We start from the raw sequence: 203,750 nt of genomic DNA, 5'->3' as shown, positions 1-203,750 counted from the left end.
ATATCCCCAATACTTAGAAAAGTGCCTGGCACATAGTGGGTGCTTAAAAATATTTATTGACAGACTATGAGGTGTCATTCTCTAATGCTATCAACATGGGCCCCCATTCCAATGTATTTTGCTCACTTTCAACTGCCAGTAATGGATGCTTCAATTATACTTAACCAACAAACACATTCATTTGCTTTTACAAATGGATATTACCCTGAACATATAGCAAGATCAGAATTATGGACATTTATCCTCAACACCAGGGAGCACACTTTTTCCTATATCATCTTAGTCTCTGAAGAGATGGAGTTCAAACTTAAAGTATTTCTTGCATGTCATTCATTCTACCAAGCTCACTTCTAAATTCTGCATAGCCATTGGAACGATTTGATAGATAGATAGATAGATAGATAGATAGATAGATAGATAGATAGATAAATGGATGGATAGCATGAGCAATTATTAAGTGCCTACTTTGCGCCAGGCCCTGTGCTAAGCACTAGGAACACAATAAAAAACAAGAAAGCAAAGATGGTCTCTACTCTCAAGGAGCTTACCTGCTAATGGGATAAGAAAACATATAAAGTAGAAAGGGTAGGGATGGTGGTAGTACATGCATAGGATCAAAGCAGCTGGTGTGGAGGAAACCAGCAGATCAGAAAATGAGGTAGAAGGGAAGTAAGCAGCGTGACTGGGGACTATTGATGATATGGTGGTTCCAGGAACCACTGAGTGGTTTGCCATTCACTGAGTGGACCTTAAAGGGGAGTTTTACTCGGGGGGAGAAAGATAGACATTGTAGAGGTGGAGTACACCCCAGAATGGTGAGATTGCTGTAACTCTCTCGTGGCTGCCTTCAGTCCATGCTAGATCAGGTAGCTCAACAGGGACTTTTCTGTGCACCATTTGGGCTGACCACAAAACATGGCATTAATTCCAATTTCTAGACCTCTAGTGGCTTGACATTCTGACCTTTCAAAGTCCACAATTTCATAGATGTCTACAATACATGTTTACCTAAAAGCAGGAAATAATAAAGACAAAGAAGCAAAGTAACAGAGGTCTGTATTCACAGGCCATCTGTTGACCTCAGGTGGAGAATGACCACAAAGAGTCTTACAGTATTTTATCTCTCACTCAAAGAGCAGCCAAACAGGAAAGAAGAAGAGGAAGAAAAGAAACAGACATTATTAAGCACCTACTATGTGCCAGGTACTATGCTAAATACTTCATAAATATAATCTCACTTGATCTTCACAACAACCCTGGCTGATAGGTGCTCTTATTATCTCCATTTATAGTTGAGAAAACTAAGGCAGATTGAAGTTAAGTGGCTCACCCAGGGTCATATAGCTAGTAAGTGTCTGAGGCCAGATTTGAATTCAAATCTTCCCATATCTAGGCCCAGCACTCTATCTGTTGTATGTTGTACTATCTCTCTCTCTCTCTCTCTCTCTCTCTCTCTCTCTCTCTCTCTCTCTGTAGTTAGTACCTTTTAAATGTACTCTGGTTTGTCTGCATAGGGACAAGAGGGGGAAAGGAAGGGTATATAAGATGGAGGACAGTATAGTAAGGGGGTAGTCAGAAGTGAAACAAACTCAAATGTTGGAGATACAAATATGAAGGGAGGAATTAAAGGGAAAGGGAGAACAAATAAAAATTGGGATAGAGGGTAGGGCAAGTAGAAGAGAAGGCCTATGATAGAGGAAACAGGCTATGCTACTTATATATCAGACATGTAAAACAAATTCCCTCTCTTTTACCACCTTATTGTTAAAGTTGGGGGTTTTGACTGCACAGAGTAGAAAAATACAAGAGGACAGGATGGAAAATAATCTTTATTTGACAATTCTCATTGTGAATATGAGTGGGATGAACTCATTCATAAAATGGAAGAAGATAGTAGAGTGGATGCAAAGACAAAATTTGACCATCTGTTGTTTTCAAGAAATACACTTAAAACACAAATATTAACATAGAATTAAAATTAAGAGCTAGAGCAAAATCTAGTATATTTTGGATGAACCCCCAAATCAGAGGCAGCAATCACAATTTCACATAAAGCTATAATAGATTAGATATGATAAAAAGAGATAAGCAGGGAGATTTCATTGTGATTAAAGGCACCATCAATAATTAAATCAATACTTAATATTTTGAGGTTGTTCATGACAACATGGCCTCAAAAACATTTGAGGTTTTCTTGGCAAAGAAAGTGATTTGCCATTTCCTTCTCCAACTCATTTTATAGATAAAGAAACTGAGGCAAATAGGATTAAGCAATTTGCCCAGGGTCACATAGCTAATAGGTGTCTGAAGCCAGATTTGAACTCAGTTCTTCCCGACTCCAGACCCAGCACTCTATCCATTGTATTCTATACACTGTGCCACCTAACTGACTCCTCCCTACTCTAAATTCAAGGGCTGACTTTCGGTAGTTTCAAGTGAGAGAGCTCTGCTGCACGTGAAACCCCAATCTAGAAGCAGATCTTCTATGAATGATATAGCACCAAGTGCCCCACAAACATATGCAACAAAACCAAAGAGGGAGACCTAGAAAGAAATCTCATTAAAAAAAAGAAAGTTGTAGAAGCTGTAAAGTATTTGAGAGTGTATCTACCATGATGCACCCAGGAGTTATGTAAATCCATTTATAAAATGCTGCTTTCAGAAATAAAACTAGATACCATTAATTGGAGTAACATTAGTTGCTCATGGCTAGGTCAGACTAATATAAAAAAATGACAATACTACTTAAATTAATTTACTTATGCAGTGCTCTACCAATCAAACCACCAAAAGAAAAATAACGAAATTCACATGGAAGAACAAGAGGTCAAGAATTTCAAGGTTAGTAATGAAAAAGCCAGGGGAATCAGTGCCAGATCTCAAACTGTATTACAAAGGAATAATCATTAAAATGATTTGGTAATATCAGGGAGACAGACAGACAGACATCAAGGGAACAGATTATGTATACAACATACACAAGCAAATAAATGTAGCAGCATAGTGTCTGATAAACTTAAAGACCCCAGTTAGTGGGAGAAGATCTCATTATGTGACAAACTTGCTAAGAGGATACTAGTCTGGCAGAAATTAGGGTTAGATCAATACCTCACATGTCATATACCAAGATAAACTCCAAGTTGATATGTGATATAAAAGATGACAAAATAATAAACAAATTAGAGGAGCAAGAAAGCAATTTTCTTTCAGATCTATGGATGGAGAAGAGTTCATGACTAAACAAGTGGTAGAAAGAAATACACAAAATAAAAGAGACAATTTTCATATGATAAAATAAAAGGTTTTATACAATGAAATATAATATAGTTAAAATTAGAAAGGGAATAGGCACTTAGGAAATAGGAAATAGGGAAGATGAACCTTCCTGACTCTAGGGCTGACACTCATTCTACTGCACCACCTGACTGCTCTTTCTTTTATTGAGAAATAGCTAACCAAATGATGGCACATGGATTGTTGTTCTATTAAAACTTTTAAAAATTGGATAGTTTCAGAGGAAACTGGTAAGACTTCTGTGAACTGATGCAAAGCAAAGTGAGCAAAAGTAGGAGACCAATTTTTTATGATGACAGCGTTATAGACAAAAACCACTTTGAAAAACCTTAGAACCCTTATCAATGCAATGATAAACCGCAAATCCAGCAGCCTAAGGATGAAACACGCCACTCACCGCCTGCAGAAGGAGATAGACATTTTTGGTAAGATAATTATGGGAATTTGTTTTGCTGGATATAAATGTTTATGATGAGGGTTTTAATTATTTTTCTTTTTGGGGGTTCAATTTGGGAGCAGTGGTAGGAATATTATAAGTGATTGTAAAATAAATCCACGTAAAAAAAACAAAGATGAAAGGAAGTTTGTAGATTATGGAGCAAATATTCCAAAGGAACAAGAAAAGGACCTAGGATATCTAGAGTCAGGCAAAAAGGGTGGAGTGCAAGGGTAGCGGTGGCTAATGAGAAGATGTTGAGTCTAGGCTGAGAAATGGCATTTCTACATTAGCCACTGAAGTTCCAGGATCCCTGGGAAGGCATGACTATAGATGGAGGGGAGTAACACTCACTATTGAGTAATGATTCCTGGTAGAGTATCAGTGGTTAGAGAGAAGTCCATTCAGGGGAGGAGGCGAGGGACAGTGCATGAGGTTAGAAAATTTTAGGTTCTCTCTAGAACCAAGACAATTTGTTATTCAGCTCTTCAGTCATGTCCAACTCTTTGTGAGCCTGTAGACCATAGCACATCAATCCTTGTCCATGGAGTTTTCTTGGCAAAGATACTGGAATGGTTTGCTATTTCCTTCTCCAGTGGAATAAGGCAAATGGAGGTGAAATGACTTGCCCAGGGTCACACAGCTAGTAAAGTGTCTGAGGCTGGATTTGAACTCAGGTCTTCCTGACTCCAAGCCCAGTGCTCTATCCACTGAACTATGTGACTGCCTCAAAACAAGACACTACCATTTTTTTTTTTAAAACTGACCAAAGACTCAAAATAAAACAGAAACAAAGAATGAGCACCAGGGCGTGAAAAGGTCTAAGGATTTAAAGATTAAAGGAGAACTTAAGTACTTAGGAGAAGGCCAGCAGGGAGAATTGAATTACCATTATAAGTATTAATATTCCAAAGACAGCAAAGTGACACAGAGTATAGAGTGCTGGGCCTGGGATTGGGAAGACTGGAGTTCAAATCCAGCTTCAGACACTTACTAGCTGTGTCACTTTGGGCAAGTCAATTAACCTTGGTTTGCCTCAGTTTCTTCAACTGTAAAATAAGGATAGAATAACACCTACTTCACATGATTGTTGTGAAGATCAAATGAGATGATATTTGTAAAGCACACTACTATGTGCTTGCCACATAGTAGGCAACATAAATATGTTTATTTCCTCTCTCCTCCCAGTGCTAAATCCCATATTCCCCTGTAAGTAAATCAATGTATTTTTGGAGGTGGGGAAATAACAGAGGGAAGTCCTTTGAATGAATAGAAGATAGATAAGATGCACTCTTCACCAAGTTTGGGCATAAGGAAAGAATGATTAATAATTTCTTTAGTTTCTTGGTAAGTAATAATTTACTCTTAATGAGTAATAATAATATTAACATTTACATAGTACCTACTATGTGTCAGGCACTATGCTGAGCACTTTATAATTATTATCTCATTTCATCCTTGCAACGATCCTTTGAGGTGGTGGGAAAATAGGATAAAAGCAATTCAAAGGAGGGACTCTTTGGGGCTTAAAAAATAGAAGGTTTGTTGGCCTTGCCATAGAAAGGAACGATGGGGTGGCATGGGGGGACCCATATGTGTGTGGGAGCTACAGGGGCTGTATGTAGGATTTTGTTTGTGGAGTAAATGGGAACCTTGAGGTATCAATTACTTTGAGCAAGGGTTGAGCTGATCAGGACTTTCACACCAGGGCAGGATAGAGGGTCTCTATGGGTCTCTAGGTGAGCTAGCACCTAGGATGGAAACAGACATAGTTCAAGGGATGACATATAATAACATTAAGAGGGCTAAGTTCCAATAATAAAGACAAGCTGTAAAATGTGTCGGGGTATAGACAAAACATAAACAACTAGAAAAAGGCAGATATCAAACACATACTTTACAAACTCTAAAACATATTTCTAGGATCACACTAAAATGATCTTAGTCTTTTAATTTAACTCTTAGAACCTTCCTTCCTATTTGCCTGTCCTAAACCCAAGTTCTCTGAATTTGCTTAAGTTGTTAATAATTAAGAAACAGACCTAAATGGGGACCAGGTAACATCACCCTGAATAATGGATAGGTTCAAGAATAAATTACAGGGACAAATGACAATTGCGTGAGAGAGACTGATAACAGGGAGAAAACAACCCAAAATTTGGGAGACATCGCTAAAGCAGTCTTCAAAAGAAAAAAAATTATCCCTGAAAACATTAACAAAAGAAAAAGAGGGGATTAATGATCTGTGTATGGCATTCAAATAATCAGGACCTCAACAAATTAACAATACAAAATAAAAAAACTTGAAAATTAAAGGAGAAGCAGAGTATTATAGGGTATTTACTCCCAGACAAGTATTTTTCCATTGTAATCACTGTTTTGTTTTTTTTTTTAACAAAGCCATCTCATGCTGAAATTTTATGTCACGGTTGAAGATTAAAAAAAAACACCTTTTCAACTTTTGTAACTGGACTTCTTTACATATTAGATGTCATTAAAAACAAAACAAAAAAGAAAAAAAATACAAATACAGATAAACAAATAAACACCACACAGAAACTTCTGTATTTTCTCTTACTGGTAACATGGCTAGCCATTAAGTAGAGCTGAAAGTGAGGCTAAAAAGTCAATGTTTTTGATGATCCAAGACAATTCCAAAGGACTCCCGATGAAAAAATACTATTCACCTCTAGAGGTGAAGTCTGAGTACAAACCGAAGTATTTTTTAAAAATTTTTTTTTGCAACATGGCTAATAGGGAAATATGTTTTGCATTATTTCACATGCATAATTGATATATTGCTTACCTTCTCAATGTGTGAAGGAGGGGCTGGAGGGAGAGAGAGAATTTGGAACTTGAAATTTAAAAAAAGAACGTTAAAATAAATAAATAATATTTTTAAAAAAAATCACTGTTCGTTTAGAGGATAACACAAAAGTAGCAGGTTTGGCATGGGGAGAGAACAAGATCTAGGTCATTCACTGAACCCTGTAGGAAAATCTTCCCTACTTTTTGTTTTTGTTCTTGTTTTTATTCTTTTGTGAGGGAGAAAATGAGAAAGGGAATGGGGAGGGAAGACAGAGAATGTGAGGTTATCAAAGACACTAAAAAGAAGATATTTGACACCCAAAGTTCTGGTGTTTGGTCTGCAATGCAGTGGAGTCACTCAAACTACAGAAAAACAAGGCTGGCCCAGTCAGTGTTACCAATTTTCTGAAGGGTTGGTTTTTTTAAAATTGTTCAGTCGTTTCAGTTGTGTCTGACTCTTTATGATTCTCATAGGGGTTTTCTTGGCAAAGATACTGGAGTGGGTTGCCATTTCCTTCTCCAGTTTATTTTACAGATGAGGAAACTGAGGCAAACAAGGTTAAGTGTCTTGCCCAGGGTCACACAGCTACTAAGTGTCTGAGACCGGATTTGAACTCAGGAAGATGAGTCTTCTTGACTCTTAGTCCGGCACTCTATTGACTAAACCAGCTGCCCTATTTTGTTTTTATTAAGGAAACTAAAAAATGCTGTTATAAAACCCTGATCCATACTCAAATAAGAATTTAAAATACAGTTTAAGGACATAGAAGTAATTTCAAAGTGCTGAGTTATGTCAATAAGTAATCCATTTGATGAATGGTGGTGCATTAAAGTAGTCTGTGGAAAGTAAGAATTGCCATTTATTAAAATAAGTATTAATTAACTTAGTTTTTTTTTAGTTGCATTTCAGTCAATGCCAGGGGTTGGTTTAATGATTTATTTTCTCATTTGGTATGTGGGTCATCTTAAAAGGGGGAAGATTCATTTCTATGCATAAAGCTCAGAATCATTTTAGAGTGTGCTGAATAAATGGAAAGCAACATTCTCCCCTCCAGGAAGGCTCTGTACTTAGGTCGTAGTGGTCTGAGATGAATAAATGAATTTTAAATAGAACTGAAGCTGTAATCATCCTTCTGGCCACAGATCACGTTTGAATGACTCTCACTTGGGCATCTGGGTATCTTCTAAGTTATCTTTATGCAATTAAACTTAACTAAATAGTAGATATTCATTGCTTTCCATTTGCTTACTCATTCATTTTTCTTTAGTTAGAAACCATTTATTAAGCATTTTGCTGTGGGGAGTGAGAGAAAGTGGGGGGGGAAGGAAGAGGAAGAGAGAGGGAGAAGAAAGAAAGAGTAAGAGAGAGAGAATACATAGATGCCATCTCTGGAAAACAAGCATATACCTCCAGATTCGAGGACAAAATTGGGTAACCTACAACTTCCCTACTGAAAATCTGAGAAAGAAAAATATTGCCATTTTGCAACATGTGGAGGGTGTTGTTAAACATTGAACAGGTAAAGGAAACTGAGCATCAAAGCACCAGATCATGACTGGGAAAGAAATAAATGTTTTTCCATGAAGTGCTCCTTTGGCCCTTTGATTAGATACTCTGTTCAAGGACCATGAAAAGGAAAAAAAGTAAATACTGCCGATCACAGAAAAGCAATATCTTTTTGCAAAGACACAAAAAACTTTTAAGGAGGGGGAAAGTAGCAACACCAGGTCTTAATGCTCAGAGAACTGGTAAAGTATAACAATATTATAAATAAATATTTATTTATATAAATAAAGAGTATTTATATAATGTTTTCAGGTTTGCCTCAATAGGCTTTCTTATAGATAGCCTAAACATGCTATTTGTCAAATCTGACAGAAATGTGTTCCCATATACAAACCTATTTTGTGTTGGTGCTATTAGGGTGAGTCAAACTCTTTGCTCCAGACACACAGAATCCTAGAATTGGAAGGGACTTTGGAAACCAATTAGTCTAATTGTTATTGTTCAGTTGTGTCCGACTGTTCATGACCCCATTTGGGGTTTTCTTGGCAAAGATATTGGAGTGGTTTGCCATTGCCTTCTCCAGCTCATTTTATAGATGAGGAAACTGAGGCAAACAGGGTTAAGTGATTTGCCAGAGTCACATAGCTAGTAAATGTCTGAGGTTGGATTTGAACCCAGGAAGATGAATCTTCCTAACTCCAATCCCTGTGTTCTATTCACTGCACCCCAGATATGTACACACATAGACACGTTTATGTATGATAGAGGCGGGAGGTAGGGAGGAAGAAAGAGGGAAAGAAAAGAATTATATAATATATGATGTAACAACATGTACATACATACATCTATGTATAAGTATATAATATTCAATTCATTTGGTTTCAGTAAACATTTATTACCATTATATGCTAAGCACTGTGTCAAATACTAGGAATATAATTAAGAAAAAGAAAGATAGTTTCTACCCTCAAGGAGCTTTCAATCTAATAAGGAGGAGGAAACACACAAAAGGAGGTAGCTCCAATTTCTCTGAATTTGCTTAAGTTGTTAATAATTAAGAAAAAGACCTAACTGGGGAACAAGGGGACCACTGAGGGGTACTCAGTGTAGGGGAATCTTGTTCTATGGAGATGAATCCAGGCAGAGCAGCACAGTAGAATGAGCTGAAAGTCCAGTCCATAGAATGCCTTCTATAAAGGAAGACATTTGGAGGAGTTTGGTACTCTACCCTCTAGCCCTCCTGATCAGAGGGGAGAGGAGGCTGAGTGAAATAATATCATTCTAAGCTTGAGTTGACTGCCTGGTGATGAGATTAGAGGTGATGAACTTGTCCTGGGAGGGGCATCTTAAACCTTTGTGTTATATACACACACACACAAACAGACACACACACACAGACACACACACATACACACACACACACACACACCCCATAAGATAGATAGATAATAGATAGATAGATAGGTAGATAGATAGATAGATAGATAGATAGATAGATAGATGGATGGATGGATGGATAGATAGAGTAGGTTGCATCAGAAAGAAGCAACTGACTAATTGACTTTGGGGATAAAATATAGTAAAAAACCAACTAGTTAGCAATTCAAGTTATTCTTGTATTGTATTGTGTGGTGTTGTATTGGCTTTCTTTGAGAGTAGGAGTTGTGTTACTTTCAGTCCTTGCATCCTCAGTCCCAACTACAATGCCATATACATTGCAAATGACTAAATGTTTATGGAATTCGAATTTATTGAATGTTGAAAGTCTTTGAATGCCAAGTACTGTTCCTTGAATTCAACATACTATTTCCGACTGGGGGGCCATTGCCAGTTATCCTAATCTACGTCTTGCCACTGGATTCTGATGACTCTGGAAGAGAGGCTGAGGCTGATGACTTTGCACAGCTCTGCCTCACTTAAATCCAATTCACTTGCAAGTCAACATCACCCTTCTAATGCCATTGGTCCTCTTTGAGAACGAAGGACAAACAACACTATTTCCCATCTACATAACTTTGTATAGGCTGTCCCCTATCCCTGGAATACACTCCCTTCTTACTTCCTTCTTTTAGAATTCCAGCTTCCTTCAAGGCCCAACTTAGCTACTTCCCATGTACTCCTTTCCCGATCCCTGCACATGTCCTACCCTCTGTTAGTGCTGTCTGCTTCTTGAAATTACTTTGCATTTACTTAACTATTATGTACATACTGTAACAGTAAGCCTCTTGAGGACTAGAACTGTTTCATTTTTGTATTTGTATCAATAGTATCTAACAGAGTGTCTTGCTCATAGAAAATGGTTAATAAATGTTTGTTTAATTGAATTAAATTGTCAAGTAAGATCAGATTATGAATCCCCTAGAAAATGCCTTTAGGGTAAGAAGAGGAAACTCCAAAACATGTCCAAAAAGGGAGTAGTAGTTTGAAACAAATGAAACAATGAAGGAGGATGTGAAGAGAGAGAAAGAACTGAAACTGAGAGCAGCAAAAAGAATGGCCAGGGTCCCAGCAGCACAGCAAGAACTTAGGCTCTTCCTCAAAGAGAGCGTCTGAATTGCCCTGTGTTGTGACTTAAGATGGTTCTGGGCATCTCTGGCCACTTTGGCCATTTCCTTTATTCCAGAAGGAGCAGGTGGTTTGGTGCCACTCACACTTTCTGTTCTCAAAAAGCAAAGTGCTCACTGCAACCAGTAAGAGAGGTGGCAAGGTCACTAGCCTACAGTAAAGCCAGGATGGAGACAAAGAATCCATGGCTGAGCTGGATAAAGAGAAGAATGAAGATGCTTCCCTTAATTCTTCAAGGCTCAAAACCAGACAACCAAGCAACCAACATTTTGTTTAATCAGCAAGTTTATTGTTATTTTTTGTGGTGGCCAGAAATATAAAACATGAGTATAAGGATAATAAAGCACATCACAGAGACGTACTTACTGGGCATGTGAATTTAGCCAAGGGGGAAATCACATTACATGTTACAAAAATAAAGTGTATGGCTTAACAAGTTGGGTCAAGCAGATTAGTAGCCTGTACTACATACAATTTCAGAAATACAAATGTTATATCTTGTTAGGTAATACTATTGCCTTTGTATTACACATGGTGAGACAAGCAAATGGGCAGGGAAAATAAGAGAAGCAGATACAACATGTCTCGTGTGCATTTGAGGAAGGAAATATAATGTTGCTCAAAAGTCTATGCTTAATTTCCCTTTTGCACCTAAAACAAAACAAAACAACAACAATCATTCCCCCGAAGGACTAGAGACTGAATCCAAACTTCACAGAAGAAATCCTCTTAATAAAAGGATTTGTTCTCCAAAACTTGGACTCGGTCAAAAGGCCACACCCAAGGACCTAGAAGGCCACATGTGGCCTCGAGGCCTCAGGTTCCCCCACCCCTGGAGCAATGGAATCAAACTCAAATGGAGCATGGGGGGGCATTTAAACCACATCACAGTGGTTGTGATCAGGCTGCATATTGATTTAGAAAACCACATGTTAACATAATCTACATTTGATTGCATTTTTATTTATTTTGCTAAATATTCCCTAATTACATTTTAATTTGATTCAGGAGTGTTGGGGGCCACTAATGGATGTTTGACACCTGTGGTCCAGAGCAATTACCCTTTTTAGCACTGTAAGACACTGGTTTTTATATGTCTTGAGAGTCTTTTGATAGATATTAATAGATATTACACAGATACTGTATGCATTTTGTAGTTAGTGTGAATATTTCCCTTTCCATTATTTCCTTCTGGATTTTCTTATTGTTATATTGAAATTCTATTAATTTTTGTGGATTTCTTTTGTATCCTTTATTTTACTGAAACACATCTCAGTTTCTTTGCAGATTCTCTAGGGCAGTGGTGTCAAATTTAAATAGAAATATCCAGGCAGCAAATTATTGACTTAGAAAAAATACAAAATTAACATTCATGTGTGTTGTATTATATTTTTATTTATTTTGCTAAACATTTCCCAATTGCATTTTCTTTTGGTTGGCAGCACTGCAGGAGTTTTGCCTGCCTGAGTATGACACCTCTGCTCTGTGGTTTCTAAGTAAATCATCATGTTATCAGCAAATAGGGACAATCTTTTCTCCAAGTTATGTGCCCTCATTTTAATATAGTAGGGTCCACCAACCCTTCACCTACTCAGCAGCAGACTCTTTCACCAAACTCAGACACAGGGAAGAGTGTCCCAGTGATCCAAGTGAGTCAAGGACATTCCCACTACTGTTGTCCAGGGAGCTCTGAGACTTATTAGACAGCATCGTAGGCAGCAGGACTTAATAGAGGGTCGGGTCCAGGGTTGGAAAAAGACTACTTAAAATGAACAAATTCTTTAGCCCTTATACTTTTGTGAGTAGTGTAAAAGCATTTCACAGGACAAATTTCTAGATTCTCTGGGAATGTTCTTTATCCTTGGAACCATCTCTTAGAGGGGCATGATATGAGAAGGTTTTTAGTTATCGCAAAGGGCAAAGAGTCAGGGTTGGAAGAAAAGTCAGTCAGTCAATAAACAATTATTAAGCACCTACTATGTGCCAGGCCCTCTGTAAAGCACTGGAGACTTTGGAGAAAGTATTAGGTTATTCATATGTATTGAGCAGTCATACCACCTTTCGCATTTTCCTTATCTATAAAGCGAAGGGGTTGGACAGGTTGATCTTTAAAATTTCTTCTAACTCTGCATCCTGTAATCCTACTAAGAGACATTAATGTTTCTTAAAAACTATCTATTGTTTCAATGCAGCTCTGCAATCCAGGGAATCTGCATGCATGTGTGACTGGAGAAGAGGGATAGGGCAAGAGCTGTGATTAAGAAAGAATTGTGGAGTGCTCTAATTTTTCCTTTTTCTCAGTCTTCTAGCTTTTGCAGCAATACCTCTACTTTGCTTAATGAAGGATAAATTTGTTTGTTGTTTCCAAATGGTGTTGATTTAAAAGCAAATGTCACTGATCATCAGTATCAATGGATTGTACCAAAAAAGCTTATCTTTAAAAAAGCACAATGACCTTAGGGAAGAATGGAGTCAGAGGGCCTGGGCAGGAGTCTCAGCACTGATAGGTGATGTGGCAAGTCATTGAACCTCTCTGGGTCTGTTTCCTTATCTGTGAAATTATCTTAGAGATATAGATCCTATAAGTCTGTGACTGAAATGGAAAGGACATGGTCACTATGCCTGTTGGTACTTCTCCTTCTCCTCCTCCTCCTCCTCCTTTTCTTTCTCCTCTTCCTCAAGAAAGGGTTCATTGGAGAGTGAGATATATTGGAAAATAACTGAAGCATCAATAAATTTTTTTTTGGAATAAAAATAGACAACTCCTGAAAAACTTTTTAAAAACTGAATGAAAGTAGAATATTCAGTTTCAACCAAATATTTGTTTCTTTTCCCCTCTTAAGAAGCATTTATTTAGTAGCAAACTATCTGCTGTTTCCCTTTTAATTTTCATTATTATTTTATAGTTATTTAAATTATTATAATAACTGCTATCAAGCCCTGCTGTATCTGAATAGCAAGGAAAAAGAAGTACAGATGAATCTCTTGTATTTAAATAACGAATGGAAGAAAAATGTTTTTATCCCACTCAATTCTTTCCCCTTATTAGTAATACAGATTATTTAAAATATATTCTTCTTCCCCCTTTGAGTGCAGAAGCAAGTGCCCTAAGAAACAGTTTAATAAATTCTAAAGAGTTTAAAAGGTTAAAGAGTCTAAAGGTCCAGTATATTACTTTGGTGAACATAAATTTCCCTGTTCAGTACGTCATCGAATCAAATGACACGTGGGCTATTCTTTAACACCGTTTACAAAAGCTTGCCCTTGCCTCCTCATATCTTCAGTATAGATAACTTAGATGCATGTATTGATACTCTTCTGATCATGTTGTCATTGACTACTTCAATCTCAGAAGAATTAAAGTTGTGGGGTCCCCTAAAGGCAATATGAAGGTATATGGTGGATGTAGTAGGCTGTAGCATATTACCAGTAAAGGATTGCATATGAGGAGCAGCATAAAGAAAATCACCACTAGGAGAATGGGTTTGTCAGATTGCAAGAATGAAGGGTAATCATTGATTACTTTATATGCCCTCCCTGGTATTCGTGAAATGTCAAAAGACCTAGCAGTTTTAACACTTTGAGTTGACACTCCCTTGTCAAGGATTTACAGGAGGATATGGACAAAGGATGAGAAAGTGAGTGAGTGATGATAGGCATCGTTGGGGGTGAAGACATATCAGTATGTTCACAGATACCATCCACCAAAATACTGAAGTATGCTGTACTTCAAACAACAGCATTAGGGTATATTTCTAAGCAATGGATACCCCCAGAATGATAAAAATATCTCTTTGCAGTATTCTGACTAGATCGTCAACCTACTAGCATCACTTGTTCTAAATGGTTAAATTTTCAGCTTTCCAGATTATTTCTAGCGATATTAATAGAAACCAAACAGTGTTTACTTATAGATTTTGTAGCAAGATCTCTGGGATTTCTAGCTATGCTTAGTTTTCTAATTGTGTTTGGCGTCATCTAGTTTCTTAGTTTTACAGGTTTCTATCTACTTTGTACCTTTTAACCTGATCTGGACCTTCTTACTCATACTTGAAGCTTTCTAATCATGTTTTTAGTTTTCTGAATAGATTTCTAGTGTTTTAACCATGTTTCTAATTTTGTATAGGTAGATTTACAGCTTTCTATAATTTTCTGTAGCTTTCTGGTCAGATTAATGTATTTCTGATCGCGTTTATAGATTTCTAGCTACAATTCTGATTTTCTAACTGTCTTTGTGACTTTAGAATTTCCTAAATATCTTTGTATTCTTAGGGTCAAGTCATCTCACTTTGTAAAATGCACAAGATCACACATCTGTTGCTGATGATAAAGAGGTAGAAAAATTCTGTGTTATAATTATATGGTGATTACATTGAGATATATATTAAAATAAAACAAACACTTTATTGTTTTATCATCATCACATGGATGAAATTAGGGACTAATCATAAAGTTCTCTTTGGGTTTTAAACTCTGGAGAAATTCTGTGTTATTGTTGGTTTTGCATGTCATAAGTTATGTTAAACTCCTCCACTTGAACAAAGTTTTGATATTTTTACTGGTACTTAAATGATTATATTTGGTCTTAAAAGTATGTTAACTTTAAAAAAAAAAGAAAAGAAAAGAAAAAGGGGCAGCCAGGTGGTGCAGTGGATAAGAGCACTGGCCCTGGAATCAGGAGGACCTGAGTTCAAATCTGGCCTTAAACACTTACTAGCTGTGTGACCCTGGACAAGTCGCTTAACCCCAATTGCTTCAAAAGGGGAAAAAAAAGTATGTTAACTTTTGCTAAATAGATGTTTTGAAGTGAAATCCAATTTTCCTCAATTTTTGGAAAAAAAAGCATTCTAGTTATTTCTGTCATTTCTTATCTTTTGTGAAAAATCCTATGCAATTCATATTGATATTCTTTGTCATGTGATATTTTCCCTCTTCTTCTTTCTTTGTAAAAAAAAATCATCTCTGTTGTTGGAGCTTCAGAGTTAGATAAAATTTCTGGGTAAGTTGTCTAAGGCTCTGCCCTGATAATATCCTCTGAATTATGACAATCTGTATTCTATCCCTTAATTATAGTCACTCTGGAGAATTTCTCATGTACTATTTTCTAAAATATAGTGGTCAGATTCTCTCTTTACATTTTTATTGTGGAGGCAGAGCCAAGATGGAGGAGTAAAAGCAGTGACTTGCTTGAGCTCTCCCCCAACCTCCCCCCCACAAATACCTGTAAAAATGGCTCTAAACAAATTCTAGAGGAGCCCCCACAAAAAGACAGAGTGAAACAAATTTCCAGCTTAAGACAACATGGATGATTGATTGGAAAGGTCTATTGCACCGGGCTGGGAGAAGAGCACAGTTCAGCATGGGCGCATAGGCAAAACAGGCCTCAGCAAACCTGGAGCAGGCCTCAGGGGACTGAATCAAGGGTAGCTGTGGCGGTTTCCTGATTTCTCAACCCAAAAATGCCAAAGACAACTTAGAAGTTCAGTAGGAAAGGTCTGTTGGACCATAGTAAGAGAGGAGCTTGGTCTGGCCCTAGTCCCAGCACAGCCCAGGGTGGCAGCTGCTTCCAGAGCTCTTGCCCACAGATTGTGGGGGGAAATCAAGCAGCTGATCAGAGGAGGATTGCAGGGATCTCTTTGCTGGTACTGAGGCAGGATTCTCTTGCTTTGCCTGCGCTTGGATCTGGGTCACAGTTCTGAGGGCAGTCCTGGGGCAAAGGAGGAGTGCTGGTGTGGTGAAGTTTGTGGCTGCGGTGGAGAGGGAATTCTCCTCACAGTTCCAAGACAGAAAAGAGTGATTGTGGTCACTCATAGACCAGAGCCCAGGCCAGGAAAGGAGTAAAGACCTCGCCCCTTATCATACCACCTTGGAAGAATGGAAACTTTACAGGAAGAATGAAAATAGCTGTACAAAACCCCCCAGGCTTGGGACAGTACATTCTCCACACTGGAAGCAGACCCCTACCTTAACAAAGAGTTTAAAACTCAAGTAATTGACTGGGAACATGAGCAAACAGCACAAAATAAGTCAGATCATAGAATCTTACTTTAGTGACAAAGAAGATCAAAACATACAACCAGAAGAAGACAACAAAGTCAAAGCTCCTATATCCAAAGCCTCCAAGAAAAATATGAATCAGTCCTGGGCCATGGAAGAGCTCAAAAAGAATTTTTTTTTTTTTTTTAGGCAATTGGGGTTAAGTGACTTGCCCAGAGTCACACAGCTACTAAGTGTCAAGTATTTGGTCTGAGGCTAGATCTGAACTCAGGTCCTCCTGATTCCAGGGCCAGTGCTCTATTCACTGCACCACCTAACTGCCCCTCAAAAAGGATTTTGAGAAGCAAGTAAGAGAAGTAGAGGAAAAACTAGGAAGATAAATGAGAGTGATACAAGAAAATCATGAAAAACAAGTCAACAGCTTGCCAGAAAAATACTGAAGAAAATAACACCTTAAAAAATATCCTAATCCAAATGGCAAAAGAGGTCCAAAAAGCCAATGAGGAGAAAAATGCTTTCAAAAGCAGAATTGGTCAAATGGAAAAGGAAGTCCAAAAGCTCACTGAAGAAAATACTTCCTTAAAAATTAGAATGGAGCAAATGGAAACTAATGACTTTATGAGAAATCAAGAAATTGTAAAACAAAACCAAAAGAATGAAAAAATAGAAGACAATGTGAAATATCTCATTGGCAAAACAACTGACCTGGAAAATAGATCCAGGACAGATAATTTAAAAATTATTGAACTACCTGAAAACCATGATCAAAAAAAGAGCCTAGACATCATCTTTCAAGAGATTATCAAGGAAGACTGCCCTGATATTCTAGAACTAGAAGGTAAAATAGAAATGGAAAGAATCCACCAATCACCTCCTGAAAGAGATCCCCTAGGAATCCCTAGGAATATTATAGCCAAATTCAAGATGGGGAGAAAATTTGGAACTCAAAATCTTGTGTAAGTGAATGTTGAAAACTAAAAATAAATAAATTAATAAATGTTTAATATAAAAATACATTTTTATTGTGAGCCCATTAACTCTGATGGTTTTTCTTTAAACTTATCATCAAGATTTATTACCTTGCTTATGAAGCTTGCAAGCATTTTTCTATTTGGATAATTTTTGAGTTTTTTTGTTTCTTTTTGTTGTTTCCTTCATTGTTTCTATCGGTCTATCCTTCAGCAAAAACAATTCTATTTCTCAGTTAATCCATTGTTTAATTTATATTCTCTATTGATATAGCCAGGTTATTGAATTTTATTTGCAATTTTATTTTTCTTTCTTTACTTCAGTGTGCATATACTTATATTAATGTACCTTTAAATAATTTTAGTTTTTATAGGCCATTGTTGATATTAATAAATTCTATTTTCCATCTGGAATCTTTGCTTTTGTTTATTTTGTTGCAAAGTATTTATCCATCTAATTGGAATTTCTTTTGTTTATTTCTTTGTTACTTTCCCTGTTTTGAGAGACTTTTACAAGTTTTTTTTTAATTTCCTTTTTCTCTTTCTATGTATGTATGTATGTTGGTAACATTTCCACAGTTATTCCAGAGATAGATATTGAGATGTTGGGTTTTCTTGAAATCTCTCACTGTTCTATGTTGCTAGAAGCCAGTCATTGTAACTTTTCAACTTTTTCTATTCGTGGCTAGATGGATCACTTTCTAGCTGTGTCTGCAGCTTTAAGATGGAAATCATTCATCTAAACAATGTTCCTCCTCAGAACATATAACAGCTTTCGTGTTCTTAGGGAAATAAATGTCCATCAAGTAAAGACAGAGGACTGAGGTGGACAGAGGGATCATGATTTTGTTGAGGTCACACAGTCAGTATAAAATTTAGAAGAGAACATTTTCAATAACCACGTTCTTCTCAGATACTTTTGTCACATTTGCCCTTTCATCAAGTGAAACACTTTCAGCAATGTGAATCATTATTAGGTCAAGCACAATAACAAATTTCAGTGATGACTAAGGTTAAAATTTGTTGTTTAACAAGTGGTCGATTATGATTACTTCTTCATCGTCACAAAGCTTTTTAACCAAAGTCAGGGTTCTTTCATGTACTGCCACCTTTCCATCACACAGCACACACATTTAGCTCATACCTAGCTGTACAAGTGGTCTGCACTTTTCAATGATTCATGTTCATAACTCTGTTTACTTGGTATTGCCTGATAAAATGGATGTACATCCGTTTTCTTGCTACTTTCAAAAGCAGCTGCATGATCAAGGTCCTGCATTAGGACAGCATGTTTTAAAATGCAGGCTCCAGGACCATATTTCACTTAAAGCCGAAGACCATTTGTATTTCTTCTATGGTCTTTCCCTTTACCACTAAATCCAAGCAGGTCTTGACATAGATATTTTGGCTAAAAATTGACTTTACTGTGAATGAGTCAGACTTGGGATTTATTCATTCAGTCAAATAGCAATTAAGGGTTGGTGGGTCACATATTTCATGTGTTCTTTTTTTAGTGGAAAAAGAGGTTGAAGGAATCAGATTTGATTTTCAAAATATGTCTTTGTTTTTAATGTTTATGGTGACATGAAATTCAAAGGGACAATCTGGATAATAGAAATAGCATACGTTGTGAAGTGGTGCCTTCCTTTTAAAACAATGCTTCCAAGTTTAATAAGGTGATTCTAAGTTATCAGAAAGGACATTTGGAAAAAATATGCTTTTAAATCTGACAACATCCCCTTTAACCTGATTGCTCTTCAGTAGGTCTGTCTGATTCATAAATACTTGCTCACTGATTGATTGATTCAGTATGAAAAGGGAGCAAAAAAAAAAAAAAGGAAGGAGTACACAATTTCAAAACAAGCCTCAGGGCATCTCTGCCATAATTCTACTTCTAGGAGTCTGATGCACTGTATTAAGAAGCTTATTTAGATTTTACTCATGAAAATGCCAGATGTCATGATCTGATCTTACAGTAACTTACAGAGGGGGCAGCCTGGTAGCACGGTGGAATTAGTCCTGCCTGGGGAATGAAAGGACCTGGGTTCAAATGACCCTTCTAATGCTAAGTCCCTATATCACCACGGACAAGTCACTTCAGTTTCCTCATCTGTGAAACTAGGGATTTGAACTAGATGGTTTCTGGGGTACCTTTCAACTGTAGATCCTATGGTCTAGTTATATGCCTTCCTAAGAACAGATAAAAGGTTTAGGTTCAAAATCTAATTTGGGTGGGGTGATCTGGACTTGTGATTTTTCTTTTGGCTAGGCAATGGGGTTAAGTGACTTGCCCAGGGTCACACAGCTAGTAAGTGTTATGTGTCTGAGGTCAGATTTGAACTCAGGTCCTCCTGACTGCAGGGTTGGTGCTCTATGCAAATCAGCTGCCCCATGAACTTGTGATTTCGATAGTTTAGGAACTTCTGTTAAGGAAACTTCTTCCTCCAATGCAGATCAGCCACTGGTTTATAGCTCGTGGTCTTAAAGAATTGTCTGTGTTATTGAGAAGTTACATGTTGTTTTTTTGTCCTTCATTCTTGAAGAAGACCATGACATCAGGAAGATGATGCCATGACTTGCAAATGAATTGGATTTAAGTGAGGGAGGGCTATGCAAGGTCACCAGCCTTACTTTCTCCTCTGGAGCCATCTGGGTCCAGTGGCAAGATATAGATCAGGACGCTAGAGACGGCCCCCAAATAGAAGTGCCATTTGGAGAGGTTACATGATTTGCCCAGGGCCATAGAGCCAGTAACTGTCAGAAGGGGACCTTGATCCCAGTTCTTCTTCCCAACTCCCAGGCTGGCTTTCTTCCCACTACACCATATTGCCTTTCATATCTAATCTAATATTCCATTAAAATAGGTCATTTCTATTCTTTACATTTGTCAACTGTCTTCAGCACTGTTTGTCTTTAAAAATATTTGGGAACCATGAATACTACCATAGATCTTGAAGATCAATCTGTCAATTACGTCCAAAAAATAGAGCCTGATGGGAGGCACCGGGAGTCACTGGAGTAGCAGAGTATCTGTGTTGGAATCTTGCAATGTTAAGACAAATTGCTTAATCTCCCAGGACTCCACTATCTTCATCTGTAAAATGAGGGGACTGAATTAGATGACTAAAACCCTTCCCAGCTCTGATACATTTTGATCCTGTCCTCCTTTGTCTCCCCTTCTCTAAGATAAGTCCCTAAAGACTTTCATTTTTATTTGTATTTGTAGTGCCTAGTACAATGCCTAGTAGTAGGCATTAGTACTTTATTAACTTTAAAATGCCCAATTTTCATCTCACAGAGAAACCTAGTGAGTGAGATTTTATAAATGTCACAATACAGAAACGTCTCCACTTGTGGCTATGGCTGATTACTCACAAAGCTTTCTTGTGGGCTTAGTTAAAATTTTGAAGTTCCCTGCCCACTTGCTACAGAGGTATGAGAAGCTGAGAAAGTAATATTAACACATGCATTTCACAGTGAACCCTTTTCCTTTTCCTATGTTGCTGTTCAGTCATGTCTGACTCCTCATCATCCTGGTCCGTGGGGTTTTCTTGGCAAACATGCTGGAGTGGTTTGCCATTTCCTTCTCCAGGGGATTAAGGCAAACAGAGATAAAGTGACTTGCCCAGGGTCACACAGCTAGTAAATGTGTGAGGCCAGATTTGAACTCAAGTCTTCCTGACTCCAGGCCTATCTCTCTATCCACTGAGCCACCTAGCTGCCTCCTTCTATTCCTATAAAATGAGATAATTCATTTACATAATTTGAAGTAGTCTACCAACCAGCAGATTCCATCCCATTCTAAAAATTCCAGTATAAACTACGTAACTTTGATCAGATCTGAAGGCCACTCATCTTTATCACTCTTCCTTATATGGAAATTAATGAATAGATTTCCTTTGCAATGTTTTGTTTTAATGAAAAGGTAGGGATGTGAGCTAACTAGAGGTTGGGCAGGCTGGCTTCTGTCTTCCAGAAGCAAGAGATACGTCCTTAGATAATGTTGTTCAGGACCTTATTGTCATAAATATTACTTTCTTAAATATATTCTCAAGGTTGAATCAGGAACATGAAGATTAAATAACTTTTTGGAGTGGGTCTGACAATCATTCTAGTCTTTACCAAATGCCATACCTCCTAATGATGCTGCCTTACACGCAGAGTGGCTTTTTGAAGCACCTTCATAGCCATCAGAGTCCAACAAAGGAAAAGCAGGTATTATTCTTTCCATTATAAAGGTAAGCAAACTGAGGGAAAAGAATGGTGTGACTTGACTGTCTTGCCAGCTAGGCAGAGGTGGGACTAGAACCTTGGTATCTTGACACTTAAGCTAGTTCTTTTTCTGTTGGACAAGCACTGCTTTTGCTGAAGTTGTATCAGGGAAAGGAAATCTTTTCTCATGATGTCACACACACACACACACACACACACACACACACACACACACACACCTTTCATATGTATTAAGACAATCCGTGAGTGCTTTTCTTTGGTCCAGACTTGTAAGTTGTCCAGGGTAGAGAACTCCTGGTATGAACACTCTTTCCACCTATGCAGATTGGTAAACTTCTTTATAATTTATAGTTTTGGAAAATGGCCTGGGGCACTGCTTCAGTGTCTTGCTTTGGTCACACTCTAACAGCCATTGGATGTCACAATCAGGACATGAACTCAGGTCTTCACGACTCCAAGGTCAAGCCATCTACGCACTTTCACACACTCCTCCTCATTCTCTATGCTGAGGAAAAATACTTAGCACAAAAGTATCCCTCAGAGAACTTAGATTCCTAGTACTAACCACAGAATAAACAAGGACTCTGATTAGCTGGTCTTCATGCACATTTTTCATTTTCATCCTCTTTGTTAATACATTTCTCACTCTACAAAATAGATCCCTGTATTTTGCAACTATCATGCCTTCCTAAAATTCTCTATCTGTATTTTTGAATATCCCTATTGCCACAAGGCATAAGAACTCTACATTACTTCATGTAAGGCACCACCTAGGTGGCATAGGGGACAGAGTGCTGGGCCTGGAATAGGGAAGATCAAAGTCCAAATTGAGCCTCAGACATTTTCTGTGTTCTCCTGGGCAAGTCACTTAACCTCTGTTTGCCTCAGTTTTCTCAACTGTAAAATGGGAGTAGTAACAGCACCTATCTCCTAGGACTGTTGTGAGGATTAAATGAAATAATATTTGTAAAGTGCTTAGCACAGCCTGGCACAATGTAGACACTTAGTAAATGTTTATTCCCTTCCCCTACCAGCCCTCTCCACCAAACTGGACAGATTAATCAAACAATCAACATGTATTTATTTACCATCTACTATGTGTCAGGCCCAATGTGTAGATGTTGGGAAATGAGGACAAAATGAAATAGTCTCTGCACTTAAAGAAGCTTGCATGGTGTTGAATGCAAAGGTGAAAAGAGGAGGCATGTGAAGACTTCTGAAGATACTGATATTCATGTCTGTTCAGGACTCACCCACCTACCTTCTTGGTGTCCTACTTCTGTACCTCCTGGGAATCATTCTGTGATGCCAGTTGGGATAGTGGGGAAAGCTCTGGACTGTCCTTTGTCCCAGGGTTCTGGTTCCTCCTCTGCCTCTGCCTCATTGTGTTTCCTCTTTCTGAACTACTCATCTGTAAAACGGACCAGATGGCCAGAGAGGTCCCTTCCTGCTCTACAGCTCCATAATTCAACCATGTTTGATGCCTGATCAATCCACGATGGCCTCATAGGATCTGTCTTGGGGGTAATGTCCAAAGGTTCTAAGTTACAGAAGGAGGGGGAAGAGACCATGGTAAACATCTGTGCTTGTTCTGTCCCATAGTGGGGCAGAAGAGGTACTGAAGATTCTCTTCATTTAATATGGAAGTCACTGCCAGAAAGTGAATGTAAACAAAAGGGCAGAGGCATATAGAGGGAATCATTTTAGGCTCCTTTGAGGTTAGTATAGATGGCAAACATATTTGTGCCAGGTTCATCACAACCTACCAGTCAGACTTTGAGCTTCAGCCTTTTAAGGGCTGCCAGCTCTGCTTTCACTTCATGGGGACACTCAGTGGAGAGCGGAAGGTGGTCAACAGCTTCTTCCCTAAGTAATCATGCCTGTTAAATTCAGTAGCCTTTGCCTTTCCACCCTCAGGTAATCCTAAGACTTTGGGAAAATCAAGATTAGATTCTCATCAGGAAGGGGTTGGGGACCTGATAGCTATACCCTAGTTTCATATGACCTTACGCCATTTCCCTTGAATCTCCCAGTGTGTGAAATCCAAGGATGAATTACTCTTCAACAATACAGGATGAAAAGAGGGCGCTTGATGTTCAGACAAAAGGATCATGAAAAGGATGCTGGCTTGGGGACATGTAGATATATAGGTTATGTAAGTCACACAACAAAAACACCCAAACATTCAGGACGTGGAAGTCTTTCCCCATCTGTCCCAATATCCGTAAGTGCAAAATGCCAGTGGAATGGAATTGCTGGAATCAGATGCGCTATTTTCAGGAGACTATGAGACCAGAGATGCCAGGCTGGCAGCTGGAGACTCATCTTTGGGCAGAACCAATCTCCTCTTAGGGTCTACGTTTTCCCATGCTAGATCTCAGCATCAATATCCCTTCGACAGACTCCCCAGGGCTGTTTGCCATCTTCTGCCAGAGATGCTGTTCTTTGCCCTGAGAATCCATCCAATCCACCTCCTTTCCATGACTCATACCTGAAAAATGGAAGAGGGTCAACTTCCACAGAGTGCCAGTGGGTAACTTCTCAGTCAGTCTAAAGGTCTAATTGCCAGAATACAATGGTCTTCTTTTAATACCACTTTTAATACCTCAGCTATTTTACCGAACTAGTATAATTTTCAGAGGAAAAAAAAGTCTTTCCTTGGCAAGATTTACAATTTGTGCTCTAGATCATCTTTCCAAAAGGACAATGGATTGTAGAACTGGAAGCAGGTAAAGCTTCTATTCAACACCTGCATATTCTTAGTTCTGACTTTTTTGGGTATGACCTGTATTCAGATATGGCAATAATACAGTGATAAGCCACACAGATAGCTCATGAAGATTCCTCCATTTGTGTTCAAGGCCATTTCTCTCAAAGCATCATGGCTGGACAATTAGAGAGGACTTATTGAGTCCAACATCCTCATTTTATAAATGAGAAGACTGGGCTACTGAGAGGTAAAGTGACTTATCCAGGGTCACGGAGGTAGTGTCAGATGTGGGATTCAAAACCAAGACTTCTGATTAAAATGGGAGAATGTGACCCAACCAGTCATATGTAATCAGTAAGTTGCAGAGGTGGCATTCAAACCTAAGTCTAAATCTTAAATCACTCAATTTAGCCCTCTTACTCTTGGTACCACACAGTCCAAAAAAAAAATACATATAGAGACAAGGAAGAAATATCTAGCAATGCTTTCCTAATTCCTTGTGCTCCCCTTCCCCCCCCCCACCTCTACTCCTCATCACCATCTCTTCACCTGACCTCTTGCTCCTACTCTTTCTTCTTCACATTTTCTCTCTGGTTGACACCATATATAGCTCAGCTAGAAGCAATACTAGGCTTTCTTCCCATACATACCATGGTTGCTTCAGCTCGGATGAGCCATTTCCCTTAGCATGAACATGGGTGGAATCATCCTGGACCAGTTTTTAGTACATGGTCCCAGCTAAGCTCCCCAGTCATCCCTCCTATCCTTACATTTTCTCTCTAACTGTGCTGCCCTAAGGGAACTTTCAACATTAGCAGGCAAAGACAAGATTTTCATTTAGAGAATCTGGAGGGAGCTTTCTTAAAATCCTGGCAGATTACAGAATTACAGAACTGGCAACCATTCCACTATCCTATACCAACTCATGGAACAGAATAAGGAAACTGGCCATTCCTAACCAGTCACTTACCACTGCCAGAGTTTAATCGAACGCCTCCAAGAAATATGTTACTGGAGAGAGCCTCTTTGTCCCAGACTGTCAATTCTAGGCAAACATTCTTGATATCCTGGGGATCCAGGCCACTGAATACGAAAGTATGATTCCACTGGGGATTAACGTTCTTTTTGATTACAGGAGTTTTGTGTTTGGTGGCTTTGGTGGTATCGGGAAGCAGGTACCTGGAAGAGAAAAAGCAAATCACAAAATTAACCAGATGAGAGAGGATTCTGTATGTCTTTAGTCATTTGGAATTCCCATACTAATTGTCTTTTTCATGCTTGTCCTTCCCTGCTCTGACTTTGACCTAGCCTTTGGTCTCCAAATGCCTAGTTTAGTTTGGATTTTAATTGGCAGAATGGCTTATTTCTTGGAGATGGAGAGGTAGGTAGTAAATGTCTTCTTTTCCCCTTTTCAACCTTGTTCCTATCTATTCCTTCCATAAAAAATGGAAACATTGGTGATTAAACTTGTGGAGAAAGTTAGATTGTACCAGATTTTATTTTGTGTGTCTCTAAGACGTCTCACAAAAAAAGTTATGCTCTCTCTCTTTTCTTCTTTTTATCTAAAACCATGATTTTTTAAAAAAAATTAGCTTAACTTCTAAGACTAACTAGTTACGGAAAACTTACTAGCTCTTCAAAGCAAGAATAATTTCCTTTATTATTTATGTAACACAAATTTTAAAAATAATAATAAAATTTATATGCTGCAGGAGATGTTTAGGTCCTCTCTATAATGTCCCAATGGGAAACATTCCCTCTCCCTTCCTCTACCAGAGTACAAAACTCAGGTTTGATGGGATGGGTGGGATGATTTTTGAATTAATTTTCCTAACCTATGAGACTGTACCCTTTATATTTATAAACAATTGATCAGAGGAGTTCCCTAATCAACTTAATCAAGCCAAAGGGAGGCCACCTCCCTAGGGAGGATACAGGCATGCCCACTGAATGAATAAATAAAACGTATATTAAGCACTTACTCTGTATAATTGTTATTCAGCCCTGCCCAACTCTTTGTGATCCTATTTGGGGTTTCCTTGGCAAAGATACTGGAGTGGTTTGCCATTTCCTTCTCCAGTTCATTTTACAGATGAGGAAACTGAGGCAAACAGGATTAAATGACTTGCCCAGGGTTATACCTTTAGTAAATGTCTGAGGCTAGATTTGAATTTAGGAAGATAAATCTTTCTGACTCCAAGCCCAGCACTCTATCCTTTGAGCTACCTAGCTGCCCATACTTTGTACAAAGTACTATACTAAGTACTGGGGTTACAAAAAGAAAAGTAATATTGAAATTGGGAAGACAATACATATGGAAGGTTTCAGCTGCAAGTCAGATAGAAAAATTCCTTGATTGTTAGGGTACAGCAGCAAAGTGTCTCTTCTTTAACATCTCTTCTTTAACGTCAACTCTACTGAAATTAAGGATATCTCCCAATACTGGAAGACTTGTTGACTGCATTCTCACTCACCAGTGAGGATCAGGGACTGGGAATAACTTGGTTGGTTCTGCTACCTCTATGTGTTGTGATTCAGGTTCTAATATTTATGGTGGTTATTTTATTTTATTTTGGGGGGCCATAGAAAGATGAGAACAGAATGCTGAGAGTGGAATTTAGTCCCTGAGGTGGATTGGCCGCCAGTCCCCTCTTGGACAAAAGTCTGCTAAGCCCTCCAGGTACAGGATATGTTCTTTTTCCTCCCAACTAAATGCCAATTAAGAATATCCATATCTTTCATAGGAAGATGCATATCATTTCATCCCCACCTTGTTGGTCAGTAAACTCTCTTACATATAAGCGAAGAACTTTCTGTTCTGTGTCTTGGGTTAAGTTCCTATATTTTAGCATCCTATATTTTAATGCTGGCTTTCTCATCTGGGGTAAGGCAACTGTAAGAAGATTCTGGCTCCCACAAAATAAAGAGGAAAAATGCTTCACTTCCACAAGGGGGTGGTTATGGGACTAAAGTCCCCATTTCAACCAGAGGAAAAAAGTTCAAGGCTTCTTTTCTCCCCTGTCCCCTGCACTCCCATCCCGGGAAAGAGTAGAATTCAGGTCTTGTCTAGGTCTGATCTCCAAAAAGGAAGCCCTTGGGACCTCAGACGATGAAACTTCTTAATGGTTGAGATTAATTTAGACGGATGGCATATTTGAATTGTAATCTCAGTTAACAGTATAATGCAAATATATATATATATGTAATGCAAGTTGTATAATGCAAATATGTATATATATAGGCATATACATGTATACACATATGTGCACACACACACACAATATCCCAAAAATCTCAGTGCATTTTTCAGCTTTAACTGAAGCTATTAAAACAATTAACAGTTAAATTAAATTAAAAGCTAATTAGCAGACTCTAGGTGGTACAGTAGATAGAATGTCAGACCTGGAATCAGGAAGAGTTCAAATCTGGTTTCAGACACTTACTAGCTGTGTGACCCTGGGCAAGTCACTTCACCCTGTTTGCCTCAGTTCCTCATTTGTAAAATGAGCTGGAGAAGGAAATGGCAAACCACTCCAGTATCTGGAGAAGGAAATGGCAAACCGCTCCAGTATCTGGAGAAGGAAATGGCAAACCACTCCAGTATCTCTGCCAAGAAAATCTCACATGGGGCCACAAAGAGTCAGTCATGACTGAACAACAGTAACAAAAACCTTTGAGATACCCTGTGCACGGTTGTGAACTGTGGAGATTAGATATTTTCTCTTTCCTACAATGGCTTAAAACTAGACTGGATTCAGGAGACTAGGGTTTAGAATAACAAATCCTGGCTGAATGATCTAGGAGTTTCCAATCAGAATCTAAGCTCCCTGAGGGCAGCGAATGCGTTATTTTTATTTCTGTGCCTTGCTCACTTGGTTGACTTTCTAGTAAGAGGATTGTTGAATTGAGTAGAATTCCTCTTCTGCAAATTGGTGATAAAAATGCTTACAATATATGACTCAGAGGATTGTGAAGGAAGTATTTTGTAAGCCTTCAAGTGTGATGTACATGTGCGATGCACATACAGAGTGTCCTAAAAATCTAGGTGCAGTTTTAAGTTGTTAAAACATAAAGCTTCACTCTGTATAAATAGTAAGGGTGTGGTTATTTTATTATTATTGCTGTGATACTCCCTGAGACTTGTACTTCACTGGTCATATGGCTAGTACTGGAGCCTCATTTAGGAAATGAAAGCATTGAGTATCTTTGGGATCACCTGACTTTTCCTTTAGGCCCACAGCTTTTAACTAACCTCAGAGGATTTGAAAAAGTCTAGCCATAATTAACTCCATCACTGAGATCAAATGAAAGTACCTGAGGGGGCTAGATCTGGAGAAGAGGACTGCAGAAGCATCCTTTATCTCAGGAGCCTCCTGGAGTAGTGACTGTCAGTCATCTCTTCCCCTGGAAAAATACCCAGAAGCTCTTTCATTCCAACAATGATTATAAGAGGTTCGGTCTATAAACTACTCTCTACTGGCTATTACTCAGTCACATGGCTGGCACATTCCTACCTGATGACCTTTTCTAGCCATGTCAAGCTCAGATTGAAATGAATCCCTGACCTCCACAGATTGGTTTAAAAAACTACAAAATTGGAGCAGCTAGGTGGCACAGTAGATACAGGCTTGGAGTCAGGAGAACCTGAGTTTAAATCTGGCCTCAGATATTTGACACTTATTAGCAGTGTGATCCTGGGCAAATCACTTAACCCCGATTGCCTCTCCAAAAAAGCAAACAACAACAACAACAACAAAAAAACACAAATTAACATCATCTCTGTTATATTGTGTTTTTATTTATTTTGTTAAAACTCTTTCAATTATATTTTAATCTGGATCTGGCTGCACTCAGTAATTTTTCAGTCCTCTTGTATGAGTTTGACCCCCTTGCTTTAGTCCCTCTGATTCAAAGCCTCCATTTCTAAAAAAAATCCCTTTTTCCCACTACCTGGCCCTATGCTCTCATCTCTGTCCTGTTCAGCCCTCCCCTCCAATGCTCTCTCTCTTTTCCTACCAGATTCTCCAAAACCATTGCTCTGCTGTTAACAAATTCCAACCTTAGCTAAAACCTGGTTTTCTCCTACAGACAGCTTAGCCCTTGTTCCCCTCTCCAAAACTGAGCATCCCTCTCGTATCTCCTGACGCTTTGGGCTGGGTAGAACAGTTGGCATATTTGGCACTCCCCACTGCTACTTCTAGATCCTCTCCACCTTAACCAGTATTGTTTAGGAAGTCTCCTCCTTTGGAATTTACTCTATCTCACCCATAAAATCCTCCTTTCTCTTGAGAGATGTCATACTCATTTTTCTTCAGAGGTCAGCTCCTGACTTAGACTTCTCTTCACTCCAACCCTACCCTCATTCCTGGCAACTTTAATATACACGAGGAAGTCCCTTCAGATACTCTTGCCTCCTAGGTCATCAATGTCAACAGCCAGGAGTGCCATCTGTGCTTCCATCTCAGTCACAAACTGAAATTGTTATACTTTAGACTATGTCTGAAAAAAAGTCTTTTGACCTGTAGTGACATTGCACAAGAATTGTTCAGATAGGCTGAGGAAATTTGGCCACACCCAGTGGTTAACTATAAATTACCAAGCTAGTTAGAACTATACTCATTTGAGAAGACAGAGCAAGTATTGCATTCCAGCCTACCCCTGAAGAGCAAAGATAGGACTACATTGTGGCAGAGGAGGGAGATATCTAGGAGAGCCACCATTATAGGCTCCTCAGAGCAGATTTGGGCTGAGAGGAATCTCCCTGCAAAAAGGCCAGTTCTTTTCCCAGCTGTCTTCCTGGTGCTTGTCCAGGACATTATACTACAAGTTACTGTTTCTTTCCCTAAATGTTTCCAGTAAACTAGATTTAACTTTGATCACAAAAAGGTCAAGGGTTAACTCAAGATAGCTATAAGTGTAAAGTTAAGCAGAGGGTCCAACATCTGTCTAGATGTTAGGAATTTTCCTAACTGATGGCTTGGAGTCATTGTGACTAAATTCAACTTTTGATTTAAGAAAAACTTCCTAAAGCCTTCATGGACCATTGAGGCAATTGTATCTTGATCCCTTGGCTTAAATTGAGTGAATTACTGTAAGAGGCTGTCATGGAATTTTGCTCAGACTGCTTTCTGGGAAGTCTTTATAATTCTTTCTAAGTCTCTGTTGTTCCTGGGAGGAATTCTAAGGAAACGATGAGCCAGACTGTCTGGGGATAGCTTTTGCATAATGTCTTCCCATAATATTTCCCTGAACAAAACAATGGAGAAGGCCCTAGTCTAAGTCACACATGCTGAGCATACATACTGCATGTTGCCAGAATCTAAAGATAATTGAATGAAATAAAAATACACTACACTTAGAAATTCACTCTTCCTCTTCTTCCCAGTAATGAAATGAAATCCCACAGGAATAATCTGCCAGTCCTGAGCTCTCTGGAGATGATCATTATTGAAATATGTTGCAAACAGATTAAACAATTTTTGCAAAAAAAAAAAAAGATCCAAAATACAGTAGCTTGTACTAAAGGCTAGTCCTTTATGAGGTAGAAGTTCTAAACATGCACATCTAATATTCTAATTTATACTATATTAAGGTGGTGCTTGGCATCCCTACTTACTGTCTTTCTTTTCTCAGTCTTATGATTGCATAGGGATAAGAAGCTCCTAGTGAAGAAACTGCCTTACCAAAACAACTTCTCTGTAACTTATGGTCAGCTTATGGCCCAAGGCACCCCCGTGCTTGTCTTGCCAGCTCACCACCTTGTCTTTACCATCAACTCTTCACTCTCCCTCATTCATCCCACACATGCAATCATTGTCAAATCTCACTGTTTCTACCTCCACAACATTTGTTGCATCCGATCCCTTCTTTCCATTCATATAGCAGATTAACCAATAATCAACAAGCATTTCCTTGCTATATATGTCGAGCTAGATGACAGAAATGCAAGGCAGAAGCTAAAACTACTTCTGCCCTCACAGAACTTACATCTGAAAGGGGGAGACAAAATAGCAGTTCCTATAAGGTAGATACAGAGGAGATAGAGGGTACCTTTACAGAGGTTAGCACCGGCATTTGGGGTAACCAAAGAAGACCTCATGGAGAGAGTAGTGATTGTAATGTTTTAAAGGAAGACAGGGATTCTAAGAAACAGGTTTGGAGGGAAAGCATTCCAGGCATGGCGACTAGACACTGATCTTCTCTCAACTAGATCACTGAAATGGCCCCTTAATTGTCTTCCCCCATGCCAGTCTATCCTTCGTACAATTGCTAAAGTGATTTTCCTCAAGTGAAGATCTGACCGTGTCACTTTCTTACTTAATAGACTCCAGTGGATCCCTATTGCCTCCAGAATAAAATATCAACTACTCTGTTTGGTTTTTAAAGTCCATCACAAACTGGTCCCAATCTATCTTTCCAACCTTGCTGTATTTCTTCCCCTTCTCATGCTCTGTGATCCAGCCAAACTGGCTTCTCTCCATTTCTCACGAATGGCACCCCATCTCATCTCTTTGTGCTGGCCGTCCCCCATGTCCAGAATGCACTTCTTCCACCTCTGTCTCACAGAATCTCTTTCTTCCTTCACATCACTTTTCAAGTACCACCTTCTACGTGAAGCCTTTCCCAATCACTCCAACTGCTACTTCCCTCCCTCCCTAACCAATCTATATTTATTCTCTGTGTATTTATTCTATAAATACTTATATATGTAGTTGTTGTCTACCGCATTAGAATGTAAGCTCCCTAAGAAGAGGGATTGTTTCAGGTTTTTTACATTTAAATCCATAGCAACTAGCATAATTCCTGGTACATAGGAGTAGATGCTTAATAAATGTTTGTTTGTGATGGGTGGGAGAGTTGCCTAGAGATACCCAGAGGAAGTGACTTTCCCAGAGTCATGTGGCTAGTATGAATCAGAAGAGGGATTTGAATGTATGTTTTCCTGACTATCTCTCTATCTCGTAGGCCAAAGTGCCCCTTGATTCCATGAAGGGATGTGACTAGACTTGTGATTTCATTAGTATAGGGAGTATACGTATATATGTGTGTATATATATATATACACACACACACACACACACACACACATATACATATATACACACATAATACACATATACATTTGTATATATTCACATGCATATATATGCACATACATACGTGGTGTATATGTGTATATATTTATGTGTGTATGTGATACACACACACACACACACACACACACACTCTCTCTCTCTCTCTCTCTCTCTCTCTCTGTCTCCTAATGCAGGTCAGCATCCTCTCCAGAATTAATAACCTTGGAGAGCACTGAGAGGTTAGGTGACTTGAAACCAAGCTTTCTTGGTTTTCAGGTCAACTCTCTATTCACATCATCATCCTGTGAAACAGTGAGATTAGATTATTATAGCTTATATTTATATATAGTATTTAAGCTTCTCAAAATACTTTGCTTACAGAAACTCATTGAAGTATGTGGTATAAACATTATTATCCTCATTTTACAGATGAGGAAACTAAGATTCATAGAGATTAAATGATTTTCCTATCTAATTGCCAGAGTTGAGAAATAATACAAGGACCAATGGCATTTCATTATACACTTAATTAGAAATACTTCAAAGAGGCAGTTAGTGCAATGGATAATGTGTTGGGCATGGAATCAGAAAGACCTAAGTTTAAATTTGGTGTCAGACAGTTACTAACTAGGTGACTCTGGGCAAGTCACTTAACCTCTGACTGCCTCAGTCTCCTCATCTGCAAAATGGGGATAATAGTAGCACCTACTTCCCTGAGTTGTTGTAAAGACCAAATGGGATAATATCTATAAAGCACTTAGCACAGTTTCTGGCATGTAGTAGGTATTTAATAAATTTTTTCTTCCTTCCTACCTTCCTTCCTTCCTTCCTTCCTTCCTTCCTTCCTTCCTTCCTCCCTTCCTTCCTTCCTCCCTTCTTTCCTTCCTTATCTGTCAATGTCCTTCAGTTGCACATTCTTTTTTGGAGGGGGGAGGAGGGCAAGGAAACCATATATTGGAATAGGGAATTATCAGTGAGAAAAATCCCCCATTAATGGAAATCAATGTCTGTTTTGCAATTTATACTCTTAAGAAAGGTGCCTGGTGGCACTGAGAGGTCAAGTGACTTACCCCAGGTCATACAAACAGTATATAGTCAGAGGTAGGATTTGAATCCAGGTCTTCCTGACTCTGAGGCCAACATTCTATTCACTACTCACATAGTAAATGCAGAATAACTGTTTACTTAATGATCACCTGAAATGTGTGTGTGTGTGTGTGTGTGTGTGTGTGTTAGACTTACCCTTTCACAAAAGTGTCTGAAGTACCTCCTGACTTCACTGCTGTCAAATTTTTGGCTTCTTTGATCAGCACTTCTAATTGTCCCCCAGGGAGCAAAGAAGGCTCTTTCTTCTTTCCCTTTTTAAAGGTCTTCTTTCCTATATCAACCATTACAAAAAAGCATTTTTCAAAATTGCAAAAGAAAACCTTCAAAGAGGTAAACATAGAACACACACACTTCCATACATTTATAGATAGATCCTGATTACTGAGAGTAACGAAACCTTCAAAGGGGCTGCATGAATTTGAATTCACACTTTCCAAAGTTACAATTATTTAAAACACGGTCTTTGGTTCCAGTCCATTGGATATATGCAGAGAAAATGCAAAGGAGGCAAAGGACTCACCACTAGAACTAATTAGGACTTAGCTGTACACGTAGAGATAGATATAAAGAGACCATCTTTATGTTTAGGAACGATTGCTGTGTCCGAGCCTTCTAAAAACTGTGAATTTTTGTTTGAAGAAAATGGAAACAAAAACATTTCTGTCACTTCATGTAATATCTAGGATCCAATGATCTAGAATTGGAAGTGACCTCAGAAATCATGTAGTTCAAGCCCCTAGTTTTTTATATGAGGAAACTGGAGCACAGAGAGGTTAAGGGATTTAGCCAAGATCACACAGGTAGTAAGAAATAGAGCCAGAACTCCAACTCTGCCCTTCTGACTCCATGGCCAGAGGTTTTTCCATTAAACCATACTAACCCTCATATTTGAAAGGGTAAGGATAATCCTAAAATGAGGGCCCAAGAGGAGGCAGGTAGAAATGGAATTAAAAATACAGGAGAACAGTTACCATGAAGGATGAGCAGATACATCCCTTCCTCAGACTGCAGAATAGTATGAAAGTATAGAAAATGGGAAAGTTTAGAAAACTTAGAGGGAAATAACAGCCATCCTCAAATACTCAATAGGCTGTGTCACAAACAGAGCTATTTCACCTTGTTCCAAAGGGCAGAACCGGATTAATTGCTATGTTCTTTTTTTTAAAATAATATTTTAATTTTTCTCCAATTACATGTTAAAACAGTGCTTAACTTTTTTTAAGTTTTGAAAAAATGCTCAAAATCACTATTGATTAGAGAAATGCAAATTACAACAACTCTGAGGTAATGCCGCACACCTATCAATTGGCTAATATAACAAAAAAGGAAAATAATCAATGTTGGCATACTGATGCATTGTTGGTAGAGTTATGAACTGATCCAACCAGTCTGGAGAGCATTTTGGAACTATGCCCAAAGGGCTATAAAACTGCACATATCTTTTGATCTAGCTGTGTTCTTAAAGCTCAGGTCTGACTCTGTCATCACCCTGCTCAATAAATTCCAAATAAATTCTTGCCTCTTGGATCAAATAAAAGCTTCTCTGACATTTAAAGCCCCTCACACCTTGGCTCCAACTTGACTTTTCAGAATTATATATTATAATAAGGACCAACCAAACTGGCCTCCTTGCTCATCCATGAGGAATCTCTCTCCTATTCCTGTGCCCTTTGCGCAAACTCCCTCCTTGTTATTACTGCCTCACTGTCCCACCCTGAAATAACTCTGTATTTACTTCACATGTGTACATATAAATTTTGTACATACTCATATGTACATATTGTTTCTACCTGTAAATTATAAGGTCCTTGAGGGCAGAGACTGTTTTGTTTTTGTCTTTAAACCTCTAGCACTTAGAATAATGACTGGTACAAAGGATGTACTTAATAATTGCTTGCTGATGGATTGATTAGAAAACTTAATAAGGATCTAGCAATAAGCATTTAGAAATACAGTAGGTGGCAAGCAGCCTTTCCCATTTACTGGAGAGTGGGCACCAATATGGTCCAATGCAGGAACTACAATGAAGGTAATAAGATGAAATGCCAGAGTTTCTTATTTCCAATAAATACGGTCTAGTGCCTCCAAGGTCACTAAGGATCTCTCATGGCTATGCACTGGGGTAATAGCAAGGCAGTAAACTTAATGACATCAAGATTGCTAATCACGACAAAAAGGACTCAACTGTAGCCCTTCACTGATTCACTGGAGAAAGTCTAAAACAAAGAAATAGGCCTCATCTTCAGGATCACCTCTTCATCTTTGATGCTCACTGACAAAGAATTAAATGGCTATCCACTGACTCTTAAGGTTACCTCTCTTGAAAAGATCTGTTACACCTAGATAAATCTATCACAGTAGAGTGAAAACTGAACCAGGAGACAGGAGACCTAGGTTCTAGCCTTGACTTCTTCCACTAATCATTTGTAGAATTTTTAGCAAGTCATTTGTTCTGAGTTCCCTCCTTTGTAAAATGAAGGAATTGGAGCAGATTGTTTTTAAGGATTCATCTATCTTAAAAGTTCTTTGGATCCTCTTTTTTTCTGATTAAAAAAATACAAAAATATTAAAAAAATCCTTTTTTTGGGTTTAGATTTATTTTTTACTATTAACATTCTTTTTTTTAAATTGAGTTTATAAAGCACCTACTATGTGCCAAGAACTATGCTAAGTGCTTATTGACTGACTGGTAACCAAGAACCACCTCTAAGGTTGTAACCTGAGGCAAATTACTCTTTAATGAGGACAGTGGTGGAAGTAGAATATCTGTAAGTATGGAAACAGGGAGGGGAGTTGCCTGTGCAAACTGAACCCAGAATCAGGAGGCCTGGGTTCTAGTCTTGAATTCACTAATCTTGTATGTGATATTATGTTGATGCTGCTCCTTAGCACCCACTGAGCATCCCTGAGTCACTGGCATGATCTAAATTAGATGGTTCTTGTAGCAGCTGAGGTTTCCTAAGTTGAAGTCCATGGTTATTTGCTATAACCCAAGAACTGATGTGTCAAAAGTTCACTATCACAGTTTTGAAAATGTCAAACGAGATAAAAGGTCTGTCTTTTTCTCATAATAGTTATCTCCCCCAACTCTCCTCTGCAAATGAATATAGTTATTTCATTATCCAGACAGCTTATGTGAATGATGCAGAAAGCATTTAGAATAATCCTTGAAGTTTATCTGTAAGCTTTCAGAAAACAGCATAGCTGGTGAATATAACCAAATTTGATCTCACCTTGAAGCTGTTCGAGTGGGAGCATTAGGTTATTCTCAGGGGGAATGTAGCGTAAGACCACAGTCAGCTCTCCTTTGTATTGAAGACCAATATCTGGTGCAAACTCCACCTGACACAGAAAGAAAAGGAATTTAGTGTTTCTCAGTTCCAGTTTTCAACTTGTTATCTTATGTAGGCTAATTATGATGTGCTTGGTTTGACTATGATATCGTCAATCCCCCTGTAGTGTTAGTGACATCTATTTTACATTAGTTAGGCTGATTTCTATTTAAAGTGGCAAGGCAGTCATCTTTGGGACTCGAATGGTCTGGAGGATTAGGGATTGAGCCAATAGAATGGCATCCTGGCTACCTGAGGTATAAAAACCCAACCTATGAGGAGTTGCGGCTTCTTAGACATGTGGAATTCCCACTACTCTGAGAGCCAATATACCTCTCCGATTAGGTATTTTTTTTATTTTTTTGCTGTGACAAGTACAGAAAACAAAGGGAAGCCTTATCCAACTATAACAATGTGGCATCTTTATTGATCCTTTCTTATGGTTAAGTAAACTTCTCTCTGTTAAATATTTTATGGCCAAATGTCTTCTTGCATTTTATTCCTGAGCCTGAACCACTGGACTGAACGAGATAGGCCTGGCCCAGAACACTTTCTTATTCAGTTATTTTGCCTCTAATGAGTTCAGTAGATGACCTGAAGCAACAACAAAAAGACTCGAAGATTTAATGAAGCAAACTATCCCCAAAGCAATGGGAGTTTTGTGGAAAGATACACTACACACAGAGACTGCACCATTCTATAAAGCCTGGACTTAACATTACCTGCCTGTTATTCAGCCATGTGAACAGCAGGGGAGAAAGATGCCCTAAAGGTTAATCTAGACTGGGCTGCCTGCCTCTTCTAGGGTGTTATTAAAAGCAACGTTGGCAGTTCAGCTCTTCCCACTCAATGGGAATACCTGACTGACCTGAACTGACCTGTCTTTCTCTTGCATTTCCTGGAGTAAATATTTGGATTTCCTACAAACGGGGATAGAAGGGTAGATAGCCTTTTCTTTACATTAACAGATTCATAGATTTTGATAACTTCCCCAGGCCCATTTCCCCCATCCCTTTCTAAGACAGGATAAGCTCGAAGAGTTTCTGAGCTAGAGCAAAAAAAAACTTGACTAAGGTCATCAGCAGCACTTTCTGAAAAGTGAATAATGAGAAATTATCCACAGCCTGACACCAAGGGGCAAGACTTTTCCAAAGAGAGGCTTCCTGGTTTCATTCCTGTGGGTAGCAATGTAGTCATTAATAAGGGGGAAATAATTTAAAATGTTTTACTTATTCTTCACACCAAAGGCAAAAATGGAAATGTATATGATTCTTAAAATTACAGAATCTTAAAATAACAAGAGCTGAAAGAGACCTGAGAGCATTTAGTTCAAACCTATGCCAGAACAAAAATCCCCGGACAACTGTACTTTGGAAACACCACTAACAGAGCATGGTGTGGTGCAGTGTGGATGGGTCTCTGGTCCTGGAGTCAGGAAGACCAGTGTACAAATCCTGCCTCAGACATTTCCTAGATGTATGACTTAGGGCAAGTCACCTGACTTCTCAGTCTCAATTTCCTAATCTGTAAAATTGGGGTAATAACAGTACCTGCTTCCCAGGGTTGTCAGGAAGATCAGATGAAATGACATATGTAAAGCTCTTTGCAAACCTTAAAATACTATATAAGTGACAGCAGGTGCAACTGAGATTTCTCCACGAATTTCAAAGGTTTTAAATGCTCTGCTAGAGGGGATGGTACTTTGTCAGGTCCTCTAGGCTAAACAGGCTTCAAGTGTAGTCCCAGAATAGACAACATTTGCTTTCCACCGGCCAGGATAATTAAGTACTCATCACTATTAGACTGACCATTAGGCGATTCATTTTGTTGTTGTTGTTGTTTTTGTTTTGCTAATGGCAACCCATGAAACAAAGAAAAATAGAAAAGGTATCTTAGTCCTGTGCAGCTCTTTCCACTAGTGCAGTGACAGTGGCAGAGTGGGGGGAAAGGGAGTGAGAAGGTGCAAAGAATTACATATTATTATCATAAGTGACCCCCTACCAAGTAGCATAAATAGTTTTTTTTTGTCCAAGAAGTGAACATAGTGAATAGAGAGCAACCAAAAATATAAGTCCTTTAATAGATAAGAAATAACTGGGTTGCTGATCTGAGCTGTTACTCAATTGCCTGCTTATAAGTAGAACATGCATTTGTTAGAGCAAATATCAATATCAATGTGAAATTGTAAAAAGAATAAAGATGAGAAAAAAGTACGGCATCAGCGATGTGCTGATAAATGTCTGACTGCTGGGTCTCTGAAGAAAAGAAATGGACACACAATATACTTTTAAGTTTAATCTGCATGACTAGTATTTTCTCTATCACTTTCTTAAGTCCAAACAATCAATAAAACAATAAATCAAGCCCTGATCTGTAGCATGTGCTGATTGGCAGGTATAAATTCCATAATGTAAATTTAACAATTGGATCTCACCAGCTTGTTTGAGCTGTGTGGTGTGATCTTAAAATAATCTGATATATTCAAGCAAACTACTGATTCTGAAAAAATGGGAAATGGATAAAGGAACATTGACACAGACCATCACCTTGTATCATTTTCTATGAAAGTTTAAGAATTGTAGGATAATCACAACAACAGAAAACATGCCAGTGAGTTTGGTCTGTTTCCAAAGAGAAAGACATAACAATTCTTATTCCCAGTTCATACCAATCATGCACAGAGGAAGCCTGTGCTGGAGGTAACACAACTTTGGGGGTACTGAAAGAATAATTTTCAAGACATGATAGAGAGGAAGATATCAAATGCCTGGAAAAATTACTACTGAAAGAATCAATGAAGAAATCAATAACTATTGCCTATATGCCTATACAACAACTATTGCCCATGTGCCTACTTTAGCATCTCTCCAGATCTTTATGAGAATGATCTATACACATATCAAAAGCATCCTTGATAAAAATAGGAGAGTGGAACAGCTATTCTTTCCTATGTGACATTGTACAGATAACATCTTTGTAGTCACACAAATGATTGCATGTTTTACAGAATACAATGTCTTACTAGGTTTATTGATTAATCAGTCAATCAGTGAACATTTATTAAGGGGTTACTATGTGCATTTGTTATAGTAGAACAAAATGAAGTCCTAAAGGCTCTTTTCCAATAAGATATTTGCAATGCATATGTTAAGTCTATGCAATATCAAACAATCATGTGTTAAGTTCCTTTTATGTGCCAGGCTCTGTACTAGATACCAGAGATTCAAAGACAATCCTCCAAGTAACTTACATTCTAAATGAGACAATATGTACGTGTCCCTATTTGTATAAACAAAATAAGTTCATAAATAAATGGTAAGTTTTTTGGGGAAAGGTACTAGCAGATTGAGAGGGGCTGGATAGACCTCATGTAAAATGTGAATTCTTGAGTTGAACTGTGGTATATAAAATCTTTCTTCCCTTTTGAAGGAAACAGGTTTTTAAGAGGTGGAGGTATGAAGGAAATGCATTTGCCAAGCATGGGGTCTTTTGACAGCCATGTGCAGTGTGTATTGGAGAAGGGAGAGACCTAAGGTAGGGAGACCAATTAGGAAGTTATTGAAGTAGTCCAGGTGAGAGATAATGATGGACAACATCAGGTGGTAGCCATGGGAGTAGAAAGAAAGGGACCAATGGGAGAAATACTATAGAGGTGGAAACAACAAGATCTTTTAATAAACGTAACAACAATTGAGATTTCATTGTTTGATGATCCTCTGATTATTAATATTTAATAAAGCATAACAAAGAGAGTCAGTCACTCATGCTCACCAAACATTTTTGACACCATTATGGAAGGTATCTAGCACAGACTAGACAGAAGAGGAATTACTTACTGATGATGAGGTCCTTTGGATACTCTTATTTGTACAAGGCATTGTATTGATTGTAACGAGCTTCTGAATACTCCAAAGCCTCTTAAATGAGGTCCATACATAGCCAATGAAGGAACTTGTATTACTCAAATATGCATATTTATTATGAGGATTTTGTTTTTCTTTCTTTTTCAGTGGGGGGGTGGGGTAGGTGAAGAGAGGTGCATTTTCATTAATTGAAAAAAATTTAAAAATAAAAAATGAAATTCATAATTACTCAGAAGGGCTTAGCCTAGTCATCTACACTGGAAAATCTAAGTAGATGAAGAACATTTATTATTTGGGCCATGTTGTGCAGTTGGGTTGACATCTAGCACATATATCTTGGATGTACATTTCAGGTGGATAATAAACTGAACTAAGAATTGGACAGGAGGAAGAGAATGGGCTGGACTGCATTTGGGAAAGTGAGCAGTGTTTTCAGTGGCCTCATGTTTCTCCCTGAAACTAAAACTCATCTCTTAAAAATTTATTTTCATCCAATGATGCTCTCTGGCTGAGTCTTAGAATTCTATCCACCCCCAAAATTAAGGTCACTCAATGGAAAATGGAAGGATGTAGACTGGGAATACATAAGCTGTAGTGAAATGCCAATGATCACTGACACACCAAAATCAAGTCAAAAATATCTGAGAAATGAATGACCAGAAAAAGAGGTAGCTGGTCACATAGTAAGATCAAGGGATAACAAATAGATGGACATGGTGCTCAAATCAGACCAAAAGATGTAGAGGAAGACTTCTGACAGTATGAGTGGACCCTTTGGGGAGGGTTTATAGGATCACAGAGAAGATAGTAACAAAATTAGGGTGGGTTACAATCAGCGCCCGGGCAGGAAGTCTTACATAGATGAAACTTCAGATGCACTTAAGTATTGAATTACACAATTGTGAATTACTAGTATGTAATCATACAGGCTTTTCTTGTTTTAATGCCTGCAGAATTATTGGCTACTTCATCAAAATTAAAGTGTTTCAATGAGTTTTGTCCATTTCTTTGCTAGGGTAAGATTTAAAGCTTGAAAGGCTCATTTGGTCTGACAACATTCTCACATAAGGAAATTAAGGTTAGATGCCCAGTTTCATAAGTAGCATTCCTGATATTCAACCCTAAGTCTTCCAACTTTGAACCCAGTGTTCTTTCCCTTGATTTGACTTGCCTACAAAGTTTTCATTATACTCCTCTTGAATTTGACATGTTTTTTTTCTTCCATACACAGACTATAGCACAACAAAACATAATTTACAGAAACATGCATTGAGTGAACATTGGATAAAGCAAAGAAATTCTCATTAAGGCCCATTTTCCTTCACTCTATGTGCCCATCATGGTGTGTGATGGATCATTAGAGGTGTGAAGCCTTACGACTCTCACATGTATAAGGGATCTAGCGCAACATGTACCTGAATACAAATGTCCTCTTCTCCATTCCGGACAAAAGCTTATCTAGTCTCTGTTTGAAGACTGCCTCCTGAGGTGGTGCATTCTATTTTGGGACAACTTCAATTTTTAGGGAGAGTTTCCTTATATTGATTCAAAACCTGTCTTTCTGAGCATGTACTATTCATTAATTATTAAACTTGTTTACTTTGAATTGAGTACTCAGTATCACAAAACTTCTCTAACACTTTTTCAAGGGGCTCTAAGTGTTTTGTTTTGCTTTTTTATGTTGCACAGGGGGAAAAACATAAAGGCAACAATTAATTATTTGTTTGATGATTTGATGTTAAGTGGGATAGTTAGGCAGAAAACCTGCTTTGTGGAAAGCAATATGAACAGATTTTAAAATACAAATTATTTAAAAAATACTATAATATATAACATATACATCATGGAAACTATATAATACATTTTATATGTGTTTCATATGTATATGTATGTATGTGTAAACATGTGTGTATATGTATGTGTGTATACATATATATACACATACATACACATACATACACATATAACCCTCCATAAAAGTTCTCCAATGTGTCACAATAGAAATGAACCTGGATTCTGAAAGGGTATGCCAGGAGAGGGTATAATCTGTACCACCAACCTGGGAAAGTTTCAAATTCAGGTCTAGAAATGGTTCTTCTTTGTTTCTATTTCCTAGGAAAAGGTCTAGCTAAGAGCTGAGCGGTTAATCACCCAAAGAAAGGGTACCAGGTGATTGACATTGTTATTCCTCCTCATCCCTAGCACCTTGGATGGTATAATTTTACCCTTTTTGACTTCAAAAGCAACTGTCATTCAGGGAGGGACATCAGAAGCCATGCTCCACAGCACAATATCTCAAAATATTTTCTTTTCACGGATGATGGTGCAGAGAGATATACCTGTTTTCTGAAAGTCATGAGGCCAAACAATGCTATGCAGATATCTATGATGCAGTAAGCCAAGCTAAATTGAGATCTAGTGTAGTTACGGGATTAATGCTACCAATAGTTAGCATTTATGTACCACTTTAAGATTTGCAAAGTGTTTTTATAAATATTATCTTCATTTTATCCTGATAACCACCCTGGGAGGTAGTCAATACTATTATCCCCATTTTACAACTAAAGAAACTGAGGCAGACTGAGATTAAGTAGACAAACTAGGAAAAATGAGCATTGCAGTGCTTTTCATGGTAGCAGAAACTACTTCTTTTTTTCATCTCAGAGCCAAATTAATTGTATTCTGTGCCTGAAGATGTAATAAAAGAAGACTTTAAAATGAAGCTTGCTATTGGTTGTCAACTAGTTTGTCTTTGGTTTTTCAAGAGTACCTTTTGGGAATTTGTGAAAGGTCATCAATACCCCGAAGGTCATTCGGGGTGTCTGTCCTGGAGATAATGAGCTGAAGCTGGAGTACATCATTGCCGTATGCATGCTCTACAGTGAAATGTAGGTTGTTCCACAGTGCTTGCCACAACATTTGGCATCTCTCCTCCCGCTCTGCCTCCTACACAGGAGATGCTACACAATCTATCAATAACAAAGGCTCAATATTGAGTGTCTCTCATTTAGGCTGGTTAAGTCAATGAGGCACTATGGCTTTCAGGCATTCCAACTGTGAAGAGCTGTTTCCCAAAGCCTGACTCTTATTAATTCTGATCCCTCGTTAGCAGAGAAAATGGGCCCTCCAGGTCATGTTTCATCTCCCAACTCGGATAATGTGTGCAATATCTCAGGGACTCCTTATGACTCAGACTGCCAAGAATGAGAGAGCTGTTGTTTTGGAATGATTAAAACAGATGACTGAGAATGAAATTTTGCTTTGGTGATCACACTATATGATAATAATACAGAGCCCAATTCAACTGCAGACATACTAAATGTTTTGCCCCACCATTCTGTTATGAGTCTGGGACTAGAATGGTTCCCATAGAGAATGGACATCCAACTGTATTCCTGCCATCTTGGAAAACCTTGACATCTACTTGTGTACTTGTATACTCAGCACAGTGGCCAAGCACAGCAAATGAACAGCTCTCTGCAGTTGTCATCATTTCCTTTGATCCCCTTTGGCATTTTAGCAGAAGGGTGGGGGAGGATAGGAATTAAAGAAACTGAATAAAATACTGAGTTTTCCTGCCATTCAAAGGAGACCCTTGAATGCACCCTCTTGTAGAAACACACACACACACACACACACAACCAAGTTTTGATTTCAAATAATAATCTATGACCTCAATAAAAGCCTGTAGTTTATTTGAGTATTGATATCTGGCAACTTGTGCATCATTTTGTACTTGGAAGAAAATGACATTTTATCTGCTTCTAGTACAAGATAGAAAAACTGGTGGGAATGGTTCCAGGTACAGATCATTGCTACCATTTTCATGTGATTATTTATCTTCCTTGTTGCTTTTAAAGCCCAATTCTATGCACTGACGTTGCATTTTGGTAAGCAATCTATTTAAAATATTAAACTGCATGCTATTTCCATTTATTTTGTTACATACAAGATGCCAAGGCACTGTTATAGCTTAGTTTAGCCAAAGCCTTCATTTGGTGCCCACAATGCTTATGAGATATCCACAAAAGCAAACTAAGCCAGTGAAAAGAACACTAACTCTGGAGTCAAGAGAGGATCTGGGTTCATATCTTACCTCTGCCTCTTAATAACTATGTGACCTTGAACAAGTCACTTAACTTCCTTTGGTTTCAGTTTCCTCATTTATAAAATGGGAGGATTGGATTACATGGCCTCTAGAGTTCCTTCTAGCTCTCAATTTTACACCATGATCCTATGAATTTAGGTAGGCTAAATCTCAAAGGTCATTGATGGGTCCACCTGTATCATTATACTCAATTTTGCTGGGTAAGTTATTCTTGGCTATAAGTCCATATCCTTTGCTTCTGGAATATCATATTACAAGTTCTCTCGTACTTTATACTGGTGGTTGCTAAATTGTGCGTGAGCCTGACTGTGGCTCCTTGGTACTTGAATTCTTTCTTTCTGGCTGTTTGTAGTAATTTTTCTTTGATCTGAAAGCTTGGGTTTTTGGCTATGCTCCAGGGAGTTTTCATTCTGGGGTTTCTTTTAGGAGATGACCAGTGGATTCTTTCTATTTCTAATTTGTGCTCTAGTTCTAAGAGATCTGGGCAATTTCCTTTTAAGGTTTCTTATAATATGATATTTAGGTTCTTTTTTTTCAGTTATGGATTTTAGATATTCCAATCGATTCTGAATTGTTTTCTCCTCAATTTGTTTTCCAAGTCAGTTGTTATTTTTTCTTTTTCTATGAGATACCTTACATGTCCTCTATTTCTCAGCTTTTTGACTGTTTGATTATTTTTTGTCTCATGGAGTAATTAGCTTTTTTTTTGGTCCATTCAAATTTTTAGAGAGTTATTGCTTGGGCAAAGTTTTACACCTCTTGTGCCAAACTGTTAATTCCTTTTCCAATTCTTTTTTCCATTGCTCTCATTTATTTTCCATTTTTTTCCTCAAGTGCTCTCATTCATTTAAAAAAACACTTCAAAATTTTTTTAAACTTTTGTTTCACTTCTTCCAGGAATTCTATTTGAGTTTATGCTCAAACTGTGTTTTTCTCTGAATCAACTGTAGACATTTTAGAGCCATCCTTTTCTGCATTCATGTTGAGCTTCCTTGTTACCATACTAGCTTATTATGATGAGATTCTTTTTTTGTTTGCCCATTGTTCCAGTCAGCTTTCTAACTCCAGATATGATGTTAGGGCTAAGCTCTGTGGCACCTCTGGAGGGAAAGTATGAGCATGTCCTGTTGCTGCTTTCTCGGGATCTTGAGTTTTGTGTTATTACAGGAACTCGGGGACAGGTTGGGTAACTATAAGCTTTCAGTGCTCCCATAATGGTGATCCAGGGCAAAGTATGATTGTTGCTCCCTGGTCTGAGCTCTGCAAATTCCTAACCTGGATTTAGGTCTGAGCAAGAGTAGACTCCTGCTGGACTCCACTCCTATTAGCCAACTGGAAAGCTCTGTTGGCTCAGAGTGGAAGAATTGTAGGTTCCCCTTTGGTCTGGGATTCCCACCTACTTATTGCTCTGTAGGCTGGGCTAGACATTGGAGGTAAGGTCTGAGCCACACCATGGTGGCTGCTGTGGCTGCCGCTGGTTTCTTAATTTCCTCCTTTCTCTGTACACAGCTCAGGATCTCCCAAGCTGGGAACACCATTGCCATTTGTAGGTCCCCCTGTCACTCCACCATGGATTGGCTAGCTGCCAGTTGCCACCTGTCCCCATTGCAGTGCCTCAGTGGGGGTCTAAGAAACCCCTCTTACCTAGTGCTCAGTTGCTACTTGCAGATTGGCGGGCTCCATGCACAGCATGCTCCTGACCCAACTATGTCTCCACTGTCTACAGACCTCCTTGTCTGTTTCCCTATTCCAAGCTGAGCATGGTGAAGGACTCACTGTCATTTTTTTTCCTGGATTTCTCCATCAGCATTTGGGTCTGGTGTGTTTTCTATAAATGTAAGGAGGAGATTATGGAGAGGAGCTCATGAAATTACTTCCTGTCACTCCAATATCTTGGTTCTGCCTTTCTCTCTGTACCTCTTCTTATAATGCCATCCAACCTTCCTCAATTACTTCAGTGTCTGGCTCACAGAATTCTCTTCTTTACTCTGACTTCTGCCATCATCTTTGGTGACTTTAACATTCATGCTGATGGCCATTCTAAGATCCTTAATCCTTGACACACAGTTTTCAGCATCTAGTGACTCCCAACTTCATGGTTTTTTAAGCTGCCCATATGCACAATCAATTCATTTTAATAAACATTCACTAGGTATCTACTATGTGTGAAACCTTGTGCTAAGCACTGGAGGTACAAAGGCAAAAAAAAATTAACAAGTCACAGCCTTGTTAAGCCTTGTTAGGAGCTTACTTTCCATGGGGTGAATTGGATTTCATCATCACTTAAAATGGCTATACTCAAATTCTCTTTCTGACTGCAACCTCTTTATCTTCTACTTTCCTAAGGAAGATAACATATTACAGTAAAAAGAGTGCTAGATTTGGATTCAGGGGACCTAGGTTTAAATCTGTACTCAGGCACCAGTGTGACTTTGGATGAGTCAGGGGCCTCAGTTTCCTCAAATGTGAAATAAGGGGGTTGGACTAATGACCTCAAAGTTTCCTCCCATCTCTAAAGCTCTGATACTATGATACTTCCTTTCTACCATACTTATTCTTTCTCCTCACTGGGATCTCTACTCCCTTAAATCATCCTTAATCTCTCATTCTACTACCATGGTTCTTTGTTTATTTGATTCTCTACCCAGCCTGAAACCATTAACCATTTCAAAGATGCACTGGCTATTGTCCTAGGATCCTCGAATCTCTGTGAATTCTTACCCATCTTATATTCCTATCCTCTTGCTTTTTCAAAAGAAGCATTCCTTTCTTTTGTCAAAGCTAACTAATAATAAGAGTTAGCATTTATATAGTGCTTTATTCAAAGTTATTTACAAATATTATCTCACAAGAATATAATCTCCACAACAACCCAGGGAGCTAGGTGCTATTATCATCCCTATTTTATAGATGAGGAAACTAAGTGAATTGCTTGGTCACATAGCTAGTAAATGTCTGCGACTGGATTAGAACTCAGGTCTTTCTGACTTCAGGTCCAGAACTCTATGCACTACACCACTTACCTGCCTAGGTGTTGCCCAACTGTGCTTATTTATGTTCTTGATTTCATCCCTTTTCAATTCCTAGAGACCTTGTTTCAACAATTTTTCCTCCTCTTTTTTTTTGCATGTTCAGTCTCTCTTTTTCCACTGTCTCCTTTCCTTCTGCCTTCAAATATCATCATTTTGTGTCTGCTAAGCTCTTCTCTCTATCCATCTTTTTACAGATGACTTTCTTGAGAGAATAGTCTTACTGCTTCTTTCTCAAAACCTACTCATTCTTTAACTCTTTTGGAATCTCTCTTATTCACTATCATTACTTAATTACTCCACTAAAGATGTCTCCTTTCAGGTCTTAGGTAGCTTCCATCCCTTATCAATGGAAAGACCCCATGACTTTTTCTTTCCACCTTCCACCTTCCACATCTTTTTTTTTTCAGCCAAAGATAAGGTATTAGAACATCCATCATATTGGGAAGACTCTTAAGGAGTCTGAATATTAGTAAGCTGTTGACTTATTGGCTAGATTATAAGAATCTAAGCAGTGGCTAGATTATAAAAATCAGAGCTTCTTGGTTCTTATCTTACTGAACCTCAGCACAGCACATAACACTACCGACCAACCCTCCTCTCTGAAGCTAGTGTGGAATCATAATTAACATTAAACCTTATTTCTACTGTATTGATTTTACAGCGTAATTGGTGTTATGCTGGATTGATTTGTATAATTGTTAGTATCTGTCTGAACTCACCTGGCTCAAAAATGTTGTCTTTCCTAGTCTAAATGTGTTTAAAGGTATAGTTGAAAGGAAATGTTGTCACCACTCCTACACTAGCCCCTGGGACATTTGCTTGCTGTCTGTAAGCATCAACCAGCTTAACCTGGTGCCATCCCCTCAAAAGAGAAATCCTTGCCTGTCCTAGTGCAAATAAGAGTGGTTTGATCTCCCTCAAGGGGACTAACTGGGTGGTTCTGATTGTCTAGCCAAGATCTCAGGAGTAAGACGAGTTCCACAAAACACTTAATCTTCCTTAATTGTCAGAGAAGGGCGTGATCAGCCACATCCAGATGTCAACCCACTTTCCCCAGTGTAGTAAATTATAAGGTTCCCCAATTACCTAGACCCACTTATTTCCTGCAATAAAAAAGTCCCACCCCCTTGGGTTCACCAGCTTTACTGAGGTGGCCAGTCTGACCCACTTTGTTAATAGCTATATGCATCACTGTTAATAAATTGATTACGCTCAGAGAATGTACCTCAGTTTATCTTTATTGCATTGCTTGACACACTATCTGATTCTCCCTCGGATTCCATGACATTGCCTTTTCTTGGTTCTCCTAACTCTCAGATCATTTCACTTCTATAATGAGATCCTCTTCCTGATCTTTAAATGCAGTTCTTCTACAAGGTACAATCCTGAACTTGCCTTTTCTTTTTTCTCTTCTTGGGTTATTTCATCTATTTCCATAGCTCCCACTCTCACCTCTATGTGGATGTCTTTCCTTATTTGTGAAAAATACAAGCAGGTTGGACTAGATGGTTTCTAAGGTCCCTTAGAACTTCGAGATCTATGATTTCAAAATCTCTATCTCCAGCCTTAACCATTTCTCTCTCTTTTTTTGATTAAAAGGAGATTTTGGCCAAATGTTATTTCCTAGCAATTAGAAGTAACACAAAGTGAAATGAGATGCGTCAGAAGGTTGACATTCCCAAAAGACTTCAAGTGGAGGCCATGTGATCATTTGTTGGGATGTTGATAGAGGGCATATTTTCTGAGGTATGGGTGAGATGACAACTGAGGTTCCTTCCACCTCTGATCATCTATAATTTTATAACCTTCAATAAACAAGAAACTCACTATATTACAAGAAGTTCGACTCTAATTGTTAAGAAAATTCTTTTTTTTTATATGGATCCATACTCTACTTCTCTATAAAGTCTCCCCATTAGGTTCTAGTCATGGAGCAGTAACAAAGTATAATACCTTGTCCCCATGATAGTAACCTTTCAATTATTTTAAGATAGCTCTCATGCCCTGACTTCTGTTTTCTTTTCTCCAGGCTTCACATCCCTAGTTCTTTTAATTGTGCCCACCTCTGATATGATATGAAACTTCATATTCTTTCTGCTCTTTTCCAGATGGACCCAGTTAATCAGTGATCTTCTTAAAATGACCCACACTGGTCCCGTGGCATCAGTATAATTCATAATTCATCATTCAGTGCCTCATTGTATGACCAGCCCAGTTAGTCCTGCTTACCTTGGGCTGGAGCACAAACCATTCATCACTTGGATTTTCAAAGTTCCATGAATCAAAAGGAATTTCCACCTCTCCAAGGAAGCTGTTTCGCCCAAATCGGTCATAATGCCAGACAGAAAGTTGAAGGGTTCTTGTTTCTAGTTGAGTGTGGCTAATGGTATACTAGAATATAACAGAAACAAATATGTTCATTAATGAAGGTCTTTCTCAATTGTTAAGAACAGATTGGGATTCAGTTCACCTACTCCTTTGTTGAACCACTTCCATCAGCAACAGAAATACTGAACAGGAAAGAACTCATTATCTTTGTTATCCTCCAACCACTGAAGGAAAAAAATAAATCCATATTTTTTTTTGGTACGGCTCCTAGCACAGAGAAAAAAAATATATATATACAGGTATGTATATCCATATACATATGTGTATATATATATACATATATATACACATACACACACACACACACATATGTATAGAATTCTTTTTGAAGATAATTAATTCCAATTAGGGTTTATAGGAGGCAGAAAGTTTTTTTAACTTTTTGTCATTTCATCATTTTTGTCTATTCTTCATTAGCCCGTGTTTAATTATTTTTTCGAAAGATTCTTTTCAAAGATTAACTTTAAACAAGAATTATCTATTTTGCAACTCTTGTTTTATATCTAAAAGAATAGGATTTTTTCAAATGGAAGGGATTTTGCTCCTCTATTCCAACTTGTTCATTTTTAACAGAGGGAAAAACCAAAACCCAGAGGAGTTAAGTGAAATACTCCATCTAGGTCCGTACAGTGAATTTGTGGCAGAGCCCAAATTTAAACACAGGTTCTCCATTGTTTAGTCTTATTAATATTGCAGCATGGGTAGTGACAGAGTACTTGACTTGAATTCAGAGAGACCTGAGTTCAAATTCTACCTTGGGATCCTTACTAGTTGCAAAACCCTGGGCAAGTCACTTAAACAAGGGGCTTGGACTCACTGTCCTCTACGATCCCTTCTAGTTTTAAATCTGTGATCCTATGAAATCCAGAAAACAACCTACAAAGATATAATCAGCCATCAGGACTTCAGTCTTCCAAGACAAACTTCCTGAGATGTCTACCTTTTTTTTTTCTTAAAGGACTCATCCACTCGCTATGTCTTTGATTTAGTCTTGTTATGGCTGGATAGGCCCATTGTTGGATAGGAATCATATTCTTCTTATGCACTTTTCATATTATAATTTCTACTATGTTTATTCACGTATTTGACCTGGTCCTTACTATATCATAAGCTGTTTGAGGGCATAAACTGAGTCTTACATATCTTAGTGTTTATCTCAGGCAGATAGCAATTTTCTCCTCTTTTTAGAAGAGAGTGTGTGTGTGTGTGTGTGTGTGTGTGTGTGTGTGAGAGAGAGAGAGAGAGAGACAGAGACAGAGAGACAGAGAGAGTTGAGCTTCTTTCCCCAGGTTACTTCCCCTAGAACTTTCACATCCATCCATAAATCTTCATGTATTGCATTGTTCCCTATCCATCTTCCTAAATTTAGCTCCATTTAAATCCTGTGAATAGTAAATAATTACACCGTCCAAGTACCATAATCACCTTATACAGGATGAGACGTGAAGTCCATAGCAAAACTATGACTAGATCCAGAAAACTACCGTACCAATTCTTTGACAAAGTTATTTTGAAAAGACCCAGGAACCTATTATGTCCCCAAGAATAAGAATTCTCACTGCAACAGAAATCTGTTTGGGTTGCCATTACTTAAAATCTAACTGCAAAGTCAACAGTAGCAAAATCATATGAAGAGTAAAAGTGACTTTAATTTGGGATTTAGTTTAATTTGGGATACCTTTGGAATGCCCTTGGTGACAAGAAAACAAAGGTCTTTACAAACAAATTCAAATACATCAAAATCTACTATTTTGTCAGATAAAAATTTCTAACTAATAAAAACTTTCAGCCATTTATAAACAGTAGGCGGTTGTAAACTAATTCAGGAACTTGTCATGGATTATTAATTTGAAAGAGCTCTCACCTTTAGAATTTCATTAAATTCTGGATTGGTGCCTGTTCTGATTTTGGTCTTGCGTTTATTGTTTCTTGATTTGTCAGGAAGAAGGTATGATTTCACATAGCTGTAGATGATAAAAATGAAGCTGGTGATTGGAAACATCAAATAATTCTCTCTCCACTCCAATCCATCCTCCATTTAGCCACTAAAGTGATTTTCCTCAAGTGGAGGTCTATGTTACCCCCTCATTCAATTAACTCCAGTGGCTCCCTATTGCCTCCAGGATTGAATACAAAATCCTCTCCTTGGCATTCAAAGCCTTTATAACTTAGCTTCCCCCACCTTTCCAGTATTCTTATGCTTTACTTCCCGCCATGTACTATTTCATCCAGTGAGACTGGCATCCTTGCTGCTGTATGAATTAGACATTCTATGTCTAGGCTCCAAGCATTTTTTCTGGCTGACCTCTATGTCTGGAATGTTCTCCTTCCTCATTTCCACCATCTAGCCTTCCCTAGCTTTCCTTTAAGTCCCTAATAAATCCCACCTTTTACAGGAAGCCTTTTCCAACCCCTCTTAATTCTAGGATCTTCCCTCTCTTAATTATTTCCTGTTCATCCTGTTTATAACTTGTTTGTACAGAATTATTTGTTGTATTTCCCATTAGACTGTAAACTCCTTGAAGTCAGGGACTGACTTTTGCCTCTTTTTGTATCCCCAACACTTAGCATAGTGCCTAGCATATAATAGGTACTTAATAAATGTTTATTGATTGGTTGAAAATATACCTTCCTAAAAATGTCATGGATTTATATGAGCAAATGAAAGATGAGGGGAGAGAATGGGTTAAGGAGAGAAAAAGTTAGGCTAAGATATATAGAATACGGTTTATATTAGACTTCAAAATGTTGTTCAGAGGTCATTTGTGGTGCTACAAAGATTCCTGGTGATTGTCATTATATTCCTACACTCTTATTCCGCTTCGGATAGCCTCCTTCTTACCTGCCATAAAATTTTAGCGTTGGGGAATTGAGTCAGTGATAATGAGTAGGGTAAGAAGAGACAGAAAACAAGAAATGACAGTCTCTGGGAATAACAGCACTTACTTTGAATATGGGTCAATAATAATCTTGGGATATATTTAACAAACCCCAGAGTGAGGGAACAGATCAACAGAATGGGGGGAGGAGGACTAGGGAGGAAGGTACAAAATGCCATATAAATCATGGGTGGATATGTTGGACCCTCAATAACAATGTCTAGGCTAGTCTCAAATATTTATGTTGGTCCTACAGACTCCTGGGATCTGATCAAGCTGTATTATTCTCTCCTCTAAATAACTTCCATACTCTTCACCTACCTATCTTTTCTTGAACTGCTCCTTATGCTTGTCACTGTCTGATCACCTTCTTCCCTACCCCTCCCCATCTCTCCCTAGTGACATCCTAGCCAGCTTATACACTTGCTATTCCAGGAAGTTTTTCCTGATGCTCCTAGCCACCTGTGTCCTCTCACTTAATATAATGAATTTTTGCTCCCATTATACATATATCATATTATAATGTCTACTGAATTTATTTGTGGAAATGTTTTTTTAATCTCCTTGGGGGCAGGGACTTTGTTTTCTTTATTTTTTTTATTTTTTTTTTTTAGGCAATTGGGGTTAAGTGACTTGCCCAGGGTCACACAGCTAGTAAGTGTCAAGTGTTTGGTCTGAGGCTGGATTTGAACTCAGGTCCTCCTGACTTCAGGGCCAGTGCTCTATCCACTGCACCACCTAGCTGACCCCTGTTTTCTTTATTTTTATGCCTTCCCAGTGCCTAATATAATATTCTGCATATAGCAGGTATTTAATGTTGGTTGAATGAATGAAACCAATTTGTTCTCAGAACACACTAATTACAATAAGCATTTATTAGGCATCTATTATATACAAGACCTGATACTAGATGCTACAGATATAGATGGGAAGAAGTAGTCCCTGATCTTAACGTTCTACTATGGGAATATAACATGTATATAGTTAAGTCATCTAAAATATATACACAGTAAATACAGTGTTAGGTGGAGGAATAGAAGGGTAGGATCATGGATTGTAATCTGCTCGTGGGCAGGGACTGTATTATTTTTATCTCTGTATCACCTTGACTAGCATACCACCTGGCACAAAGAAGGAGAATAATGGATGTTTATTGTTCAATAGTCGATAAACATTTATTAAGTGCATACTACATGCCAGGTACTGTGCTAAGCACTACAGATACAAAGAAAGGCAAAAGACAGTCCTAATTGTTGAGGAGCTCACCCTCTAAAGGAGGAGATAACATGCAAACAGCAATGTGGGAACAGGTTGTATGCAGGATAAATTGGAGATAAGCAATAGAAGGAAGGCATCAATTTATAAAGGAGATAACAGTTGAGTTAAATCTCAAAGGGAAACAGATTCCTATATGTGAAGGTGAGAAGGGAGAGTATCTGAATCATGGGCAACAATCTGGGCCAAAGAATGGAAATAGGGACTGGAATGCTGAGTACATGGATAAGGAGTAGGCCAGTTTGTCTAGAATACTGAGTATATGGGTGGAGAGCAGCATAGGAAAGATGGGTTGGAATTGGATTGAGAAGGCCTTTTAATGTGAAACAGAAGAGTCTGCATTTTCCCCTAGCGGCAATAAGGAAGTGTCCTTGAGCCCTAGAGTGATGTGGTAATAATATCTTCATGATTAGATAGATGACTAGTGGAGACCTTGACAAAAATAGGGCACTTCAGAGGAGGGGTGGGTTTAGGAGGAAAGAGAATAAGCTCTGTTTTGGACATGCTGAGTTTAATAGAACTTTTTGATAGGCAGCTAGGTTGTGCAGTAGATAGCATACTGAACCTAGAGTCAGGAACACAAGTTCAAAACCTACGTCAGACATTTACTTACTGCATGACCTTGGGCAAATCATTTATCCTCTGTCTGCCTTGATTACATAATAGCACCTATTTCCCAAGGCTGCTGTGAAGGTAAAATAATATTTGTATAAAGTGCTTTGCAAAGTACTCTAGCATTCTCACAGTGCTATACAAATGCTATTATTATTTTGTGATTTTTATGATTATTATTACTATTACATAAATTGTAGACATTATTAAATGTTAGTTAGTCATTGGAATCCAGATGGAGATGTTCAGTAGGTATTGATTAAGTGGGACTTCTGTGGAGAAGAGGTGTAAGGGCTGGATATGTAGATTTGGGAATCATTTGCATAGATAAGTGAATCTACCAGAAACATCCATTAAAAGAATGTGGATTGGAGAGAGTACCTAGAACAAAGCCCTGGGCTATATCCATGCCTTGGGGTGGGGATAGGTCTAGTAAATGAGAACTCTGAAAGAACAATGTCATGAAAACCCAGAAAGTATCCAGGAGGAGGGAGTCAAAGGCAGCATCAGAAGCTGCAGAGAAGTTAAGAAGGTTGAGGACTGAGAAATGGTTATTGGACTTAGCAATAAGGAGAGCATTGGTAACCTTGGAAAAGGCAGCTTCAGTTGAGTGATGAGGTTGGAATCTAGATTACATGGGGCTGAATAATGAGTAGTAGGTGATGAGCAGATACACCAAGTATATGATGACTTTTTTCTAGGAGTTTGGCTAGGAAGGAAAGAAGAGAAATGGGATGATGGGGGGATTGAGGGAATGGCAGGTTCAACTGAAAATTTTTTTTAAGAATTGGGGAGATCTGAGCATGTTTGTAGGCATTGAAGATGGAGAAACTTTAGAGACAGAGGACAAAATGGTTGAAGGTTTAAATTCCTAGAGAAGATTGAAGAGGATAGAATTAAGGACACAAATAGAGGGGTTGGTCTTTGTAAGGATAAGGATCACTTCTCTAATCCTAAAACTTCATCTGATTCTGGAACAAAGGAGGAGAGAATTAGAGATGAAATTGAGGGAATCTCAGATGAAGAATTGAGGTGTTCAGGTAGATCAGGACAGTTGGCCTCCATTTTCTTGGTAAAGTATGAGGTGAGGTGCTCTGCCAATAAAAAGGAGGCATGCAGGTAGTGTTGTAGCTTAAGGGGAGAAGAGAAGTTTTGAACATTTTCTTTAGGGACTGTGATAGTCAATCAGGGAGGAAGAAAATGATTGTTATATAGTAGTAGTAAGGTACTATTTCAGATTAGATCCTTCCCTTTACCATGAAAATCCTTGACTTCCTGGTCTGGATTGTTTACTGAACCTGGGATCTGATTATACTTACTCTTTCCTCTGACATGTCTTGGTCCAAAATTATATTCCATGACTCATCCTTGGGGTCTTGACAATTTCATAACTGACCTAGGCTTTGGGTCTTGAGCTGATCAAGCAGCCTGGTAATTTTCCTTTTGACATTTTCCAGAGGAGAAATGAAGATTCATTTTTTTTAATCCCTTGGAGTATGCATGAGTGTAGGGTTCCTGTTTCATAGAACTGACCCTATTGATAGGTACTGATAACCTACAAGACTGAATCTCCAAAACATTTTGTGTGATGACATCAGTGTAACCAAGGAAGCATGAGCAGCAGGTATTTAGAAATGTAACAGAAGAATAGGGTGATATATAACTATTGAATCTAATTTGAAAAGACAGGCATACTCAAATTTCTCCTCTTCACAAAATAAGTTATTTGGACTAGACAAAGGAACATGCTGTCTGCTTACGCGTCTGTTCTCTGTCTCTTTTCATCTGCTATGGCTAGATTTCTGCAATTCTTTACAAAAATGTGGAGCCCGCCGGTTTTGTAGCAGTAGCTGATGTGCAGAAGGATTTCGCCGCTGACCTTCACGTTGCCATAGTCCCCTGTTTCACTATAAACACTCATCATGCTGTTAAGGCTGGTCTGGAATAAACAAGATAAAAAGAGAAGTCCAGTGGTGCTCTAATGATCTCTTTGCAAAAACAAGTTTTTTTCTCCTTAATTCAATTACAATCCCTCTTCACTTCAGTGTGCAGACCAGCCCACAGTAATAGGCAAAAAAGTAGAATCAACTGCTTGTTTTGCATGTGTTACTTCGTGTCAAAGTAGGAAAAAGGATCTAGTCTCATTGGTTTGAGGCAATAAACTTAATTACTATGGGGAGAATAATTCACTTTTGGGTTAGTGGTTGGGTATGGGATACCATTCAACTTTTCTACCAACATTCATGTTCTCTTGACAACCAGAAAGAGTAAGGCACATCCCCAACTGAGCATCCTACTTTATTCTCATGATTGGTCTTCGCATCAAGCAATTGAATACTGCTCCTTGACTGGATATGGGAGGCAAGATCAACAAAAAGGTGGTCTGAGCATCCTCATGTATGCTCTGTTGTCTCTACCCATCCATAGAGACCAACCACTGATCTACAGCAAGCTTTAGAGGGGTGGATCCATAAAACAGCCAGTCACTATACAACTGCAAATGATTTTGAAAATTTTTTGCTCAGCAGCCATGTGACCAATGATTTCTCTAATGCCATGGTTTCAAACTTTTTCAGTCCACAGATCATTTCAGAAAGATCGAAGAAAGTATGGACCATATACCCTGATTCACTGTGAAAAAATAAAAATAATAATGAACCCTCCTCCAAATAATCCTTCTTTGTACCCTTTCTCCCCAGTGCCCCAGTTCTACCAAAATTAACAGAACGGATGACATAGTTTTTGCTGAGACGTTAATGAAGCAAAGACTGAACTTTATTAAATATAATTAAATGTTTAGTTTATGCCATAAACTGACAAAAGTGCTATTACATTATCAATATGATAGTATGCGATAGTATAAGTATAGGAATCATTTGAATGTAGATGGTGAGTGTAGAGTACTGGACTTGGGATTGAGAAAGACGTATGTTTGAATCTCGCTTTAGAGACTTACTAGATGTCTGATCCTGGGCAAGTCACTCATCTGACCCCTTCTAGCCTTAGTTTCCTCATCTGACAAATAATGATAATGATAGCACTAACCAAGGTTGTTACGAGGATCAAATGATATATTTAAAGCATTTTGAAAGTGCTGAAGGTGCTATAAAAATGTTTGATATTTAACATCAGAAAGCTCTGAGAGACTGCTAAAACATACTTTGAGGGCTGCTGATCCAAAGGGTAAAGTTTAACGCAATTAAGGATTAGTTTAAACTTTTTTCTGTCACAAGTACCTATAAAGGAGGACTTTGCCAGTTAGGCAGCAATAGATTGATCAAGGAATACTCAGATATAGAGAAGGGAGCCTGTCTCCTCTTTGCAATAGCTTTTTAATGCTTAGGATGGCAGGGTTTACTCAAAGGATTTTATAATTTCATAATCATTTAGGAACTACATCTCAATCTAGGTAAAAGAAATCATAATCCATGATTATGGGCTCAGTGAATAAGAGCTAGAAAGGACCACAGAGGTCATCTTGTCCAACTTTAACAGATGAAGAAATGGGCCAAGTGAAGGACCAGGAGCTTGCACAGGGTTCTGTAACTGCTTAGTATGAGTGTGAATAGTAGAACCCAGATCTCCTAATTTCTAGAGTTCTTTCCACTATTGTATTCTGCCTGTTGGGGTATACAATATAGGACCACAGAACCTCTGAGTGGGAAAGAATTTCAGAGATCATCTTCTAAAGAATATTCTAAAAATCTCCCTGCATAGCATGCAGTTTCAAATTGAAACAGTATAGAGATGGTACCTTCCTACATGCTTTCTGAGGCAGTCCATTCCACCCTCTCATTGTTAGAAAGTTGTGCCAATCATATCCGTTTGTAAACAAAGAGCCCTACCAATTCTGAAGGGCTCCAAGGAAATAATTCAGTTTAGGAGACCATACCAGCCTCAGCTATATGAGGACATGCCAACTTTCTCCTCTTAACTAGGCCAAACAGACAATACTCAAATCTCTTATGATACTGGTTAGTTTAAAAGTAACTCTATGAATCTTTTGTTTGTTGCCTGGTACGTAAGTTTTCAATAATCTGATGAAGATTGTCCTTGGACATAGGATGATCACTTTAAGATTGGCCTTTAATTAAAAAACAAAACAAAACAAACCCTCTAGTTAGCTCAGTCAACAAAAAGAAAAATATTCAAAGGACAGTTTACAAATTCTGCAACGCCCACCCCCGCCCCTCCCCATGCATTCTCTAAGTGTGTTGGAAATGTAGCTGAGAAGGAAGAAAGAAATAAAAGAAAAGCCAGAAGACTCACAGTATCAGAATCCACATCAGGAACATTTAAGTAGGTCCATTTCTTATCAGAGCCTGCTTGAGAGTTCTTTCAAAGGTTTGTGCAAAAGTCAATAAAAAGAGGCATTAGAACAAGAATAAAGACAGGAGAGCAAAGGAAAAACCTTGAGGAAGCACGAACTGGAAGCCCTTACTGAGCAATTACTGAACTCTGGCCCTCTTCATGGGATGAATTAATTAGCAAATGTTTCCAGTTAATTTCTCTACTATGAGGAAGGAGAGAATTCTCAGCACTTTCTGGGAGCTCATGTGTTTCTGCTCAGTAAAGGTCTCCTAGAGGAAGGATAAGTATATTTTGTTTAAACACAGCAGGTATTAGACAGTAGATAAAACGTAGGAAATCACCAGACAGATAAATTGAAAGAGCTCATTACATTAAAAAAAGAAACAATATAAGCCATCCTTAAATAGTAAGCCCCCAATTTCCATTTAAAATATGACATAAATGAGCAATTTTCAAGTGACTTATTAGGAAAAAAATTAAGGCACATCTCCATTTCCAAATGCAGGTCAACATTCCTTAAGATGCAATTCTCCACTTTTGAAAAGCCTAATAACAATACAAACACAGCTAAAGTTGCACTATTAATGACTTACAAATAGTCAAATAGTTAAAGCAAATTAAATGTTTTATTAATAACACTTGATAAGTTTCTTCTTCTTCAAGGATAACTAATGGAAGCAATCGTGTGGCTTTTACAGATAATGCACCCATCACTAAAACATAATGAGGTGGGGTTATAGGTACAAAGATTACAAGTGAAAAATATTTGTTAAATGAATAATGAATGGTGTTTGCAAGTCAGTCACAGAGCTAAGAAAACACAGATATTCTTGTATTATTAATGACATATAGGAAGAAATGATTACCTTATTTCTATAATCATTCATATAGTTTAATAAAATAGTCTCATTCAAAATTGATTAAGGCAAAGTGTACTCAAGGCATAGTCTAATGTTAATTTAACCTGTGCTGGCTCTATCAAAACGTAGAAATGACTGGAACCTATAGAGTAGCTTCACTTTTCAAAGCACTTATCTATTTTCTTATTTTTATTCATGTATAAGCCTGATAAGACAGGATGGGCTCTGTTCAACTCAGTTTTATACAAGACCTGATGCTAGATGTTCCGGATATAGATGGGAAGAAGTAGTCCCTGTCTTCAAGGATCTTAGGGAATATAACATGTATATAGTTAAGTGATCTAAAATGTATACATAGTAAATACAGTGTTAGGTGGAGGAATAGAAGATCAATGACAACTTGGAGGGTAGGATCATGGATTGTAATCTCCTCGTGGGCAGGGACTGTATTATTTTTATCTATGTATCACCTTGACTAGCATACCACCTGGCACAAAGAAGGAAAATAATGAATGTTTATTGTTCAATAGTCGATAAACATTTATTAAGTGCATACTATATGCCAGGCACTGTGCTAAGCACTATAGATACAAAGAAAGGTAAAAGACAGTCCTAGATGTTGAGGAACTCACCGTGTAATGGAGAAGACAACATGCAAACAGCAATGTGTGAACAAGTTGTGTACTATATGCAAGGCACTGTGCATAAAGAAATGAAAAATGAAAAAGGCCCTACCCTAAAGGGGATTACATTCTACTTGCAAGAAATGTCTTGTACCAAGACAGAGAAATATAAAACATACTCAAAGTAAATACAAAGTAATATTGTTGAATAAACACTGACAGCTGAGGAAATCAGAAGATGCTTCAGGCTGGAGATGCCGCTTGAGTTGAGTCTGGAAGGGAGCTGGGGATTCTAGGAGGTAGTGGTGAGGAGATGACAGATGAATTGTCATGTGAGAGGAACAGCAAAAAGGTCAATGGGCCGGAATGCAGAGTTCATGATGTGGATTAATGTAAACTAAGTATGGAAAGATAGGTCAGAGTCAAGCAGGTAAGGGCTTTAAATTCTAAACAGAGGAATTTGTATTTTATTCTAGAGAAAATAGGAAGTTACTGAAACTTCTTGAACAGAGGAGTGATGTGGTCATACCCGGGCTTATCAGTTTTCAAGCTGCACGAAGGATGGATTGGAGAGGAGAGAGACCAGAGGCAGGGAGACTTTCTCTTCAACTTCATGACTATGAAGAGGTGATCTTTTATAGAAAAGCATTTGCAAAGCTCCCCACCCCAGTTTCTCCTTGTTTCCTTGTTATATTTTCATCCAGAAATTTCTCTATATATAGGCAATTATCATTCGATTTTATAGAAATGAGAAAGTAGGCATATTGCAACAGTTCAGGTAAGAGATGATGAGTGCTTGAATTAGGGTGGTGACCACATGAGTTAAGAGAAGGGGATGGAAGAACATCATAAATAAATAAATTCAACAAAAACTTAAGGTGAAGTTGACTCTATTCTAACACGGAAAAAAAGATTGGTATTGAAATGGGAAGTGGGTCAGAAACACTTGTCTGTGTACCTTCAGACCATGGAGCACATAGATTAAAGGTTAAAATCAAGATAAAATTAGGAAAAAAGGATAAAGATGAGAACACAACATTAAGGGTAATTTTAAGAAGTCTAATCCAACCTATTTAAAAAGCTTTAAGCTGGAAATACATGAAATTGATTAAGGTAGAGTTATAAAATTATAAAAAATAAATTTTTTAAAGAAATTTATTGACTATAAAGCAGTCATCATAGCAAAGAGGACTAAATATCCTCCAAACACTTCAAGTCAACAAACACTTGCTCTCCTTGCTATGTGAAGAGAGAGGGCATCTAGTCATGGGCAATACTGGTTTAAAGAAGGAATTCTTAACTTAGGGCCTGTGAGCTTTAAAATATACTATTTTGTTTCAACATAATTGGTTTTCTTCCCTATTCTCGGTATAGGCAAAAGACAGTCCTTGCCCTCCAGGAGCTGACAACCTAAAAGGGCAGACAACATGCAAACAAATATATTCAAAGCAAGCTATATATAGGATTAATTGGAAATAATTAATAGAGAGAAGGCACTAGAATTAAGAAGGGTTAGAAAAGACTTCCTGGAAGACAGGATTTTAGTCAGGACTTGAAGAAAGCCAGAGAAGCCAGTAGGCAGAGTTGAGGAGGTAGAGCATTCCAGGCATGGGGGACAGCCAGAGAAAATGCCTGGAACCAAGAGATTGAGTACCTTGTTTGGAGAACAGCCAGGAGGCCAGCGCCACTGGATCAAAGATTATGCCATTGAAGTAAGGTATAAGAAAGATAAGAGGGGGCTGAAAGTTATGAAAGGCTTGAATGTCAAATAGAGAATTTTTTATATCTTACTAGAGGCAGTTGGAAGCCACTGGGGTTTATTGAGAAGGGCAACATGGTTGGACCTGTACTTTAGGAAAATCACTTTGGTGGCTAAATGGAGAATGGACAGGCAGACCCACCAGCAGGCCATTGTCATGGTCTAAGCATGAGGTGATGAGGGCCAGCATCAGAGTGATTGCGATGTCAGAGGGGAGAAGGAGGTATATTTGAGAGATGTTGCAAAGGTGAAATCAACAGGCCTTGGCAACAGCTTGGATGTGGTGGGGAGGGAGCATGAGAGATAGTGAAGAGGAGAGGGTGACTTTTAGGTTGCCAATGTGAGGGAATGGGAGGATAGTGTTGCCCTGGATAGTAATAGGGAAGTTAGGAGCGGGGAGTATTTGGGAGGAAAGATAATGAGTTTTGCTTTGGACATGTTGAGTTTAAGAAATCCTGTTGGAGCTATCTAAAAGACAGCAGGTGTGAGATTGGAGGTCAATTGAGAGGTTAGGGCAGGATAGCAAGTTTTGAGAGTCATCTGCATAGAGATAGTAATTAAATCCATAGGAGCTGATGAGATCACCAGGTGAAATAATACAGTGGGGGAGAGAAGAGTTTCTAAGATAGAGTCCTAGGGAGCACCTATAGTTTGAAGTCATGACCCAGGTGAAGATCCGGCAAAGGAGACTAAAAAGGAATAGTCTGAGAGGCAGAAAAACCAGGGTACAGGGCTGTCCCTAAAACCTAGAGAGGAGAGAATATAAAGGAGAAGAGGATGATTCACAATGTCAAAGCCTACAGAGGGGGCAAGAAGAAGGACTGAAAAAAGGCCTTTGGAGTTGGCAATTAGGAGATCATTGGTAACTTTAGAGAGAGCAGTTTCAGTAAAATGATGAGCTGGGAACTTGGATTGTAAGGGGTTACAATGAGCAAGAAGAGAGAAAGTGGAGGCACCTACTGTAGATAATCTTTTCAAGGAGTTTGGCCAAAAAGGGCAGAAGAGATATATGATGAGAGTTAGCAGGTATGGAAGGATCAAGTGAGGGTTTTTTGATGATAAGGGAGACAGGGGCATATTTTAAGGCAGTAGGGAGGGGCACAAAAGACAGGGAAAGATTTAAAATAACGATAGAGTGGGCATGACTGAAGGGACAGTCTGTTGGAGGAGATGAGATGGAATGGCATTGCTTATTCAGATAGTGGTGTTAGCCTTGGTAAGGAGTAAGGCCACTTCATTATATGAGATGGGGTGAAGGAGAAGATAGAGGCAAAAAGTACGTAAGTGATAGGAGATGAGGAAGCTATAGTGACTGGCCTCAATTTTTTCTGTAAAATATGAGGGGAGTTTCTCCACGGAGTGGGTAGAGGGAAAAGGAGTGATGGCAAGCTTAAAGAGTGACGAAAAGGTTTGTAAGAGCCCCTGAGAAGAGTAGGATGGGGAGTCAATAAGGAAGGTATAGAAGGATTTACTGGTGGCAGAGAGGACAGTGAGGTTGTGTAACATAAATCTGCAGTGGCCCCCTACCAGAAGACTTACATAGGTTTTCTCCATCTACTTTCAGCAACACATATGCAGGTGGGAAGGAGATGAATGGTGGGAGTGATCCAAGGGTGAGGCTTGGTCAGACAGAGGAGAATAGAAAGATGCAAAGTCAGTACAAACGGACTGCATCATGCTCCTCTCCCTTTAATCTCTGTTCATTTTTAGAGCATTCATTGGGCAATTCAGTTTTATCATATGTTACAGTTACTACCTAAAAAGCTACACTCCAGATGTAGAAGGGAGTAGAGATGGAAATCATTTCATTTGTTTACCCGTTGTAGCAATACTGAAATAGGAACTAGAACCAGAAATTTTTGTCTCTTAGACTGATTTCCTAACTTCCAGAACAAGCACTTGGGTAAAAAAGAAAAAAAAAGAGTAGATTAAATTAGGGAAATTTAAAAATTAGATGAAGTCATCCATAGATATAATTTCCAGTTCTGAGGAAACTATATGATGGTTAATAATCGTCAATTTTTTCCTTTGTAAGGGCAGATGAAATGGATAGTATTGAGAAGATAGTGTATAAGGTAAAAAGGAGTAAGGTATTCCTGGTTTGGTTTAGAAACATCTCTTGGGGAAAAACACATGTAAAATAAAACAAAAAAGTAAAGTATCTCATGAAAAGGAAAAAGGAAAAATTCCATAGTAAATAAATCAAAATTAATACCATTACACATTCATAACATAAATTTTAGAAAAGAAGAGAATATTGTAAAAATCTGATCTTTTTTTTTTGGCTAGCTCACAAAGTCTTCTAATACTTCAAGACCTGCTATTTCCCAAAAATTGGAGATAGAAAATAAATTAGTCACTGTAGAGGACATATAGAGACTTTTGATTAGTCTTTGTTATTACTGTTGTTGGTTTATACTAGATTCCTACACATTAATGGTATCATTTTATATCTAAGGATATATTATATATAACACATGGTCAGCTCTTATGTCCTGATCAATTTCATGCTGCTCAGTTGGAGGCTCCGCCATGAAGGTTTTGAGGGGACAGCCTGGAAGAGGTTTTCTGCAGAAACTGAAATGAAGAGCTCTCCTGAAACAACACATTATGTAACTACTTTGTTCTTAGACATCTTCACTATCTCATATTTTCCCTCAACTGTTTTGGAAATGAACAAAAATGGAGAAAGAAAACACAGACACTATCAATGGGTGCTTAGTAGATAGCATGGGGCAGCTAAGTGGCACAGTGGATAAAGCACCAGCCCTGAAGTCAAGAAGACCTGAATTTAAATCTGGACTTAGATATAAGCTGTGTAACTCTGTCACTTAACCCTTTTTGCCTCAGTTTCCTTATATGTAAAATGGGCTGGAGAAGGAAATGGCAAATCACTCCAGTACCTTTGCCAAGAAAGCCCCAAAACTGTCACGAGGAGTCAGACAGAACTGCAATGATTGAACAACAATAATAATAACAGATGGCTTACGGTTGATAATCCACTTGCTAAACTGTTGACATTTGGAGATAATCGGGAAGACAGTAAATCATCAGTATCTTCCTCGGTTTCATCTAAGAAGTCCTAGTAAGAAGAGAAAAGAGTCAGTACCTAGAAATTTTGTCTATTTTTCTTCATATTTTATCTATCCAGTGACCCATCCACCACATATCCATCTACTTCAAAAATGCCCCTTTCTCTAAGAGAGAAAAATATCCAAAGTTACCCTATTCCTAACAATTCCTCCAATTCTCTATTTCACTTAGAATATTCTCAACAATGAAATAGTAAAAGTCAAGGGGAGAAGATTTGGGTTAATCCCTAATTTCTAGGCAGAGAACTAATCTTACTTTTTTCATTCATCCTCACGATTTATAAATATTTGATGAACTGATATATGGAATAATTTATTCAGAATACCCTGAATTCCAAAAGTACGCCCACTAATTCTAGGTACCAAACAGTTTAAAACTCTCAAAGCACCACGAAGCACAAATTATACAGGAAAATAACTTGAGTTGTCCTCCACTCCAAATAACTATCCTATGATCACATTTGGGAAGAGGTAGCTCCCAGGCAAGGGAAGAAGAGTGAGAATCTCACATAGGAGCAATTATTTAACTGTGGGTACTATTATTATTACTAAAGATGACCATTGAGTCCAGAGATTCTTAAACTTTTCCCACTAATGATCCCTTTTCAAGGTTCAGCTGCATTCTTTGGCCTTGGGTGGCCTAGGGGCATGCACAATGCAACAGTTCAGAACCAAGGCTGCAGTGAAGTTGCCTGATGCAACACGGGCAAGCGCTGCCAGAAACACCTCGGATTCATTACGTGTTTAATTTTTAATTTGGTTGTTGCACATTCAGAAACCTTTTATTATTGGCAAAGTTTTCATGACCCCATAGGGGGTAGCGACCCACAGTTTAAGAAGGGCTGAGTCCAACCCCATTGTTATATAGATGAGGAAATGGAAAGTGAGGCCCTAAGGGGGATAAACTAACCTGAGCTAATCAACCTAATTTCTTCCTGTCCTCCAACTCCTTTATCTTCACTTGATGCTCTCTCAGATACTGACTCTATAATCCCACAAAGTGCAGTTAGTATAAACAAAGATGTTGCTACACTTTAAAAAAATATATATATATAATATTTTATTTCCCCAAATTACATGTTAAAACAATTTTTAACATTTTTTTAAAGTTTTGAGTTCCAAATTCTATCCCTCCCTCCTCTTTATTCTCAACAATATACAATAATATTAAAAATATAATAATAATATTAAAAATATTAGACTTTTTTTGAAAGTAGCATAAACACATCTTTTTTTCCTGATGTGATTTACTCCACTTCTAACTTACCAAGTCCTTGTCTAAAGCTCCTGGCACAGATTTGCTTCTTATGCTGATGGTATCCTCTATTTCTTCTGAAAATGACGCACTCAAGTCTAACTCAGACCGACTCCTGTCTGTAGAAAAGAGCAGAAGGGAAAGTGAATCTTTTGAAAGTGAGACACATTGTCTCAAAAGATTTGAAGAGGAGTCTATTCTCCTTCAGTATCACGAAAACAAAAGTCAAGATAAATCATTTATTGCTATTTGTGTTTCAGTAGTTCTGCTGCCTGATTCCTGGAAATCACCTTGGGCTGGCTCTATTAGAAATACCCTGAAGAGTTTGACCCTCTTCAGGTCTCATTGATTTAAAATAACCATGAAGACACAAATATCAGTTTTGTATCAGTTCAGTAGGGATAGCTATCACTCTACAGCCTCTTTCTTTAAAACTTCTCATGGGTCCCCAAATTTGGGAAAAGAATGACTATATTCAACAAGTATTTATTAAATGCCTCATTAGGTACAAAGCACGGTACTAGCCATGGGTGCAGAGACAAAGATAATTTAGATGCTGTCCCTGCTCAATGTTTCTGTATTTTGAAGGAAAAGACAAAGGATAAATTTCTACATTGATACATCACCCAAAAGGCAACCTTGCAGGTAAACAGAGAGTTTCTCCTTCTCTCCCTCCAGGTTCAATTTCCTTTCAGTACAAAAATCTAAGATAAAGAATGAAATTTGTCTAATTATCTTTATTAATTCCCTAAAAGAATTCTGGCATATTCAATTGAAGGAGTTCACAAATGTGAAGGGCTGAAAAGAGCTTACCTTTATAAAGCTAATTGGCCAAGTCTACTTGCCCGAACGCAAGTGTTTTGTTTGGAAATGGTATAACCACTCTGATGGCCTCTGTACTATTGTTTTCCATTTCCTGTTTTGTTTATTGCTATTCCCAGGCTTCAGCATGTGGCTACATGGAATAGGAATTATATTGTGATGGAAATCATAATCCAGAGAGACCATGCTAAGTTCCTCTGACCTGTAGGGAAAGGTTTAGGATACGAGGATAAAAGGGCTAAATTCAGAGGAGGTTTGGGTTTGGAAGGCAGCCATGATGCAATGGTATTTGGGGAAAGTGAGAAGTTCATACAGGCATCTTGTAATGCCAGTTTAGAAACTAGAGTCTGGGTGTTGTAGGCTTGGATCCAGCAAACTATGATGAGTGTGGATGGAACAAACTGAAGCTACTGGCTGTCACCCCTGGATATTAGCAAAAGGATAGTAAAGGTTTAACTCCCCTCCCACTTTCCCCAAGAGCCTGAGGCTAGAAAGTATTTTCTACATGATTTCTTTTTCATTCAACTGTTTCTAATTCCTGATTGTCTCATATAAACTACAACTGGCCACATGTAATATGTGACTCATGCCAATTAATTATGTATAGGGAGATTAAAATGGAGGAAGATAATGAGTGACTGGAAACACACAGAACTAAATAGTACATAAAGGTTTGAATTTTAATAAAAAATAGCTAGGTTTTCTTCCTGACTGTGGGGGGCTCGGTGCTATAATTGTGAAAGACCCTTATGTCTTTAATCTCTTTTATTAATAAATCTTATAAGCTCTTAAATGGCAGAGACAACTGGAATATGTGACTTGAGACCATTTATTCCAAGATTATGGAGTCCTGAGTAAGCAAAAAACAGGTGGCAGAAATTTTGAAAGGTGTAGTCCAGAGGAAAGAGCAAGTATTTCTGCCTTTCAGTTAGCAATGCTACCACTACTGAACATAATGTAGCTGAAGAATCCCTAAAAGATGTAGTAGGTAGCTCGTGGCTCAGTGGATAGAACAATGGGTCTGGAGTCAGGAAGACTTGTTCAAATTCAGTCATAGACACTTTCTAACTGTGTGACTTATTAGTTGTGTGGGCAAGTCATTTAACTTCTGATTGCCTATCAAAATGGATCCACTGGGGAAGAAAATGGCAAACCATTCCAGTATCTTTGCCAAGCAAACCTCCAAATGGGGTCACGAAGAGTCAGATATGACTAAACTGAACAACAAAAAACTAGTGTCCACCTTAGTTTAGGGCAAACAATTTGAAGTTGATTAATTAAAGTGGTAAAGAACTTGGGGTTAATGAAATGGAAATTGTAGGTTTGATTCCTTTATGGATGAATCATCTTCAGGATGCCCCCTGTCCATAGATGGCAATGACAACCATAGCCCTCCATGTGGATAATGAAAATTGGTCATGAGAGAGGTAAACTTAAAAAGTGCTTTGCGTCACTGTTTGTGACAGAGCAGAACTACATTAGTGTAAAATTTACCACTAGATTCAGGGAAATAACTCAATCTATATGTGATCTCTGCCTCCTCTGATCTCCACCACAGTACTTTGTGCTTCTTTCATTATACTTTTATTTTATGCCTGCTACTATAATTATGTGTCCATCTCTTATATCCCCTACTAGATTGTTCGAGGGAGGACCTGAACCCAGAACTTCCTTAGTTCCAGACTAGTTCTAATTATTATGTCACAATGCCTCTTTTTTAAATTATAGCCACTAATATTTATCTAGAGATTTACAGTTTATAAAGCTTACAAGTATTATTATATTCATTTTATAGACAAAGAAACTTATTTGCCCAACGTCACACAACTAGTCAGAAAATGAACTGGGACTCATATCCAGGTTTTTCTGATTTTAAGTCTGCTAACCAATCCTGTCTTGCTGAGGGCCTTATTTTTAATCATATTCCCCATAGGGTCTTGAACATAGTAGACATCTGATAAACTGTTAATAAACCTTCCCTTTCCCCAGCCACTCCTGGGGACGAAGAAGAACAGGAGCAACAGCGGACTTCAAGTGAATTTTTAGAAGTAGGAGAGGAAATCACAGTCTCAGAAAAACAACTATAGATAATACAGCCTAAACAGTCCTTACAGGGAAGGAAAGAGTAGATTAATAAATTGGATGTGCACCTAAGATAACATAGAAAACCAACAAATAAAAAACCTTAGCAAAGCACAGAAATAGACGTACTGAAAATCAAAGAAGAGATAAATAAAATAGAAAACAAAAAATATTAAACCGACAAATAAAATGTGTAGATTTTTTGAAAAATATGAATAAAATAGGCAAGCTATTAGATATCAGATAAAAAAGAGCAACACCAAATTGTAAATCTAAAAATTGAAAAAAGAACTCACAATAAATTAAGAAGAAATAAAAATATTATTAGAAGCTATTTTGCCCAACCATATGCTAGCAAAAATCACTTAAATGAAATAGATGAATATTTATAAAAATATTAAATGCCTATATTACCAGAAGAAATAAATAATTTAATTAACCCAATCTGAGAAAATGAAAATATTGAGCCACAAATGAACACACAAAAGGGAAGAAAATCTTAAGGCTAAATAGATTTGCAAGTGAATTCAATCAAACATGCAAAGAATAATTAACTCCAATTCTATATAAACAGTTTGCAAAAACAGGGAAAGAAGCAATCTTATCAAATTCCCTTTATGAGACAAATATGGTCCTGTTGCTCCAAGCAGAGAGAGAAACAAAGTAAAGAAAAATATACTAATATCTTTTATGAATATTAATACAAGCATATTGAATAAAACATTAGGAGAAAGGCTATGACAACAAATAAAAAAGATTATACACTATGACTATCTTGGATTTATACCACAATTATAGGGTTGGTTTAATATTAGAAAAATACAAATATAACAGACTATATTAGTAACAAAACAATTAAATCATATATAGCAACAGACACAGAAAAAAGCTTTTTATAAAATATAATATCTTTTTATGTTAAAAATGCTAGAAAGAATAGGAATAAATGAACCTTTGCTTAATATTGTAAATAGTATTTATCTAAAACCTAGAGTTGGATTATTTGTAACGAAGAAACACTGGTGGCCCCTCCAAGATCAGGGTAAAGTAAGGATGTCCACTGTCAATACTACTATTTGATACCATTCAAGAAATAGTAGTTATGGCAATAAGACAAGAAAAATAAATTGAGGGCATAAAGATTAGGCAAAGAAAATAATTTTTTTCTTTTGTGGATGATATGACTGTTTACTTAGAGAACCCTAGAGATTCAATTAAAATTAATAGAAACAATTAACTTTAGTAAAGTAGCAATATATAAACCCACAAAATGATTAGCCTTTCTGTATATTATCAATAAAACCCAATGAAAAAAATCACCCAAATGTACCACAGAATGTGTAATATATCTGGGAGTCCACTTAATCAAGAGACACACACACACACACACAGTAATTATATTAATATAACCACAAAACATTCATTAAAAATGAAGGAAGAAAAATAATTGGAGAGGAATTAATTTCTTGTGGTTCCAGTGCTAATATAGTAAAAATGACAATACCAGATGAACTAATGTACAGATTTGGTGCCACACCAATTAAACTACCCAAGAATGACTTTATAGGACAAGAGAAAATTATCACAAAATTTATCAAGAAGAACAAAATTTATATTCTTATATAAATGGAAATAATGAAAAAAAAGGTAAAAAAGCAGCTATACTGCTAATCCACAAGCCTCAGAAACTATTTGGCATTGATTAAATAGAAAAGTTGATCAATAGAATATTAGATACATAAGATCCAGAAGTATCTGAAGACAGTAGCATGTTGTTTCCTAAACCCATAGACACTTTCTACTGGGGTAAGGAATCATTCTCGAAAACATTGAAGACAATGATGAAAACAATGACAATGATGCCGAAGATGAAGATGAAGAAGACGAAGAAGAAGATGAAGAACAAGAAAAAGAAATTATTGTGCTTAGCTCAACAACTCACACAATATTCCATAATTACTTCTAAACAGAAACATGATCTAGATATAAAAGGTCGTTACATAACTAAATTTGAGGAGAATGGCAGGAGACACCTTTTACAACTATGGATAGTGGAAGAATTCTTGACCTAACAAGGGAGAGTGACACTCATAGGAGATAAAATAGACAACTTTGATTATATAAAATTGAAAAGGTCTTCAGCAGCAACAACATCAACAACAACAACAAATGCAGTTAGAATGAGAAGGGAAACAATTAAGTAAGAAAAAAATCTTTACAGGTTTCTTTGATTAAGTTCTCATATGCAAGATATAAAAGAATCTGTTTCAAATGTATAAAAATGAGACATGTTCTTTAATAAATAAATGGATAAAGGATATAAACACATAATTTTCAAGAGAAGAAACCTCAGCTATCCACAGCCATATGAAAAAAAAACACCCCTTCAAATCACCAGTAATGAATAAAATGCAAATTAAAACAATCCCGTGGTCCTACCTTATGCCCATCCAATTGGCAAAGATGATGAAAGAAGAAAATAGCTATTGCTGGAGAGGTTTTGGAAAGACGGGAACATTGATGCTCTCATAGAGGATCAATGAATTGGGGTAACATTTTGAAAATCAATTTGGAAGTATAACTACAAAGTCATTAACTAAGTAAATTTATGTGATGCCACTTCTAGGCATATAACTCAAAGAAATCAAAGAAAAACAGAAAGGACTCTGTCAAGTCAAGTGAAGAAGCACTTAATTATTAAGCATTTACTACGTGCCATGCACTGTGCTAAATGCTGGATAAAGAAATACAGAAAGAAAGACAGTCCCTGCCCTTAGGGAGTTTACATTCTAATAAGGGGAGACAACACATAAAAGGAAGCAGAAAAGTTAGGTGGGGTTGGGAGAGAGAGAAGTTCTTGACACTGACAAAGAGCAAATGGGGATTGAAGCCTGGAGAGGAATGGAGACAAGGCTTCTCTCGGTGCTGTAGTAAAGAATCAGAAATGAAGTAGATACTCATCAATTGGGGAATGGCTGAATGAATTATGGTATAGGAATTTATGGGGACATTGTTACAATATAAGAAATGATGAAAGGGACAGATTCAGAGAAACCTGGAAAGACCTTTATGAATTGCTTAAGAAAGAACTCAGTGAAATGAGTCAAGCCGAGAGTTTTGCACAATGACCAAAACATTGTAAAAAGAAAAATTGAAAGACTTAAGAACTGAAATCAATGCAAAGATCAATTATGTCTCCAGCAGAATGATGACAGAGCATGCCTCCCACCTACTAGTAGAGAGGTAATGCACTGAGGCACACAATGAAATGTTTTCAGATATGTCCAATAAAACAAACATTTGTTTTGCTTGACTATAGTTATTGGTTATGAGGCAAAACTTTTATTTGCATGGAGAAGGGGAAGTTAGTGTTGCTTCTAGCCCCCCTCCCCAAAAAGAACATCAATGAAACACTTTAGAATACACGCTTAATAATTTAATATTTAATTTAATTCAATTTTTAATAATTAAAGTTCATATTCAAGAAGAATAAACATTTAAAAATACAAAAAAAGGACTAGAGTAGAAGGAAGTTCAGAAAGAGTCAGGCAAGTAGGGTAATATTGGTACTACCATGTTAAAACCAAGCTTCATTTAATGGATTCATGTTTTCACATACCAAAGTCTTTTTTTCTCCTCTCTGAATATGGTAATGTTTATGTTTATTGATGATTTATGAGTTCACAATAATTTCTAATAATCAATTGTACAGTCTTTATTACTATTGTTGCTATTTGGTCCTTTCAGTCTTCTCTGATTCTTTGTGACCCCATTTGGGGTTTTTTTTGACAAAGATACTGCAATAGTTGGCTGAACTTCTCCAGCTCATTTTACAGATGAGGAAACTGAAGCCAACAGGGTCACACATCTAGTAAGTGTCTGAGGCTGGATTTGACCTTGCGGCCTCCTGACTGCAGGACCGACACTCTATCCGCTGTGCCATCTAACTGCGCTAGAGTGTCAATTCCCCTTATCAAGTACATGATACATGGAGATATGAGCATTTGGCAAATACTCACCTGAAGACAGAGAGACCCCAGAGATAGCTATAGAAGGAGTTCCTGAAGCTCTCCTCTGATGCCTCTTTGTTAAACTTTCAGGGATGCTTTCACTGGCAGCCACAACCATGGCATTTTCTAAACCATGATCCTATCCAGAACATTTTAAAAAAGGGATTAAAAATAAGTTAGAAGTGACATTTTGCCTCAAGTCACAATGACATTCTTTAGAGACAATTAAGTTGACCAGGTAGGTACTTTGTGTAAGATTTAGCTCTCATACTTAAGCAATGTTAGATCTCTCCCCTACTCAGTAAACTCCAACATCTCTTTTCACCTCCAAGGTCAAATACAAAATCTTGTTTGGCATTCAAAGAAAGTCCTTTAAAACCCAGTCTTATCCTCTCAACTTTCTAGTTTTCTTATAACTTCCCTTCCTCCCCCTTCATGTATTTTTTGATCCAGTGACACTAGCCTCCTTGCTGTTCCTCAAACAAGACATTCCATCTCCAGACTGAGCATTTTCTCTGGCTGTACCTCATGTCTGCAATGCTCTCCCTCCTCATCTCTGCCTACTGGCTTCCCTGGCTACCTTTAAGTCCCACCTTCTACAAGAAGACTTTCCCCCATCCCTCAATGCTAGTGCCTTCCCCTCTGATGATTATCTTTGATTGATTCCTATATATAGCTTGTTAGTATTATGTACCAATCCCTTACCATGTAGTTTGCATGTTATCTCACTCCACCACTTCCCACTAATGACTGTGAAGTCTTTGAAGGCAGGGAGAAATCCTCTGTCTTTCTTTGTATTCCCAGCTCTTAGCACAGTGCCTCACACGTTACTACCGACATGGGAAAAAGTAAAACCTCTCCAAATTCCTCTTTCAAAAATAATCTAAACCAGGCTTTAGTTCCCAAGTATTTTCAACTCTAGATTATCTGCATTAACAGGAGTACAAGAGCAGCTGAAACATAATTTTGTTTGGTTTTGAAATGCAGAGAGATATCCTTCCCATCCCCAGCCTGATCCCAAAGCCTCTGCTGCCTTCAGCCTTTCCGTGAAACAGCAGAGGACCCAGGTGGAGGTGAAGAGGTAGTGCTGAGGAATAAGTCATTGGGAATACACAAAAAACAACCTCACCTTCATGGAGATTAAGCAAAAACAAAACAAAACAACAACAACAACAACAACAAACAAACAAACCCAAATCTGATTAGAGGAACAGTTATGCCCAGGATAGCCAGAGTGCAACAGCATAGCCTGCGATATGATTAGTCATGATGGCCTGCACTCACTCTGCTGCTAGCCGAACTCATGCTGCGGGTACTTGGGGCTGGTGACCTCTGTGTCCGAGGCAGGGTGCCATTGCCCTGGTTCCCTTTCAGGCTCACAGGATTAGCCTCCTGTTTGCTGATGTCTGGTGAGACATTTCCCCTGAATAAAATAAATAAATAAATAAATAAAAGTAGCAAAGTCCACCATTAATATGGAGGAGGAATAGAAATGGAAAACCTGGCAAGGAAGTGACTTAACAAAATGACGGTCACAGTAGCACACACCAACTACCGTGAAAGACAGTTGATCCCACACTAAGGACCCATCAACCACTATTGTGTCAACACAATCTCTGCTCAAAATTCTTCAATAGCTCTCTATTTCCTACTCCACTAAGTTTAAATTCTGTCTTAAATGGGCTCAAGCTCCTCCAGACCAATCTCCCATTATACGGAGGGGCAGCTGAAGGCACAGCGGATAGATAGCCCAAGTAAAGAAACAGAAGCCATAAAATAAGGAGGCATATTGAGAGGACCTCTAGTAAGATCCGCTTCAGTAAGATTTGTCCGGAGCCCAGCTTACATGACACTGAGTTCTATTTAAAAAAAAAAAAAAGTCTTGAGAAATGTGCTGGAATTTAATTGTTGGAGGGCCTTATATGGTAAGAAGTCCAGATTTTATTTAGTGAATGATTGATTTCTCTAGCAATATCTTATGGAGTTACAGGTTTACAAATATAGATCATTGGTGCCTTCTGTGCTATTTTGCATGGGATGCAATTTTAAAACACTGAGCAGCTGACAGAACCAACGAGGTTAGCTACCTGAAAATTCCAAATGAAACAGAAGTTGTTAGTGTTGTCCTCTATCTTACAAATTAATTTATCTTTACTGTATAAATTTGGACAAACTTGTCTGTGTACATGTTTTCCAACCAGTGAGAGTATAAGCAATTCAAGGGCAGGGACTATTCCTTTTTTCTCTTTGTATTCCAGGCACCTAGTGCGATGCCTCGCATAGACTAGATGCTTAATAAATGTTTGTTGAATTAAACCAAAGGTCATACAAGATTCCTTGAAAAGCATGATGACATAGGTAATTCTGTTCAATGATCCTCAAATTATTAATATCAAGAGAATTACGTATTTGAAATGAACTAGTGTTTCCCTATAGACAACAAGATTATCTCAATGCCCTTATTTACCCACAATGCTACAGGAATCAATATGATCTGTGATCCCTCCAAAGAGATCAACTTAATAATTTCTCAGGGAGAAACACATACACACGTACACACAGAGGATGAATCCTTACTGTCTAGCCTATGACACATAACTGGATGAATTGTCTATTGAATCAGCCCATGAATTCATATTTTAGACCTGCGATCCATGGATCCCTAAGAGGTCCATGGATAGATTTCAGGGGATCCATGAACTTGAGTGGGAAAAAATTTACAACTTTATTCCAACATAATTGGATTCCTTTTTAATAATACATTTGATTTTAAACATGTAAGAACATAATTCTAAAAAAAGCATCCATGGTCCTTACCAGACACAGAAGGGGTCCATGACACACAAAGAAGGGTAAGAACCTTTGTCTCAGATAGGTACTCCAAACAGACAGTGAGTTGGGCCCATAATTGAGTACAAGGAAGAGATAGGGTAAAACATCCTCAATGCCTCCAAGCTTTTCTCTAACACAGAAACTCAACATCTTAGCTCTAGAATCACAGAATTTGAGAACTGGAAGGTACCTCAGTGATGATTTAAGATTATTATTATTAATATTAACAACAATAATAAAACATATAAATAAATTATATCAAAGTATTTTTGTTGTCATTTGACTTTCACTTTCATTTAAACTGGTCAAAAGAGGGCAGAACACACAAAGTGAAGAGTTTACTGTAGGGTTACATTCAACTCAACAGGGATATAGGACTAGTAGAGGGAAAAATCAATTCAGGAAAAGATTAGTCATAAACAAAGCAAACCATAAACTTGAAGAAGTGATAGTGAAGATTAAAAGGAAAAGAAAATGCAACAACTTGAAATAAACAGAAAACAAGGAGTATAGAAAAGAAAATATATAAGAGAACAGGATGGGGGAAAATAATGATCTATGACAACTATTATTAACTATTATGACAACTATTACATATATATTTCACCATCAGTTCTCTGCAACCATAGATAGTCGTACATACATAATAATTTTAATTTTAAATCTATATTCATATTATTTGTAATACTTAAGATTAGTTAATTAAAATGGGTTTTATATCTTTATCATCATCATAATAATTTTAATTTTAAATAACCACTGAGGATACATACATATAAAAATTTAAAATTTTAAAATTATGATTATTACTAACAATAATGAAAACATAACTAAATTATGTCACAGTGTTATGTATATATATATATATGGGTATATGTACATATATATATATATGTATATATATATATATATACACACATACACACACACATATAAAACTATTCATGGATCCAGAGAACCATTATTAGCTTCGCACGACCTGTGTTTGAGGAAGCCACTGTAGTGATTCTATATGGATGCAAATCGTGGAACACAAGAATCCAAAAAGAAGGTGGGACTATCTATCCTAAACAAGTACCTAAGGACTATAGTTTTTAAGGGGCCAGGTACCTGAAGCACAGGGGAAGGGCCTACAATATGATACAGCATGAACGCATGGATGAGTTGTGATCTGTACCACTGGACTGAGATTCACATCAATTGTCAACAAGATGGCAGTCACATTGAAATATTATGTATGTCTCCTCTCCTTTTTCAAAAGAGAGTCAGTGTGTTGCTACTGGCAGTAGTAGTCGTGTAAAAATATTCATACACTCTTTTTAAAAATGTTATGTTTAAATTTGGTGATTTTAAGATGTCCAAAATTAGGGGTCAGGCCCCTTTAAGAAAACACATCAGGAGGATCCATTGACCAAGGAGGAAAGGTTTTAGTTTAGGGGCAAGCAATGAGGTCAGTTTAGAACCATGGAGGAGACTATTATTACATTTAGAGGCTCAGGAGCCCAGAGGTGGGAGGATTTAAGTAGAAGATAAGAGTAGTTAGTGCCCTCAAAGTAAAAGAGGGTAGCTAAGAATGTAATTAATACCCCTTGGCTCTTGGCCAAAAACAGTAATATCCAGACCTAAGGCCTTTCTTTGGAGAGAGTTGGCACAATAACGAGGATCTGAAAGACAAGAATTTCCAAGAGTAACCAGGGAGACAGAGAGAGAGAGAGAAAGATACAAAGAGAGAGAGACAGATACAGAGAGAGAGAGAGAGAGAGAGAAAGAGACAGAGAGAGAGAGAGAGAGAGAGAGAGAGAAAGAAGACTTAGTGTAGGCCCCAGGAGTTCTTAACTCAGGGTCAGTGAAATTGTTTATATATATATATATATATAAACATACATATACAGACACATATAATGTATATATAATGTATATACATACACATATACATACACAGATATACCATAAGTCAGTATAATTGGTGTATTTTTTAATCTTAAGTTCTAAGAGTCCATAGATTTCAGCACTAGACTCTCAGAAGGATAGATTTCCCTGTGTTCCTTTAAATCTCACCTAAAACCTCATCTTTTACAGGAAACCTGTCCCAACCGCTCTTAATTCTAGCCCCTACCTTGTATTAATTATTTCCCACTTATCCTGTATATGGTTCACTTTGTATATATTTGTTTGCATGTCAAACCCTTCCCCATTAGATTGTAAACTCCTTGAGGCATGAGACTGTCTTTTGCCTTTTTAGTTTTTTATAGTTAGCATGGTGCCTAACACATAGTAGGATGTGTTTAATAAATGTTTATTGATTTTATTGATTGGTTGCAGGGATTCATGACACCAAAAAAGGTTAAGAACCTGTGTTTCAGACATGAAGGAAAATAAATGTTTATATAACTAAATTTATGGATTGTAAATTAAGTAGTGATCAGGATAGTTAATTTGTACTTGGGAGTTAGTATTCCTTTTTAACCTTGACTCTACTATGGAATTGTACATTATTGGTAAAAAAAAAAAAGTTACTTAGCATGTGTGCTGTTTTCCTTTCTCTTTCTTTTCCCTTTCTCTTGTCTTCTGTTCCTTTGTTTCCCTTCCCTTCCCCTTTCTCTTTCCTTCCTTTCCCTTCTACTTTCCCTTCTCCTTCTTTCCCTTCTCCCTTCCTTCCTTATCTCTTCCTTTCTCCTTTCCTTTCTTTCTCCTTTTCCTTTTCTTCCTTTTCCTTCCTTTCCCTTCCTTTCCCTTCCCTTCTTTCTCTTCTCTCCTTTCCTTTCCTGGTTTTCCCACCTCACCCATGCTGAAAGAGCAGAGACTATAGATGCCAATTCCTGTTCTGATCTTCATAGGAGCTTTGACCAATTTTATTTTCAACCTGGGCCAGGTTCTCCCCAATTAGGCTAATCAATGCTCCCATCCCCTCTGGGAGGCTCACCATGTTGGTGTTGGTCAGTGGGGAGGATGGGGACACCAGACTGGGTTAGCCCAATGCAGTTCAGGACTCCCAAATTATAGAGATCCATCAGCCTCAGCCTCCCCAGGAGTAGGGATGTGTGGCCAGTGTGCCCTGCTGTTTTCTTTTATTTTCTTTCTTTCTTTTTTTTTTGTTTTTGCTTTTTGGCGAGACAGTCGGGGTTAAGTGACTTGCCCATGGTCACACAGCTAGTAAGTGTCAAGTGTTTGAGGCTGAATTTGAACTCAGGTTCTCCTGATTCCAAGGCCAGAGCTCTATCCATTGTGCCACCTAGCTGCCCCTCCAGCTGTTTTCTTTATTAAGAATTTATTTATTTTTGTAAAATATAAAGAAGTATAGGTGAGCAGATCATATGTTATGTCCTCAACTATCTCAGTTATCCCTGTCTATCCTAAACAAGTACCTAAGGACTATAGTTTTTAAGGGGCCAGGTACCTGAAGTACAGGGGAAGGGCCTACAAGGAATTAATTGATTCATTACTCACCCTTTTAAATGACAAATAATGTCATAAACTACATTAGGGAATAAGATTGATAGAATAATGTGCTAGCCTTAGAATTAGACATTTCAGTTTGATGAGGAAAATAAATTTGTTGTACAAACTAGCCAATAGTTACAGCCTTTACCCAAAATTTCATAAAGTGCAGTAATGCTGTCTGGCTCTGTGCCACTGATTCTAGGGTCTGTGAGATGCCTTCCTGTGCTAGGCCATATTCAGTTGCTAATGATAGTGGCTAGTGTTACATTTTCTCCTTAGTTTATAAGTTTCCCTCCATGGATGGCAGTAATCACACATTCATGTAAAAATCATTTCAATTTTTCGAAACAAAGAAAGGATGTAACAATTGATAATGCAGATGGGTGCAATGGATTCAACTTTGCAGAAAGAACTGATTTAAAAAAAATGCTCTACTCAAACCTACAAACAGTCATCAGGGTTGACGACAGGGGCTGGGACAACAGAGAAGGTTTCCTAAGGGTTAGAGGGGAGCAGTGTTTAGATTCAGAACAAGATGCAGCCTTAGAGCTGTTCTGACTAGTGAGGTCCATGGCATCCTATTCAGAGCAAATAAGAACAATTCAGGATGTTTCAGAGAGACTGTGAACATCAGTCTTGGGTTTCCTGTTGGGCAATGAACAAGTGCTGGGTATGATTCAGAGGAGGGAAGAGAGAAGGGGAAAAAAAACTTCACAGGTAAATTTGGACCGTTCACTAGTAACAAATTCATAATCAAGCCACATGATAGAGAATGTAATGGGAAAAACAGAAAATGAAACAATCTAGTCTGTCAATAAGTAAAGTGATTTTTTAAAATGCAAAGTATCATTTTTCATTTCCTATATATATATATACACACATATATGTGTATATACACACAAATTATATATGTGTGTATATGTATGTATGTTTGTGTATATACATAAACATATACATATATATATATACACACACATACATGTTCTCCTTTGCTTCTTTGTAGCAATCAGTCACTACCCATTTGAAATGCATTTCTGAGTGTTTTCCTAACAAAATCCAGAGATGGTAGTGGAAAGAGCAGGAGATTTTGGAATGAGAGGTTCACAGTTTGAATTTTTTCTCTGCTGCATCCTATCCATAAAAATGTAGAGCCTTGGAAAGAGCACTAGGTTTAGAGCCAGAGCACCAGGTTCAAATGCCAGGTCTTAGGATAATAGGTTTAGATTTGCAAGGGACTTCAGAGGCCATTTAGTTTAATACCTTCTTTGTACAGATGAGGAAACTGAATGAGAACCAGAAATACAAAATGACTTCAATTTCTCCCTGTCTACTGGCTGCTTCCCTCTTACCTATATACATGTCCGTGTCTCCCCCATTTTCAAAAAACCCTCACTTGATCCAATCATCCTATATTTCTTCTCCTTTTTGTGGCTAAACTCTTTAAGAAGGCTCTCTACAGTAGATGCCTCCAATTCCTTTCCTCTCACTCTCTTCTCTACAGTCTGACTTCTGATCTCATCATTCAGCTAAAACTGCTCTCTCCAAAGTTACCATTGATCTCTAAAAATGTTGGCATGTTATCAGTTTTCATCCTTCTTGACCTCTATATAGCATCTCCTTGATACCCTCTTCTCCCTAGGCTTTCAGGGCATCACTCCCATCTGATTCTCCTCCTACCTATTTGACTGTTCGTTTTCAGTCTCCTTTGCTGGGTCTTCATTCAGCTCAATCCTGCTAACTATGGGTATCCTTGGGCATTCTTCTCTTCTCCCTCTATACTGCTTCACTTGGTGATCTCAACAGTTCACATGACTCAACTATCATCTCTATGCTGATGATTCTCAGATCTACTTACACAGCACTAACCTCTCTACTGATCCCCAGTCTCTCATCTATAATTGCCTGTTGGACTAGATGTCTTGTAGATGAGATGTCTACTCAACATACCCAAAACTGAACTCATTATTTCCCCCTCCCCCAGCCCTTCCCCTTTCCAAACTTCTCTATTACTGTCTAAAGTGCTACTATACTCCTAGCCTCCCAGGCTCACAGTTTAGACAGTATCCTTTACTCCTTATTCTCTCTCACCCCCAATACCCAATCTGTTGCCAAGACCTGTTGATTTTATCTTTGTAATATCTCCCAGATGTGCCCCACTTCTCTCCTCTGACAATGCTCTCATTCTAGTGCAGACCTTCATCACCTCAGACCTAGACTACTTTAATAGTCCTGGTTGGTCTCCCCACCAAAAGTATTTCTCCATTCCAGTCTATCTTCTTGGCTGTCAAAGGAATCTTCCTAAAGTGTAGATCTGGTCATGTCTCTGTCTCCCACACCCCAATAAATAAACTCCAAATGGCTCCCAGACCTCATAGATCAAATGCATATCCTTTATTTGGCATTCAAAGCCCTTTATTACCTGCCTCCCATACCTTCCCAGGCTTCTTACATCTTACCATACCCCTCTCCCATATACTCTTCAATCTAGTAAAACTGGCCTCCTTGCCATTCTTCAAACAAATTACAATCATCCTTTGACATTTTCGGGTTTCACATTTGCAGTTTTGGTTATTTGTGAGTGGAGGGTTAATAATTAAATGGGAATTTTTGGAGATGTACACCGTACTGTGAAAAATCACAGACCACACACATATGTAAACAAAACTAAAAAAAGTAGTAAGCCACAAATACATAAATACTGTATGTTATTAATCTATTTTATCATTTACTACCATAAATATACATACATAAATTTATCATAAACAACCAAATTTCATTTAAAGTTTCAACGTGTTAAAGAACTACCAGCTTCCACTTTGTCTCTCTGCCATCCAGACACAGTCACATGATTTTCTCCCTTAGTGATTGCTGGATCTTGTGTTTCTCGTAGAAAGAAATCCATGAAGCAACAACTGAGAAGACTCTGTAGAGTGTGCGAGATGCTAAACTTTTTTTGTGTAGAACCGCAGCCTTTTCATGGGTGTACCATGTTGTTTTACTTGTTTTGTGTGTTGAATAAATATGATCAAAATTATTAAAAATAAAGGTTTGGGGTCGATCCTAGAGCTATTCATGGTTTTTCACATTTGCAGGGGTCCTGCACCCCTAACCCCTGGGAATATTGAGGGATGACTATACATCTCTCCAGATTCCTGGCATTTTCACTGGTTGTCCCCTGTTACTGGAATGCTCCTCTTCTTTGCCTCCTGGCTTCTCTGGATTCCTTCAAATTCCAGCTAAAATCCCATCTTCTACAAGAAACCTCTTCCAATTCCACTTCATTCTAGAGCCTTCCCTCTGTTGATTATCTCCAATTTATTCTTTATGTGGCTTGTTTGTACACAGTCGTTTGCAGATTGTCTACTCCATTAGATAGTAAGCTTCTTGAAGTCAGGGGCCGTCTTTTGCCTCTCTTTGAATCTCTTGAGTTTAGCACAGTGCCTAGCACAAAGTAGGTGCTTAATAAATGTTTACTGACCAACTTGCCGAAGATCACACAAGTATTGAGTGTCAGATGCATGATTTGAACCCAAGTCTTCTGAGTATACCATCAATGCTCTTTTGACTACACCATGCCACCTCTACCTACGTAACCTTGTGGAATCCACCTACATCTATAAAATGAGGGATGGGTAGATTGGATGACTTCTAAGGTCCTTCTGAATCTGTGCTTTATAGTCTTAAGTTGCATCATAGTATGGTATGATATGGTATGATGGTATGAAACATACTCAGTTTCTTAAAATAAGGTCATACTAGAAAATATCCAAAATACTTTCTAACTCAAAAGACTTTAGTATCAGAATTGATAAAAAAACAACTTTTTCAGTAATGAAATGTAATGAATGTTGAAAGTTAGATTCCTACCCCTTCCTAAATAAGTAAAGGGATGAAATTTTAATCTCAGAGTCAGTATCTTGGGATATCATTGGGGGTTTTGGTCAAGAGGTAGAAATATAATACTAAAGTATATATTGGAAAACAGATCAAAAAAGTTATGGCTTACTAAAGATTGAAATACTGTCAGAATTACCAAAATGTAACACAGAGACACAATGTGAGCACATGCTGTTGGAAAAATGGCACCAATAGACTTGCCCAGTAAAGGGTTACCACAAGCCTTCAATTAAGGGAAAAAATCCCACAATATCTGCAAAACACAATAAAGTGAAGCACAATAAAATGAGGTATTACGTGTATATATACATGTCTATATATTCACACATATATGTATGTCTGTATGTATTTAGTATTGTGAGTGATATAAACACTTCCAAAAAGTCTTTCCAGTCCTAGAATTTCTGACATTCTTTATCTTCTCTTCCCTGACAAAAATATTCTCATTTTATTTGTCATAGAAACCTCTTATTAAATTCAGATAATCTTTAGACTGTTTTTTCCTCCTAAACTAATGACAGCCTCTCAGTATTCTGTGAAAAAAAACACTAGTATTTGGAAATACCAGTACTTTGTGCTTTGTATCCTCCAACTGATGGTTTCTTATGCTCTGCAGTTGATAAAATATGAGAAGCAAATCCAGCCAGGTGGATAATGGACACAGCAGTTTGAAGAATATAGTTCTCAGGTTGGGGAATATGGCCTGCACTCCTGCTAAGAAAGTGCTGAGCGCTCTGATTTTCAAACAGCACCTAATCCACTTTTCACCATTTTTTCCTTAACATATTTTTCTTAACAATGCAGTCTATCATTCATTCTTTTTACACTTTCTCCTTTTTACAGTTTAATCATTGAAATGTATATCAAAGTGTTTTATTCACAGGATCATTAACAGGATCCTGTCCAGTTTTTTTTTTTTTAACAGGGTGAGTCTTTTTTTTATGAGCACATCTACTGTTTAAAGCAGTTTAGTACCTTATCATGGGTGTATGTATAGACCTAGAAGGCTGTGTTTCTCAGGCCACGGCAACCAGATCATACAAAGGTTTAAAATCTTTGCTGTCTCTTTTGCTGGATTCTCATCTTCTTTTTAATACTGTAATCTAGATAATTATTCCAGGCAGAATTACTGGATCCTGAGAAATTTCCCAGAGGAAATAGCAAAAGGAATAAAAGGTATTCTAGGTATCCTGTTACTCTTTCCCTTCCATTCAACTCAATGCTAGCCATCCCATGACTGACCCTCCTTCCACTCCATTCTCTTATTTCTTCTGTCCCTTTCAAATACTAACTTCTCATACTTTTTCCCCCCTTTCATTTTCTTCCATCCTCCTCTCAAGTTTACAGTGATAGAAATTTAAAATGCCATAGAATTCTCAAGTAGTGAAACTCTTCCCTGAATTCTGGGGAAAATTATCCCATTTTCCTGCTACCTTTCCACTCTACAGCCTCAGTTATTTCTTATAACTTGCTTGTGGGGACTGTGTCTGGGGAAGGCACTCCTACAGCGAGAAATGGCATGTATGACTTTGATTCTCAATGCATAGTGTGGCATACCATCTAATTCTAAGAAAAGAAAAAGAAGAGATAGGCCTTAGAAGAACAAAGGCAATTATGGTATGTCACTGCTGAAAAATAAGTAGAAAATGGTGCTCAAGGCAGGGAATCTTGCTACCTGATGTTAGGTAATAGATGCCAGAGAAGAACCATTGCATTTGCAGAAGTTACAAGAAAAACTAGACTTTCTCAATTGTACACTACCATTATCCTACCTCTCAGACAGCCATTTCAGGGGGACAAATGACCATTTATCTCTTTTAGCCAAAAGGATTCTTCCCGTGGACCCTGATGAATAACAACTGCAGATTTCTTTGCTTTTCATCACACAGTAGCTATGAGACTAGGCATTGGACTATGTCCCTAGGGATTTATAAGAATGAAGCATTTGACTTAAAATAAAGGCAATGCATTCTGTCCCTCTTGCCCACTGACTATGGTTGTCTCTTTTGATTTCTGCATTCATGAGGGAATGTTAAAGAGTCTCCATTTCAAGAATATGCTCACCTTAGTGATGTGGAATAGGAGGAGGTGGAGAAAAGTCAGAGGGAGGAAGGAAGTAGGGCTGCGGATCAATTCACTTTTTGAAAATAGTAATAATAATAATAATAATAAAAAAACTACTGCTTTATTTCTAAATACTTTTTTGTAAGACTGGTGAAATATAATGGTGCTAGGTAGGCTTCTTTTTTGAGAACTTTATACACAAAAGAATCAAGAAGTCAATGAAGAACACATTTCCTTTCTTTATAGGTTCCCCCATTTAGGCTACACCATGGGATTCTAAGCCATAAAAAAAGCTTTTCTCCCAGGGTGTGGCCTAGCACGTTGTTATAATCACAACTGAATAGGAAACAAATACAAAATGCTCTGTTTGACATTCAAGGCCCTTCATAACCTAGTCCCTTCCAACCTTTCCAGTATTCTCATACCTTATTCCCTAACATGTACTTTTTGATCCAGTGACACTGACTTCCTGGCTATTCCATGAACAAGACACTCTATCTCCCCACTCTGGACATTTTGTATGGCTGTCTCCAATGCCTGAAATGCCCTTCCTGCACATCTTTGACTACTGACCTCCCTGCTTTCCTTTCGGTCTCAACTAAAATCTTATTTTTTACTGTAATCCTTCCCAAATTCCTCTTAATTTCAGTGCCTTTCCTCTGTCAATTATTTTCTATTTATCCTTGTTTTGTGTGTGTGTGTATGTGTATATATATATATATATATATATATATTACATAGCTTGTTTTTTATATATTTGTTTGTATATTATCTCCCCTATTAAATTGTAAGCTTCTTGACGGCAGAGGCTGCCTTTTAACTCTTTTTGTATCCTCAGCACTTAGCATAGTGCATGACACACAGTAGGTGCTTAAAAATGTTTACTGATTGATCAAGAATAAAATACAGAACTATAATGAGAGTAGGGCAAACTGGGGCTTCTATGTAGAGTGCTGAAATATTGAAGATGCTGACAGCACTTTTTCAGCAACCTAGACAACTGAGTTTAATATCTGGGTGGCAACTGCTAATAAGTTAAAATAGGAAGTTACGAGATGCCCTTTACTTCCCCCAGTCCAGATGAATGTGTCCTTGAGAGAATTTTTCAGGTCACATATTACTAATTATAGTTTTGATAAAAAATCTTTCAGCTTCAACTACTACAAATCCTATCAGTACCCTAGGAATTAGTTAAGGTTCTAGGACAATAAAAAGTCTTAGATGTCAACAATTGAGTTATTGGAAGTCCTCCTTGTTCTGAAAAGTGTTAATTTTATGCCTAATTTCTAGCACTATTAAATGTGCATGTTCTTTACCTGTCAGAACCAGATGATGACCTTGGGTTATGAAAATGAGAAGAGTTCAGGTCCAAGCTGTAGCTCCTTCCACTCTCAGTTTTCAGAGTTATGATTTCCCCTCGGGTTGCTGATTTGAACTTGCTAAGTAGAAATCTGTAATTGATTTCAAAAAAGTAGATAAAATAAGGAAAAATTTTAAAACAAAATCCCAAAATTGTTCTAAAGGAGAAGAACACTTTTCAATCCTCTTTGCAACAATATTAGAGTAATAATTCTGAGGGGGGGAAAGCCCCCTTTTAACAAAGTCTGACTTCTATCAAAGGACAAAGAGAGGGCTAGAGGGAGTTCTGGTCTCTTCATTGTGGCCAGCAACTGAGGAGGAAGGAAAAAGGAGCATTGGTCTCTCTCTTTCATCTTAGAGGTGGACCAGAGCCCAGTCTTGGTTGTTGGAAGGATGCACATTGTATCAGAGATGTTTGAATAAAGTAGGAACTAACAGTTTGGGTGTAGGGAATAAGCAGCACAAAATGGCCCTCAAATCAACTTTGTAATTCATGTCATGAAAATACAAGAAGTAACTGAGACAAATTCCCTTGAGTAAGAAGAAAAATTAGATTTAATGGTTTTTTATTTTAATTAATTGTGCTTGATGGGTGCTTAAGAATCTAGATGCCAGAGGAATGTTTTTCTTAAAATTTTGCACCCTTTAAATCTTGGTACCCTGAGGAAAATCCCCAGTTATTTCCTTCCACCAACCCCACGTCATACTCTAGTTACAGTTCTAGTTTTGAGGTCTACAAGCAGCTATATAATAATAACACTAACTCCTATTTATAATATCACTGGCAACACCATAATTATCAATAATGCACTCATCTTCTACATGAAGTAAGATCAGAAGCGTGTAGCATTAATAAACCAGTCTTCTCTGTAAGCTCTTTGAGATTAGGGTAAATGCTTTATCTATTTAGATAGTTCCAGTTCCCCAATGCCTTGCATTGTTTAATAAGTGTTTATAGAACAGAATTAAATAAACAATCTGAGAAGGAGGAGGGAGCAAGTGTTCAGGCAATGTAATTGAACCAGAATGATGGTTTCCTTTGTTTCTTTGGTAGCTTCTTTCTGAATGAAATATGGCCCATGGTTGCTAACCCTTGACTAAAAATGGCTTTGGAGTATGAGCCCTCTGACCGTGAGGAGATATTAGGGAAATAGCCCATAACAGCTGACTTACAGCTAAAATAGCTTCCACAGCTTCTTTCTGCCCCAGTTGGCAGAAAGTGACTTTGGGTAACTATATAATGCATTAGTGTGACATTTGACATTCAGAGCATTATGCAGGATGAACTGTGTCAAATATTTAAACTGCAAAAGGAAAAAAATTGATATTAGATAGCAGCTAGATGGTACAGTTAATAGAGCCCTGGGCATTGAGTCAGGGAGACCAGTTCAAACCCAGCTTCAGATATGTAGCTCTGTGACCCTGGGCAAGTCACTTAACCTTTGTTTGCCTCAGTTTCTTCATCTGTAAAATGAGGATAATAATAGCACCTACCTCCCAGAGTGGTTGTGAGGTTCAATGAGACAATGATTGTAAAATGCTTAGCACAATACCTGGCATACAGCAAACAGTATATAAATGCTAGCTATTATTATCATATTATCATTATCATGAATAACTCCATCTGAGAATATCTTCATTTACGTTTTGCCTTCTTTTACTCCAGTTCTTTTTCAAGGACAAGCAGACTCCCCCAGACCAATCACAGATTAACAGATTAGAAAATCTCTATTCCCTCCCATAAAAGACATCAAACTTGCCCCACCCCCAAAACACAGCTACAGGTTCCAGTTGTACGTTGTGTTTTCTGTTTACTCTAAGTATTCATAGGAAATGGCACGTATTTGCAGAAGCTCCCTTACCCCACAGAGACACTCTTCTCTATGTGCCAGCTGATGTTTCTCCCTGCCTTATCTTGTAACAATGTATAAAATGAAGCCTTTTGCTAAGTGCTGTTTTTAAATTGTAAACAATGAGTTTTCCTTCTGAAATATTTCCAGTGGCCCAAGCAGATTGAATCTCCAGGCTCTCTTTTCTTCCTTTCTTGATGTGGCACTGGTGAGCCCAAATGTGACATAATTCTTCTGTGTATGTGTGAGTGTCTGTGGTCTGGTATTACTTATCTAGTAACAAAACTAAGTGCAGCTTCATTTCCTAGCAGACTGAAAGCAGAATAGTGCTCAGTGCCCAGTATCTTTAGTCTGCCATGAAACATTTAGTTGAAGCCACTCTTAAAGAGACTGCAATGGCAACACTTTATGGTCAGCTGGGCTAAAATGTGAACAATTGCTTAGAAAAGGTCATGCCTTGTTTCTTACCCCTTCTTCTTGGGTCCATCTGGTGTGGGCTTCTGCCCTGAGCAAGCCGAAGCATCCGGCTTCTGAGCATCCTGGAGGGCTTGCTCTTGGTTTTGTCGTCCTTCAACTTTCCATTTATTTTGAGGCAAAAATAGAAAATAGAGGATGGTAAAGAATGAGGATGGGTCCCTAGTCTACTTATAGGTCAGTTTATGCTAAAGAAGTATATTTTAATTGCTACTGGTTTTTCACCTTCTGGGAGATCCTCTTTTTTTTTGTCAGGCAGACAGTGATTACTTTTATTTATTAATATTTTTCCCAATTGCATGTAAAAGTAATTTTTGACATTTGATTTTTTAAATTCTCTCCCTCCCTCTCTATCCATTCCTTGAGATGGCAAGTAATTTGACATAGGTTATATATGTGCCATCATGCAAAACATATTTCCATATTAGTCATGTTGTGAAAGAAAACACAGATTAAAAAAACCCACATTGGGTTTTGCTGTGGGACTGGGTGAGTCCAAATGTGATATGATATAATTAAGAAAGTGAAAAATGGTATGCTTCAATCAGCATTCAAACTCCATCAGTTCTTTCTCTGGAGGTGGATTGCATTTTTCATCTTGAATCCTTTAGAATTGTCTTGGATCATTGTATTGCTGAGAATAGCTAAGTCATTCACAACTGATTATCATACAGTATTGCTGCTATCATGTACAATCTCTCCTGGTTCTGCTCACTTCACTTTGCATCAGTTCATGTAACAGTGATTACTAATCACAGCAAAGAATCAGTTGGATGCTTCTCATTGTACTTGACAGCTTAAAGCAGGACCAGCCCATAGGTGAAGGAATAGTGGGACTGCAGAGATCCAAACATGGATATTACAGCATTGGTAGAAAAACTCTGTTCTTTCCACACAGACCTTAGAATAAACAGAGGAGGTCTGGGATGCTTGTTGATCCTACTTACCTGGAAAACTAACTAGATAAAATGAAATGTTATTGCACCATGAGAAATGACAAAAAGGATGGTTTCAGAAAAATCTGGGAAGATAAAATTCTGCAGAGTGAAGTGAGTAGACTGGGAACAACAATTTATACAACAGCAGCACCATTGTAAAGAAAAACAGCTTTGAAGACTAAAAAACTCTGATCAATTCAATGACCAAGCAGGATTCCAGAGGACTGAGTATAAGCCGAGCTACACAATATACTGAGAAAAGCAGAAGGATAGACACATTTTGGGACATGCTTAGTGTGGTATTTTGTTTTGCATGTCTATGCTTATTTGGTGCAGGAGTTTTGTTTTTCTTTCTTTTTTCAATTGGGAGTGGGGACGGGATGAGAGAAAAAGGAAGACTAGAGTTAAGACTGACAAAAAAGAAAGAAAAGAGGGTCATTGAGGCATACTTTGAATTGCACAGAAGAGAAAAAAAGGAAGTACAGAAGGAAGTTTAGAGAAGTAAGACAGTTTTGAAAGTTATATACTGTATTTATTATATGCATTAAAAAACACGCTGTATATAAGAGATTAACAATTTCACGAGCAATCTTTTTCCGTTCTACTATGTATATGGAAATGTTAATTTTACTGGTATTTGTTAAAGTAAACTTTTTTTAAAAAAGAAAAAAATTTAAAAAGAAAAGAAAATGAAGCAGGAGATATGCCACTTGCCACTACTCTGTAGAGTACTGGTCATCCTCTTGCCTATAAGTTCATTTCCATTGGGTAGGGCAGTTATTAAAGGACAGAAGAAGTATATCAGTTTGATCTTTTCCTGCCCTGCATCTCTCCCTCAGGAATTTTAGGATCCTTTGGATGCAGCTTTTGGATCCATAAACCAGCCTTTCCAAAAGGGATCCTTGGCATTTGCCTGATGGCTTGTGGGCCCACTTTGGTAAGCAGGAAAGCTTTGTTAAGAGAAGTTATAATGACTGGCTGCTGAACTTAATCCTTACCCATCTCTGGTCTTTTTTTGGCACCATGCTAAATTCCTGCCATTTTATTAGAAGACCTACCCCAGGAAAGCTCACTGGAATTTGTTCAGACCACTGAGCACATTATTCCTACAAGGATGATCAGCTCTTACATAAGAAAAAGAATGATTATCATGTGGATAAATTTAAGGGATATGATCCATCTGCTACTACAAGTATTCCTCTTTTTATATAGGAAATATACTTTTGGGAAGAAAGTTTAAATGCGTTTTTTTTGGCCAACCAGATTACATTTTAGATATTATTTAAAAGTAAAGGAAGGATTCTTTCTAAAGGAACTTGGTGGTAAATATTTCCATAATCAAAGGATCCTTTTGGGGCAGCTAGGTGGCAAAGTGGATAGAGCACCAGCCCTGAAATCAGGAGGACCTGAGTTCAAATCTGGCCTCAGATTAAACACTTGACACTAGCTGTGCGACCCTGGGCAAGTCACTTAACCCCAATTGCCTAAAAATAAGAAAAAAAAAGAATCCTTTCCTGGTAATCATCACCAACTATTCCGGATTTTCTAAATTCCAGATGTTGTATTTTGACATTTCTCAAAGAGAGGAGCCCTTAAAGTCAAATATTAGAGAATATATTGAGGACAAAAAGGGTTTCAGAAATCAAACCATGAAGATGACAAATGCCCTATTTTGAAATCTTAGTGTGTCACACATCGAAACACAGCAGATTTATTATATTGGTACTTTCTTCTCTGCTATGAAGTGAAGATTTAAGAGGGGAAACATTTGGCACACTTCATACTTTCAGGCTTTAAGATCACCTAAGTGATAAAAGAAATTCAATTCTGTGTTCATTAATTGTAGAACAGAAAATGTAACAAACCAAGCCCGCTAACTTTATGATTATTTTCTTGAAATTAATATTCGAAATGTTTAATTACCTGGACTCCTTCTTAGAATGGACTGTCTGACAACATCTGTTCCCAGAATGTTGGCTTGTTTGAAGCGCTTTGCCCGTTCTTCAAAAAACCATTCACCTGTTACAATCCTAAGTTGCCTGTAGAAGGAAGGGTGGGGGGAAGTGTGTGGGGAAACAGTAGAATGGGATGAGTTCATCTGGCTAGATCTTTTTTTTCTTTAATTATTTTTATGTATTTTATTAAATATTTCATAATTACATGTAAAAAACTTTTAACAATCATTTATTAAAATTTTGAGTTTCAAATTCTCTCCTTTCCTTTCTTCCCCCTTCCCTTCCTTGAGAAGGTAAGCAATTTGATTTCAATTATACATGTGAGGTCATGCAAAACATATTTCCATATTACTAGCTAGACTCTTAACTCTCAAATACGTAGCCAACTAACAAAAACCATTTAAGATGGCCAAAGCCTAATACGAGATAAACATGGATGCCAAAAAATTACTCTCTGGAACCAGAATTTGGATTTTAGCAATTTCAAATAGAATATAAGCTTCTTGTGAGTAGGAATTGTTTCTTTTCTTTTTTCTTTTTCTCTTTTCTTTCTTTTTTTGGGTCTCCTCTAACACATGGTAGATAATAGATGTTTATTGATGAATTGACATAAACCAAATATAAATAATTATTCTGAGCAAGAAGGAAAGCAGGGGCTCGATTCAATCCAGCAAACATAAGATGAACTCTAAGGCTTCTGTGCTTTGTACCTAGAATACATGCTGCAAGCCTCATCTTTCTCATGAGCTCTCTTCTTGTACCACCAACTACTTTCTATACATTATCACCTGGATGACCCATAGGCATCTCAAACTTGACATATCCAAAATGGAACTCATTGTGTTTTTTCCTAAACCCACACCTCTTCCTAATTTCCCCATTTCAGCCAAAGGTACTACCATCCTTCTAGTTACCAAGGTATACAACCTTGGAGCCATCCTAGTTTTTTTTTTATCTTTATTTTCACTCAGTCCCTTCCCCGCCCATCACTTGCTAAGACTTTCTGCCTCTGTAACATCTTCCCCATCCTTCCCATTCTTTTTACTCCCGTGATCACTGCCTTAGATCACATCCTAATCACCTCTCCTCTGGATGATCACAATAGCTTCCTAATTGGTCTTTTTGCTTCCAATCTCTCCCTTCTCTAATCAATTCTCTATGTAGCTGCCAAATCAATGTTCCCCAAATACTAGGTCATTTTGCTTTCAAGAAGCTTCAGTGGCTCCCTGTTGCCCCTAAGATAAAATACAAACTCCTGTGTTTAACAATAAAAGTGGATCATTTGCTCCAATCATGCTCCAATCTATTTTTCCATACTAATTTTATAGTATTTTCTCCTTATTCTACACCTCCCACCTCTGTGCCTTTTCAGAGATGGTCTCCCATGCCTGTAATGTTCTCCTTACTAATCTATGCTCTTTGGAATCCCTAGATACATTCTCACATCTCATTTACAGGAGGGCTGTTCTGATCCCCCCACCAGTTATTTGTATTCTGCCTAAAATTATTTTGTATTTTTTTTTGGTATTTTTTATATCATTATCTGTATACACCCCACAACCACCATTATCAAGATGCTTAAAGGTAGGGACTATTTTCATTTTTGCCTTTGAATTGCATAAGTGCATAATTAGAATTGCACAATGCATGGCACACAGTAGGTACTTAAAAATGTTTGTTGAATTGAATTGAATTAGAATGCAAAAATGGTATATTGTAAATCTGAAAAGATAAGAAAAGCTTCAATTGTTATAACTTTCCTAGTAAATGCTTTACTTTTATATATCACTTTGTAGTTTATAAAGTACTTTCCTTGTCACAATCATGTGAGTTAGTACAAATGTTATTTCTTCCATTTAAAAATTATGGAAACTAAGGGCCAGAGAGTTTGCCTGGTTGACATGGCTAAGTTTTAAAACCACAGACCAATGCTGCTCCACACAAGAGGTGTCAAACTTGCAAAACTCCCAGTAGTCAGAAACAGATTAAAATGTAAATGTAATTTAACAAAATAAGTAAAAATACAATATAACCTAGATAATGTGAATTTGTGGTTTTCTAAGTCAATATGTGGCCTGATAGAATCCATTTTTTTCTTCTTTTTAGTATTTTGTTTTTATTTTTCCCCAGTTACATGTAAAAACAACTTTTAACATTTGTTTTTAAAACTTTGAGTCCCTTTCACACAAATAAAGTCAGATCTAAATAATTGGAAAAACATCAGTTGCTCATGGGTAGGCCGAGCTAATATAATAAAAATGACAATTCTACCTAAGCTAATTTACTTATTCAGTGCCATTCCAATCAAACTACCAAAAAATTATTTTATAGAGCTAGAAAAATAATAACAAGATTCATTTGGAATAACAAAAGGTCCAGAATGTCAAGGGAACTAATGAAAAGAAATGCAAGGGAAGGTGGCCTAGACATACCAGATCTTAAATTGTATTATAAAGCAGCAATCATCAAAACTACTTGGTACTGGCTAAGAAATAGAGTGGTAGATCAGTGGAATAGGTTAAGTATGTAAGACACAGCAGTCAATGACTATAGTAATCTACTATTTGATAAACCCAAAGACCCCAGCTTCTGGGATGAGAACTCATTATTTGACAAAAGCTGCTGAGAAAACTGAAAAAGAGTATGGCAGAAACTAGGCATAGACCAAAATCTCACACCATATACTAAAATAAAGTGAAAATGGTTTCATGTTTTAGATATAAAGGCTGATACTATAAGCAAACTGGGAGAGCAAGGAATAGTTTATCTGTCATATTTATGGAGAACAGAAGAATTCATGACCAAACAAGAGACAGAGAATGTTACAAAATGCAAGACGGATAATTTTGATTCCATTAAATTGAAAAGTTTTTGCACAAACAAAGCCAATGCAACCAATATTAGGAGGGAAGTAGAAAACTGGGAAAAAATTTTTACAACAGTGTCTCTGATAAGGGCCTTATTTCTAAAATATATAGAGAATTAAGTGAAATTTATAAGAATACAAGTCATTCCCCAATTGATAAATGGTCAAAGAATATGAACAGGCAGTTCTCAGATGAAAAAGTTAAAGCCATCTATAATCATATGAAAAAATGCTCAAATCACTATTGACTAGAGAAACGCAAATCAAAACAAGTCTGAGGTACCACATTATACCTGTCAGATTGGCTAACATGACAAAACAGGAAAATGATAAATTTGGAGAAGATGTGGGAAAATTGGAACACTAATGCATTGTTGGTGGAGTTGTGAAATGATCCAACCATTTTGGAGAGCAATTTGAAACTATGCCCAAAGGGTTATAAAACTGTGCATACCCTTTGACCCAGAAATACTACTTCTAGGGCTGTATCCCAAAGAGATCATGCAAATGAGCAAAGGACCCACATGTACAAAAATATTTATAGCAGTTCTTTTTGCAGTGGCAAAGAATTGGAAATTGAAGGGATGCCCATCAATTGGGGAATGGCTGAACAAGTTGTGGTATATGAATGTAATGGAATACTATTACTATAAGAAATTGATGAGCAGGCAGACTTCAGAGAAACCTGGGAAGACATGTATGGACTGATGCTGAGTGAAGTGAGCAGAACCAGGAGAACGTTGTTCTCCATGGCAACAGCCATGTTGTGTGATGACTAACATTGATAGACTTAGCCCTTCTCAGCAAAGCAAGGATCTAAGACATCTCCAAAGGTCTCGTGATGGAAAATGCTATCCACATCCAGAGAAGGAACTATGGAGTTTGAATGCAGATCGAAGCATACTATTTACTAATTTTTTCTTCTGTTTTGATTTGTTTCCTCTTTCTAGTGGTTCCTCCTATTGGTTCTAATTCTTCCTTACAACATCACTAATATGAAAATGTGTTTAATAGGAATGCATATGCATAGTCTATATCAGACTGTGTGCTGTCTTTGGGAGGGGAAGAAAAATTTAAAACTCAAAAGCTTATGAAAGTGATTGTTGATAAATCAAAATAAATTAATAAAAAATTTTTAAAAAAACATTGAGTCCCAAATTGTCTCTCTTCCTCCCTCCCCATACACCCTCAGTGAGAAGGCAAGCAGTTCACCATAGACTATACATATGCAGTCATGCAAAAGATATCCATAATAGTCATGTTGTGAAAGAAAACAGACAAAAAACACAAACTCAAGAAAAATAAAGTAAAAAAAAAAGTGTGCTTCAATCTGTATTCAGATACTATCTGTTCTTTCTTTGGGGTTGGATAGTATCCTTCATCATGTCCTTCACAGCTATCTTGGATTGTTCTATTGCTGAGAAAAGGCAAGCCATTTACAGCTGATCATCTCACAATATTGCAGTTACTTTGTACACAGTACATTTTACTTTGCCTCAGACCATGCAAGTCTTTCTAGATTCTTCTGAGAACATCCTGCTCATCATTTCATTCCATCAAAATCATATACCACAACTTGTTCAGCCATTCCCCAATTGATGGGTATCACCCCTCAATTTCTAATTATTTGTCCCCAGAAATGAGCTGCTATAAATATTTTTGTACATTGGGATCCATTTTTATTAGAGTTTGATACCACATCCTATTTGGGTTGGAGAAGAATCTATTCCAATACCAGAAGCATTTTCGTGCAGTGAGTAACCACAGAATCTCTCAGATACAAGAATTCCAGGTCTGAGCATAGTACTGTGACAAATTAATAAATACACACAGAGAGTCACATCCCAGAATATGCTGCTTCCTTCAGGGATTCCCAATTGCCCTTGTGGATATATCTGCAAAACCCAAACAGAATTCCTGTTTGGAAGAACTAGAAGAAAGCAAAGGCCACTTGAGGACTTAGACTCACCTCTGTATCTAGGGACATGGTATCAACTACTGGGGGAAAAGGGAGCAGGGGCCTGTGTTCCTGCCATCAAAACTACAGGGCCAGCCAATGGAAGATAAGGAAATTCTCCAGACTCTGCAGGACTTTCTGTTTCCAAGTGCTGTCTTGGATGTAAGGTCTGATATTGGTACCATCCAATTTCCTATTATCCTGCTGCCTGTTTCTCTGAGATTCCATGATGCAGTCGCTAGGGAGCTGGGAGAGAGCACATGAACTGAATATATCTGGGCTCTTTGCTTCCCCATCCTAAGGCTAGAGAACATAGGGAAGCTGTCCAATGAAGATCATTCCAAGGTGGGTGGTAGTCAACCCCCATAGACTGCTGTCCCAGCCTAACACCAGTGCACCACTCATATCCATCTCATGGTCCCCTAGTACCAGTTAGCATCAAAATATCCTGCCACCTCACTGATCATTCAGGAAATCCAGCATTATGTACCTCACCCACCCCACCTGGCCTGGGCTCCAGGGAGTCCAAGAGAAGTAAGCACTTTGAGACTTGGCCTCTACTTAGTCAGTTACAATTCATTCTTGAAATGATGATCCCTTGAGCAAAAAACCCCATGTTTGGGGGATGTTCAGGGCAACCCGGCCAGCTAAATAGGGGACTGGAGGTGTTGGTGTTGGTCAGGATTTTTTCGAGTGATGGAATGAAGAAACAACAAGCTTGACTATATGGTCATGAATGCCAGAATCTTCTGGGCTTAACTCTTCTGTACCCAGGAATAAAGAAGCCCTGTCCCTCCCCTACTCAACTGGAACCTAAAATCTCACCACCATTTTTCTTTCAAAGAGGCTATTTATATTTTTAGATGATTCTTAAAGTTTTATTTTCTTTTCCTCTTGCCCCATAATTCCATGCTACAAGATGTGGCAGGATGGGCAAAATGCACTTTTTGGAAATGTGCAAAATTAGGATCTGTTCTGTGTCTTTTGTTACTAAAAAAAAAGGGATAAAAACAAATCATAAGAAATTCTAGCTTGTCTTGTTCAGTAGGGTGTGATAAGAGAATTTCTGGCTCAACTTTCTTGCTACAATCTAATTAAGATGAACAAGTCATATAACCGGGTAAAGTCTACAAAATCAAACTGAGATATCAACTATAGCTCCAGTGTTTACTGATTAGTTTCCTGTTTTACCTGATACAATATTTCCCTGTCTGCCATCTGTTTTTGTTCTGTAAATCATTATCCCCCCTTATTTGCTCATTCAAATTCCATTGTACTCATTCTGCTTATGTAACTAAAACCTATATAAGGTTGCTGAAACTGCTGTTAAGGCTCACTGGTTTTTTTTTTTTTTTTGGTATACAATGAGTTATGCTCTGAGTTTAATAAACTGTTTTTATCATATCTCTGCATCATTAATTGTATAATTAGCAGTACTGTCTATCAATAGATCCTCAGATAATTTTTGTCATAAGAGTCCTAAGTTCTGCAATTATGAGTTAGTTAGAAGAATGAGTTAGGGCTGAAAACAAGGTTCTCCTAGTTGAAATAAAGTGAAGATTCTTTTCTACCTCATTCAAAGTCATTCATTCCATAAAAAGAACGTAGTATATATGTGTTTAATCCAAAGTGGTTAGGTCCTTATTTTTCTCAGAAGCACTGAAGGGTTGATGAGCCTCAAAAATCGTTCAAATATTCTCCCCTGATAGCAATATTTATACCAAACTGTAATCTATGCAAACCAACAGCTTAAATAAGTATGAATATCACTTTATTTCTGAAAGTATGTATTCAGGGTGTGGAGCCAAGATGGTGGAGTAAAAGCAGTGACTTGCTTGAGCCCTCCCCCAAACCTCTCCAAATACCTGTAAAAAATGGCTCTAAATAAATTCTAGAGCAGTAGAACCCACCAAAAGATCAAGTGAAATAAATCTCCAGCCCAAGACAACCTGGATGATTGCTAGGAAAGGTCTGTTGCGCCTGCCTGGGAGAGGAGCACAGTTTAGCCTGTGCTTGGATCTGGGTTGCAGTCCTGGGTGGTGGTCCTAGGGTGAGGAGGAGCACCGGTGTGGCGGAGCTTCTGGTGGCAGTGAAGAGCACAGTCTTCAGAGACCCCCCAAAATGGCATACATGGAGAGGGAATCTTCCTCAGTTCCAAGGCAGAAAAGAGTTTTGTGGTCACTCACAGACCAGAGCACAGGCCAGGAAAAGTATAAACACTTCTCCTTTGATCATACAACTTTGGAAGAACTGAAAAATTACAGATCCCTAGAAACATCTCTGAAAACAATTGGACAAAACCCCTGGAGCTTGGGACAGTATGCCCTTCACTCTGGACACAGAGGCCTACCTTAACAAAGGGTTAAAAAGTCAAGTAATTGGCTGGGAACCTGAACAAACATTGGAAAAACTCAGACTATAGAATCTTACTCTGGTGACAAAGAAGATCAAAATATACACTCAGAAGAAGACAGCAAAGTCAAAGCTCCCACTTCCAAACCTTCCAAGAAAAATATGAATTGGTTTTAGGCCATGGAAGAGCTCACAAAGGATTTTGCAAATCGAGTAAAAGAAGTAGAGGAAAAATTGGGAAGAGAAATGGGAGTGATGCAAGAAAATCATGAAAAATGAGTCAACAGCTTGCTAAAGGAGACCCAAAAAATACTGAAGAAAATAACACCTTAAAAAATAGACTAATTCAAATGGCAAAAGAGGTCCAAAAAGCCAATGAGGAGAAGAATGTCTTAAAAAGCAGAATTAGTCAAATGGAAAAGGAGGCCCAAAAGCTCACTGAAGAAAATCATTCCTTAAAAATTAGAATGGAGGGCAGCTAGGTGGCGCAGTGGATAGAGCACCAGCCCTGGATTCAGGAGGACCTGAGTTCAAATTCTGCCTCAGACATTTGACACTTACTAGCTGTGTGACCCTGGGCAAGTCACTTAACCCCATTGCCTAGCAAATTTAAAAAAAGAAAAAAGAAAAAAATTTAGAATGGAGCAAATAGAAGCTAGCGACTTTATGAGAAATCAAGAAACTATAAAACAAAACCTAAAGAATGAAAAAATAGAAGACAATGTGAAATATCTCTTTGGAAAAACAACTGACCTGGAAAATAGATCCAGGAGAGATCATTTAAAAATTATTGGACTACCTGAAAGCCATGATCAAAAAAAAAAAAGCCTAGATATCATCTTTCAAGAAATTATCAAGGAAAATGGCCCAGCTATTCTAGAACCAGAGGGTAAAATAGAAATTGAAAGAATCCACCAATCACCTCCTGAAAGAGATCCCAAAAGGAAAACTCCTAGTAATATTATAGCCAAATTCCAGAGTTCCCAGGTCAAGGAGAAAATATTACAAGCAGCCAGAAAAAAACAATTCAAGTATTGTGGAAACACAATCAGGATAACACAAGATTTAGTAGTGATCAGAGGGCTTGAATATGATATTCTGGAGGTCAAAGGAGCTAGGATTAAAACCAAGAATCACCTACCCAGCAAAACTGAGTATAATCCTTCAGGGGGAAATTGGATATTCAATGAAATAGAGGACTTTCAAGCATTCTTGACGAAAAGACCAGAGCTGAATAGATAATTTGACTTTCAAATACAAGTCTCAAGAGAAGCATGAAAAGGTAAACAGGAAAGAGAAATCATAAGGGGCTTATTAAAGTTGAACTGTTTATATTCCTACATGGAAAGATGATATTTGTAACTCATGAGACCTTTGTCAGTATGAGGATAGCTGGAGGGAATTACACACACACACACACACACACACACACACACATATAGACAGAGGGCACAGGGTGAGTTGAATATGAAGGGATGATACCTAAAAAATAAAATTAAGGAGTGAGAGAGTATTGTATTGGGAGGAGAAAGGGAGAGGTAGAATGGGCAAATTATCTCACATAAAAGAGGCAACAGAAATCCTTTACAGTGGAGAGGAAGAGGGGGGAGGTGAGAGGGAATGAGTGAATCTTACTCTCATTTCGGTATGGAAATCTATCTTACCCTACAGGAAAATAGGGGGGAAGGAGATAAGAGACATGGGGATGATAGAAGGGAGGGCAGATTGGGGGAGGGGGTATTCAGAATGAATGCCATCTTTGGGTGGGGAGAAGGGAGAGATGGGGAGAAAATTTGGAACTCAAAATCTTGTGGAAGTGAATGTTGAAAACTAAAAATTAATTAATTCATTAATTAAAAAAAATATTTCAGATATCAACTGTATCTATTGCTTCATGTAGAATAAGTTACGTTGGGAACTCAGCTGCTAATAAAAATAGAAATGTTTTCAGCTTGATGACAAATATGGGAATTAAGAACACTAATAAGTCAACTAGTTTATCAACTGGACAACAGCATAATATAGAACAGAGGGTGCAACCTTCAAAAAGTGATGTCCCAAGATACCAATGCCCTTCATTTTGGAATTGTAGAGGACATTCCAGAGGTGAGAGAATCAACTCACTCTTTACTTTCTTGATGTTGTAGGTTATGATGGAAAGAGCTAGAAGGTGAATTTGGTCACCATTAGTTGGAGAACAAAGGAGAGATGGAAGGAGATAGAAGGTGAATTTGGTCACCATTATTTGAGGAATAAAGAAAAGAGGGAAGGAATAAGCATTTATATTGTGTATAAATATTATCTTATTTGAGTCATTTTTTGTAGAAGCCTTCAAAACCAGTGGTCAGGAAGATGTAGATGGAGCAACAGTCTGCCTTGCCACTTAAAATTCGTCCCCAGTGCTCTCTTTGACATGTGTCTTGAGCTTTCAGGGACAGATAAACTACAGCAAATTGTAATATATTCCAAAAATGGTTTGCTAATGGCTCAAGTTCAGTAACTACAAATTTGCTTCTCCTAGGTGTGTACTGGTGACACTTTTACCTCAGAATTCTGACAGTAGGCTGCAATGTCTACCTGAAAAATCAGTGACATTTCCTTGGGTGAGGCCAAGCCTAAGGCTCTGTTTTCGTCCCCCACTGTAGATAGAGAGGGAGAGAGAAGCAGCCTACCCGAACCACTGTAGTGCCTGGGGCACACTGAGGACTAGGCAGAGGACAACCAAAGGACAAGATACCTCTTGGAAGGTTGGGTAGAGGGAAGAGAAGTTGTGGCACTATAAATGCCAAGGAGGAAGGTGTGTATGAGCAGAAAAGGAAACAGAAAACAGCCAGAATAAAGAAAAGCTTCTTTGCATGTTCCTAATCCCGTGATACAAATGTATGGTTTAGAACCTATTACGTTTTGTGTGAAGTGCCCTGAATTGTGAATTTGATTAAAAGTATAGTTAAATTAAAATAATTTAATTTATTAAATTTATTAATGTAATTAATTGATCTAGATTTACCTAAAATTAAATTAATTGAATTAAAATTATGATTAGATTGCACTAATTATTATTGCTGTTTACCATTTACCAAGTACCAGGAATGGGGCAAGTACAGATTCTCTTTCCCATTACATATCTGGGGCCTCCTGAACTCAGTAGGTAAGGATGTGCAAAATGTGCAAATTGCTGTAAATCATTATGCCTAGATTTGCTAGAGGAAAAAAAAAAGAATTCTGGTCTTTACCTGAAGAGGCAAGGGTAATGACTAAAAGTTCATTTTCTATATTTCATTCTCATGTCTTTAGAGACATTTATAATAGAATCCTTTCAAACCAAAAGCAACCTGTTAGATTTATATGTAAAGTTATTCTACTACACTAAGTGCTAGGTGGGTCTCAGTCAGAGGAAAGTGGCTAATTAAGTTTGGATTAACAAAGAATTCTTTTTTATTTTTTTTTTTTTGGCTAGGCAATTGGGGTTAAGTGATTTGCCCAGGGACACACAGCTAGTATCAAGTGTCTGGTCTGAGACTAGATTTGAACTCAGGTCCTCCTGACTCCAGGGCCAGTGCTATATCCACCGCGCCACCTAGCTGCCCCTAAGAATTCTTTTTTTTAATTTATTTTTTTTATTAATTTATTTTTAGTTTTCAACAATCACTTCCATATGCTTTCGAGTTTTACATTTTTCTCCCCCTCCCTCCCCTCTCCCTCCCCAAGACAGTGTGCAATCTGATATAGGTTCTACAGATACATTCCTATTAAACACATTTTCACATTAGTCATCAAACAAAGAATTCTTAAAAGAAGAAGAAAAATTTTCTCTTTCCACATTATAGACTAGCAACAGCTCTGAGTCATATAACCAATGTATGAGCCCCCCCTCTCTTTTAAGGTCTCTGAAATATACAAAAATTTCAAAAGATGAATAGATTAATAGATGAATGAATAATAAATGAAAAAGTATTTATTAACCATTTTTTTCCTAAGCATTGTACTAAGCACTGGGGTTACAAATATAAAAGAAAGAATCCCTACCCTCAAGAAGCTTATATTCTAATGAAGGAGACGAAAAATAATTGGGAGTGTCAGTCATGCAAGGGAATGTCTGCATAGGTACAGGGATGAGGTGTTGATCCATAGTACAGTCCAATAGTGCATAGCTTCCAGAAAGAACTGATAAAATTGATTTGATTATTGAGGCCAGAACAAGCAGTGAAAGGATAGGGAAGGGTATGTAACAGGTCAGATGGCAAGATGGATGGGTGTAAACTCCATGTGATGTGAATAATCTGTTAGTCTCGTGGCTTGGCTAGCAGAGTGGGCTGGTTGAGTTAGGGCTAACCTGGGTCCAGGGCAGGAGTTTCAGAGTTGAGTGTGCTACCTAATCCAGGGATTGGGGACATTTTTATAAGAGGTTCAGTCTGAAGGTCCTTGTACAGGGGGAGAGAGGCAGGCCTTAATGCCTTATCTTTCTCTTGTATTTGGATTATGAAGAATTACTAGAGTCTGATATTGAAATTTCTAAGTGATAGCAAAGGCCAGTCATTCGCAATCTTCTTCTCTCTACATCTGCACTTTACATATGCAACATCTTTCCTTTCTCAAATTCACTCTCTATTTAGAGTCCTCTTCAAAGCTCATCTCTACGAAGTCTTCCAATCAATCAATTAAACATCGATAAGTGTTACTATGTGCCAGGAACTATGCTAAGCACTAGGGATATAAAAGGAGGCATAAAACAATCCCTGTCCTCAAGGAACTCACAATCTAATGAGGGGGGGCAACATACAAACAAATATATAAATACAAACTATGTGCAGGATAAACAGGAAATAGGAAGAGAGGGTGATGATCAACACTATCTAAATTTGCAATGGTCAAACAGAATGAGGATTGAGAAAAGGCCATTGCACTTGGCAACTAAGAGATCATTGGTATCTTTGGAGGGAGCAGCTTCAGATTGATAAGATCAGAAGCCAGGCTTTAAGGTGTTAAGAAAAGAGTGTGAGAAATGTGGGAGCACCTATTGTAGGTGGCCTTTTCAAGGAGTTTTTCTACTAATGGCAGAAGAAACATAGGATGAGAGTTGGTGGGGATAGGATGATCAAAGTAGAGTTTTTTCAGGGTGGAGGAGACATGGGAATGTTTGTAGGCAGTAGGGAATGGGCCAGGAGAGAGGGAGAGATTGAAAGTGACAGAGTGGGGATGACAGAGGGGTTGATATCTTGGAGGAGACTGGGTGGAATGGGATCCCTTGAGCAGGTAGAAGAGTGAGGCTACCTCATCATATGAGATGGGTGATGGAATAGATTGTAGCAGAAGGTGTCTGAGCGATAAGTGATGAAGAAGTGAGAAGAGGAAGCTCATGGTGAAAGGCCTCACATTTTTTTCTATAAAATATGAGGCAAGGTTCTCAGTTGTGGGAGGGAAAGGAGGAAGGGAAAACCATGAGAGACTTGAGGAGGGACAATTAACCAAAATTGAGAGCCTCTTATGTAGATTCTCCAACATTTTCCTCACTAAAAAGACATAAATTCCACCTGACAAGATACATATTAACTTCCTAATAATATATTTGCCTATGATTCTCTATTTTTATGTATCTTTTGTATTTTTCCGGGTTGAATCATAGGACAGGATCATTGGAGCCGGGCAATGAAAAATGTCACAGGTCCCTCTCCATTAGAGGATACTTTTGGTGGGGAGAGTTCATGTGAGGAGATAATTACTAACATCGAAGGTATAACTACCTATTAATTGACAGGGCCTCTCAGGCAACAGCAATGTGAATTTCTTATTTATTATAGTTTTACTTGTTTGTATCTCATACCCCAAGTAGGATGTAAACTTTATAAGGGCAGAGACTGTCATATCTAAATTTTATACCTCTCCCAGAATGTAACATTTACCTTTGCACATTGAAGGTACTTAAGAACTGTTGGTTAAATAAAAGAGTAAATAGCAGTTTCAATAATTGTCCACAGATCCAATACGGAGCTGAGCATTCTGGCTATTTTAGTGACTGACAGCAATAGCCTCAGCTGAAATCACTATGGCAATCTGCATCTATTATTAAAATACCAATGGGAATGAACCAATGGGATTTTCCAAAGTCTTTTCATTCTATGCCTCTTGATAGTCTTGATGTGACTTCTGTATCATTGCTCTGCAATGTGACTCATAGGGTGCAGAGCACTGTGGGCACTCTTGGGTCTTACCAAAAAGGAAATGGAAAAGGAAGTATATTCCTGATGTATTCCATTTGGGGGCATTCTTTGCAAACTGGGCTCCCCCACTCTTTTCCTGGATGCCTTGTTCTTGCCTTCCTGTTGTCAAGTCCTTGTTTATGGAGCTGAATGAGGAACAAGGGAGAAATCAGGAGATACTAAGGTGATGGTACCTAAGATCCATCTTCAAAAGCATCTGGGCTGTGAAAATGTCATCAGCAGGCTTCATCTCCTGTTGTAATAGAAACACTGCACAAAATTGCATTGTAACTACATAGAGGATGAGTCATTTTCTGACTCATCTCAAGTCCTCATCATTCAGGGCTCGACTTACAATTTTATATTCTATTCAATGTGACTACAGCTCAATAGCCCTTTGGTGTTCTCTTAAAACAAGCAAGAAGAGTTGTTGGTTGGATAGCATCATCCATTTAGAGAATTTTAGAATTGGAAGGTAAAGATGAGGAAACTAAGGCCCCTCACTTATTTTTCAGGGTTAGACAATTAGTGGTAAAGCCAAAACTAAACTCCTTTCAATACCCAGAAGATTCACCCTCTCAAACTGCCGTTTTGCTGTCTCAAACAAGGATGTTTCTTTCAGAACATCATGTTTATTAATAACTAAGAAAATCTACTAGAACCTTATTTTAAGGTAAAGTACTATGTGCCAGTTTTCATCCTTATACCCCCAGTGTCTAGTATAGGGTTCTGTATATAAATGTTTATTGAATTAAATGGAACCAACCATTTCCAAACCACTAGAGACGACTTAAGGCACTGCAATTAGGAGGCGCTTAAAAAGAAAATGCATTGGAAGAGGGTACTTCACTTTTCGGGTAAATAAAGGATTTGATTTTTCAAATCAGGCCAGTACTGTGAGTACCCAAGAAAATTAAAGCAACTCCATTTTGTCTGCAGTTCCTTTGTCTTGCCCCTAAGGCTGTTGGTACTGAAACTCCCACCCTGTCTGCAAAAATTCCTTTCTGCTGAAACAGTGAGGACGGTCCTATCTATTAGGGCAGGATTATAAGAGTTAGCTACCCTGAAGAAGAGCCTTTCCTGTTGTTGAAGGTAGTCTTAGCCCCCAGCAACAGCCTTGTCCAAACCTAAGGTACCCCATACCCAATTCACCTCCTTCTTAAATTGTAACCTATACGAGCTTTGTCCTTTGGTTCCCTTGGGGAATCTCTGCTGGGGTAGGTGGGGCTCCCTTGCTGGCAAACTCAATAAATACTAGTTAGTTCCTAAATTTATGCTATCAGGTTTGGGTTATGGTTTTGACTTGGGGTTTTGGTTCTGGTTTGTGGCAGCGCCAACAATTTTACCCACAGCACGTAAAGTCATCCAAACCCTTTCCCATAGCTAGTATTCAAGGAGACACTTCTTAAACCTAACACAAATTTCACAAGTACATGATAGGGGAGGCTAGACCGTTCATCTGAAAAAAGATGGGGGTGGGAGTTGATTGCAAGCTCAATATGAGTCAATAGTATGATATGGCAGCCCATAGAGCTAGTGTGATCTGAGGCACAATGTTTCAGAATAAGGAGGTAGTAATTGTATTGTTCTCTCATCTTATGAGACCACATATGAAGTTTTAGATAGAAGGAACTATAGATAACAATAATTTAGGAAGGACATTGATCAACTGGAGGGGTTCCAGAATGAGGTCAGCCAGGATGGTGCCACAAGAAGACCAGGTGAAGGAGCACCAGGCATTTTTAGTCTGGAGCACAGAAGATTTAAGGTAGACAAGACTACCTTCAAGTATTTGAAGGACTGTTATTAGAACTAGGAATTAGACTAATTGGGGAAGAGTAGTGGATAGGAGTTTAAAAAAAGACAAATTTAAACTTGATGTCATCCTAACCATTAGAATTATTCAGGAAAAAAAAGTGGGAGCCCCAGGCATCAGCTGATTCCTCTCAAGGGGACATTTTCCTGGAAAAACTGAATGACCACCTGCTGGCTGTGTGATAGCATTGATTCTTCTTTAGTGGCTTGTTGGACTACATGGCTTCAGAGGCCTCCTTCTGACTGTTATGTCTGTAATTCTGGGAATGTTATTTGATTTTTTTTTTTGTTTTGGGGTTTTTTGGAGACTAGTTTTCCCTATGTCACATAGGCTGGAAGTGCACTGACCACTCAACCAGCCCAATCCCTCAGGTGATTGGCATAGCAGCTTTGGCTTGCTCTCTTTCCCACCTTAGTCAGTTTACCCCTCCTTACACAGCCTGGTGCACTCCCCTCCCTATCCCAGGGGCTCAGCATATTGGTGAAGGACTTAGCTGACTGATTTAGGCCACTGCAACTCAGGACCATGAGCTCAAGTAATCCGTCAGCCTCACCCTCAACCTCCCCTGTAGCACCATCCCCTGTAGCACCATGCCCAGCTAGGGGGAATTATCTGAACAGAATCATACACCTGACGGTCAGATAAGTGCAGTGTATTATTTCTCCACAAACAACAGTCAAAGTAAAGGTTACAGCAGCATGTCACTCCTTACTTCCTAAATTCAGAAGTTTCTTCTGGCTGCATTTGGCTGTGCCTGGGAAACAGTCACAGGTTATGATTAGTGACAGTTTATTCTTTTAGCCTTCTGACAGCCAGCTGCCTCATCCACGATACTTGGAAAACCGTTCTGTTCAGAGAACAAATGTACCTGACAGAGTTCAACCTATGATAGATTCTCTTACAAGAATTGCCTTGGTTGGAGAAAGCTGCCTGTGTGGCAGGTTAGGCATTCATCTGACTGGCTGATTATGAGCACTACTATGTCCACTATGTCCCTCTACTTTGGGGGGTGGAAGGAACAGGTTATGCTACTGTCCTGGCCCTTTTTGCTTTTCTCTATTAAGCTCTATTCTGTTCTATATTTATTTGTGTCTGCCATTTATCTGCCTTTTAGACTACAAATGGCTTGGGAGTCAGAATTCTGTTATGTAATTATATATCATTTCTGGCAATCTCCTCAGTCAGCCTGCACACAGGGCATCTTCTTCATCTCCTTTTCCCTCCCCATCCCACCCCCCAACCTTGGGATCTGCCCTAAAGCGAGCTTTGAACTTGTCCAGACCAGGCCCCCTTACCACTTCCTTTCCAGATAATATTTGTAAAGGATTTTGCAAACCTTAAAGCTCTATATAAATGCTAGGTATTAATATTGTTAATATCTTTAGATATATTGGCTGGCAGCTACCACTTCCCCTTCCCCCTTTTCCAATTTTCCTTTCTGTGTTGTCTTCTCCTTGAGATCAAGGAGAAAACTCCTTGAGATCAAGGACTATCTAGCTGCCATTATCTATCTATCTATCTATCTATCTATCTATCTATCTATCTATCTATCTATCTATCTATCTATCTATCTGTCTGTCTATCTATCTGGGGAGGCAATTGGGTTAAGTGACTTGCCCAGGGTTACACAGCGAGTAAGTGTCTGAGGCTGGATTTAAACTCAGGTCCTCCTGACTCCATGCCTGGTGCTCTATCCACTGGGCCATCTAGCTGCCCCACTGCCATTGTTGTTATTATTATTATCATAATTGTCATTATTTTCACATCACACTGTCAGGTATATACCACTATTATCACCCCTTCCAATTTCTCTTTATATATTTTCTTCCCCCATTAGAGGGTAAGCTCCTTGAGGTCAGGGTAAATCTTAAAGTACTCTATTAATAAGTCTGCACTTAACCACTTTGTAACTTCATCAACTTGATTGCTTCTATCTGTGTTCTGTACAAAGTAAATGCTTAATAAATACTTTATCTCTCTCTGCACTCAGTACTGTGTTTCATATACAGAGCAGGCACTGGAAAATGTTTGCAAATTCTTGTTAAATATTTTAACTTTTGTAAACACTAGAGGACTGTAAGCTGAAGGAGCATTTCTCAAGAGCCAGAGAGAAATATTACAGGAACACATCCCTAAATTTTTAATACAAAACAATGGGCAGATCCATAAAGCTAAAAGCTGCTCTGACCGTTCAGGTTGCTGAGGGGTGGACATTGTCAAGGTGAACAATGAGTGAGATGACAGGAGTAGCCATGAAGGGCAGGGCTAGGATCACATGACCACGAAACCAGTGACAGTGGCAAACTGAGATAACTTTTTGTTCTGGGCTAAGACTGGATGTGAAGAAAAGTGTGTGAGAGAGAAGGGGAAAAATAGTAAATGGAATGGAGGTTGGAAAGGAGATTGAGTTCCCCATTTCTGGAAATGTTCATGCAAAGACTCAAAGACAATTTGTCAAGGATGTGGCTTAGGTAACCTCTAAGCTACTTTCAAGTCTGGAATTTTATGGTTCTGTGAAAAGGGGAAAGGTAATAGAGGGATAAAAACAAACAAACAAACAAACCAAAAACCATAAACCTTGCAGTTTAAAAGGAGGGACTAGTAAGCAAAAATCTTCTTTTTCTTATCAGGAAGATTTTAATTAAGTTGTTAACCTACATTTCTTCATCTGTAGACACTGAAGAGGACAAACCTTTCAGAACACTCTAATAGAAAAAGCACTGATCTGAGAAACAGACCTGGCTTCTTGTTCTCATTCTGCCACGGACCACCTGTGTATCCAGGGGAAAGTGATTTATCTTCTCTCTGTTTCAGTTTCTGTTACCTACGAAATAGTTTAAAGACTGATTGCCCTTCTAGATATAATAGGGAAGTCATGAGAATAAAATGGGATCTGCTTTGTAGGTGTCTTGTATACAGACATATGTGTACATATTATATGTATGTCTATATATACAATTTTGTATATATGCATACACTTATATCTGTATGTGTATACACACAATGCATGCATACAAAAATGCACAACTTGTCTCTCTCATCAGAATGTGAGGTCCTAGAGGACAGGTATTGTTTTTATTTTTTCTTTGTATCCCCAAACATTTGCTTATGCTGGATAAGAAGAATAAAAAGAAATCAATATTGGAAATAAGGTTATGGAACACAGCAGATTGTGGAAACCAAAGCAACACATCCAAACATAGGAATAACAGCTTTAAAGAAAGACATTAGCATCTCTGAAGAAGTCCTCAAGAGTTGCTCATTTCTTCTGGTCTTAAAGTACCATATTAATAAATAAGTCTACCCGTGACCATTTTGTAACTTCATCAATTTCCATTAAGTTCAGTGTAGATGTGTAGATGATTCTCAGATTGTTAAGTCTGGTGCCAGTCTCTTTCCTGAGCTCCAATCCCAAATCACCAACTGGACATTGGCCATTTAAAATGTGATTTCCTGTAGGCATCTCAAATTCAATATGTCCAATATAGAACTCATTATGCTTTGCCTAATATACACCCCTCTTATGAACTTTCCTATTACTGTTGGGAATACCACACATCCTTCTAGTAGCCCAAGTTTGCAATCTTGATGTCATCCTTAATGCCTCACATCCCCACGTAGCTAATGAGTTGTCAGATCTTGTCATTTCTATCTCTACAGTTCTTGCATATGTTCCCTTCTAGAGGCATCTAGGAGGTGGAATGGACAGAGCACTCGGCCTAGAGTTAGGAAGACCTGAGTTCAAATCCAATCTTAAATACCAGTTGTGTGATCCTAGTCAAATCATTTAACCTCTGCCTCAGTTTTTCTTAACTGTAAAATGGGGATCATAATAGCACCTATCTTAAAGGTTTGTGGTGAGGATGGAATGAGATAATATATGTAAAGTATATAAATATGTATATTTAGATACATAAATATGTGTAAAAATAATATATATAAAAATGTTAGCAGGAACAGACATGCTGTCATGCTATCACTGATACCTGATAGCCTTGTTGTTTTCATGACAGTGACTCCAAAGCTCTTTTTTGCGTGTTTGAGTACATACACACATATATATCATAGATACACCGAGTATTCCTAAATCTGAGGAGCAGAACTATTATTTCTTCTTCCATTCTTAATCCTCATATTTAAATTATTCCTTCAATTCTCTTCACCACTTCCATGACTTAAAGAGTTAAAACCTCTGACTTCCAAGTAAAGGTATGAACTTACGCAATCTTGGCACAGACGGTGCATTTCCAATTGCCATCGATGCCCACAATCCGACACTCACTGCAAACTCGGAGGGTACATGCTTGGCACACATTCCCCCGGTCAAAAATCAAGCCCAAATTTTTCTGACATCGAACACAAGTCCTGCCGCCATCTTGCTGCCTCTTCCCACCTTTCCGTTTTGCTTCTAAAAGCTCATTTTTCAGCTTCCTAGAAAGAGAAAGAAGAATTTTTCATCAAAGTTAGCTTGAATTAATAAAAATCTTCATTCATTACTTTTAAGAAAACAAATAAGGAAAAGGACCAAATCCAATACACTCAGCACTAATAAGAAAATCCACTTGCCCAAATTGATTCAAGAAGCTCCCAATACCAATTGTTAACTGAGAAAGTAAAATCTGCATTCTTCAAGCTTCCATGTAGTTCAGTCACTTAACAAAGGAGAAAACTGAGGGTCAGAGAAGTTAAGGGATTTGTCTGAAGTCACAAAGGAGGTGGCATAGCTAGGATTTAAACTCAGAGTCTATAACTCTCAATCTAGTGTTCTCTCCACTGCACCACAGTTCCTCTGGGGAAAACAAACAACCAAAAACTAAGGATCAGAGTGATTTACCCTGGGTCATAGAGTTAGAAGGACAATTGGCAAGATTTGGACCAAGGTCTTCCTGACAAATTCTAGTACCATTTACTACACCAGTAGTGTCAGACTCAAGTAAAAACTGATCCCTTCCAGCCCCATATCGACTCAGAAAACTACAAATTAGCATTATTCATGTTGTATTGTATTTTTGTCTTTTTTGTTAAACATTTCCCAATTATATTTTAATCTAGTTTGGGCAGACTGCTGAATTTAGCTGGTTTGTCACCTCTCTGCTACAACACATCTCAAATGAAGTAACTAATGTGCTTTATAGCTTTAAAGTACTATACAAATAAAAGCTAATATCACTGTCATTATATGATAAATATAACTCCTGTCCCCAGCCCATTGGTATGGGACTCTTTACTTATCGGTGAAGATGCATGCCCTGCCTTGCATAAGGGATATGGAGGAGTAGTCCAGAGGTGAGAGCTTCATTTCTCAGCCAGTCCTGTTCTGGACCCTTGGGGACTAGTCCAACTCTAAGTCTTCTTCAAGCATAGCTTTGAATCAGCTTCCAGCTTCCAGAGAGAAGACGGATGAGGCCAACCCTACCATATGCTGCTAAAAGAAAAGATTCTGGGAAGACATGAGAGGAACTGGTAGTCTCCATCATATCTTTATTCCCAGCTTGTTTCATTAGAGACTTCAGGGAGTTTTCTCCTTAGGGTGATAGCTAAGACACTCTCTCTTGGTTGAGATGAGTTATCTCATTCCCAGTAGGACAGCTCCTTCACTCTGTATTGTCTAATATACATTCTCCTATGTATACATTCACCGCTTTCTGTTTTGCTATGATTTTGGATAAATGGTCTTCTTAGCAATTTGTTACGTGTGTTCATTATGGAACTACCATTAGGTGGGAAAGGTGTTGAGCCTTGGATATAAAGCTTTTCCCCCTTTTCTCCCCAAAATGACAAAGAGATCAAAAGTTAGATGGAACCTGATCATATCCCCTAGATGAAAAATATTTAAAAGAGCAGATATCTTTTAGCCCAGTAACCCCTCTCAATGAGGAGAGCAGAGTGGCCTCTGGCCCTAATTTCCTGCTTCCTCTCTTGGCAGAAATGAAAATCTCCCTTGGAGAAAGGTGGAGGGAAAAGAGGCTAGAGATGTCCATTCTGCCTCCCTTTGAACTCACATAAAGGGAAGCCCTCACCAGAGGGTCCCACACATGTGGGACATTCTCTATTGCTACATAAATAATATAAATCATTTATAATATAATTTATGATATATAATGGGACAGCCAGGTGGCACGGTAGATAAAGCACCGGGCCTGAAGTCAGGAAGACTCATCTTCCTGAGTTCAAATCTGGCCTTAGACACTTATTAACTGTGATCCTGGGCAAGTCACTTAACCCTGTTTGTTTTAGTTTCCTCATCTATAAAATAGGCTGGAGAAAGAAATGGCAAACCACTCCAGTATCTTTGCCAAGAAAACCCCAAATGGGATCATGAAGAGTCAGACATGACTGAAATGACTCAACAACAATATGATACAAAAAATTAGTATCGCTGATTTATATCTGTTTAATTTCTCTAGAATATCACATTTTAGGGTACTACCTTCTAACTCAGCTGCATTCCCCAGTCTTGGGGCAAGTACAAAAAGCCTGTTTCATGAGTTCTGCTGGGTCTTCTTTACCTAGGTGACGGCAACAAACGTGAACCCAAACTGTACCAGTGGTCCTTTACTGTAGAGGTCCAACACCAGCTATGACTACAGAAATAAGAGGTTTTAAAATGACCTAAAGACATCCGAAGAGATCTAAATTCCTTTGGCTAATATGCAGGGCTGTTCATCAGCTGTTCTGTTCAACCTTTCCAAGTTCATTACAGTCAGGGAGGCAAGCTAATCAGTTTATCAATTCCTTGCACCAGAATGACTCATTCCCATCATGCATCTACATTATCTACCATTCCTCCCTGTCTCCCTGCCAATTCATCTCCACCACTTATTTCAGTACCCTAATCAAGACTTATTGACTGCAGAAAACCTTCCCTCATTCCCTTTCAAATCCACAATTCACTTTTGTACTCCATTTATAGCTATATTGCTTAGTATCATTCTGTGTATATTTGCTCTTTTTCACATTCTCTCTCTCTCTATCTCTCTCTCTGTCTCTGTCTCTCTCTCTCTTTTTCTCTCTGTCTCTCTCTCTCCCTATCTCTCACCCTTCCCTCCCTTCCCCTTTCTCTGTTTTTCTCCACTCTTCTCTCTCTCTCTATTTTTGTCTGTCTCTCTGTCTCTCTTTTTCTCTCTCCTCTCTTTTCCTGTCTCTCATCCCTCCCTCCCTCCCCTCTCTGTCTCTCTGTCTCTGTCTCTCTCCTGTCTTTCCTCTTCTTCCTCCTCTCCTCTCCTCTCCAAAATTAATATAACACCATGCTCACTGTCAAACTAACATTACATATACATATACATGACCTCATTTTATCTTTCCAATAAGCCTGTGAGGTAAGCAGGGTATGAGGTATTATTCCGATTTTAAAGGTGAAAAAACTCGAGCCCAATAACTTGGCCAATGTCACACAGCGACACGATGACAGGATTGAGACCAGTATCTCTGTGTGCTGACTACAAGCACATGGAATGTCCTCTGTGTGGAGAAAAAGGCAGAAGATTCTCCAAAAAATGTAAAAGTTTAATCATGACAAACTTTTGTCCAGAAACTACTATTTGTGGAATACAATTTTAGTTATCAGGAGAGATACAACATAAATGAAACACCATGCTTTGTTGTGGGGACTTGCCCAGGGTCACACAACTAATAAGTGTGTGAGGCTGGATTTGAACTCAGGAAGTTCAGTTTTCCTGACTCCAGACTCAGAACTCTTATCTCCTGCACCACCTAGCTACCTGACACCATGCCTATTTACTCTAATATGGATATGGTAGTATGGAACATACACAAATGTAATGTAAGCATACACTCTATGATGTTGCCCTGAGCAACCTCATTTCATAGTGATACAGTAGGGAATATTAGAGTCAAATCTCACTATAATGTCTTGAAAGTATAGCTGTGATGCCTTTGCACAGATCTGTGATCATGGAAGCTCTGATTCTTCCCATACCACAAGTTCTGTAAGACAATAGGTGTAGCCAACTAGATTGTGAGCTCCTTGAAGGCAGGTATTGTCTTTTGCTTTTTTAAATTTTTTGTATCCCTAGCATTTAGCACAGTACCAAGCACACAACAGGCACTGAATAAATGCTCATTGACTACTGATTGTTCAAGCATTTATTAAGTGCTTACTGTGTGCCTGGCACTGTGCTAACTCCCTGCTGTAGCTGTCTCTATCTCCTCACATTCAACTTTATAAGCTAACCATTGCCCAGACTTGTTGGCCCTGGCCTTGATTCCATTTAATTTGATACTGTACTTCTCATCCCCAATCCCCTTCCCTTTCTCTGGCTCCAACCAGCTTGGCTTTGTTCTTGCCAACTCAACACTCACTGATCCAGTCAATTTTATTCCTGTGGAACTGTCCCCTGTAACAGTATTTTAAGTAAAATGCCTTTGTGGAGCAAATTCATGATGTGAAGCAAGGTTTACCAGTAATGCAAAATGGAATATGATATGTATATGAGAGAAAATACAAAATACTATGCCTGTCTCATTTCTGACTGGAGGCAAGGTTTCATGCTACAGATTATATCTGATCTGGCTCCTGAAGAATGTGGTGGATTTGGACAGTGGAAATTTGGGGTGCTAGTATTTCAGTCCTGAGTAATGGTGTGAGCAAAGGCATTGAGACAAAATGACATAGGACATATTCAAGTTTGGCTGAGAGAAGGCTAGAAAGGTGAAGGGGGCCAATTTGTTGAGAGTCTTGAATATGAGGCTAAGGATTTTGTACTTTATTCAGTAGTTTATTAGCAGCCATTGAAAGGCTTTGAGCATGAAAGTTTGACATGATCAGATTTGTATAAAGGCAAGATTAATTTGGAATTGTTTTGAAGGATGACTTAAAGAGGAGAGAAACTGGAAACCCCAGGGGAAAAAAATAATAAAGCAAGTGTTCCTAGCCCTGAAATGCAATTATATAGACTAAAAGAGACCAATATTTCATCTGTGTTTTTCTGTTCAAAAGACCTATATGACTCTCATGGTATCATCCAAGAAAAACCTTGTGAAATCCCCTCTGGACATTTATAAAATGCTACAGATTTTAAAATAATGAAATGAGTTCATGTGCTAAGAACACTATTATACTGCTTTAGAGATCTCAGCCCATGTTTAAGCGTCTCAAGACACAAGTATAAAAAAATAGCATTTGTTCAAATATCTATAACAACCTGTAACAGAGGAATAAAAAAATAGAAGTGAGGATCATAAAGTATCCTAAAAGATGATAAACAGGCAGGATATGAAATGGGTAAGAAGGGAATTCCAGACGCAAACTCTTCATGAAAAAAATCCTGCTTTTGGGTTCTAGAAATACATATGAAGGAAAGCAGATATTCAATTTTTCAGTACTATCTTCTGTTTTCTCAGGTAGAGGTGCTGGATCTGTTCTGACAAATTAAAAGCAATTTTGCCAGGCTTTCATATTAAACTATTTTCATGGTTTCTAGATGGAGATCTAATGCTGCCATAAAAATTACTCTAGGTCTGCAGTCCCAGAGGATAATAGGAATTGGGGCCTAGAATAAATCAGGTTGCAGGCATGAAGGGATTTTAATTAAAATGGAAAATAATATAGATACACTAGTGCTAAAGTGCTTGGAGCTACTACCCTTCAGAATCATTAGTTATGCTATTGCATGTGGGGAGAGCTATGGAAAATTGTGCTGGACAGCAAAACATTTCCAAAGAGTATAATCTGAAAAAGTGGCTCATTTAATGAACAAAATGGTGAAATAATTGTTTTTATATACTTTTTCAACCTAAAATAATCTCAACAAACCTAGAATAATTGAAGTGTGATTATCAAGGAAAAAGAAAGAAAGAAGGCACAAGGAAATATATTTATGTAATCACTTTGGAGAAATAAAATACTTAAAGCATCTATTCACCATCCCCACCCCAACCCACAAGCTGCACACAGGCAGAACAAGCAGAAACTTTCCAGACTTTTGTTTCTGGGTCCAGCTATAGTTTTCTTATAGTCCAGCCTGGTTTTCTTCATGGCAGTGATTCAGTCTGAACACTCCTATACCCCATAAGAAGCTGAAAATATTGATTCTGCTGAGCTATTCAAAAGAAAGGGACTTCAACTTGAGTGGTGGACTAAGGATGAAAGGTGGTGGCAAATGTTGTTGCAGAACTGGTGGGAGAAAAGGACTGGAAGCTATCTGGGGTCAGTCTTCTCTATATGATGAGTTGTCTAGTCGTGTCTGACCCTTTGGGACCTCTTTTGGGATTTCTTGGCAAAGATACCAGAGTGGTTTGCCATTTCTTTCTCCAGTTCATTTATAGATGAGAATATTGAGGAAAACAGGGTTAGGTGATTTGCCCACGGTCACACAGCTAGTAAGTATCCAAGACTGGGATTCAATCTCATGAAAAGGAGTCTTCCTGACTCCAAGCCTAGTACTCTATCCACTGCACCACCTCACTGCCACCAGATTTCTCCACACAGAGTTTATTTCTAAACAAGGAACCAGCTGGATCTACAGTTTGAGGAGGCTGAAGACATTTTTGTGCAGTCCTGGAAAGCGGAGGAGTTAAAGAACAAGAAGAGAAACCAGATAAGCTACTGAGAATATAAGAAAAAGATAGAAAGACAAAAAAGTCCAAGAGAGAAAGACTAGGTATAAGCTTAGCTTTAAAACAGATGAGACTACAATGAGTTTCCTTTTCTCATAAAGACAGAAGGAAAAACATTTAAAAAATTAAAATATTGGGGGCAGCTAGGTGGTGCAGTGGATAGAGCACCAGCCCTGGAGTCAGGAGGACCTGAGTTCAAATCCAGCCTCTGACACTTGATGTTTACTAGCTGTGTGACCTTGGGCACATTGCTTACAAAAAAAAAAATTAAAATGTTACAACACATTGAAGAAGTTTTATAATATGAAAGAAAGTGATCTAATGAAAAAGAGAATTCTATGGATCCTCTGAAAATCATGGAAAAACATTGGGAAATTCCAGAATAGTTCATAAGAGAAACCCAATTTTTCAAGAATTAAATGCTAATACATTGTTGGTGGAGCTGTGAAACAGTACAACCATTTTGGAAAGCAATTTGGAATTATGCAAACAAAGTGACTAAAATGTCTATACCCCTTTCAACTAGAGACTCTATTACTAGGCTTAAATCCCAAGGAAGCCACTGACAAGAAAAAAGGCTTCATATACTCCAAAATATTCATAGTAGCACTTTTTGTAAGAGCTAAGAATCAGAAACAAAGTAGATACCCATCCATTGGGGAATGGCTAAACAAACTATGGCACATGAATGTAATAGAATACTACTGTTCTATAAGAAATATTGTGTGTGATGAATACAAAGAAGCATAGAAAGATCATGGATACAGCACCAGGCTTGGAGTCAGGAAGACCTGAGTTTAAATCCAGCTTTAGACACTCACTAGCTGTGTTACCCTGGGCAAGTCACTCAACCCCTGTTTGCCTCAGTTTCCTCAACACCAAAATGGGGATATTAATAGCACCTACCTTGCAGGGTTGTTGTAAGGATCAAATGAGATGATAATTGTGAAGTGCTTAGCATATAGTAAACACTACATGAATGCTAGCTAGTATTATTATTAGGGTAGCTGGGGGTGGTGCAGTGGACAGAGTGTCAAGCCTGGAGTCAGGCAGGCTCATCTTCCTGAATTCAGATTTGGCCTCAGACATTTACTAGCTGTGTGACCCTGGGCAAGTCACTTAACCTTGTTTGCCTTAGTTTCCTCATCTGTAAAATGAACTGGAGAAGGAAATGGCAAACCACTCCAGTATCTTTACAAGAAAATCCTGAATAAGGCCACAAAGAGTCAGACACGGCTGAAAACAACTCAACAACAAATTATTATTATGATTATTATATGAACTGATGTAGAGAGAAGTAAACAGAACCAAGAAAACAATATAGACAGTAACTACAACATACATAGGAAGAATGATGACAAAACAAAAAATCAAAAGTAAATGTAATAGGGGAGGGATTCTGAGAACATGGCAGAGTATGTCAGAAAATTCCTAGCTCCTCAGATTTTCTCCACAAACAAGACAGAACAGTGCCTCAGGATGAGTGTAGAGCAGCAAAAATAAACAAGAATTAGGGTAGAGCACTGGTTGTCCTGCGACAACTAGAGAAGACTTCAGGAAAAACCTTAGGAACAGAGGTTTGGCCCAAGTGAAGTGTAAACACACCTAGGTCTTCTCAGCTGAAACAATAAACTACAAGCCCTGGGGGCAGTTGGGTTAGGAGAAAGCCTCAGATATAGGAACTTTCACCTCACAGTCAGTGTGAGGGTCAGGCATCCCTCTGCTGTCAAGGGACACCAGGTCCAGCTGGGCTGATCAGATGCAGGCCCAGGCTGGGACTTGCTATGAAAAGGAGCTAGCACACACCTGATGGGGGCAGGTAGCAGAGGGGCCGGGACACTGCCGGCTGTGGGCTCTTACAGGAGAGCTGAGTCCCTGGCTTAGGTTCCAGGCCAGAGGGGAGAGCTGAACATTGCAGCTGCGATAGGGTCTGCAAGGAGCAAGAACATTTGTGGCACAGCATGACTGGGAAACCTAGCTGTGGCTTAGGGGTGGAGAGGAGTGTGGAGGCTGAGCACCAGACAAAGCTCAGAAAATAAAAACTGTAAGAAGGACTTGAGGCCTGGGGCACCATTTCCCATGATCTGAGACTAAAGCTAATTATAATATTAAGCTGCTAAAAATAAAATAAAACAAAATAAAAATAAGAGTGAGTAAGTAAAGGAGAAAGAACCCAACAATAGATAGCTACTATGGAGATAGAGAAGATCTGGGTTCATATTCAGAGGAAGATAGTGAAATGAAAAAAAAAAAAAAAGCTATTCCTACCCTAAAGAGCAACATCAAATGGTCATGAGCCCAAAAAGAGTTCTTGGAAGAACTTTAAAAGGACTTCAAAAGTCAAAGAAATTGAGGAAAAATTAGGGGAAAAAATAAGAGCAATCCAAGAAAATTAAGAAAATTATGAAAATAAAGTCAACCAACTGTAAAAAGAGATCCAAACTCTTGAGGAAGAAAACAACTCCTTGAAAACTGGAATCAGGCAAGGGAAAGTGAATGACATTATAAGACACCAAAAACAGAATAAAACAAAATCAAAAGAATATAAAAATAGAAGAAAATGTGAAACAGCTTGTTAAAAAAACAACTGATCTGGAGAAGAGATCAAGGAGACATAATATAAAAATTATTGAACACAACCCCAATTGCCTAAAAAAAAAATTAAAATTATTGGACTACCTGAAAGTTACAATCAAAAAAAGAATCTTGATACAATATTAAAAGAAATAGTTGAAGAAAATTGCCCTGAAGTTCTAGAACAAGAGAATAAAAATCTTCCAGCTTAAGGAGAAATAAACAAGAAAAAACACAATCCAAATACTATAGAATCACAATCAGAATTAAAGAACTAGTAGCCCCTACATTAAAAGGTCCTGAAGAGCAAAAGAGCTGGGGTTGCAGTCAAAATAACTTACCCAGCAAAGTTTAGTATAATTCTGAAGAAAAAAAGGAAATTTAATGAACTGAAGGTATTTGTGACGAAAGACCAGAACTTAATAGAAAATTTGACATATAAGATCCAGAAGAAATATAAGATAAATGTTAAAGACCAATTACAAACAGGGAAACTACATTATGATAAAAGGTACCATAGACAATGAAGCAATATCAATATTAAACCTATATGCACCAAATGCCTCTAAATTTTTAAAAGAAAAGTTAAATGAATTATAGGTGGAAATAAATAGTACTATAATAGTGAGGGACTTTTATCTTCTCTCAAAACTAGACAAATCTAACCAAAAAATAAATAAGAAAGAAGTGAATAGAATTTTAGATGAGCTAGATATGCTAGATATCTGGAGAGAACTGAATGGGAATAGAAAGGAACACACCTTTTCCTCAGTGGCACCTTTACAAAGATTGACCAATATATAGGGGCATAAAAATTTTATAGCTATAAGCAGAAATATTATATTTACATTATAAACATTATATGTTTCCTTTTTAGACCACAATGCATAAGGGACCATGGAAACAGAAAAAAATTAATTGGAGACTAAACAACCTAATCTTAAAGAATGAATGGGGATTAAAGAACAAATTATAGACATAATCAATGATTTCATTAAAGAGAATGACAATTATGAGAGAACATATCAAAACCTATAGGACACAGCAGAAGCAATAATCAGAGGAAAATGTATGTCTCTAAGTATTTATATCAATAAAATAGAGAAAGAGCAGACCAATGAATTGGGTATGCAATTTAAAAAAAAACTAGAAAAGGAACAAATTAAAAATCCCCAATTAAACACTAAATTAGAAATCCTAAAAATTAAAGATAAAATTAATAAAATTGAGTGTAATATAACCATTTAATTAATAAATAAAACCAGGAGTTGGTATTATGAAAAAAAAACAATAAAATAGATAAACCATTGGTTAATATCATTTTAAAAAGAAAAATAAAAATCAAATCACTAGTATTAAAGATGAAAAAAGTGACTGTAATGAAGATAAAGATGAAATGAAAGCAATTATAAGGAGTTATTTAGCCTGATTACTTGCCAATAAATTTAACAATTGAAGTGAAATGGAAGAATATTTACAAAAATATAAACTACCTAGATTAGCAGAAGCAGAAATAGAATATCTAAATAAACCTATTTTAGAAAAAGAAATTGAACAGACCACAAATAAGCTTCCTAAGAAAAAGCAACTAGAATCAGATATATTTACAAGTGATTTCTATCAAACATTTTAAGACCAACTAATTCCAATACTAAATAAATTATGCAGAATAATAGGCAAAGAAAGGGTCCCACCAAACTCCTTTTTGTGAAACAAATATTATACTGATACCTAAATCAGGAAGAGTAAAAACAGAAAAAGAAAATTATAAACCAATTTCATTAATTCATGTGGATGCCAAAATCCTAAATAAAATACTAGTTAAAATATTACAACAATATATTGCAAAGATTATATATTATGACCAAATAGAATTCATGACAGGAATGCAGGGATAGTTTAACATAAGGAAAACTATTAACATAACTTATAATAACAAAAATCATATGATTATATCAATAGATGCAAAAAAAGCATGTGATAAAGTACAACACTCATTTCTATTAAAAACACTTGAAAGTTTAGGTATAAATGGGATTTTCCTTAAATTGATAAGAACTATTTACCTAAAACCACCAGCAAGCATTATTTGTAATGGGGATAAGTTAGAAGACTTCCCAGTAAGATTAAGTGTAAAACAAGATGCCCACTGTCACCAAATCATTCAATATTGTATTGGAAATCTTAGCAATAGCAATAAGAGATGAAGAAAAAAATAGAAGGAATCAGAATGGGCAATGAGGTAATAAAGCTATCTCTTTTTACAGATGACATGATGACATTTGTTGAAAATCCTAAACTCAACTAAAAACTTATTTGAAATAATTAATAATTTCAGCAAAGTAGCAGGATATAAAGTAAACCTACATAAATCATCAGCATTCTGATATATGTCCAACAGAACCCTGCAAGAAGAGATAGCTAGAGATAACCCATTTAAAGTAACTCTAGACCTGGAAATACACCTACGAAAACAAACCCAGGAACTACATGAACAAAATCATAAAAAACTTTTTGTACAAATAAAATCAGATTTAAATAAGTGGCAAAAAATTAATTGTTCATAGGTACGCAGGGCCAATATAATTAAAATGAAAATTTAACTTACATTAATCTATATATTTAATGCCATCCTAATTAAATTACCAAAAATTATTTTACTGAGCTAAAAAAAAATAACAAAATTTATTTTGAAGAAAAAAAGGTGAAGAATATCAAAGGAACTAATAAAAAATGAAAAGAAGGAGGTTTAGCAGCATCATATTTTAAATTATATTACAAAGTAGTAATTATCAAACCTATCTGGTACTGGCTAAGAAATAGAAAGGTAGATCAGTGGAGCACAGTAGACATACAATTTATAGCAGCAAATGAATATAGTAATTTAGCACTTGACAAGTATAAAGACTTAAGTTTTCCAGCCAAGAATTCATTATCTGGTAAAAATTGTTGGGAAAGTTGGAAAGCAGTCTGGCAGAAATTGGGCATAGACCAATATCTTACACGACTTAACAAGAAAAGGTCAAAATGGATGCATGACCTAGATATAAAGGGAGCTAGTACAAGAAAATTTGAAGAACATGGAACATATTACCTGTCAGATTTATGGATAGGTGAACAATTTATGAACAAACAAGAGATAGAGAGCACTGCAAAGTATAAAATGGATAATATGATTACATTAAATTAAACAGGTTTTATACCAAAAAAAAAAAAATCCCAATGTAGCCAAGAACAGAAGGAAAGCAGAAAACTTGGGGGAAATACTTTATAAACGATGGCCTCAGATAACAGTCTCATATCTCAAATATATAAAGAACTTTTGTCAAATCTATAAGAATATGAGCCATTCCCCAATTGATAAATGGTCAAAGATATGAACAGGCAATTTTCCAATGAAGAAATCAAAACCATTTATAATCACATGAAAAATGCTTTAAATCATTATTGATTAGAGAAATGTAAATTAAAACAACTTTGAGATGTCATTTTACATCTACCAGATAGGCTAAAATGATACAAAGGGAAAGCGACAAATATTGGAGGAGAATGTTGAAAAATTGGAACCTAAATTCATTGTTGGTGGATCTGCGAACTGATCCAACCATTTTGGAGAGCAATCTGGAATTATGTCCAAAGAATTATTAAACTACCTAAACCCTTTGACTCAGTAATATCACGATTAGGTCTGTTTGCCAAGATGATTAGGGAAAAGGAAAATAATCTATATATTCTAAAATATTTGTAGCAGCTCTCTTTGTGGTGGCAAAGAACTGGAAATTGTGGGGATGCCTGTCAACTGGGAAATGGCTAAACAAGTTATGGTGTATGTTTGTGATAGAATACTGCTCTGCTATAAGAAATGATGAATTTGATGATTTTAGAAAAACATGGAAAGACTTGCACAAAATAATGAAGAGTGAAATAAGCCAGAACCAAGAGAATGTTGTATACAGTTAACAGTAATATTGTTTTAAAAAGAACTTTGAGCAACCAAGTCATTCTGGCTATTGTAAATACCTAAATTAACTACAAAGGTCCTATGAAGGAAGATATCATTGCATCCAGAGAAAGAACTATAGTGTGAGAGTGTGTGTGTGTGTGTGTGTGTGTGTGTGTGTGTGTGTGTTTGTGTGTGTGTGTGTGTCTACTGGTAGCCACAGGGGAGGGGGACAGAGAAGGAAAGGAGGCGGGGATAAGAAAGTTACATGATACCTTTGTTGAATATTTAAAAAGAATAGCACGTTGTGCATAATAGATTTGCAGTTTCAGGTGCAATCTTCTTTTTTCCCCTTCTATTTTGTTATGGAAATGCCTACTTTATTTCTTAAGCTCAGAATAAAAAAATAAATGTGATAAAGTTATAAAGATCAAATGCAACTCAAATGAAGAGATATAAGAAAACTCCCCCAGTCTGCCCTTTTGCGAGGTGGGAAGTCGACAGGTGTTACACATCACATGTGTTCAGCTTCTTAAATGTATTGATCAGTTGTGCTGACTTTTTTTTTGCTCACTAAAAAAAAATTACTATTTGTCATATGGGCTGACACTCTGGGAAGGAGAGGCAGAGGGATACATGGGATAACCATGGAAATATAAGAAACAGAAAAGATCAATAAAACCTATTTTAAAAGAAACATTTGCCTTTTAAATGTAATCAAAAGGACTTTGTATTGCAAGGAAGTAGGGGTTGGGGCAGAGGAGAAATCTGACATGTCTAGCCCTTCAAAGTAGAAGGTAAAACAGAGAAGGAGTAGAAATAATGAGGGGTAATAATTCATGAGAAACAATACTCGAGAAGAAAGCCATTAATAAAAGTCATTGCCTTAGATGTGTTTGCTTTCTATTCATATAAGATCACTTTAGGTTAGACCCTCATTATCTCTGGACTACTGAAATACCATTGTGATTGTTCTCCCTCACTGAAACCTCTCCTCTCTTCAATTGTTGCTGTTGTTCATCCTTCGTTCTTAAAGAGGACCATGACATCAGGGAGGTGATGCCGTCACATGTAAGTGGGTTGGCATCTCCAGTCTTCCTGATCTATATCCTGCCTCTCTTCAATTGGTCCTCCACACAACTACCAAACAGGTTTTCCTAAAGGGCAGGTCAATGGCTCCCTATGCTTCTAGGATCAACTGTAAGTTCTCCTGCTTGGCATTTAAAGCAGTTCATTACTTGATCCCCTCCTTACTTTTTTATACTTCTCTATATATGATAATAATAATTAGAGAATAATAACAATAATTAGAATTTATCTAGCACATTCAGGTTTGCTAAGTGTTTAGCAAAAGTCATCTCATTTTATCTTCACAACAACCCTGGGATATAGGTAGGGGAAGGGGAAGGGAATAAGAATTTACATAGCTCCTACTATGAGCCAGACAATGTCCTAAGTGCTTAAAACCACACACATGAAACAAACAACAAAAACCCTCACACAAATATTATCTCATTTATCCTCACAACAACCCTGAGAAGCAGGTACTATTATTATCCTCATTTTATAGTTGAGGATACTAAGGCAAACAGAGGTTAAGTGAGAACTAATATATGTCTGAGACTGGATTTGAACTCAGGTCTTCCTGATTCCAGGTCCAGTGTTCTATCCACTGTACCACCTAGTCTGCTTAGATAGATAGATAGGCAGGCAGACAAATAGTCTATATGTGAGTTTTTTAAATATATTGTTTCTTGCCAAATACCTTTAAAATGAAACCTTCCCTGTTCTCTCCAGTTGCCAGAGCCCTCCCCCTGCATCACCAATAAATTTACCTTATATTTATCTTATATATACATCTCTATGTACATACTATCTTCCCATGGAATGTAAGCTCCACAAGGGAAGGAACTGCTTCATTTCTGTGTTACACTATGATAAACATTTATTAAGCACCTATTATATGACTGATATTGTGCTAAACCTCAGAGATACAAATAAGAAAAAGATAGTGCCTGCCCTCAAGGAGTTTATAATCTGATGGAGGAAGACAATAGACAAAAGTTGAAAAATGTGGTGGGGGAATGTGCCAGAGGATAACTGGTGCAGGAACATGATGATGATGTTGGAACCAAACCAAGCTGCAGCTGGGGGCAAATGAAGAGTTTTGCTTTTGTGTTCCTATGGTCTAGGAGAGTGCTTGGTACATTGGAGGCGCTTGATACAAATTTGACTAACTTACTGATTGATGGATTGAACTGTATAACCTCAGAAATAGAAGCAAAGTTGACCTCATAGTTGAGACTTTGTGGGCTGGGTCTCATGACTAGAATCTGTGATTGTAAGGATAATATTAGCAAACTGTTCCTGGCAAGAACAGAGCCAAATTATTTTCTCTGTTGTCTTCTGGCATTTTTTGGCCAGTCTGGGGGGTAGAGACAAGGGAACAAGAAAATATGAGGAAGGGGACACAGGAGCTAAATGTTGTCAAAAAACAGAAAAAGACAAAAACATTTTTGCATTCTTTGTGCTATAGGTTTTCCTAATTGCTGTAACAATGTAGTCACCAAAAAGTATAAGATATATAGAACTAAAATCTTAAAGATGACAGAAGTCAGTTTATTATCCCAAGTGGAGGATGTTAAAGAAAAGGAGAATCTATTCCCAGGTTCAATTTAATTCAGCTCAATGTTGTTCAGTCTTCTCAGTTGTGTCCAACTATTCATGACCCCATTTGGGATTTTCTTGGCAAAGTGGTTTGCTATTTCCTTTTCCAGCTCATTTTACAGATGAGGAAACTGAGGCAAACAAGATTAAATGATTTGCCCAAGGTCACACAGCTAGTAAGTGTTGGAGGCCAGATTTGAACTCAGGAAGATAGATCTTCTTGACTTCAGGCCTTGCACTCTAGCCACTGTGCCACCAAACTACCTTTAATTCAACTCAATAAAACAAGTATTTATTAAATGCCTTGTGCCAGGCACTATGCTAAGTGCCAGAGATATAAAGACAAAGAATAAAAGCAGTCCCTATCCTCAGGGTGCTTACATTCTTTATTCTGGGCACATGCTACACCCAAATATGTCTCTAAATTTCTTTTAGAAATTTTCAGCTCTCTTCAGATGGCTTTTCTTTCCACACAGCTGTTTTCACTCCAGGAACTGCTTTCATCAACAGCCTGCATCAGATTGCTTAAGCATTACCATCCCTTTGAGATTCTTTTCTGATTTAATCACAATGAACCAACCCCCCTTTACACTAAGAAATTGAGAATAGGGGAAATAAAAAATGTTTAGGGAAAGAAAGTCAAGATAAATAGTCTCAGAGGTATCACTGGTGCCTTTAAACAATCACAGTATAATCTTGGATTGTAATGGAAGAACCAAGGAAGATAATGAGTAAAGAGGTAAGTAATATTGGCTCATTCTGTTTCTACTCATGCTGAGATGAAATTAAGGTTTCATTAATGCCTGCACTGCCATTGGTGCTGTGGAGATCACATAAGCCTTTTCACATTAGCCCTGTATTCTCAATAAGTGAATCCCAAATAAAACCAAAAGTCTCTATATAATACAGCAGAATCAGAGAGATCATGGTAAACAATGAATGTATTCTAGAACCCAAAGTAAGAAGATCCCACCCAAAACAAGCTATAAAGATGATTTGTGTGAGCTAAAGGATGTCAGAAACCTAAGATAAATAGCTGGGGCTATGTATCCTAACGTCATGTCCTGGTAAGCACATGGATCTGTCATTCATATCCAGAGATGATGCTATTAATGTTGCCAATTTTCCTGTTCGCACATGATGGCGAGAGAAAAATTGGTGGTTGGCAAAGAGTTTTTGTTTGGTTTTGTTTCAATACCATCCCTGGATTTACTATTATAACCACTATTTGAAGAACCTATTACTGTTTGTAACTTGGCCTCTTAAGTTCAAAAGTGTCTCCAATAGTTGTAGTTAAAGAAAAGAAACCTCATCAATGATTGGCACCAGTATTTCCTAGCCATGCATGCTGCTTGATCTTAGTTGAATTTTTAAAAAATGGAACATGCTTATACTCCTGGCCCTAACCCTTTGAGTATGACATTTATTTGTCCAAACTCTTACTATATATCTTCCACAGAAGTCATTACCACAGCAAGCATCACATGCCAGTGTCCATACACTTCAAGAAAGCTCATCAAAGATTTCTTTAAAATAAACCAAAGGCTTTCCTTTTCAAACTAAATGAAAGGATATTGAAAAATTATGCTTACTACAGGAAAGGAAGGAAAGTTTTGTCAGGAACTGACTTAGAGGTGGTCAACAAAGGACAGGGATAAATGAGTACTTTTCTGTATATGTTAAGAAATGTTAAGAATGTGGTCCTCTACTTAATTTTTTTTGAAAGTGGTCTAGAAGAAGGAATTTACAGTGAAATCTAGAAGTCTACAGAAACATCAATCTTTTCTAGATAACAAAATGATTTAACCAGTGGTGTCCAAACATTTTTGATCACGCATTCCTATCAGTAAAAAATTTACTAGTCTTACTACACTCCCTTAATATGTGCACATTTGCTTATCCATAAAATATATAGATTACTATTATACTAATAATTAGGAAAATTATAAAACTTAAAATAAATATACATTTGGAAAGAACGAGATAAAGGTAAAATGATATTTGATTCTAGAGGCAACTGGAAGCCATTGGAGTTTATTAAGTGGGGTAGGGAGGTGAGGGAATATGTGTGACCTGCATTTTGGGAAGATCATTTCTGGTAGCTGCTGAATACTTTGAAGCAAGTAGGCCAATTAGAAGGCTATTATAGTAGTTCAGGTGAGAGATGATGAGAGCCTCAATTAGGATAGTGTCAGTGTAAGAAGAGAAAGGGATAGAAGGGAAAGAAATGGAAGTAGAACCAATAAGATGCAGCACCTGATTGGATACATGTTTGTGGGATAAGGGAGAGTGAGGAGCTGACCATAACACCAAGGAAGGGAGAACCTGGTGATTGGAAGGATAGTGGTGCCCTCATAAGTAATATAGAAATTTGGATAATGAGTGAGTGTTGGAAGAAAGATATTGTAATGATATCCTGATCCAAATCACAATCCATCCATGATGCCTCATCCTATGTGACTGATTAACCCAAAATGAAAAGGAGAAAGGTGGGAGGAAGAACTCATCGGTCATTTCTCCTGAGAACAAAGTACAAAATCTATCATCCAAGGTGTGCCTGTCATAACTACAAGGTAATCTGGAGATCTAGAGTATGAAGGGGATTTTCCAAATGGTAAATAAACTGGAGTTTATTAGGTAGAGGTCCTGGGCTTATGCTTTAAGAAGATCACTTGGATAACTGAATGGAGGATGGACGGGGTAGGGAGATACTTGAGGCAGGGAGAACAACCAGAAGGTTATTGTAATAGTCTAGGATGAGGTGATGTGGACCAGCTGCGCCAGGGTGGTAACAGTGTTAGAGGAGAGTAGAGAGAATACAGGAGAGATGTTATGAAGATGAAAATGACAGGACTTAACCATTGATTGGGTCCAGGGTAGGGTGGGGGTAAGAAAGAATGAAGAGTTGAGAATGACACCTAGAATGAAAGCCTAGGTAACCACGAATATGACGGTACCCTTGTCATGGACATGTTGAGTTTTTCTACAAAAAAACACCAAGTTGAAGATAATAGTAAAAATAACAGTGTCATACCTTCTCTGAAGCTACTACCCCAATTCATACTCTCATTTGTGAATCGGGTTCCCCTGAGAGTGGCTGCTACCTTTTAAGTTCTAATGGAATTCCTATTAATAATCAGCCAATAGACTTATTTAGCTTTTAGCAAAAGCATTTACTAAGACGGTAGAGTAAAAACACTTGGTAAAAACACTCCCCCTCAAGAAACTTGAGGCACTTTCTCCCACAAATCTAAAGAGCACATATGGGAATAGGGGTTCAATCTCAAAGTACAGTGGGTAGTACGTTATGGTGTAAAAATCCCTTTCTGAATCTAAAGCCTGAATCATTCCCTGATGTAGGGCAGCTAGGTGACACAGCGGTTACAGTCCCAGGCTTGGAATCGGGAAGACTCATCTTCATGAGTTCAAATCCAGCCTCAGACTCTTATTAGCTGTGTCACCCTGGGCTAAGTCACTTAGCCCTGCTTGCCTCAGTTTCTTCATCTGTAAAATGAGTTGAAGAAGGAAATGGCAAACCACTCCATTATCTTTTCCAAGAAAACCCCAAATGGGGTCACAGAGAGTCAGACATGACTGAAACAACAATGACAACAAATGCTCACGCTCCTTGAAACTGCTTGCTACTTCAGGTGACTTTCTGTATTTGTGTCCGTCCCCAATGTGCATCTACACTACCGAATAAGTGGATGCATTCTATCCTACTTGTCCAATCTTTCAAATGTAGATGCTTCCCTTCCACTCTATTGATGATGCCTTAACCCAAACCAGTAGCACTGATGGACACTTAGCCACCACACTCAAAGGACTTCTAGCACCTTTAGGCATGTCAAAAATCATAAAGTTAGCACCATTCCTAAACATATTAACAATGAGATATTTGTTAACCTAAGATCAGGAAAGAATAAACACAAAAAAGACAGGGGTAGCCATGTGTTCATGGCCACCTGGAGGCTGAGTGGAGGTACATGGTACAGTTATCTCTTTCCCCAGCTGATTCACAGAAACGACCTTAATAGCCTTTACACTTTGAGGCTTAAAGGATGAGAAAGAGAGATAGAAGCGTGTCTGTCCTTTTTGTATGCCCAGAGTTCTAATTCAGCAGCCAGTTAGTGAACTCTTAATTCTTTTCCATTTTATACCTTTGAATCAATAGTGCTTCAGATTCAGCAGTCAGTAAGGGGACCTTATCATCATACAGTGTAAGCCCTTGTGCGTGACTGGAAGTAGACTCCTCTAAGCATCCATGTGGGCAATTGGAAGGTGTCAGACAATAATAGCTTAGGTCCTATATAACCCAACAAAGGAAGGAAAAATTCTAGGATGTTCCATGCCCCAGAGCTAACTGCTGCATCAGCTAGTGTGAACTCATTGTCAGCTCAATTATGAGGCAAAAATCAATGATCTAATCAAAACAGACAAAAAATCCACCCTAAAATTCAAAATTATCAAAGATTATTTGAAATTTGAATTTATATCCACTATCTATAATAATAAAAAATCTTAAATAAGAATATTGAGATATCATTAAATGATAGTATGAAGTCATCATAATTAGGAAGACATTTCCAGTTTGGGTTTTTGTTGTGGAAAGAGATGTGTGTCACATATGAAAAAGTCTCATATGTGAGTATGTTAAAAAAAAAAAAGCAAAATTTACAAACAGAATTTTTCTAACCTGTTCAAGAGTCTTTTCCAAAAATGAATTGTAGGAAGTGCTGAATCTGTTTAAAAAACATAAAAATGCAATTCCTTCTTGACTGTACTGTAAGAACAATTGATTAATATCAGAGAAGATAGAAATTTGCTCGCTGAAATTCAATAAAATCTTTGTATAAAGAGAGAATGAGATTGAAAAATGAGTATCATTTTCTTGTAAGTGCGGCCAATGCTGTCCTTCCTTTTGGTCTATGTATCTTTATGCAGAATCTTTTTCAAACATGACAGCCATTAAATCCATCCAAGTAAGCAAATAAAGTGAACTTAGAAACAGACATTCAAATTGCTGCATCACAGATTGCTAAACCAAGATTGAAGCATGTTCAATCATATTGCTCTTTCTTTATGATTACTATTAATATTTTGGTGAGAAAAACATTTGTGAATTTATTACACAAAATAATTATTTTAAAATATTTATTCCATCTCTGTCTCATACTTATTAATTTCTATTTTGGGTATGTTTTATAATGTACACAATATATTAGTACACTAATACATTAATATAATTTATAAATTTTGTTTTTGTTGTTGTTCAGGTATTTTTCAGTCATGTCTGACTCTTTTTGACCCCATTTGGGGTTTTCTTGGCAAAGATACTGAATTGGTTTGCCATTTCCTTCTCCAGCTCATTTTTACAGATGAGGGAAGTGAGGCAAACTGGGTTAAGTGACTTGCCCAGGGTGACACAGCTAGTAAGTGTCTGAGGCCAGAGTTGAACTCAGCTCCTTCTAATTCCAGGCCCAGCATTCTGTCCACTGTGCCACCCGGCTGCCTTGAGTTTATAAATAAAGATACATGTATTAGGACAGCCAGGTGGTACAGTGGATAGAGTACTAGGCTTGGAGTCAGAAAGACTCACCTTTCTGAGTTCAAATCTAGCCTCAGACACGTACTAGCCATGTTACTCTGAGAACTCCAGTACCTTTGCCAAGAAAATCCCAAATGGGGTCATGAAAGTCAGATATGATTGAAAAACACCTGAACAACAACAAAAACATATATTGGGGGTCCTTATTCAAAAATATTTTACTGAAATGGATACACAATCAAAAAAAAACCTAAAGATTACTGATATAGACAATGATTGCTTTCTTGAAGATTGAATAGGCTCTAGAGAGGCGGTGAGGATGTTACAGGGGGCAAGTGAGAGGAGGTATTTGCCAGATGTAAAGGTATGAATAGAACCACGTATTTCAATAAGAGCAAGCTATAGTTAAGGAGGCATTGAGTAAGCCAATTTTGTTGCAGCGGAAGACAGATGAAGTTGAAAAAATAGTTAGGGGTCAGATAGTGGAAGACCTTGAATAAAAGTCTAAAGGTTGGGTCCCTTATTTCAATAGATGATGTAAAATCCATCAAAATGAACAAAAACTATCAAAATCCTTTAATTAAAACATAAACCATTTCTATACATCAGCTTTAGAGGAAAGAGAATGATCTCTGTGACACTGAAATACTTCTTAAAAGGCAGAGGGACAGTGCTATTGAGTGACCTCCTAGTTGTTAACTCTAACAATTTAAGCCATCAAAGTAATGGGTCTATTTTGTCCCCTGCAAATTGATCCATCTAAGATTTTCAACTTGGTACTACAGCTGTCTTGCACTTCTACAACACTGGGGAGAAAAAGGATGTGGTCTTAGTAATCTAAAGCTTTCTTTCAAATTATGCTTTTTTTTTTTAAGTATCAAGAACAGTGAGAATCGTCCTGTGGGCCTTATGATTAATGTCTCTGAAAGAGCTAAAATAAAGATAGCCTCGATGAGCCAGGGAAAAAAGCTGGACCAGACAAAGGCAACTTTTCAGAGACTGTGAGTACTTCAAGCAAAAGAATTAACTGGGAGTTGGAATAGGGCAATTCTACCTTAGGTTTCTCTTTCCCCACCTCCAACAAATACTAGGAAAGAAAGGGATGTTTTAAGGATCACTTAGTCTTCAAAAAAAATATGACCAGACTTCTCTAACCCTACATTAAGTCATTGAATACATCACAGATTAAGGTTTGTTTGCATTTTCAAATCTAATGTTTTAGGCCTGCATGGCAGCCAGACAAACTTGAAAGGGAAGGCATACTTCAGAAGACTATTTACAAAGCAGATACATCCCTAAGATGCTGCCTATAATATGACCTTTTGTGGATGAAATTATTTTAAATATATTAAGGGACTCTGCAATGAATAAAGCAAAGAATCCTTGTATTTACAGTCTATTCTCCCTCCAAGATTTATTATTAATCAAGATGTTTATACTTTCTATTTACTTAGAATGGAAGGGTACCTGTTTTTATGCTTGATTATAATATCTCCCTTTACAATATACTTTTGTTCACAATACTCTTGTTAGGTAGACACTATAAATATTATTGGGTAGCTAGGTGGCATAGTGGATAGAGTGTCAGGCCTGGAATCAGGGAGATCTGAGTTCAAAATCTAGCCTCAGACACTAGCTGTGTGACCGTGGGCAAATCATGTAATCCTTTTTGTTTCAGTTTCCTCATCAGTAAAATGAGAGTGAGAAGGAAATGGCAAACCAGTCCAACATCTTTGCAAGAGAAAACCCAAATGAAGAGTCAGACACGACTGAAAATGACTTAACACAAATAAATATCATTATATACATTTTACGGATGTGGAAACTGATATTCAGAGTATTAAGGACTATCATAATGTCATATATTACTACTAATATTTACTATGCTGTGGTTAGAACTCAAGCACAAGTTTTCTGAACTTAAGTCTGGTAGGCTTTCTATTATATTATGCATCATCTCCAGGATAGAGAGATAGATAGATAGATAGATAATGACAGCTAGCATTTATATAGCACATTAAGGTTTGCAAAGCACTTTACAAAAATCTAATTTTATCCTCACAACAACCCTGGGGAGTAGATGCTATTATCCACATTTTATAGATGAGTAAAGTGGGGCAGAAATTAAATGACTTGCTCAGGGTCACACAGCTAGTAACTGTCTGGGGCCACTTTTGAACTTCGGTCTTCCTGACTCTAGGTCCAGCATTGTACATATGGGGGTGTTAAGGAAGAAGAGGAGGATGGGGAGGAGGAGGAGGAGAGAGAGAGAGAGAGACAGACAGACAGACAGACAGACAGAGAGAGAGAGAGAATGTGTACGCACATACCCATGTATGTACATATACAGCAGATATAAGGCAGTCTTAGAGTGGAAGGCATAAGGAGTTAAGAGGGAATGGGAAAAGTTGCTGCATAAGGTGGCATTTGAACATAGGTTCTAAGAGTCAAAGGTGAGGAGAGAGAACACTGTGGGCACGGGGGAGCAGTTAGTACAAAGGTACAGAGACAGGATGTGGAATATCCAGTGTAAGGAACAGCAAGTAGGCAAAGATGATTGGTCTGAGGAGGGTTGGACTGAAAGGGAATAATGTGTAAAAGTAGTTGAATGATAGGAACGGGTCGAGTTGTAAAGAGCTTTAAATGCCTTCCCCCTCAAAAAGAAAGGAGTTCATATTTGCTACTACAGGTAATAAGGAGCCATTAATAACTAATTAGTAACTACTAATTAGTAATCACTGATCATCAAATAATCACTTTGGCCGCAGGGTAGAGGATGGACTGGAGTGAGAAGATACTTGAGGGAGATCAATTAGGAAACTAATCCAAAAGTCCAGACAAGAGACACTAAGGACTGGAACTAGAGTGATGGCTTTATAACTAGAAAGAAAGAGACACATAGGAGAGATGTTGTAAATGAACAATAAGATTTGGCCACAGATTGGACAAGCATGGTGAGCGAAAGTGAGGGGTTGAGAATGCTCTGAGGTAATGAACCTGGGTGAATGGAAGGATAGTGAGGTCCTTGCCAGTACTAGGGAAATTCTGGATCTGGGAAGAGAGACATAATGAGTTCTGTTTTGGATGTTTTGCGTTTAAAATGCCTATAGGACATTGAGATGGAAATGTAGAGTAGGCAGAAATATTTCAGACTCAACAGGGAAACAACTGGGGGTGGGGAGAAGGGTCACGAGGGAAGATGAGAAAAAGCTAGGTTAAATAAAAATGAAAAAAAGAAATCTCATAGGCAATGGGTGGTGAGTGAATGGGAGCTCTGAAGAGAGACTGGATATAAAGATTCATGAGTCATCTGTACAGAGAGTATAACTGAACTCATGGGAACTTATGAGTTCACTGAGAAAGAATATAGAGGGAGAAGAAAAGAGGGCCTGGGGCAGAACCTTGGGGAACAACCATAGTTAGGGGGTGTGATTACATGATGAGCCAGCAAAGGAGACTAAGCCTGAAAAATAGGGGTCTGGCAGGTAAGAAGGGAACCAGGAGGGCAATAACACAAAAACTCTGAGAGGAGAGGGTGTGCAGTAGGAGGAAGCAGTCAGCAGTGTTAAATGCTGAAGAGAGGTGAAGAAGAATGAAAACTGAGGGAAAACGTGAGATATGGGAGTGAAAAGACTTTGGAGAAAGAAGTTTCAGTTGGATGACAAGATTGGAAGCCAGATTGCCTAGGGTTTGGAAGATGGTGAGAGGCAAGGAAGTGGAGGCACTGACTGTGAGCAGCTTTTTTCAAATTCATTTTATTAAGGTTTTAAAGTGCACTAAGCCTTTGGGGGCATGCTGTGTGTGTGTGTGTATACACATACATATATATACATACATGCATACATTTACACATGCACATATAAATATATACACATACCTACATATACACACATATATACACATACATCCATATACATACATACATACATACATACATACATACATACATACATACTCCTTGAAAGAACTGCCTAAATTCAGAGTAGGTGATAGCCTGGGAAAAATTGGAAGTCATATTGAGGACAAAGAATAGGTTTAGGAGGAATAAAGCATAGGGTGAGATGGAATGACATGGATTGTTGTTTGTCCTGTTTTCCAAGAGAATCAATGACGCCACAGTTGATGTCTTCACTTGTGACTGAATTGGATTTAAGTGAGGCAGAGTTGCACAAAGCTGTCAGTCTCATTCTCTCTTCCAGAGTCGTTGAAGTCCAGTGGCAAGACCTAAGTCAGGACGACTGGCAATGGCCTGGGATGCAGCAGATGACCTCGGTGTCTTCGATGTCTGACTAAGCTCTAAGCCCTCCACAGCATCTGCTTCAGCCGCCTTTGTGACCATTGGAACAAATCATTCTCATCCACCCATTCTGCCAGGGGAAGCCTTCGCATGCTTTGGATAGACATTTCCCTAACTCACCAATGGGTTTGAGGCCTGTCAGTTATCCTCAACCTGGTTTAGCTCACCTGCCAGGCCAGTTTACCAGGTGGTAGCCACCACAGTTTCTTGGAGCCACAGATGAGAGTTGGGTAATTGGGTGGACACCAAAAGTGAATGAGCAGCTCTGAAGAGGGCTCAGCAAGCCCTTCCACAAGAGGTGCTAGTCCTCCTGAAAAACCCTATATACCCCAATAACAGTTAAAACAATTTCAGAGTGCTTGTACACAGAAATGGGGAATGCTTGTAAGGTGATGGCTAGATCAAGAGTATAATCATTCTTATTTAGAACTGAGGTAGGGTAGAGGAATGGATATGTGGGTTGAAGAGACTGAGGAACTGGGAAGTTAGGCTATTCTAGGCAATATCAACACGTATGTTGAAGACGCCTTGGATGAGGGCAGGAGTTGAGATGGAGAGGAGGACTGTGAGCCAGGCAACTGAACTCTGAGAAAGAAAAGAGAATGTACTGAGGGCAAGAGACAACAGCCACCAGGAGCAGGTAAATTTGGATACAATGAACCACAAAGGAAGAGAGATGGCTAAATACGGTGGTATGGGAAGAGTCTAGAGGTAGCAACGTGGAGCTGGGAATATTCTGATTCTTCCACCGGGAACAGTGAGCCAAGAGATATGAGGGAAGGTGTGTGGGTGTGGAGGTGGGGCGGGGATATACATTTATGTGTAGCTATATAAATATATTCATGTATCCATTTATACATGTAAGGCACAAAAGATAACATGTAGGAAGACCTGAGTCCAAATCCTGCTTCAGACACTTGCTAGCTCTTTGTCCACGGGCAACACACTTAACCTCTGTCTGCTTCAGTTTCCTCATCTATAAAATGGGAATAATAATAGAACCCACTTCCCAGGGTCATTAATGAGGATAAAATGAGATATTTGTAAAACTCTTTGACAATCTTAAAATATTACATAAATACTATTATGGTTCTTGTTATTACCATTATTATCATCATCATCATGTATTTATATAAGATCCCAAAAATCCTGGATGCTTAAATAATACCTAAAATTATGTATACCATTTTAAACCCCACTTTTGAGTTAGCATAAATCACAGGACAGGAAACCCATTTTCATCAGACTATTTACGAGCTTATTAAAGACTCTTTAGCAAGTAATACTTCTCTAGGAGGTGGTTGTTTGTAAACACAGCACGTTCGTGAATCCTTAGGAGTGTTCGATAATGTGCCAGAAACAGTGTTTGTCAAAGAAGCAGAACCTGTGGTGATATAGGTGACTATGCAAATATAGTAACTGCTGGATTGTTTTTGTGCAACTTCTTGGCATTTCAGGGACTCCCTGGACAGAAGTTGTAGCTATTCTGATCCTCCCAAAGGCTTATCCCAAGTTTTCTGGTACCTGCTAGGGAAATGGGACAAAGTAAGCAGCTGTTATTTTAGTGGTATTTTAATGGAAGAAAGTACAAACCAAATAGTTTCATTGTTTCTCCTAAATCATTTAAAACATTTCAAATCCTTTAAGCTCCACTTAATCTTACCAAAAATTGCCACAGAAAGGAAAATTACTTCCTAGAATCAAGGCAGTGAATCAAATACCTAAACACTAAAAGCTCTTCAATTTTGTCACGTATAATGTACGCTATTATCCAAAGAATATATCATGTCTGGAGCCAGTTCAAATCAGCTTGAGGGAGCTGATCGCTAAATATTCAGTGTGAACATTTACATATTGGAAATTAATAAATGTTACAAATCAGATCTTGGTTTATTGTTTTAGTGGTTGTCTAGATTTAAGAAAGTAGATGACTTCCAGGAGCCAAGATGGCGGAATAAGCAGTAAGTCGCTCTCATTCTCCCTTATTGACCTCTAAAAACCCAGAAAATATTGCCCCAGGAAAAATCCTGGAACAGTGGAGCCAGCAGAAATATGGGGTGCAGCAGTCTTTTAGCCCAGGAGACTTGAGGGATTAATGGGAAAGGTCCCTCTGAGTCTGGTGGAAGAGTAGCAGTACAGGACAGGAGGCATCCCAGCAAGCCAGCAGCAAGCCCCACCTTGGCAAACCAGGGAAAGATTGTGAGGCCCATGGTGCTGGAGCAGCAAGCAACAACACCAGGATGCCCCCCACATGCCTTGGCACAGCCAGAGGAACTGGTAGACTCCAGCTCAGAGAATCACCATGTGCCCCAGTAGTCTGACATCCTCCAGCAGCTGAACCTCCCTGTGCTTCAGTGCAGCCCAGAGGAGCAGGTGTCCTCCAGGGGCCAGACTCCTCACCTCCCACCCTGAGAGCTGCAGTGTAGCCCTGGGGAAACACAGAATAATCCTACCTGTCCTCAGCATACACCAGCCACCACCACTAAAACCCCAACTCAGCACCAGGTAAGTGGCCAGACCCCTACAGCCTCCAGCTGCCAGCACCTGAGGCCCCAGCACACAAAGCCAGTGCCCAGGTCCTAGGATCCCAGCACAAGAAGCTTAGGTCAGTGCCCCCTGTGTTCCAGCAGGAGAGCTCAACTTTAAAAGTCAAGAAATAGGGAAACATCATGAGCAAAAAGCAGAAATGAACAATGATCATAGATTCTTTCTATGGGGAGAGAGAAGATCAAAATACAAATTTAGAAGACGACAACATTGTCAATATACCCACATCTGAAACCTCAAAGGGGACTATGAAGTGGTCTCAAGATCAAAAAGCCTTCTTGGAAGAGCTCAAGAAGGAGTTTAAAAGTCAGATAAGAAAGGTAGAAGAAAAATTGGGAAAATAAGTGAGAGCTATGCAAGAGTCAACAGCTTGGAAAAGGAAGGACAAAAATTGATCATAGAAAATAATTCCTTAAAAAAAAATTCCAAATGGAAAAAAGTACACTGAAGAAAACAACTCCTTAAAAACTAGAATTGGGGGGGCAGCTAGTGGTGCAGTGGATAGGCACTGGCCCTGGAGTCAGGAGGACCTGAGTTCAAATCCAGCCTCAGATGCATAACACTTACTAGTTGTGTGACCTTGGGCAAGTCACTTAATCCCATTGCCTAGCCAAAAAAAAAAAAAAAAAAAAGGAGAAAAACTAGAATTGGCCAAATGGAAAAGGAGGCACAAAAACTCATTGAAGAAAAGAACTCCTTACAAAGTAGAATTGGCTAAATAGAAAAGGAGGTACAAAAGCTAACTGAAGAAAGCAATTTTTAAAATTAGTTCAAATTAGAATCGGGCAAATGGAAGCCAATGACTCTATGAGACATCAAGAACCAGTCAAACAAAATTAAAAGAATGAAAAAAATAGAAGAAAACATAGAATACCTCATTGGACAAACAACTGACCTAGAAAACAGATCCACAAGAGCTAATTTAAGAATTGTGGGTCTACCTGAAAGCCATGATTAGAAAAAGAGCCTGGACAGCATCTTTCAAGAAATTATCATGGAAAATTGCCCTGAGGTCCTAAAAACAGAGGGTAAAAAAATTCATTGAAAAAATCAACAGAATACCTCCTGAAAGAGATCCCAAAATGAAAACACAGGAATATTGCGGTCAAATTCCAGAATTATGAAGTCAAGGAGAAAATACTGCAAGCAACCAGAAAGAAACAATTATAGACCAATTACCCTAATAAATATAGATGTAAAAAATTTAAATAAAATATTAGCAAAGAGTTTACAACAACTTATCTCAAGGATAATACATTATGACCAGGTGGGATTTATACCAGGAATACAGGGCTGGTTCAATATTGGGAAAACTATCAGCATAATTGACCATATCGACAACAAAACTAACAGAAATCATATGATGGTCTCAATAGACGCAGAAAAAGCTTTTGACAAAATACAACACCCATTCCTATTTAAAAAACACTAGACAGTATAGGAATAAATGGAATCTTCCTTAAAATGATAAGTAGCATCTATCAAAAACTATCAGAAAGCATTATATGTAATGGGGATATGCTAGAAGCATTTCCAATAAGATTGAGAATGAAACAGTGATATCCATTATCACCAATGTTATTCAACATTGTACTAGAAATGTTAGCTTTAGCAATAAGAGAAGAAAAAGAAATGAAGCAACAAAGCTATCACTCTTTGCAGTATGATGGTATACTTACAGAATCCTAGAGAATCAAGTGAAAAACTACTTGAAATAATAAACGACGTTAGCAAAGTTGCAGGATATATAATAAACCCAAATAAATCACTGGCATTCTATATATTATTTACAAAGCCCAATAGCAAGAGATAGAAAGAAAAATTCCATTTAAACTTACTGTAGACATTATGAAATATTTAGGAGTCTACCTCCCAAAAAAATCCCCAGGAACTATATGAACACAATTACAAAACACTTTTCACACAAATAAAGTCATCTAAATGATTGGAAAAAATCAGTTGCTCATAGGTAGGCCAAGCTAATATAATAAAAATGACAATTCTACCTAAATTAACTTACTTATTCAGTGCCATACCAATCAAACTACCAAAAAAATTGTTTACAGAGCCTGAAAAAATAATAATAAAATTCATCTGGAAGAACAAAAGGTCCAGAATATCAAGGGAATTAATAAAAAGAAATGCAAGGGAAGGTAGCCTAACTGTCCCAGATCTTAAATTGTACTATAAAGCAGCAATCATCAAACTACTTGGTACTGGCTAAGAAATAGAGTGGTGGATTAGTGGAATAGGATAGGTACACAAGACACAGTAGTCAATGACTACAGTAATCTACTGTTTGATAATCAATACCGTTTGATAAACTCAAAGACCCCAGCTTCTGGGATAAGAACTCACTATTTGGCAAAAACTGCTGGGAAAACTGGAAAATGGTATGGCAGAAACTAGGCATAGACCAACATCTTACACCATACCAATATGAAGTCAAAATAGGTATACAACGTTGATATAAAGCCTAATACTATAAGCAAACTAGGAGAGCAAGGAATAGTTTATCTGTCAGATTTATGGAGAATAGAAGAATTTATGACCAAATGAGATAGAGAACATTATGAAATGTAAAATGGGTAATTTTGATTATATTAAATTGAAAAGTTTTTGCACAAAGCCAATGCAACCAAGATTAGAAGGAAAGCAGAAAACTGGGAAACAATTTTTATAACCAGTATCTCTGATAAAGGCCTCATTTCTAAAATATATAGAGAACTGAGTCAAATTTATAAGAACAGAAGTCATTCCTCAACTGATGAATAGTCAAAGCATACGAACAGGCAGTTTTCAGATGAAGAAATTAAAGCTATCTATAGTCATATGAAAAAATGCTCTAAATCACTATTGATTAGAGAAATGCAAATCAAAACAACTTTGAGGTACCACATCACACCTATCAGATTGGCTAACATGACAAAATAGGAAAATGGTAAATATTGGAGAATATGTAGGAAAATTGGAATACGAATGCATTGTTGGTAGAGTTGTGAACTGATCTAACCATTCTGGAGAGCAATTTGGAATTATGCCCAAAAGGCTATAAAACTGCATATCCTTTGATCCAGCAGTACCACTTCTAGGGCTGTATCCCAAGGAGATAATAAAAATGGAAAAGGACCCACATGCACAAAAATGTTTACAGCAGCTCTTTGTGTGATGGCAAAGAATTGGAAATTGAGGGGATGCTCATCAATTGTGGAATGGCTGAACCAGTTGTGGTATATGAATGTAATGGAATACTATTGTTCCATAAGAAATGATGAGCAGGTGGACTTCAGAAAAACCTGGAAAGACTTAACATGAACTGATGCTGAGTGAAGTGAGTAGAACAAGGAGAATATTGTACACAATAACAGCAACATTGCTCGATGACTAACTGTGATAGGCTTAGCTCTTCTAAGCAATTCAAGGATATAAGACAACTCCAAAAGACTTACGATGTAAAATGCTATCCACATCCAGAAAAAGAACTGTGGAGTCTAAATGCAGATTGAAGCATAGTTTGCTCTCTCTCTTTTTTTTGTTTCTCCTTTCTCATGGTTCCTTCCATTGGTTCTAATTCTTCCTTACATGACTGATGTGAAAATATGTTTAATATAGGGGCAGCTAGGTGGTGCAATGGATGGAGTACCAGCCCTGGAGTCAGGAGCATCTGAGTTCAAATCTGGCCTCAGACACTTGACACTTACTGCGTGACCCTGGGCAAGTCACTTAACCCCATTGGCTAGCCAATAAAAAAAGAAAAGAAAACATGTTTAATATGAATGTATATATAGAGTCTATATCAGACTGCATGCCATCTTGAAGAAGGGGGAAGGGGAGAAAGGAGGAGAAAATTTAGAATTCAAAATCTTATGCAAGTAAATGTTGAAAATTATAAGTAAATTATTTTTTAAAAAGCAATACAATGCCAACAATGCAGATTAAACTGAAAAGTGTGTCATGCCTACAATTGAGTTTTTTTCCACCCAGAGAGCCAATTGTTAACATTTACCATCACATCTGTCCCATTCTTGCTCTTAGTCTAAATTTGTTTTTCAAGATGGCATCTTTGAACTATAAAAATAAAATAAAATAAAAAGTATCAAAGTTCTTTTGGTCTTCCAACTACTCATATCATAAGAGGTTTAAAAGTGATTTAGTTCAATCCTCTCGTATTACGAGTGAGGAAACTTAGACCAAGAGAGGTTAAGCGATTTAGCCAAGGATAGAGTCAAGATTTGAACTCAGGTCCCTGAAACTCCACATTCAGGAGTCGTATTTAAGTGCTCCAAGGTCAATGATCTTTCAGTATCTCCATTTTGCCTCTGTTGAGCTGCCCAGAAGAAAACATTCTAAGCCTAAGCTGTGGACCATGAAGATGCTGTAGTGTAAATAGTGGACCAGGAGGCCACAGAACCAATCTGCCTGAGAGGCACAGAAAAGTTTGGATGAGATAAAGGAATAGAAAGATAGTTCATGGCATATAAAATACTTACAAAGCTCACTAAGTGCCCCCCAAACAACAACCTTCTTATAACAAAGAACAAATGTTTGATCTGTCAGATAGTTTGTTTTCCTAAATCACATCACACTGTCTCTGACAGCAAAATCAATTTGACCTTCTCAAAAGCTTGTTGAACTATTTCCTGTTAGTCATCAAGAAAATATGGAGTTTGTATATCTTATTCTAGCAAAAAAAAATAGTCTTAATAGAATGACCGCTTTATGGTAGGTGAATAGGTTTCTAAGCGTGAATATTTACTAGAACAAGAAGATTTCACATCATAGCGTATTTATCCCTGAAAAAGCTCATATTTTTAAAGATCCATGAGTTCTGGGGAAAAAAAACAACAAACCATAAAATTCTGCCTTAAACAAAAGATAATTGTTTTTGATGTTCAGGGACCTATTAAAAAGTCTATTGTTTCATAATGTATTGAAATACCCACAATTTTAGGGAAACAAGTCAATCAGCTATGTCAGCATCACAAGATCTTAGTGTTGGAAGAGACCTTAGAAGCCATCTATTCTAGCACAAACCTGAAAAAGTATTCCTTCTGCTACATACCTGGGGGCAGCAAGGTGGCCCACTGGATAGAGTGCCAGGCCTGAAGTCAGGAAGACCCATCTTTCTGAGTTCAAATCTGGTCTCCAACACTTACTAAGTGTGTGACCCTTGGCATATCACTTAACTCAGTTTGCCTCAGTTTCCTCAACTGTAAAATAAGATGGAGAAGGAAATGAGAAAACCACTCCAGTATCTGGCAAGAAAACCCCAAATGGGGTCATGAAGAGTCAGGAATGACTGAACAGCAACTACATACCCAACAGGTGCTCATTCAGTCTTTGCTTTAAGAGCTCAAATCACAGAGAAACTACCTGAGGCAACTATTTTTGGATAGTTCTAATTCTCTGACAGATTTTCCCAACAACAACCCAAATTTACCTATTTAAAAATTTTATCTTTTGCTACTAGTTTTGCCTTCTGGGGCCAAAAATGAATTTCCCTACCATATAACAACCTTGCATGTGCTTGAAATCAGGAGTCACTACCTCCCTAAGTCTTCCTCAAATTAAACATCCTCAGTTCCCCCAACTCATCCTTATTTATAGTGTAAACTAGAGACCCTTTACCATCCTCATCGCTTTCTTCTGGATGCTCTCAAGCTTATCAATTAGTCAACAAGCATTTATTAAGCATATACTATCTGCCAGACACTGTACTAACTGTAGGAGAAGCAAAGACAGAAGGGAAACAGTACTTGCCCTCAAAGGGCTTATATTCTGATGAGATTCACACACATACACACACACACACACACACATATATTCACACACCTGTGTATGTGTATAATATGGTATCATGAGGATAGGCTTCCATGTGTAGACAGATTCTAGAGTTGGGGTTGACCATATTTGTCGGTATTTCACCCCTCAGCCTGCCATTTGTCTGATTCTCTTATTTAATCTTATCGTCCTGGACTTTGGTCATAGCTCTGCTCCTTGCTGTTCACCTTGGGCAAAGCACTTGACTTTTTTTGGATCTCAGTTTTCTCTTGTATAAAGTGGGCATAATAAAACTTGTATTTCACAACATTTTTGGAAGGTGAAGTTCTTTGTAAATCATTAAGCCTTATATAAATATGCAATCACTAAGTGTTGCTATAAAGCAAAGCTGGCCATGTACTCTTTATTTACTCCTTCCCCCAATGGGAAAAAAAGGAAGAGCTAATTCTTCCCAGACCATACATTTCTTCTCCCATGGGTGGTCCAAGAGTTTAACCCACATTTTGGTGTTTGGTCTACCCTGCTCTTTTCCTATCAGAGGCTAGAGTCTTGCCTGGGCCTCTTATAGTCAGTCTGATGAGATACACCTAATTAGAACAATGAATTCATTTTCCAGACTAGGGGTAAAATGATTCTACTTCCATATAGAGCACTTTCTCTACTATTTTTTAAATTGTATTTTTATTTTTAATTCCAAATTCTTTCCCTCCCTGCACCATTATACATATAAAATCATGCAAAACATATTTCTGCATTAGCCATCTTCTTTACTCTATGGAGGAGTTTAAAAAACATAGGTTAGTCATAAAACATGATATATAATTCTTGAGACCATAATCAAAGACTAATCTAGGATAGAGCTGAGTCTCCTGACCTATTTTTTTAGTTGCGTATATTTCTACCTAGTCACTTACGTTCTCCATTTACTCCCTTTGGTTAGCACTGGCTAAGTATATAGACATGCAGTATACATTATTCATTCATTTGCAAATGAATGAATGAAAAAGCATTTTAAAAGCACTTTGCTAAGTGCTAGGGATACCCAGGCAAAAGAAAGTATCATCTTTTCCCTTGAGGAACTTACATTCAAGTGGGGGAATATAATATACAAAGGAAAGGGGTGGCCAAGGAATGGTACTTTTGCTCAGAGAATCACAGGAATGTTGGATGAGGTCATAGGACAGTAGACTGGCATTCTGTCTGGTAACATTAGAAAAGCTGATTTGATGATGGTTTATGGTTGAAGAAAAGGCTAGAGGGCAGAGTAAGGAACGGGTATGAGCATTATGCAGGAAGTTATCAAGGTCTTGGCAAGGATGAGTAGAGAACAAAAGTAAAAAAGTAAAGAAAAAGCATGGTGTCTAGGGCTTTCCAAAAATAGTGGTCAGGCGAGAGGGAATCTTCAAGTGGAATGGTGAGGCTCCAGAGAGTGGAAGTTTCTTAGGAGTATTGAGATGGTTGTAGATGCTATGGAGCTAGCTGGAGAGTAGTGACTGAATATCATGGATTTTATATAAAGAAAAGTGCTTTCAAGACACACACAAATTATAAATTATGACACTTAAATGGACATAGAAATAGGGAAAAAAACGTTCTGCCTTTGTAGGCAGAGATAAAACAAAGGGAAAGGAAGATTTGTAGCACATTCACCAGTTCCAACATTCTTTGAGAGAGAAGTAGTTCAGCCAAAGTCCTCTGCAGGATTCCTTTTAATGAGTGGAGCAGCAGGAAAGGGAGACTCCAGCTGCTTCAACAGTCACTCAGTCCGGATTCAAAGGGTCTGCTATTGTGCTGCTGCCTGAATGACCACCATTCTCCACACCCATCACAGACTCTCCCCAACTGACCCGTTTCAAAAATCCAATGTGGATTCCTCTTTGAAGCAGACAGACTTCTGTTGGAGTTATTCAAAAGCTCCCTCTGCCATGTAAATACCATCTCACTGCTTAAAAATCACAACGGCCAAGGCAGCTAGGTGGCCCAATGGATAGAGCTGGACCTGGAATCAGAAGGACCTGAGTTCAAATCTAGACTCAGACACTTACTGGCTCTGTATGACCCTGACCAAGTTATTTAATCTCTCCTAGCCTCAGTTTCCCCATCTGTAAAACAGGGAAAACAACATCACCTACTTCACAAGATTGTTGTGAGGATGAGATAAATATTTGTAAAGCACTTCGCAAACCTTAAAGTGCGGTATAAATGCTGGTTGTTTTTAGTGTAGTTGCAATGCCTTGCAGGGCTAGAAATGGATACTGTCCCTTGTGAAAAATGACTTTACTAACCACCTTGATTTGCTTGAGCTTCCTTACTATCCAGAGGAGGTTGGACTGACCTGGGAACCAGTATCAGCCAATCAGGAGGTAGACTGAGCATCCCTTGAGTTTGACATACCAGAGATCCTTTGCAATGTTCACTTGCTAAACCTGGGAATCCCTCTGCTGTGCTGGTGACCACAGAACTGACTTAAGCTAGTTTATACCAGCTCAAAGGGACAGAATTAGCATAAGCATCCTAGTTCCTTGACCTTGGGGATTTTCAGCTTGACCCTCTTCCTTGTTCCTTGCAGGCCTCTCATGGTTTCTGTGAAATGGCCCCTTCATGGGAAATGGAAACTGAACCCAGGGGACTGTGGCAGTACCCATCTGCGCAGGGAAATTCAAATCCACAATGACAGTACCTGATTGGGCTGCGAGGGACATGGCCATTCCCACCCAGCTTTGAGGTTTCTCTTTGTCTTTATAATCTGTGCAGCCTCACCCCAAAGCAAGCTCAGTTCCAACTGCAACTCTATAGGCATGGCTGCCACTTTAAGTGAAAATAAACATTCATACAACCTAATTCTCTTTGTCTTTCTTAGACCAAACTCTGGAGGTTGACACTCTCCAGATGACAAGTGGATGATTCCCAGCAAGAGTTTCATCACTTTTACCCAACCTGTGGTAGGGCAGTCAGAATGAACACTTTATTAGAAATAATTATTATTTCTTCTTTTCTCCTTCTCTTCGTCCTCCTCTTGCCCCTGTTCTTCCTCCTCTTTTTCCTCCTCTTTTTCCTCCTCCTGCTCTTCCTCTTCCTCCTCCTCCTCCTCCTCCTCATTATTATTTTAGGCAGTGGGCAACTGGGATGGCTGGAGCCAAGAACACAAATCTTTCCCTTCTTAATAAACACCAAAGAACAGGAAAGAGAGAGAAGGAGGAACAGAAAAGAGCAGGGACCCCACATAGTTATGACAGTATAAAGTCACAGGAGAAGCTGTGACTGAGTGTATGAAGCCCCACCAGCCCTGAGTTAGTGGCACCAGGCCCAGCATCACCACAGCCAGTACAGCCAAGAGCTCCTTTTCCTATGGCATGTAGTTGCACCAATAAAGGCACTAGGATATCACTGAATCTGCAGGCAGAAGATCTAGCCTTGAATCCAGAATCTAATGTTTCCTAGCTACAACACTTTGCACAAGTCACTTCTTTCTGAAATTAAATTTCTTTAACTAGAAAGTAGAGTCAGACTTGATGATCTCCAAACTCCCTTCCTTAACTCTCTAAATCCTAAGAACTTCTATGGGGTGAGTTTACAGGAAATAATTAACTAATTTATTAAATAATTAACAAGGTTCCCCCACTGCATCCTGGACCATCTCCAGTTGTCTGGCCACTGGACCCAGATGGTCCCAGAGGAGAAAGTGAAGCTGGTAACTTTACACATCCCTCCCTCACTTAAATCCAATTCATTTGCATGTCATGGCATCCCCTCCCTGATGTCATGGTCCTCTTTGAGAACAAAGGACAAACAGCAGCAACAACCTATGGACTTCTAGGGGGTGAGTTTGCAGGAAATAATTACCTTACAGTTTGAAGCCAGCAGGTTCGGAAAGGGGCTAGTAGGATAACACCTATGGATACTGGAAAATTTTACCTTTATTATAGAACAAAAGGTCACTGCAGATTGAGGTATACCAATAATAATACCTCAGATTTCATATGCTCTAAGATTTAAAAAGCATTTTTCTTCTTAACAATACTGCCAGACAGGTGATTTAAGTATCATTATGCCAATTTTGCAGAGGAGAAGCAAATTCAAGGAATTTAAGGAAAGGGGCGTTAAAGCCTAAATCTCTTAATTCTAAATTCAGACCATCCTCTATACTATGCTGCACCTTGCTAAAATAGGAGCTGAAGTGAAACATTGTTTTTAGAGCTTCAAAGACCCAATGAGCCTCAGGCAACAAGGACAAGCCTTGCCTTGGGGCAAAGTGGGGGGGAGTGAATAGAAGGAATAAATAATTTAGCATAAGCAACTCATTTTGTTTTAAGCATCTATTTTGTGATTAAGTAGTTATTATGTAATAATTAGATAAGCACTTGAGTGGTATCATTTGGCAGTAAAGTATATCCCCCCAATCTGGTAAACAAGTATTAACAATGCCTACTTTACTTTATGATGGGTCCCCCAAATTTAGTAAACAACTGACAAACACTTGCTAATGACATCAGGAAAAGAAAGTTATGCTCTGTAGTTTCCTTTCATCATAAATTGGTAATCAATCACCAATCAGAACTTGGAGGTAACTTGTAAATGCCTTTGTCAGAACCATAAAAAACACATCAGAGACCCCAGACTGCTTCTGGCTGGCTGCTCCTATATTCCCCCAACTCAGGGATTTGAGCATCCCATGTTCTCTTGAGAGCAGTGCATCTGCTCTCATTAATCCGCATTTAATGGAGACTCATCAGAATAGCACTTTGGAGGGAGGCACTTAATCTTTGATTAGGTCTTGTTGACCCACATGTATAAAAATATTTTAGCATCTCTTTTTGTGGTGGCAAAGAATTGGAAATTGAGGGGATGACCTTCAACTGGGGAATGGCTGAACAAATTGTGGTATATGAATGTGATGGAATACCATTGTTCTATAAGAAAAGATGAGCAGTCAGATTTCAGAAAAACCTGGAAAGACTTACAGGAACTGATGCTGAATGAAGTGAACAGAACCAGGAGAACACTGTTCACAGTAACAGCAACATAGTACAATGATCAACTATGAATGACTTAGCTCTTCTCAGCAATACAATCATCTAAGACAATTTCGAAACACTCATGATGCTATCCACACCCAGAGAAATAACTATGGAGTCTGAATGAAGATCGAAGCATACTATTCTCTTTTTTTTCTTTCTCATGGTTTTTCCCTTTTGTTCTTATTCTTCTTTCACAACATAACTAATGTGGAAATATGTTTAATATGATTGTACATGTATAGCCTGTATCAGATTGCTTGCCAACTTGGGGAGGGGGGAGGAAGAAAAAAATTTGGAACCCAAAATCTTATAAAAGTGAATGTTGAAAACTAAAACTAATTAAATAAATATTTTTTTAAACAGAAAAGAAAAAGAACCTTGTTGTGAGCACTGGTTCAAGACCTACTGGGACTTTTAGGAATCAAGTGGATAGTCTGTTCCTAGAGAGGCAGATGATTGTATTATTTAAAAAATAACTGCACACAAATAAAAAAATAATTGCACACTGTTAATTAATAATGAGTGATTGTATGCATTGCTGAGTATAGGTTTGATTTAGCATTTCCACTGCACTAGTCAGCAAACTTCAGAGCTAAGGGAATCAAAGAGTAGAGGCCTCTGAACATTGCCCTAGTTGACAATGAAAGAGCATAGTAGGTCTCCAACTGATTAATGATGTGAATGAAGACCTAAATATTATTTTTATTAAATTTTCAGATGACACAAAGCAGGATACTAGGAATTGCTAACACATTTAATGACAGTCAGAATCTAAAAAGACCTTAAACAGAACAAGAGACCAAATATAAATATATGAAAAATTGAAAAGGACAAATGTAAAGACATACAGTTGGGTTCACAAATTTAACTTCTCAAATATGACAGTCTGTATGAAAAGATCTAAGGGATTCAGTGGATTGTAAGCTCCGTAAGAGTCTCCAGTGTAATCTAAGAGCCAATGTGATGTGTAAGCCAAAAATGCTAATGCAATCATGGCCTTAATTAAAGAAGCATGGGATCCAGGAAGGCAGAGGTGATAGGCTTTCTGTAAACTACACTAGTCAGACCACAGTTGAAGAATTATGTTTGGTTCTGAGCACCAGAGTTTAGAAAGAGCCTTGATAAACTAGAAAGCATTTAGAGGAGCAAAACCATAGTGGTGGAGCACCTTGAATTCATGTCCTATGAAAACTGGTTGAAGGAAATGGTGATGGGTTTAACTGAAAGAAGATATTCAGGAAGGGCATGATATCTATCTTCTAGTATTTGAAAGACTGTCAGGCATTAGAGAGGTTAGATTTTTCTATTTGGCCCCATAGGGCAGAATTTAAGACAATGGATAAAAATTACAAGAAGGCAAATTAGGCTATATGTAAAGAAAAACTTCTAAAAAATTCATTCTCCAAAAGTAGCAAGGGCTGCCTCTGGAAGTCATGTGCCTTGCCCTCTACCAACTACCCGTGTTCAAACAAAGGTTAGATGACCACATACCAAGTATGTAAAAAAGAACTCTTGCTTAGGTATAGGTTAGACTATGTGGCAACAAGGTCCCTTCCAACTCTGAAATTCTGGGATTCTGTGGCAGAGCATTGGGGATGCCCATATTTAGTAGATGGGAGAAGGGATAAGAATGCAGGATGAAGATTAAGGAACGTATTTTCATTGAGGTAGGAAGAAAATCAGAAGAAACAAAAAGTTCTCATTGATGACAAAGGAGAAAAGAATGTCAAGAACAGATCATTAACGGTGTCAAAAACCCCCTAAAAGATGAAGAATTAGAACTGAGAAGATTCCAGAATCACACAATCACTGAATTTGAGATCGGGAAGGAACTTCAGCATCCAGCCAGTCCAGCCGATAAACGAAAGAAATCCCTACTAATATACTTAACTAGCGGTCATTCAGCTATGCTTGAAGACCTGCAGGGAAGGACAATCCACTGCCTTTCAAGGCAGCCCATCCTACCATTGGACAGCTCAAATTATTAGGAAGCTTTTCCTGACTTCATATTACAATTTGCTTTTTTGGATCTTCTCCTATTTGTTCCTGGTTCTGCCCTCTGGGGCTAAATAGAATGATTCTGAGTTGTCCTCCATGTGACAATCCTTTGAATAGCCAGACACCTATCACATGCCCCCAAGGCTTCTCTTCTCCAGCCTAATCTGGTCCAGTTACTTCAACCAATACTCATGTGATATGGATTCAAGGCCCTTTACCACTCTGGTTACCCACCTCTGGCCACTATTCATCAATGTCCTTCTTAAACCATGAACACAATGTTCCAGATAAGGTCCAATGATGGTAAAATACTTCCCTATTCCTAGAAGCTATGTCCCTCTTAATGCAACTCAAGATTGTACTACCTTCATCATTGTTTTCCTTTTTTTTTTTTTTGCAACATGACAAATCAGAAAATGTTTTGCATAACTTCATATGTATGATGAGGGGCAGCTAGGCAGGGCAGTGGATAGAGCACTGGGCTTGGAATCAGGAAGATTTATCTTCCTGAGTTCAAATACAGCTTCAGACATTTACTAGCCGTGTGACCTTGAGCAAGTCACTTAACCCTGTTTGCCCCAGATTCTCATTAGTAAAATGAGTTAGAGAAGGAAATGGCAAACTACTCCAGTATCATTACCAAAAAAAAAACCCAAAATGGGGTCACAAAGAGTCAGACATGATGGAAACAACTCAACAACAATATATATAATGAGTATCATATTTCTTACCTTCTCAATGGGGGGGAGGGGGGAGGGAGAAAATTTGGGACTGAAAATAAAAATTTTTAAAAAATTAAAAAATATATTATCTTCTTTGGTTGTTACAGCACAATGCTGACTCATATCCAGCTTAAAATCTTTTAAAACCCAGGGTCTTTTTCAGAAAAACTGTCTTTTATCCATGTCTCTCCCATCTTCTACTGGAGAAGTTGATTTTTTTATACCTAAGGGCAAGACTTTATCTTTATACCTGTAGGATTTCATCTTATTAAATCTAGCCTATTGGTAGGCTCCAGTCTATCAAGAGTCTTTTGGATTCTGGCTCTGTTGTCCAGTATGTTAGTTATCCCTCTCAGCTTTGCGGTATGGATGAGTATCTATGCTCTTTTCTAAGTCAATGGTAAAAATACATAACTAAGAAATACACTGGTAAAAAAACAGCACTGTGCCTAACACAGATCCCCAAGTTACTCCACTAGGGACTTTCTGCCACATTGACATCAAACCATTAACTCTTTGAGTCTGGACATCTAATTGGTGCTGACACTATCTGGTTGTATTATGACCTAATTCATCTCCCTCCATCTTCTCCACAAGAACAGTATTGAATATGGCAATCAGGAGGTAACATGATTCAGTAGTAATTTCAGAGAAAATGGTTTCAATAGAATTATGTGATTTAAAACCAGATTGAGGGCTGCTGAGAAATGAATGTGCAGTAGGGAATATGGAATAGGGAGTGTAGACTACTCTACTTTGGAGTTTAACCATGAAGAAGAGGGAAATAAATGGTTTGAGATGTGGGAGAGGGGAGATGAAGGAGCTAATGTTGATACCTTTGCTTTTCTCAGTGATGTAGAAGGTGAGGTCATTAGCTGAAGGGGATGAGATGATTGTGGAGTTGGATGCTTACAGAGAAAGGATATATAACTTCCCATCACCTGCTATCACAAAGAAATTGGGAATAAATGGGAAATCAATCATTTTACTCCTAAGAATTGTATGTAATCTTCATCATATAGGTTGCATTCCTCCTATAGAGAATGCTAGTGAAATAGAAGAACTATAAGTAAGGAAAAATGATAAGGAACCATAATAGATTAAGCTTTTAAAGACTGAGAGAAAAATCTATCCTATACAATATTGCATTTATTATTCTTTCTCTACAAATTGCTCTTTCTTAAAAGAAATGGTTTTACATTTATCTCAGGAGTTTATTAATAGGTTAACATCTTTCTTCCAAAAAACATTAAACATATTTTGCAGGATATCAGGAAATTCAGCTACTTTTTTGTGATTAGATTTAAAAACTGAAAAGATTGTTTCTGTTCTCTCCAAACACATTGACTACATTCACCATCATCTGTATTCTAGTCAAAGAGAAACTCAGCCACAACCTCTATCAGAGCTTTTGTTATTTCAGTGCTGATTGAATGTCTTGGAAAAATCCAGATCTTTTAGCTGTGGAATTAGCATTAGTAAAGAAAATTCAAGTGTATGTTCATAGGTTAGGAGCCAAGTTTTTCACAGCACATGAAAATAACCTTATGATAAGTTTGTAGCATTTTTTCTCCAAAGATGATTAATAGCAGCTTTTGATTGTGATTTTGTCTTGAACAGAATCAGTATTCTTTCAGGTGGGTACGAAGAGGCAATCAAGTATACAGAATCCATTTTAGTCCACAATGCTTTGTGAGGGCATTGTCAGTTTCTGCCTGTTTCCTGGATTCAGATCTTAAACCTGTAATTCCTTTTTCCTTGACATGAAATTAGCCAAATGGATTCACCAATGATTTCTTGAACAAGGTGGATATTTTCACATTCCAGCTCCTAATTCCCTCCCTGTTGAAACTAAGAAATATTCCTTCTAAGGATGAAGTCAGTATCCTGTTAAAACTAAAATATTCATTTAGTTGCTACTATTCACCTTGGTGTGAATTACTTTTTAAGGTTGTTTTCTAAGGAGGACTGGGTAGATATGTGGCACAACACAGGTAAAGAGTAATAACAGAGAAGGGTTAGGGATTTAGGGGATAGCACATATTGCTGAGGGGGACAGCCCATGAGTGGGTACTAAAAGGTGGGAGGGGGCCATTGTTTCTTGGAAGAAGAAAATAGCTGGGCACATAAAAGAAATTTCATCTTCTACAAAATTTTGTTAAGGGCTTACTGTATAAGCCCTTACTATGGAGGGCAGAGGGGAATTAGCATTTATATAGTGCTTACTGTGTGTAAGGCACTGTACTAAACACTTGATAAATATCCCATTTGATCTTTACAACAACACTGCAAGGTAGGGGTTATTATTGTTCCCATTTTACAGTTGAGAAAACCGAGGAAAAAAGAGGTTAAGTGACTTGCCCAGGGTCACACTGCTAATAAATGTGAGGCCAAGTTTGAACTCAAGTCTTCCTGACTCCAGACTAATCACTCTATCCACTATATCACCAGATACCATTTGTCTATGGTAAAGCTTCAAATCATCAGAATTCAGTTACCTGAGATCTCAGTTAATTGTTATTGTTCAGTCATATCTGATTCTTCATGACTCTATTTGGGGTTCTCTTGGCAAAGAGGCTGGAGTGGTTTGCTGTTTCCATCTCCAGCTCATTTTACAGGTGACGAAACTGAAGCAAATAGACTTAAGTGACTTGCCCAGGGTGCCACACCTATCTGAAGCCAGACTTAAACTCAAGAAGATGAATCTTCCTGACTCCAGGCCCAATGCATGATGGCACCACCTAGCTGCCCTTCTCAGTAATTAAGAAGTCTGAAATGATGACTCCCAAGCATTCTAGTCATCCTAACTAACTAAGGTTCCAGGTAATTGAATTCTAATGAATAATTAAAGATTTTGAGTAAATCAATCAAATAAATAAAAAGATTAAATTAGGGGTTTTTTCAGTTGTTGCTTTTTTTTGTTTTGTTTTTACTTTTGCTTTTACATTTTTTTTGTGCCACAGACCCTTTATGGCAGTCTGGTGAAGCCTACGGTTCCCTTCTAAGAACAATGCTTTTAAATACACAAAATAAAATACACAAGATTATAAAGGAAACCAAGTATATTGAAATACAGTTGCCAAAGATTTTTTTAAAACAAGTTCATGGCCCCCAGGTTAACAACCCTTGGATTAAATAATTCTTCAGATGCTCTTCTTCCTGAGGCAAGGGCAGCTAAACACACATTATACAAACACACATTTGCCCAAGGTCACACAGGTGGTAAGTCCCAGAGCTAGGACTATCTCAAGTCCAGTTTTCCATCCACTGTACCATGCTAACTGCCTCTCATAAAGTTACTTCTCCCAGAAGGTTAAATAAGGAAATGTCAAAATTGCTTTCAAATCTTTCCTGATTAACACTGCACACCCATTAATGCCAATAACTCCATAGACTTATAGGCTCTTGGAGTTAGAAGGTACATTAGAGATCACCCTGGACAATAACCTACAATCTACTCGAATTATCTTCTAGAAACTCGATCTAGAAAACTACAGGAATGTGAAGAGAAATGTTAATCCAGAAAAATCAACCAAAGAAGATTACCTTATTCTCTTATCTTCAACCTTCTTCAAGTATTCATCTCTCTTTAAGACTCCCAGGATCATTTCCTTCTCATGCTCCAATAAAAATGATAGATTGATAATCTCTGTGTTCTTAGACATGGTATTTCTGCAGTAACCCCTGAAGCAAGTGGCTGGATAGGCTCAAGATGAAATGACTTCTGTAACTCTGAAGGACTTTTTTAAAAAATCACATTGATGAAGAGAATCTACTGAGTCAACTAGCATCGCATGGTATTCTTCATGAAGTCTGTGCAGACATTCCCAAGGGTGATTACATGTTTTCTCAGGAGACGAAGGGGAGAAAAAGGACCTCCATGAAGATTACTTGCTGAGAAACTCATTTTTTTCTTAATTGGAGATCCACAAAGTCTTTGCCACACTTCTTAGCTAAATTCCAACATTGAGGTCCAACTTAAATCTCTGAGCACAGATACACAGAATTTGAGTGGTTGTGTCCAAATCCTAGAAGAACTGAAAAGGGAGTGGGGAAGAGAAAGAAAATGGCGGAAATGACTTAAACATTTATTTAGGGCACCATATAAAAACATCCAGTTTTTGTTTAAAATGTTTGCATCACTATTAAGGAAACTGGTCTATAGTTTTCTTTCTGCTTTTGATCTCTATGGTTTAGTTATCAAAACCGTATTAGTGTCATAAAACACCTAATTTTTGAAACAGTGGTGTGTCTGGATCAGGAACAAGATCTTTGAATCTGTCGGTCAAAAGGGTTTAGAGCTCTAGAAAAAGGTTGAGAATAGAGATATAGCTTTGGAAATCACGTAATGGAAAGACAACACTCACACAGGTAGGGACAACACACAGGATTGTGTTTGTTAGATCTCAACTCTGAAGAAATATTACATTCACAAATAATCTGATTTTTCATGGAGTATTCTTATAGCAAAGGGATAAAATAAAAATTTATATAGTTAATCTGTGCAAATATCTCTGTTTGAACAAGGATATTTTGTTTAGCATAAGAAAGGATTATGATTTTAAGAGGATAAAATAAGGAGGACCACAGACTATAAATTGAATATACTCCCAGAAGGTGAAGACAAGATCAAGAAAACATCAGCCTCTTAAATTGATGCTAACAATCAATATAGAATAGGTAATGAGGGAGATGTTAAGAGAGACATAAAAGAGAGAGGGGCTACACAGACAGACAGGATCCAGATCTAGCCACAAGAAAATGCCAGCAGCAGAGTGATGAAGGATTGCCCCAGGATGGGGGTTCCCTGTAGTCAAAGCAGACAACTCAAGAGTCTGATAGTTCCAAGTTTTATTTTACTGAGTGGAGTTTTACTCTACTTTACTAAGCAGAGGGTCAAGTAAGCCCAGTTTCCTTCTATCTGCTCCCTGTGTTCAGTGATCCCTAGGCAAAAAACAGTCCTCATGGAAGTTCTGGGGCGGGGGGCAACTTGTTGGGAAGTAGTGATGATCTGAGAAGTCTCAAGTTCATTAGGTTGTTCCTTTAATTCTCCTTATATCTTCCTTTCCCTGAAGTATCCACATCTGGGTTTTAAGGTCAATCTATTTGGGGGTGGGGGATTGGGGGCAGCTAGGTGGCACAGTGGATAGAGTGCCAGGCCTGGAATCAGGAAGACTCCTATTCCTGAGTTCAAATCTGGCCTTGACACTTACTAGCTGAGTAACCCTGGGCAAGTCACTTAATCCTGTTGGCCTCAGTTTTCCCGCCTGTAAAATGAGCTGGAGGAGGAAATGGCAAACCACTCCAGTATCTTTGTTAAGAAAACCCCAAACAGGGTCACGAAGAATCAGACACAACTGAAATGACTGAACAACAACAACTTTGGGGGGTGTTAATTCAAGCTCTGTTTGGTCTGTATCACTGCATCTACAACGACCCTCCCTGTCACCCCTGGATGGTCAAGATAGTGACCACTGGTGTCATCTTCGTAGCATAACAGTTCTCATTCCCTCGTCCTTTCATCAAAATAGAAGGATCCTTCTTATAAAGAACAGAAACGATATCCAAAGGTATTCTATGGGCCTGTACTGCAGCCTACTTTGGGGGGCCTGAGCTGTTGTTGTTGTGTACTCTGCCCATAACTACTCTAGTAGGGCCTGTGACACTATCTACTTTGCTGGAGGCTATTGCCCCTAGTACTACTATTACTGTTACTGGTGCTGCTGCCCTTGTTACAGTACAACAACTGGCAGTCTAGCAAACAAAAACACAGGTAATTAAAATTATATGATCTACAAAACAAAACAAAACAAAACAAAACTATAATGATGATAGTGTCAGCTCACTTCATTTAACCACAGTCTGACAAAGATTTATTAGGCATCTGCTAAATGTAATGCACTATGTTAGACTCTGGGGATAGGAAAAAAAAAAAGATAAAAAAATACAATCACTGCTCTTAAAGTATTTACCGTCTAATATGGGACAGACTGGTGCACAAATCATTGAAATACAAATTAAAATATTCTAAGTGAATGTCTACTCTGTAAAATACTAAGCATCACAGGAGAAGTGTAAAATATGGTCACTGGCCTGAAGAATCTTATCATTTAGTTGAGAAGACAAGTATCACTGAGAATTATGAAGCCAAATTTACTCCATGTGTTACAATCTCTAATTAATTTTGTCCATCACTCATATTGAGTTATTTTGAGTACATATATCTGAAGGATTTTTTTTAATACCTCTCTTCTTGGGACCAGTTTTGACATCTGCTGGTCCTAGAAAAAAAGTTATTAGTTGGCTCTATGACTTCTATCAATGAAAACCAACTAATTAATTCATCTTTAAAAGGAATCAGTCAAAAAATGGCAATTTCCTTTCCAGTGTTTTATGTATGCTACAAAAGACTTTGAATTAATAAAATTAAAAATTCCAAATTTTTTAGCAATAACATTCTTTTCTTTAAAAAAATTACTTATGCCTTTTGCTATTCATTACATTTATTTCCAATTTTTTCACTTCACCTCCTCAACCCAGAAAGTCCTTCATAGTAGCAAAGATTTAAAAACAAAAAAGAAGTCCAGGAAAAAAAAATCTGACATTATATACTATATTCCACACCCTTCATTCCCCACCTCAGCAATGAAAGGAAAAAGATACATTTTCTCATCTCTTCTATGAGGCCAAGCATGGTAATTATAATTATAGTATTCAGTATTCTTTTTTTGTTCTTGACCTTTACATTGTTGTAATCTTCATATATAATTGTTTTCCTGGTTCCTCTTTCTTCACTCTGCATCATTTTTCATATTCATCATTTCTTACAGCACACTACTTAATATTCTATTACATTTATGTGTCTCAATTTGTTTAGTCATTTCCTAATTGATGGGTACCTAATTTCCAGTTTTTGCTAACTCAGCAAGTTCTGCTATTAACATTTTGGTATATAATGAGAACTTTCTTTCTGTCTTTTACCTCACTGGAGTGTATGTTTAGCAGTAAGAGCTCTAGGTCAAGAAATACAGACATATTAATCACTTTCTTAGCAAAACTCAAAATTTCTTCCCAGAAAGGTTGAAGCAGTTCACAGCTGCAGAAACAGTAATATTAATTAGTATGCTTGCCTACTTTCCTATCCATTTCTATATATTGCTAGGATTTTGTTTAAAAATTTGCATCAATATTCAGGAGTGATATTGGTATATGCGCTTTCATTACTTTATCTCTCCCTGGTTTAATTATTAAGTTCTTATTTATTTAACAAATATAATTTGGTGGAGTGTTTTCCTTGTTATTTTATTTTTAATTTGTTTAGGAGGAATGGTAATTCTGTACTTCTAGATCTGTAAACCATTATAATTCTTGAAAAACAAATTTATTGCTTTTAGAATTTTTCTTTCATTTATTCAGTATTCAATATATCTTTATTAAATCTCCATTTAGAGCTATATTTTCCATTGTGTCACTTGTCTTAATTACTACTTTTGTCAAGCTATAATTTGTAAATCTCTATGCCAATTCTCTAAGACTAAGTTACAAAAGAGGTTCCAATTTGCACTGGTAAAGGGAGTTTATTGGGAGGTCCAGTGAAATCACAGGTCCAGCCTCTACCACCACTCCACCCTCACCTTGAACTATTAAAAACGTGTTTAATATTTTTGCTATTTTAAATGTATTTACAATTTCTCTGTGCTATAGCACATAGCCTATTTTCATACATATTCCATGTAGAGCTAAAATATGCATATTTTAAATGTTCCCATTCAGAAGATGGTATAAGTCTTTTGGATCTCACTGCCCTACTCTTTGTTCAGCTTTATATTTCCCTTTTCATCTTTCTCTTAGATTTGTTCAAATCTGATAAAGGAATATTAATATCTCTTATAATTATTGCATTATCATTAACATTATTTCAATTCAGTTCATTTTTACTTTATGGAGTCAACTGATATGAATATTAATATCTCCTATAATTATTGCATTATCATTAACATTATTTCAATTCAGTTCATTTTTACTTTATGGAGTCAACTGATATGTTATTTTGTGCACACACATTTAAAATAGATATTTTTTCATTGTCTGTGGCATCTTTAAGCATAATGGAGTTTACTTGTCTTGATACTGTTAATATTTATTTTTCCTTTGTCTGATGGCATGACTGGAACTCTACTTTTGATGAATCACCTGATGCATATTAAATTTTGTTCCCTCTCTCATTTCATTCCATATGTGTCTTTATATTTTAGTTGTGTTTCTTCTATGTGGAAAATTATTGGATTATAATTATTAATTTTGCTGTTAATCATTATTATTATTTTATTTTCATAATAGTCTGCTGCTTTCTTTTATTTTATTATGTTTTAAATTTTCATTTATATTTCCATCTGATTTGTTAAGTGTGTGTTTTTCTACATTTGCTTATTTTTATTTAGCTTTCAAAAGTAACTTTTATTATTTTATTTTATTATTTAGCTTTATTCCCTTTACTCTTAGGTAAGCATTATACTGCTTTGATGTTAGTTTATTCCCTAAGGCTCTTTACCTATTTCCATTTACCTGACAATTCTTTGACTTTATTTTAACAGTTGATTCTCTTTCTCGTCATGTACTTGATGCTTCTTTTAATACTTCTCTTTTCTCTCCCAGATGAGCATGAAATTCACATTCTTCCCTTACTCCCTTTCTTCCCAAGTTTTAGTTTAAGAAACATTTCTGTTCATTTTCCAAGAAATGTTCTATTGTTTTGTCCTCCAATTTCTCTTCCTTCCTAATCTATTCTGAATTCTATTCTCTAGTTCATGTGTTATACACTTACTTGTTCCTTCTTTAATTTCCCTGAGGGCACAGCTTCTGGAGAACCAAAATTAAATTCCCTTCTTTATCCCTTTTCTATGTTATTAAGTTTATGGATTTTACCTGATACTCCTTTCCCCCCCTTTTTCTATTTCTCACTCTTAGAAATACCAATTCATGAAGGAAAGAATGTCAAATGGAAGCAGTGTCATGTGATAAAAGTTGCTTTTTATCATGAGGCTCAGTCTTTATTAAACTCCTTTGAAAAGAACTATCCTCACATATTGGTAATCATGGAATGTTCAGCAATACCTTTCAAATACCACCATTTCCACCAACATGCCCTTAACACGGTCAGTCAATAAATCAATAAATATTTATTGAGCACCTGCTATGTGCTAGAGTACTATGCTAAGCTCTGAGAAAACAGATGCAATAAATGAAATAATCCCTACTTTTAAGGTCCTTATACAAGAGTATAAGAAAGAAATATGAGTGTGTACATATGTATGTGTGTATATATGTACACATATATCTATCAGAGAAACAAGAAGTATCCATATCAAAATATACAGTATATATATATATACTCACACACACACACACACACATATCCATCTACATATCAGTATACAATGTATACATATATCAGTATATGCATATATATATCAAGTATACATATCAAAATACACAGAATATAAAGAGAATAAACACAATTGAATCCAAAGTAGTTAACTAAAAGACAGTACAAATAGGAGCATCAGAAAAGGCTTTGAGGGGCAGCTAGGTGGCACAGTAGATAGAGCACCAGCCCTGGATTCAGGAGGACCTGAGTTCAAATTTGGCCTCAGACACATAACACTCACTAGCTGTGTGACTCTGGGCAAGTCACTTAACCCCAATTGCCCAACCCCGCCCCCCCCCCCAAAAGAAAAGGCTTTGAGTTGACAATGTTGGGATCTCATGAGGTGGAGGTAAGGAGAGAGAACATTCCAGGTATGGGAACCAGTGAGTGCAAAGACATGCAGACAGGTTAAAGAACAGAAAGAAAGCCAGTCTGGCTGGATTACAGGGTGGGAGGGGAAGTAGTGAGCTTGTTAAAATAAATTGGAATAAGGTGTGAATGGTACATTTGATCCTAAAGGGAATAAGAAGTCTCTGGAGTTTATTGGAAGGGGCAGGATATGGTCAGATCTGTACTTAAGGAAAATCACTTTGGCAGCAGCATAGAGAAAGGATTGGAGTGGGAAGAGAACTCAAGCAGAACCAAGGGAGACCAATTACAAAGTTGTAGCAATAATTTTGGCAAGATATGAAAAAACTGGAAATAAGGCTGTAGCTATGTAAGCAGAGAGAAGAAATTGGATGTTGTGGAGATGAAAACAGCAAAATTTGGCTAAAGAATGGATATGTGGGGTGAACGAACCTAAGTAGTCAAGGATAATGCTAAGGTTGCAAACCTGGGACACTGGAAGAATGGTGGTACTTTTGACAGAAATAGGAAAAGTTTAGAAGAGGGGTGGGTTTAGGAGGACAAAATAATGAGTTCTGTTTGGGACATGTTGAGTTTGAGATATAGGACATCAAGTTGGAAATGTTCATAGGCAATAAATGATATAGGATCAAAGCTGGGGGGATAGATAATAGTGTTTTGGGAAGTCGTCCGAATAAATATGCTAAATAAATCCATAGGAGCCAATGAGGTCACCAAGAGGGAGAGTGTAGAAAGAGAACAGTAGGACACACGGGACATAGTCCTGAAGAATATTCACTTTAGTGGGTCTGTGATCTGGACAACGAATAAACGAGACTGAGAATAAATGGATAGATTGGCAGGAGAACATTTCTCCTGAGAGCAGTGTCACAAAATCCTAGAGAGGAAAGAGTAAGCAGGAAAAAGGCAAAAATCTTAAAAAACAAAAAAAAAAACCCTTCACTAGATCCTACCATTCCCTCAAGCTGCTGACTTATATTTCTATTCTTGTCCTCATTCAAACTCTTAGAAAGAGCTGTCTATACTTTCTGCCTCCACCTCCTCTCCTCTCACATCTCAACACTTCAAAATCTGGCTTGCTGTTTCAACACTATTGAAACCACTTTCTAAAAAGTTACAAACAATCTAATTGCCAAATTTGCTGGTCTTTTTTTTTCAGTTTTTTTTGACCTATCTGCTGCATCTGCATTCCCCCTTTCCTTCTTCTGATTCTTTATATTCTAATTTATTTTTTAGGTCCTTTGGTTATTTTTTTGCCCCCTGGCGCTCCTTTTTTGTAGTATTTCTCTTTTTAAAAACAATAGTCCATAAAAATGAAAACCAATGTTTTTATTAGTCTTTTTTCCCCCAAAATGGTACTTATCTACTTTTCTTATGTTTCTCTTATTTGAAGTGTTTGTAAGTTTTCAGAATCAAAAGAGATTTGAGAGAGAATATGGAAGGTTTGAGTTGGATGAAAACAACAGGAGACTACAAGAGGAATTGATAGAGTTCATAGCTCCATGATGCTGGTGCCTTGGGTGTGAGGAGAGGTATGAAGTGAACTGCTCATTGCTAACTATCCCTTTTCAGAAAACTGATACTGTGATTTTGTCCAAGCTTCCTTCTGGCTTAGAGGGCTTATGTTAAATACACAATTCTGCATCTCCACTCCCTGGCTTTCTTCAAAATTCAACCTGATCCTCCTTAATCCAAGTGTCTTCCACCAATTGATAATTTCCAATCTATCATATATTTATATTTATATGTGTGTGTATCTTGTTTGTATGTAGTTGTTTGTGTGTAATATCCCCCATTAGGCTGTGAACTTCGTGAGTGTAGGGATTGTCTTTTGCCTTTCTTTGTATCCCCCAAACTGAGCCCAGTGCCTGGCACATCATAGGTGCTTAATAATTGTTTCCCAACTAAAGGCTTAACAGAGGTTTGGTTAGTTTACATTTTTGTTTAATTGGATGTAAATTTAGAGGAAGTTTGAAGGATCAGGTGGTTCATTATTGTGCCTGGGAAGCTAGAAGGAAACAAAAGAGAAAGAGAAGTGGAGAGAGACAACGAGAGGGAGGGAGAGAGAAGAAGCAAGAGGGAGACAGAGAGAGAGAGAGACAGAGACAGAGACAGGAAGAGAGACAGACTGACAGAAACAGAGAGACAGAGAGAAAAAGAGACAGAAACAGAGAGGGAAGAAAGAGGCAAAGGAGGCTAAGACAGGGGGAGACAAAGAACAGAATTTTGTCTGAATTTCCAATTCAATCCAATAAATATTAATTAAACACCAACAATGTGCCACACACTCTGCTAAGTCCAGGGGGTGCAAAAAAGACACCTTTATTTGGTGTAGTATTGTACAAAAAGATAGAAGCCTGTGGACAGTGGGAAAGGAGTATCTCTAGGAAGGCTACCACAAGCACAGACAAAGAAGCCTGCCAGCTTGGACCAGAGATGCTCCAGGGGAACCTGAAATGACAATGCTCTTTCCCCAGGAGCAGGAAAACCAGAGTGCTTGGATGAAGAAGCTTGAGGGTGCTTGGAAACATATTGTGCTCTGAATTCTCTGACTACAGACATGGGGTTAGGAATCAGCAGCTCACCAATTGGGAAGACCAAAGAGGAAGAAAAGCTCACAATACACTGGCCTGAGATGCTCCAGAAAGCCCTAGAAATCACACCTCTCTAAACCCAGATGACCAAGAGAACCCTGGAACCTACCAGCACTCAGAATAAACACACATGGGAAGTGAAATCCAGCAGCAGAAACCTAGGAAATTGAGGTCAGAACCAGACTTTGACTATCCTATATAAAGAGTACAATATGGGGCAGCACCTGGAACTTGCACAAAGTCCCAAATCAGCAAATGAAACAGGAGTGTGACTAGAATAAGACATTAAATATTGTGAAGAAATATAATGGATTCCTAGATTTCCAAGAGACAAAACCAGAAGAAGAGAGTAACCATACACCTACCTACAAACAGCCTCAGAGAAAAAAAAAGATAGCTTGGTCACAAGGATAATAAAAATACTTGGAAGAAATTAAGCAAGCAATAAAATTAAATTACAAATGAAATTATAGCTCAGGAGGAAAGAATTCATAGGAGAATAAACAGTTTCGAGCAGAAAATGGAAAACTTACTTAAGTATTGGACTCTATAAAAATCAGAACAAAACAATGATAAATCAATGACTTGATGAGACAACAAGAAATATTAGAACAAAATCCAAAACAGAAAATGTAAAGTATCTACTGTGAAAAACAACTGACCTGAAGAACAGATATAAGAGAAATAATTTAAGAATTATCAAACTCTATGGAAACTATGTAAAAAAACCCACAACGAACTAGATACTATATTTCAAGAAATGAGGAATGAAAATTTATCAGATCTATCTGATAAACCAGAGGGCAAAATCAAAATAGAAAGAATCCACTAAAAAATACACAAAAGAAAACTCCAGAAATGCCATAACCAAAATTCAGAGCTTCCAGGTCAAAGAAAAAAATGTACAGTCAGAAAGAAAGAATTCAAGTACCAAAGAGCTACAGTCAGAATCACGTAAGACTTAGCAACAATTATAAAGTAGAAGAAAACTTAGAATATGATATTCTAAAAGGTGAAAGATCAACCAAGAATAACTTACCTTGCAAAACTGCATATTTTCCCACAGGGAAAAACACACTTTAATGTTATAGAAGACTTTCAAATATTTTTGATGAAATGACAAGAGCTAAGAACAAACTTTGAAATGCAAATACAAGAGTACAGAGAAACCTAAGAAAGTAAACATATTTGAGCAACTGGAAAGGAGAGAAAAAATGATTAAATGCTAATATTTCAATTTGAGGGAGAAGAGACAAGTGCCCTTTGAGAATTCTACTCTCTTTAAGGATAATAGACAGTTAAGAAAGACATACACAGGGCCTTGAGCAGACTGGATCTGAGACTAGCAAAAGGAAAGAAAAGATTTAACACACACACACACAGATACATACATACATGCATAAACACACACATACCCCCTTTGCCTGCAGTAGCATGCATTTCCTACATAATTTGTCTATTTTTAAAGCTGTTCTTGATTCCTGATTTTTCAAATATGTAAAACTATAACCAGTCATAACTGTTATAGGAGCTTTTAAAAATCCTAATTGTGAACAGGGGACTGCAATGGGGGAAAGGGGCAATGAATAGTTGGAATTTGGTACAGAGAGGAGTTAAACAGCTCCAAATTGTCTAAAATATCTAATTTTGTTTTGTTTTGTTTTTAATCCTAGCTCTGGGGCTTTCAGCTATACTGTAATAAATACATTTTAACCTTTTAATTATGAATAACTTCTGATTAATTTCTCAAAAGCAAAATTAAAACTGAAGCTGTGTTTCCCTTCTTGCTTTCTGCCTAAAATCATAAACCAGGTAGCTCAGGTGGTCTGATGAGGAGAAGGGTATATATGAGTCATATTTTCTTCCCTCATTGTTTTCTCTTCAAAGATGCCCAGTGAGAGAGGGCAGCCACTGAGAAGTAGGTCCAATGAGAAGAGAAAGATGAGGTCTGGGAAAAAGAATTATGCCCAGTGAAATCAAAAGGCAGATTAAGGCCAGTGAAGGAGTAAATACTTTTCCCTTTCATTTTCCTTCTCTACATTAAGTTTCCAAACCTTTCAGATAGCAGCAGTGGCTGATTATATACAATTAAAAAATTATGTACCAGAGGTTTACAGTTTCATATAAAATTATCTTTCTGTAATACTTTCCATATTATCCTTGTTTTTTATATTCATAATTTTAAAGATACCATAAAAGAGTGAAGCATAATTGATAAGCACCTTCTCTGTTTCATTAGTAACCACAAAATGTCACTAGATCTAGAGGAAGGTCAACAGAACAGTGAGTAGACCATCTGTTGAGAATTTACATGGACAGGAGTTGCACAATGCTGAATGAAAAGGCATAGATGCGCTGAGATGTCTATTTTTGTAAAAACTCCCCACAATGATAAGATCACAGATCTATTGAAGTCTGAAAGTAAGCATATCCATGAACCCTTTCCCCTCAAGTTGTTGAACTGTTTTCAGTTAGCAAAAAAAACATTTTTAATGTGTATTTCAATATCTCTTCCCTAATATACTGAATAAAGGCCCAAACTTTAACTTTTCCCACATATACAGAAACTATGTGTGACACAGCTGAAAAATTACACTCTTTTGTTTTGGTAAATGGAGGTGTTTTAGTTCAAATGTGGAACTACTATTACTTGTACAATGTTGCCAGCTTCTGTGGTAAAACATTATAGGTATTGAGGGAATGTGCATGGACAAAGATGGGAAAAATATAACTTTTTGCAGATCATATAATGTTCTACCTAAAGAACCCTGGAGATTCAACTAAAATTAGTTGAAACTATTAATTACTTTATTAGTGTAGCAGAACATAAGGGGGAAGGCTAAAGGGGGGCGGCTAGGTGGCACAGTAGCTAGAGCGCCAGCCCTGGAGTCAAGAGGACCTGAGTTCAAATTCAGCCTCAGACACTTGACACTTACTAGCTATGTGACCCTGGGCCAGTCACTTAACCCCATTGCCTAGCAAAACAAAACAAAACAAAAAGAAAAGAAAAGAAAAATGGCCATATGAAAAAAAAAAGAATATGAATTAAAAATTAAAGGTCAACTGAAAAAAGCCAATCAAATAAAACAATGACAACTATTCAGATTCATGCACCCGGAAAAACCACTCCCAGTTATAGGGAGATATCAGCACTACCTGAAGCCTCATCTCAACGTGGCTGAATATTTACATTGAAACATGCTAGGGAGAAGGGCATCCAGAAAAGGATGTTTGAGCTCACCAGTGCTGAAACATATCATCTTGATGCTAAAAGAAAAGCTTCCTCTTGTATAATAAGATTGGATGTTGTAGTTCACACTAGAGAGCACCCTCTGACTGAATTTGGGGATAGCTACAGATAACAGAGCTCCAACAGGGGAGCCAGACTCAGGATGCAAGGAATTCTCTAGGGCAGAAAACAAGGCAGTGGTAGACACAGTGTTAATATCATCATGCTGGGAATTCTTGAAATGTGTGCCTTGAGGATTCCGCCTTAGATCCTTTCTCCCTGTTGACTATTGTAGAACGTCGATGCCATAAGGCCCTCCTACCCTCTTTTTCAACTTATCTAGACTTTAATTGCGATGTTATTCCTCCATCCATGTAACTTCCTCCTTATCCAAACCTGTTTTTGATCATGGTTATCTACTACTTTCTGCCTGCCCCAGTCTGTATTATCTTAAATGGGTAGGTTCCTAGATGGAAACCACAGAGCCCCCATATTCATACATAACAGAATGGAAACTTAAGGGGTGGGGAACTTGCAGTCTCAAGGCCACGTATGGACCTCTAGGTCTTTGGGTGCAGCCTTTTGACTGAGTCCAAGTTTTACACAACAAATTCTTTTATTCTGTGAAGTTTGGATTAAGTCAAAAGGCCACACTTGAGGACCTAGAGGGCCACATGTAGCCTCAAGGCCACAGGTTCCCCATCTCAGTAAGAAGAGTAGATAGAGACTAGGGTGTTTTTCTTAAACTAGCCCCTTTAGAAAAATTCAAGCTGTGTTCAGTGCTCTACCCCGACTCTCTTTTCCCAATACTCTGTATCAAGACAGACAAGTAGCTGAAGCATACTATGGTGGTATTAATTCTATGTTTATTCCAATGAGTCACTGCCCTGGTGTAAATTTATAACTGGTTATTCAATAAAATAAACAGCTTTTAACAAACAAACAATAAAAAGAACTATTAAAGATTTGTGGGAAGATATTGGAAAATTACATTAATATCTAACTGGTATATGGAATAGGAAACTTGAATACCATATTGCCAGATTTCCTAATTGAATATCATATTTGCCAAAAATGAAATGTGGGATGGAATCTGGAACACAAAAGTGTATCAGAAATTCTTGTTACTTTTAATCAACAATTGAAAATGAAAGTCAAAAAGTTAAAATACTATAAGAAGTCAAAGCAATGCAAAGAACAAAATAAACAATTTAACATTAATCAAGAACTATGATATAAAGGATTGAGAAGTAAATAAATTAGAGGAGAAATGGAGAAGATGGGAAGGAGGAAGGCAGGGCAGGGAATAGAGAGAAAGACAGAGAGAAAGAAGGAGGGAGGAAAGGAGAAAAGAGAGGAAGAGAAAGAAGGAAGATGCAGGAAATTAAACATACCTACTCATTTTGCTGTTAAAAGAAGTCTAACATGATTAAAGCATAAGTTGGATCAAAAACAAAACAGAAACCTTACATACGTTAATGTAAATGAATAACAGAATGATAATGTCAAGGGAAGTGGCTAAAACTCTACTTTCTGTGAAAAACTAGAAACAGTAAGTCCTGATGAGAACCATAATCAATTACTTTAGGTTTGGCAGCAGTGCAAAACATTTTATCAGGTGCCTCTATGAAGCAAGTCTAATAAAATCTTTCTTAAAAGAAGGCAGAACATATTATAAAAGATGAGAATAGCAGTGACTCCTACAAATATAGGCTCATTGTATGTTTATATACTTTATACAAAGCATTTTGATGAAAAAAATCCATTAACAGAACAAAACAATACATTGGCTGAGGGGTGAAAAAAGCATACCCAAGTTCCATGAATATAAAAAATGAACTCATTATTGATTCAATGATTTTTTTTAATATCTGAAAGGGCCACCGCATTTACACTACCTTTATTGATTTTTGCAGTCTTTTTTACTCAATTCCATACTCACAGCTTGAGACAGGTACTTTGTTGCTTTTCAGTTGTTTTCAGTCATGCCCTACCTTTATGACCTCCTTTGGGGTTTTCTTGGCAAAGATACTGGAGTGGTTTCCTATTTCCTTTTCTAGTTCATTTTACAGATGAAAAAATTAAAGCAAACAGGATTAAGTGACTTGCCCAGGGTCATACAGTTACTAAGTATCTAAGGCTGGATTTGAACTCAGGAAGATGAGTATTTCTGACTCCCGGCCCAGCACTCTATCCTCTGTGCCACCTAACTGCCCTGAGACAGGTACTACAAATGTACAAAATATTTCCAGACACAGTAAGAAGTATTTGATGTCCATGTGGAAAACGTTTCTTTATTTAAAAGATGCCACTAATACAACAATATCAAAATTGATTGAATACATGGCATCTGCTAAGGAGAAAGTTTAAACTCACTATGGTTCCTCCTAGCATTAAATCCCTTATCATCACTTTTGACCAGAACTAAATATGACTTTCTTTCTTTTTTTTCTGTTTAAAATTTATTTTGTATTTTATTTTTCCCTCATTATATATAAAAAACCATTTTTAATATTCATTTTTAAAACTTTGTGTTCCAAATTCTCTCCTGAGTATGGCTCTCAAGATAAAGAAGTCATACAAAAACTTCTTATTAATTACCTAACATGAATAATGGCATCAAGTTATATGGTTCCACTGGAAAAAACATTAAACAGCTACTTCATTTTGTGGAAACTTTCCAAAGATATAAAATGTCATTTGAACAATAAATATAAAATTGTTCATGTACACCAAAGAAGAATGGAGACTGAAGATTTGAGCTTCGATCCAGAGGTCAAGTGGTCATTTTATACACTTGCACAGTAGTTCACAGGACATTAAATATATAAGAACAATAGTAGAATAATAATTTCTCAGACTGATTCCATCTGAACCTCATGAGAAAGATAATCATAATAACAGTTATTATCATTCTTGCAGGCATTTATGTAGTGCTCTAAGTCTTAGAAAATGCCTCACATATTTAAAAAAAAATCTCCCAACAATTCTGGGAGATAGATGCTATTATTGTTCCCATTTTACAAACGAGGAAACTCAAGCTAGGAGAATATGTGACCTGCCAACATCACAAAGGTAGCAGTATTCAACACCATGACTTGCCTTGACTTCAAGACCAGCACACTGTCCTCAATGTTACACTTCCTCCTAGATATATGCTATGGATTATTTGTTAATTATGAATATATACCAGAAAAACATAGAAAGATGCAATTATGGAGTAGGAAAACAGAACTCATGTTGAAAAAAAAATTGTCAACTGTTCATTTCACATCTGGTCCCTGAAACTTGCTAATGTTACATTTTTCTTTTTCTTCCAAATTCATGGAAACAGTTATAAAACTGATTTCAACAAATATCCTAAATATGTGTCCAGATCATGAAAAGGCAGAAAATGTTGTGACTAATTTTAGTCTTTAAGGAATCAGGAAGCTTCATCAAAACTGAATAAATGAATGGTTGAACAGCCCATAAAACAAGACTAGCAGAGAATGTTAGGTAAATATGAAGAGTACTATGTACAGAATTATGGAGGGCAGAGGTCCCAAAAGAAAATTATTTACCCAACATTACTTCTCCTCAGGCCCTTCTCATCTTCATTTTGATTCTGATAGGACATGGCCAGGACTAAATGAAGACATGAAAATTTGGTGACTGTTTTTCAGAATTTCAGGGAGATGATCTCTGTGATTCTGTCAAAAGTCTATTCACAAGGAGACCAGTATTTATAGATTGTGTGTGAATGTGAGTATGAATGTGAATGTATGTATGTGCAAGTGCTTACACATTGTCAAAGAATCATAGAATCTTAAAGTTGGACAGCACATCAGAGGTCATATGATTCAGCACACACCTGAATAAGGATCTTCTCTATAATATTCTCATGAAATGGTCACTGAGAAAGTCTGAAGACCTCAAGTATGGCAGACTCAAAGGTGTGCTGGTAAATGTTCAGCAAATGGCTCTCCAGGAAAAAAAAAATGCATATACGCCCACAATACATTTAAAAATTTTTAAATGGATTATTAACATTCTATCACTTTCTTAAGAGACGGTTTAATTTTCAGTATGAGCATTTTCACTTTGGAAATTGGCAAACACATGATTTGCAACATTTGCCAATTTCCAAGGTGAAAATGCTCACACTGAAAATTAAACCACCTCTTTGAGCCAGTTAGAACTAACTCCAGCACAGTGCTCCCTGAACTTGGCCAGTCCATTTAAAGGAAGCTCTAATTGTCAGGAAACTTTCCTTTGCTTTATCTAAATTTGCCTCTGAAAAATTGTTCCCTCTAGGAAGATGTATGGAAGTTCTTGGGTTATAATTGCACAGAATCAGAAGGTGTGAGTGGGTTTTGAGTTGTATCACTATATCAAGTGTCATACCTTGTACTTTCTAAAGTACTGAGGGTCTCATTACCAAATAATTTCCAAATACTGTTGTTGTTACTTGGTTGATCAGTCGTGGTTGACCCTTTATGATCCCATTTGGGGTTTTCTTGACAAAGATACTAGAGTGGTTTGCCATTTCCTTATCCAGCTCATTTTATAGATGAGGAGATTGAGACAAACAGGGTTAAGTGACTTGCCCAGGGTCACATAGCTAGTAAGTATCTGAGGCCAGATTTGAACTCTAAGGCTGGTCTCCTATTCACTGTACCACCTAACTGCCCAATTCCCAAATTACTAATTTCAAGTAGATTCTTTATGCATACATGTATTAATCAAACCTTTTAAAAAATATTGCCTTTCACTTAAGCAAGGAATTGTGTAGATACTATAATAGTTTGAAATGACAGAGGCTACTTCTTTTTGTAAATTCAATTTGTATCTCAGTTTCTAAATACAAAAAGCCCAAAACAAAGTCAATAGAACATAAATTCAGAGGGGTCTTACTAAGGTGGACCTAATAATATACTGAATGTCATATGAGAACCAGTCTGCCTTAAGTCTAGAGAGGCTAATTACTTACCAAGAGGATGGCAACCATGTTATGATTTTTTGGAGGGGAGGGGGGCATAATAGCTCACAAGATCATGCATTAGTGGTAGGACATAAATGAAAACCAATGAAATCACTGAATCTTCAAGTACTGAAAAAAGAATTATTACCTACTGCTTAAGATCATTTGACTTTGTGTACAATTTTAATAGAATAAATAAGAAGTACTGAATATAATATCCCTATGGCATATTCTCAAGCTTCTTTACCTTATCTCCAATAGAACATAAGTTCTTTGAAGGCAGGAATTTTGTTTTTTCTTTGTATCCACAGTCTAGCATCATACCTTTCAAAAAAGTAAGCATTCACATGCCTTCTTAGAAATGTAAACATAAAAATAATGACTTTTACATATCACTATAATTTACAAAATGTTTTTATATGCCTTCTCATTTGGTAATATAATAACATTGTAAGATGAATGCCACAGGTAATATTACTCTGATTTAAAAACAAGAAAAGTGAAGCATAGAGAGGTTAAGCGATTTACTATACAGTGTGTTATTTTTGTTCTTCTAATACATAAGGTGATTTTGAGGGACTTCACTTTTCTGAACATTCAGTTATAATAGTATTTGAAATATGCCTTGGTGGGCAAAATGAATTTCCATATAGAAATGTATTAGTTTCCATTCAGTCATTTAAATATTTTGAGGAAAAGATACTCAATCCTTTTCCTTTCAAACTGTGAGTTTGGAACTATGTACTAGGAAATTGGTGGGATTTTTTTTCCTTTCAAAGGAGTAAATATGATATTAAGAATTAACAGAATGTAGCTCGCTGTAAGAGAAATTGATGCTTCTTTAGAGTGTATAATCACATGTAATCTTTGAGTCTGGACTCCCTGTTGTGTTGAAATTTTCATATTCATCTTAGAATTATTCTAGGGCTCTGAATTTTAACAATCTTCCCAATGAATGACTCTACAAGTATGAAAGAGACTTAATGGGGTATAAAAGACCCCATGATTGTGAATCAAATAGTTGAATTGTGTGATTAAATCAAAGAGGTACTGAGTAAGAGGAAAATTTGTCAGTGACAGAAGGAGAAGTCCTTCATGTTTGAACTTCCTCGTCCCATGTGCCTAGGATGTACATTTAGGAGTCAGTGTCCACTCAGTGAATCCACTCACCTCATTACCTATATGACCATTTGACACCCACCAGACAAAATCTACATGATAGCAAATCAGGTAATTTGATGCTCTAAATAAACTCAATGTCACCGTCTCTTAGCCATCACTTAGCACTATTTCAATAGTTAGACTATTTCTTTTAAGGAATTCAGAAAGAAAAGAAAAGAAGCAAGGAAGGTAGAGAAAGAAAAAGAAAGGAAGAGAGAAAGAAAACAAGAAGAAAGAGAGAAAGAGAAAGGAAGAAAGAAAGAGAAAGGAAGAAAGAGAGAAAGAGAAAGACAGCGAAAGAAAGAGAAGGAAAGAGAGAGAAAGAAGAAAAGAAAACAAAGAAAGAAAAGAATGGAAAGGAAGGAAGAAAGGAAGAAAAAGAAAGAAGGGAAAAAAGCAAAGAGAAAGAAAGGCTTCATGTACAAAATGAAGATATAACAAAAATATGACAAATAACTAACGAAATAATAAAGGAAGCCACCATTCTCTCTCTCCTGTATCACACAGTCCTTACCTTGTTCAGAAAGCTAGAATTGGGAGATTTATCTCCTCTCCTGTTCTTGTAGACCAAGGATATCAAATGCTGGACTGCATTGAACCTAACAGGGCAAGAGAAACAGGAACTTGAAAAACCAGCCCCTCTCCTTCCCACAATCTATTTACACACCACACACACACCCAGTGCCACAAAGCCATGTTTGTTTGTGGTGGACAGTGATCCTGGAAGCAAGCAGTTTCTCCAGAACTTTGTTTTCAAAAGGTGACTCAAAGGGAATGTCTCTGTCGTTTAGCAGATCAAAGGTAAATTTAGCTTTCTCTCTTCCAAAGCACATTTGGGGAAATGTTTTAAATGAAATGATTACACAGAAAAGGGCTTCAGAGGAGGTTTTTTGTCTTTTATTGCTCCAATGCACCTCCCCAAAACTCCCATTGTTGAGCTACTAGGGAAAGAAGTTCATGAATGTCTCTCTTGGCTTTTGGGAGGTAAAATACTCAGCCTAATATGTGAACTCTGAGTTGAATTGTAAATGACAAGTAAGACTTTTCTCACTCTCTTAAACATATCTTTGTGCCAGACTGTCATGCATTTCTGGAATTCACATGACTAGGTATATGCCATATGGTAACCTGAGAAAAGTTCATATCAGAGAATGACTTATAAACTGAGGGAGAATGGAAGCATGCCAAAAGCCCTAAGTGAATACCAAGTTTTTAGATATTATATTGATTGGTCCAAGTGACCAGGCCCTTTTAGGGTTCAGGAAAGGAACTTATACATACATGGTCAAACGCTACATACGCATAAGCATTTCTCAAAGGAAACAATATAAACTATCAAAAGTCACATAAAAAAAGTTCCAAATCACTAATAGAGAAATGCAAATTAAAACAAAACTTGGAGGTTGCACCTCACACCCATCAGATTGGCAAAAATGTCTAAAAAAAGGAAAATGACAGTTGTTAGAACAGGGCAAAACAATAGGCACATATTAATGCACTATCAGTGGAGCTATGAATTCATCCAGCCATTCTAGAAAGCTATTTGGTATTATGCCTCCAAGGTATGTACATACCCTCTGATACAGCAACACTGCTGTTAGACCCAACTTTCCCTCTCCTTCCTCTGAATTATTAAAAGAAAGAAGAAATACAGAAATATTTATGGTAGCTCATTTTTTTTTTTTACAGCAAAGAACTGGGAACTTAGGGGAATGCCAACCAATCAGGGAATGGTTGAAGAAATTATGGTATATGAATATAACATAATATTACTATGCTATAAGAAATGACCAAAGGGACAGTATTGGAAAAGTCTAGAAAGACTTGTATGATCTGAAGTAATTAGACCTGGAAAATGATTTATATGGTAACAATTCCCTGTGCCCCTAGGATTCTCAGCCTCAGAATGTGCAGTAGGCTCGTCCAGACATAAGAACCATTTTCCATTCTAGGCAAAGGTTTATATAGAGTGGCCCAATTTTTCTTTGTTTCTTATCCTCCATTACCATTCCACCAGAATAGAAATTTTTACTCTGTGGTCGACAGATACACAAGGCATCCATTAATAGATTTCAGGGAGTCTGTGAACTTGAACAGGAAAAAAAAAAGTATAACTTTATTTCAATATAATAGGTTTCCTTTGAATCATGTGTATATTTTATTTCATGTATTTAAAAATATTAATAGGAAGAGAGGGCCATAACATAAGAAGCACAGTAGCTAGTGCATATATAGTGCTTTATATATATTATCTTATTTGATCCTCACAATAACCCTATGAAATCGGTGCTATTATTATCTCCATTTTATTGAGGAGGAAACTGAGGCCAACAGAGGTTAACTGACTTATCCAGGGTCACACAGCTAGAAAGTGTCTGGTGGTGGATTGAACTTGGGTCTTTTTGACTCCAAGTCTAACACTCTACGCACTGTGCCTCTTGCTGCTCAAAAAAAAAAAAAGGTTAAGACCTAGAACGAGAAAATGTCTTTGAAGCCAGTATCAGTTCTTCAAGACCACTTAATGGATCTGTCTTCATAGGGTCCCCATCTTGAGCCAAAGGTTCCTCTTGTTGACATTCTAGTGGGCCTGTGTCTGGTGTGTACAACAAGTCTTTGGTCTACGACAGATGAGTTCCTTCCGTCTTTTGTTCTGGGTAGCCAGCAGGATAAATACATAAATCAGTAAGCTTTACTAATAGGACACAAGCATGGAGAACATAACAAAATAATAAGTACCATGAAGTAAGCACCATTCTAATTATCCTCCACTGGATGCCTTCCAGATTGTCAAATCCTTCCTAAAACACTGCACCTAGAAATGAACCCTCAAGATGTCTGAGCAGGCCAGAATACAATGAGACAGTTATCTCTCATGTACTGGAGACTATGCCTTTCTTGATGAAACCTAGGATCATAATTAGCTTTGAGGGTACCACTGGTCATATTATTAGAACATTTTGAACTTGCAGTCTACTAAAACATAGAGATCTGTTTCAAACAAATGACTGTCTTCAGAAGCTACCATTATCTTTTCCTTGTGAAGTTGACATTTTGAACCCAAATATAAGACTTTGTTGTTATTTATATTTTTATTAGGTTTGGCCCATCATTTTAGCCTATTGAGATCTTTTTGGGTCCCAAATCTATTAATCAATCAATTAACCAATATTTATTAATTGCTTTCTATATACGAGGCATTGAGGATTTGAATATCACAATTAAATAGTACCACTGTGGGTGATTGTAGTGTGAGCAGAGAGAAAAGGACAAATTCAAGAAATGCTAAGGAGGTGAAAGCAATAAGACTTAGCAAATGACTGCATATGGAATAAGGTGGTGAGTGGGTGGCAGAAGGGTATGTGGGGGCTAGTATGGAAATATGTTTGCATGATTTCATACGTATAATTGGTATCACTGCTTGCCTTCTCAATGGACAAGGAAGGGTGGAGGGTGGGAGAGAATTTGGAACTCAGAATTTTAAAAGGAATGTTAAAAACTATAAAAGGAAATAAAGGGAATTTTTTTTTTAAAAGAAGGGTAAGTGGGCAGTTGCAGGGCAGATGGAGAGAGACCTGTGCCTTGGTACTTTGGTGGGATGGCTGGATGGGGATGAAGCTTGATCTGAAGTTTGACCTTGCCTGCAATCAACAGCAGGGAAGCTCTGCCTCAGCACAAGCTGAGTGGATTAGCCCACTCTGAGTTGGGGGATCTCAGGAAATCCAAAGACTGACTTCTCCAATGTATCATTCAACATATTAGCTCTCTCTCCCAGCTTTGTGCCATCGATTAATTCAGTAAGTATCTATACCTTCATTCAGGTCATTGACAAAAATCTTGAATAGAACAGGTCTAAGAAAAGATCCCTGAGGTACTCCACTAGTGACTTCTCTACAAGTTGATTGCAACTCATTGCTGACTACTCTTTTTCTTTCAACTAGTTCAAAATCCACTTAACTTTATCATCAAAACCACATTTCTCCATCTTGTCCACAGTGATAAATATGATGAACTTTCTTGATTGTCTTACTGAAATTTTGGCAAACTAATATATAACATCCCTTTGATTTGAGAATCTAGAAATCTTTTCAAAAAAGGTTATTAATCTGGTAGGAACTGTTCTAGGTGGTTCAAGCCTGGAGTCAGAAAGACTCATCTTCCTGAGCCCACATGCAGCCTCCGATGCTGTGTGACTCTGGGCAAGTCACTTAACACTGTTTGCCTCAGTTCCTCATCTGTAAAATGAGTTGGAAAAGAAAACGGGAAACCATTGCAGTACCTTTGCCAAGAAAACACCAAATGGGGTCACAAAGAGTTGGACAATTGAAAAATGACTGAATAACAAAAATCAGCTGTTCTTGAAGGAGCCCTTAGTGATCAAAGCTTCCCTTTTTGGATATTTATAAATCATCCCCTTAACATGTAGCAGAATTTTTCTAGGAATAATCTGGAAATATGTACTTTTCATCCACTTGGTTTTTCCTTTGTAAATGACTAGGCCAAATGATTGTGAGTGATTGTAGAACTCATTTAGGTGGCTTTGTAATGTTCTAGTACAATGTCCTCCACAAACAAAAGCATGATGGCTTGGTCATATGTCCAGAGTAGGTCAAGCTCATCAGCTTACTGTTTGTACATTCCACTCTCTTCCTTTATCTGAATGTCCTGGCATTTGCCTTTCTCTCATCTTAATGTTCCTTTCCAATTCTTCGTGATCTTTCAAAGATGATTAATCATTTTTGCAATTATATCACCTAGTTTTATCAGCGCCCTTGGATAGTGAAGCCAGCTCAGAGCTCTCTTCTAACCTCCTTACTTACCTCGGGTTTCAACTTCTTAAAAGTATCTTTGGCAGAGATACTGGAGTGTTTTGCCTTTCCTTCTCCAGCTCATTTTACAGATAAGGGAACTGAGGCAAATAGGGTTAAGTGACTATATATAGCTCCCTAACCTTTTTAGTTCAAAGATTATTCTCCTTAACAGAGAAGGAAAAAAGCAAAATATGTGTTTTCTCTCCACGATTTGTTAACAAGACCCCATCCTGCATCCATTTTTTTCCCTAACAATAGCTCAAAACAAAAACAAAAACAAAAAAAATGCCCTTAGTATTCATTAACAGCTTCAGTTCATTCTGAAATGTAGGGTCCCTGACACTATTGCTATACAACCCTTCTACTCTTTTATATGTGCCCTTGTAAAAAAGTTTGATAAATTCCTTCATTTTTAGGAAGATTTTCTCAAAAATAATCTAGCTTTGCACCTTCAGGATCTCATTCTTGAGAGCTTCTTTTCCCTCTTCAGCTGACTTTCCCATTGAATTTTAATCCACTGGGATGCTAACAATTCTCTGAGCCTGCTGAAATCTAATCTTCCCTGGTTAAGTTAACATACAGGTGAAACTCTGCCAGGTTTTCCTTTGCTCTCTCCCAAATCCTAAGATGGAGTGGTTGCTTCCCAACAAAGGGGCTATCTTTTCTGCCTGAGCTGCTGGTTCACCTTTGTTGGTTAGAATCAGATCCAGGGTAGCAGTTCCCTTCCTTGCTTTTTCCATCTTCTGAAAGTTAAATTATCATTAAGTGAGCTGAGAATTTATTAGCTTTAGCAGAAAGCGTGTTCTAGCCAATATCTTAATAACTGAAGTTTCCCGTGGTAACAATGACAACAACAACTTACTACTACTCTTGTTTTTCTTCAGTCATTTCAATAATCCCTGACTCTTCTTCACCCCATAATTCTGCTCATTTCAAAAAGACATAGAGAAGATTAGAGCAATGAGGGACTTTTTATAGTTGTTCAGTCATTTTTCAGTTGTGCCTGACTCTTCATGACCCCATTTGCGGTTTTCACGGCAAAGACACTGGGGTGGTTTGCCATTTCCTTTTTCAGCTCATTTTACAGATGAGGAAACTGAGGCAAAGAGGGCTAAGTGACTTGCCCAGGGTCATACAGCTAGTAAATGTCTAAGGCCAGATTTGAACTCAAGAAGATGAGCTTCCCTGATTCCCAGGCCAGCACTCTATCAACTGAGCCACCCAGCAGCTGTCTCCTCCTCCTCCTCCTCCTCCTCCTCCTCCTCCTCCTCCTCCTCCTGACTGACTTGCCTAAAATCCTACAGCTAGTAAGTTTATGAGGCAGGATCTGAACTCAGATCTTCCTCGATCCGAGTCTATTACTCTATCCATGCTATCACCTACCTGACTACAAGACCGTGCCAGCTTTGTGATTTTTTCCCCAAACATAATATTTTTTTCTTTTTTTTTCTTATCTAAATGTTACATAGTATATGCCAAGATTCTTCTTCCATTGATCTTCACCCACATACTTCCAGGTATATAATAAGCACTTCATACATGTTTTATCTTTAGCCACCTAAGCTTTGTCTTCCTGAGTTCTTGTATTCATTAGCTTATGTGTGTCGTAATATACAATACTACTAGAATCTACTCCTTATTCCTATTTTTAATAAGGTATACCTTTGCAGAGCAGTATTCCAGTATGAATGCCAGCCCACTAGCATCAGTTATACCTGTGAGATTGAATGTGACTCTGCCTTAGGATCCCTAGCTTGTTTTGCTTGTGACCCACATTTTATGCATTTTTGTAAAGACATGTGAAGTTGCAGGCTTTATTATTGGCTACTTCCTCGGATTTTGTCTGGTATTTATTACTGAGTAACTCTACTGAGATTTGTCTTCCTATCTTGTAGCGGCTATTCTCTATTGCACCTAGTTTGGTAGGTAAGAGAAGTACAGGTAGGTATGGTTTGGTAAGGAAGAAAAGAGGGATAGAGATTTTTAGAGAAGCTACAGCTAGCACAAAGTTTGATTTTTTTTATATTTTTGATATATACTTTTAGAGAAACTGTAGCTAGCACAAAGTATCGATACTTTTATTCATTAGTTATGAGCAATACAATGGCCCTCTACCTGATGATCCTCTTTGGTCCCTTGGCATTCTCCCTCCCCACCCCTAACCCACAGCAACACACGTTCCCTCCCTTGCTCACACAAACCACACCCACTTCAACCTCCTTCACTAAAATATTGCTGGTTTAATTCTGGAGTCAAAAATCTTGAAAAATCTTGGTGCATAGTCTATAAAAACAAAAGAAATGTCACTGCCACTAAGAAGAAAATTGATCCCAAAATCAAATTAAAAAACCACATGACCTAAACGTTGACATAATTAGGTAATGGAAAACCAAACGTTTTTCTACTATAGAATTTTTTAAAGTTATAACAATTGATGCCCCATGGCTGTTTAGTTTGATATTTAGCTTTTCCAATTCAATTTTCTTTTTTTTTCTAAATTGATATTTAAAATGCAAATAAATAAATTAGGAGGTGTCAATGTAGGTTCTAGAATGCTAAAAGTCTTGCTTGAGTTCTCTGGGAGACCTTTGGCTGAATGATTACAGGTTTTATGAATAACTTCCAGACAGCCAATATTAATGCAGATACATACCCCCGAGAAAAATCATTAATCTTGGGGAAAAGTACTAAAGAAATATGAAGAAACAAGTATTAGTAAAGTATAATAATCATCCCTCAAATTCACACATGTAAGTGGATCTCTGAGCTCATGGATGTGAATATTCTCTTCTACACTACAGATGACAAATAGTACCTGAATGGTAGGTACACCTACCAAATTGACTAAAATGATTGAAGGGGAAAGAGACAAATGTTGAGGGGATGTGGAAAAATTGGGACACTAATTTATTGTTGGTGGAATTGTGAACTGACCCAACCATTTTCGAGAGCAATCTGGAATTATGCCCAAAGAGTTATTAAACTGACTATACCCTTTGATCCAGCAATATCACTATGAGGTCTGTTTCCAAAGATGATTAGGGAAAAAGGAAAAGAACCTATCTCTTCTAAAATGTTTATAATAGCTTTCTTTTTGGTGGCAAAGAACTGGAAATTGCAGGGATGCCCATCAATTGAGGAATGACTGAACAAGGTATGGTATATGATTGTGATGGAATACTACTATGCTATAAGAAATAAGGAGCTCAATGATCTTAGAAAAACATGGAAAGACTTGAATGAAATAATGAAGAGTGATATGAGCAGAACCAAGAGAACATTGTATACAGTAACAGCAATATTGTTTTAAGAACAACTTTGAGCAACCAAGTCATCTTGAGTATTATAAATACCCAAATTAATCATAAAGGATATATAAAGCAAGACAGTATCTCCATCCAAAGAAAGAGCTGATAAATAGAAGTGTGTATAGAATAATTGTATGTATATATATATATGCATGTATATATACATATATATATATATTCCTATTTGTATTTTATCTAATGGTAGCCCTCTCTAAGGCAGAGTGAGAGGAAGGAGGGGAAAAAAGAAAAAAGAAATTTACCTTATAACTTTATTTTTTACATATGAAAAAAATTGAGGTAGACAGAGGTTAAATGACTTGTCAAGGGTCACCCAACTAGGAAATATCTGAGGCTGGATTTGAAAAGTCTTCTTGACTCCAGTTCCAGCTTTCTGTCTGTGCCACTCAGCTGCCATCTAGCAATAGTAAGTTAGTCACAGAATTAAACAAGAAAAGGAGAGTGAACTAGATGGTTTTATAAAAATGTAAAGGCCTTTTAGAGACTCTCAACTTCCCCGTGGAACAAAGAGCCATGTGTTTAACATTAATATTCTGCCAGTGTTGTTGTCTAGTTGTGAGTCATGGAATGCTAACAGTCTCTGAAGAATAAAAAGTGATTCTCATCCAAAGGGCAATGAAAAGGTGTCTGGTGGGTGTGCATAGGCTATAATACATAGCAAATTGAAATAATCATCATTTCTTTCTCAAAGCAGTTGTACTTTCTAAAATGTACATTGAAGTGGGCAACCAAAAGCATCCAGGTGTGGACAAATGGGTACTTTGACATGGGGATAATATATTGTTCTGTGACAGGAAACTTGACCCAAACAGCTTTGGAATGTGGGCTGTGTTGTGGGCTTGGTCTGATTCAGGCCCCGTACCATCATAGTTTAGAATCAATCCTGGAACAAAAGGGGACATGTGTAGGTCACTTAGCAGTTAGTCTTAGTCTAAGATCAACTTAGTCTTCCTCATTTCTCACCTGATGGCACCACTTTGGGACTTCTCTGATTCATCCACCATGCCCCTACACCAGGTTCCTTCTCCCCACCCTCACTCCTGCTTTTCAGCTGTCTTTTGATATTGGCTCCCTCATTCAATTGTAAGCTCTTTGATGGAGGGGTTTTTTTGTTTGTTTTTGCTATTTCTATCTATCCCTAGTGCTTAGAACAGTGCCTGGCATATAGTAGGCATTTAATAAATGCTTATTAACTGATTGACTCATAGCAGGAGAAGGCTATCCAACAAGGATGGTCACTGAGGACACTGTGAGGTGATTCATCTGAGGGATGCTCTCTTGCCTGAGTTGCCCATTGTGGTCCACTGAGCATCAGAGCATCCATCAGCATCTTGAGCTTCTAGTGGCTACTCTATATCCAGGTGACAAGAAAGTTATGTCAATAGTCTGAGCCTTTACTCACCTGAGTCAATCAAGTCTTGAGGATGGTATCAATACCTTTTAAGGAAAAATTAGCCTAAACTACTTGATGGGGTGAGGAGGGGGAAAGGGGCTAGGAGATTGCTCCCACCTTTTTTTTTTTTTTTTTTTTGCAAAACATCAACATTCTGATTTTTTGACACATTCCCTACTCTGCTCTTGAGCCTTCTGGCTCCTTCCAAGGAGAGCTGCCACTACCAGCAAGATGGTGATGACCACCAGGGAGAAGGCCATATTAGTTCATATTCTCCTAGGGCCTCAAGTACTCTATTACTGTAAGTCAAGTACCTTTGGACCTTGGTAAATCAGGAGTCAAGTTGGTTACCATCCCCTTCTTCCTTCTGCCTCCCCCACAAAAAAAAAAAAACCCAGCAGCTTCCAAGCTATCCAATAACCTGGTCTTTCCCATGTTAGTGGGCAAAAGAAAGTATGAGAGATTTCTTCTGTTTTTAAGGGTAAGATCTCATCTAAGCTATAGAATTGTGTCACAAAAGGTACTTTAGTATTGACACTATTACAAATTAATATTTTCCCTAGCACTTACTAAAAGTTACCTAAGTGAGGACCATCAATCCCTATTAAGACCAATTCCTTAATAAAGGAGCATTACTTCAAGATAAAGGAGAAACTGTCACAAGGTATGACGAATGGGCTATTGGTAAGCCATCATGGACTGTTGTAGTTGTTTGTTCTTTGTTCTTGAAGAGGACCATGGCATCAGGAAGGTGATGCCATGACTTCCAAGTAAATTGGATTTAAGTGAGGGAGGGCTGTGCAAAGTCACCAGCCTCACTTTCTCCTCTGAAGCCATTTGGGTCCAGTGGCAAGATATAGATCAGGATGACTGGAGATGGTCCGGGATGCTGTGGGAGACTTAGGCCTTTTTAAGCTAAGGTCTTTCCCAGGTCTCATTTTGACTGAGGCAACACCCATTCAGTGATTAAGGCTAGGTAGGAAATGAGGCAAGGAATAGCCTCTTTTATCTAGTCCAAAAAAAACCCCAAAATCAATCTGGGAGGGAAATATCTTTAGGGTTTTTGGCTAAAATAGAAACAATTGCTATTTACGTCGACTCTGAGCCATCAGGGCCCAAACAATGATCAAGTTGGGCTTGGGCTGGGACCTATTGTTGGCCAATTGATGAAAGCCAAAGTGATTTGGGTTTTAAGGCATGATCCTTAAGAAAGATATCTAGCCTGTAAACCCTAAGACAGCTTTTGAGATTTCAGCAATCAAAATTTACATTACTTTGGGCAGAGCATCCACAGGTAAGGGTATGTTACCCTATGTGGACAGAGGGAAAGGTAGGAGGAGAGGAGAGGAGAGGAGAGGAGAGGAGAGGAGAGGAGAGGAGAGGAGAAGAGAGGAGAGGAGAGGAGAGGAGAGGAGGGGAAAGGAGAGGAGGAAGAAAGGAAGAAAGACAGGAGGAAGAAGGAAGGAAGGAAGGAAGGAAGGAAGGAAGGAAGGAAGGAAGGAAGGAAGGAAGGAAGGAAGAAAGGAAGGAAAGAAGGAGCTGCATTGTCTAACTGGAACTGGCCAGTTGGGTCCCCAATGGGGTAGCTTGTACTACTCACAGGTTGTTGTTTGTGCTTCATTCTTGAAGAGGACCATGACATCAGGAAGGTGATGCCATGACTTGCAAGTGAATAGGATTTAAATGAGGGAAGGCTGTGCAAAGTCACCAGCCTCACTTTCTCCTCTGCAGCCATTTGTGTCTAGGGGCAAGATACAGATCAGGATGACTGGAGATGACCCCCACCATTATGGACTATAAGCATCTTGAATGGGGGGGGGAACAATGCTTTTACTCTCTGTCCAGTGTATATTCAGTAAATATTGTCTAAATAAGACTACTAACAAAAACAAAAAAGAAACTAGAGACCTAGAACTTCCTGTTTATCTTTGTAGGAGGGGGGAAAATGAGTCACTTTCCTTACTCAGAGCTCAAATACTTCATAATAACTGAGATGGAGCCTCCTGTGTCACAGTAAACTCCCCTTTTGTAAATTTAAGAGTCTTGGAAGATGCTTGGATCCTGTTTGGCTTAGTATTTAAGCAGTATTTGAGTTTAGATGACTTAAGATGATTCATGTGTCTCATTTTCTCTGCCCTGTTAAACATTTGCAGAAGTAACTTGGATAAAATATGGAAGGCTCGCTCTCCACACTTGTAAGGAACATGAATCTGATTGTGACTGGTTAAAAATTTCAGCGCTAGAAGAGAGAAGTTCCATAAATATCTAGCTCAAATTTTTTTTTTCATTTTACAGATGGGGAAAGAGATTTAGAGAAGTTAAGTGACTTCTATTACAAGTTAATGTTACATAATCTCAACTGGGCCCTCACTGTGGCAGGGCAATCCTTTTATACCTTCATGATTCATTTATCATCCCACTCATCACAGTGGCTCTCCCAAATCTTTTGATCCCTTCTTGAGTCCTCTCTCCTCTAGCCCCTTGCTAAGAACCTTGCCTCATATTCCACGAAACTCCCTCTTTTCCCCATTGTCCCTCATTTCACATTACTCAGATAGTCAGATATATATACTCAAATAGTCTTCTGCTATCATCTCTTCCTTCACCCCTATTTCACGTGAAGAGGTGGCCCTTCTCACCAAGGCAAAACCCTCTACTTGCACAAGGGATCCCATATATCCAATCCTCTGCAGCAGATTGCCTCCTCTATTATCCCTTCTCTCTCACTGATTTTCAATCACTCCCTATCTACTGGCTGCTTTGCTACTGCCTACAAACATACTCATGTCTCCCCCATCCTCAAAAAACTCTCACTTGATCCATCCATCCCTCCCCCTGCCCCCAGTCAACATCTTATGTGTCTCTTTTGTGGCTAAACTCCTTGAGAAGGCTCTTACAGGTGCCTACACTTCCTTTCCTCTTACTCTCTTCATTCTTTGCAATCTGGGTTCCAATCTCATCATTCAACTGAAACTTCTCTCTTCAGAGTCACTAATTATCTCTTAATTGACAATTCTAATGATCTCTTCTCAACCCACATCCTTCTTGATTCCTCTGAAAATTCTGACCCTGTTTATCACCTTTTCTTCTTTGATTCTTCTTCTCTCCAGGTTTTCCGGACACCACTTTCTCCTGGTTCCCCGTCTACCTGTCTGACTGCTCCTCTGTCTCCTATCTGGATCTCCATCCAGGTCATAACTGATAATTGTGGGGGTCCCCCAAAGCTCTGTCCTGGGCCTTCTTCTCTTCTTCTTCCCTACTATTTTACTTGGGGATCTCATCACTCCCATAGTTCCAATTATCATTCTTGTGTAGACAATTCTAAGATCTACTTCTCCAGCGCTAACCTCTCATCATCTAATCTCACATGTCCAACTGCCTAGTAGGCACCACAAACTAGATATCCCGTGGACATCTTAAACTCAACTTGCCTATTACTGTTGAGTGTACACCATCATCTTCTCAGTCACCCAAGCTTAGCACAAAATTACCTCATATTTTCCTCGTGTCTATTTTTTTTTATCTACTTACATATCTTCATGTTATTTCCTTTGATAGAATGTAAGCACCTTTAGGGCAGGAACTACTTTTGTTTTTGTATACCCAGCATTTATTATGGCACTTGGCACATAGCATACACTTAATAAATGCTTACTGATTTATTGTCTTTTAACTCATCTTTTCAAATACCTTTTTAAATTTTAAAATATAAATAATGGTATATTTTTTTTGTTTAGTTGTTTTAGTTGTGTCTGACTCTTTGTGACCCCATTTGGGTTTTTCTTGTCAAAGATAATGGAGTTGTTTGCCATGCCATTCTCTAGTTCATTTTACAAAAGAGGAAACTGAGGCAAACAGGAGTAAGTGACTTGCCCAGAGTCACATAGCTATTAAGTTGCTGAGACCAGATTTGAACTCAGGTTTTCCTGACTCTAGGCCCAGTGCTCTATCCACTGTGCTATAGGGATATAACGTATAAATAAATATACACATATTGAGAGTACATGCTCAAAAAGATTTTTTTTCTAAATAGGTCATACTATCAAAAATAGTTTGGAGACCACTGGGTCTCCATCGACTGGGCTAGACTATGACATTCAGTTTGGCTGGTCAACCCAGAGAACTCCTCTATCCACACTGACCGGACTGACCCTGTCAACAAAGTGCTGGGTACACAGTTGAACAGTCAGATATCTGGTGACCCCAGGCTTCTTTCAGAAACAAGGCCAATCTTTTTAACAATATTCTTTCTGGGATGCTATGTGACTATGAATCTTGGAATGTTCAGTTATAGATGAACCAAACGGCAACAGAAAGGCAGAGCCAGCATGAGCATAGGCAACAACAGCATATTGCTAGTGGAGAATTGTACAAGAGAAATAGTGCAGAATAGAAATGTTTTGAGGTTTGTTTTTTTGGGGGGGGCGTGAAGGGTTTATAGGCAGTCAGCATAAAGTGACTTGCCCAGGGTCACACAGCTAGTAAGTGTATGTGACTGAATTTGAATTTAGATCCTCCTGACTCCAGGGCCAGTGTTCTATCCACTGCCCCATCTAACTGCTCCCCAAAAGAAGTTTTTAATATAGGGACCATGAATTGATGAGTGAAATATATATATATATATAGTTATTACTATAGTTCAATGTAATTGGTTTCTTTTACAATCCTATGCATTTTGTTTTATGCATTTAAAAAAAAAACATTATTCCAAGAAGCAGTTCCTAGGCATTGTCAGACTGCCAAAAAGACCCATGACACCCAAAAATTAAGAACCTCTGATGTAAAGTATGTTATCAGACACACATAGGATAGGAAAAGAAGCGTCAGTCAAGTAAAGAGGAGACATTAAAAGTCTATATGTTTCATGTATATCCAAGAAACATATGTAATAGTCTTCCAGAACATTGTTAGACTGATACTTAATGCTGGTTCCTTAGCTTCATTTCAGTCTGGTAGTGAATAATCCATACCCAGAAGATATCCTCCATGTGGAGCATGCACTGGACTCCTGGTTGGGGCCAGTATCTGTGGTCATAGTACTAAACAAAGGCAACTAGCTGGTGCAGTGAATACAGTGCTGGGCCTGGAATCAGGATGCCCTGAGTTCAAATACAACCTCAGACACTTACCACCTGTGTGACCATGGGCAAGTCCCTTAATCCAGTTTACCTTGGTTTCATCATCTATAAAATGAGCTGGAGAAGAAAATGGTAAACCACTCCAGTATCTTTGCCAAGAAAAAAAAAAACCCAAATAGGGTCATGAAGGGTCAGACATGACTGAAAAACGACTAAAACAACAAAAACAAGTACTAAACAAGCTCTTGGTGGTTATGAGGCCTGGTATTTAGGCACTCTGTGATTTTAGAAGGCTGGGGCACTATTGTTGTTTTTTCAAACAACTCATTGAAGCAAGGGGGAGTAAGGAGTACCCTTACACAAAGCAAAAATTTCCATATTCAGACCCTGAAAGAGGCCAGGGTTAGAAACAAACTTTCCCAGTTATAAAGGGCTGAGGCACTGTTTTCATGGTCATTAGTGGAAAGCACAGGGCAAAGGAGAGTATCCTCCATGTGGGACATCCCACTGCCCCCTATCTGACCTCCACCTACCAGACAATTTGGTAGAAATGGAAGGCTGAGGATTTATTTTCTCAAGCAGTTCACTGACATGGAATAGGGTAGTAGGCATTCCTTGCAAACCTGGTAAGTTCCAGGGAAAGTGCCTCCAAATCCATTGCCTGAGAGAGGAGAGGCCTGGAGTCCCACACTGCGAGGTAGAGGGATTGAGAAAAGATGAGGTGCTGGGTCAGAAACCTTGGCTGAAGCATTATTAATCTTCCTAATAAAATTCAGGATTGCCAACTTTATGGTATTTCACTCTGGTCATATATATTTCAGAACCCTGACATAAGAAATATGTGGGTTGACTTGTTTTTTCCCCTTTTGGGTGCCTGATTTTTGAGCTAACGACTTTCCCAATTTTGCAGCTTTGAGTCCAACCGCAGCAAGAGCAACAAAAAACAGCCTTATTTCTGAAAAGATAATGATTTATCCTAAAAAGCAAATGAAGAAGAGAAATGTATTGAAAGAGACTGAGGCATCACTTGTAATTACTTTCACCAAACAATGGAACATCTGCGAAGCATTAGTCACCAGGTAAAGAAAGAATCTGGACTATGAGTCATATATGAGCACTCACGGTTGCATTTGGACAGAGGCAGTTCACCCGGTTATGTTTGTTTACCTTGTAGCCCATGGCATGCCCCATTTGCTCACTGGGAGCAGTGCCTGGAGTTTCAGTTTGAGACAGAAAAGGCAAAGTGTCTGCATTTTGTGAGGCTGTTTTGCAGGGCTCCTTAGACTATGACTGCCCCAATTAATTTTATGTTGTATAATTTGTGATTTCTACAATATTTCTTTCTATGTGTATGTGTTTGTTGCTTAGAGTTTAAATGTATGTGTTATCCTTCCTGACTCTGGGAAATGTCAATAAATTGAAACTGCGTGCTAGAAAATATATTCATATGTGGTAAAATAGGAACACTAATGCATTGTTGGTGGAGTTGTGAAATGATCCAACCATTCTAGAGAGCAATTTGGAACTATGCCCAAAGGGCTATGAAAATGTGCATACCCTTTGACCCAGCAATACCACTTCTAGGGCTGTATCCCAAAAAGATCATAAAATTGGGAAAAGGACTTACGTGTACAAAAATATTTATAGCAGCTCTTTTTGTGGTGGCAAAGAATTGGAAATTGAGGGAATGTCCATCAATTGGGGAATGGATGAACAAGTTGTGGTATATGAATGTAATGGAATACTATTATGCTGTAAGAAATGATGAGCAGGCAGACTTCGGAAAAATCTGGAAAGACTTGTATGGACTGATGCTAAGTGAAATGAGCAGAACCATGAGAACGTTATTCACAGTAACAGCCATGTTGTGTGATGAATGTTGATAGACTTAGCCCTTCTCAGCAATGCAAAGATCTAAGACATCTCTGAAGGGCTTATGATGGAAAATGCTATCCACATCCAGAGAAGGACTATGGAGTTTGAATACAGATGGAAGCATACTATTTGTTCTTTTTTCCTTCTGTTTTGTTTTGTTTCTTCTTTCTGGTGGTTCCTCCTATTGGTTCTAATTCTTCTTTACAACATCACTAATGTGAAAATATGTTTCATAGGAATGTATATGTAGGGCCTATATCAGATTGCACATCATCTTGGGGAGGGAGGTAGAGAGGGTGAGAAAATTTAAAACTCAAAATCTTATGGAAGTAATTGCTGATAAATCAAAATAAATTTTTTTTAAAAAAGAAAATATATTCATAAATATATGCATCTCTAAAAGGCTATATTTATTATTAATGTACTTATCACCTTGTTAAGATACTTGTGTAGTATGTCCATTTTACAGATGAGGAAACCAAGTTAACCATTCTTTGTAGAATCCTTATGGGAAAAGTTATAAGCACTTCTATAAGGTCTTTGATCCTGACTTAAGAGAATAGCCCCAAACCATTCTCCTGACACTGGCCAGACAATTCAAAGGATAGAACTCTTCAGGAAGATAGATATTCACATTGATTGTCTACTATCCAGTATATTTGTATGGTTCTAATTGTTTATTGCTTTCTGTTGCCTTCACTCCTGAAACCAACTGAAAAGGTCTCCCGTCACCAACCCCCCAATTATAACATCAGAGATAAGTGTCCATCTGGGCCCAAACAGCCCCATAACATCTGGAATCAATGCTAAGATCCTCCAAATTCTCCTTTGTTAGGGGCAGGACTCAACCCTAGTAGTTTAGGTTCAATATTGGAACAAAATGAGACACTTGTAGATCACCCAATGTTTAACAAAAGGAGGTTTACCTAGTGATAGCAGGAGAAAGATATTTAACAAGGAGGAACATTGAAGGACACCTTGAGTTAAATTAGCTGGATGAAGCTCCCTTACTCGAATTGGCCTTCATGATCCACCATCAGAATATCAGAGAGCCCCTGGAGCTCCTTGTTACTGTTTTGTCCTCAAGCAGCACTGAGTCACCTGTTGACATCAGTGATGTTAAAAGCCTGAGCCTTTAGATCCCTGAGCCAATCAAGTCTTAAGGATGGTCTTAATACCTTTTAAGGAAAAAAAAAACTTACTAACTTGCATGGGGGTTAGAATATTGCTCCTACCACATCCTTGTTAGTCAAATTTGAAAATATTCCAGGCCCAGTCCTTCATCTCTCTCAATCCAATTACCATGCTCAAAGACTACAAAGTAGCAGACAGAGTAGCTGATGCTCAGGGATCAGTAAGTCCTTCCTGCTGGTATTACCTAATTCCCTAGGTGGGATCTCCCTCCTTGGAGCATTCTTCCCCTCTCTCCTTCCCTATTCCTTTCTATAGATTTTACTGCGTATGTGCTGCTGGTCTTTGGACTTTACTCACATCCATTATCACCTCCTGGTTAGGCCTCCTGTGATGACTCTTGGAGTTGTCCTTTCTTCTCAGAATCCAGCTGAACCTCTTTGATCTACAATGGGCCAAGCCTGGACCACTAGTAACTCCCTTCAGCTTATGATCCAATGTTCAAAGCTGAAACTACATTTCCTGGGAGCAGCACCTACATGGACAAAGTGAATTTGCAGCACTGCCATTATCTGTCTTCTCCAGAGAAAAGCCAGGGCCAGCCCGTTGAATCCTATGCTTCAGCAGTAGAGGAATCCTTTCCAGCTAGGTCCATCAGTCACCGACCAGGAGTGGGAGTAGGACCCTTGGCAGTCACATCTTCACAGGCAGGCCTTCCCTGAAGAGATCAAGGACTGAGAACTTGGCTTGCATGCCTCACTGACAGACAATTCAACTCCTATCATGCTCCATAGATCCATGAGCCAGTGGCCAGAACTAGGAACAGGACTCTTGAATCCAATGCCCTATGCCCCAGTGAAAAAAAGCTCCTGCCCTGTTGTGATCAAAGTGAGGCTTGTACTCCCACCATATACAACCTCATAACTGCAAGGATTCAGGAAATGAATATGAAGATCATAAGGACTAGGAGACATACACCCTGCCCTCAAAGAGCTTATAATTTTATTGGTGATACAAGAATTTAAAAAGCTACAAAGTGCTAATAGTGGTTGATTGGTTTGTTTTCCTGGACCTCTAATTTCAATGGCAAGGAATTCCTAGTAAGTTAACTCCTTCTGCCAATGAAGATGAGCAACTATTTTGCAACTTTATTGTTAGAGAGCTGTCCGGGGTCCTGAGAAGTTAGGTGACTCACTTGGGGTCACACGGATAATATGTGTCAAAGGCCAGAATTGAATCTATGTTTTCCTGATTCCAAAGCCAGCTCTCCAATATGCCATGCTACCTCATTGTATATTGTGCTAAAGTACATAGTTCAGACTACAAATTTATAAGATAGCTAGGTGACACAATGGATAGAGTGCTGGGTCTGGAGTCAACAAGATTCTTCTTCCTGAGTTCAAATCTGGCCTCAGTTTCCTCATCTGTAAAATGAACTGGAGAAGGAAATGGCGAATCACTCCAGTATCTTTGCCCAGAAAACCCCAAATGGGGCCATGAAAAGCTGGACACTACTGAACAACAACAACAAAAGCTTCTTGTCAGCAAAAAATGAATCTCACTGTTGTGATTCCAAAATTGTCCAATCTGCAAGAAAAACCACTGAGGCAGAAATCTGTGCCAATGACACTATATTAAAGGGTCCGTGGTCTCCTCTAATGAAGTGGACCTCATATCTTCCTCACAATCTGAGATGCCCCTTTCCTCCAGGGCCTTAGTTTTATAGTGCTTAATTCCCAGACAATATAGGTAGAGCAGACCGAAAACACAGAATCTCATTGGTTGATAGACCTTGCCCTTGACCCTCTAGGAGGGTCTACATAAAATACAGAATCCCATTGGTTAACAAACGGGCTAGTGAGCAAATCTTAACAGACCTATCTTGACTTTTCAGGAGGTCTTACCAAGTCTATGAGCACACCCATGGGCTAGGCTAATAAACAGATGTCAAAACATCCTCATGGGCTGGGCCATAGAAAGGCAGGCCACAGGCCAGCAACCAGGGTCACTCATTGTCCAAGTGCTCATGGTCATCTCCCCATGTTGGGCAATAGAGGGATGACAAGGAACAGAGGCAACAAAAATATCTGGGGCAAGGGGAGCTTTCCATGTAATTGAGTCACTTCCGACACACTGGGCTCAGCAGGGAGAAAGGGCGAAGATCCTCTATTTAGCTTCCTATGATAAAGCACGTTAATTTACAATCTACAGTTCTAGCCCTATGAAATCACATCACATCAAACTGATTAATACTGATTGGAATAAAATAGTGATCCAATAAAATAGGGTTCCAATTAATCAGCTATAGCACTCCTAGCTCCTGATATGATACCTTACATATAGTAGGTATTTAATAAATATCTGTTGAATGAATGGATGGATGAAGGAAAGATGCAGGGAAAGGAATATCACTGTAGACCCCTGATTACCTCGCCTGAGATTTTTTTTTCTAATAGCCCCAGATCACAGATCTGTTCTGAAGTATCTGACTTCCACCCCTTCTAAAACTAACCCATTTGGGCTCTAGGAGGTGAAGATAGTCTGTTCTCCCAGATTCCCTAAGTTTGGATGTGGACAGACCCTTTGTTATTTGAGTTCAACTTAGACAAGGTTGGGAATTTTCAAAAGGATTTTTTTTCAAAAGTATTTCCCCTAAGCAACTAAGGGAAAAATAATACCAATGTACAAAAGTATAATAATTGACAAAGATACAATGCCTAATGCTCCTATCCTAAGCTGCTGATTGGCCTAGTTTGAAGGTAAGCTCTTCCTCAAGAGGCTAAGGCAATCATCTTATAGCCTGATTCCTAACCTAGCCTTGTCATTGTTTATCAAGACAAACCTTTCTTTCCCATATAAAACCTTCCGTGATACCTCTAGCTAGAAATGATATCTTTCTCATCTGATGTCATAGCATTTTATGGTCCATGCATTGAACGTGTTCAAATTTTTTATATAATGACCTCTGATATGTCAGAACTTACCATACTAGATTGTAAGCTCCTTGAGGGCAGGGTCCAAATATTATTTTTGTGTATTCCCTGAACTTACATTCTAATTATATATAGAATAAATATAAAGGGAAAAACTACAAATTAGATAACTACAAGGTAGTTTGAGAGGGAGAACACTAGAAATTTAAGAGATCAGGAAAAGTTTCACGAAGCAGGTTCTTAGATTGAGTCTTAGAGGGAGAGAGGGGTTCTAAGAGGGGGAGATGAGAAGGGAGGCCTGTTTAAAATCAATGGGACAGGAGATGTAGCATTCTGTGTAAGGATACTCCTTCTCCTCCTCTTCCTAAGCAGCAGCATTTATATTATGCTTTAAGATTTGCAAACTGCTTTACAAATACTATCTCATTGATTCTCACAATAACCCTGGGAGGCAGGTGCTATTTATTATCCCCATGTTACAGGTGAAGAAAGTGAGACCGAGTTAAGGGACTTACCCAGAGTCACATAGTGAGTAAGTATCTGAGGCTAGATTTCAACATAGGTCTTTCAGATTCCAGTTTACGTCATCATCTACTGTATCACCTAGATGATATCAAGATGTTATCAGTTCAGAAAAGTATAAACTACCTGCCATTGGCATTTTAGACAGAACTGCAGATCCTCAGGGCTAGAAGGAGCCTCTGAAGCCTTTATTCCAGCTGCATATCTCAAAGAAGTATCCTCTCTGCAATATTCCTGAGAAGTAGGAATCCAGCCTCCAGTAAGGGGGAGTTCACCACCTCCCCAGGATGCCCAAACAGAAAGCCAGTTTGGCTAGATTGTAGCGTGCAGGAAGAGGAGAAATGTCTGATGAGGCAGGGGCAAGGTTATGAAGGGAGGAGTTTATATTTGATTCTAGAGGCCAACTAGAAGCCACTTTTGTCTATTGAATGGTGAGTGATATGGTCATATCTGTACTTAAGGAGAAATTGGTTTCTTAACCCTGTGAAAGATGGACCAGAATGGGGAGAAACAATGCAGGGATAGCAGTTAGTAGAGACTGTTGTAATAACCTAGGGGAGAAGTGATGAGAACCTGACCTGAGGTGGTATTTGTGGGAGCAGAGGGAAGGTATTAGATGCAAGTGATGTTTTGAGATGAAGAGAAGGGGAGAAGAGAGAGTTCGTTCATATTGAATGGCTTCGATTTTCTCAGAAAAGTGGGAGGCAAATCTTCAGCTGAAAGAAAGAAAGCAGCGGAGAGGTGAGGGTGGTTCTAAGTAAGATAAGGTTTGGAAAAAAGCTTGTGGAGAGCAGGATAGGGAATCAATTAAAGAAAGAATCAAATGATTACCTTGCTTCATTGAGGGCTGAGCTGAAGTTTTATAACATGAATTTGAAATGCACTCAGTGAGCACAGTTGTGTTGAATCCATGCCCAAATTACTTTATCAATCTCTGCTTTCTTCTACCTTGTTAGTCATTTCATAGTACTTCCTTTAATTCATTCTATATTCCTGTTAATCTGTGCTCTCTAATGTTTTTCTGTTTTCTCCAGTCTCCAGGATTTCATGATGGCCATCTCCCACAAATAAAACACAATCTCTTCATATTTCTTCCTGTCCAAATCCTTCCCTTTTACTCAAGGCCTATGTCAAGTACTGCTTCTTCCATAAATAAAGCCTGTCCTGATCCCTCTAGCTGCGTATGATTTCTTTTGCCTCAAATGATTTACAGTATTTTGCCCTTACTACATTTTGCCTTGTATCATATTATCCATATATCTCCACTGTTAGATTTTAAGTTTCTTGGGGGCAAGAGCTGTGTCATTTTCCTTATCTGATTCTCCACTGCTTAACACAGTGCCTTGTTGTTTTTGTTTGTCCTTTGTTCTGGAGGAGGACCAAGACATCAGGAAGATGACGCCATGATTTGTAAATCAATTGGATTTAAGTGAGAGAGGGCTGTGCAAGGTCCACAACCTCACTTTCTCCTCTGGAGCCATTCGGGTGTAGTGGCCAGATATAGATCAGGACAACTAGAGATGGCCCCACAACACAGTACCTCATACTTAATAGGGATGAAAAAAATATTTGTTCAGTTTATTTGAATCAAGTCAAGTTGTTTTAAATTCCATTTGGTTACAGCACTGAATTTGATTCAGGTATGATCAGTCCTTGTAATTTACTGATCATGTGGCAAGAGAATTTCTGGCTGAGGCCTCTTTGCTGCCACTGTGATAAAAGAAAGGCTGTGTTGGGAAAGAAACTCTGACTCAGAGTTCTTGCCATCATTACGATAAGAAGAGGACACTGTTTCCATCAAACCAACTGCACAAAGTTGGAACATAAATTTCAAGCTCCAGTTTTGACCAAATAGTTCTCTATCCTTCCTGATGCAAAATCCTTATCCTCCTCATTCTGATGTATATATTTTTATCTTCTTCTGCTTTCTGCAAAATTCCATTGTACCCCTTTTTATATATTCACATTCTATATAAGGTTGCTAAAATTGATTCTCTGGGCTCTCTGACTTCTCATCCAGATGAGCCTGCACTCTGAGCATAAATCAAATCTGCTGATAACTACCTCTGTGTCACTAATTCAGTGATTGGTAGCACTACTTAATCAATGGGCCCTCCCAGATAAATTTTTATCACAAATCATGTCATAGTTATTTACTCTCAACTTTGAAATACTAGAGGTCACACTGTTACAGAATCACCAATTCTCCGAGTTGTAAAGAACCTTAGAAACCATCCATTCCAACCCAAAGCTGACAAAGAATGCATTCTACAACATCTCCAACAAGTGGTCATGCAATTTCTTTGTAAAGTTTTTTAATGAGGCATTGTGGGGAGGAAGAAGGATTGGGTGGAACCAACCAACTCACTTCCTCTTCCAGGAATCCATCCAACTTTTAGAAACTTTTAATTTTTAATAAAGTTTTTCCTTAAATACAGTCTTAAATATTTCCTTAAATATGTATGGCAGAAGGGGCAGCTAGGTGGCGCAGTAGATAGAGCACCAGTCCTGAAGTCAGGAGGACCTGAGTTCAAATCTGGCCTCAGACCAAACACTTGACACTTACTAGCTGTGTGACCCTGGGCAAGTCATTTAACCCCAATTGCCTAAAAAAAAAATATGTATGGCAGAAACTGGGCAAAACCTCTACCATTTGACCCAGAATTATCACTACTTGGTCTATTTCTGAAGATAATTAGGGAAAAAGGAAAAGAAGCTATATGTTCTAAAATGTTCATAGCAGCTCTGTTTGTGGTGGCAAAGACTTGGAAATTGCAGGGATGACCATCAACTGGAGAATGGCTGAGTTATGGTATGTGATTGTGATGGAATACTTCCATGCTATAAGAAATGAGTTCAGTGATTTAGAGAAACATGGAAAGACTTGCACAAAATAACAAATGAAATGAGCAGAACCAAGAGAGCATTGTATACTGTAACAGCAATATTGTTTTAGGAACAACTTTGATTGAATAAGTTATTTTGATTATTATAAATACCCAAATTAACTATAAAGGACATATGAAGAAAGATATTATCTGCATCCAGAGAAAGAACTGATAAATAGAAGTATGTTTAGAATTTAATAATTTTACATATCTATACCTATTTGTGCCTAATGGTAGCCATCTCTAAGGAGAAGTGGGGGGAGAAAAAAAGAAATTTACATGATAATTGTGTTGTATATTTGAAAGGAATAGCAAGCCGTGCATAGTAGATTTGCACTTTCATGTGCAATCATCTTTTTCATTGTACTATGTTTCAGAAGTCCTTGTTTTATCCCATAAATTAAAAACAAAATTTAAAAAAAAGAATTGGAAGTCAAAAGGATGCCCATCAATTGGGGAATGGCTAAATAAACTGTGGTATATGATTACAGTGGAATATTATTATGCTGTAAGAAATGACAAGCAGGATGATTTCAGAAAAACCTTGAAATACTTGTATAAACTGATGCAAAGTGAAGTGAACAGAACCAGGAGAACACTGCACATGGTAGCATCCATATTGTATGGTAAAGAACTGTGAATGACTTAGCTATTCCCAGCAATACGATGGTCCAAGGGCAATCCCAAAGAAGTATAATGCCTCCAGAGAAAGACTTGATATTGTTTGAATACAGACTGAAGTATGCTATTTTTTCACTTTCTTTCATTCTTTTTCTTTTATTCAAGTCATCTTATACAAAATGACTAATATGGAAATGTTTTACATGATTGCACATGTATAACCTATGTCTGATTCCTTACTGTTTTAGGAAAGGGGGAGGAGAAAAAGGGAGAAAAGGAGAGATAGAATTTGGAACTCAAAACAAAAAAAAATGTTAAAAAATTATTTTAACACGTAATTGGGGGAAAATTATGTATGTGTATGTGTGCATATGTGTGTGTGTATATATATAAAAAGAAACTCTTCCCCATATGTAATAGTTCTGCCTACTGGAGATGAGCTAAACAAGCCTAATACCTCTTCCATATGACATTCCTTCAAATATGTGAATATTGAAGACAGCTATTATGCCACTCTTAAGTTTTGTCTTTGCCAGGCCACATATCCTTAGTTCATGGATAGTTCTTCACATGGCATTATCTTGGGGCTCTTCCACATTTTGGCCATCTTCCCCTAGCCATTTTCCAGCTTATCAATATAATTTCTAAAATATGGGACCTAAAACTGAACACAATATTTCAGATGTGGTCTTAGAGTACAGAGAGGCTATTATCTCCCTTATTCTAGAACTCCATACCTCTTTTCATGCAACCTGAGATGGCATTAACATTTTTAGGTGATGTACCATTGACTCATTGAACGTGAAATCAAAGAAAACTCTTAGACCTTTTAAAATGAACTGCTGTGTATCCATGCCTCCCACATCTTGTTCTTGTGAAGTGGATTTTTTTAAATGAAGGGTAAAATTTACCCCTATTAAATGTCTTCTTATTAAATTTAGCCAATTGTTCTAACCTGTCAAGGTAACAAGCATTTATTAAGCACTATATGTTAGGGGCTGTGCAAAGCGCTGGGAATATAAAGAAAGGTAAAAAAAAAAAATAGTTCCTGCTCTCAAGAAGCTTATGTGGGAGTTTGGTGGGGAAAAACAACATGCTATAAATTATATACAAAAAAAGATATATGCAGTTTAAATTAATGATAATCTCAGAAGGAAAGCACTAACACTAAGTAGGACAGGGAAAGATTTCTTGTAGAAGGTGAGACATTAGCTGAGACTTGAAAGGGAACCTGGTGATGGGGATGGGATCTAAACCCCTAAAAGGAAAAGACCAGTCTTTGGGATCTGGATCCCAAAAAGGAAAAGCCCTGGACTTTCCCTGGCCAAATCTCTGGCATTTGCCTGAGGCTATAATTTTATCAGTTGGTCTTTCACTATCAACTACACCCAATCTTCTCTTACCCTTAATCAAGCCTAGCACTCCATTGTTTTACCTCCCTATGGCCCCAGGCCACTTTCCACTCTTAATCCTATCTAGACTCCATTCTCCATTGGCCTTGTGGGCCAGGTCCCAGTGCTTCTTTTACCACACAGTCACTACAGCTTACTGGCCACTTCCATCCCGATCCTCCTTAGATTCCTCCTCCTGTCACCCTAGACTACTTGGCCGCTCCTAGAACCCTCCCACAATCTTTCTGCATATACAGTCCATCTGGCCTGCATTAAGGAACTCAGATTCTTTAAGAGTTTACCCAAAGGCTCAGATTCTTAAGATCTGGCCGCTTGCATTAGGGATACAAATCCTTAGATTCCTTAACAGTCTGGCCAATATGGCAGATTCTTTAAATCTCACCCACTCTGACCAATGTTCTTATAAACCTTATTTTTGGCTAAAAGAAGGCTTGGGTCAAATTCATTCAGGCAGGACCCATGTGTGGTGATTTTGGGGTCCCAGCACCCCTAATCCTCTAAACCTCAACACTGGGAAGCCAAGAAGCAGAAATGAGGTGGGAGAGAGTTCCAGGCATGGGAGGCAACCAGTGAAAATGTCTACTATCAAGAGTTGTCACTGGATCTCAGACTATGGGAGAGAAGTAAGGTAACCAAAGACTAAAAAGGTAAGAAGGGGTCAGCTTACAAAGAACTTTAAAAGTCCAACAGAGGATTTTATATTCTATCCTCAAAGTAATGAGGAGCCACTGGTGTTTATTGAACAAGAGGGTGATAGGGTTAGACTTGAACTTTAAATCAGTTTGACAACTGAGTAGAGGATAGAGTGGATTGGGGAAAGACTAGAGGGAGGGAGACCAAACAGAAAACTATTGCAATAGTCCAGGTATGAGGTGATGAGCCTCTGGCTGGCACCAGGGTGGTAGTGTCAATGTCAGAAGAGAGAAGGGATCACATATAAGAAATATTGTGAAGGCAGAAACAGCAGGACTTGGCATCTGATTAGATATGGGGAGGGGAGGGTGAGAGAGAATGGAGAATTGAGGATGACACCCAGGTTGTGAGCCTGGGTGACTATCAAGATGTCTTTGAATCCTTTGTCACTATTTCTCTTTTTCATCATCTGCAAACTGGGTAAAAAAGGTACTAAATCTCAAAAGCAATATTTGACATTCTACAATATCCCATTCTATTGGTAGATTTTGATGGCTCTGAATGAGTGTAAATAGCAATTGTTTTCTGTTAGGGCCAGAAACTCTGAGGGTCTTTCCCTCCCAGATTGCTATCTTTGTAATGGTAAATTGGACCATCTTTTGTTTCAACTTTTACCTAGCCTTTAGTCATTGAATGGGTGTGGCCTCAGACAAACAGACCTGGAAAAGACTTTAATTTAGAAAGGCCAAGATTACCCCCTGTATTCTGGATTGTCATCTAGACCCTTGTCTTGTCAATAGACTTTGATGACTCTGGAGGAGAGAGTGAGGCTGAGAATCTTGCCTCACTTAAATCCAATACTATCAAATCAAGACATTACCCTTGTGAAGTCATTGTTTCTCTTCCTAAGGAACAATCTCATTCTACTTCCAAACTGTGAATATAATTTGGTAGAATCACAGAATCTTAGAGCTGAAAGAAACCTTAGAGATTAGCTTCCCAAAACCCTCATTTTACAGGTGAACTAAACTGTAAAGCTTTAATTTATTTGTCCAAGGCCACTGGGACTAAGACAATAGGTTTCTGGGCTTCTATTTCACTTTCTTTCCCATTCTGCAACACTTTCTTTTTAAGGAAGAAGAAACAGAAACTAGAGAATAACTGGTAGCCTATTGTAGTAGATATTTGTAGCAAAATATGTCGACTGTAGTGTCAACCTTAAACAGAGGTTAGAAACAAACTGAATTAGGTTGCATATATATATATATATATATACATATACATATGTATATGTATATATATACACACATAGGTTGTATATATTTATTGTCTTTATATATACACATAGGTTGTATATATTTATTGTCTTCATATTTATTGTCTTTAAGCCAGAGCAAACACGCAGGCACGGGAGGTTCAGAATGATTCTGAACCCAAAGAAAGGATATTTTGAAGGGGACTTTTATACACTCAGAGCAAGCCCCCTTCCTGACTCAGGATGCCTGTGTCCCAAAATTATAGTCTCCATATGTGTCAACCATAACATGGAAAAAACAGTAATGTGTCTTAATGGACATATATAGCAAATTGGATTTAAGTGAGGCAAGATTCTCAGCCTCACTCTCTCATTACAAAGATAGCAATCTGGGAGGGAAAGACCCTCAGAGTTTCTGGCCCTAACATAAAGCAATAAGATAAAAGAGGTGCCATTGTGTC

At 37.9% G+C, this 203,750-nt stretch overlaps 1 protein-coding gene across 1 annotated transcript; it reads right to left on the bottom strand.

The window, feature by feature from the left end:
* Positions 1 to 22,852: 22,852 nt before the first annotated feature.
* Positions 22,853 to 176,016, bottom strand: SYTL5 (synaptotagmin like 5). Its single transcript, XM_027875540.1, has 17 exons — positions 175,929 to 176,016; positions 157,218 to 157,708; positions 112,223 to 112,432; positions 92,782 to 92,897; positions 89,915 to 90,020; positions 87,554 to 87,688; positions 75,288 to 75,426; positions 74,013 to 74,142; positions 67,102 to 67,208; positions 65,732 to 65,824; positions 56,950 to 57,128; positions 52,288 to 52,387; positions 50,265 to 50,426; positions 36,934 to 37,042; positions 33,836 to 33,971; positions 25,489 to 25,697; positions 22,853 to 24,299 (listed from the first exon to the last, which is right to left on the bottom strand). The coding sequence occupies exons 2-17, from the start codon at positions 157,334 to 157,336 to the stop codon at positions 24,157 to 24,159; spliced, it is 2,193 nt and encodes a 730-aa protein (XP_027731341.1). The 5' UTR covers positions 157,337 to 157,708; positions 175,929 to 176,016; the 3' UTR covers positions 22,853 to 24,156.
* Between the last annotated feature and the right edge of the window lie 27,734 nt (positions 176,017 to 203,750).

The sequence above is a fragment of the Vombatus ursinus genome, unplaced genomic scaffold (genome assembly GCF_900497805.2).
Source record: "Vombatus ursinus unplaced genomic scaffold, bare-nosed wombat genome assembly UNPS02014809.1, whole genome shotgun sequence".
NCBI classification, from domain to species: domain Eukaryota; kingdom Metazoa; phylum Chordata; class Mammalia; order Diprotodontia; family Vombatidae; genus Vombatus; species Vombatus ursinus.
The sequence above is the reverse complement of the archived record's forward strand: the minus strand, read 5'-3'. Positions and strand labels throughout refer to the sequence as shown.

Bases quoted from the DNA above. Each gene is read 5' to 3' on its own strand.
- SYTL5 (XM_027875540.1), bottom strand. From the start codon at position 157,336: ATGTCTAAGAACACAGAGATTATCAATCTATCATTTTTATTGGAGCAT. The intron at 90,021-92,781 runs GTAATTAAACAT...ATAAATGGAAAG, and splicing joins CATTCTAAGAAGGAGTCCAG to TTGAAGGACGACAAAACCAA. The intron at 25,698-33,835 runs GTAAGTCTAACA...TTTCTCTTCCAG, and splicing joins TCAGACACTTTTGTGAAAGG to GTACCTGCTTCCCGATACCA.